Source organism: Macrotis lagotis, chromosome X (assembly GCF_037893015.1).
Source record: "Macrotis lagotis isolate mMagLag1 chromosome X, bilby.v1.9.chrom.fasta, whole genome shotgun sequence".
NCBI classification, from domain to species: Eukaryota; Metazoa; Chordata; class Mammalia; order Peramelemorphia; family Peramelidae; genus Macrotis; species Macrotis lagotis.
The window spans coordinates 590,121,164-590,409,521 of NC_133666.1; the positions used below are offsets into that span (position 1 = coordinate 590,121,164).

A 288,358-nucleotide genomic window follows, 5' to 3' on the forward strand; every position below is an offset into this window, starting at 1 on the left:
AAAGCTTGAAAAGAATTTATGTAGTGCTGGTCATATATGCAAACAAAGGGAGAAGTGGAGACATAATTTCTCTGAGCCTGGAGCTTGGCTCTTTTTCTACGCTTCTCAATTCTCCAACCCTCATAGATAATGCTCTCTTGCCCTTGATTGAAAAGTGTAAGGAGTTTTGGAATAAGAGAATGGGGTACCAATCACTAGAATCTTGGCAGTTTGTTAGGAGGTCAGACACATGGTCTAATAGAGTCTTATTTGATATAGTCTAACCAAAAGAAACAAATAGTAAAGTATAGGAAATGTCTCTCAAAATGTAAATTTTAGTCGGAGAGCATTAGCTAATTAGTTAGGTACAGTACTACTCTGTCTTCTAGAGAGCCCAGTGCCCTCCCAAAATAATCTCATGTGGAATATGGAAAATCTGCATTAGCCAAGACTTTGAAAAAAGATAATGTCTTCTCATTGAAAAATAAAAATCTAGAAAGGTTCCTTTCCAGTATCTTCCCCATCCTTAATCCAATGATTTGATAGAGAAATGGGATAAAGCCAGTCAAGAGTGGAAGTTTTAGGATATTGACCTAAAAAAGCAGGCACAGCTCATTCTTCAAATGAGAAAAGAGCACTCTGTTTAAAAACTTCAGTTGAACACAAAAGTTAGAAGGAAAAAAATCTGCAAATATATATCTGTACATATACATATATATATATACATAGATATACATATGCATATACATATACATATACATATACATATATAGATATAGATATACAGTAGCACTAGTTCTTAAAACAGCCACTGATGACTGTAGGACTAGCAGGAAAGCTGCTGTCAGAGATAATGTGTTCAGTTGAGAACATATATCTCAATAACTTATACATTCTGATGAAGGTTCAAGGAGAAAGTCTAGCAGGAGCAGGCTGATGGAATTCTAAGGAGATCCCAACCTCCCTGCTGTAGTTCAGAAATGAATTTGCCTCTCCATTTGTATGTGCCCTCCACAGCTAAATATTCTCCTTGTCTTTGTAGTTCTCTATACTTGTGTCCTATGTGTGATCATTCTTCCCACTATTAGTAGGTCTATTTGTAAGAGTTTTCCCAGACTTATATGGAAATTATTTTATTTTTAATTTTCTTACTATATATATATATATATATATATATGTATATATATAACTATATTACTTCAGTAATATAGTAATATTTTCAGTAATATTTTTACTTTGAACTAATTGTATTTCTATCTGACTATTAAAAAGTAAATGGTCAACTATGCAGTACAGTGGATAGAGTGCAAGTCCTGGAGTTAGGAAAGTTCCTCCTTCTGAATGAATGATAGGAATCTGTTTTCTTAGCTGTGTAAGATTAGGTAAGTCACTGAACCCTGTTGGCCCCAGTTTCTTCTGTAAAATTATCTGGAGAAGGAAATGGCAAACCATTCCAGCATCTTAGTCAAAAACAAAACAAAACAAGTGAACACATTGTTGTGGGCTCCATAGCTATACTTTTGAAATAGGCATAAACCTTCAGAGTTGTGATAAACATATTGTTGTGGGCTCAAGAGCTCTTAGGTATGAACCTACAGAGTTCATGGAACCTATGGTAAACTTTCTTGGAGTCTTTCCTGCAAATGGGGAAGGGGAAGGGGCTCCTAGGTGAGGCATTATAAAAGTATACTGAAAAGATAGATAGCAAACTGTTTCTTGAAGTAAAATGGAGGAAGGAAAGATTATCAACTGGGGAGGATCAGGGAAAGATTCATAGAGCAGCTGCCTTTGAGTTGGAATTTAAAGGATGGGTGGATCCTTTAAAAGGAGAATTGAAAATATAACCTTAGGAAAGGTCAAGAACAATTCCAAGACAGGAAAAGGTTTCCCTCAAGAAACAAAGGTCAGCATAATTAGGCTATAATAAAGAACATGTATATAGATTGAAGCAATATGACATAAGGATTGAAAAATAGGTCGGCATTAGATTGTAGAGGACCTCAAATAACTGGAAAAATAATTCTAATTTTACTTGGTGTACAATAAGAAGTCAATGAATATTTTTTGCCAGGTTCACATTACCAAATCTATAAACAAAATGATTAGTCCTTCAGTTATATGAAAGAGATTAAAGGAAGAGGAGAAGTAGGAAGACCTATTTGATGGTTAATATAATTTACTTTGTGTGATGGATTATTATAAATATAATTATATATAATTATATATTATAGATATAGATATAACATAATTTCTTCCACTAAGAGTCTATGATAGCTCTGAAAAGAAAATGACTTAAAAGTAAGGAAAAGCAGTGGTAATACAAAAGAAAGAGCACTCACTAGTCTTGATTGAGTACAAGACCTGGGCCTGCCACTAATTAACTGCTTCTTTTCTTTGAATTTCACTTATATTATCTAAAATATCTAAAATGAGGAGCTTGGGCTAAAGAGATATGATACAAAATCCTTTTTAGCTATGTTGGGGGCAAGAGAAGAATAAAAGATCATCATGGGAAGATGATACCAGATGAGAAAGAAAAAAAAAGACAAAAGCAATGATCTTTTATTCCACTTCTATTTTCTCTGACTTTCTCTTCAGAATGGAAAGGATAAAATGAAAATGTTAATGGCTAGTTTAACACCAAGCTAGGTGGGTGGGAGGTTGATAAGAGAGAAACTAGTTGACCTCAGTGAGCTTAGGCCAATAGACCCACACAGGTTGTACTTCCCAGGATAATGGGTGGACGTGATTACTGAACTGTCTTCAATTATTTTTGGAAGAAGCAAAAAAATGTACTGAAGAAAAATGGCCAATTCTTCCATTTTAAAAGGGGGGGGGGAGGATAGAATTTGAACAATTAAAATAAAAAGGTTTTAACATCTACTCTGTGTAGAGCACTGTGTTACGTCCTGGGGATATTAGATACCTTTGATAAGATACTAAATTCTGTAAATCCATGAAAGTGTTCAAAGTTCTATGTGATTTAAAGGGTAATATGCAGGAGTTGGGGTGGAGGAAAGTCAGTGCTAAAGAAGGGAATCTGCAAAATTTTCCTGGAGAAATAACTATTTGACTTGGGTTAAAATAGATTGGTAGCTATTTAAGAGAATCTTGTCAAAGCACAGGGAACTGTAGGCATATAAGAAACAATTATGAATCAGCAAACAATAGGTCACTGACTTGCTTGCAATTTCTGATACAATATATAATTAAAATGATGACTTGTGCATGTAGCTCTTGTTAAAAAAGATAGATTTCTTTCGGGATTTGTTTTCCTTGAATATGTAGATGTTTCAAGAATTTTCTTTTGGGGAGATTGGGGAGAATTGGTGGCCGAAGAAAACAATAAATGCTCCTTAAATGAAAAAAATAAAATAAAGCATTTTTTTTTAAAGAGAAGCATAGATGTTTTCAACATGGGTCTGTTTCCTGATCATATCTAATCATTTCTGAGGAAGAGCATAGAACAACTAATAGGAATACCAGAGAATTTCTTTCTTGAGCAACGAGAGCTCTTTAAAAAGATTTTCTGGTCTGTTGAGATGTTGGTATGTCAGAGTCATATTAGACCATCGTAAATGTCCAGACAACTAGGAGTCCCATATTGTCCCAGGAAGATTATCTTATTTCTCATGCATCTGGGAGTTAGAGTTAAGACTCCCAGGATGCTGGAATGAGACCTGCAAGATTCCAGACAAAGGAAATGCTGAGATGTCGTGTCAGGACAATATATTTCCATTGCTCTATGGAACTGGAAGGAAATGAATGATAGCTCTCCACTTCTAATAGCTTCAGAAGTTCCCTTGGGGAGAATGAATGTGTGATCTCAGTCATTAAGGAAGCATGTGCATTGCTGAACATGGAGATGCCTGACTCTTCTAACTAAGTCTTGAGTAGCCCCTTGAGGAATCTCAAGACCATATTTTATTATCTTTTTATTGCATGTAGTAAATGTACTTAAAGCCATAACGTGAGTATACTTTATTTTGGCACACAGTCAGGTCAAAAATCTTAGTGGGAAATGAGACACAAACTCTATTTAAAGGTGGGGGCAATTTACATTTTTTGTATTATCTATAAGTGATTCTTTTACATTAAAAAACTAAAACAACCAAAACTCTAAACCTAGACTAAAGGAAACTGGAAAGTTGCTGACTACAATTTCCAGAAGTCTTAGTTCTAGTTCTAACCATATCACTTCCTATTGAAAAAATTTAAAGACATATTTTTAAACTTTAATAGTTTAAAACTAGATTGTAAATTTTGGGGCAGACTAAACAATATCTTAAATTACCTATAATTGGTCATTGAGGTGAAGAGTAACTAGAAGACAACAACTAATGGATCTTGAGATTTTATTATACAAACATAAGTTAAGGAACTTTAGATATTTAGCTTGGGGAAGAGACCTAAGATAGTTGGAAATGCCTTGAAAATATGTCATTTGAAAAAAGGGTTGAGGTTCTAGGAAGGAACTATTATTCAAATATTGTGAAATGAACTCCTTTATGATTCAGTGTGTTTTTCTTCACTGGCAGACTTGAAACAAAGATTACTTGACCATTTAGGAGTAATCTATAAGGAAATTTTGTTCAAGTTTGAGATGGACCTCTGAGGTGTCTTCTAATGGTGAGATTTGTTAGTCCCAAAAGTAGATATTCTCAAATTTCTATGTTAGTTTGAACAATGACTGAATCTAAATCCTAAATGGGGTATGTAGACAACCAGCAATCTGGAACTTGGTAGAAGAAAAGATCACTCATAATGAGAATAAATAATAATAATAATAAATATTATGCATCTCTTTATTGACTGCAAAGCACTTTATAAACCTTTTCTCACTGGAGCCTCATAAACCTACCATGCAGATACCATATATATAGATAGATAGATAGATAGATAGATAGATAGATAGATAGATAGATAGATAGATAGATATATTCTTACCACTCTTCTGAAGGTGGGAAATCCTAAAAGAAGAAGATAGTGTAGCTTCACCTCTATAGGGAAAGGGAGTAGAGTGGGGTGGGCAAACAGAAGACTTTGTAAAATGCAATGATCAATTGTGACCTTGAAAAAGAGAGGACAAAATGACCTTCCTACTCTTCTTTACAATTTATTAATTATTGTCATTATGAGTGATCTTTTCTTCTACCAAAGTTACAGATTGATAGTGATAGTAGCTACAAGGTAGCAGGGATTCTTCCTGCATAAGAACCAGAGAACAGACTTGGAGAACAATAACCATATGTCTCTTTGGATCATTATTACCTTGTTAGAATCAAAAACTTATAGATTCCCTAGGACTAGCTATGAAAATATATGTATAAAAACCTAAAATTTGAAGTGGTACACTACCAACCCCAGGTGAGCAGAGTCCAACTTTAATATAAAGTTAAAAGTTAAGAAATAGGTTAGAAAAATGAGCAAATGACTAAAAAAAAAACCACCTGACAATAAAAGGCTACTATGGCAACAAGGAAGATAAAGATGCAAATCCAGAAGACAATAACATCAAAATATTTAGAAGCAAAGACTCAAAGAGAAATACAAATTAGATATAAGGCCAAAAATAATTTCTGAAAGTGCTAAAGAAGCAACAAAACAATGATTTTTAAAAACCAAATAAGAGTGATGAGGAAAAACTGGAAAAAAAGAAATGAGAATGATGCAAGAAAATTATGAAAAGAGAATTAATAATAACAAAAGGCGAAAATACTATAGAAAATAGCACCTTATAAAACAAAATGAGTTAAATGGAAAACTAGACACAAAAATTCATTTATGAAAATAACTCTTTAAAAAACAAAGCTGGCCAAATAGAAAAGGAGATACAAAAGCTCACTGAAACAATTCCTTAAAAATTATAATTGAATAAAAGGAGGCGGATACCATCAAGAAACAACAAAACAAAGATAAAAGAATGAGGGGAAGAAGAAAATATGAAATATTTCATCAGAAAAATAATATACCTAGAAAATAGATATAATTTAAAAATTGTAAAGATATCTGAAAACTGAAATAAAAAGATCATAAATATCATATTTAAGCTAAAGTCAGCATTAAAATACCTTGTTTCTAACACCCTAAATTCTTACAGCTTTTAACTACATATCCAATGCATAAACTGGAATGTATTATTATTATTTCTAATTTATATTTTATCTGAATTCAGGAGAGGTTGGCTTTTAGATTAGTCTCATCCTCTCTCCCTGCCCCCCCCCAAAAAAAAAACCTCCCTCTGCCCCTATTCAGGGGGAAGGATCTCAATATTTTAAAAATCAATAGAAATTAATTTCTAATCTCATCTGACTTCCAACTTCCTGGGTATTTGCTACTGCAAATGGGTTTCTGTGAATTGCACAAGGCAGAGATTAGTACTGCAGTCATGCCACCTCCCAAATTTGGGTCAGAATTTCTCACAATATCTCGTTCTCCCTTTTATTCTCCATTTTCCTCACTGTGAGATAAGATTTGTGTGATTTATTCCAATTCCAAGGAGGGGCTCTCAAATAAGGAGGGAGGGTGTGAATCTAACCCAGTTTGGATGTATTCCCATGTATTCTTTGGCATTAAAGTGTTTTACGCATCCCAGTTATTGCTATTTCTCTTCTTCTTACTTCCAATCCATTCTCCTTGTGTCTGAATATTTTCTCTCTCTCTCCTACCTTTATTGTTCCTTATTGTGATTTATATTGGCTCATCAAGAAGGCTTAGTTTGAACTTATAATTCTGTATGTTTGGTAATGATCACTAGGAGATGGTTTTCTTTTGAACCAGGTACCCACTTAGTTGTTAAAGTGAGATGCTTAAGATTAACTTGACCCATTTGTGGTCCATTCATTTGTAATTGGATCTGACACTAGCTGTGAAGCTACAGGCAAATCATGAAATCACTCTGAGTCTCATTTTTCTGTTTAAAATAAAACAATAAATTGGCCTTAAAGTCAAGAAGACGTTAGGTTTAAGTTCTGCTTCTGACTATTGATTGTGCCATGGACAAATCACCTAACCTTTCAATGTCCTAGGAAACTCTTTAAGATTAAAAATGTAAAACTTACGAAATATGAGCCACAATTGTGGGGAGTTCTTTCCCTGGAAGAAAGAAGTACATCCCCTTTCACCCCCCCAAATACCTACCTACTTCATAGAATCATTGTGAGGCTAAAATGAGTTAATAAATGTATGTAAAGTACTTTGCAAACTTAAAAAGTCTATGTAAATGTCAAGTATTAGTATAACTATTTTCCAATACTAAAAAAAATACTCTTTTTTAAAAAAAAATTACAAAAATAGGAGTAGTGAAAGGTGGACGCTGCAGAGAGTCAAAAGTTCTGAAAAATCCATTCTTGGCTTGGTTCACATTAGTTATATCACTTTGGAAATGTCATCCTACCTTGTAAGATCTAATTTTCCTTGTTTGGAGAGAATATGGAACTCAACATTTTAAAATACAAAAATATTAAAAATAAAAATATATTTTTGAAAAATGCTCTCTCACCAGTTTTAATAATAATTACTGATATTTACATGAAACTTCAAAATTTACTTCAGTTTTTACTCAGAGCATTATGTTTCATGTTATTTAGCTTGCTTTTTTCTATCTTTTTGGGGGACTAATATGGCTAACATGAAAATGTGCTTTGAGTGACTTCAGATTTTTAATTGATATATTGCTTGCCTTCTCTATGGGTCAAAGAAGAGTGGGAGAGAGAATTTGAAATTCAAAATTTTTAAATGAATGGCAAAAATAAAAATAATAGCTAACTTAACTAACAATTTGGAACAGCAGAGCCTTAGAACAAGTTTCCAGAGGTGGAAAGATGAAGTCCTTTGGGACATGGTTTCTTATCCAAGTGTCAAAGTGTATAAGAAGATGACTGTAGATTGAGAAGAAAGATGGTAATTAAATTATGAAACATTTATGTTATATCCTAATGACAACAGGGAATCACGAAAACTTTTTGAGCTTATGAAATGTGGCAACACAATGTGGTGGACTGAGAAAAGTGCTACTCTTGAAACTGGAAAACCTTGGGCTCAAATCCTGTGACTTAATAATGCCTTAATAGTGACTTAATTGTGCTCTTACTGACCAATATTTTCTTACAGAGTTCTAGAAGAGGATTATAAATGAAATCGATAGGGGTTCTGCTACAAGATTATGGTGCTTTGAAGTCAAAGGATTACATATTTGACCTGAGAAGAATTTTTGTGATAATCTAGCTCAACCCTCTTATTTTAGAAATGAGATCAGAAAAGTAAAATAATTTGATCAAAGTCATAGAAATAGTGAGTAACAAAGCTAGGACTCAAACTCAGGTGCAGTGACTCCAAATTCAGTCCTCTTGCAGTGGGTTGGTTGTTACCACATTGTTACGACAATTACTTTGGAGTGGTGGTTTCTGGTAGGGAAGAGGTTCCTTGAATCATTTTGAAAGGATAGGTCCAACTAAATTAGAACAATCCCCAAGTATCTACTATGTCCACTTCAACAAGGACTTAACTAAGGAACAATGTGGAGAACAGTAAGGTCTTAGAAATAAGAAAGGAAGAAGTGAGATGGATTCTGTCTTGATCTGCATTTCTGAAAGTCATCAAAGATAAGGCCTCCATTTAACTACATAACTCTTAAAAACATTCCCAAGGAAGCAGAGTAGAGGCCTAGGAGACTGTCTTCACATGTACACATTACTTTTTTCCCCCCAGAGGTCTAACAGAGAAACCTGTTGTGAGATGATGTATCAAGAGAAGAGTCAAGTCCAAGAGGATTTGTTTAAAACTTAAGTTCCAGGTATTGTCCTAGGTGCTAATCTTACAGAAAAAGGTGACAATGTTATCCCTATCCTGAAACCTTACATTATAAGAAGGAGACAGAATAGTAAAAACTAGAGATGATGCAACCAGCAAGTGCAAAGATGGACAGAAGATAAAAAGCTAGGAGAATATAGGTTACCAGACCATTAGGTCAAGCCAGGTAAATAAGCATTCATTTAGTGACTACTATGTGCAAGTATTTTGTTAAACTCTGGCAAGATACCAGTTCCTGGCAGATAATTGGTATTTAATAAATGTTTATTAATTGATTTATTGCTAGTGCTAAGATAGACAGTGAGTTCATGGTGGAACTTGGAGGAGGTATGGGTAGTAGAGATGCTCAGGCCCATGTCCAAGGAACAATTAGCAAAAAAAAAAATTTCTTACTCCACATTTCAGATTAAGGAATTTTTGCTGAGGAAATTCTGGTTAGACGTTACTTTCTGAGTCTTCTGTGCTAAACCGAAGGTCAGTCCATCAGTAAACTATTATGAAGTGCCCACCATCTACCAAGTCTTATATTAATCGCTAAAGATACAAAGTCAGAAGGGAAGAAGTCCTGACTTCAAGGAGATTACCTTCTAATGATGGTTAGGATCTCACTGAGATTCCTAAGTTGCAACAACTCACCAGGTCCCTAAACTTTTCTCCTCCCTGTATTCTAGCTTTTTTATCTGTCAATGAGAAAATGGCACCCTTACCCAGTTGTGACAGTAACATTGCAGGATATGAAAAAAATACTTTGAGAATCCCTTTATTCTGCATGAAAGCATAATATTAAAAGCAATTCAGATATAAATCCTATTGATAATGGATAAGGCGAACCATCTTCATCAAGTCAGAATACTTTGTTGTATCCCTGTTCTCAAATTGTTTAAAGCAGCTGGTGTCACAATGGATAGACTAGTGGGAATCAGGAAGATCTGAGTTCAAAGCTACTCTGATTTGTGTAACTTTGGCAAGTCAACTAATCACTTTCTGCCTCAGTTTCTTCAATATCAAATAAGATAATGAATGGTGACAATGCAATGTAGATGATACACTAGTACTTATGCCCTCTTTTCTCCCCTTCCCTGACTTCGTATAGCAAATCAGATAGTAGGGAGTGGAGAATTCATTGGTTATGGATTAAGGGAACATGGGCAAGAATCTCAATTTTGTCATTTAGCAGCTACATCACATTGAACAAATCACTACCCTTCTCCTGGATTCAGCATCATGTGGAAATGAGGTGGATGGACTAAATCAGTGGTTCCCAAATATTTTGTTCTACATATATATAACAATCATTGAAGATCCCAAAAAAGGGTTTATATGGATTATATCCAGGGAGATACTGGTAACTGTTTGACAATTGGCTCTCCAGGAAAAAAAAGTAGGCAGGACACACTTTTTAAGTTGAATCTATATTAAACTCCATTAGTTTCTCAAGTCCGGACAATCAGGAGCATAATAACTCAAACCCTGTTTTGTAGACTTTGAGCATTTATGAGGTATAAAAGTTTAAACTGAACATTTAAACTGGTACAAACTGGCTATAGCACACTTCTGGATATCTGTCAATATTTACAGGTTAAAAATTAATAAAATGTGCTATTTATCTATTCATTTAGCATAATAACAAACCTATTGCAGATTAATATCATTTATTTTTATAAAAAAATAACTGAATTTTCAAAAGAAATTAGTGATAAAGGTGGTATTGTTTAATACATTTTTGTAAATTTATTATCTGGTTTAATAGAATACAGTTATATTTTCATATCTGCTTCTCTATTCAATCTGTCGGAATATGTTGTTTTGGTTGAAGTATATGAAGAAAATCTGTCCTTATGCATTTGGGAAAAGGAGGAGTATTTTAAAAGTTAAGGCATATTTTATTGTTATTTTGAAAATAGTTTGGACCTTGTGGACTCTTAAAAGGGTCTTAGGAAATTCCAGGGTCCAAAGGACCACTTTGAGAATTTGAACTAGATAATCTCTAAAGCCCCTTTCATCTCTAAATCTTGTAAGTCTCCTATGGAATAGATTTGATTGTTTTTGTACCACAAATAGCAGTCAAGGCATTGCAACATTTCCTCTTTCAGAATTCTGAATTTACTCCATGAAGGATAATAGTGCCAGACACATTTTAAAATGTCCCTCCCTTATAGTACAACACACAGCTATACTGCCTGCCATTGTGACTAATTCAGATGTCATTTCCAAGTCAAATAATACATGCTGAATTTCAAACAAACTTTTCTTCCTATACTGCCTAATACATTTGGGAGAAATATATGCTATCCTGCAGTAGCCTTCTAAAATTGAATTTTCTGATGTTAGTAATCTTAAATCCAATCAAGGGAGAATTTTCTTGGAGTGAATGGTCTAATCCCTGTAGAGACGACCTCTCCCAGAAATCCTTGCCAATTGGTGTAATGTTGCAAGTTTTAAGTGATATTCTATTTCCTGAGATTTGCAAATTAATTAGGTATAGGACTATTTATTGACCTTGCAAAGACATCTGTTAGAGTTACTTCTAACCTAGGGTAGGGACAGTCTGACTTCTCAAAACCAGAACATGACATATTCAATTTATTTATGTTCAAGTAAAAGTTGGTTACAACAAATTCTGTCTACTGGGGTTTTAAAATAAATTGAAAGGGAATGCAATTGTGTCCCCAATCTTTGTTGTTTACTGTGCATATTTAATCCTGTGGAATGATATCAGAACTTTGATTCTGGGCTCTTTTTAAAGACAATCCAATTCTCTATCAAAATCATAACCTATCTAGCAAGCAAAATCCAGGAGCCTTCACTCATCCTAAATGTAACTACATTAATCCTAGCCCAAGAGTACATATGAATACATATAACACTGATGTCATCTTCTAACCAGCCCACTAGTGTACTGTTTTAACAACTTATTCTTCTCAGCTTGACAAATATAAACATTTAAATTCCAAGGTAATTTAAATTTAAAATCCCACACCAGCAACTGATAAGGGAAGATGGAATATTGAGTTTCAGCCCATATAAATAAGCTTTTCCTGAAGAACAAAGAATATTCTGGTAATGACTTTCATTTAGATAGCATATTTTACCCATAGGGAATCTGCACTAGTGTGGTGTACAAAGGAAATTTGAAAATATGTATTCTTTATAAATAAAAAATTATAGATGTGCACTCCTTTGTACCACATACTCTAGTGATTTCACACAGTTCAGTCAGACAGAGACAATTAGTTGACCCACATTCAGAGTTCTTGTTTCAGAGAGTGGAGGGGGTGGGGATTCTTATAAGTAGATTTTACATATAAATTTATGGAGTGTACAGTAATAGAAGGCTAGAGTTGGAAGGCACATAGCAATCATTTACTGCAACTCCTTCATTATGCAGATGAGGAAACTGATGCTCAAAGAGCTTATGACTTTCACAAGGTCATTAAAGAAAAAAAAGAAAATTGTGGCAGAATCAGGGTTAGAACTCATGTCTCCTGACATGAAATTTATCATACTTTCAATTTGATCACTATAGTCATACACACACACACACACACACACACACATACACACACACACACACACTCCAATGCTCCAGGAGGTCTCTGATCTCATCCATGTTAGTATTCCCTCTAAGAATTGAGGCATATTGCAACACATCAGTGCCTTCCAAACAGGGACAAATCTGGATCAAGTCTTCCCATATTTTCAACATAGTGGGTCCACACAAGATATTGGAAAAATTTGCCCATTTTATCTTAATTTTGTGTGAATACCTATGAACAATAAGGACTCTCTTTTGGTATCACCAAATAATAGTTTTTCCCCCTTTTCTTCTGAGATCTAGCTAGCTACCTATTTTAGTGGGGAAGAACTATCTACTTCAAGCATGTGAAAATTTCTCCCTGGCAGAATAGGCAGATGAGAATGAAGGTGACTGAAGCAAGTACTATGGTGTGCTTAGAGCTTAATCAAACATCAGAGATGATAAAGTTATCTACTGCATTCTGGGCCATTGCCATTTCTTTTGACTTTCATTTTGCCACTGTAATGACTCTGGAAGAGAAAGTGAGGTTGAAAACTTTGTGCAATTTTGCCTCACTTAAATCTAATTCACACATGAATCAAGACATCATACATGTTGTCATTGATATTCTTTGAAAATGGAGGACAATGTCTATCTACTAGTTTGTAACACTTACCAGCTATTCACAATTGTTTTGTCTCTCTCCAAAGCCCTTTGGGTAATACTTTACTTCAATTGTCTAGTGACTATAATATCACAGGACTTGAAACTATAAATTATCCCTTCTACATATATATATATATATATATATATATATATATATATACACACACATACTCACAACATTTAAGTACTTGCTTTATGAAAACAGTTGTACTATCACTAATAGGCTGAGCTCACTAATTCATAGGGTTTATATTCTAATAGGGAGAATAAGAATAAATAGGCATAATAAAATATCATTAATCTATCAGAGGCTTCCAGAAACAAAATTCTTTATGACATATAAAGTTTTATACTGACTGAACTACTCAGTAAAGATTTTATGGGGGATGTAAGATATGAAGTAGATTCTAACAGACGAATAGGAGAAAGAAGGAATTTCTGATTATAGAGGACAAAAGCATGAGAGTTTAATGTTCAGAGTTCCAAGAGAAGTCTAGTTTGGCTCCAGCAAAGTGTCTGTGGAGAGGAATATAGGATAGAAGACTGAAAAGGTGAGGTACCAAGAGATTAATATTCCTGGGGTGTTATTCCATCATATGTCATGATCCTAAGTTGGCATTTTCCTTCTTTCAAGGGTCCATTCTGGACCACAAGGGATCAGAATGTTTGAACTTTACTTGATAGGAATATTTTAGAAGAATTTTAAGTAGAAAAGTGATATGACCAGATCTGTGTATCTGAGAAAAAAAATACTTTGGCACTGATATGAAAGATGAATTGGATAAAGGAGTTGTGATGTCTCTTTAAATGGGCTATTCAAAAATCTAAGGAAGTGATAAGGAAAATCTATAGTAGGTTGTGACAGTGGAGAAAAGAAGAGGTGAGAATTATTATAGAACATTTAAAGGAGCAGTCCAAAATCAATAATCAACAGGATATGTGAGGTGGGGAAAGGGGGAAAAGAAAGATAACCACAAAGTTCCAAATTTAGAAAAATAGAGAATTAGAATTATCAAATATGAGGGGAAAGAGAATTATCTTGATATTAAGCATATTCAAGTGGGAATGCTGATGAGACATACTGGTAAAGATGTTAGGAAGCTGAAAATCACAGGATAGTTAAAGCTATGAAGGACTTCAGAAATCATTCTAGTTCAATCTCTTCACTTCACTGATAAGGCACTGATACCAAAGAGTTAAAGTGACCAGATGACAAAAACGTCTAGCCCAATAGTTATAGATAATAAATGACCAAGTTATGACTCTAAGCAATCCTTGGATGTCAGCCTCAGAATCTTGTCACTTAATCATACTAGTCTGGGTCTCTTTGAATTTTTCTATTACACATATACACAACCAATCATCCGTCAGTCTGGCAATGTTTGTTACTTGTCTAATATGTTTCAGACACTGTGCTAAGGGGTAGGGGATACAAAAAGATACAAAAGACAATACATGTCCTTAAGAAATTTACAGTCTAATAGATATACTTCAATGATGTGGTGATGATGATGATGATGATGATGATAATAATAATAAATAATGTTAATGAGTTGTTCTTCCATCTTGAAGCCCATGATATCAAGTAAATGATGTCACAAAGTGCATGAAATTTGGATTAAAGTGAGGGGGTATTGTACAAAGACACCATTTTTACTATCTCTTCCAGAACCCTCTGAACCCAGTGACCTCATAAAATAGGAATAGACTGACTGGCAGTGGTCTGCAGACAATGAGATAACCTTGGTCTTTAGATGTAGGCCATTCTGATAGTAAAGAGGCACCTCAGTTCTTAGGCATCATCAGGTTTAGGGGGGTTTAAATTAGCGACATTCAATCAAAGTTCCACAATTGTTAGCAGAACTCATTTAGATCCTCATCCAAGCTTGCTAGGTAACAAATCTTCACCAATAGGGTATACCCAATGTTTGAAACTAGTTCCACTTATGCCAGGCAATAAATTCCCATTAGTAGGGTAAAACTATCCTAACTGGTCTGAAAGCTGCCCAGTGGGTCATGAGAATACCACCACCAGATTATTGGTTGGAGCAACATCATCTATAGTATCTGATCATCTTCTAACCTCTGACTTTTGTTCTTGATTAATGTAAACATTTTTGCCAAATGATTTTCCTCTGGTCTATCTTGCATCAGTTCAAGAAATTCACCCTTAGTGGCACAATACGAATGCCCCAGATCATCCTTCTTAATTATGGCCCCAGTTTTGAAAACCAACAAAATGACCCAGCATCCTTATCCATTTTTTTCTAGCAAGGTATCCAAGTGATTCAGGCATGATTTGATGAACCTAATTTTTTCCAAGGAAAAATTAGACCCTGTGGAACCCTCAGTTAAGAGATAGATCTATCATGTCATCCATAGATAGATCTATCATCTCATCCATGTGAATTTTCTTTGAAATGATGAAAGTTTATCACACACATTCATGCCTGTTCATTTGCACAACCCAAGATCAATGGTGTCAAGCTCAAATAAAAGCTGGGGACCACTATACCTTATACAAATATCTCCACAAGCCACATATTAACTTAGAAAATAATATTCTTTTTATTTGCAAGGCAATGGGGTTAAGTGGCTTGCACAAAGGCCACACAGCTAGATAATTATTAAGTTTCTGAGGCCAGATTTGAACTCAGGTACTCCTGACTCCAAGGCCAGTGCTCTATCCACTGCTCCACCTAGCTGCCCCAGAAAATAACATTCTAAAATTATCTATGTTCTACTATATTTTTCTTTATTTCCCAATTATATTTTAATATGGTTTGACTGCAATGTGAGTCTTGACCATATCTTTTCACAAGTTTGATATGAATCCACCCAAGGGTGAGTTTAGGATCCAAAGTAAAAAATGATCTCTTTGAAACTGAGTCAATCATCCCTATACAAAGATACACATTTTTATTGCCAGTTTAATCAAAACCAATGAAAAGTCAATTCACTTTGTAAGAAGAGTATCAAGCAATGGATATGTGAAGTTGTCTGATAGAACTCCATCAAACAACTAAGAATTTTTATCTACTAAATAGCAGGTATTGTGATAGATGTTGGCATTACAAATCATGAAGTCCTTCCACTGAAAGAATTTTTGCACTGTTTGGCTAAGCAGAGAATGAGAGAACTGACATTCAGGTATATGTAACATAACAAAAACTGTAGCAGGAATACAACACTAACAACCAGGAAAGACATCATTTCTGTAGGAAATGATAACTGAACTGATGCTAGGTCTACTGAGAGGTTAAAGGGAAAATAGAATATACTCCATGCATGGGGACTGGCATTTGCAAGGAGAAGGAGCAAGTCTGGAAACTACGTTGGAGACATATTGTGGAGGATTTAAAATGCCAAGCTAAGGAATTTTTTTTCATGATGTTTTAAACAAGGAAGTGATGTGACCAGACCTATGCAAGCAAACCAGTTAATATGAAGGAAATATAGGGTTCATCAGGTACATCAACTAATTTCACAAATGAGAAATGGAGGCACAGAGAATCTATATCACATAGTCACATAGGTTGTGAAAAATCCAGAATTAGTATGGAAATGTTCTAACTAGATTCTTCTGACGAACATTGCTATTAAACATATACCTTCTTAGAATGTGCTTGAAAGGCCCGGAGGTTGAAGAAATTCACTTCCCTTCTTAAGAAAGACAGAGAAATATTTTCAAATTAGAAAATAATTTATCCTGTGAAATAGAAGCAAGAACCAGCAGTCCCAATAAAGTTTAGTCTCCAAAAACTGAATATATGCTATAAGGCAGGTGTAATATAAATGACCTTGCCACCATAGGAACTGAAGACATGTGATTTCACTGACATGAGGAATTCCCTCCTGTTGCATTTTTGTGAGTTCTTTGTTATGTGTGATCTTAGCAAATTGCTGTACGGCACTGAGAGGTTCAATATGTTTTAAAGGAACTTTCACCTATGTCTTTTTATTTTGAGACTGGCCCTCTTTTTACCATACAACATTGTACTTCATGAAAATATCTGTAATATCCTTACAAAGATTTTGTAAATCTCAAATGAGAAAATTCATACAAAGAGCACTGTCAAACCCAAAGTATTGTATAAATATTATCTTGTTATTATAGGACATGAAGTCATAAATAATAACTAATCATAAAGTTTATATGGTACCATAAGTTTTATAAAACTCTTTGTATTTATTCTTCCATTTGATTTTCACAACTTTGTGGGAAAGTCAGAAGAATAAACATCCATTAAGAACCCACATTAAGGGGTAGCTAGGTGGTATGGTGAATAGAGTACTAGCCCTGGAATCAAGAGGACCTGAATTTAAATCTGACCTCAAACATTTAATAATTACCCAGCTGTGTGATTTAACACCATTGTCTTGGGAAAAAAAAAAGAAAAAAGAACATACATTAAGTACAAACCAAGCCAAGTAATTTCCATAATAATTTACAAACATTTTATCAGGCTCCACAAATATTACTGGGACTGATAGGTGGTGCAGTGGATAGAGAACTGACCCTAAAGAAGTCACCTCCCTGAGTTCAAATCTGGGTTTAAGACACTTAGCTGTATGACTCTAGGCAAGTTAATTAAGCCTCAGGTTCCTCATCTGTGAAATGAGCTGAAAAAGGAAATGGCAAACCACTCTAGTATCTTTGCTTAAGAAAATCCAAGTGGGATTATGAAAAATCAGATATAATTGAAACAGTGGTACAACAACAATACAGATTTTATTACCTCCATTTTACAGTTGAGAAAACAATCTCAGAGGGATACATGAATTACCCAAGGTCTTACAGCTAGTAAAGGTTAAGACTTTAATCCAGGAATTCCTGACTCCAGGTTTGGTGCTCTCTCCAAAACAATGCATCACCTCTAACATATATTGAAGTGATATAACATGCAAATTAATTATTGTTTCATGCCATACAACTTTTAAATGGAGTGTGTCGTCAGTGGGATAAATCTTCATCTCCATTTGTACTCATGCATCTATTTAATGACTAAAGTACAGGCCAGGTTGATACCTGTAAACAGAAAAGAACAATTAGTTCAGTTATTCATTAATGTGCTACCAGTAAAGGATAATTATTCATTGGCTAAACTATCCTCATGGGCAGGATTACAGCTGTCATCCTCTTCCATGTACAGGTGCACCAGAGAAAGGACTTGGAATGATGGTTGGAGGAAGGAGAAAATTTCTGTACATGGTCCTTTCCAGTAGTTATTAGTTTTTAGGATTCTGCAGTCTTTTTGAACTATGTGGGATTTTATTTCATTGTCTGTTTTTGACTCAGACCTGTGTTTTGATAAATGAAGAACTTCCAGTATAGTAACTCCCTTCACCAAAGTAAATTGTTAACTCCTCTGTAACTTATGGTCTTGGGGATACCCTGTGTATTGAAGGGCTGTTATCTTTTCAGATAGACAACTAAAATACATCAGAAGTAGGACTTGAATATCTGGCTTTTCTTTACCCAATTCCCAGTCATGTATATAACACTTGAAAGTAAATGGAGGGGGCGGCTAGGTGGCGCAGTGGATAAAGCACCGGCCCTGGAGTCAGGAGTACCTGGGTTCAAATCCAGTCTCAGACATTTAATAATTACCTAGCTATGTGGCTTTGGACAAGCCACTTTAACCCCATTTGCCTTGCAAAAACAAGTAAATGGAAAGGACCCGAGTTTAATGCTTTCTCTACCAAATACTTCCTCTTTGTCCCTGGGTAAACAATTTACCTCTCTCAGAGCATAGGGACATTTTTCCCATGTGTAAAATGGGGGTGGGTGTTGGACTAGATGACTTTTAATCAGTTGATGAGAAAGATGATCTAAGAATAAGAAGTTCAGGGGATAAAATGAATAGAAATTTCATCTTTTGAAACATTCCCCTGACCAAGATGATATTAAGATGTGACATCTGCCCCATGCCATTCCATTAGTCTTGAATTCGTCACCTCTATCACACTATCAACTCTGTGCTTTCAAAATGGGGTCTCAGGTATTAAACTATAAACAAATTACAAGTATAGTTAATTACTATGAAAACACTCATTATTCCCATGGTACTCTTGACAGAACCATTCATAAAGCATTCTGCCATGCTTTTGTTTGACCATAAATATACTGGAGACTCAATACCCTTAGTGACATGGTTGATAATATTAATAGTTCAAATTTCTGCAGCACTTCATAATTTTCAAAGCAGCAACCTCACAAAAAAAGTCAGTCTTATGACATGAATGGAGAGCTGTCCATGAAGCCAAGAAGACCTGTGTTTGAATTTTACCTAACACATACTACCTATGAGACCTTGGGAAGTCATCTCTCAATTCCATAGGAAATCCTCAAGAAATGTAATCTTCATATAGGAAGTTTCAGCATCTGAGAGTTTCTATATTAATGAAACTTCAGGTTTAGTCCTCAATACTTATCTTTACAACCCAGTGAGTCATGAAAATTATATCAATTCTATTTATAGATGAGAAGAGGAAGGCTCATAATAAATTAATGAGTTGTCTATTATCACATAGCTATCAGGTGGAAGAAATGAGACTCACACCAAAGTTTCCAGAAGCCAGGACCAGAAATCTTTCCATTATACCATTGTATTTCTGAGGTCACAAATTTATCATCCTGGAAGACCACCTAGTCCAATATTTTCATTTAATATATGAACAAATTAAGGCCTTAAGAGCAAAGGTACTTAGCCAAGTGACACAGATAGCATGTGACTATGTTCAAACTAAACAAGGACCCCTGGTTCCTGGAGCTGGGCTCTTTTTGCTTTGAAATTCCATTCACTAGCTGGCTAGTGTACAGGTGAACCCACACATCAGTGTTATTATCATTATCCAGGCATTGACTAATTTTCTTTCTAATTACATCAAATCAAATGCAATTTGGGAACAGATAGTCTTTAGCCATCACCATTTTGATTTTATGTGCAAATAGACACTTTTCTCATATTTTATTTTTTGTTTTTATTCCCCACACACCCATTTTCATTATTCTGAATGGAATGAAAGTCTTTTTCACCACTGCAACATAATTTGGGGCTTTATTCTCATAATAACTTCAAAACATTAATCTGTGTTTCTCCCACATTTCCTATTCACATGATTTTGTGTTGTTAGATATAATTACAAAAAAATACAGAAATTAGATGTGCCCTTATTTCCAGGACCCAACTTTCTCCCTTTCCTCTGTATAATCAACTTGGTATAGGTTTCTTTTGTATGTGTCTATTTTAATTGTATTATTCTTTTTTCATTGCTCTTAAATGCTCATGGTCCAGACCAAACATATAACAGCCAAGCCTGAACGTTTTTCTCTACTATGCTAATTATATGTCACTCATCAGCAAGGCAGCTAATGTTCCATTCTGATGCCAACTGGAGCTCAGTCAGTGCTAAAAAGAGAGTTTGGGTTGATTCTCTTATCTGATACTTGTAAAATTTCTCCAGCAAGCTGTTTGGCTGGAAATGGAGACTAACTCAGAGAAAGTTTTATGTGGCTTTTTTTTTTCAAAGTCTCACCTCCCTTTCCCCAGTGTAGAAAATGTATAACATTCTCTACCTCTGGAATGCTTCTTTTCCAATCAGTTTATCAGTCAAAAAACATATTAAATTCCTATTACTTATCAAATCTTATGATCTAGATACTGATAATTTAATTTAATTCCAAGGGAAGAAAAAGTATGCTTTTATATATACTTATACATGTGTGTATATAAAACATGCAAAATAAAAGTTAATTTCTTAGAGGATGCATTTACAGTAGGAAGAATCAAGAAAGGCCTATTATAGGAGATAGTGATTGAACTGATATTTAAAGGAGGCTAGATACTTAAAAAAGGTATGATGTCTTTGGCTTATGACTTGTTCTACTATGAGAGACATACAACTAGTATTTATTTGCTGTTGGTTGATTATAAGTGTGTATGTGATTACAGCTCTTTATTGAGAATAACTTGGTGGGCAAGTAAAAAAAGTGAGTGATGTGAAAGTAAGGCATATAGTGATCAGGTCAGAGACACAAAGGACATGGAGGAGAAGGGAGGATTTTCTAGAAGGACTGGAAAAGAAGTGCAAAGAAGTCCTCTGGTCTAAGTGAAAGACCGAGAGATCTCTTCATACTAGGCAAATTAATAGGGTTCTTGGACCTGGTTGAAGATTTGAGGTAGAGACTTAGAGGCACTTAAATATTTTTCCCTTAGAGACAGCTTGGGTAGGCTTAGGGAACAGAACATTTCTATGAGAAGGCAACCCAGCGCCTTCTATTTCCACCTTAATACACAACAATGAGGAATGAGATGAAATCCTAGAATGATGCAGTGGGGAGGAAATAATCTGCACAAAACAATGCTTGGATAGGATCACTTTGCCCAGTGGATAGATTTCTGAACCTGAAATAAGGGAGACCTTAATTGAAATTCAGTCTCAGACACAGTGTGTAAGTCACCTAAATTTTGCCTGCTTCAATTTCCTCATCTGAAAATGGAGTTAAGATCTCCAGGGTCTTTGTAAGATAATATTTGTGAAACTCTTATAAATCTTAAAGTACTAACTAAATACTATCAATATCATCTACATCTTCATTTTTATCATCTTTATCTAGCTTTCATTTTGTTTTGTTTTATAAGCAAATAAGTCTCTAAACTAAAAAGTAAATTCTTTTAGGACAGATGGAACATCCTGTACTGCTTAGCACAATATTGTTATTCCTAGCACTGTGTTAAGAATAAACTGAATACTCAGTAGAATTTTTCAAACCAATGAAATTCAATTCACCAAACAATTATCAAATGTACTATTTGCAGCAAATTAGACTAAGCTCTAAGCTAGGTACATCATCTAGTCAAGAAAGTTCTGACCCTCACAGCACTTACAATCTAGTTGGGAAATGTGCCATGCAGACATATAGCTATAAATATAATTATTTATGTTTGTACTATATATAAAAGTTGTATAACATAACATCATAGATTATAGATCATGTTGTATACTACCTAGTATATAAATACCCAATAAATGTATAGAAGAAGTAGTCAGAGTACTTGCTTTAGCATCAAGAAGAAATGTCCATGTGTTACTTTTGAAACTGATTACCTGGATCATTCTGGGCAGCTTACCCAAACTCTTTAGGATTTTGGATACTCTCTAGGACATATTAGCTTATAGAGGGATGAAATATGTGTTTCTACAAGGAATTATTACACTGAGAAGGAGAAATGCCATACCTGAGGAAATCATAGACCCTTAATAGGAGTACATCAATCGGGTAGCTATTGGCAAAAGGTTATTGTGAAGTTAATAAGGAAATAAGGTTAGTTTCAAGGATGATGTAAGGTAGGGTATTAAAGAGCATGAAGTCTGATATGATTTTAGTTAAGTTTTAAAGAATGAGTATGAATTAGGCAAGTTGAGGAAAATAGGGAGGAAACTACAGGCATAAGAAACTGCATGGACTATGGCATTCATATTTGAAGTAAGCTCCCAGTTAATATACACTGATTCTTTTGATCATGTTGATGATAGCTGTCCTTTGTTCTTGAAGACTATGATATCAGAGAGGTGATGCTATGATATGCTCATGAATAAGATTTGAGTGAGGAGTTGCTCCTCCAGATATGAATCAAGATGGCTGGAGATGGTCCTGGATGCAAGGCATTCAGTGTTACGTGACTTGCCCATGGTCACTTGGTGAGTGTCTGAGACTGAATTTGAATTCAGGTCCTCCTGACTTCAAGACCAGAGCTCTACCCCTGTGCCATCTAGTTGTTCTAAACTTCTCACAAATAACAACTATAAGTAAAACAAAACATGCTTTAAAGATTGTAAGTTTATATATAGATATAGATATATATGTACATATAGATAGATAGATAGATAGATAGATAGATAGATAGATAGATATAATCTCATTGGATTCACAAAAGTCTGAAATAAAAAAAATTATTCTTTTCATACCCATTGTAGAGATGAGAAAACTGAATCCCCAAAAGGTTATGACTTGGTCACATTGCTGTTAAGTGAAGGGTATGTCCTTTGAATACAAGGGTATGTACTCCTGATACCACTTTCTGTGTTTTCTCTATCATACATAATGTATTACTTCTAAAAGCTCATAGGATTATAAATTATAGATTTACATCTAGAAAAATTCTTTCCATTTTCTAAATGAGGAAAGAGAAATCTAAAGAACAAAAATGACTTCATTTTTTTCTTTCTTTTTTTCTTTATTTTCATCCATATGCACATGTATATTTTTAAGTTACAAAATTTCCTTCCACCCTCCCTTCCCATCCTCCTCCCCTCAGCAGTGAACAGTCAGCTTAGCATTGAACATACATAATTTGATAAACATGTTTACAGTTTAGTATTAGTTATTTTCAGTATGAGGAATTAGGATTAAGGGAAAGAGATACATAAGAGATAATTTTTATAGTGTTCAGATTCTGAAGGGTCGGTGTTTGTGTGTGTGTGTGTGTGTGTGTGTGTGTGTGTGTGTGTGTGTTATTTTGTCTTGTTTTTCTTCCTCTGGATGGGGATAACATTGTCCATGGCCGGTCTAATACAGTCATCCTAGCTCTCTGGACTGCTGAGAGGAGCTGCTTTCATCAAGGTTGTTCATCTTACAATGCTGTTGTTAATGTGTACATTGTTCTTTTAGTTCCGCTCCCTTCACTCAGCATCAGATCCCATAAGTTATTCTATGCTTCTCTAGAGTCCGACCATTTATGGTTTCTTATAACACAATACAGTATTCTATTTTATGTACCATAACTTGTTTAGCCATTCCCCAGTTAATGGGCATCCCCTCAATTTCCAATTCTTTGCCATGACAAAAAGGGCTGCTATGAGTATTTTGGAACATGTAGAACTTTTCCCATTTTTCATAATTTCTTCTGGCTATAGACATAGAATTGGAATTTCTGGGTCAAAGGGTATGAACAGTTTTTTTGCTCTTTGGGCATAGTTCCATATTGCTCTCCAAAAAGGTTGGATCTGCTCATAACGCCACCAACAATGCATCAATATTTCAATCCTTCCTCACCCTCTCCAACATTGGTCATTTTCCCTTTTTCTCATCTTGGCCAATCTGATAGGTGTGAGATGATACCTCATTGTTTTTTTAATTTACATTTCTCTAAACAATAATGATTTGTAGTATTTTTCATATGATTATATATAGCTTTAATTTCTTCATTTGAAAACTGTCTGTTCATATCCTTTGACTAGCAATTGAATAATGACTTGTGACCCTATAAATTTATCAGAACTCCTAGTTGTGAAGATTGTTTCCCAACTTTCTTCTTTCCTTCTAATTTTGGTAGCATTGATCTTATGTTGCAAAACCTTTTTAAATTTAGTGTAGCCAAAATCATTCATTTTGCAGTTTATAATATGCTCTACTTCTAATTTTGTCATAAATTTTTTCCCTTTCCATAGATCTGATATATAATTTCTTGGTCTATTAATTTATCTAGGGTGTTGCTCTTTATGTCCAAATCCTGTACCATTTTGACTTTATTTTGATATAGCATGTGAGATATGGATCTATGCCTAGTTTTTGCCATGCTATTTTCCTGTTTTCCCAACAATTTCTGTCAAATAGTGAGTTATTATCCCTGAAGCTGATGTCTTTGGGTTTGTCAAATAATAGATTGCTGTAGTCAATTACTGCAGTTTCTTTTGAATCCATTGATCCAATACTCCATTTCTTAAGCAGTACCAGGCAGTTTTGATGACTGCTGCTTTATAGTATAGTTTTAGATCTGGTAGAGTTAACCCACCTTCCTTTACATTTTTTTCATCAGTTCCCTTGCTATTCTTGTAAAGTGACTTTAAACTACTAGTCATTTTTCAGAGATGAAACTTAAGCCTGATCTTCCAAACTCCAAGAGCATAATTATTATTAATTATTCTTTGTTGGCTCTTGAATTAAATATAGGGTCTCAACTTACTCCCTCTCTCTACTTAAAAGAAAAATAACTCCTCCCCTCTCCAAACTCAACTTTATATTCAATCCTTCCAAATGCAAACTCATTTTCCTGAACAGATTAACAAAACTGCATATATTTGACACCCCAGTGTCCAGATTCTTAAATAATATCTAAAACTATTGTTAAGGTTAAGTTGGGATGCTTCATAAGTAGGCCTGGAAAATAATTGACCACTTTGAAAAGCTGGGAGTGCTATCTAACAGAATGCACCTTGCCATGGTAGGGGTGAGTAATCAATAGTTTTCTTTTGTTTTTTTACAATTTCTTTTGTATTCACCCAGAAGGATGAAATCTTATTTGGATGGCAGGTATAGAGGCTTAGCTATGATTCTTCCATTACTTCCTTTATTACTAACTTTTCTTTTATCTTTCATTCTTATTCAAAGCTTAGTTAATTCCCCACAAAGCAGCAATTAATTTCTTAAGTATAACTTCCATGTCCATTAAACCCTTTCCTCTTTTCACATACCATTTTCTCCACTCTTTAGAAGTGTGTGTCTCTCCCTCCTACCCCACTTTTGTCTTTGGTCTTCTTTTATCATATCTATGACACAAAATGACTTTAATCAAGACCAATAAGTGCAAAGAATAGTGCCAGTCATAAAAGTGCATCATGGGAAAAACAAAACAAAATATTAGCACTGAAGTGAACTTGGACATGATTCAGAATAATTAGGTTCTAAAATTTTGAAAGTGCTCACAAGTCTCCTATAGCATCTCCATAGAAGCTCCTCCAAGCATACTATTTTTTTTTCTAAAATACCAACTTTCTGGATAAAAAAACATCAAAAAAGAAATAAAAAAATAATACACTACCTATTTCTTATCCAGTATCATTATTTCATTACTGGTGTTACAACAGCACTGTTTTTATTTGCTGCTGCAGTTATTCAGTCCTTTAATCCTTATGACTCTGTGGACCATAGGATTTGATGGAATTTTCTTGTTCCAGATGCTGAAGCAGGTTGTCTTTTCTTTCTCTAGTGGATTAAGGCAGGCAGAGGTTTAGTGACTTGCCCAGGGGTACAATGCTAGAAAGTGTCTGAGGCTATATTTGAACTCAGGTCTTCCTGACTAGAAGCCCAGCACTCTATTCACTAAATCACCCAATGCCTCCTGTTTTTTCTCTCAAACACACACGCACACACACACAAACACACACACACACACACTCACACACATAAAATATATTTTAAAAGGGAAAGGGTATGTACATGTGTGTATGTACATGTTTATTTATACACATATGCATGACTCTGTAGACACATACGTGTGTGTTGTTTATCTCCTGAATGTGAATGTACAAGATTACAACTCCATTATTATCTAGGTTTTGTGGACCAATCTGAGAACCTAACCAATATTTATGATGGTTTCCATGGTGAAATGCATTCTGAGTTCTAAACAACCAACTTAGAATGACACTTCTGGAACACAAACTGATCATTGGTTGGAGACTGCTTGCATCCTGGAGGATTAACAAATTGATTATAAATGATTAATGACCTAAGCAGGGATTAGAATATGAGATTACTCAGCTAGCCAAGAAGAAATAGGACACAGTACAATTTTATTTTGAAGGAGTTCAAGGTAAAGGAAGTTTTTGAGAGACATAAAAGCATTGCAAGTTTTTAGAAAGAAAAGAAACAAATATTTATGAAAGAGTTACTATGTGCTAAGCTCTGTGGTAAGTGTTTTACAAATATTATCCCATTTGAGATTCATAAAATCCCTGGAGGTGGATACTATTATTGCCTTCATTTTTATAACTGAGGAAACTAAGGAAAACAAAGGTAAGTGACTTGCTGAATGTCAGGCAACGTATGTCTGACATTAAATTAACTTAGGTCTTTTCTGACTCTAGAAGCAGTTAGCTGTCACAGTGGTTAGAGAGTTTGGCCTGAAGTAAGGAAGACCCATCTCCCTGAGTTCAAATCTAATCTCAGGTGATTTCTAGTTCTTTGACCTTGGGAAAATCACTTCACCTTGTTTGCCTCAGTTTCCTCATCTGTAAAATGAGCTGGAGAAGGAAATGGCAAGCCACTCTAGTATCTCTGCCAAAAACCCCAAATGGGGTCACAGAGAGTCAGACATAACAGAAATGACAACATTACCTTCTGATTTCAAGCTCAACACTATCTGTACAGGGCCACCTACATAGGCTGAGCTGAGAGATCGCTTAATCCAAATCCCTAATTCCATGAAAGATATTCACAAAAGCACAAAGTTAGGCTGGGATAAAGTCAGACTGAGAATGTTAATTATCTTGACCAGATTCATTCTTCTTTCTGGTTAACCTTAGAAAATAAGTTCTTTGAGAACAAGGAATATGTTTTTTACTCTCTTTGTAATTAGTATCTTAGAATATATCTGGTATATAGTAAACAATTAATAGGTATTCGTTTACTTAATGACTGAATGAGGTTGCAGAGAAAAGTCTTAAGGAAACTGGGGAATTTGGAAAACAGAAGATCTTTAAGAGAAACTCCTGAAAAAATGAATTAAAAGCAATTTTTTTTCTTTCTAGAGAAATATGAAAAATAATACCAAATTTATAAGGCTTCATTTTATTATTATGTCATTGGTTATCATCATTATTCTTCTTGTTGTCTCTATTTAAGATGAATATACTAATTAAAACATCAGTTAAACACATCATAAGTCCATGAGATTGAGAGTGCATTATTATCCTCATTTTACAAATGAGGACACTGAGACTGAGTAGTTAAGTGACTTATCATGCAGTTGATCACCAAACAGATATACTGACTTAAAGGATCTTTGTTGGAAGACCAGAAAGTTTAATCTCTATCTAAAATATTCTCTATCGTTCCCTACTCACACCACCTTTAGTTTGAAAAAACATTGTTTCAAATGACACTTTGCATTTTAAAATAATTCTAACTGTGAGAAAGATTTTATGAGTCAAAATTTTGTCTTTTTTGTGGTTTCTACTCATGGGTAGACTTTTGATTCTAAGCAGAATAAATCCAATCCCATTTGCACATAATAGCCCTGCTATACAGCTATCATGTCTCCCTTATGTTTCTTGTACTGTTTTTTTTTTTTCCTGTTGGTTTTCACATAGGAGGTATGATGAATAAAGAACTAGTTTTGGAGATGAAGTTGAATGCAGTTTCGTGCATTTGCTAGCTGTGTCACCTGGGTAAGTCTCTCAACCACTTAACCTCTGTTTCCACATATGTAAAATGGGAATAATTACAGCACTTTCCTTATAGGCCAGTCCTTGTAAGGTGCAATATATCATTGCCATAAAATATATATATACATATATATATATTATATTTATTATATAAAATGTATTTTATATATATACCACCCTGGAAAGTCATTTAACCCATCTGCCTCAGTTTACTCATCTGTACTATACTCTCTATACACACACACACACACACACACACACACACACACACACTTATGAATAATTTTAAACTATGTAACTATGGTTTGGAAATCTAAATCCTGTTTTCAGGTATCATCTTTTTAACAGGCATAAGCTATATATTTGACTTTCTTGCATAAGGCTACTGCTTTCAGTTAGTAATAGAAATAGCAAGACCAGATATTTAAAGTCTAGTTTCTTGCTAAGGTTTTCATAACCCTTAGCAATGTTCTATAGATTCTTGCTAATACTATTTCTCCTTATAAGAATTATTAGAAATAAGTAGAGGGGCAGCTAGGTGGCACAGTGGATAGAGCACTGACCCTGGAGTCAGGAGACCTGAGTTCAAATCCAGCCTCAGACACTTAATGACTGCCTAGCTGTGTGACCTTAGGCATGTCACTTGACCCTATTGCCTTAAATAAGTAAATAATAAAAGAAATAAAAAGCAATAAATATTGATTGTATGATTTGTCAAGTGTCATGGAACTCTCTTCCACATTCTGGATTACTCAGAAAGAGATAATACCTCTCTCTGTTGTTACAGTTAGATCAACAAAAGACTGTTTCAATACAATCAAAAGGAACTCATCAAACTTACCTACTCATTACTTCTTTCTCTGAAACTTACAGGTTGATCCCTTTCTCAATGCCATCTGTAGATTAACATTATTCTTTGGAGTGTAAGTTGATATTTCCTCCTCAGAAAGTCTAGCTCCTTAACTTTATTTTGTGCCATGAACTCTTGGTATTTTTGTCATATTTATCTGGAGTTTTGATCTAGTAAAAATAATAATGATGATGATAATATTGGTGATATTAATGATAATACTCACATTTATATAGTCCCTTAAGAATTTAGAATTCATTAAAAATTTTTATCTCATTTTTTCCCCTTACAAAAACTATGGGAGATAGGTACCATAATTATATTCATTGTAGAGGTAAGGAAACTGAGGGAGACAGTTTAAAAAACTTTCCAGGGCTACATGGTTAGGATATTCTTTTGGCAAAAGTTGAACTCAAGTCTTCCTGATTCCAATTCCAAAATTCTGTCTATTTTATCATCTACTCCTTTGATTGAGCCCTTTTTAATATAATGAGCTTGTGTCCTCTTTAATTTTTCCACCTCTTAATCCTAGTTATACTCTGAGTATCCAAAATGAATAAGATTGCTGTCTCTTCCATGTGACAATGGAATGCTTCAAATATTTGAAAAATGCTTATGAGCTTCCCAAACCAATCTTCTCCTCACTGGATTTAATGTCCCTTGTTCCAAATGATACGAAAATGAGGTATTTTTTCTCTAATCTACCTAAAATAGTATCATGCACAATTCACTACCCAGTAAATGATTTCTTTCCAATGAAAGATCATAGTCTAGTTAATCAACTGCCTGGGGTCTTTGGCAGAAAGCTGTTAATTACCAATTAAAGGAAATTTAGCATCTCTCTACATCTCCAGAGAAAAGACAAGAAGAATGCTATAAATAAATAAAGATTTGTCTAGGCTCCAAATGACTAGGTTTCCAGTGATATAAATAGAATGGGTCAACATGGAGTTGCAAACCCTCACTAAAGTTATGAAAAATAATCTAATGAACCAAAGATGTTTAGTCTAATGTCATTGTTATTGTCAATTTTAATATCACAATTAGTAATGTTAATATTATTGTTACTGCTATTGATATTAAAATTAGAAATGTCAGCCAGATGTAAGCTTCCGGGTCAGCAAATGAGATCCTTAGTCATTGGATATGTTGAAGTACAAACTTATTGACCACTGGAGGATTGTAAAGAAAAGAATCCATCATATCTGGTGCCAAGATGGTGGAGTGAGGAAAGGAAACCTCTGAAGCACTCCCAAATTCCCCTACAATTTCCTCAGGATTGGTTCAGTTGAAGGGAAGCAGCTTACCATCAAGACAGGAATGGTCTGTCTCACAGGGTTAGGAGTAGAGTGGAGTTCAAAAGCAACAATGGTAGCCATTCTCACAGCAAGAGGCTTGCAAAAGAAATAAAAAAAATCAACTACAAAAAGTTCCTATAGTAACATAGAAGATAAGACATAAGCTTAGAAGAGAACAATAGTGTCAAATGGCTACATGTGAAGCCTCAAAGAAAAATGTAATTTGGTCTTGGGCCAATAAAGAATTTCCCAAAGACTTTAAAAAGGATTTTAAAAAGCAAATTAATAGACGCAGCTAAGTGATACAGTGGATAGAATGCCAGTTCTGGAGTAAGGAGGACCAGGGTTCAAATATGACCTCAAACAATATTTACTAGCCATGTGACTTTGGACAAGTCACTTAACCCCATTGCCCCACCAAAACAGACAAACAAAATAACAAATTAATGAAGTACAAGAAAAATAGGAAAAGAAATGGGAGTAATTTAACAGATTCATGAAAAGTAAATAGCATGTCAAAAGATATACAAAATTTTGCCAAGGTTAATTCTCTAAAAAATAAAGTTGGATAAATGCAAAAGGTAGTAAAAATGCTCACTTAAGAAAATAATTTCTTAAAAATTAGAATTCAGTAAGTGGAAGCAAAGGATTCTATTAGACATTAAGATAGATATTAAAAAATAAGAAAATAAAATGTAAAATTTCTCATTTGAAAAAACAACTGATCTAGAAAATAGATCTAAGGGCAACAACAGAGTACCATCTCTTAGGTGCTCTCTCTCAAAACTTATAAAATAAGGGCTCTAACTAAATTTTTGAGAGACAGAACCCACAGAGGGATGGGATAAGGCAATTCTCCAACCCAAGATAACCTGGAAAAGAGCAGAAAAGGTTCCACTCCACTGGGTTGGAGGTGTAGCCCACCAGAGCGAAGGAACTTCAGCCTCCCAGAGGCAGCCCCAGGGCATGGGGAGCTGCAGCTCAGAGCAGTGAAGGTAGCTTCCAGACTTATACCCTGAGGAGTATCAGGCACAACTTGGGGGGATCAGCGGGGGTACCTCTGCCAGAGCGAGTAGTGAAGTCCAGCCCTCAGGGCACACAGCGAGCAGCATGGTTGCAGCAGCCTAAATCCAGGAATTGGAAGCAGAAGCTGGTGAGCAGGAGCCCGCAGGACATGAGTGCTGAGCCTAGGGAGGGGAGTGGAGAGAGACTTCTCAGCTCTGTCCTCTGTCTCTGGAACAGGACTCTGGGGTTCTGCCCACATTCAGATCCTGATCGTAGTCTAGGCCCCCCATAGAACAGCAGCCCCCCCCACCTCAGCCCTGTGGCAGAGGGGTGTGCTTGTGGTCATTCACAGACCAAAAGGGAAGACTGAGCCTCATACATGGAGATCCTTGTGGGGGGGGGGTGTCCCACTAATACTCAAAAGCTCAGGAAGCACCCCAAAACCAGGCACAGGCTGGAGAAATGAGTAAGCAGAGAAAAAAGAGGAGCACCATTGAGAAATACTTTGCCTGTGATACCAAGAAGGATCAAAACACTCAATCTGACGATGAACTCCTGCATCTAAAGACTCCAAGAAAAAACAGAAATTGGGCTCAAGCTATGACAGAACTCAAAAAAGACTTTGAAAATCAAATGAAGGAGACAGAAGAAAAATGGGAAAAGAAATGAGAGAGATGCAGGAAAAACATGAAAATGAAGTCAGCAGCTTAGTCAAGGAGAGCCAAAAAAATGTTGAAGAAAATAGCATGTTAAAAACCAGCATAGGTCAAAAGGATAAAACAGTTCAAAAAGTTACTGAGGAGAAGAATGCTTTAAAAAAGCAGAATTGGCCATATGGAAAAAGAAATAGCTCTCTGAGGAAAGCAAATCCTTCAGACAAAGAATGGAACTGAGGGACATTGCTGATTTTACAAGAAATCAGGACACAATACTTCAAAAGGAAAAAAAAAGAAAAAAATTAGAAAAAATGTGAAACACCTCATTGAAAAAACAACTGATACGGAAAACAGATTTAGAAAAGATAATTTCAAAATTATTGGAATACCTGAAAGTCATGATCAGGAAAAGAGCCTTGACATCATTTTCAAAGAACTACTGCAGCAAAATTGCCCTGATATCCTAGAGTCTGAGGGCAAAATAGAAATTGAGAGAATCCACCAATCTCCCAAGAAAGAGATCCAAAAATAACAACCCCCAGGAATGTTATAGCCAAGTTCCAGGACTCCCAAGTCAAAGAGAAAATATTACAAGCAATCAGAAGGACATAATTCAAATATTGTGGAACTGCAGTCAGGATCACACAGGACTTAGCAGCAACTACATTAAAATCTCGTAGGGCTTGGAATATAATACTCTGGAAGACAAAAAAGCTTAGAATGCAACCAAGAATCAACTACCCAGCAAAATTGAACATCCTTCCCCAGGGAAAAAGATGGACGTTCAATGAATCAGGGGAATTTCAAATGTTCCTGTTAGAATAGCCAGAGCTGAACAGAATGTTTGATCTTCAAATACAGGACTCAGGTGAAGCATAGAGATTGGAGGAGAAGGGGAAAATATGAGGGACTTAATGATGATGATCTACATGTATTCCTGTATAGAAAAATGATACTGATAATACTCATATTAACCTTCTCATTTAATAGAGCAGGTACAAGGAGCTTTTATAGATGAAGAACAGGAGAAAGCTGAATTTGAAGATATAATGTGGTGTAAAAATGGAGTCAATAGATAAAAGGGAAACATAATGGGAGAAAGAAACAGGAGAGGAGGAATAGGCTAAGATATTTCATATAATAAGATGTTTCTTTATTACAATGAGCTGTTGCAATGGTATGGAAGGGGGGAAGGCAAGGGGGAATGAGAGAATCTTTGCTCTCATCAGAGGTGGCTAAGAGAGGGAACAGCATATATACTCAATGGGGTATAGAAATCTGGAGTAAGAAGAAGAGAAGGGGAACAGGGGGAAGGGGAGGATGTGAGTGATGGAGTAAAGGATGGACCATGGGGGGAGAGTGGTCATATATAAAACATTTTCTTTTTTACTTCTTGCAAGGGGCTGGAATTGGATGGCCTGTCCAGGACCATAGGGCTGGGTGGATGTTGGGCCTAAGGGGTGGTATGAGGGCTTGGGGCCTCTTGGCCCCAGGGCCAGGGATCTGTTTGCTGTGCCACTCAGCTACCCTACAGCAGAGTCAGAGTGAAAGGAGAGATAAAATATAGTACACGGTAGTGGAGAAGTATGAATGGAGGGAGTTGCGATCAGCAATGGCAACTGTGGAAAAATATCGAAGTAACTTCTGTGATGAATTTATCATCAAGAATGTGATCCACCCATGACAGAGCTGGTGGTGTTGGGACACAAACTTAAGCACATTTATTACTATTATTTTTTGGGGGGGGATTGCAGGGCAAATGGGGCTGGGTGGCCTACCTTGGGCCACACAGCTGGGTGATTATTGGGTATCTGAGGCTGGATTTGCACCTGTGTGCTCCTGGCTCAAGGGCCAGAGCTTTGTCCGCCATCCAGCCACCCCTACTATTATTATTACTATTTTATTTTATTTTGGTTCTTTTTTTTTGGTTTTTAGCCAGGCAATAGGGTCGGGGTAGCTTTCATGGGGGTCACACAGCTGGGTGATTTTTCAGTGTATGGGACTGGATTTGGGCTTGAGTTCTATCCACTGTACCACCTGGCCATACCTACAATTTTTATTATTATTTTAATTTTAATTTTTTTCTCTCTCTCTTTTACTTTACTGCTCATGCAGGTCTATATTTTGGGGGGTTATTATGTTTACTCTTAAACAAAAAATATTTTAGTAATGTATTAAAAAACCATTATTTGTACAAAAAAATAAATAAATGGGGGAAAAACACAAAAAGAAAAATACATCTAAGAGAAATAATATTAGATTTGTTGAATTACCTAAAAGTGACAATTAAAAGAGAAAAAGCCTGGAATTATTTTAATAATAATAATAATAATAATAATAATAATAACAACAACAACAACAAATACTGCCTTGATATATTAGAACCAGAGAACAAAATGAAAATTGAAAGAATCTACCAAACATTGCTTGAAATAGATCTCTAAATGAAAACTTACAGGACCATCATAGTTCAATTCTTGAACTCACAAATCAAGGAGAAAGGAATGCAAGCAATCAGAAAAACCAATTTAAATTTATCGAGCTAGAATCTTGATTACACAGGATCTGGCTATTTTCACATTAAAGAACTGAAGGAGTTAGAATATTATACCAGAAGACATAGGAATTAAGATTATAAACAGGAATTGCCTAACCAACAAAATTGAACATATTTTTAGGGGGAAAATAGACATTTAACAAAATAGAAGACTTTCAAACATTCCTAATTAAAAGACCAAAACTGAATAAAAAAAATCTGACTTCCAAATACAAGATTTAAGAGAAACACAAAGAGATAAAAAAGGAAATGAGAAAATATAAAAAATTCAATAAGGTTAACCTTTTTTATTTCTATATGCAAGATGGTATTTGCAATTCTTAATAGCTTTATTACTAGCAGAGCAATTAAGAGGAGGATATACAAACAGTGTGTATGGACATAAGGTGATTTTAAAGGGATAATACCACCAAAATATAACAAAAGCATGAGAAAGAAAATTTTACAGAAAAAGGAGGAGGGAAGAATTGAGGAAAATTATCCCACATAAAAGAGGCATTTAAAGAGTTAATATAATGGAGTGGAAAATGGGAGAGGGTGTTGGGCAAGGTTTAAAATGTGCTTTCTTTTTTTTTTAGTTTTTTTTTTTTGTTTGCAAGGCAAATGGGATTAAGTATCTTGCCCAAGGCCATACAGCTAGGTAATTATAAAGTGTCTGAGACCAGATTTGAACCCAGGTACTCCTGACTCCAGGTCTGGTACTCTATCCACTGCGCCACCTAGCCGCCCCTTAAAATGTACTTTCAGTGATTGTTTCTAAGAGGGAACCATACATGCTTCAGAAACATATGTGTATATACATATATATGTATATATATATACATACACATTCAGTTGAATATGGTAATCTCTCTCTTACTATATAAGGAAGTAAAAAGGGACAGGACAGGAATAATAGAACGGGGATAGAGATTTGATCAAAAGAAGGATAGATTGAGAAAGGCAATGATCAGAAGGAAAACATTTGTGAAAAGGGAAAAAGTGAAGGGTAAAGGACAAGGGTAGGAGATGTGAATGGGATGGAATCATCCAAAAAACAAAAATAGATAGAATGGATTAAAAACCAGAATCCTACAATATCTTGTTTACAAGAAACACATTTGAAGCAGAGAAATACACATAGGGTAAAAGTCAGGAGTTGGAGCAGAATTTATTGTGCTTTAGCTGAAGCAAAGAAGGGAAAGTAAACATGATTGCCAATAAAGCAAAACCAAAAATAAATATAAAAAGAGATAAGGAAAGAAACAATATCTTGCTGAAAGGTACCATAAACAATGACATCATATCACTGCTAAATATGTGCCAAATAATATAGCATTTAAATTTTTGAAGGAGAAGTCGAATAAATTACAGTCATAGATTATAAAAGTATACTAGTGGGAGACCTCAACTTTTCCCTCTCGGAACTAGACAAATTAATAATTAATTGAATATTAATAAAATTGAAAGAAAACCACTGAAATAAAAGTAGAAACTGGTTTAGGAAAATCAATGAAATATAAAATATATAAATCATTGTTTAAATTGACTTAAGAATGAAAGAAAACAAATTACTAGTGTCAAAAATGAAAGAGGTCAACTTGCTACCAATGAAGAGAAAATTAATGTGTTAAGAATTATTTTGCTTAATGAAATAAAATAAATTTGACAATCAAAATGAATAAATATCTACAAAATATAAAATACCCATACTAATAGAAGAAATAGAATACTTAAATAATTCAATCTTAGGGAAAAAAAGCTGAACAAGCCATCAAGGAACTTCTTAAGTAAAAATTTCCAGCACCAGAACAATTCTCAAAAGACTTCTAAGAAATATTTAAAGAACAATTAATTCTAATACTGTGTAAGCTTCTTGGGAAAATAGGCAAAGAAGGAGTCCAATTAAATTCCTTTTATTATATAAATATGGGTCTGAGATATAAACCAGGAAGTATCAAAACAAAAAAGAAAATGAAAGATCAATTTCCCTATTGAATATTGATACAAATTTTTTTAAATAAAACATTAGCAAGGAGATTATATAAAAATATCACAAGGAACATACACTATGAACAGGTAGAATTTATACAGGAAAGTAAGACTGGTTCATTATTAGGAAAATTATTATCATGATTGAATTTATCACTAACAAAATCTACAGAATCATATGATTATCACAATAGATACAGAAAAAAACCTTTGACAAAATACAACACATATTTAGTGGAAAATAAAATATTAAATTATAGCAAAAATGGAAAAGTAAAGGATCAATGAATTGAATATATGTATGTATATCTATATATTTACAAATTAGAAAGACAACAAATAAAAACAAAATGAAAACAAAAGAAGAAATATTAAAAATTAAAAGACAAAGAAATGGAAACTGGAAGTAAAAAAGTAACATCAGAAATTATAAAACTAAAAATTTTCTTTGAAAATGTTAATATTTATAAACCTTTATCTAATCTGATTAAAAAAGAAGCAGCAAAAATCAAATCAACAAAATGTCAATATTAGCCAGTCTAATAGGTTTGAGGTGGTACCTCATAGTGCCAAAATTTGCATTTCCCTAATCAAGAGATTTCTTGCATTTTTATATGATCATAACTAGTTTAGAAAATTTTCTTTCATACTAATTCCATTTATTCTCCTTTCTCTCTCTTTTCACCCTGTTTTACCTCCCCCAATCTTCCTTCTTTTCTATTATCACTCCCTCTTCTTTGATCCCCTTCCCTCCTACTTTCCTGAAGAGTAGGTTGATTTCTATATCCAATTTAATATGTGTGAGTCAATTCTGATAAGAAAAAGGACAAATTCTCTCTTTGCACCTCCCTATCTTCTCCTCCACTGTAAAAGCTCTCTTTTGTCTTTTTTATGTCAAATTACCCCATTCTACCTCTCCCTCTCCTTCTCACAGTGCATTCTTCTTTCCCACACCCCAATTTTCTCTTTTTAGATACTAATCCCATCATATTCAACTCACAATCATGCCTTTTATCAATGTCAATAGCTTGGTTGTTTCTTGTCCTTATTATCAAAGAAGATCAAAATGACATCACTATGTTAGAGACAAAGACAAGTTCTAGTGTGTTTGACTATGGTTGATCAGACCAATATAAGCTTGGGAAGAAGAGTCCTCTCTCCAAAGCCAGCACTCCATCCTCCAAGTTAACCCAGGGCAGCTAAGTGGATGGAAATTTGGCCATGAATTCAGGAGGGTGAGAGTTTGAATCTAGTCATAGATCGAAATTTGACTCTTCCTAGCTGTGTGACCTAGGGCAAGTCACTTAACCCTGATTGCCTCACAAACAGGCTCATCTCCAATCTACCTGATTTCTATGTAGCCACTGGACCCAGATGCTCTGGAGGAGAAAGTGAGGCTGGTGACTTAGCACAGTACTCCCTTTCTCAAATTCAGTTGCTGTGCATATCATGGCATCACTTCCCTGATGTCTTGGTGTTCTTCAAAAATGAAGGACAAACATTATTATGAGCTACTACACTTACACAATTCACATTTCCTTTAAACTGCTTCAATTCTGACTTATTCTTAGAACACAGCACAGCCTCTAATGGGGGCACACCATGCTGGGTAATCCTGTCCTAGTTTCTCTTATGCTGTACAATCAATTCCAAAATTCTTAAGAGAGACCTTCAGGGTCTCTCATATAGTTCTTTATCTGTTGTGTGAGAGCTTGCCCAGTGTGAGTTCTCCATAAAATAGTCTCTTTGTCAAGTGTAGGTTTGGCATTGTAGTTTTATTTATGTGAGTTCTAACTGCTCTAATGATGTGAAAGATTTTATTATGAGTTCCAAGTATCATTTTCCTGTAAGGATATAAAGTTCAACTTCACTGAAATCTTTATTTCTCTTTCTACCTTTATAAGTTTCTCTAAGTCTTGTATTTGAAAATAAAACTTCCTATTCAGCTCTGACTTTTCATCAGGAATACTTGAAAATCCTCTATTTCACTGAATGTCCAATTTTTCCCCAGAAGGATTATACTTGATCCTTGGTTGGAATCATAGTTCTTTCTGTCTTCTGAACCATTAGATTGCAAGCTCTCCAATTTTCTAATGTAGAAATATTAAATCTTTTATTTTTCTGACTGTGGTCCCAGGGCACTTGCATTTTTCTTTTTGACTATGTGTAATATCTCCTCTGTAACCTGGGAGCTCTGAAATATTCAAGAATATTCTGTCTATAATATTCTGGGAATTTACATTTTGGGAACTTGGTGATCAGTAAATTCTTTCATTTTCTATTTTACCATCTAGTTCTAGAATCTCAGGCAAATTTTCCTTTATTCCTAGGCTTTTTATTTTATTATGACTTTCACATAGTCCAGTAGTTTCAGGAATTGTTTTCTTCAGTGAACTTTTATATCTACTTTTCCATCTGGTCAATTTTTTTTTTTTTAGGTTTTTGCAAGGCAAATGGGGTTAAGTGGCTTGCCCAAAGCCACATAGCTAGGTATTTATTAAGTGTCTGAGACCAGATTTGAACCCAGGTACTCCTGACTCCAGGGCTAGTGCTTTATCCACTTTTTCACCTAGCCACCCCACAGCTAGGTAATTATTAAGTGTCTGAGGTCAAATTTGAACTCAGGTCCTCCTGGCTTCAGGGTCTGTGCTCTATCCACTGTAGTACCTAGCCACCCCCCAATTATGTTTTAAAAACTTGTTCTTCAGTGAATTTTTGTGTATCTTTTTTCCATGTGACTATCTTTTCAAAGCAATCTTTTCTTCATAGGACTTTTTTGTGTCTCTTTTTGCCATCTGATCTATTCAGTTTTTAAGATGTTATTTTTTCCAGTATTTTTGCACTTCCTTTACCAAGCTGTTGACTTTTTTCATGATTTTTGAATCACTCTTTTTTTTCACAATTTTTCCTCTACTTCTCTTACTTGATATTTTGAACTCTTCTATGGCCTGAGACCAATTCATAATTTTCTTTGTGATTTTGGATATAGCAGTTTTAACTTTATTGTCTTCTTTTGAGACTATATTTTTATCTTCCTTGTCAACATAGTAACTTTCTACAGTCAGGATCTTTTTTTTTGCTCTTTACTCATTGTTTTTCTCCCAACCTATTTCTTGACTTTTAACTTTATTCTAACATGTTTCTGCTTCACAAGTGGAGGTGACATTGTCCCAAGCTTCAAGGATTTTTGTTTAAACATTACAGAGTTAATTCTGGGGACCTATAACTTTTTGTTCTTCCAAGGTGGTATGATCTAAGGAGAGGTGAATTTGCTACTCTCTTAGCCTATGTATTCATCTATGGGCAACTTTTCTACCCTGGAACTATAACCAAGGTCCCAACTTCTTTGAAGCTGCAAACTCTGATTGCTAATGCTCCTCTTCATCCATGATAGAGATCCCTATCCAAAGATGGACAATCCATCAGAATTCTGCCCCTGCTACCAGAAAAGGGACCCCTTTAATCTCCTTCCCCACCCTCTGCTCATTGAAGGATCTGGAAACCTCTGCTGTGACTGATTCAGTTGCCTTCAAGGTCTCCTAATGGTTTTCTGACTGAGCTTCAATGGCATCCCAGTATGATAGACATTTCCTGTCAAACTTCCAGGTTGTCTTGAGTTAAAAAAATTGTTTCAAGTTGTCCTTCTGCAGGTTTTTTTAAGTTCTATAATTTGTTTTGGTGCATTATATAAAGTTCATGGGAGGTGTTTTATAGAGAAGTCACCAAATCTCTGTCTTTTCTCTAACAACTTGGCTCTCTACTTTTCTATTTTTATTAAAGAATGCTTATGGGAATTATTTTCTGCAAAGAACTGGCAATAGAGGTGCTGTGAGCAGGCTCACATTACCAGACATGACAGGGAGTCCTTGGGAGGAATGGAGTTGGAAACAGCCACAACAATGATCACCTACTACTGAAGACTTGCACCTTTCATGACCTTCTCATCACAAACACTGTCTTCTGCTTACTTAAAGGCAATAGAACTTCCTGGATGCACCCTCATAGCAAACATTAGCATCTAAACTATGTGATTGTAAGGAGAAGAGACAGACAGGATGTGAGACTGACAAAGGTGATGTGTGGTGCAGAGTGTTGAACAGATCACAGACTCATCCTTTCTAAGCTAAATATTCACATTCAACCAAAGCAGTAGCCCCAAGGCAAAATGAATACTAGAAGAATTAATATCAAGAGATTAGAATGACTCTGGGTATGGAATAATTTGCTACTAACTTGAAGGGAAAATTGAGCCAATACATAGTAGGCAAGAGTGGAACAGAAAAAGACTGGGCAGCTTTTAGAGATCTGATGTATAGCACTCTACTTGTTTATCTGGGCAAGGACATTCTCAAACATCAAGATTGATTTGTTGGAAATGATGGGGAAATACAGAAGCTGCTAAATAAAAAATGAGAACTCCACAGAGCTTACCAGAAGTTTAATTCATTCATTTCTAAAAAAGCAGCACTTAATACTATCAAAAGAAAAGTACATGGGGTGGTTCTGTGGATAGAGCACAGGCCCTGGAGTCAGGAGTACCTGAGTCCAAATCTGGCCTCAGACGCTTAATAATTACCTAGCTGTGTGGCCTTGAGCAAGCCACTTAACCCCGGTGCCTTGCAAAAACTAAAAAAAAAAGCTAAAAAAATAAAAAAAAGTAAAGTACAAGCAAAGTTCAGAGAGATGCAGTACTCTTGACTCAGTAAGGAGACAGATGAAATTCAATTTTATGTAGACTGTAACAAACCAAATTGCTTTTATGATGCTCTGAAAGCTATTTGTGGGCCAAAGACATATGGTGCACCTCAACTACTAAGTACTGATGGATCCACATTGATTAACGACAGAACATGATCATAGAGTGACGGGCTGAATACTTCCATGGTGTTCTCAAAAGATCCTCATCAGTCAATGCAGAAGTCATTGACTGTTTACCTCAAGTGGAAGTCAATCAGTTCCTAGTTGAAGTTCCAACTGAAGAAGATGTTTTGAATGTCATCAGGTTCTTTTCAAGTGTCAAAGTACCAGGAGCTGATTCTACCTGAGATCTACAAGGCGGGGGTTCATTGCTCATTCAAAAACTGACTGAAATTTTGCAGGTTATATGACATGAATTGGGTATCCCCCAAGAATTCAAGGGTATTTCCATTATCCATTATCCATCTCCATAAAGACAAAGGGAATAGATTGCCCTTTGACAATCTCAGGGGTATTTCTCTTTTAGTCATTACTGGTTAGATTCTTGCCAAAGTCTTTCTCAATAGAAAGACCCTTCACTTGGAAGATGATCACCTCTCTGAGAGCCAGTGTGACTTCAGAAACAATCAAGGGATAGTTGATATAGTGTTGGTTGCCTGACAACTTCAAGAAAAATGCCAGGAACAGAACAGAGGTCTATAGACAACATTTAAGGATCCTACCAAGGCCTTTGATACCAGAAGTCATGAGGGCATATGGAAAATTATATCAAAATTTGGTTGCCCAGCAGAGTTCATCAGTATTGTACATCAATTTCATGATAGCATGCATGCCCAGGTTCTGAATCATGAACGATGCTCTTGAGATTTCCCAGTCACCAATGGAGTGAAACAAGGATGTGTCCTTGCTTTCATACTTTTAACATGCTTTTCAACCATGATATCAAAGGCTTTCATTAAGGATAAACATGACCTCAAGGTTAGCTACTGCACTGATGGCAAGTTCTTCAACTTCAAAAGGCTATAAGCCAAGACCAAAGTTGAGGGAGTGTTGGTGAATGATCTGTTTGCAGATGATTGTGAACTCAATGGAACCTCTGAAGCTGAGATTCAACAAAGTATTGATCAATTCTCTGTTGCTTATGCTAATTTTGGTCTAACAATTAACAATAAGAAAACACAGGTGCTCCGTCAATCAGCACCACTTACTCCATATGTAAAACCATCAATTATAGCAAATGGAGAAGTTTTGACTGTGGACAAGTTCATTTGCCTTGTCAGTGTCCTTTCCAAGGACATACATATTGACAATGAGGTTGACACATACATAGCCAGACCTAGCTCAGTATTTGGGAGGTTCTGAAAGAAACTGTGGGAAAGAAGAGGTATTAGACTGACTAACCAAACTGAAGGACAACAGAGTCATTGAACTTACCATATTGCTTAATGTCTATGAAATCTGGACAATCTACCAGCACCATGTCAGGAAACTGAATCACTTCAATTTCAATTGTTTTAGAAGGTACCAGACACTGATATCCTTTCTCAAACTAAACTGCCTAGCGTTCCAACATTACTACAGAAAGCACAACTACGATGGGTTGGACACAATGTTAGCATGCAAAAAAATATTTTTGGGAGAAATAACACAGGGCAAGAAATCACAAGGAGGTCAGAAAAAGCACCTCATTGAAGAACTCTAGAATTGATTGTACAGCATGGGAGACATTGGACCAGGATCTCCCAGCATGGTGTACCCTCGTCAGTGAGGATGCTGCCCTCTATGAGGAAGACAGAATTGATGCAGTTCAAAGGATATGTGACATCCATAAATTTAGAGTACCCATCCCAGGTGTTCACATGGACTATTTGTGCCTAACCTGTAATAGAGCTACATATCATTCTGATTAATCACAGTTGGATATGCTGTAATTTATCTCAAACACAGTGATATCATTTTGATCTTCTTTAATGGATCTTTAATAAGGAAGGTCAAGTACCAACCAACCAACTAACCAGATAAAACACTGGGCCTATAGTCAGGAAAATCCAAATTCAAATCTGGTCTCAAGCATTTATTAGATGGTGGCCTCAGTTTCAGAACCCAACTCACAGAGTTGCTGTAATAGGCAAATGGAATAATATGGGGAAACTCTTAGTCTAGTCCCCAATAACACAGAAGGTGTTTATTCCTCCTGTTCCCTTGCCCCATAAGCAGTCCAGAAACTTTAATGTTTTGTTTCATAAAATAAAATTTTACATATTTATTGTTTCCCTATGATTTAACCTTTGAATCATTCATTATTCAGTGCCTTATTATTAATCTTCATTTTGGGATGTAGCTTTTGTTTGTACTTCCTAAATTAATTAGTGTTTCTAATGCATGTATTCTGTAAAGATTGTGTTTGACATTTTTCTTTTTTATTTGTTTACAATATCTCTGTGCCCTAACACATGACTAATTTTTGTAAAAGTTCCATGTGAGGGGGCAGCTAGGTGGCACAGTGGATAGAGCACTGGCCCTGGCATCAAGACAACCTAAGTTCAAATCCAGTCTCAGACACTTAATAATTACCTAGCTGTGTGACCTTGGGCAAGTCACTTAACCGCACTGCCATGTAAAAACAAAACAAAACAAAACAACAAGTTTCATGTAATGTTGAAAAGTACGTATGTGTATGTGTGTACAATATGTTCTTGTCAATCCCATAAGAATTTTTTTTTACCTAGTTCTCCAGTAATTTGTTCAATTTTGTATTTTCCCTTTCTATCAAATTTATACAAAATGTACTGATGGACATTGAAATTTTGAGTCATTATTTTATCTCTTTCTCCTAGTAATTCAGTTATCTTTCCTTTTTGAAATTGCAGTGCTAACATATTTGGAACATATGAGTTAAATATTGTAATAGCTTTGTTCTCTAATGTTCTTTTTAGTATGCTTTTCTTGTTTATGTTATCACATTGTGTGTGTTATGATTGCAATTTTCTTTTTCTGATAGTGTGATTACAACTCTTACTTTTTTGGGATTCAAGTGAAGTAAATTTTGTTCTGTCCTCTGATTTCTTTTTCTATATATATATATTTATTTTTTTAGGTTTGTTTCTTATAAGGAAACAATTGTGGGATTTTGCTTTCTTACTCAATCTGTCACTTTTTATTTTACTGAATTAAAAAACTTACACTTTAAGTTCAATAATTCATATTTAAAATTTTGAGTTATATTTTTATTTTCCTCCATGTATTTTTAATTGTTATTTATTTCTCTCTTCTTCTGCAAGTGCATTACTTTGTCTCTCAACTTATTTTAGCTACTTTAAGGCATTTCTATTCTATTGGCTCTTTTCTCCTTCTCCTGAATTCCTCTCTCTCCCTCACTGGGAAGGAGAGGGGATTAATATTTATTAACTATTTTTTTTCCTGAAAATTTTTTGGGGGGAAATTAAGACAATGGAGTTAAGTGACTTGTCAAAGGTCCCACAGCTAGTAAGTATCAACTATCTGAGGCCAAATTTAATCTCAGTTCCACCTGACTCTAGGGTCAGTGCTCTGGCCACTGTGCCCCAAATGAACACTTATTAGTGATTCAGAGACTTTGCTAATAGCTTTTTGGTGTCATTTCATTTGATCCTCACAACAACCCTGTAAGGTAGATGCTGCTATTATCCCCATTTTATAGTGGAAGAAACTGAGGCAGAGAGCTTGTAAATGATTGAAACCAGATTCGAATTCAGATTTTTCTGACTCCAGACGTAGTACTCTGTCCAGTGTACCACTAACTGCCCTCTTAGGGAAACAGGTTCAAATAATTATTTTTTTTTTAGAAACTAAAACCTTTTTCTCAATTTGGAGTTTTGCTTACCTTGTTATCTCATTTTCATTTCTTATTTTTAGCTAGTCATCTACTTCTTATTTCTTTTCCTTTCAAATAAGAATCACAATCCTCTTCCCTTCAATTTGTTTTATTACTCTTAAATGTTTATTTCTGAACTTATTTACCAAAAAAATTATTTTGATCCCTTTGTTATTTATTTTTTCTTTCTAACTATTCTAGACATTTTTCTTCAGTTCATGGTCTACAATACTCATTTAGTTCTCTTTAGTTGCCCTATTCCTGATGGAATTAAACCTTCTGAAGTACCTATTTGGGGTTCCATCTTCTAAAAAGTTTTAATATTATTGCCTTGGAGATCTTGTCCCTGGCCTCTTTTCTTCTGTTGTTCCTCCTTCTGAAAGATAACTATTCCTGCTAGATAGAAACACTAGAAGTATCACTCCAAGGTATAAAATTTCCCATATCTTTACTTGTACAACCCATTTTCTTTTTCTCTTGACAAGATCACTTTCTTTCATTTGACATGACAGCAAGATGATATTCTTGCTGGATTTCAGTTGTCCCTAGGATCTCTGATATTCCTTCATCAGAATTGGTATAACAGATCTTTCTAAAAGCCAAGTATCTGCAGAGGATACCTATTGGAAGATCCCTTTATCCATTTAAAATATAACTCTCTTCTTTCACAAGAGAATTCTTCAGTCAAATCCCTCTCTGATCACTGAAATAAGATTTGTCCCTTTCTTTTCTCATTTCTTTCCCTTTCTTCCTCTCTTATAAGCCCTCTTATGTTTCTTCAATTGATATTTTTCCAATTACATGTTATGAAAATTTTTCAACCTGCATCCCACATGCATATATATATTTTAAAATTACATAATTTCCTTCCACCCTTCCTTCCCACCCCTCTCCTCTCAGGGGCAAACAATCAGGTGAATATTGTACATACATATTTATGTTTCACATGTTCAAAGATTAGTCATTTTTGGTATGAGGAATTTGGATAGGGGAGAAGAAAGAAAACCATGAGATAGGGAAAGAAATTTTCTTAAAATGTAAAGTTTAGGGACTTGTGGCCAAGATAGTGGAGAGAGGCCAGGCACTGTCATAAGGTTTCCTTGCTTTCCCTCAGAAGTAATATGAATCAAGACTCTTAGCAGAATTCAAATCCACAAAATCCAGAAAGAGCAAAGGAGAAGAACAGCTATCAACAAGGTCTGTCTCAGGGGAATGTGGGTGAGCCAGGGACAGAGAGCAGAGAGCCAGCACAGGGGCTGTGGGTTGATATCTAGGATTAACCTCAGAACAGCCATAGAAGCTTTTGGCTTTGTAAGATGACAGGAGAATTCCAGTGAGATTGGAAGGAGAGTTCCATCACAGCAGGTGGGAGAGCTCCAGCATTGTGGATAGACGGCAATCCAGTCAGCTCCACTGGCCTGAAAGACCAGGGCCCCATGCTCCATATTTTCAGTGGAGTCTGCAGATTTCCAATTGAAGCCTTCCCCTAACCCTGTAAGAGAAAGGTACTCTTCCCAGAGTAAACACAGTAACAACCTCCCAAACCCTTCTCCACCCAGGATCAGATATGGGCAGCAGATCTCTCTCAGTACTGAGTGAATAATAAGGGGATTAACTATATAGCCCAAAGATATAGCATGCATTGTTCAATAATAATTCAAACCCTAATGCTCCCCCCCACCCCAGGCCTAGGCAGTGGGCCAAAAATCAAGGTCACAAACATTACAGAGAAAGTCTCTAGCATCCCCTACTGGCCGGCCCATTTGGAGTTACAAAAGCCCAGTGAGTAAAGCTTCTAGGGTGTTCAAAATCAAATGTCTATAATCAGAGCCTCCCAACACAAGGTCCTAGGAACATGAAGAAAGGCTAGTGAAGGGTAGTTCTGTTGAAAGCTACCTCAAAGACAAAGACCCTATCTCAGATAGAGTAAGAACTTCTAAGGATAATATGAATTGGTCTCCAGCCCAGAAAGACTTCTTAGAAGAGATTAGGAAGGATTTTAAAAATTGATTTGAGAAATTGGGGGCAAAAATCCAATAGGAGTTTAAAAATCAATTGGAAAAATTTGGAAGGAAACACATGAGAAAATAAATACCTTGAAAAAAAACAAAAAAAATCCTTGGAAAATACAGCTGGACAAGGTCAAAAAGAAAATAATTCTCTCAAAATCAAAATTGGGCAAATAGAAAACTCCTTCAAAAATAGAAATGACCGATGGAAAAGGAGCTGCAAAAGATAAATGAAGAATATACTTTTCTAAAAAAAGAATGGAATCTGTAGAAACTAATAACTTCATGAGACAACAAGAATCTGTTAAACAAAATCAAAAAATCTAGAAGAAAACATAAAATACTTCATCAACAAAACTACTGACCTAGAGAATAGATCCAGGAGAAACAACTCAAGAAGCACTGAGCTTCCTGAACACATTGAGGATTTAGTGATGGAAAATTGCCCTGAGGAATTCCATGAGGAATCAGAGAGCAAAACAGTTATTGAAAGAATGCATCAATCCCTTCCTGAAAAGGGTCCAAAAATGAAAACACCAATGAATATTGTGATCAAATTCCAGAACTATCAGATGAAAGACAAAATCCTGCAAGCAGCCAGAAAGAAACAATTTAGATACCAAGGAGCCACAAAAAGGATTACATAGGATAGGATATGGCTACATCAACATTAAGGGATCAAAGGGCTGGAAAGCAATATTCCAAAGAGCAAGGGAACCTGTAATGCAGACAAGAATTCACTATCCTGCAAAACTGAGCCTTCTCTTCCAGGAGAAAAGATGGACATTTAACAAAATGGAAGATTTCCAACTTTTTCTGCTGAAAAAACCAAAGTTAAATAGAAAATTTGAACTTCAAGCAGGAGACTCAAGAGACACATGAAAAGGTATAAAAGGGAAAAGGAAAAAATTGCTATCCAATAAGATGAAACTATCTATATCCCCACCTAAGAGAGAGATTCTCATAACCCTTGAAAGTTGTAAATCTATCAGAGAGAATATATGTAGCCAGAAATAATGGACACTCATGACTTGTCTGTGACTCAGATAGAATGATTTTAAAACAATATCTCCTTAAAAAGGGGAGACAGTAAAGAGATAGGAGGATGGAAGAGATTGAATGGGGTAAATCATATTATATGAAGAGGAAGAAAGGACCTATTACAATAGAAGGGAAGAAGGGAGGTGGTGAGAACCACCTGAATCTTACTCTCAACAGATTTGGCTCAAAGAAGGATTAACATAAACACATTCAGTTAAGTTAAGATACTTCTCTTACCTTTCAAATATTAAAAGGGGAAAGGGGAAGGGGGGGGAGGAAAAGGGAAACTAACAGAAGGAAGGGAAGGAAGAAGGGGCAAAGGGAAAGGGAAAAGATGGGGTATATATAAGGGGGCAAACACATTGAAGGAGGTGGTATTCAGAATTAAAATACTGGGGACTATGGATAAAGTTAAAAAAGGGGGAAAATGCAGAGGTAAAATAGCATGGAGGAAAATAAAGAGTTAGTAATTATAACTTTGAATGTGAATGGGATGAACTCTCAAAAATGAAAATGAATAGCAGAGTAGATTAAAAAAGAGAATCCTGCAATCCTACTTACAAGAAACTCATTTGAAGCAGAGAGATACATACAGAGTAAAGGTAAAAGACTGGTGCAGAATATATTTAGCTTCAGCTGAACTGAAAAGGCAAAGGCAGGAATCATTATCTCAGACAAAGCAGCGGCTAAAATATATCTCATTACAAGAGATAAGGAAGGGAACTATATTCTCTTAAAAGGTACCATAGACAATGAAGCAATTTCAATACTAAATATGTATGCATCAAGTGGTATAGCATCCAAAATCTTGGAGGAAAAGCTGATTGAGTTACAGGGAGACATAAACAGCAAAACTCTACCTTTCTCAACCTGCCTTTCTCAAATTTAGATAAATCTAACCTTAAAATAAATAAGAAGGAAGTTAAGGAGATAAAAATAGAAAGTTAGAAAGTTAGAAAACCTAGACATGATAGACCCTTTGGAGAAAATTGAATGGGGATCGAAGGGAGTATATATATATATATATAATTTTTCTGCAGTACATGTCACTTACGTGAAAACTGACAATGTACTAGGGCATAAAAACTTTATAATCAAAGGCAGAAATAGTGAATACTTCCTTCTCAAATCATAATGCAATAAAAATCATGCAATAATGGACCATGGAGAGACAGACCTAAAACTAACTAGAAACTAAATAATCTCATTTTAAAGAATGAATGAATCAAACAAAAAATTATAGAGAAAATTAATGCTTTCATCCTAGACAATGACTATAATGAGACAAAATACCAAAATTATGGGATACAGCCAAGACAGTTATTAGGGGATATATTATATCTTTATCTGCTTACATGAATAAAATGGAGAAAGAGGAAATCAATGAACTAAACATGCAACTAAAAACATTAGAGAAAGAACAAATCCAAATCCCTCCAATTAAATACCAAATTAGAAATTCTAAAAATTAAAGGAGAAATTAATAAAATCAAAAGCAAGAAAATTATTGAAGTAATAAATAAAACCAAGATTTGGTTTTATAAAAAAATTAAATTGATTAACATTTGGTTAATTTGAATTAAAAACAAAAGAAGAAAACACCAATTTAATTTCCTCCTCACCACCAATGAGGAGGAAATTAAAATAATTCTTTGGCATTATTTTGCCCAACTGGATGCCACTAAATTTGATAATCTAAATGAAATGGAAATTACTTAACCCCAATGCCTTGCAACCCCCCCACCCAAGAAGAAAAAATAGTATCTATCTGAAATCATCAACAAGCATTATATGCAAGGGGGATAAGCTAGAGGTATTCCCAATAAAATTAGGGGTGAAACAAGGATGCCTATTATCACCACTACCATTCAATATTGTGTTAGAAATTTTAGCTTCAGCAATAAGAGAAGAAAAAGAAATTGAAGGAATTAGAATTGGGAAAGAAGAAGCAAAACTTTCACTCTTTGCAGATGATATGATGGTATAACTAGAGAATCCTAAAAAATCAACTAATAAACTACTAGAAACAATTCGCAACTTTAGCAAAGTCATAGAATATAAAACAAAAACACAAATCCTTGGCATTTCTATACATTACTAGCAAGATACAGCAGCAAGATCTAGAAAGAGAAATTCCATTTAAAGTAATTTCAGTCAATATAAAATACTTGGAAGTCTAGCAGCCAAGGCAGACTCAGAAACTATGAAACCAACTATTAAACATTTTTTACACAAATAAAATCAGATTTAAATAACTGGGAAAATAACAATTGCTCATGGGATTGGCCAAGTTGATAGAATAAAAATAACAATTCTACCTAAATTAAACTACTTATTTATTGCCTTACCAATCAAACTTCAAAAGGATTACTTTAATGAGTTAGAAAAAACTAAATTCATATGAAGAAACAAAATGTCAAAAATATCCAGGGATTTAATGAAAAAAAAGTACAATAGAAGGTAGCTTAACCATACCTTATCTAAAATCATATTTTAAAGCATCAGTCATCAAAACTGTCTAGTATTGGCTAAGAAATAGAGTGGTGGATCAGTGGAATAGAGTAGGTGCAAAAGAGATAGCAGGAAACAATTGTACTAATCTGTTGTTTGATAAAACAGAGTCCAGCTTTGGGGATAAGAACTCCCTTTGATGAAAACTGTTGGGAAAATTGGAAGTTATTATGGCAGAAACTTGGATTAGACCAACACCTCACACCCTTTACCAAGATAAGATCAAAATGTTTATAGGATTTAGACATAAAAGATAATATTATAAGCAAATTAGGAGATCAAGGAATAATTTATCTGTCAGATCTATGGAAAGGGAAGCAGTTTATGATCAAGAAAAAGAGGAGAACATCATTAAAAACAAATTAGATAATTTTGATTACATTAAATTAAAAAGAAACAAAACTACATCAACCAAGATCAAAAGAAATGTAGTGTTTTGGGAAACAATTTTTACAACTAGTATTTCTGACAAAGAACTCATTTTTACAATATACAGAGAACTGAGTCAAAAATGTAAAAAACAATTCACTCCCCAATTGACAAATGGTCAAAGGATATACAAAGGCAATTTACAGATGAGGAAATCAAAGTGATCCAAAGTCATATGAAAAATTTCTTTAATTCATTACTGATTAGAGAAATGCAAATTACAGTATCTCTGAGGTATCATCTCACACCTATCAGATTGGCTAATATGACCAGAAAGGACATGCTCAATGTTAGAAGGGATGTGGGAAATCTGGAACACTAATTCAATGTTAGTGGACCTGGGGAACTTATCCAACTTTTCTAGAGAGCAATCTGGAATTATGCCCAAAGGGCAATAAAAAATATGCATACCCTTTGATCCAGCAATACTACTACTGGTTCTATACCCTGAAGAGATCATGAAAATAGGCTAAAAAACAGCACTTGTATGAAAAATAGACATAGCAGCCCTGTTTGTGGTAGTATATATTTGGAAATCAAGTAAATGTCCTTCAGTTGGTGAATGGCTGAACAAACTGTGATATATGTATGTTATGGAACACTATTGTTCTTTTAGAAGCCAAGAGGGATGGGATTTCAGAGAATCCTGGAAAAACTTTCATGAACTGATGTTAAGCGAGATGAACAAAACCAGGAAAATATTGTGCAATCTAACAGCAACATGGAGGTGATTACCCACCTTAATGGACTTGCTCATTCCAACAATGCAATGAGGGACAATTTTAGAATACCTGCAATGGAGAATACCACTCTTACCAATGAAAGACCTGTGGAAGGGTGGCTATGTGACACAGTGGATAGAGCACCAACCCTGAAGTCAGGAGTACCTGAGTCCAAATCGGGCCTCAGACAACTAACTCAGACAACCTAGCTGTGTGGCCTTGGGAAAGCCACTTAACCCCATTGCCTTGCAAAAACCAAAAAAATAAAACCCAAACAAAAAACTGGAGTTTAAACAAAGACTAAAGTCTATTACCTTCAATTTATTTTTAAAAAGTGTCTTATGATGGGGGCGGCTAGGTGGTACAGTGGATAGAGCAGCAGTGCTGGAGTCAGGAGTACCTGAGTTCAAATCCCATCTCAGATACTTAATAATTACCTAACTGTGTGGCCTTGGGAAAGCCACTTAACCCCATTTTCTTTGCAAAAACCTAAAAAACACTAAAGTGTCTTATGGGGCAGCTAGGTAACACAGGGAATAGAGCACTGGCCCTGGAGTCAGGAGGACTTCAGTTCAAATTGAGCCTCAGAAACTTAATAATTATCTAACTGTGTGACCTTGGGCAAGTCACTTAACCCCACTGCAAAAAAAGTGTCTCATGTACAACATAATTTGACTATCTCTAATATTTTATTTTCTCCTCAAGGATATGATTTCTCTCTCAACACATTCAATTTCGATCAATGTATAGCATGGAAAAAATGTAGAGATTATCAGACTGCCTTCTGTGGGGGGATGGTGGGGGGAGGGAAAGAAGGGTAGGGAAAAATTATAGCATTCAAAAACCTTACAAAAATGATACGTAGAAACTAATATTGCATATAATTGGAAACCTAATAAAATATTTTTAAAAGTTCATTCAGATTCTATAGGGGTTTTTTTGGTTTGGTTTGGTTTGGTTTTTCTTCCCCTGGATGAGGATGGCAGTGTCCATAAGTCTCCTACATTTGTACAAGCTGTCTGAACTGCTGAGAGTAGTTGCATTCATCAAGGTTGATCACCTCACAATGTTGTTGCCAATGTGTACAACATTTTCTTGGTTCTGCTCCCTTCACTGAGCATCAGTTCCTATAATTCATTCCATACATCTCTCACAACATTCTTGGTTTCTTATGGGACAATATTATTTCATAACATTTATATACCCTAACTTGTTCAGCCATTCCCCAATTGATAGGCATCCCCTCAACTTCCAATTCTTTGCCACTACAAAAAGAGCTGCTATGAATATTTTGGAACATGTGGGACTTTTCCCATTTTTAATGATTTCTTCTGGATATAGGCCTAATATTGGAATTTCTGGATCAAAGGTATCAGTTTTATGTTCTTTGGGCATAGTTCCATATTGCTCTTCAGAATAGAAGAATCAGTTTACAACTCCACCAACAACGCATTAATGTCCCAATCCTCCCACAACCTCTCCAATGCAGATCATTTTCCTTTTTTGTCATCTTAGCCAAATGGAGCATTTTTTCATGTGATTATATGTAGCTTTAGCTTCTTTATTTGAAAACTGTCTGTTCATATCTTTTGAAAACTGTTCATATCTTTTGACCATTTAGCAATTGGGGAATGACTTGTAACCTTATAAATTTGATGCAATTCTCTATTTATTTTAGAAATATGAGTTTATCAGAAACCTTAACTGAAAATTCTTTCCCAGCTTTCTGTTTTCCTTCTAATTTTGGCAGCCTTGGCTTTATTAGTGCAAAATTTTATTAATTTAATATAATATAGTCAAAATCATCTATTTTGCAATTTATAATGTACTCCAGGACTGTCCAACCTTAGATTATTTTAGGGCCAAATTCAAATTAAATAATTATTCGGGAGCCACACCCAGAATAAAAAATACAGTACACTGATATAATAGTGAATTTGTAGTCTTACTTTAGTTAGGTTTAACAAACAGTATGAAAAGTCAAGGTACGGGGGCGGAGCCAAGATGGCAAAAAGAACTGATCGTTTCTTAGGCGCTTTCTCATAAAACTTATAATCTAAGGACTCTAACTAAATTTTCTAGAGACAGAATCCACAGAGGGACCTAATGAGGCAGTTCTCCTACTCAAGGTAATCTGGAAAAGAGCAGAAAGTCTCTGCTTCCTGGGATTGGAGGGGTGGCCCGCCAGAGCAAAAGAACTTCAGCCTCCTGGTGGCAGCCCCAAGGTGCTGGGAGCTGTGGCTCACAGCAATAGGGGACTTTCCTGACCTGTGCCTGGGGGGCACTGGGCACAAATTGGGGGAACAGCTGGGGGAGCTCTGCCAGAGGGAGCACGTGAAGCCCAGCCTTCAGGGCACACAGAGAGCAGCCTGGCCAGCACAGCTGAGTTCCAGGAACAGAAGCAGGCGGAGTCTACAAGCAGGAGCCCCCAGGGCATGAGCCCATTTAACCTAGGGAGGGGAGTGAAGAGAGAAAGAGAGAGACTGCCAAGCTTTGTCCTCTGCCCCTGGAATAAGAATCTGGGGCTCTGACCACATTCAGATTCTGATTGCAGTCTAGGCTCCTCCATAGAACAGCAGGGGCCCCCCCACCTGAGCCCCATGGAAGAGGGGGGTGCATATGGTCATTCACAGACCAGGAGGGAGGATAGAGCCTCACACACTGAGACCCTTGTGGGAGTGTCCCAAAAGCTCAGGAAGCACTCCCAAAACAGGCTCAGGCTGGGAAAATGAGCAAGCAGAGAAACAGGAGGAACATCATTGAGAAATATTTTGCATATGAGCCCAAGAAGGATCAAAATATTCAGTCTGAAGATGAGGAAGCACAAGCTCCTGCACCTAAAGACTCCAAGAAAAACAAAAATTCAGCTCAGGCTATGACAGAGCTCAAAAAAAGACTTTGAAAATCAAATGAGGGAGTTAGAAGAAAAACTTGGAAAAGAAATGAAAGAGATGCAGGAAAAACATGAAAATGAACTCAGCAACCTAGTCAAGGAAATCCAAAAAAAAAAATGCTGAAGAAAATAGCATGCTAAAAACCAGCTTAGGTCAAATGGATAAAACAGTTCAAAAAGTTACTGAGGAGAAGAATGCTTTAAAAAGAAAAATTGGCCAGATGAAAAAAGAGATAAGAAAACTCTCTGAGGAGAACAAATCCTTCAGACAAAGAATAGAACTCAGGGAGAATGATGAATTTACAAGAAACCAGGACTCAATACTTCAAAACCAAAAAAAAAATGAAAAATTAGAAGAAAATGAGAAACATCTCATTGAAAAAACAACTGATATGGAAAACAGACTTAGAAAAGATAATTTAAAAATTATTGGAATACCTGAAAGTCATGATCAGGAAAAGAGCCTTGACATCATTTTCAAAGAATTACTACAGGAAAATTGCCCTGATATTCTAGAAGCAGAGGGCAAAATAGAAATGGAGAGAATCCACCGATCCCCCTGAGAAAGAGATCCCAAATAACCAACCCCTAGGAATATTATAGCCAAATTCCAGAACCCCCAAGTCAAAGAGAAAATATTACAAGCAGCCAGAAGGACACAGTTCAAATATCATGGAGCTGCAGTCAGGATCACACAGGACTTATAAGCAACTGCATTGGAAGCTCGTAGGGCTTGGAATATAATAAATATACTGGGAGGCAAAAGAGCTTAGAATGCAGCCAAGAATCAACTACCCAGCAAGGCTTAATGTCCTCTTCCAGGGAAAAAGATGTACTTTCAATGAACAAGGGGAATTTCAAATGTTCCTGTTGGAATGGCCAGAGCTGAACAGAAGGTCTGATCTTCAGATACAGGACTCAAGTGAAGCATGGATACTGGAGGAGAGGGGGGAAAATATGATGGTCTTGATGATGAACTGCATGTATTCCTGCATAGAAAAATGACACTGATAATACTCATATGAACCTTCTCAGTTAATAGAGCAGGTAGAGGGAGCTTTTATAGTTGAAGCACAGGAGAAAGCTGAACTTGAAGATAAAATATGGTGTAAAAATGGAGTCAATAGAAAAAAGGGAAATGTAATGGGAGAAAGAAAAAGGAGAGGAGGAATAGGCCAAGATATTCATATAATAAGATTTTTCTTTATTACAATGAGCTATTGCAATGATATGGAAGGGGGAAGGCAAGGGGGAATGAGGGAATCTTTGCTCTCATCAGAGGTGGCTAGGAAAGGAAGCATCATATATACTCAATGGGGTATAGACATGTGGAGTAAGAAGGAGGGGGGCAGGGGGAAAGGGGGTGATGTGAGTGATGGAGAAGAGGATAGACCATGGGGGGAAAGTGGTCAGATATAACACATTTTCTTTTTTACTTCTTGTAAGGGGCTGGGATTGGATGGCTTGTCCAGGACCATAGGGCCAAGTGGATGTTGGGCCTAAGGGATGGTATGACGGCTTGGGGCCTCTTGGTCCCAGAGCCTGGTTTCTGTCTGTTGTGCCACTCAGCTACACTACAGCAGAGTCAGAGTGAAAGGAGAGAGAAAATATAGTACATGGTAGTGGAGAAATACGAAAGGAGGGAGTTGCGATCAGTAATGGCAATGGTGGAAAAATATGGAAGTAAGTTTTGTGATGGACTTATTATAAAGAATGTGATCCACCCAGGACAGAGTTGTTGGTGTTGGAACAAAGACTCAAGCACATTTTTTTTTACTATTATTATTTTGGGGGGGTGCAGGGCAAATGGGGCTGGGTGGCCTGCCTGGGACCGCATAGCAGGGTGATCGTTGGGTGTCTGAGGCCATATTTGGACCCGGGTACTCCTGGCTCAAGGGCCAATGCTCTGTCTGCCACCCAGCCACCCTTACTGTTATTACTATTTTATTTTATTTCGGGTCTTTTTTTTTCTTTTTTTTTCTTTTTGCAGGGCAGTGGGTTTGGTGTGGCTTGCATGTCACACGGTTGGATGATTGTTGGGCGTACAGGGCCGGATGTGGGCTCAGGTGCTCATGGCTCCAAGGGCTGGTGCTCCGTCCATTGCGCCACCTGGTCATACCTACAATTATTACTATTATTTTTTTAAATGTTAATTTATTTTCTCTCCCCTTTACTTTATCTCTCAAGAGAATCTATATTTATGGGGGAGGGGGTGTTTTGTTTACTCTTAAACAAGAATATTTTATTAATGTACAAAAAATTATTTGTACAAAATGAGAATAAATGTTAAATAAAAATGGAAAAAAATAAAAGAAAACTAAACTTCATCAGTATGACAAGCAAAGGCACGAAGTGTGAAAGCACACACAAAGTGACATCACAACATTATAAAGGTAGGTGTATACTGACAGAACACATCCCACAGATCAATGGAAAATTCCATGTGATATGTTCCATCCATAATACTGTTTAAAAAACACTAAAGAAAATTGACATTAGCTAGATTATTTATAATAGAATTAAAAAGTTTATATGCATTACATGCAAATTATTATTTTTTTTGCTTATGAAAATTAAAACTCACAGGTAGGCCACATAAAATTCCATTATGGGCCACATGTGGCCTGCTGGCTGTATTTTGGTCAGCCTTGATGTATCTATTTCTTACATGGTCAAAGGTTTCTCTCCTTTCCATAGATTTTACAGATATAATATTTCTTGGTCTGTTAATTAATCTGTGGTGACATACTTTATGTCTAATTCCTGTACCCATTTTGACCTTATTTTGGTATAGGGTGTGAGATGTGGATCTATGTCTAGTTTTTGCCATACTATTTTCCAGTTTTCCCAATAACTTTTGTCAAATGGTGAGTTCTTATCCCAGAAGCTAATGTCTTTGAGTTTGTCAAACAATAGATTACTTTAGTAATTTACTACTGTTTCTTTTGTACCTATCCTAATCTATTGGTCTATTACTGTATTTCTTTACCAATACCAGGCAGTTTTGATGACTGCCACCTTATAGTACAGTTTTAGATCTGGTAGAGCTAGGCCACCTTCCTTTACATTTTTTTCCCATCAGTTCTCTTGCTATTCTTGATCTTTTGCTGCTCCAGATAAATTCAGACGAATATTTCTGCTGTGTTTTCTAACTTGGTAAAATAATTATTTGTAGTTTGATTTGGGACTGAATACTTTCATTTGGGTAGAATTGTCATTTTTATCATATTAGCTTGATCTTACCATGAATAATTGACATTTGTCCAGTTATTTAGATCTGACTTTATTTGAGTGAGAAATTCTTTATAATTGTACTCATACATTTTCTAGGTTTGTCTTGAGAGGTAGATTCCCAGGTAATTAATGTTGTCTGATTACTTTAAATGGATTTTCTCTTTCTATCTCTTGCTATTGGGCTTTGTTGTTCATATATAGAAATGCTGAGATTTATGTGGGTTTATTCCACTACTTTGCTGAATTTGTTAATTGTTTCAAAGAGTTTTATAAGATGATTTTCCTGGGTCCTCTAAGTTTACCATCTAAGTTTACCAGTTTCAAAGAGCAAAAGTTTGCTTCCTCATTGCCAATTTTGAATCGTTCGATTTTTTTCATCTCATTGCTAAAGCTAACATTTCTAATACAACATTGAATAGGAATTGTGAAATGGACATCCTTATTTCACTTCTGATCTTATTGGAAATGCTCAGAATTTATCTCCAATACATATATTTGTTGATGGTTTTGGATAGATATTACTTATTATTTTAAGGAAAACTCCATTTATTTCTATACTTTCTGGTATTTTAATAGGATTGGATGTTGCATTTTATCAAAGACTGTTTCAGCATCTATTGAGATAATCTTATGATTTCTCATTGTTATTGATATATAATTGATTATGTTGAATGTTTTCCTGATATTGAACCATCCCTGGCTAACTGGAATAAATCCTAGGTGATTATGTTGTAGTATCCTAATAATAACTTGCTGTAATCTCTTTGCTAAAATTTAATTTAAGATTTTTGCATCAATGTTCACTAGGGAGATTGGGCTATAATTTTCTTTCTCAGTTTTGCTTCTTCCTGGTTTAGGTATGAGCACTATAGTGGTATTATAAAAGGAATTTGGCAAAACTCCTTGACTTATTTTTGTTCTTTTTTTATTCTCCTCTTGTGAATCCATCAGGCCCTGGAAATTTTTTTCTTAGGGAGTTCAATGATAGCTTGTTGAATTTCTTTTTCTGAGATAGGGCTGTTTAGGTATTTAATCTCCTCTTCATTTAACCTGGGCAACTTATATTTTTGTAAATATTCATCCATTTCACTTAGATTATTAAATTTATTGGCATAGAGTTGGGCAAAATAATTTTGAATTATTACTTTAATTTCCTCCTCATTGGTGGCAAGTTTACCTTTTTCATTTATGATACTAGCAATTTGGTTTTCTTCTTTTTTTTAATCAAATTGACCAGAGGTTTATTAATTTTAATGGTTTTTTCATAAAGCCAACTTTTGGTTTTATTTATTAATTCAATAGTTTTTTGCTTTTGATATTTTTAATTTCTCCTTTAATTTTTAGAATTTCTAATTTGATATTTAATTGGGGATTTTTAATTTGTTCTTTCTCTAATTTTTTTTAGTTGCATATTTAGTTAATCAATTTCCTCTTTCTCTAATTTATTCATATAAACATTTAAAGATATAATATATCCCCTGATTGCTGCTTTGAGTGAATCCCATAGGTTTTAGCATTTTGTTTCATTATTGCCATTATCTAGGTTAAAATGATTATTTCTTTTTGTAATTTGTTTTTTGGTCCATTCATTCTTTTTTTTAGGTTTTTTTGTAAGACAGTGGGATAAGTGGCTTGCCCAAGGCCACATGGCTAGGTAATCATTAAGTGTCTGAGACTGGATTTGAATTCAGGTACTCTTGACTCTAGGGCTGGTGCTCTATCCACTACACCACTGAACTGCCCCAAACAGCACCTAGGCACCCCCCAACTCATTCTTTAAAATGAGGATATTCAGTTTCCAATTGGTTCTGGGTCTATGTCTCCTTGGCCCAATATTGCATATGACTTCAATTGCATTGTGATCTGAGAAAGATGTATTTATTATTTCTGCTTTGCTGCAGTCGATCATTAGGTTTTTATGTCCTAGTACATGGTCATTTTTGTATGAGTACCATGTACTGCAGAAGAAAAGCTGTATTCTTTTCTATCCCAATTCAATTTCCTTCATAAGTCTACCATATCTAGTTTTTCTAACAATCTATTTACCTCCTTAACTTCTTTCTTGTTTGTTTTATGATTCAATTTATCTAGATCTGATAGCAGGAGGTTGAGGTCTCCCACTAGTAGAGTTTTGCTGTCTATGTCTGCCTGTAGTTCTTTCAGCTTCTCCTCTAAAAATTTGGGTGCTATCTCATTGGGTGTATATATATTCAGTATTGAAATAACTATCTTCTATGGTACCTTTTAGGAGGATAAAGTTTCCTCCCTTATCTCTTTTAATGCTATCTATTTTTGCAGCTGCTTTGTCTGAGATAAGGATTGCTACTCCTGCTTATTTCACTTCAACTGAAGCAAAATATACTTTAGTCCAACCTTTTACCTTTATATGTATCTCTGCTTCAAATGAGTTTCTTGCAAGCAGTATATTGTAGGATTCTGGTTTTTAATCTACTCTGCTATTCACTTACATTTTAAGGGGGAGTTCATCCCATTCATATTCAAAGTTATGATTACTAATTCTTCATTGCCCTCCATTCTATCTTCCCTCTGTATTTTCCCCCTTTTCCCCCCTTTATCCATATCCCCAGTATTTTGTTTCTGAATATCACCCCCTTCAGTGTGTTTGCCCTCCTATGACCACCCCTCCCCTTTCTTTCCCCTTCCCCTTTTTCCCTTTTCCCTTCCCTTCCTTTTGTTAGTTCCCCTTTTTTCCATCCCCCTCCCTTTCTCTGTCCCCTCTCCCTTTTTCCCCCTTTTAGTATTTGAAAGGTTAGATGTATTTTAAGTTAACTGAGTATGTGTGTAAATTGACTTTAAGCCAAGTCTGATGAGATGAGAAGAAGATTCAGGTGTTTCTCATCTCATCCCTTCTTCCCCTCTATTACCAAAGGCATTTTGTACCTCTTAGTGTAATGAGATTTACCCCATTCAATCCCCTCTCTCCTCCTGTCTCCTTCCTGTCCCCCTTTTTAAGGAGGTAGTGTTTTTAAAATCATTCTATCTGAGTCATAGAAAATTCTGAGTATCCATCACTTCTAGCTAAGTACATTCTATCTACTAGAGTTAAAAGAGTTATTAGAGTCTTTCTCCCCAGTGGGGTTATAGCCAGTTTCATCCCATTGGATGGCAGTCTCATGGATAGGTCATGAATGTCCATCACTTTTGGCTAGATATATTCTCTCTGTTAGATTTACAGTTCTCAGGAGTTATGAGAATCTTTCCCCCCATGCTAGGATATAGCCAGTTTCAACTTATTGGATAGCAGTATTTTTTCTTTACCCCCCCCCCCTTTTTTAACCTTTTGATGTGTCTCTTGAGCTTCCTGTTTGATGTCCAAATTTTCTATTTGGCTTCAGTCTTTTCATCAATAATTTTCGGAATTCTTCCATTTTGTTAAGTGTCTATCTTTTCCCCTGAAAAAGAAGGCTCTGCTTGGTGGGATAATTCTTGGCTGCATTCAAACCTCCCTTGCTCTTCAGAATAGCTTGTTCCAGGGCCTTCAGTCCCTTAATGTTGATGCAGCCAGGGCCTGCATAATCCTTACTGTGGTTCCTTGATATTTCAATTGTTTCCTTCTGGATGTTTTCAGGATTTTCTCTTTTATTTGATTGTTCTGGAATTTGGCTACAACATTCCTTGGTATTTTCATTTTAGTCTCTCTTTCTGGAGGGGATCAATGTATTCTTTCAATAACTACTTTGCCCTCTGCTTAATCAGGACAATTTTCCATCACTAGATCCTGTTTTTTTTCTCTTCAATGTTTTCAGGAATTCCAATAATTCTCAGGTTGCCCCTCCTTGATCTATTTTTGAGGTCAGTAGTTTTGCTGATGAAGTATTTTACATTTTCTTCTATTTTTTCTATTTTTTGATTTTTTTAACAGGCTCTTGCTGTCTCATGGAGTCATTAGTTTCTGCTGATTCCATTCTTTTTTTTAGGGAGGAGTTTTCTTCATTTACCTTTTGCAACTCCTTTTCCACTTGGTCAGTTCTAATTTTGAATGAGTTTTTCATTTGACCAATTGAAGTTTTGAGATAATTATTTTCTTTTAGCATTTGCCCAATTGAGGATCTGAGAGATTTATTCTCACCTTGTATTTGTCCAATTGAAGATCTGGGAGAATTATTCTCATTTTGCATTTGTCCAATTGTATTTTCCAATTATTTGGTTTTTTTGTTGCAAGGTGTTAATCTTCTCTTGGGTTTCTTTTCCCAATTTTCCAATTGATTTTTAAACTCCTTCCTTATTTCTTCAAGGAAGTCTTTTTTTGTGCTGGGGACCAGATCATATTCACCTCAGAGGTTCTAGGTCTTTCTGAATTAGGGTCTTTTCCTTCCAAGAACTTTTCTATGGATTCACCTTTCCACTGACCTTTCTTCATTTTGCTAAGACCTTAAGTTGGGGAAAGGCTGGTTCACAGAGGCTTGGTGTTGGGATCCCTAGCTGCTTTACTCAGTGAGCACAATTTCCCTGGCTGGCCTGTAGGAGGTGCTGGTTGCTTTCTCTGGAGTGTCTGTGACATTGATTGAGGCCTACTCCCTTAGCCTGAAGGGAGAGGTTGAAGCTGTTAAATCCTTTTGCCTTCAATGGTGGACTCTAATCTGGCTTGAGGTCATTCCTCTCCCTATTGTCACCTGAGCTGGTTCTTCTTCTCACACACCTGTGCCTGAGACAGAAGTAGTCTGTAATTGTGTTTGTTCTGGGAAGAGCCCTCAGCTGCAATGGAGGTCTGGACTCAGAGTTCCTCAGACCCAAGGAGCCCAGGGATGTTGTCTGCAGCTCTCCTGAACTGGAACTCTCCCCTCAGCCCTGTCGGCAAGCTACAGAGGGTCAGCACCAACACCAGTGCCTCTGCTCCCCAGTAGACCCAAGCCCCAGGGTTCTAGCCCCGCCACTGATCAAGCAGGTCAGGTACTTGGGCTCCAATCCAGCCCCTTATCGGGCTGATCTGAGGCTGATCTGACCTCCATGGCCAGACTCACCCACTGCTGCAGAAGACAAATCCTGAGGTAGATGTTCTTTCTCCTGGCTTTTCTTTCTGTGTTTTGTGGGTCAAATTTCTGTTAAGAGGTTTGTTTCATATCATAGATGGGGAAAGATCAGGAGACTTTAGAACTATACCTGTCCTCTCTCCTCCATCTTTGCTGGAATTCCCTTGTCTTATTTTTTTTAAATAGTTTATATAGAATAGGAATCAATTTTTCCTTAAACGTTTTGTAGAATTCACTTGTAAGTCCATCTGGAGCTGGAGACTCTTAGGGAGTTTATTGATGGTTTCTTCAATTTCTTTTTCTGAAATGGCATTATTTAAGTAATTTATTTTCTCTTCTGTTAATCTGGGCAGTTTGTATTTTGTATCTATTCATCCTTTTATTCAGATTATCAAATTTATTAAAACACTGTTTGGCGAAATAGTTTTAAATTATCTTTTTAATTTCTTCCTCATTGGTGGTTAGTTCATCTTTTTTATTTTTGATACTGGTAATTTGATTATCTTCTTTTTAAAACAAATTAAGGAAAGGTTTCTCTGCTATATTGGTTTTTATATAGAATCAACTCTCACTTTTATTTATTAAGTCAATTGTTCTCTTGCTTTCAATTTTATTAATCTCTCCCTTGATTTTCTATTTATTTTTTTTGCAGGCAATGGGGTTAAGTGGCTTGCCCTAGGCCACACAGCAAGGTGTCTGAGGCCAGATGTGAATTCAAGTACTCCTGACTCCAGGGCCATTGTTCTATCCACTGTACCACCTAGCTGCCCCTTCTCCCTTGATTTTCATAATTTCTAATTTGGTATTGAATTAGGGATCATTAATTTGTTGTTTTTCTAGCTTTTGTTAGTTGCATACCCAATTCAATGATTTCCTCTTTCCCTATTTTAATCATATAAGCTTTTAAATATAAAGTTCCCCCTTACCTTGGCTGAATCCCATAAATTTTGGTATGATGTCTCATTGTTATCATTTTCTTGGATGTAATTATTGATTATTTCTTTGATTTGTTGTTTGATCCACTTGTTCTTTCAAATTAAGTTATTTAGTTTCAAATTAATTTTTAGTTTATTTTTCCAGGACACATTATTACATGTATTTTTTATTGCATCATGATATGAAAAGTGTGTATTTATTATTTATCCCTTTCTGCATTTGATTATAAGATTTTTATGCCCTAGTACATGGTAAAATGTGGTATAGATACAATGTTAAGAGAAAAAAGGTATATTCTTTTCTATCCCCATTGTTTTCTCCAGAAATCTATATATCTAAATTTTCTAAAATTTTATTCACCTTCTTAACTTCCTTCTTGTTTATTTTGTGGTTATATTTATTTAGTTCTGAGAGAAGGAGGTTAAGTTCCCCCATCATTAAAGTTTTGTTCCCTAATTCACTCAGCTTTTCCTCCAGGAATTTGGATGCTATACCATGAGGTGCAACTCTGTGTAATAATGAAATGACCTCATTTTATATGTCTTTTTAAGAATATATAGTTTTGGGGCGGCTAGGTGGTGCAATGGATAAGAACATTGGCCTTGGAGTCAGGAGTACCTGGGTTCAAATACGACCTCAGACACTTAATAATTACCTAGCCATGTGGCCTTGGGCAAGCCACTTAACCCCATTGCCTTGAAAAATCTAAAAAAAAAAAAGAATACACAGTTTCTTTCCTTATTCCTCTTAATGAAATCAATTTTCACTTTTTGCTGTCTATGAGATCAGGAGTGTTATCTTTAATTTATTTTTTTACTTTAGATGAAGCATAATATATTTTGTTTTATACCTCTCTAGTTCAAATGAGTTTTTTATGAACACCATATTATAAGATTCTGGTTTTAATTCATTCTACTATTTGTTTCCCTTTTATGGGAGAGTTCATCCCATTCACATTTACAGTTAAGATTATTAATTCTGTATTTCCTTCCATGCTATCTTTCCTCATTTATATTTTTCTCTTTCTTTTTCTCTTATTCATCATCAACAAAGTTTTACTTCCTTTTCCCTTTAACTTTTCTTTTAAATTTTAACTTTCAGTTTATTTTAATTTATATTTTAACCTTCCCTTTTATCAGTCCCTTCTTCCCTTCTCTTTTCATTCCTTCCCCTCTCCCCATACACTTCCTTGTAGAGTAGGATAGATTTTTAAATCCAAGTGGAAATGGATCTTATTCCCCTTTCTGGGTCAAATCTATTGAATAGAATTTACTAAGTGTTCACACTCTCCTTTCTTTCCCTCTACTACAATGGATCTTTGCCTTTTCAAATGGTGTTATTTATCTATAAAAGCACAACTAATCAAGTACTATCAATCAAAGTACCAACAATCAAAGGCTGGTTAATGGATTGTTTGATTACTTAATAAACTCAAGGTACTGTCAAAGTACAATCACAGGTTGATTGATTGATTGATTGATTATTTGATAAGCAACATTCCTTTATAGTCACTAAATATCCTCCCCTCTTCTGTCTCATTAGAAATACATTTCTGAAGAGTCAAATTATAATCATTTTACACCTTACCCCCTTCTCAAGTCTCCTTCAAGGACATACAGTCCTCATGAGACAAAGTCAAATCATTTCATTAACCATTTGTATCCCCTCCCCAAGCATTCTCTTTGGTTTCCCAACCAGTAAGGATTAAGTCCAGACTTTCTAAGTAGTTTCCCAACCTCTGCCCAAAAGTCATTTCTGATTTAATTAACTATAGAGTCTCCAAGTGCTCTGGGTACTGGAACACTGAAGGTCTCTCTTAAGAACTTTACAATTGATTGTAAGTTATGGGGTCACTGACTACAGAATACTCAGCATAGTATGTCCTCATCAGAGAAAGTGCTAAGTTTAATGAGCAAGACATAATTAAATTAAGTCAAAAGAAACTGAGACATGTAAGTTTTTTTTCATCTATGTTTTTTGCCTCAAATATAGTGATGTCATCTTGGTCCTTTTCGATGGAAAGAGAAGAGCCAACCATACCCATATCCCCTAAATCGAATCTCTTCAATTATATTCAACTATTTATATAAGAGGAATACAATTCTCAAGAGTTACAAGTGTTGTATCTTCTCTTATAGGCTTCTATACACTTTAATATTCTTGACTTATATTTGTTTTGTTTTGTTTTGATTTTTTTTCTCCTTTTTTATGCATCTCTTGAGTCTTGTACATGGAGAGTGAATCTCTTGGTCTTTTCATCACAAAATTTGGAAGTCCTTGACAGAATAGGCAGAATTTGCAGGGAGTAAATTCTTGACTGTAATCCAAGATCTTTGCCCTTCAATATATGGTATTCCAAGTCCTCCAGTACTTTAGTGTTGAAGCTGATAAGTCCTATGTAAGTCAGTCTGATTGTGTTTCCTTTTATATTTAAATTGTTTTTTTTACTGCTTAAATTATTTTTTCTTTTATTTGAGAATACTAGAACTTAGCTTTGATAGCTCTTGGCGTTTTTATCCTGGGGTCTCTTCTTGGAGGAGTTCTGTGTATTTTTTCAAGGGCAATTTTGTCTTCTTGCTCTAGCAAATTTGGACAGTTATCCCTGAAAATTTCCTGAAAGATGTTTTCCAGATTTTTTTTGATCTAGGCTTTCTAGTAGTCCAATAATTCATCAATCATCCCTTCTAGATCCATTTTCCAGGTCATTTGTTTTTCCTAAAAGATACTTTTTGGGTTTTTTTATATTTTAAGCCTTTTTACTTTGTTTAATGTAATCTTGTAGTTGTATAGATTCATTGGTTTTTATTTGTCCAATTCTAATTTTTAGAATTTATTTTCTTCAGTTAGTTTTTGTGTTTAATTTTCTAGGTATTTAATTATACTCTCTGCTAAGCTGATTGATTTTATTTTTTGCAGAGTTATATTCTTTTGTCAATTGGTTATTTTTACTTTTAAATGATTCCTTTGGTCAATTTTTCATAATTTTCCAACATGACTCTCATTTCTTTTTTCCATTTTTCTTCTTCCTTTCTCATTTGTTTTTTTAAATTCTTCTTAGAGTTCTTCTATGAGCTTTTGGATTTGAATCCAATTCATAGACTTTTTTGAGACTTCCTCCATAAGGTGATTTTTCAGTTTTCTTCTTCCGAGGCAGCATTATCATCTTTATCTACATAGTAGCTTTCTATAGTGAGTGCTCTTTTAGGGTTTTTTTTGCTCATCTTGATTGTTTGAGCTCTGCTTCTATGGTTCATGGAGTATAGACCAAAGCCTTTTTATGCTGGGACTGTGATCTGATTCTTCCTTTATCATTGACCAAGATGTAGCCTATGCATTCCAGGCATTAGCTTTTGAGAGGTTTGCTTCCTCCTTTATGTCCAGGTTCTGACTTAGACTGTTCCTGACCCAGTCTTGTCTTTTGCCCTGATGTTCAGACTTTATTTGGGGGTTGGAACCCTACCTAATGGCATAACATAGCTATAGCTGCTGTTGCCCAGATGTCAGGACTTCAACTGATATGTGGCTAAAAGCCTCCTACTGGCTTTACCACTCTTCTACTACCACCTGGATTTTACTTCCTCTTTACCTCCATGGAGACAGTCACTCAAGATCCTCCATCATGTCTACCATTGCAAATTCTTTGGATCTTGTCTTTTATGATGGGATCTGTAACGCTACTGTCTGTGCTGAGGCTTCATTTATCTTTGTGTAGGGGAAATCTTCAGGAGCATGCTAGCTTTCCATGGACATATTGACTCTGTCTTACTCAAGGAAGAGTAAGCCCTCTTCTTTCTGAGGGCTTTTTAACTTAATAATGGTACATGACATATTTCTCTCTGTTATCTTCCTTTCTTCTTTCCTTTTATGCACCTTTCTATTCCATAATTCAGTTCCACAAAAATATTTATTAACCTATTGACGTGGTCTTATCAGGCATAGTCCATGTTTCTGTTTCTGTTTCTTTTTCATTTGAGTTCTGCTTTCATCCTAGCCTCCTTATATACTTTTATAAAGACATTTATTAATGGTTTCTCTGTTAACTTTTTTTAGTAGTTTTTATCCTCAGTTGTAATTGTTTACTTCTTATGTATCTCTGTTGTCTGCAATGTTTGAATAGCAAATTATTTGCTCAGGTCTGCTTTTCTTTGTAGTAGTTCTTCAAACTGAATACCTTTTAAAAAAAAATAAATGCAGGGGTAGCTAGGTGGCGCAGTGGATAGAGCACCAGCCCTGGAGTCAGGAGTACCTGAGTTCAAATCAGGCCTCAGGCACTTAATAATTACCTAGCTGTGTGGCCTGGGGCAAGCCACTTAACCCCACTGCCTTGCAAAAAAAAGAAAAAGAAAAAGAAAAAAATAAATGCACACTGTTTTCATTATTGGTTAGGCTCAGTTGGCAGTGCATTTGGCCTTTCTTGGCATCTTGAGCTCCTTGACTCTTTGGAATACATTATTTTACCCCCTTCTACAGAATAGTTATTCAGAACAGTTGTATGTTATTTGATTTACCTTTCCATTGTATTTTAAATGCTTTCTCCTGGCTTTTTTTTAATAGTTTAAGGTCTCTCTTTCATCTGCAGAATCTGTTGTTTGTCATTGAAATTGCTGAGTTTAATCAATGTATGTCTTGAAGTTTGCAGCATGGGATTTATTGCTGTTTTTGTTTTTGTTTTCCTAGGAGAGATTGGTTGAATATTTTAATTAGTATTTTGTTTTCTGTGTTCAGGAATTCTTAACAGTTTTCATAGTATTATTTCTTATATCATTGAGTTCAGGGGTTTTTTTTGTTTTTGTTCTTTTTTAACCTGTTATATTTTCTAGAATACCTATAGCTCAATCTCTATTCAATTTTTCTTTAGGATTGATATGTTTTGCTTCTATGGAGATCATATTTCCTTTTAATGTCATTATTTTTTTGTTTTTCTCTCTTCTTCCAGATAATTCTTCATTTATGTGTATTTCCATCTTCTATTTATTTGTAGTGGTCAGATTGTAATTCTTTCTTAATTTTTCTTTTTCTTTTAAACCATTTTAAACCTTGCAAATCCCCAGAGACCTCATCAGGTGTTGATTATTTTTTTCAAATAATTTTTTATTCATGTATACTTTACCTCTTGTAGTTGATATTCCCTTCTGTTATGAATATTTTCAAAGTTGCTTTATTTCTTCATGTTCAAGGTCTTTAATTAAGTTTTCATTTAACTGAGATTTTTGAGAGTTTTAATCTTTTTTCTCTTGTATTTACTGCTTATTTTTTGACTCCTTTCTCTTTGATTGAGACTTGGTTGGGGAAAGGAGAGGTAGACACCAAAACTGTGTCAATCTCTTCTTACCTTGGAGAATTTCTATTTTCCTTACTTCTGTCTCTGACCCAAATTTTGTTAGGGTGATGGGGAAGTTGTTGAAAGAGAGAATTGGCTCCAGCCAGATGCAAATTGTCCTAATTCCCTCTGTTCTTCATTTGCCTAGCCACTGCTATATGACAAAAGACTGACACATTAAAGTCCCAATCAAAGTCAGATTCAATCTTTTGACTTTCTGTGTTGTTGTGGGGAGAGGGGGAGATGGAGGGTGAGGTAGTATATGAGTGGCATTTGATTACTCCCTCCAGAGTTCTACTTTCAGTTCTTCTAGCTCTTTCATGCTGGCCAGTGTGGGGCGCAGAGTGCATTAGGACTAAAGGATTAGTTTTATTTACTTTCAGTACCAGAAAGTTTTTAATCTCATTAGGGTCCTCAGTGACCTAGATCCATGGAGATAATTGCAATTGCTTTATTTCTTGTACTAATTACTTTTTTGGAGTGATTTGGAGTGGTTGTAAGGTTCAAAGAAAATATCTATTCCTACAACTTGTTGGTCACATAAATCACAGGATGAATTAATCATTATACATTTATTAAGTGCTATCATGTGCCAGGTACTCTGGAAATAAAATAAGAGGCAAAAGATAAATCTTACTCTCCAAAAGATTATAATCTAATGGGGGAAAGCAACCTGGGGACCTGAGGATAGTGGATTTGAATACTTTTGTAAGACCATGTTGTCAAAGTCTAGATCCAAGGGGGAAGCTGAAGATTGCTCAATTTAGGCCCTTCTCCAAAATAAAGACCCCAGGAAAAACTCACCAGTGGGAAAAGGGAGCCAACATGGTGGAAGGCTATTTCAGAATGCTCTCACCTATAATTATGAGGAAGTTTCTTTATAGGGGAACTCTTCATACTATTGAAATGACAGTTCCCTTACCTATCCATAGACTCATATAGGATTTTACAATTGAAAAAGTGATCTTACAGATTATCTGGTCAATCTTTTCAATTAATGTTTCATAAATTCAAGTACAGAGAAGAGAAATAACTTAGCAAGGTCATAGAAGTAGTTAGTACCAGTTAAGACCAAAATCATAAAATTTAGTCTTAGGAAGGGTCTTAAAGTTTTTCTAAACTCAATCTAGCATGAATAAGTGAAGAACACTGATTTTAAATCCAACAATCTGAGTTACAGCCAAGATCTTTTATTACCTATTATGTCCTTGGTCAAGTCATTTAATCTCTGTAGCTTCACTTTATCATCTGTCAGGTGAAAAGGCTGTCCTAGGTAACTTCTGGGGACCTTTCTAGCTTTCTATATACGAAGCCCTCATTTTATAGAAGAGGAAACTGAGATCTACACAAATGACTTACCAAGGATCATATGGGGAATAAGAAGAAAAGAAACCAAATCCTCCGCTTCCAAATCTAATGCCTTTTCTACAATATGGATATACTACTTTTGATGACCTAAGATCTCCTCTCAGATCTTATGACTCCTATTCTAAGCTCTTAACACAAGGTCACAACTCTTTCATTTCCATTAGGTCTCATACATGAAAGCTATAGGGGATCTTGTAAATCAGAAATGTTAAATGTCTCCTGTAGCGCTTCTTAGTGCTACCCCAATCAGATAAAAAATATAATTGGAACATTTTTTTACAAAATAAATAACAATATATTAAAACATATAATGTTAACATATAGTTTCTAAGTCATTTATAGTGTCAAAGTCTTCAGGGATCCTGATAGTTTAGTGTTCCCGCCAGTGTAGATGATTTTAACTTACTTGTCTCTCCCTCTCCTCATTGAGACGCCCCAAAAAAGGAACAGAGAGGTTAAAGGTTTGCCCACAGAGCTTCCTAGTGGTTCAATCAAGACTAATAGCAATCTTTGCTATCCAATACCCTTTCCACTAGACCAAACTGATTTTCCAAATTTTACTGTTGCTTTCATCCCATTAGTGTCTATTCTGTCTCCCATACTACAGTATAAGCTTCTTGAGGGCAGAAATCCTATTTTCTATTCCCTTGGATCTCTTTATTAATATATTACTGGTACAGAAGCTTTATAGTTGAAAGGGATCAGAGATTCTATCTCATCTAGAAACTGTACACAGTGGGTATCCAATAAATGTTGCTAGTTAGATATTTTGTTTCCTAAAGAAGGAAAAAATGGCACCCATACTGAGGAGATCAGGGCTGTTCATGTTGTTTGGAGAGCAAGGTAACTTTTTAAAAGTTTCACAAGGAGAATACCTCTCTGGGCCACATTTCTTGCTTCCACAATTGTGAGAGTCATATGAGTTAGAAGAGATTTGAGGAACAAACTCACACAAAGTAATTTCAAGAAGTCAAAGAGAGTTATTCCTATTATTCTGTTTATGAGAGTAAATGCAGTGACACTCTTCTTTTTTACATTCCTTTAAAAGGTTAGCAGGAGATAGAAAAGAAGACAGAGAAGGGAAAGCTCAATTAAATTATTTTCCACTTTAAAAGTTTCTGTGTCGGCAGAATAAGGGCTTTATCGAAAGCAAACTAACTCACAAAGCATCACTTTTCATAATTTACAGTTGCTTCAGTAATATTTGCACATCACATAGCCAGAACTTCCTCACAGAGAAGTCAAAAAATGAGGAGCCTATGCATATGATCTCCCAAGACTCAGTTCAGCTACTACTTTCTATACAAAGTCTGTTCTGAATTCCACAGATGCTTCTGCTTCTCTCCATGCATAATTACTTTATATTTATTTAATATAATATCTTCTGAAAAAGCTTGGAGATATATAAGGGAAGTATACTACTTCCTGATTTGGAACATGAGTAGATATTTTGTAACTGGTTCTGGTTTTTTAAACAAGAAATGAGAATACAGACTTCTAATATGCTATTTAGCTGAGTAGGATTCATTCAAAAGGTACTAGTCAGCCAGGGATTTATTTTGGTCAATCTGTTTTCTCCTTTGCTGCTGTTCAGATAGGAAAGAAAATTGCATGAGGTTTCCATAAGGAAAGTTTTAGCATCCTTTCCACTCAAGGATTATATGTAGTTCACGAATATGGCCTTCTGCTCTTTGCCTCATCGTGTTTATTATTTCTGTTTAAAATGAAAAAAAGGATGGAGGTGACTATGAATTGTAAGTTTTGAAAGAACAAGAAAGGAAACCACTAGAAGTCAAGAGGCTAGAGATCCCAGAATTTGAACAACAAAAGAGAAGATTCACCTGATCTAGTAATTGGTCACATGTCTGAAAGTGAACCTGATGAGATTAAAAACTATGTAGAAATTGAATCATGTCAGAAACCATTCTCCTCTTCATAGAGGTGATCAAGGATTATCTGTCCCCTAGGTATTGACAATTCTGCATTTCTGCAAGACACCTTGAAGAACTTTAGCATGGGAAACTGGCACAGGATTGCCCAGCATGACATGCCCTCATCAGTGTGAGTGCTGCACTCTATGAGAAAGGCAGAATTGAAGCAGCTTAAAAGAAACGTGACATCCATAAGTTTAGAATTACCCACCCCAGGTGTTCCCATGGACTATTGATGCCTGACCTGTGGAGGAGTATTCCTAGATCAGATTGATCTGATCAGCCACAATTGGACACACTGTAATTTATCTCAAACAATGATGCCATTTTGATCTTCGATAATGAAAAACAAGAACTAACCAACCAATCCTTTCTTCCTATATGTGGGAATTAAATATCATTTTGTAACAACTAATCAATGTTAATTGGTTAAAGGAAACTGGGACCAGATCAACTGGCGAATAACAGAAGGGAAAACATGCTGGCATTAAAACTAAGCCCAATAGCATTAAAGAAACATAGCAGTAGAACCTTCAAGGAGAAGCATAGTCAGCTTTATTTGGAGGAAGTGAGGTCATCACTGCATAGATCTAGATAGATAGAGATCTATGTCTTCATCTTGTAAATATTTTTATTTATATTCATCTTCCCTGATAGAATATAAGCTTCATAGAAAGTACTATTTTATGTTTGTCTTTGCATCTCTAACACTCACAAAATAGAGTCAAAGTCAAATCAACTTTAAGTAACTTCAATGACTTTCCTTGCTCAATATCCTTCAGTGCTATGATTAAGCTTCATTCCAGGGTCCTCTTACCATTCTCCAGAATGCTCTTCACCTTGGAATCTCACTACATTTGAGAATTAACATATTGGAAATAACCTTTTCCATTGAAGAATCTCTCTCTTTTATTGGATGACCACCCAGAATCTTTGTTTTAGCAGGACAACCAAGTCAATCATATCTCATTTTTTACCAGGCTTCATTCTGAACTTTTTCTATCATGCCTCCTTGCTGTTAACTTTGAATTTTCTTTTTCCTCCCCTTTAACTTCCTTTTATGTGTCATCTTTCCCCAATAAAATGTAAGTTTTTTATTTAGTTTTATTTTACCCTAGTTACATGTAAAAATAATTTTAGAATATTTTTAAAACTTTGAGTTCTTGGGCAACTAGGTGGAACAGTGGATAAAGTATCCATCCTAGAATCAGGAGGACGTAAGTTCAAATTCAGTCTCAAACAGGTGACACCTACTAGATGTGTGATCTTGGGCAAGTCACTTAACCCCATTATGCCATTAAAAAAATAAAAAATTATTTCCTCCCTAATCCCTCCTCATTGAGGTTAGCAATTCTGTTTAAGTTATACATGTGTAATCAAGCAAAATGTTTTCACAGTAGTCATGTCATAAAAGAAAACATAAATTTAAAAAACCCTAGAGAAAAATAAGAATGTGAAAAAAATATGCCTCAATCTGTATTTAGACATCAGTTCTTTCTCTGAGGATGGATACCATTTTTTATTATAAGCCTTCAGATTGTCTTGAATCACAGTATTGCTGAGACAAGCTGAATCATTCACAGTTGATCATTGTTCAATATTGCTTCTAACTGGTACACAGTACATTTCCCTTTGTATCAGCTCATGTCAGTCTTTCCCGGATTTTTTTTTTTTACTGAGAGCATGCTGCTCATCATTTTCCTCAGTAGAATAGGATTTCAGCAGAATAGAATTCCATCACAAATATATGATAGTTTGTTTAGCCATTCTCCAACTGATGGGTATCCCCTGAATTTCCAAGTCCCTGCCACAAGAAGAGAACTGCTATAAATAATTCTGTACATTTAGGTCTTTTTCCTTTTTTAGTTTTATCTCTTTTGAAAAACAGACCTAGTATTGCCATTGCTAGGTCAGAGGGTAGGCATGGTTATAGATCCCTTTGGGCATAGTTGTAAATTGATCTGCAGAATGATTGGATCAGTTCACAACTCCATCAACAGTACATTAGGGTCTCATTTTTCTCATATTCCTCCCAACATTTGCATTCTCCTTTTTCTATCTTGTTAGCCAGAATGTAAGCTTTTTGAGGGGAGGTACTGTCTCTCTCTTTCTGCATGTATTTGTACTTCCAAAATTTAACACAGTGCTTGGTACATAGTAAGTGTTAAATAAATGCATGTGACTGACATATTAATAATTTTTTCTTGATTAATTGATTCATCTCAGAGGTTCTTATTACTATGTATTTATGCCCCAACAATGATATCTAGGATTCCATAGTTTCCATCCATTCTTTAAATGCTTCAATTCATCCATCCATCCGTTTATTTTCTACATGTTTCTCGAGCACCATCCATGTGCAAGATAACATATTAGGCACTGAGGATACAAAGCCAATAAACCCCTTTTCCTCAAAGAGCTCACATTCTCCTGGGAAAACACAGTGTATGAACAAATAAGTAAATGTAACCTGGATAAAAAATAAATCCAAGGTGATTTCAACATATAGGAACCAATAGAAATAAAGAATTGAGCAGGGGAGTCAGCAGCAGAATGCACAATTTGTGTTCTGCCTCTTATTCAGAGGCTACTCAACTCAGAATAATTATAGAACTCCACACTTGGCAGGTCCTAGTTGTATGACTTTGGGCAAGTGACTTAACCCAAATGCCTTGGCCAAAAACCAAAACAATTACTGAACCTCTCAGTAGCCAACTCCATTGGTAGAAGAAATTGTCTCAAGAATGGTTTGGATAGTTCTTATATAATGACAGAGACAGGCAGACAGACAGAGACAGACAAATAGTTAAAGAAACATATACAGAGTAAGAGACAGACAGAGACAGAGATAGAGCAGAGGACAAAGCAGGAGAGAGCGGGAGAGGAAAAGAGAGGAAAATATAAAGAAAGTGAAAGATAGAGACAGAGAGAGAGTCAAAGACAGGGAGAGTCAGAGACAGAGAGAATCGGAGACAGTAGAAAGAGAGGAGAGAGGAGTGAAGAGGAGGGGACAGGATAGGAGAGGATAGGACCACAGTCATGAAGGGAGGGGCACTGCTGCTGGCCCTTGCCATTGTCTTTGCACTCAAATCATGGGGAAACTGTTTCTAGCACAAGTAATAACTGAGAAAGAATGAATACAGGTAGAGTAATTGTGACAAGGAGTGGCCATGATGGAAAGAGACTTCAAATATTCCAGTTGCCAAGAATAACAATGAAAGTGAGGCAATGGTTTGCCCCAATGTAACTTTGTGATATGTCAGATAATGTCAGAATGAAATTGGTTGAATCTCTTACATCTCCATCTCTTACTTTCCATTACATCTTTCACTAAGACTTTATCCAATTCTTCTCATTTTCATTTTTTTAACCTTCATTTTCTGCATCGGCTATGTACTCTTGAAAGAAACAGCCTTCTCTAAGAGCAGTTCATTGGCTTATATGTGTCCTGGGAACAGAAGGCAGATTTTAAGAAACATAGAATTAAGAGAGAAAGAAAAATATTATTTTTCTAATTGCTGTTTTTTTTTGTTTTACCAATTAGGGACTCTAGTGGAAAAAGGAAATTTTTAAATTGGTAGTTATTATTATAACTCACTCCAAGTAAGGAAGAGATCAAAGGACTTCAGACCTTATCTGAACTCCATAAGTAGCCAGTAGTGCTATGGTAGGAGAAGCTTGGTGAGTAGAGAGCAGGGAATTCCCTACTCTGGCAAACACTTCAGTCAACTCCCATCCTCAATTTTTCTCTTTAGAAGCAGATCAAAAGAGTCTCATCATCTTCTTTCCCCTCCACACTTCCATGAACTGATTTGGGAAGAAACAACGACCAAGAGTAACTTAAAGGGAGAATGTGGGAAAGAGTGACTTTGACTGAAAAGAAGAGTGACCAGTGTTCCTTCTTAATCAAACAACTTTAATCATCACATCTATTAGATATCAAATAAGACCAGAAGGGAGACTACTAATCTCCTCTGGACCTTAGTCTTAGTAATAGATATGAGAGCAAATGAGGATTAAGAACATAAAGAAATGGGAAGCAAACCATAGGGAAACTGGAAGTCAGTTTCTTCGTTCTTGTCTTTGGTTATCAAAGAAGACCAAAATGATATCACTATGTTAAAGAAAAGTTACAGTATGTCTGATTGTGACTGATCAGGCCATTATGAGCTCAGAATTCTCTACCACAGGTCGGACACAAATAGTTCTTGTGAACATTTGAAGTAATTACAATAACTTATACATTTCACTTTTTCTTTGAGCTGCTTCAATTCTGCCTTATTCATAGAGAACAGCACCCTCTCTGAGAAGGGCACACAATGCTGGGTCGTCCTGTGCCAGCGTCTGGAAATATTAAGAGCCTGGACATATTGGAAAGTGTACTCAGAGAGGGAGAAAGAGATCCAAACAACAAAGTTAGAGGCCCAACAATAGTCACTGCAGATTGTACATTGGCACAGTGGATAGAGAGTTGGGTCTGGTTTCAAAAAAAAAAAATCTAAATTCAAATCTGGTCCCTGACTCCAGTTGTATGACCCTGGGCAAGTTACTTACCTCTGTTTGTCTCAGCTCAATTTTAAAATGGGGATAATAACAGTGCCTACCTTCCAAAGTTGTCACAGGATTCAAATGAGGTGATATTAGTAAAGCTCTTAGTAGTGTGCCTGGCATGATATTTTAATATTTTATGCCATTATTTCAGCACTTTAGAAACTCAGAGCTGGCTGGGGGAGTCACATAGGAAGGTCACATTTATATTCATTCTTTATATATAGAAGGGAAAATCTAATGGACTCTTTATTTCTTAAGGGGTCTAAAAATAATTCCACATTGAATAAGAAGTGTGCTAGTCTTAAGAGTCATCCACTGAAAGAGAAGGAAACTGATTTCAGAGAAAATAAGAATTGTAATTCTGTGATGCTTGATGGATACCTATAGTTCTCAATGCCTGGTGAATATTCTTCTGCTACACCACTTCAGGACTAATTCCTTTTATAATCATGGTCGACTATTAATTCTTGATTTCAGCCACTGTAATATGATTCACTCAATACTCAGATCCTAGTATAGGGCTTTGAGCTGAGCCTTTCTATACATAGTTTATCCAGTTCAGTCTCTCATTTCACCCTCAGACTCAATGACCAGAGACATAAAGAATTACATTCATTTTGTTTTCAGGTGAGGAAAATCTTACTCTCTTTAGTGTCCAAGATCTCTTCCCTCTCATTCCACCACTAGTCTAAAGCTACCTATACCTGGAACATGTTAAATACTTAATAAATGTTATTAATTTGTTGATTAATTCTGTGAGAGCTACATGTTGGTGAGCCAAGAAGTTAGCCCTGCCCCAGGCTCACTTCTACTTCCTCCAGTTCACACTGGCATTAGTTGGTCATATTCACCAGAAGACTGATAATTTGCATTGCAGAAGTAACCATATGGGTGGCTATCCTTCTAATAACATAGCTCACTGGGAGCAGCTAAATAGTACACTGGATAGAGTACCGGCCCTGAAGTCAGGAGGACCTGAGTTCAAATCCAGCCTCAGACACTTAATAATTACCTAGCTGTGTGGCCTTAGGGAAGCCACTTAACTCCATTGCACTGCAAAAAAAAAAAAATAATAATGTAGCTCACAAGCCTTTCCCTTTATGATTCCCTTTAATAATTAACCAATAACTCAATTCACTTTTTAGAAAAGTCATTTACTGGAATGGTATGGTGATTACAGTAATTATAAAACACCCCCCCCACACACACACACACAGAAACATTTGACACCCTGAGGTGTCCACAAATACACACAAAATATGTAGATAGAAGAGTTGATAGACACTTTAAAGTACATGCATAGGAAATGAATGTGGTCAAGATTTCTCACAGAACTGGAGAGTTCTCCCTCATGGAATTCTTTAAAGTGTTATTGAAAGTTATAATGGCATACATAATGGGCTAGTCCCCAGAAGCAAAAGGAGTGTACACACACACACACACACACACACACACACACACACACACAAACACGTCCTTATGTAAGTGCAGATATTTCTCAGTGACAGGACTTTCCACAGAGTAAGAATTCTCTTTAATATTTAGCCAATAAACTCAATGTACTTTATAGAAAAAGCATTTGCTGGCATGGTAATAGTGACAACAGTAATTACAAAGCACTCTCCCTGCAAAAAAAGTTTGAATCTCTTCCAGACTCAGTTTTCAATGGGTAACCACATTCACCATCTTCACCCTCAGGTTTTATTTTTTTTACATTGGAGTATCTCAATGCTCTTTTCATCAAGGGCAAAAAGTCAACATAAGCATGGAAGAACACTCTCCTAGAATCCTTTCAGAGCACTGACTATGAAATCTTTCACCTTCAAAGAGATGAGCATGTTCTTGCATCTACTTTTGTAAACTCTGTATAGAGATTCTGGTCTCTTCATTCCTTTTAAAGGTTCTGGTGCAATTCCTGGAGTTTTTATTTTCTATAACATTTCCCGGCAGATAGTAAACACTTAATTTTTTTATTATTTGAGGGATAAATTTTATGCATTGAACAAAAATCCTACTTCCACAATTTTAAACAGAGATGAATAATTACCTTCAGAATTTCAGACAAGGAAAATTTTAGCTCATTTTTCATATATATGAGCTTGGAGATTCTGTTGTTAATGGGATGGCATTACATATTTATCCCCCTAGTCTTAGAAGACAATCATGTACTTGAAAAATCATGATGTTCATGAGTCAAGGCTACTTCTCTACCATAGAGATCAATTCATTTCTTCTGTCACATTTCTTTATCAATCCAATAAATATAGAGAAATAGTAGAAGCAATTGAGAGGTACTGAAGGATACATGCATATATTTATATGTATATGTGTTCAATTATATATAATATTGTTTATATTAATATCTGTATTACATTATATTATATTAATTATGTGATATGATATTTATTATTATATTGTATTTATTATATTATATTATATTAATCATATCAAGTATGTCATATATTATTTATAACTGCATATTATACATTCAATATATATGTGTATATACATAGATATTTGTGTACTATAGATATTATATTATATATATATATATATATCCTGTATTATCTTGAATTATCCAGAGATATCAAAGAATCATAGTACATAGTCCTTCCCTTCAAGATAGAGTTGAATTTAATTGAGTTAATTAGAAGAAATTGAAACAATATATGGAATCATAGAACTAGAAAGAAACATAGGATCATCGAATCTATCATTAGAAAAGACCCTAGAGGTTACCTAATTCAAATCCTTCACTTTACAGTTGTGAGAAATGGGAGACAAGATATGGTTGGTCTATATCCTACTGGCAAGTGCTAGTCAGAATTTGAACTCAGATCTTTGGACTGCCAATTTAGCCCACTTTTTTAGCTCTTGCAAGGCAATGGGGTTAAGTGGCTTGCCCAAGGCCACACATCTAGGTAATTATTAAGTGTCGGAGGACAGATTTGTACTCAGGTACTCCTGACTCGAAGTCTGGTGCTCTATCCACTGTGCCACCTAGCCGCCCTAGGCTACTTTTCTTATAAAAGTACTAATTATGTGACATAAAGTCACACTAAAAAGTAATATATAAAGAACAGTGGGGAAAAAATCCCTTCACTAGGAGTCAGCAGGCCTATCTTCTAATTCTGGGTCTGCTACTAATTAATTTTGTGGCTGCTTGGTTGATTTCCTTTCCTGTTTAATGCTTCTTTTTCTTCCTCTATAAAACAAATGGATTGAAGTATATGATCCTTAAGGTTCCCAGCACTTTATTATTTTTTTGGAATTAGTCTTGCTATTTTTAACATCATCTCCATTTCTGAATATAATCCCTTCCTATACTCAAAGTCATACTTTATATCAAAGAATAACAAAGATAAAAGTGATTCAATAAAACTAATCAATATTGTTGATACATCTATAATTCCCCAGCTCTGAAAAGAAGGGAGATAAATACTTTTTCTCATCTCTTCTTCATGTCATTCAACATTTAAAAATAAAAATATCTATCACCTAGCAGGGTATACTCCAACAAAATGATAAATTCATTTCTTCTGTCACATTTCTTTATCAATCTAATAAATATAGATAAATAAAAATAGATTATGATAGATTAGATAGATAGATAGATAGATAGATAGATAGATAGATGATAGCTAAATGAACCAATAATCAGAGGAATGAATGGTATTATAGATGGGTATAGTTCATGAGTACCTAAGGAGCTGGAGGAGAAAATATTCAGTGAAGGCTTCATGGAAGAACTGTGACCTGCACTAGATCTTGAAAAATTCATAAAAATTCAATAGGCAGAGGGAAGGGTTGGCTATTTTTAGGAAAGATGAATGAAAGAAAAGAGACTGAAATGAACATCCTACCATTAATATAATTAGCAGATATCTATTAATGGTAACAAGGTGGTGCAATGGATGGACCTAGAGTTAGGAGAACCTGAATTCAAATCTGAACTCAGAAACTTTTTCTTTGTGTGACTTTGGGTGAGTCTCTTAACCTCAGTCTTCCCCAGTTTCCTCAACTATAAAATTAGTACTATAATAGCACCTTCTTCTCAAGGTTGTTGTGAGGATCAAATGAAATATTTGTAAAATGTGACAGTGACTACTACATAGTAGAGCCTTAATAAATTTGGGGCTTTTTCCCTTTTCCCTATGTATTAACTAAAATGAACACGAAGTCTTTGTATGACTCTGCCTTCCCCATTCCAAAAATTCAAAAGAAATTCTCCTATTTTTCTTTAAAATAAATCTGAAAGTAAATACTGGGACTCTGTATTAGGACTCCACACTTAGAGAAACTCCAGAATGTATGGACTAATTCCTTGCAGATGTAATTGGGGAGGTAAACTTGGGAATATTTTGGCTTAAATTAATTAGCATTCAGATCACTGTTGGTAATGTCTATTTGTCAAGTAATGTGTGTAGCTCAGCTTAATAGGCTGTGACAAATCAAGTAAAATAGAAGAAATCGTTTAATATTATTTAGATATATTCAGCATAACAACCCACCCACACAAAGATTTGATGGGCTTTCTTATGGCCCAGGGCAGATCAGATAACATGGTGAAAGTTAATTAGATGAACTTTATTCAAAGAACTTTCCACTAATTCTGCTTTAACAATCCCTTCTGTCCTATTTGCTTTACCCAAACCCAGCAGCCCAGAATATTCCTTTTAAAAAAATCTCAATTTAGACCCTAAGACAGAACTTCCAGTTCTAGAACTTAAGGACTTCTGAGAATTTAAAGGTTCTAGACTCTTATTCACTAATCCTCCTAGACCCTATTTCCCCTAAGACAGGAAATCAACAAATGGAAAGGGATTTATTTTTCTCAGTACAGGGACTAGGGGTAGAGGTTGATGATAGAAATCTACACAGTGAAAAATATACAGGATCTCTGTGGCCAAGAAGGGAGAAAGTTGAGGCAGAAGTCTGTAAGATTAGGCCAAAGAAATATAATTTCCTGGGCCTCCCATAAAGATTTCCTCCAAAATCTCATTACAATCTGACCCTCTAATCTTGTTTTATTCTCCTTCAAAGACATATTCTTTAACTCGTATGAACTATCCACCTTTCCACTGTCTAATCTTATCTCCCAGTGGAACAGCATAGGCTATCTTCCATATTTTATTCTATATTATATTCTAACTCTTTTCTTATGTCCTATTCCCTGCTTCACAAGAAAGGTTGTTTTTTTCCCTTTCCTTCAACTTTTGGACATTTTTTCCTACCCCTTTCACTCTATATTTTGTATTACAAATATTTGTGGATGTATCCCTTTACCCCAGAAGAATGTTATGTTCTTGGTATTATGGGCTTACTTTATCTTTGGCAACTCAGAGATTTCACAAGGAAAAGAAATTATTCTGCTTATTCTCATTCCCAGGAGGCAAAATTAAAAGTAATATAAGTAATATACAAATTATCAAGAGATAACTATGAATAATATAATAACAAGAAGAAAAACAAAAATATTCAATAACTCTACTTCGCAGGCATTAGATATTTCTAAAAGTGATATGTGTCTCTTCATGATGTAGAGATTAAATGAGCTCTTCATGCAGAGGTTGAAAGACCACTTATCAGGATGTGACATAAAGAGTCCATACTCAGGGATGCATTGGGCTAGATGATCAGATGGTCCAAGTTAATAATCCAAATTCTTTTGCTCCCCATTAAGAACCAAGGGAAGGAATATCTTCAGCATGAGTAACTTCAAGATGAATTGATATGTTCTGGCAAAGTTTCAAGAATGCAGAGCATGCAAAGTGTGAGGATATTTCTTTATATATTATACAACTAATGAGAAAGTAGAACAAAAGAAAGAACAAATAATGACTATGACTATTAACTATATTGGATGAGATTATGATAATGAAAAATTAAGAGAAATCTTATTTTTCATCTATTTTTTCTTCCAAGGAAAATGGTCTTGAAATGAAGACAGAATAAATTGTTAAGTAGAAAGTCTAAATCTAAATTAACTCTCAAGATGTCAAGATTATCTAGATAACCTTGATGAATTCACATAATTAGGACTTCAGGATACCAGAGTCTTAGATGTGATTGGTAAACAATTGTCAGTGATCTTTTAAAAAAATGATAAAGAATGGGAGTAGTGATATAAGGATGGAAATAAGCTAGTGCTGTCTTGAATTTCAAAAAAGGAAATAGTGTGAAGTCTTCAAAATACAGGCAAAATATTTTAACTTCCTAGACAATTTTTAGCATTATAATTAGATGATTCATGAGCACTTAGGAAGGAATGATCATCAAGAATAAGACATGTCCATTTCCCAATTGAAAACCAGTCAAAGGATATGAACAGGCAGTTTTCAAATGAAGAAATTAAAGCATTATATAATTATATGGAAAAATGCTCCAAATCATTGATTAGAAAAAAGCAAATTAAAACAATTATAAGTTACCACCTCACACCTATCAGATTGATTAAGATGACTAAAAGGGAAAATGATCAGTTTTGGAGAGGTTGCGGGAAGATTAAGACATTGATTCATTGTTGGTGGAATTATAAACTAATCCAACTATTCTGAAAAAGTAATATGGAACTACAATCAAAGAGCAATAAAACTGATCATATCCTTTGACCCAGCAATCCTAAATATTAGGCCTATATCCAAAAGAAATCATAAAAAAAATGGGGAAAGTAACTCATAGCAGCTCTTTTTGGAGTGGCAAAGAATTGGAAATTGAGGTAATCCCCTTCAATTAAAGAATGGCTGAACATGTTTTTAATGGAGTTATATTCTTCTATAAGATACCATGAATAATCGGATTTTAGAGAAATATGGAAAGAATTAGAGGAACAGAGCTTGAACAAAAGGAACTGAACCAAGAGAACATTGTACCTTAACGACATTGTGAGTTGATCAACTATGATGGATGTGGCTCCTCTCAGCTGTTCAGAGATCCAGGACAACCTTGGTACCTCTTATGGACCATACCCATACCATATACATCCAGAAGAAAAAAAAACAAAGAAAAAACCACAGAATCTGAATGGATACTATGTTCACTTTTTTTTAAAACTGCTCTTATATTTCCTTCCTATTCAATGGTTTTCTTTCTTTTCCCTTAGCCCTAAATCTTCATACACAAAGTGACTTACATGTAAACAAATATACATATACAACTTTCACTAGACTGTCGCTGAAGGGAGGGTAGTAGAAAAATGTGTAACTCATAAATATGTAAGTGGATTAATGTTGAAAAACTTTCATAACATAATTGGAAAAATAACATTAAAAAAGAGATTGGGACATGTCAGGTTAAACACAATTTCATATTTGACAATTACCTCATTGATAGATAATAAGAATGCCAAAATCATGGTTACTACCCTTTTCCCATATGGTTATAGTTTAACTTGATATGTATGCCTAACAATAATTCCATAACTACTAGGGATCTGCAGTCAATACTTTGGGAAAGCTATCTTAGATATGGAATACCTAAATTCAACAAAACATTTGATAAAATCTCTCATCTCATCCTTATGGACAAAGAGAAGTGAGAAATCAGAAACATCAAAAGTCAATTCAGTTGCTGTATATAATATGCAGTCATTAATAGGTAACCTGAAGGAAAGTTTTCTCATTGAGCACAGCAGTGATGGAAGCTTGAACCTGTGTCATTTAATCCATGAGATGAATTTAGACATAGAAGACATGTTTGATACATTTCAGATCTAGGGGGGATGTATACTTTGTATGACATAGTTAGGACCCACACAAAAAGGCTTTAGTAGCTCAAAATGGGTGACTGAATCTAGTAAGATGGGATATAGTAAAGGGATAAATATATAATTCTATCAAAGTAAACTGTAAGTATAGGGTGAGCATGACATAGGTGATTCATGGAGGATAAACTAGACAACAACTAAATGTCTCCTCTAATTCAAAATAATATAATCCTTACTTTTTCACTGTCATACCAATTTCCACTTTTGTCTTGCATACTCTCTTCTGTCTTTCATTATACAACTCATATCCTTGAAAGTGCATTTGAATTTTTGACTCCTTCATGAAACTTTTCCCTAAGTCTAGCAGACAGCATGAGTCAGGAAAATTTTAGTTTACATTTCTGAGACATTCACCAGTTGTGAAACTGGGAAAGTTATTTAACTTTGCTCAAACTTAGTTCCTTGATCTGCAAAATGGGCTTAACAACAGACTTATCTCAGCAGGGTGTTGCAAGGACTGAGTGTGTAAAAGTAAAACAATTTACTTTATGTAATTTCATGCTTTAAATCAATTTATCTATTGGATCTTGGCTCACATTGACTTCTCTCTTTCCTTACCTCTGAAGCTCCTGACAGGCAATTCCAGATGACAAGGTATCTGATCATTTAGTTTCATATATTACCCTCTGATTGTTTCAAATACGATAAGCATCATCTTCCTTATACAACTGAATAATACCCAGCACAGGTCTGGTACATAGTAGATGTCTGATAAGTGTTTATTGATTGATTAGTGCTTTGGAAGTTCCTTTGATGGCAGACACAATGCCTTCCTTGCCACAATTATAGCTCTGGGTACAACAGTGGGCACAGTAGATGACTCATAAATTCTCATTTATTTGACAACCTACTGTTCCAGTCAAAATGCTCCAATATTCTTAACCCAAAATTCCTCAGTGTCAGGCAAAGGGAAACTACTGGTTCAGTGCAGACTTGCTTTAGTGCCTGAAAAATGAAGATGGATTGAAGAATGTCTACAGAACAAGATGTATAAAAATGAGTTAGAGAAGGTAAGTGCTAAATTCTGAGGAATATCAAATGTGTCTTGGGTTAAGTGGTGACTAATGGAGATTGAGAGGGCACTAGGCAGAGAAAAGAAAGAGAGAGAGGGGGGAAAATGTGATAGTGAAACAAGGGTTAAATAGAATATTAATTACTGAAAACATTAAATACCTAGATTTCCTTTCCACCTCTTACTCTCTCCATATTCCTCTGATAAGCAAATGGACATTTATTTTTTGTTTTATAAGCCTTTTTATCCCCAGAAGCAAGTACAGTGTCTTCCTCATTTGGGTGATGGGGTGAAAAAAGGTCCAGAACTATGATTTCCTGGCAATAGGGAACTCCATGTGTAGAAATTCCTACAACTTTACTAAGATGCTTTCCCAAGGAAATGTCTCCATGGAGTACCTTTAGGCTAGATCAAACACTGAAAGTTGAGGTAGAGAAGACAGTCCCACCCAGAGAAAGTAATAATCTGCTTGACCTATTCAGTTGAATTTGATTGATCTCAATTTTGCTTACTCCTCGGAATACAAATCCCTGGGAAAAGGAAGAAAGAAAGATTAGCCCAGACACACTCTGTAACAGTCAGCTAGTCCTTTTATAGTCTTAAGTCTTGGAAAGTGGAGGAATAGAGAATAATACAAATGGTTGGGCTCAATGAAACACAATCCAAGAAAATAAAAAAAGCAAATAAATAAACAACAAAGAACTCAAAAAAGGGACACATAAAAATAGATTTGAGAAAGGGACATCAGACACATTTTTTTCTGAACTGAGGGCTTTATTAGGATGAAGAAGAATCATGTAACTGGACAGATGAACTCTTTATGCCTCTCCTCCCTGCCCCCCCCCTTTAACTGGAGACAGTCTCACCTGGTTGAGGAAAAAAAGAAGTTGGTGAATTATAGGAAGCTGTCAGAAGCTGGCAAAGACTAGGGACCCAATGACCCTCTGATGTCTTACTCACTTCAGTTTCCATAGTGTGAAGAGTTTTATGTTGCCTCCTGACTAGCAGCCCCAAATAAATCAAAGACTCTGAAGCAGCAATTCCAGAAAGTACATTTGCATTTTAATGAGCTGAACCCAATGTAGAGGGATAGTCACCACCCTGTGGCTTGGGCAGTCCATGCAAGTTGATTTGTGGGATGGTTCTTGCTGAGGCTGCTTTTTCTGTTATTTTATTAGAACTGGGTGAAGTGTAATTCCAAACGAATATAATTTTAAAAAATACAAAAGTTCACAGGTTCTTATCTCCAGGATGTCACATAATAATGCTCTATGCTATTTTATGTTATTTTATCTTTGTTTCTCAACTAGTTCTATGTTAAACCCTGGGATGGGTGAGTTTGGAGAATTGAGGTGGCAGTAGGTGAGAAAAGGAAGAGCAGTATCATGGCATAATCCAGTGGTTTCCATGAAGTCTTTTTTAATTCCTTTTAGAATTTCAGAGGATAATCCCCCAAGTCCACACAAAAATTATTTACTGTTACCTTAAGCAATAAATAACTGCAGAATATTAAATTAAATTGGAAATTCACAATGCTTTTTGTTGTTGTACACATTAACAACAACATTGTGAAGTGATCAAATTTGATGGCTGTAGCTCTTCTTAGCAGGAAGCTAGAACAACCCTGGGAAACCTCTTTTGGAAACACCATCCACCTCCAGAAGCAGGAAAAACAAAACTAAACAAAACAAACAAAATACTACAATACTATGTTCACTTTTTTAAAATTTCTCTTATGTTTTTCCTTCCTATTCCATGGATTTCTTTCTTTTTCCTTAGACTAATATGACTAATATGTTAACATGTTAAACACAAATGAACATGTACAATGTTCACTAGACTATTTGCCATTGAGGGGAGGGATGTGGGATGGGAGGGTAGAAGAAATTTGTGTAACATAAATATACATATGGCTGAATGTTGGAAAACTTTCATAAAATGTAATTAGAAAAATAAAATAAAATATCAGTGAAAAGGGGGGTAAAAAAGAAAGGGACCCATGGAACCAAAAAACAGTGATAATCTGTGGGGTAACACAGCAAGTTATGGTCTCTGAATCAAGATGCCCTAGGTTCCTATCTTGAGCTTGACAAATTTGAATTATTTTCTCTTAGGACTAGAAGTTGCCAAGAAGTTGCTCAATTCCATTGCAAAGGGAGTTCCCTACATTGATATAATCACATGTACAATCAAAAATATAAGTGAATGAAAGGTACATGCATATAAGTTCATAAGAAATTTGGGTTATGACTAAGAATTTAAGTATTTATTCTCCCTCAAAAGGAAGAATTAGAACCAATGGGTAGTGAGAGAAAACTATGAGAGAATAGAGCCCTATTTAAACTTAATCTAATGGGTGGGATCAAACTGGTATAGTAAGACAACAACCAGTTGAAGTCTCCTAATATTCCCTTCAAACAACTTAAAATTATGCCTCATGTCAAATTTTGGAGTGGCAGAGACAACCAAAGACAATGGTGAAATATTTTTCCCCATATAAGATTTAGGAAGTTAGCAGGTCCCTGACACTGGGATGGAAGTCTATACAGAGGGCATGCACTCAGAAGCATCTCCAATGACACCTTGGAGGCAATAGTAGCAGCAACTTTAGTAGTTCTGAGTCCAGAGAAAGTAAAGGAATGAGACAACTGGTCAGAAAGAGATAACAGATGACCTTTTGCTGGTACTGGTTGTAGATGGTGTAGATTAGCAACTTTATTGTCTATAAGCAGTTCTAGATCATAGTTCCAGGGCAGAGTAGAGCCATGTGGTCAGTGAAGAGAGAATGGTTCCCCTGGTCAAATTCCAGGGGGAAAAAGGCATGCTAGCCCTTGTGGTTCCAGGGGAGCAGGTATCTTTCCTGGATAGACCAGAGCACTATCCAGGAGAGCAGTGACTACACCTCTACACAAAATATGCTTTTGGAGGAAGTACTGAAAACTTATAGATCCCCCTGAACTAGCTCTGAAAGTAGCAGCACAAAAAAAAGATGAAGTTCAGGACAATATCTTTCCAAACCAATATAAGCACAGCCCAATTTTTACATAAAGTTCAGTCAAGAAATAGACTTGAAAAAATTATCAAATTGCAAAAGCAAAAAACAAAAATAAAAGCACAAAACCAAAAAATTTCACCATAAAAAAACTATTACTGTAAAAGAAAACACAAATTCAACAGAAAGCCTAAAAGAAAAATGCTAATTTCCACCTGGCCCAACAAATATCACTGGGTGTTGGGAGCCAGGGTCTCTAAGCTGTTTGACACAGTTGCAGCAAGAAGACTCAAGGCACTCACACTGCCTGATGGAACAACATTTCCTTCTTCAATATATATAGGGATTCCATGTATACCCATATTCATAGGTCTATTACTCATTGCAAAGTTTACTCGTCCTAATAGTGGAATGACTATAAAGGAAGGATTTCAGAGGAATTCCTTGAATAAAACAGATTGTAAACTCTGTCCAAATTTAACAGGATTGCCTCTCCCTGAGACATACAAAAGGCTTCAACATTATGAAATCTTTGGAAAATACAGCACTGGGAGTTCCAGGGAGACATCAGAATATATACAGGGAAAACAGATACAAGTTGGGTCAGATAGAATTCCAGGGAAATTAACAGTTTTGCCCCCCTCCAGGAATATATGATAAAGATTGTGAGAGAATAGTTAGTATAGGTGAGCAATATATGAACTCTAACAGCCTTAGTTTATTGGGACATAGAAACCATAGCGTCTACCAACAAGGGCTGAAAGGAAAATCGGTTATTGGAGTCAATGGACGGGTGGACAAACATAACTACCCTCACTATAGGTTGTCAAGGGAGCATATCAAAAACCATTACATATGCGGCACAAAAACATAAAAGCATTCCATTAAACAAATTATATCAAAGATTATTATAAGGAAAGTTCTGTTTAATTAATAACTTTACTATGCAGCAACAAACTAGGCAACAGGCAGGTTGAGGTCATCATGGTCTGAGCAGGGATAAGAAAATTAACTACATGATTGATAATCACACTTGTAACCACTGCATGATCAGACTTGTAACCATATGAACTATATGATTAATGATGAAAATTATATACTTTTGTAACCAAGGAAATGATTTCAGTTTGCTTGTTTGATATGATTCCGAAACTATAAAAACAAATCCAAGCAGCTGACAGTCAGTCAGCCTGCTCCTGCCTTTACCCACTTGTTGATTCCACTCATTTTGCCGACTCTATCCCTCCTGTCAGTTTCTTAAGGACCCTGCGGAGGCTGGACCCCCACAACTGGGCAAGTTGAAGGAATAAAAGTGGGAGAGGAAAAATTTGGGAAAATAGATGAAAATGATAAAAGGCAATTATTACAAAAATTCACTGAAGAACATACCAATATGAAAATACATTTACAAGTTTGTACATGTATAGCCTATATCAGATCATTTGCTATCTTGGGAAAGGGGGAGCAAAAGGAGTGAAGGGAAAAATGTGGAACTCAAAATCTTACAAAAATGAATGCTGAAAATTCTCTTTACATGTAATTAGAAAAAGAAATTAAATGCCCTCCCCCCAAAAACCCAATCCTTAAAACCTAGAATTAATCTAATGGATCTTCTGCCATCTTAGTTTCCCCATTTACTTCATAGTTCATTTTAGTCTGACTTGTGTACAGCCATGATGAAGAAACCTCTTTTGTTTTGAGGTTTACTTTATTCAAATCTATTACATAATTCAGAAACAGATTGTTCTTATCTAATGAGCTCCATAATATTCTCCTTTTTCAAAGGAATTCACTGCTTGGAAGGCAGCCTTTCTTCTCTGTCATATTAAAGAACTTCAATATTTATGATTTTTCCTTCTTGTACTCTAATCTCTTAGTTCCTCATTTTTTCCCATTCATTTGGTTCTCCATTCTGACTCAGTTACATGAAGTTTGATCTTAGAATAACCTCAAAGTATTCCATTTTCACCAAGAAGAACTCTGAAATTCCTTTACCTTATAACAATTTCCATCATTCCATGGCTTTCCATCCCTTTCTCCTGAACATTTTCTTTGTCCTCACTCTGGACTGCAGTTCCTCCATCTTTGTCATTATTGTGCTAATTATTACCCTGATCTTACTTCATTCTTCTCCCTTTTCATTCTTAAACCCTTCTTGAGCCAGTTCAATTCTTGACTGCTCCCTTTACCTCCTTGCCCTCTTGTTATATCACTGCTCATAACTTACCAAGTTCTATTATTCCCAAAGTTTCTCACTCTGACTACTACTCACATGCTGTTGAAGATAGCTAGAGCAATCCATGCAACCAGAAGGACTGGGTTCACTGGACATTCTTTTACTCCCTGTTAATTGACTCTTTATTCATCCTTTCAATTATCAAATCAAATGGTCTCCTCTTAATCCTTATCTTTCTTGATCATTTTACAGCATTTGAAACTTCTTGGTTCCTTGGATATTCTTTCTTGTCTTTGTTATTGTGGCACTGTTCTCTTTAGGTTTTCTTTTTACCTCTACTTCAATCACATTTGTTCATCCATAGTCTATGTCAATCTTCCTAACCGTAGGCAAACTCTAGGATTCTCTCCTTGGCTCTCTTCCCTTTTTTCTCTACTCTTTCTGACTTGGGTGAGTTCATCACCTCCCCTGGATTCAATTTCCTACTCTATGCTAAAGAATTCCAGATTTATTATACCCAGGCCTAATCTTGCTGCTTAGATCCAGCACCTATATATCAGGTATCTATTAGACATTTTAAAATGGGTAATCTGTAGACATAATCCAAACAGAACTTATCTTTCCCTCCAAACCCACTGCTCTTCTGAAATTCACTAGTACTAAGGAAGTCACCAGCATCTTCCGAATTACCAAAATTTGACGATCTTGGTGTCATCCTTGACTCCTCATTCCTACTAATTTCACCTGTAAAATCACTTGCCAAACATTCCAGTTTATACTTTCACATTTCTCATGTGTCCCTCTTCTGTCAACTCATATAAATTAGTTCCCTGAATCAAATTAGCAATATTTTTCACTCCTGCTATTTTAATAGCATCCTATTTGATTAGTGTACTTCAAAGTGTCCCCACTCTAATCCAGATCATCAGAGGCATTCCAATGGCTTCCTGCTGTCTCCAGGATCAAATATATAATCTCATTTTGACATTTAAAAGTTTTCACAATGGGGTCCCTTCTATAATTCTAGTTTTCTAACGCTTCATTTCTCTTACCATATCCATGCATGTTATGATATAGTCACAGTCATATACCTGATATTCTGAACACATGACATGTCATCTCCCATCCCAATGTCTTTACCTAATTTGCCTCCCATGTTTGAAATGCATGTCTTCTTTATCTCTACTTCTCAAATTCCTCGATTTCCATTAAGACTTAGTTCTGATGATTTCTTCTACATATGATCTTTTCTGATGATTCTAGATCTTATTAAGATCCCTGCCAAAATCATTTTGAATTAATTTTTAATGAATTATGTATATATAATGCATCTTTATTGTTTCCCATATTAAAATAAGTTCCTCATAGACTGGAACTATTTTGCATTTTTATTCCAGTCTGTAAGAATAATGCCTAGAACCTAATAAGCATTTAAGAAATGCTCATTAATAATAATATCTAACTTTTATATAACTTCTACTATATGCAAAGACAATGTGGCAAATATTTTGTTAAAATTAGTTCATTAGATATTCACAACAACCCTATGGAGATAGATGTTGTTATTGTTGCCATTTTACAGATGAGGAAACAAAGGATGATACAAGTTAAGTGACTTGCCCAGAGTTACACAGTTGGTAAGTGTTTGAGATCACATTTGAACTCGAGTCTTGCTGACTACTGGCTCAAAGTTCTGTCCACTGTGCTATCTACGTCACTAGCTAGGTTATTTTTTTGATTGAATAAATGACAATAGAGGTATAAGTACTAAATTGAGTGGCATAGATTAAGAGGCATTTATGAGGAAGTATTTCTGGGATTTATGAAAGTGGGACTTGAGTTAGACCTTAAAGGACATCAGAAAGGATGACTGGAGACATATCAGGCAGGAAGAACAAAAAGAGTGCCATAGCAGAAAAAGTACTAGATCTTGAGAGAAAGGTTAGGAAATTATATCCCAGCTTGGCTGTCTCTAGGAAAAAGTCAAAAGAAGGATTTGAATTCAGAACTCTAGATTCCAGGTCCTAGATTCTTCTACTATGCTATGCTGATTCATTTTAGTGCAAAAGGATATCGATTTATCAAAATTCTTATGAATGTCAAATTTTAGGTTTAAAAATATGTTTAATTTGCATCCCAAATTCTATAGCCCTCATTTTATCCTGAGATTAATTAATACATGTCAGCTTCCAAAATGTTTTGTAGCCAATAAAAAGCTTAAGAAGCATTGCTCCATTTATCTCTTGAGGAAATTATTTTGATACTATGCTAAATACAATCCTGTATAAGGGAATCAAAAATACCCAGAAAAGAGAGCATCTCATGTCTTCTTACCACTGACAAATAATTGGTTCTGTTTTACTTCAGACAGGTGTTTAGCTCTCTTTACTATCTAAGCAATTTAAGTTAAGTTTTACAGCAAGCTTAATCGGAGCCACCTGGAAACATTTACTACCTGAGAAAAGGATAATGGACCCATTAGTGCTCTAGAGAGGCAGCATAGAGTAATGAAGGAGGCTCTCTCTGCATCTGTACACCTATATTCAAGTCCAAATTCTGTGACCTTGGACAAGTCATTTATCCCTCTGGGTCTCAGTTTTCATAATGGCACAAAAACCAAAATTGATCTACACATAACCCTAATGATCCTTTCCAGTCACAAATGTTATTATTCTGTACCCTGGACATTTTTTCTCAAACTATAAAAAATAAGAGTTTGGGGGATGAATTTCTTCACATATAAAGTATCACTTAGAAAATATATTAGGATGAGTTATAATGAGGACTCCTCCTCGTATAGTTATAATTTCTCTATCATGGATATAATCAGAGTCTTCCCTGATGCTTATTATCAGAATCTCTGATGCTCATAAACAAATGCCTCAAATTGATTTCTACAATAATATGAAGCAGAATTCCTTCCCCTGCAAAGTACATTTTGTCTCAGAGAAAATCAGGCCTGAATTAAAAGAGTCACATTCCTCTGAAGTCTTTATGTTTAGACATAAAATGTCAAGGTTAATGAGGACAATACATATATTTAATGAGATTGGGGACAGGAGATTCAGAAACCAATGAGTAATAAGTTGTAGCCAATTTTCTGCCATCTGTGGTTACACAAGACTGTGGGAGAAGGCAAGTTTGGCCTAATAAAGACAGACTAGGATGGATATCTTAGGGACTGACTTAGATGACCTTTAACTGCAGTCCAACTCAGATGTCTGGAAACTTGTGATCATGTATTGACCGAAAGGAGAAAAGTGGCAATGACCTTGGATCCATCTCTATCCTACAGAGGATTTAAAAAGATTTTGAAGATCGTCCAGCAAGACAAGATACCAGACACGGAGGTCCTTTCTGGAACTAAACTGCCTAGAATTCCAACATTACTACAGAGTGTAATTATGATGACTGGACACATTGTTAGAATGCCAGATGTACACTTGTCCAAAAAAAACTATTTTATGGATAACTCACACAAGGCAAGTGCTTACAAGGGGGTCATAAGAAGCAATAATGATATGCCCTGAAGGCCTCATTGAAGAACTGCAGAATTGATTGTGCAGCATGGGAGACACTGGCACAGGACCACCCAGCAAGGCATGCCCTCATCAGTGAGGGTGCTGTACTCTATGAGCAAGGCAGAATTGCAGTAGCTCAAAGGAAATGTGACATACATAAGTTTATCGAGTACCCATCCCAGGTGTTCAGATGAACCTGTGGTAGAGCATTCCAAACTCATATTGGTCTGCTCATCTACAGTTGGACACACTGTAATTTGTCTTAAACATTGTGGTGTTGTTTTTGGTCTTTTCCAATAATGAAGAACAAGAACCAACCAATCAACCAATTAACCAACCAATCAAACAACAAGAATAGAAAGATGAAAAATGACATCAGGGCCTTGGGAAACAGAAATGTGAATTGAAGAAAGCTCTGAGAAAGACAACATTGATCTACAGCTAGTCTGTACCCAACTATTTTAAAACTTGACTTTATTAAAGCCTCAGAGATTATAAAACTCCTTGTTGAGCTTCTCAGACAACCTAGAATGCGTGGCCTCATCATTCAACATAGATTCTGAAGGGTGCTGAATGGGAAATGAACTGTTACAAAGCAAGAGAAGACCTCATCATCTTAATAAAACAATGACTAGTAAATTAGCATTAGATTTTGAATCTCAGTTAGACCTCAGAGCTATATAGTCCAACCCAAGCCTGGACAGAAACGTATTCTAAAATTTACCAGTGGGCCTTCTAACCCTTTATTGAATACTTTCAGTGAAGGAATATCAACTACTTTCCAAGGAAGTCTATTCAATTTAAAAATTTCTAATTGTTAAGAAAGTATAGCTTATAACAATCCAAATCTGCCTTTTTGTTTTTTAACAACTTCTATCTATATTCCTGGTTCTGCCCTCAGGGACCAAGCAGAGTGGATATAATTCCTCTTCCATCTAGGAGCCCTTAAAGTACCAGGACTAGTTTGTCAAATAGCAATTATTAATATCGTCTATATCTCATAGTGCTAATCACTGAAGATACAAGGGGAGGCAAATGACAGTCTTTTCCCCTCAAAGAACTCACAATAGGGAAACAACAAGTAAACCAATATTTACAAGCCACATAAAGGATAAATAGAAAAACTATTTCCAAAAGGCACTAGATTTAACAGGGGTTGATAAAGGCTTCCTATAGAAGGTACAATTTTAATTAGAACTTTAAGAAAACAACAGAAATCAGGAGGAAGGGATGTGGAAGGAGGGTATCCAGGCATGGGGATAGACAATGAAGACACCTAGAGATAAGAAATGAGTTTCTTTGATTATGACCCCAATTTTCCCAGGTTAAAAATCCATATTTTCTTCACCCAATCTTCATATTGCCTAATCTTGAGTTCCTTCACTATATAAGTCATCCTTCTAGGGACACTTCACCTTAATTATGTCCTTCCTAAAATGTGGTATCCCTATTTGTACATTGCAGATATAGTTGGATCAATTCATAGTAGCAGTACAAACACCTCTCTGGTTCACAAAACAATTTTTCTCCAAAGAGCCTTAAATTACACTAACTTTTTAGCTATTATGTACTGATTCAAATCTCAGTCCTCTTGGGATACCCATCAAATCCCCATTCCCTCACCCTATCATATATTTCTTTAAGATATCTTTAACATTTATTTCTAACTCCTGACTTGTAATAGGATCTGGCCTGCTCACACCTGCCATGTACTTCTTCATTGCCCTTTGGATGATCCTCAACTTCCATTATTCAGAGACTCCCATTTCTGTGTTTGAGGTTTGCAAAACATTTTTAATTTTTTAAAAATTATAATTTGTTTATTTTGTTACATTCTGAATATCATATTGTCTCTCTCTCCTTCCCAATCTTGCTGTAGAGACCAACATTTGATATAAATACATATATGAAACCAAATAATATATCATTCCATATATCAGTTCTTTTTCTAGAGGTAGATAGCATTTTCCTTCAAAGATTCTTCATAGCTGATCTGAATATTACTCACAATAACTTAGTCATTCACAAGTACACTTTGAACAATATTGCTTTTACAATTTAAAATGGTCTCTTCATTCTGCTCCTTCCACTCTTCATTATTTCATTCAAGTCTTTTCATGTTTTTGACTTAAAAAAACAACAATCCACTCATCACTTCTTGCAGCACAATCGTATACAAAAATTTATTCAACCATTTCTCAATTGATGAGCATCCCTTCAATATTCAATTCTTTGCCACAAAGAGAGCTGCTAAACATATTTTGGAATATACAGATTCTTTTCCTTTTCCCCCTATCATCTTCGGAAACAAGCCTATTAATGGTATTGCAAGGTGAACAAGTAAACACAATTTTATTACTCTTTTGGTATAATTCCAAATTGCTCTCCACAAAGATTGGATCAATTCACAATTCTACCAACAGGGTATTGGTGTCCCAATTTTTTCTACATCCTCTTCAACATTTGTTGTTTTCCCTGTCCATCATTTTAGATAAGTATGAGATATTACCTAAGAGTTGTTTTAATTTGCATTTATCTAGTCAATAATGATTTGGAACATTTTTATTTGATTGACTCTAAATGTGTGTATGTATATTGATTTTTTTCAAAAGCTGCCTATTCATATTTTTCATTAATTAATTGGGGAATGACTCATATTCTTATATAAAACTTTATTAGACAAATTGACTACAATTTCCCCTTGATTTTCTACTTTCATTCTAAACTTAGCTACATTGTTTTTATTTGTGCAAAGTCTTTTTTAATTTAATGTACCAAATTATCCAGTTTATGTCCTACATAGCTCTCTTATTTATTCATAAAATTTTCTCTTATCCATAGATCTAAAAGTTAATATTTCTATGTTTTTCTAATTTATTTATGATACTTTTCTTGATATCTGAGTCATTTATCCATTTTAACCTTATATTGATACAAAGTACTTTTTTTTTATCAACAGCCCTGCTGAGATATGGATGCTCTTTCCTCATCTTATGAATGACGAAATTGATTCTCAAAAAAAAATCAAGTAAGGCACAGCTAGGTGACACAGTGGATAGAGCACTGGATCCAGGAGTACCTGAGTTCAGATTTAGACTCAGACACTTAATTGTCTAGCTCTGTGTCTTTTGGCAAGTTACTTAACCCCATTGCCTTAGAATAAATAATTTTAAAAAATCAAGTGATTAGCCCTATCTCAGAAAAAGAAATTCAACAAGCCATCATTGAACTCCCTCAGAAAAAATCTCCAGGGCCTGATGGATTCACAAGTGAATTCTACCAAGGATTTAAGGAACAATTGGTTCCAATTCTATATTAAATCTTTGGAAAAATAGAGGAAGATGGAATTCTGCCTAACTCTTTCTATGAAACCAATATGGTGCTATTACCTATAAACCAGGAAGAGTTAAAACAGAGAAAGAAAATTATAGACCTATTTCCCAGATGAATATAGATGCAAAAATCTTAAACAAAATCTTAGCAAAATTATTAAAACAAGTTATCACTAGGATAATACATTATGATCAAGTAGGATTTATTCCAGGAATATGGGGTTGGTTCAATATTGGGAAAACTGTTAGGTTTGTTGTTGATAATACTATCAGAAATTATATGATCATATCAATAGATGCTGAAAAAGTTTTTGACAAATTCAGCATCCATTCATACTAAAAACACTAGAGAGTATAGGAATAAATGGACTGTTCCTTAGAATAAGTAGCAGTATCTATCTGAAACCATCAACAAGCATTATATTCAATTGGGAGACACAAGAGGCATTCCCAATAAGATCAGGAGTGAAACAAGGGTGCCCATTATCACCACTACTATTCAATATTGTATTAGAAATTTAACTTCAGCAATTAGAGAAGAAAAAGAAATTGAAGGAATTAGAATTGGGAAGGAAGAGACAAACCTTTCACTCTTTGCAGATGACATGATGGTCTACCTAGAGAATCCCAAGAAATCATACAAAAAACTACTGGAAACAATTAGCAATTTTAGCAAAGTGGCAGGTTATAAAATAAACCCTCATAAATCCTCAATTTTTCTATATATGTCTAGCAAGATACAGCAGGAAGGGCTAGAAAGAGAAATGCCATTCAAAGTAAGCTCAGATAGTATAAAATACCTGGGAATCTATTTTCCAAGGCAGTCTCAGAAACTTTTTGAAAACAATTATAAAACACTTCTCACGCAAATTAAATCAGATTTAAATAACTGGGTAAATATCAACTACTCATGGATAGGTAGAGCTAATATAATAAAAATGTCAATTCTACCAAAGCTAAACTACCTGTTTAGTGCTCTACCAATCAAAACTCCAAAAAAATTACTTTAATGAGTTAGAAAAAATTGTAAATAAATTCATATGAAGAAATAAGAAGTCAAGAATTTGCAGGAGCTTAATGAAAAAAAGTACAAAAGAAGGTGGCTTAGCCCTACCTGATCTAAAATTATATTATAAAGCATCAGTCATCAAAACTGTTTGGTATTGGCTAAGAAATAGAGTGGTGGACCAGTGGAATAGACTAGGTGTAAAAGCAGGAGATATAATAATCTGCTGTTTGATAAACCCAAAGAGTCCAGCCATTGGGATAAAAACTCCCTCTTTGATAAAAACTGCTGGGAAAATTGGAAGTTAATATTGAAGAAACTTAGACCAACATCTCACACCCTATACCAAGATAAGATCCAAATGGTTACAGGACTTAGACATGAAAAAAATACTATAAGCAAATTAGAAGATCAAGGACAAGTCTACCTGTCAGATCTATGGAAAGGGGAGCAGTTTATGACTAAGGAAGAGTTGGAGAACATCACCAAAAACCAATTAGATGACTTCGATTACATCAAATTAAAAAGCTTCTGCACAGATAAAACCACTGTAACCAAGATCAAAAGAAACGTAGTAAATTGGGAAACAATCTTTACAACTAATGATTCTAACAAAGGACTCGTTTCTAAAATATACAGAGAACTGAGTCATATTTTTAAAACAAAAAGCCATTCCCCAATTGACAAATTTTCAAAGGATATGCAAAGGCAATTTCCAAATGAGGAGATCAAAGCAATCCATAGCCATATGAAAAAATGCTCTAAATCATTAATTATTATAGAAATGCAAATTAAAGCTTCTCTGAGGTACCACCTCACACCTCTCAGATGGCCAATATGACCAGAAAGGATAATGATCATTGTTGGAAGGGTTATGGGAAATCTGGGACACTATTACACTGTTGGTGGAGCTGTGAACTCATCCAACCCTTCTGGAGAGGTATTTGGAACTATGCCCAAAGGGCAACAAAAATGTGCATACCCTTTGACCCAGCGATACCACTACTGGGTCTGTGTCCTGAAGAGATGATGAAAAAGGGCAAAAACATCACGTGTACAAAAGTATTTATAGCAGCCCTGTTTGTGGTAGAAAAGAACTGGAAATCAAGTAAATGCCCTTCAATTGGGGAATGGCTTAGCAAACTGTGGTATATGTATGTCATGGAACACTATTGTTCTATTAGAAACCAGGAGGGATGGGATTTCAGGGAAGCCTGGAGGGATTTGCATGAACTGATGCTGAGTGAGATGAGCAGAACCAGAAAAACACTGTATCTCCTAACAGCAACATGGGAGTGATGATCAACCTTGAAGGACTCGCTTATTCCATCAGTGCAACAATCGGGAACAATTTTGGGCTGTCTGCAAAGGAGAGTGCCATCTGTATCCAGATAAGGAGATGTAGAGTTTGAACAAAGTTCAAGGACTATTCCCTTTAATTTAGAAAAAAACAGATATCTTATTGTCAGAACTTGTTACCTCTTAGACTTCTTGTCTCTTCATTAAAGATATGATTTCTCTCTCATCACACTCAATTTGGATCATGGTACAACATGGAAACAAATTAGACTGACAGATTGCTTTCTGTGGGGGGGGAAGTAAGATTGGGGGGAAAATTGTAAAACTCAAATAATACCTTTAATAAAAATAAATTTAAAAAAATAAATGATTTATAAATCAAAAACAATCAAGTGATTAGCCCACATTCACATAGAAAATTAGCATGTAAGCCAGGATTCAAACCTCAGATTTCTCCCCACTATAAATCCAGGAGTCAATCCAAACTATACCATACTGAGTTTTGATGTGGTGTGCATAGAAATGAGAATCTAAGAGCTCAGAGTTCTACTTTTTATAAGTAATACTTCTGAGTGTGATACAATACTCAATGATTCATTACAATGCAATGGCATCCCTCTGACCTTGGCATCTGTAAAGGCTGAAGAATGGACTGTGCTTCTCCTATGAGGAAGTGATAGGTGGGAGAATGATGACTGATTCCATGACAATCAATTCTTATCTTTCCCTGGAGAAGACATTTTCCATTCTTCCTTCCTGAAAATGTCTTTGACTTACAGAAATTTTTACAGGTGTCAGAGCCAAAAGGGTTCTATCCCTCTGAATTTCTTGTCTGTCTGTCTGTCTGTCTGTCTGTCTGTCTGTCTGTCTGTCTGTCTGTCTGTCTCTCTCTCTCTCTCTCTCTTTTTTCTCTCTTCCTTCCTGAATATGTATCTCCACATCATCCCTCCAGCCCTCCAAGCTTCTAAATCTGACAGCAGCACTAGGATTTTAGTGAAGCTTAATTCAGTTCCATATTTCCCTAGTATATATACATATATATATATATATATATATATATATATATATATATATATTCTAGATTATTTGGAGGAGAGGGGGTGGGGTACTTTGAAGAGTTTCTTTAATGTGGTTATCTACACCTTTTTATAAAAGTCAACATGCCTTTCATTAAAATGTGACCTGTAAATAACCCTTATTTTTAAAAGAGATTCTTTTGAGAGTTTTCAGGGTTTAGTTTATGAAAAAGAGGAAATATGGCATAGTGGGTAGAACTCTGGATTAAAAGTTAAGAAGACATGAATTAAAGTTTTGTCTACCTCATAATGGCTATGTGTACCTGGGCATATCACTTAACCTTTTGATTTCCTGGGCAGTTCTCTAAGACTATAAATTGCAGCCATGCCAATCTACTTTTGGCAGAGGGATTTTCCTCACTGGGAAACTCCCTATAACAGTGAACCTTCCTTATTAGTAGTTTATGGGAGGGCATTTTACTGTCAATTTATAAGTATCCTGAATATTTACTGAGACAACTTTTAAATATATAACATTAAATTATAGTGATAAAGCTAGAAGAGACCTTAGAGATCACCTAGTTAAACCTCTTCCTTTGACAGATGGGGAAACTGGCCTTGGATGGTTAAGGGCCCAAATTTACACAAATTGTAAATTGTGGGAATTCCTGAAAACCTTAGATGCAGAACTAGTAATAGTATAATGCCCCAGTAGTCTCTCACTTTCTTGAGTTAGATGGGACAGTGAATTCATTTTCCTACCTAAAAACCTGACAACCTTCACACTGTGGTTTTCCCTTAATTGCTCTAGAACCAAGATACACACTTCAGGTACTATGGATGCCCTTGGGCAAGAGAGGGTAAATTAAATTTTGCACCAGTCAGTACAAGCAATTAGCTTTTTTGATACAGGTGCTAGAAATTTCCAGTGACAAAAGAGAGATGAGTTATGCCCCTGAGGAAGCCAGGCACGCTCCAGGAATGGTGATGTTTGAGATTTCTTGTCTCAGATGGAACATTCACCACATGGAGCTCTTCTTCAGTTCTTTTGAAGAAATGAAAGAACTAACTCCATTGCAATCAATCAATAAATAAACAATTATCAAGTGATAAGAGTGAAGCAATGCCTTCTCTTAATGAACTTCAATTATCTAAGGAGAGACACCACTTATGTATACAAGTAAGAAAAAACTGCAAGATAGGTTGGAAATGAAAGCCCAATGGTGGGAGAGTTGGGGGTAGGGAACCAGAAAAGATTTCTTGCAGAAGATGGTACTTAGACTGAGTATTAATGGAAATAATATATTCAGAAAAAAACAGAGGTGAGAATTGAATAGATTCCTAGTCTGAGAGAGGGCCAATGCAAAATCATAAAGATGAAAGATAGAATGTCATATTTGTGGAACAGTAAGGAAGCCAGTTTGGCTAGACTCTAAAGCATAGGAAGGGGAGCAATGTATAATATGACTGGAAAGGATGGTTTGGGTCAGATTGTGGAGGGCTTTTTTTTTGCTATTTTTTTTTATTTTAAACAAATACAAAATGAGAAAAGAAAAAAATTGCCATGTGCACAGCAGACCATAAGAAAGAATTCAAATATAAAACAATAAATTTCCATTTCAAGAAAACCTCTATAATAAATACTACTCATTGATTTCAAACATGCTCAGCTTTTCTTTGCTTCCTTTTGGTTTTCTTTTGTTCTCTACTGGTACTTTTTATTTTATTTTCCCCCTTTTCCCCCACCCTAAAGAAGACTACAATTTGCACATGAAGATATGAATGTATATATGTGTATATGTATGTGAGTACATATAAAACATATACACAAATACATATGCATAGCTGTCTAAGAACATATACATTCATAACATCATTTTTCCCATTATGTTTCTCTGAAGAGCGATAAGCCCAAGTCTTTCCAAATTTTTCTAAATGAACCCAGCTCAACATTTACTACACTGCAGCAAATAGATGTTTATAGTTTATCCTAGAAGCAATAGCAATCTACTGACATTTATTGAGTATGGAAATGACATGGTCAGACCTATACTTTAGTAAAATCGCTTTACCATTTGTGTGGTGATTGGATTAAAGTGAGGATAGATGAAACATGGCAACTAATTAAGAGATCATTATACTAGTGCAGGTGAGAAGTGATAAAGGTTTAAACCTAAGTGGCAATTCTTTGACTAATGAGAAGGGAATAGATTAGTGATGCTATGGAGGTACAAATGGAAAAATCTGGCAACTTGATCAATATTAGGGTGAGGGAGGATAAGATGTAGAGAATGATATTGGGGTTATGAACTTGGCTTACTAGCAGGGTAATGAAGCCTTTATACAGAGAAGGAGTAATCAACAAGTCCAATTATTGGATTGAATGTAAATTTCGAGGGTCAGGGACAAGGTTTCATTTATTTTGTATTCTCAGTGTCTAGCACAAAATCAAGCCATTAGCAGAATTTACTTTTATTTTATTTGTTTATTTTGCCTGCTTCTATTATCTGTTCCTCCTATCCCCCATTAAACAATAAAAAAATTTAAAAGACAGTTAAAATTCTCATAACAAAAATTCATAAGCCAACACACCACAACCCCACTTTGCCTATGACCAAAATGTTTGCTCATTCCCTCTGGAAGGGGGATTTAGGTAGCATTTCTCATCTTTGATCCACTGGCATCATAATGGGTGGCTTGGAGTTCAGTAGGTATTTAAAGAACATTAGATGCTACTGGAGCTGAGGTTGGAGCAGGAGAACTCATTCAATTAAACAAAATTGAATTTAAATTTAAAAAAATAAGCATCTATCCTATTTGAGACTGTGATATGAAAGTGAAAATGATACAGCAGTCCTTCAAGGCTGGATAGTACAAACATTTGAACCCGTTAGGTAGAGGAGTAATATCATCAGTTCAATGTAAGCCAGCATTTATCAAATATTTATGCTACACTAGATATATATTAGATGCTAAACCACACTGAATCAATCTAAATATCTGCCTTTTCTACTGGAATGTTTTAGCTCCTGAACATTGCTAGAGGAAATCATCCCTGATTGGGCCTTCACATTCATTTTATTTAGCCTACTCTTCTCAGTAGTTATTCTTTTTTTTCTCACTTTGCACAAAAGTTTATTTTTTTAAATATTTAATTTAATTTAAAAATATTTATTTGTTTTTATGAACTTAAGAAATAAAACAAGCATTTCTATACCAGAATAGACAAAAAGATGATTACACATGAAACTGAAAATCTATTGTATACAACAAACTATTTCTTTTAAATATATAATAAATTTTCTTTTTTTATTCTCCCCTATCCTAGAGATGACTATTATTAGATACAAATATATGTGTGTGTGTGTGTGTGTGTATATATATATATATATACATGTGTATGTATATATTTATACTCATTCTATACTGTAAGAAATGATTGCTTCTCTTATACAAATAACTAATTATTTTAATAGAATCAATGTTTCCTTTTCTACTTCCTCATTCAGGAACCAAGCAAGGGCATGTAAACTGTGAGTCTACCACTATCATTTGTCTAAGAGAAAGATGGCCAAATGACCATCTTTTTAAAAAAAATTATTAATATTGACTTTATTAATAAAATGACTAAATTATCCAGAATTTATGCCACTTGAATCTTTTTAAATATCACAAACCTACTTCTGTTTATAAGTTCTTTCTCTAGATGCAGATAGTATTTTCCTTCATAGATTCTTTGTAGTTAATTTGGGTATTTGTAATAGTTTGTTAGTCACTCAAAGTTTCTTCTAAAATCTCCACATTTCCACTCTCTTTTCTCTAAGCAAATTTTCTTACCCCCATCTTTCCTGAAAAAGTCAAAGCTTTGTGTCATGAGGTTCATTATTCCTCCTATTTTGCATCTTATATCCTTCTATATCTTCTCCAATTTACTAAATTTACTTCTGAGAAGTGAAGCTTGTTCCCCTTGCTTAGACCAATAAATACTCTTAAAGTCTTAATCTTGAAGCCCCAATCTTTCAGGAACTTGTTCCATCAATCATTTCTTCTTTTCTCTTTCATAGTTAATCTGTCTCTATACACTAACTCACTGCAAACTCTCACTTGATCCTGACATACACCTAAGCTATTTTCCTCTTTATATGTTTCTTTTCCCTGGAAAATCCTAGAAAAAAAATGACATATTCTTGCTCTTTCAGTTTCCTAACTATATAGTCATTTCTTGGCTTCTTTAAATAACAATTCTGAACGACTTAATTAAGTTGATCAGTCTGAAGGACAGAGAAATGAAGGATTAATAGGCATAATCAGATTTTGAGATTGCTTTGTGAGAATTTGTTTTGTTTGAATATGCTTAGGTGATATAGGAATTCTCTCTTCCCCACTTTCTTCTTTCATATTCTCCTTCCTTCCATCTTTCACCTCTTTCCTTTCTTTCCTTATTCTCTTGCTTCTGTCCATCATTTTTTCTAGTGTATTGAGGAGGCAGGAGGTATAAAAAGATAAATAAGATAAGGATAAAAAAGATGAAGTTTTTCTTATCAGAAATGCTATGGGCTCTAATTCAGATTTTCCTTTTCTTCTATTTTATTTTCAGTTTCAAGTATTTTCCTTCCAATCTTTCCCTTTCTCACCAGCAAGGAAAGAAAAAAAAATTACAGATTCCTTTGTTAGAAAGAAAGAAAATATTACATCAATTAGCATTCTGAATCTATGAGCTCTCTCTAAAAAAATAAATAGCATGCTTTTTCATGAGTAATTTGGATTTGGATTTGGATTTGGTAATGGCATTGAACAGAATTCCTACATTTTTCAAAATTGTTTATCTTTACAATATTGTTATTATATAAATTTTCTCTTGATCTGCTGACTTCACTTTTCATCAGATTACACAAATCTTTCCATATTTTCCAAAACCTTTACCATCATCACTTTCTTTAGTGATAATATAAATAGAATACAATAGTATTCCATCACATTCACATACCATAATTTGTTGTCATTTCTGAAATAATGGGCATATTTTTTAAGCTTCTAATTCTTTGCCACCACAAAAATAGTGAGCAGTTAGGTGGTGCAGTAGACAGAGCACAGGCCTTGGAGTCAGGACAATGGAAGTTCAAATCTGGCCTCAGTCACCTGATCCTACTAGCTGTGTGACCTTGGGCAAGTCACTTATCCCTGACTGACTCACATCCAGGGACATCTCCAGTCATCCTGAATCATATCTGACCACTGGACCAGATAACTCTGGAGTAAAAAGTGAAGCTTAGAAAAGAATTGTGACAAGGCTATATATTGTCTCCTTATTTATTCAACTTTATGCAGGATATATCACATGAATTACCAAGTTTGATGAATCAAAAGCCAGAATTAAGATTGCTGGCAGAAATAACAACGATTTCAGATATATAGATGATACCACTCTGATGGCAGAAAGTAAAGAAGAAAGAAAAAGCCTCTTGGCAACTGGTTTCAGCACTCTTTGGCAAATAAAGGGAGAAGAAGTGGAAACAGTGTCATATTTTACATTTTGGGGCTCAAAGATCACTGCAGATGGTGACTGCAGCCATGAAATTAAAAGATGCTTACTCCTTGAAAGAAAAGTTATGGCAAGTCTAGGAAGTATACTAAAGAAGGGAAACATCACCTTGCTCACAAAAGTCCATATAGTAAAATCTGTGACTTTTCCAGTAGTGATGTATGGTTATGAAAACTGGATTCTAAGGAAAGCTGAGCATCAAAGAATCAATGCTTTTGAATTGTGGTCCTGAAGAAGACTTTTGAAATTCCCTTGATCAAACAAAGAAATCAAATCATTTTTTGCTTTAAAAATAATTCAAGTTATATACTAGAATGTCAAATATTGATACTTAAATACTTTGACCACATAATGAGAAGATAGGACTTGAAGGAATAGATCCTGATGTTGGGAAAGACTGAAGTCAAAAGAAAAAAAAAAAGGATGATATAGATAAATAGTGTCATAGAAGCAATGAACATGAACTTGGACAACCTTTGAGAGATAAGAGGAGGATAGAAAGATTTGCTGTTATGGCCCATGGCATCAAGAAGAGTCAAGACATGACTGAACAACTGAACAACAAAAGTAAGTTCTTGCTCCAATAGCTGGGATGATTGGGCTGATCAAACATTAGTATTCTCTGTGTGTTTGCTTCTGAATGGTATGTACAATAATCTGTTCCACTAATCAGTCTCTCTATTTCTTAACCAGTACCAGATTGTTTTGATGACTACAGCTTTGTAATTAGGTTGAGATTTTTATATAGCTAGATCTTGCTTCTCAGTTTTTTCATTAATTCCCTTGTTATTCTTATCATTTTGTCACTATAGATGAATTTGTTATTCTTTTTTAATAGCTCTTAAGTAAACATTTGTTAGTTTGATTGGTATGGCAATAAATAAGTAAATAAATTTGGGTAGTTTTATTATATTAGCTTGGCTGACCCACAAGTGGCTGATATTTCTCTAATTATTTGGCTTTTTGTTTGTAGAAAGCATATTGTGCAATGGTATTGTTCCTATAAGTATCATGACAGGTGGTTCCCAAGTATCTTATACAGTCTTTAGTTATTTTAAATAGAATTCTTCTTTCTTTTTTTTCCAAATGATTTCTTAATTGCTAAATTCAGTGATTTCAAATGAGTTCTCATTATTTTATCCGTAACTTTTGATACTGTTTACCAATAAAAAGGACATTCTCCTATACTGACCTGGTATACATATCATCTCTTCAAGGAAGCCACTGGATATAGACTCAGGAATCCAAATCCTGACCCAAGTACTTACTAGCTATGGGATCCTCTTCATGAGTTTCTTCAATTGTAAAAGAGGAATGATAATGTACCTACCTCCTAAAATCATAAGAATCAAGTGATACTATTTTGGAAAGCTCAGTTCTTGGTATATATACATATATATATGTATATATATATATATATATACATATATATATATATAAAGTTATTTTACATAACTCTAATTTCTATAACAAATGAAATAGATCGACACTATCAACTTTCTGCTAGACAGCTCTTTCTTGATTTCCTGGTGATAGTTTAGGCACAAAATGTGCAAAACAAAACTCATTTTTTTTCCTCCAACCCTTCTTCAATGTCTATCTTCCTCCCAGATACTCAAGTGCATAACCTCAGAATGATTCTTGACTTCTCCCTCTTCTTCAACATCTATTTCCAGTCACTTGTCATATCTGCTTATTCATATGGACACTCTTCTAATTCAAGCTACCATGGTGTCTCATTTTCACTTTTGTAATTGTCTAATTGTTTCCTTTGTTTCTAATCATTCTAATCATTCTAATCATTATCCACACACCTTTCAAAATTATTTTTCCAATACAAAAACCTGACCATTTCACTCCCTACTCAAAAACCATCCATATCTATCACCTACTGATTATAGAATATAATCCAAACTCCTTGGTCTATCATTTAATGTCCTCCACATAATACACCTAACTTTTCCAGGCTTCTTTCATATAGACTCCTCTGAAAGTTCAACATTCTGTACAAATTGTAATACTCTCATATCCCATATAAGATAGCTGAAATGTAGTAAAAACCTAAAAAAAAGCTCAGGGGTGGCTAGGTGGCACAGTGGATAAAGCACCAGCCCTGGAGTCAGGAGTACCTGGGTTCAAATCTGGTCTCAGACACTTAATAATTACCTAGCTGTGTGGCCTTGGGCAAGCCACTTAACTCCATTGCCTAGCAAAAACCTAAATAAAAGATAGCTGAAATGTACTTTTTCATCACCTCAGAACCCTTGATTTTCTTCAAGATTCAAGGGCCACCACCTCTTTCAAGTCTTTCCTAATTCCCCACTCAGTTGTAACTACTCTTATCCTTCTCAACTTTTCATGTTTTATCCTTTATTTGTGTGCCCACAGGATACCCTTTGTAGAATATAAGCTCCTTGAAAGCAGGGACTGTTATATTTTGTCTTGTTGCTCCTAACCCTTACTACAGTGCCTGAAACTTAGTAGGTGCTTATTAAAAATCTGTTTATTTGAACAACTTGTAGTAGCAAAGCATTTGAAACCTGTATATATGAGGAAATTACAATTTTGAAGGCAGAAATGATAACTCCAAAATAAGCAACTCATTTTAAATTTTATAGCAATTGAGAAGATGGAGAAAATACTGTCTCTTTCATTCTCATATATATATATATATATATATATATTCTCATATATATAGATATAGATATAGATATATTATGGGCAAAAAAATATGGTGCATGATTATCTGTTAGTGATGCAAATGAGATGGAATGGGTAGAGGGCAAGATGAATGTAAAGTCTATTCTTTGGAAGGATGATCAACAGATGGAGCATACATAGTTAATAAATCTGTATCCTGGATCAAAAGAAAAGTATCTTGGCCAGAAGTTTGTGGTTTATTCATTATTCCATTGCTCTAAGAAAAAAAAAGAAACAGATCCCAGGTCTCTAGGTAAAAGTGTTCTTGGTCCAGACTCTTATTGAAACATCTTTATTTAAATACATGTTGGTAGGAAAAATAGAAAATCCAGGAAGAAGGGTCAAATGAGGGGGGAAAAAAAGAAAGGGGGAGGGAGATAAAGGTTAATTAGAAGTATGAGAGGAGATATGAGATTTGCAACAAAGAGCATAAACAAGTGAACCCTGAAATAGGAGAATTACAGTAAAGTAAACGATCTACAGTCTCAGGGAAGAAATGGCAGAAAACCTAGAGTAGACAGAAAACTAATGAACTTGAAGTCAGAACATTTTGCTTCTAGAATGGCCTTGGAAAAGTAATTTCACACTCTGTACCTAAAATTATAATAGATGGTTAGATTAAAATTCCCTTAAGGTTTATCATAGCTTTAACATTCCATAATTTTGTGACTGAAAATTCCAGCAATGGAGCAGAGTTAAGCAGATGCTTAAGTGATTTACTTTGGACCTAAACTGACAAAATGGTCTCCCTAAAGAATGTTCATGACTGTTTGAACCCTGCTTTAGAAATATTTCCTAGGTAATCATCTATTGTTATGGAATATGGATGGATAATGAGAACTACTAGATGGAAAGTGTACTGGTAGTTCTTAATGGTTTTCTGTCACAATACTATTTGTATGAGACTGGCTAGGAGAATTATTCACAGTGCTAGGACTTTAGGAAAGCCATTATTGCTTCTTTCTCAAATCCTTCTAGAAAAGGGAAGTGCACTTCAGAGCACCTGGAAAACCCTTATTTCCTCTTTTGATTAAGATACTCAAATTGAACTCAGTGGGAAAATATTCTATCATTAGCTCTGTGAGGTCAAATTTCAAAAATTCTCAAAGGGAAGAGAACTTCAACTGTTAAACTCATAATGTTGATATGATGAGTACAGTTAGTATGAAAACTTCAGGCAAAGATGGAAATGGGAAAGGCTCTAACCAAATCCATCTCCTTTGAAAATCACTTCAAAAATCAAAACAAACTATGTTACACTAATATACTACAGATGGGCTTATGAATCTATTCAAATATTCAAAAGTCAATTTGAAATTATGCAAAAGAAGTGACAAAATAAACTCTTTGGTTCAACAAGTCTACTGCAAGGTAGATAACCAAAGGAGGCCAGCAACAAAATGAAAGGTCCCATAATAATCCAAATATCTGAAGCATAGTTTATAGAATCAAAAAACTGGAAATAAAGTAGATGTCCATGGATTAATATGACTAAATAAATTATGATATATGAATATGATGTTAAATAATGAAGATAATGAATACAAAAATACATGGAAACACTTCTTACATGAACAAAGTGAAGTCAAGCCATAATAGGAAACAATATACACAATGACTGCCATAAATAGGAAGAACAACAAAACCTTCAAAACTAAAAATTGAAAAATCAGAGTAACTAAACCTGATCTCAAAGAAGAAATATGAGTAGCCACCTTCTTAAAGTGCCTATAACATAGTAGTTACTCAGTAGTGTTTATTATATTTATTTTTAACATTCTTTTTTAAAACTTAAAAACTCTCCTTCCCTTTAGTCCTTCTCTCATCATTGAAAAATCAAGCAATATGATATGCAAATAAACATTGATTGATTAATAATTATTTGCATATCATATTGCACATTCTATCCATGAGTGTGGTACAATGCATATAAAACTATAATGTGTTCATATTCTAGTTAATTTTGCTGAGCTGCCCTCACCCACTGCTTGTTTTTATTCTTTATTGTAAGGAATAGCAGTCTTGGGGAAAGAGAAGAGAATGGTGTATCAGGAAGTTTAGATAATATAAAAAAATAGAGAGATAAGGATTCATGTAGGTGTGTATGTTCATATGTATATTTCCTATGATGATGATGTACATGTGTCTGCATTATATGTGGGCACATATAAAGTAAGGTAGGTATGGTTAGAAAACAGAAAGGAAATTGTGGAAATTAAATAAAATAGGTAGACTACTGGGTTGGAATAGGGTGAGGGAGAAGGAAACATTTTAAAAAATAGAGTTATTGAGACAATAAATAGGAACAGCTAATTTCAAAAGACAGTGAGACCCAAAGGGTGAGAACCAGTGATCTGGATCTGGGTTGAGGGAAGAGCAAGATGGAAGAGAATTGAAATCAGACTGTTCTAACTAGAAATAACATCTGTTGATTTCATCCTCTTATTCCATCTCTTTTTTTCATTTTAAAGCTATGTCTTGAGGAAAAGAAATGAAACACAGTAGCACAATATGATGAAAGGAAAAATAAACCTTGAAATCATAATCATAAATGTGTCATAGAGAAGGGTGACTATCTAACAGAAAACAAAACCCAATATTTGTTGTCTTCAAGGACACATAAAAATAAAGATACATATATTGCCAAAATGAGTTTTTGAAGAAGAATATATTATTCTTGGACTAAAGTGGCAAAATGCAGGGAATGGCAATCATGATCTTAGGAGGCGGGGAAACAATAAGAGAAAAACTGAGCAAATCCAAGGAAGAACTAGGAAAAAAAATTAAAATGTTTACAGACTTCACAAAACTTGTTAATACTTAGGTAAACCTAACATAAAATTAACCAAGAAATAAGTAAAAGATCTGAAAAAATATTAGAAAAATTAACTATTAGTATAGTGATATTGCAATTATCATATAAAAACCAATAGTTATCAATTTTTGGCTTTTTATAATATCTTTACAAAAAAGCAACATGTCCTCAAGAAAAATGAGCTTCTAAGCACAAGCAGAAAGGCAGAAATATTAAACCTATACTTTATAGATGATAATGCAATAAAAACATGATTAATAAGAAAGATTTGAAGAAAGGAATCAGATTTAAGATGAGATTAAATAATCTAATCCCAAAGAATTAATTGATTAAAGAAGAATTATAGAAATAATTGTAGGGGTATTCATTAATCAGGTACCTCTTGATCAACTTAATGAATTTCTAAATAATTTGATACTATTAAGTCATATGAAGGGCATCTGCCATGAACATAAGCATGTATGTCAACATCTTCTTGAGAGGACAAATAGGTTATCATTGACTGAGAATGTGTCCAAGATTTTTTGCAAATGAGAATCAAGGATACATGAGCATAATAATGACTAGCATTTATAGCAACTTTACAATTATTATTTCATTTAATCCTCACACTCAGTCTGAGATGTAGGTCTCATTATTAATTTTCCCATTTTACAAAAGAGGAAACTGAGAAGTTACCTTGAATCTCATCATAGTGCCTAGAACATAGTAGTTAGCAAATGTTTATTCTATTTCTTTTTAACACTTTTTTTTAAAATCTGAGTTCCAAATTCTCTCCTTCCCTTTCCACTGTACCACCCAGTTTTCTTCTGTCAGCAGTAAAGTTCTTTTCCCTTTAAGACTTTAAAATTTTCTAGTTTTACTGCTTTCTTTCTTTCTTCTACCTCCATATCTCTGTATCTGTCTATTGTCTCTTTTAGCTTTTGTCTATTTCTGCCTTCTCTCTGTCTCTCTGCCTCTTTGTGTCTCTGTGTCTTCTTTCTGTCTGTCTGTCTGTCTGTTTGTCTGTCTGTCTGTCTCTCTCTCTCTCTCTCTCTCTCTCTCTCTCTCTCTCTCTGTCTCTCCACATTCCAGCATGTAGTGGGGGAGTGAGGTTGAATTTCTCCCTTTTTACTGTCCCTTTCAGAAACATGACAAGACAGAATAGAACAGAAGCACATGGAAGTGTTGTACAGGAACCAGGTCTAAGAGGAATGTTTAAGAACACTTCATAAACTACAATGTCTTTGCTCTATATAGTAGGAAAGCTTATTTTAAATTCCCTGCACAGCATGATGATCCCAGAGTCTAGTCTTCTAATTGAAGAAGAAAAGATTCTCTGAGCAGTGCCATTTAAGGTAATATCAACTTTGAGAGTTCTCAAGCTAAAGAGCTCAGACACTTGACTCCTAGAGGGAGAGGATTTTCAGAACAAAATAGTATCACTAATGGGGTCCCTGGAGCTTGAGAACTTTACCAACCTTTCCAACCATTATTGTAAGCTATTTGAAAAGGGAAAACCTGAGGTGAAAGGGATATTTATCACTATTCCAAAATTACCTTCATTGGAGTTGAGGTGGTATAAATGGGAGTGGAAGATTAATGAGTGTTTGAGTGCATTTTGGAGTTGTGAATCTGTTCATAGACTCCACTTCTTTGTGTCTTATGTGTTATGTGGGAGTGAATTAAAAGTTGTTCCATACTTGATATGCATTTAATTCATTGAGTGGCTATATGGGAATTGACAACAAGGGTGATTATGTTAAAGGAAAGAAAATCAAGAATTATGCTATGATTATTTTTAGATATGTTTCAATAGCAATCTAAGTCAGAGAATGAATCAATGAGAAAAATATCCTTCTTTGGTTACATCCCAATAATCATATTCATTCCTTTGGTAGCCAAATTCCAATGTGGTATGGGGTACATAATAAATAACATTAACAAAATAAAAATTATAACAGAAGACATGCAAGAATTTATTAAGACTAACCAAAGCAGTACTTAAGGAGAAACATATATCCTTAAATACTTAAATAAAAAGTGACAAAAAATCAATAAGTTATTTATGGAAATAAAAAATAATAAATCAACAAATGAAAAAATCTCAACCAACACAAAAAATAGAAATTCTTGAATGTAATAAAAGATGAGCAAAACTGAAAAAAAATGGTTGTATAACTCGGTTTTTTTTGGGGGGGGTGTTGAAAGGTAGTGGGGTTAAGTGACTTGTCCAAGATCACACAGCTAAGTAATAAGTATCTGAGGTCAGGTTTGAACTCAGGTCCTCCTGACTCCAGGGCTGGTGCTTTATCCCCTTTGCCACCTAGCTGTCCCTGTATGACTCTTTTTTAAAAAAAACCAATAAAATTGAGGAATATTAAGTAATTTCATCAAAAATACAGAGAAAAATTTTATAATAAAATCAAGAAATGAGAAGAGAAAATCAAAAGAATTGGAGAAATAAATGCTTTTAAATTACAATTCCCAATAATGAGGGTCAGATTATCTAAATGATTAGAGGAATAGAATAAGTTCAAATCCTATGTTTGTAATTTATTGAATAAATGACCAATGACAAGACACTTAATCTTTCTGAAGTTTGGTATCTTGATCTATAAAGTGGAAATAATAGCAGGAAAACTTGCAGCTTTTGCCTCAGAAGACTATAATGAGGCTATAATGATGTAATACTTATATACAGTATGAATGTCACTTATTACTATATTTGTTGATAATAGAAAAGAAGTAAACAATAGGGAAATATCAAGTATAAGAAAAAAATGTGATTTATAAATCATGATTTATATCATTAATTTGTCAAAGAAATAGGAGGTAGAGTAAAGGATACAAGGGGAACAACTAATTTTTGTAAATACAGAAGGAAGAAAAACCAAGGAAATGAAGGAGAAAAGAAAAGAGGGAAGGAAGGAAGGAAGGAAGGAAGGAAGGAAGGAAGGAAGGAAGGAAGGAAGGAAGGAAGGAAGGAAGGAAGGAAGGAAGGAAGGAAGAAGGAAGAGAGGGAGAGGGAGAGGGAGAGGGGGGAGAGAGGAAGGGAAGGAAGAGAAGGAGGAAGAAGAGAGGAGAGAAGATGGAAGGAAAGATGAAGGGAAGGAAAAAAGAAAGGTAGGGAGAGAAGAAGAAAGAAAAAGAAAGGGAGAGGGATGAGAGAGAGAAAGAATGGAGGGAGGAAGGAAGGAATGAAGGAAGGAAGGAAGGAAGGAAGGAAGGAAGGTAGGAAGGAAGAAGGAAGGAAGAAAGAAGAGAGGGAGAGGGAGAGGGGGGAGAGAGGAAGGGAAGGAAGAGAAGGAAAGGAAGAAGAGAGGAGAGAAGATGGAAGGAAAGATGAAGGGAAGGAAAAAAGAAAGGTAGGGAGGGAAGAAGAAAGAAAAAGAAAGGGAGAGGGATGAGAGAGAGAAAGAAGGGAGGGAGGGAGGAAGGAAGGAAGGAAGGAAGGAAGGAAGGAAGGAAGGAAGGAAGGAAGGAAGGAAGGAAGGAAGAAGGAAGGAAGAAGGAAGAGAGGGAGAGGGAGAGGGAGAGGGGGGAGAGAGGAAGGAAGGAAGAGAAGGAAAGGAAGAAGAGAGGAGAGAAGATGGAAGGAAAGATGAAGGGAAGGAAAAAAGAAAGGTAGGGAGGGAAGAAGAAAGAAAAAGAAAGGGAGAGGGATGAGAGAGAGAAAGAAGGGAGGGAGGGAGGAAGGAAGGAAGGAAGGAAGGAAGGAAGGAAGGAAGGAAGGAAGGAAGGAAGGAAGGAAGGAAGAAGGAAGGAAGAAGGAAGAGAGGGAGAGGGAGAGGGGGGAGAGAGGAAGGGAAGGAAGAGAAGGAAAGGAAGAAGAGAGGAGAGAAGATGGAAGGAAAGATGAAGGGAAGGAAAAAAGAAAGGTAGGGAGAGAAGAAGAAAGAAAAAGAAAGGGAGAGGGATGAGAGAGAGAAAGAAGGGAGGGAGGAAGGAAGGAAGGAAGGAAGGAAGGAAGGAAGGAAGGAAGGAAGGAAGGAAGGAAGAAGGAAGGAAGAAGGAAGAGAGGGAGAGGGAGAGGGGGGAGAGAGGAAGGGAAGGAAGAGAAGGAAAGGAAGAAGAGAGGAGAGAAGATGGAAGGAAAGATGAAGGGAAGGAAAAAAGAAAGGTAGGGAGGGAAGAAGAAAGAAAAAGAAAGGGAGAGGGATGAGAGAGAGAAAGAAGGGAGGGAGGGAGGAAGGAAGGAAGGAAGGAAGGAAGGAAGGAAGGAAGGAAGGAAGGAAGGAAGGAAGGAAGGAAGGAAGAAGGAAGGAAGAAGGAAGAGAGGGAGAGGGAGAGGGAGAGGGGGGAGAGAGGAAGGGAAGGAAGAGAAGGAAAGGAAGAAGAGAGGAGAGAAGATGGAAGGAAAGATGAAGGGAAGGAAAAAAGAAAGGTAGGGAGAGAAGAAGAAAGAAAAAGAAAGGGAGAGGGATGAGAGAGAGAAAGAAGGGAGGGAGGAAGGAAGGAAGGAAGGAAGGAAGGAAGGAAGGAAGGAAGGAAGGAAGGAAGGAAGGAAGGAAGGAAGGAAGGAAGGAAGAAGGAAGGAAGAAGGAAGAGAGGGAGAGGGAGAGGGGGGAGAGAGGAAGGGAAGGAAGAGAAGGAAAGGAAGAAGAGAGGAGAGAAGATGGAAGGAAAGATGAAGGGAAGGAAAAAAGAAAGGTAGGGAGGGAAGAAGAAAGAAAAAGAAAGGGAGAGGGATGAGAGAGAGAAAGAAGGGAGGGAGGGAGGAAGGAAGGAAGGAAGGAAGGAAGGAAGGAAGGAAGGAAGGAAGGAAGGAAGGAAGGAAGGAAGGAAGGAAGGAAGGAAATTATTAAGCATTTATTATATGCTTAATTATATGCTTATATGCTTAACTTATTATATGCTGTGCTAAGGGCTGAAGATATAAAGATATAAAACCAAAAGCAAAGAGAGCCTCTGGTCTCAAGAAACTTTTATTCCATTAGTGGGAACAAATATACAGAGGAATACTGAACAAGAAAGTATACTTTGAACCAAAAAGGTTAAGTAGGGTCAAAGGTCCCCTAGTAACAATGTATTGATTTGATCATGATTTGTGGTTCCAGAACTGGAGAAGATGAGGAGCTGAGAAAAGGGCACTTCAATCCTTAGATTAGAATAAAAGAGGAGAGACTAGGTGAAGATGCACAGGGGATTATGATGTAAAGTAGGGGAAATGAAGGAACTAGATCAAGAAACAAATTTTCTATTTTTACAAGACAATTCATTCCAAAACATAGTTCTTTCTTGAGAAAGGAGGATCTATGTCCTCGTGTGATCTATCCTAAAGTTTGTAATTCAATTACATTGCATAAACATTTCTAAACTTCCTATTATGACTACAGTACCATTTTATGCAATAAGGTTAAAAACAAAAGAATCCTAGTCCTCAAGGGTCAAAATCAGTATAATAGTGTTTCTAATACTCATAGAAAGGGTTGAATCAGCCTAGCTCCCAGTCAGGAGGATAGAATTGAAATGTAGGGTTGAAGCTTAGGGATAAGTTTTTTGGGGAGAAAAACAAACAAGATATTCTCCAAATAATGCAATTAACAGTTTCTAGAAAATGTACCACACTTCCTTGATCCTAATAACTTTCCTTCAGTCTGTAGGTTTTCTCCCCACAGCAAATCTCCCAATTCTGTTCAATGTATAAATCAGGTATTTAGGGACAAGGCAGAACACATATCACCACCTTTACTCCCAGTCTTATAAAAAGAAGCAAAAGAAAAAAAGACAAAAAACAATACTACTCAAAAAAAATTTAAAACATTGAAATAGCTACGGGGGGGGGGGGGGTTAGAACTCTTGGTCTACTTCACTCACTTCTTATTACAACTGAATAAAAACAAAGGGATATTATTTTGATTTTTGCATTTCTACTAGAATTCAAAATACGACTGACACTTTTGTGTTCACTTTAATCTCTGAGGACTTTTTCTCAGAAGATCCCAACGATAAAAAAGAAAAGAAAGAGGTGGTGAGGGGGAACACCACACTCTAAATGCACTGACATTGAATAGTATTTATTCAACAATATTGTTTCTTAAAATCAATACAATCACTTTCTGAAATTCCCTAGATTCTAACTCTCTAACAGAATCAAACCTGAAGTACACAGCCCAGGAGCTTCCCTTGAATTCTAAGTAATTAGAGCATTCTTCTTTAAAGTCATAACAGGGATTCTGTGATATCTGAAGTGATATCTAGAAGAGAATGAAGAGACTGTTCCAAAAATAAAGAGGAAGCTCCCAGTATATCAATGATTCAACACATGCAGAGAAGAGGGGATTTGTAAGTGTGTCTCTTGTTTTGTCTTTTAGCCCTCGGTGATAGAAGAATGTAGAAAGCTACTGACAACCTGTCATTCCCAATAGCCCAACACAGTACTGACTTTAATGGGGCATATAAATTACCAGTTTCTTTTTAAAAAATGAGAACTGATGGGGAATTTTAAAGGGTGTATAAGACCTGATTGAGATCACAGATGATACTGACTTCTAACATAGTCTAGATAATAATAGCTAATCATAACAACTATTATTTACATTGTGTTTCAAGATTTACGAGGCTTTTTGAAAATATCAATTCATTTTTATCCTCAGGAAAACCTTGGAGGGAAGATGTTATTATTATTATCCCCATTTTAGAGATGATAAAACTGAGACAAATAGAAGTAAATTGACTTACCAAGGTTAACACAGTAAGTATTTGAATATGGATTTGAATTCAAATCTTCCTTGCTTTATGGGGCAGCTAGGTGGTTCAGCGAATAGAGCACTGGTCTTAGAATCAGGAGGATGAGAGTTTGAATTCCACCTCAGACACTTAACACTTACTAGCTGTGTGACTTTGGACATGTCGCTTAACCCTTATTGCCTCAGATCCAGGGCCATCTCCAGTCATCATGATTCATATCTGGCCACTGGACCCAGATGACTCAGGAGGAGAAAGTGAGGCTGGTAACTTACCAGAGCACCTTCTCACTCAAATCCAATTGTCCTGGCCTCATCTTCTTGCTATCCTGGTCTTCTTCAAGAATGAAGGAAAGGGAATATGACCAGAAAGGACAATGATCAATGTTGGAAGGGATATGGGAAATCTGAGACACTAATGCATTATTGGTGGAGCTGTGAACTCATCCAACCTTTCTGGAGAGCAATTTGGAATTACACTAAAGGGCAATAAAAATGTGCATCCCCTTACTGGGTCTATACCCTGAAGAGATCATGAAAAAGGGTAGAAACATCAATTGTACAAAAATATTCATGGCAGCTCTGTTTGTGATGGCAAAGAATTGGAAATCGAGGGGATGTCTATCAATTGGGGAATGACTGAACAAATTGTGGTATATGTGTTAATGGAAAACTATTGTTCTATTAGAAACCAGGAGGGATGGGAATTCAGATAAGCCTGGAAGGATTAGCATGAACTGATGCTGAGCATTATGAGCAGAACCAGAAGATACAAACCAAAGTACATCCTAACAGCAACATGGGGTTGATTATCTACCTTAATGGACGTTCATTTCATCAGTGCAACAGTCAGGGACAATTTTAGGGTATCTACGATGGAGAATGCCATCTGTATCCAAAGAAGGAGTTAAGGAGTTTAAACAAAGACCAAAAACTATTACTTTTAATTTGTTTTTTTTAAGTATCTTATTATGTAATTTTGCTCTTATATTTTATTTTTTCCTTAAGGATATGATGTCTTTCTCAACCCATTCAATTTGATCAATGTATTCATTGCATGGAAATGGTGTAAAGACTGTCAGATTGCCTTCTGTGGGGGATGGGAGGGAAGGATGTGAGATTGAGGGAAAACTGTAAAATTCAAAAATCAAAAAAAAAGAATGAAGGACGGGGTAGTTAGATGGCCCACTGGCCCTGGAGTCAGAGGAGCTGAGTTCAAATCCAGCCACAGACACAATAATTGTCTGGCTGTGTAACCTTGGGCAAATCACTCTTAACCCCATTGCCTTAAATACTTTTTTAAATGGACAAGCATTACTTTGTGTCCAGTGCTTTAGTTTAGAAGACACTGGATTACTTTAGGAGCATCTATGGGCCCTTAGTTCCGATCAATATCAAATCAAGGTCTGTTTCTATCTCTATTTTTGGTGGACTAGGTTCAGTTTTCCTGTTTTCCATTGATTGTTATTTTATCTAACATTAATCCCTCTCTCCCAGAATCTGGGAGAAGGGCAAGTGAAAGCATGAAAGGTTCAGCATTGTGGAAAATAACTCATAGAATACACTTGGTATTGCAAGCCTTAATATATCTCCTCCTTATTCAATTGAATTCAGCAAATATTTATTGAGCACTTACTCTGTGTGATGTTCTGTGCTTGGCCCCAAGGATGATAAAAGATAAATAAAGTATAATTCCTATTCTCAGAGAGCTAACAATTTGGGAGGAGAGATAAAACCATCTACTTTATGTCCCCAAAACTCATGAAATTGTCCTCCCTAAAGTAAAAAATGCCCTGTTAAGTACCAAACTCTAGTGGTCTTTTCTCAACACAATAGTCTTTGACCTTTCTGCAGCTTTCATCATTGTTGATCATCCACTTCTTGATACATCCTTTCCTTCTTTTCTGTTCCCCCTTTTTACTGTTTCATTCTCCATCTCTTCTTTTCTCACCTTCTACATGGGAGTTAACTTCCAAGACTATTGCTGTTCCTCCTTTCCTCTCCCTATACATTCTTTCCCTTCCAATTATGTCCCCAGTTTTCAATCTAATTTCTAATTAGATATTACCAAATTATTTAAATCCAGTACCAATCTCTTCCTTGCCTAAATCCCATGTCTCTAATGGCCTGCAGAGTGGCAATGGCAATAAATGCTCATAGCCTGTAAAACCCACTTGTCACAAATGTTGACTGTGGCAGAAGTCAAAGGAATATTAAATATGGGATAGTAATAAGCTGAAGAGAGAAGAAATGGTAACCAAAGACAAAGGGAGACCTATTTCATTCATTTAGTTTCTGTGGTTTCTAACAGGAAGATCAACATGAAGATGAGATGGGATAGAGCAAAGATGAGTCACAGCAAGTTGAAACACATAATAATTGATATCTTGTGCAAAAATTAATAATAAGTTTAATAAACAATTTAATGTCATGGGATAATAAGGAATAGAATAAGGAATTTTCCAGAATAAGGGAAAAGGCACAACAATTGATTGGTAAGCCAATGTCAATCTTGAAACAAAAAAGTAGATCACAAAAGATTTTCTACAGAATTGTGAAGAAATGAAAATGCTGTCTGGTATTCCAAACAAAATGCATAGTTCTTTAAACTACAAACCTTTGCATATGATTTCAATTGCTGGAGAAAATGTAAGACTTAATATTGAAAGTATAACTTCTGAACATAAAGAGAAACAATGATCACCAAAAATCAACATGTATTCATCCAAAATAAATTAATATGTACCTAATTATTTCATTCCTCTTTCTTTTCTTTATTTTAGTTCTTTCCTTCCTTCTTCTTTCATTTCATTATTTTCCTCTTCCTTCCTTCTTTCTTACTTCCCTTCTTTCTTCCATCTTCCCTACCCCCTCCCTCTCTCCTTCCTTTCTTGCTTCCTTCCTTTTTTTTCTTTCTTTTAACAGCTATTATACTAGAATATTAGGAAAATAATCTAGACTCAATATATCTGAATTTCAGTAAGGTATCTGAAAAAGTCATATAATTCATTTGAATTACAAAATTAAATATAAGGATTTGCTTTAGATGAAATCAACAGAAGTTTATTAGCTGGGTTGAAAGGGAATTAATTGATGAATCAAGAGTAAGTAAGAGGAAAGTCTCTGGAAAAGTAGTCTAAGAATTTCACTTTGTGAAACATCCTTGTGATGTTTAATGCTTTAAACAGTAACTTGGATCAAGATGATATGTGTATATCAAATGTGTATATGACTCAAATGTAACAGATGGCTAACATACTTGTAGCTCAGTGGCAGAATGAAAATTACTCTGGAGTCAAGAAAAATTCAGTTCAAATCTGGACTCAGACACTTACTAGTTGTGTGACACTGGATAAATCACTTAATTTCTCTTTGCCTGTTTTCTCATTTGTAAGATGGAATAATAAAAATAACACTTTGTTTTCCTCATAATAGTGTTGTGACTATCATACTTGATAATATATATATGAAAGTACTTTGCAAACCTTAAAAGTGCTATATAAAGGTAAATATTAATAATAATTCTTGGGTTCCAATTTTTTTCCTGATACATATTAGATTGTGAACATGGAAAAGTAATTTAAAACTCTCAGTGCCCCGGCTTACCCTCTAAGGTTTTATTTTTGAGATGAATTGCTAAAATGCATCAGAGGTTTTCACACCTGAAGTTCCCAATAAGAATAATAACATCATAAATCAGGACTAAAAGAAAGTGTGAAGATAATAAGATCTTAGAAACAAAAAGAAATTAAGAGGACAAATAGTCCTTGAATCATAGACTTAACTATGAAAGGGACCACAGAGGCTATTTGATCTAACCGCTTCATACAACAGAGAAGCCTGCTGACTAAAAGCATGACCTAAAGTCACAGAAGGGAACAGTTGAACTTGGAACCCATGTCTTCTGACTTCGAATACAACTACTTTTCCACTGTGGCATGATGATAACTAGCATTTATATAAAATTTTAGGATTATAAAGTGATTTTCATACATTAGGTTCTCAAAATAATTTTTGTGAGATAGAGTGTTATTATTATCCTCATTTTACAGATGAGGAAACTGAGACTGACAAGGTCTCAGTGACTTATCCAGGATCACAGAGCTAGTACGTTTCTGAGGGTAAGATTGAAACTCAGGTCTTCTTAAACCAAGTCCAATATTATCCCCTGTGGGACCTGGCTTAACACATAATGACAAATGTGTATGTTTAAGGGGAAAAAATGAAAAAGAAAACAAGGATAGATATAGGGATAATACAATTCCTTCTAGATTATTTTCTGAATACCTTCAGTGATTATTTTAATGGAAAATACAATGATACATGAAAGAGTCAAGTCATCAATTGGCAAATATTCTGCAATGAAACTTTTCTCCAACAGTGAACAAGTCCTTGATTAGGAGTATGTGAAATGAACTGCACAAATACTATATGGAAGAGATGGGGCTGGGCTATTTAGAAGACAACAAGCTTCCTATGCGTCAACAAAATGATATGTCATGTGATGAATTAATTTCATATAAGGATATATTGAAATGGTATTGTGTCTAAAAAAATAAAATAAATATTCCTCTCTACCTTATTCTGGTCAGACCAATCTACAATGCTCTGTTCGGTTCTGGATAATGACTAAGAATACCCCTGTAAACTTCACCATTTAGTTTTTAAAGCTCAATACATTCTGGCCTTGATTCAAATTCTCTCAGGTTTATTGGATAATACTTTTTCTCCAGCTCTCTGTGATCTAGTCAAACTGATCTATCTGTTTTATATTCAATACTGCATCACTGAACTCCTTGACTCTGCTTCAGAGAGTCAATATCTTCCTTTACTATATGACTCAAATACCACCTTCTACATGAAGTTTTTCTTGATTCTCCTTGGAAACCAGTACCCTTCCTCTTACACCATCTTGTCTCTAACTAATTTGTATACATTTATATTTAGATTGTGTGTCTGCTTGCATATGCAACATGTAACGTACATATATTTTGATAGATTTATGAGTATATATATGTATATTTTATATACATATATACTCAGTACATCGATACATATCTATGTATCTAGATACATATATGTGTATTATGTATATATGTATATGTGTATTTGTGCTTGGTTTCTCTCCCAATCAGAATGAAAGCATCTCGAGTGTTAAGGACTAATTCATACTTGGTATTTTTATGTCCTGTAACAAGCACAGGGTTGGATAAAAAGTAAGTACCTAATAATTACGTATTGATTGATTGATATATCAAGTCCAAGTCCAGAAATGGGCAATCAGCATGGTGAAGTTCCTTCAAAAGCTGCTATAGAAGGATTGGTTAAAAGAACTGAGAAATTTTACCCTGGAGCAGAAAAAAAATAGAGAGAACATGATAGCTACCTTCTAATATTTGAAAGGCTGTCAGGAAGAACAAGGATTATATCACTTTACTTGGTGCCTAGAGGGGCCAGGAGCTAGTTGCAATGGATTAAAAGTCTGGAAGCACATTTAGGCTTAGAAGAAAGAATAATTTCCTAACAATTTTGTTAGTCTTCAGTTATTTTCAGTCGTGTCCCACTCTTGGTGACCCTATTGCAGCTTTCTTGGCAGAGATATTGGAGTGGTTTGCCATTTCCTTTTCCAGCTCATTTTATATTTTGTGATTCTGAATTAGCTTTTATCTCTTTAACTTGTCTTTATTTCCTATCTCCTCTTCATTAATATTCTATATAACTGTCAAAATAATCTTGCCAAGGTGTAGATACAGTTACTTGACTCCTTCTTACCTTTAAGATTCAGGCCTATGAAGTCTTCCCTGTTGCCCAAGCTGAAAGTAATTACTTCTTTCTCAAGTTTTTCTAAACTATCTTGCTGTGATCTCTCGTATGCATGAATCACATTGCATCTACTACTTATTTATGCACTTGTTATATTCCCAACCTGATTAAATCCTTAATGGTTCTTAAGGGCAGAGAAAATGCGATTATTTGTTCTTACACTTACAGTGTTTGGACCAGAGCAGACTCTAAGTAAATGGATGAGGTGAATGGAAGACTAAAGTGTGTTCCAAATCTGAAATTTAATGACTCTCTCAAGTATTTCTTTCAATTGATCAATTCTTGATTGAGGTACCCAAATAACTATAAAATCTGGTAGGATATGATTAGATCATGGGGAAATATCAAGTGATATTTGAGTTTAAAGGAGAGAGAGAGACTACTTTGAATCTAAGGGATAAGGGAAGTCTACTTGCAAAAGCTGGCATTTGAATAAGTAAAATAGGAAATATATGAGAAAAAAAGATTAGAAGGGGAGAAACCTATTTATATTTTGGAGTTGCATGTATAATTATTTTAGAGTTATCTCCCTCCCTATCATACCTGTTCCAAGCCTATAAGGTTAGATAAGAGAGGGCAAACCTCATTCAAGAAGAATAGTTGGGATCTGGATTTAATTCTTCAAACAATAGGCTGACTCCTCCAATGAGGAAACAAAAAAAAAATCAGTAAGTTGCTTTTTCCTGATCTTTTTTTCTCACACTTTTCATGCACACACTCATACACACACACACACACACACACACACACACACACACACACACACACACGACTGACTAACTTTGTGTATTAGCATTAGGTGTCCCTCTTAGATTAGTTTTTGGGGAAAGTTAGTTCTCTGTCACCCAGCAGGTATTAGAGGTCCCTGAGGTAGTTTATAAAATGTGACATCCTTTTATGATTCAAATGAATTCCCTTTCTTCTTTATCTCAGTCAGATTGGCTCAACGTTTCATGTAGGACATATGTGTGTTCCAAGTTGCTTAATTGAATGATGGTAATAAATTATGGGAGGGGAAATAGCAGTAGATAGGAATAAAATAAAGGAATGATCAAATTCAAATATTGTATCTACTATTTATGTATGTATTCCTCTCAACAAACTTTTGAAGTAGGATACTATTATTAACTACATTTTATAACTGAAGAAACTGAAGCATAATAGTAATTAAGTAACTTACTCAGAGTCATTCAGCTATTAAGTGTCTGAGATTTCATCTGAACTCAGGTCTTCCTGTCTCCAGATCTATTTCCTGAGATACCTAGCTACTTCTAATATCTAATATCATCTCTTTTGAAACAATTTTCCCTTTCATTGTACAATCCATCCAAATAATTTTGGATATGGTGTTTAAGAAAAACTAAAAACCTTGCATGTGAAGCCTTGCCAAGCCCTTTCAGGGTTGCTTCTTTTTGGTGTAAACATGACACTCAGTGGTGACTCCACAAAGTTATGGCAAATGCAATAATCACACCCAAGTAAACCATCTCAGAAGATAGGCTAAACTAGATTAAGTGTAATGAACAGTTTTCAAACCTGTCAGTGATGGGGATGAGAATGTTTACCCTAAACGTGTGAAGACTTTCTCTAGCAAAATGGGTGGATGAGAACAATTTGTTAACACGGCCATGAAGATGGCTTAAGTAGTCACTGTAGAGTGCTTAGAATTTGATCATAGTTCAAAATCATTCACTGCTTTCCAGGTCATCACTAGTCTTCTTGACTTTTGTCCTGCCACTCCACTTCAATGACTCTGAAAGAGAGAGGCTGATGACTTTGTGCAACTCTGCCTCACAAATCCAACATCATCCATACTATTTTACCCCAACATCATGATGTCATTAGTCATCTTTGAAAACAAAGAATGAAAAACAACTTAATGACTACAATTCACTCCTTCCTCAACTCTACCTGTTAGAATCCATAACTTTCTTCAAAGCTCAGTTTAAGCACTATCTTTGATATGAGGTCTTTCCAGATTCTTCTAGTTGCAAGTACTTCCTCAAAAACTGCATTTACTTCAACGTAAACAGTTTATTAAAATTATAATATTCATTCATGTATATGTGTATGTGTTTTGGAGGAGGGTGTGTTAAATCTCTCAAAAACCTCAAGAATTGTATTTTATCCCACTTCAGAATGAATAGTAGAACTGGATTTGGAGGAGAAGTTTTCTACTACAACATTTTTAAAATGTCTTGATCAAAATACAGTTTTAAGCAAGTAAGATATTGCCTCTCTTCAAGGAATTTCCTATTTGAATTGAGCTACAGAATACATAAAATGAAGCTGGAATCAAGGAGCAAGTTAATAAGGAGGAAGGATGAGAAGGGTAGCTGACATGGAGTTTTGTGAGACTACAGTTAGTTACTGAGGCTTGGGTCTTGCCAAAAATCAAATTTCAGTGAATGAAATGTGATCCACAATTCTGATGGTGAACATGGTCAGAGAATGAATTAGCATATAGGTTTAAACACTTGTCCTTAGAAAAGACCAAAATTCATCATTTTCATTTTGCAGAGAAAAGGAACTGGTATCATTCATTCATAAGTTAATAGAAGTGGAATCATTCATAAGCCAAGCACATAATCTCCAAGCAGACAGGACTCTTTACAGCAGTAGCATTTGAGTATTCTTTACCTCCAGAGGTCCCAGACTTCAATGTAAGATGATGCCCTGACAAAGTCACTGGAAGATGGAGTGAGGTATGACCATGATCAATCAATTCTTCCCAATCCCCTGAGGAAGGGATCTGAAAAATGTTTCTCTCAAAGTGCCTCTCCACAATGAAATCTGTGGGACATCTTGCCTAAGGAGACATTTCCTCCACTGGTACAATGTAAACTCTACAATAACAGAAGGTTGCTTTATTTTTGTCTTTGTATCTAAAAATGTTCAGTACATAATAGATTTTAATAAATCTTGGTTGATTGATTCATATATTCTACTTTTGAGGTAATAGTGAATTTAAAGGAACTTAGGAATAATTCTCTCCTTACTTCCTAATTTTACAAATGAAAAAAAAAACTGGTGACTAAGGAGGCTTAATGACTTGCCAAAGGTCCCATAGGTAGAGTGCTTGGAAGAATTTGAAATTAGGTTCTCTGACTCCACAGTTAGAAGACAGTATGTATTCCAATTCTGCTATATGGGGTCTTGAGTAAATCATCTCACCTTCAGATGAAGATAGTCTGAAAGTTACCATCTTTAATGAAACTAAGATTTATGGAAGATAAATGGCCTGTCCATGGTCAGATAAATGTACTATAACTATTATGACTACATAGTACCTGTATTAACTATGAAAACTGTTATTTGAACTCAAGTCTTCTGAATCTATGCTACTTTTCCTAAAAAAGAATCCCATGAAAACCTAAGGGTTAATATTGACAGAGAAAGAAAAGAGCTATAGATACTTAATGAAAGAAAAAGTATCCATTGGGGAAGTTTTCTGGCACAGTGGATAGAATACCCAGCCTGGAGTCAGGAGGACTTGAGTTCATATCTGGTCTCAGGCTCTTAATAATTACTTTACTGTGTGACCTTGGGCAAGTCACTTAACCCTATTGCTTTGAAAAAACCAAAAACAAGCAAACAAACAAAAGAATTCAATGATAGAAGGTTGGAGAAAGCCATGCCCAATGTCAATCAGATGTGGAGAAAGGTTTACAGGCTCCAATATCACAATGAAAAGATTGGTATAACAGGAATTGTATGTGAGATGAATTACCCCAGCTCTATTAATCCATTAGAATTTTGAAACATTATGAGTTATATGTTTACAGAGGGAGAACATAATTCAGCAGAGGGAAGGATTGCTTGCTGCCCTGCTTAAAATTACATGATATTTTTCTTAGTTCTTGAATCAGGTAGATCAGTTATTAATATGCCCTCTTTATCAGATTAAATAAGACTTATTCTATATCTAATATCCTTTAGACTTGCATGTAAGTTAAAAACTTTATAAGGACACTTTTAAATAAGTATAAAAGTGGTATAAAGATATGAATTAACCTTATTCTTATTTACTTCTTAAGCCTCAGTTTCTTCTCTTATAAAGTGGGAATACACATTATTTAATTCACTCCAGCCAAAAAAAATTCATTAAAATTCCAATATATATAAGGCACTGAATTAGATGATTGGCTAGTAAAAACACTGACAAATAATTCCTACCTTCAAGAAGCTTGTTGTATATATATATATATATATATATATATATATATATATATATGTATATATACATATATATATGAAATGATTCATATAAAGCATTTTTCTTTTTAAATCTTAAAACATTATATGAAGTCAGTTCTTATTATTGATTTACCAAAGTAGAAAGGTAATTCATATACCAGAGAAGTTCAAACTAAACTATTACTAAGATATCTCAGAGATGACTGAGATGGATTCACAAATACAGGGAACCAATGAAATTTCTATTCAGTTTCTATACCTTTTATAGTAATTGATCTGTTAACCTGTGCAGAAATTGGACTCTTATGTGAATTGGATTCAAATTGACAAAGAAAATAGCAGAAAAAAACAAGAGAAATTGTTATTGATAGTTTATTTTGTGTGAGTGTGAATATATGAATATTTTATCCAATAATTTTATTCATTCATTGTCTAAATAGAGCTCATAAGGACACAATGACTTCCTCCCTCCCTTCACTTCAGTAATTTTGGGACTTTTCTGAAATGGGTGACTTAAAGGAATGTTGTTATTGTTCCATCATTTTCAGTTGTGTTCAACTCTTTTTGACCCCCATTTGGGTTTTCTGGAGTAGTTTGCCATTTCCTTCTTCATTGTACCTTGCAGATAAGAATTAACTAATTCAAAAGGTTTTTTTAAACTAGATAATTTAAAAATCTATAATTTGCTACATTATTTAGTTTTTTGCATTTTCTTCATTCTGATTATATAATTGACTGCTATATTTATTGTGACAGGATTTTCAATTTGTTTTAGTCTGGAGACTGGTGGGAAATTATGAGGAAAGAGACAACCAGGCTCTGAATGTGGTCCTGAAATATTCAGGCAAGAGAACCCTCATCCAGATTGGAATTATTGGTATTCAAAACTCAACCATTGAGCTTCAGCATATTAAATAGAATACTATGATCCTGACCATCAATTAATGATCTTGAAGTAGCAAGCATAGTATAAGTGTTAAATTATATTTGAAGTGAGGAAAGCTGTGGTTCATGTCCTCCCTTTAAAACATATTAGTGATGTGAACAGGGTCAAGTCATTTAACATTTCTAAACTCTTTTTTCCTTCCATCCCCAAGAAACAGAGATAATATCTCTAGAACTTGCCTCATCAAACTCTTTTGAGACTCAAGGGAGATAATGTTTGTGAACTAATTGACAAATTTTATTAAAATGTCAGTTATTATTAAAGAGCTCAAATCTTAGCTTATTATCATGCACTGACCACTTCATTACTGAAATTATTTTCTCAGAATATTGGATTTCTGAACAAAGTAGGTCTCCAAGGATCTATACTTTTGGAAACCTCCATATCTCCACTACCTCCTGACTTCTCTCCTGCGAATATCATTTCCCATTAGTGAGTTATCCCCACCCCCTGCCAAGAAACTCCATTTAGGGGAAGTTTCAGACCAGAAATAATGTTCTTCACCTCTATAATTCAACTGCCTCTTCCCTCTTCCCTTAAAGAGCCATTCTCCCAGTGGTGGATTCTTTCCACAACCTCATTTTGGAGAGGCACAAAGACAAGTCCTCTCTCCAGATTAAGCCTATAAGGTTGCCCTTTCCCTCTTCCCAGCTTTTGATTATTCTTTTTATGTGTTTTCTCCTGGCTCCATTAGAATTAGCTGCTTGAGGGCCAGGACTGTCTTTCTTTTTCTGTTTGTAGCTTTGTACTATATTTCTTGACCTCGAGTGCTTTACTAATGCTTATTGACTGAATTCTGAAGAATCACCACCCTTTTCCTTTGATAAGAATTTGCCTTCTGATTCAAAGCATCACTATATGTATTTTGTTCCCTTGTCTCTTGGGAACCAAAAGACAATTCACAAAATTGTCTGACCAGAGACAATTCACATCTTTTCTTACTTTATTCATAAAGGAGCAGGAAGGATTACCAAACTGACTTTGCATTAATAATTGATATTGCACTCATGTTTAGCCTGGCACTCACTAGCCACATACACCAGAAGATAAACATAGACAAATATCCACTCAAGAGATAGTCAAGGTACATAAATAAACATATTCTGAAGTAATACACCTTGAGACACAGAGACAGGAGGATACACAGGGAACCAGAATGGAGTCTTGATGAGAGAAAGAAAAGGAATTCGCAACTCCAACTAAAGAATGTGGAAGAGTAAACAGTGATGTCAAGATTAATGTGAAGGTTGAGAGAGTTTTACAGATTATACTTTGGGGCTTTATGTGACCTCAGAGGTGAAAGATTAGCACAGCACAATCATATGCAATGGGAAACAACCTGAAGATATCATTTTACTGGTTTTGTGAATAATGTACCTTGCATATATCCAGAAGAATGAAAGAACCACTAGAGGTGAGAACTGTTAAAAGGTAACCCTGAAAATTAGAGGATAATTTTTCTGATTGTTGGGGATTCATTTTCAACTGTATTCAACATTTAATTTTGCCTAGTTAAAGGTCATGGAACTCATGATATTGTACAGAGCTGCCTATTTGCCCTAACCTGAAGTAAAAGGCATAGGTTCTTTGGGCATGATGAAGGAATATACTAATTGACCACTAAATAAGAAAAGTCTCTGGTTCAATATACTTCAAAAAGAAATGATTGACTAACCTTAAAATGATGAAGAGGAGAGGGCTGGTACTCTTTTCTCACCCTAATAGAAATGCTAAAATTGGAGCATATAATTTCTAAAGTGCATGGGTGAGTTTAGGTGAACCTGAGTCTAGACTTTCAAGCTCTGCTTAATGCTTCTTCTTGATTTCTTTCCCGAGTATATATATAGATAGATAACTGAACAATAACCCTGAGATCATTAGTTCTGAACATTCTTTATGAGTTCAAGAGTTTTAGAAATCCTGGGTCTGTCAGCACTAACTGATGACAGAGGGAATTTCTGCTTTTGGAAAACTCAACAACTGGGTAGAGGATAAACTCAATTCCAAGTCTCAATTGCCAGGAGATATCTTCCTTAATTGGGACAGTTCAAAGCAAGATGAAATGTAAAATGTTTATTCAGCAATCCTGCAAACTGTATTTCATGTTCTGAAGGTTCAGACAGTATCAGAGGAAGTTTTACTATCTACAAACATTAGTGATAGTCTTTTGTTTTGAGCATTTCTTTTATGTAAAGGAAATAAATACTTCTCTAAAACTGACTTTCATTGTACATTAAGTATCTTGTCTCTCCTACCTCTAGAGAGATCACAGACATGAGTCAAATCTAAGTTCTAATTCTTTTCCTAGGGTGACAAGCCTGGCTATTTTTAAAGTAATCAGACTCCCCCCACTTATCATATATGTACATATATATATATGCATATCTATACATATATATATATATATATATATAATTTATTCTGTGATTTGAGTGAAGAGCATCCACTTAGAGGAGATAAAAAGAGTGGTACTAAAGTCTCTTGGGTCCAGGTATGGTTTAATTTTAAATAAAAAAATTTAGATATCCTATAAATCTGAAGCTTGCATAGGAGTTAAAGGTTCTATAGGGAGAAAAGGTCAAATTAAGATGGTTCGTGTAAAATTATAGATGAGAAGCAAAATGATCACAGATTATTATTGAGAGTAAATCTCAAAATGAATTAGGTCCATTGTGTCAAAGTCTGGGACTCAAATGACACATGAGCTATGTACAAGGAACAGTGCACAAATATATTGTTTACTTTTCCTTATAGATCTATTATTAAAGCTAGTTATTGGTTCCTTGCAATTAAATCTTGGGGGGTGGGGAAAGGGAGCAGCTAGGTGGGGCAGTGGATAGAGCACTGGCCCTGGAGTCAAGAGGACCCGAGTTCATATCCAGGCTAGATACTTCATAATTGCCTAGCTGTGTGATCTTGAGCAAGTCATTTAACCCTACTGACTTGCAAAAACCAAAAAAAATATCCTTGATCAGAGAGAAACATTGGGATATGAACATACCAGATAAGCCTTTCCCCTTACAAAGAAATGCAAAATTTATGAATTTAAAAACTATTTAGAGAAATGAAAACAGTTTGATTCATAATATTAGTCACAGCGGAACACTTTTTCTTGCAAACATTTAGTTTTCAGAATAAATCTCTATATGAAACCACAATTTGTCAGTTTATTAATTGTTTCTCCTTGCTATAAATAATCTCCCTCATATTCAGTCTTCAGTCATATCTTATCCACAGGAAAAAAATGAGGCATGCTGTTGCTAGAAACTCCTCTTTGATTCCCTATTCCAAATAAGAGGATACATTGATAAGAAAAATGTGGAATAGGGAAGCAAAGAAACTATTCTCTTTCATAGAATCTCAAAGTTGTAAGGAACTTCAGTGCTCTTGTAATCCAACCAATAATTCCCATAGGAATTCTCTCTGCAACACTCTTCATTCAAACTCTGCTTGAAATTTCTAGTCTACTCCAACCCACACTCAATTTTGGGATGCCTCAAATTATTAGGAAATGTTTCTTTACTCAAATCTTCCTTTCTTTAATTTCCTGTTTTGTTCCTGCTTCTACTTTCTGGCACAAGACTAATTCCTCTACAGCATAATGATCTCTAAGTAATTTAAGATATTTATCATGTTTTTCATAATTTGTCTATTTTTTCAGACAAAACTTCCCCTCAACATCTCTATTTGTTCATTGCTTTGTATGATTTGTATTCTACTCATAATCCTAATCCCTCTCCTTCGGATATTCAACAGTTGGTCAACCTCCTTTCTCAAACACAGTGATAATAGGTTGACCCTCAAATGTCTTAGACAGGAAAAGGAAAGGAAAGTTCAATTATTCCTAGGAAAAAAAGTGAAGTCATAAGTCTTGAATTCTAATGAAAAGATGGCTGGTTTTTCATCCAATTTAAAATGGGGCAAGTTATATCATTCATTATTCAATATCCAGATTTCTATTTGTAAAATAGGGATGAAGTTCTACCTATCCACTTCAATGACTGTTTCTCAAACCCTTATGATATGCAAAACATTGCTAAGGACTAAAGAGATAATGTAAAGATAAAATAAATGATAGTCACTGGCCTCATGAATCTCACTATCAAGTGAGGTATATGATATAATCACAAGTAATAATAACCTGAAATCTTACTAATGAATGCATAAGAGGTGGGAGAGGATGATGTCTTAGGTAAATGGTACTCCTGAAGTCAGGAAGTTAATTATGTTGAAATTCTTCCTCTGAGACATATTAATTGCATGATGATGGACAAATTTCCTAACTTTTCAATGCCCCAAGTATTGAAATATCACAATCACAATTCTAAAACAAAGAAGGGGGTAAGGGAAGTTACATCAGGGAGGTTCAAGGTGCAAGCCAAGTGAAATATTAAGTCCCAATGAGAGAAGAGAATGTAAAATTTTGAAAGAGAGGAGTCTGACAATTCTCAGTTACTCAGCATTTTTGAGTGCCACTTATGTACCAGGTCACGCTCTAATTCCTAGGTATACAAAAACAAAAGTAAATAAGTTCCTGCCCGCAGAGAGCTAGAAATCTATTTTGTACATAGTATATTGACCAGAAAAAAAAGAATGTAAATTGTATAAATCTAGTGACTAAATTAATGAAGAAAGGTCTCTTAAAAGGGCATTTAAACTGATCCTTATATGGAATGAGGTATTCTGAAAACCAGAGAATTTTAAGCACAGGGTCAATCTGGGTAAAGATACAGATATGGAAGGTGGAATGCTATATATATAAGGGACACAGAGTAGTCTCAATTGACTGAAGTATAGTTTTTATGTGAAAAGGGAGTAATGGGAAACCAGATTTTGAAGGCCTTTGAATTATAAGCAGGGGCAAGAGAAGACCATTGAAACTTCTTCAGAATAGAACTGATGGCCCAAATTATGTTTTATCAATGTCAAAAAGGAGCTGAAGGAGACAAGTAGAAGGCAAAAAGGTCAATTTTCATGCAGGGAGTTAGCACTGGACATCCTAGATAACCTATAAGTATCTCTCTTTAGCATTCCTGATTCTTTACTATAAGTCAATTGTTAAAAATGATAAAAGACCCAGGCAACTCCAAAAGCCCTATGAAGTGGTCCAGTTATCTCTGAGGAGCACTCATGACCCTCAAACCTTTATTTTGACAGCTAGTCATGGTCTAGGGATTACTTAGATCAGCAAGGTCTGGGGTCTTCTCTCATTCACATTCATCCATATAGAGCTAAACTGGTTATTACTTATACTACTTAAATAAAAGTACACTGTTGAGACTTAACATAATATATGAAAAGAACCTTAGTTTTAAAGTCAAAGAATAGGTGTTAGTATCAGATCAACCATAAATTAGCCACAAATTAGACAATGGCACATGACCTGGACAAACCCCCAGTTTCCTCAACTATAAAATGGAGATTATGAAAACAGTTTTGTAAAATAAATGTAGGGGAATAAATAAGATAATATGTGTAAAACAATCAGCACAGTGCAGGACACATAATAAATGTTCATTTCCCTCCCCTTCAAATAATTATAAATTATTATTATTATATTTCTTCCTTTCAGCTATATCCTTAAAAATTCCAATTTTGAAGGAATAAAGAGATTGTAACAATTAAAAATTGCTAAGAAAGTAGCTTCATAGAAATGTAAAAGCAGAACCTTGCATGAGTTTAATATTTTTTAAAAATTCTTTTTATTTTCATGTTGTTCTGGTAATATTCTAAAATAGAAAACATATGGGGACAAATTAGATAACTTACATGCAACATATTGAATCCCTATGAGTAAATATGCACTATAAATTCAAGGTATTATTATGTTATTATTATAATCTCCTACTTATAATTGAAAATTAGATGCACATTGAATACATCCCATCAATTTTTTATGCTGCTGGCTGCCATATTACCAAGGTACCTGGATAAAGACATGCTGAGTTAAGAGCAAAAGTGTAGGAAAAGCCTCATCCTTTGTCTCTCCTCCCTGCGAGAATGTATTACATTACAATTTCCCTGGTGTGTTAGAATGATTTAATTTATGAATTTCTACAGAAAGTATCATCTTTCCTCCATTGATTTTAATGTACATTTCATACTGTCATTCAAAAGTCAGTGACCTGGAGTTGGGCAATCAGTTTGGGTTTTTTGATTAAGACACTTGCTGATATGGCAACCTTGGAAAGTCATGGATACTGGAAACCACAGTTTCTAGAGGGCTAAAGCCTCAGGGGCAGTGACAACGGCAATATAAAACCAGTGCCTTAGTTCAGGCAATGGGGTGGGGGGAATATTGAAACCAGACAAGTTCCATTACAAGGATTATTTCCCATTAAAAAATGTAGGATAATGATTTTACCTAAAGAGTGACAAAAAGGAGAACAAGAATTATGTGAATACAGAATCATTGCCCTGGAAGGTACTTGTGTCTTTCCCTTCAGCCCAGCAAAGCAGATATTCTCTAGGGTCCAAATCAATTCTAGGTAACAAAGTAGGATTTTTAGGAGGGACTCTGATGCATTTGCTGCTATAAGGCATTAACAGGCCTCTATAATTGCCTGAAAGTGCCTAATTTATTACCAGGACTGACTCTTTCCCAGGAATAATAGGATCCCATGAGAGAGATCAACTCCCCTCCTCCAACATTCACCTAATTTAGACATAGAAGGGGACCAACACAATTATCTTCCTATGTACATATGGTATATGAGCTGCTCTAGGACCTCTTTCCATATTCTTTGACCCTTGCATGTTCATATCCTGGAGAAGTTCTCATTAAGCATGTTGGGTAAGAGGGAATAAAATGTTTCCTAATGCAAAAGTTTTCTTTTGAAAATATTATTTCCGGGTCTACTATAGATGAATATTCTTACCTATAATGGATAAGTATTTGTATGTCATGGTGGAAAAGACCATGGACCAAGAATAGCTAGATGGGATTCAAGGACTAGCTGTACTATTAAATAAACATGTAATATTGGACCAGTCACTTCAGCTCTCTAAGTCCTCAAATTATTGATCTGCAAAAAAGGTATAATACTAATAATATTATAACTACCATTTTGTGACAATTTATGATTTTAAAGGCAATTCTATTCCTTAATTACTTTTTCTAACCCTTGGAAATAAAGATATCATCTTACTATATAGCCATATACTTATGTATAAACACATGATTGTTCACACACGTGAGTATATATGTGTATATATGTATAAATATATATAATTGAACATTTTATGAGAGATGAATGGAGTGATAATATCCCATTCATCATCTGCAAAGCTATTATTATTATTATTATTATTATTATTATTATTATTATTAATCCTATTCCTCCCTCTCCCAGCAAAAGGTAGTGATTTCTGGTATGGGTGTGTGTACTTATACCAACACACATACCTAAACACATATAAATATATTTATATATAGTGTGTATATATATACATCAGACTTGACATTCCCATTTTTTAAATGGAGAAAGATAACAGAATCTAAACCTAAGTCAGCGAATTTGATTTTGGATATTGTAATAATTATAGAATGAATCTTCAAAGAAATGTATGTTGAACATCTTGCAAAGAAAACAGAGACTACAAAGAGGTAGTGTGGCTCCACCAAGAACAAGTCATTCCAGTACTCTCACTTCTCTTTTCTTTTGTGCATTTATTAAACTAGTAAATGAGAGGAATGCTATGCATAAAGTTTACATAGATTTTTAGTCAAATCTTTTGATTAGTATTTCATATTGTTCTTATGGAGAAGATAGATTTGGACCAGATAATAATAAAATCTTATGGATACCAAGAGAGTTCAGTGTCTAAACTCAAAATATAGTTATTAATGGTTCAATCGCAACACGATAAGAAGTTTCCAGGGGATTGGCATTTGATGCTGTTCTCTTTCATAATTTTTATCATTGATTTTGATAAAAGCAAAGGCTTGCAGTAGAGCAATCATAAGTTATATGAGCACTAGTTGAAGAAACTAGGATAATAGATGTGGCAGTAAATATTTAACAGCTAGATTGAGGGGGGTGGGTAGTGCCGGAATATGTATTCTCACATGCTTTTCTGTATTATTTACATTTCTTCAGACTAGACAATCAACAAAACAATAAATCAAGACCTATATTTTTAGTGATTACTCATTTCTGAGGTCTAAATGCTCATATTGATTCTTCCCTTTTTTGAATCATATTCTGGCTACTTTGATTGTGCTGATCATACTTGTAGCAGAGCAGTTACCACCTATATAACTATCTCCCTCAATTTCTTTGCAGAAATGGGCACTGAAGCATTAAAAGTCATACAATGGCCACTTAAGAGGGCTGGCAGATTAAACCATTATCATTTATTAATATCTTAATTGAAATTAATTTGTACAATTAAACAAGTAGCAGAAATGTCAGTGTCTTCTTAGTTATCTACATGAACGCCAACCCTAGAAAGTTTTGAATCCTAAATTGCTTTCTCTTTCAAATCAAAATGTTTTTTTTTCCAATCTGAGTGACATTTCTATAACTAAAGATGTCAGAGCACTTTAAGGAAGATCTTTGGTTGAGAATTTCCCAATAACTGAAATTTTCTCATTTAAGTCTCACAAGGTTCTAGAGAGTGAGGTACAGCAGGTATCATTATCCTATTTTACAGATGAGGAAACTGAGGCCCAGAGAGATTAAATAATTTACCCAAGGTCACATAGTTACCATGTCCAAAGCAAGATCTGAATTGAGGTCTTTCTTAGTGAATCTAAGAAAAGAACTTACTGCCTCAAAACTGTACTTCCTAATCATTCTAAACCAGTTTTAATATTCACATTAGCCAAGCACAACAAAGAAGCTAAACCTGTTAAGGATAAAAACTCATCATATACATTACAAAGCAAAAGCAAAAAAGTGCTTCTTTTGTCTTTACCAATTAAATTATCAGCAACTTGAGAGCATGAACTATTTGTTTTTATTTGTATTTGTTGTTTAGCCCATAGCAGGAGTTTAACAAATATTTTTTGATTGACTGTTGAATTAATCTCTTGGACACATTCCTTTTTAAGTTGAAGCCAGCAATAAAGAAAAAATAGAGCACTGGACCTGGAATCTGGAAGACCCAATTTCAATTTCCACTTTCATAACTCACTAGTTATAGGAGGTTAGTTAACTCACAACATTAGTCTGAGTCTATTTCTGCAGCAATTATAAAGGTGTTCCTCAAAACAACCTTGACATAGCTAATATAATCATTATTATTCTAGGTAATAGACTCATAGGTCATCTAGGCCAATCTTCTTATTTGATAGATGAGAAAACTGAGATCTAGAGAAACAAATTGACTTGCCAAAAGCTAGTTTACAAATGAGGAATCTGAGGCTCGGAGATATCACAAGACTTTCTCCAAACTGCCCAGGTTGATGGATGACAGAATGATAACACTGGGATTCCAACCCAGACCTTTGGACTTTTAAGTCTACTGAACTCTTCCAATGAACTTTACTGCCAATACTAATTTTTTCAGATAAGAAAACTGAAGACCATAAAGGAAAAGAGGTTTGCCCAAAGTCACACAACACTACACTGAAAAATAATAATAAAAGTAATGATAATAATTTCATAAATGGCCTGCAATTACTTCTTGGGTTCATTAGACTTCAATGTTATAAAATGGCTGGCATAATCAAGGATAATAACAGGTCACTTAATGCCTAACTAATAGGAGGCTATTTTCTCAGAGAAACAGAATGGGCAAAGTCATTTACCATGACAATTCTGTTAAATACTGTAGACTTCTAATGTCCTAAACAAACGCAAGTTCCACCATATCTAGACTTCTCTCTCTCTCTCTCTCTCTCTCTCTCTCTCTCTCTCTCTCTCTCTCTCCTCTCTCTCTCTCTCTAGATATAGGTATAGATATAGATATAGATATAGATATATATATAGATATAGATATAGATATAGATATAGATATATAGATATAGAATCTCTGTATTTCTCTATTTCTTTTCCTCTCTGAATTTGTCTGTCTGTATCAGTCTCTCTCTCTCTCTCTCTCTCTCTCTCTCTCTCTCTCTCTCTCTCTCTCTCTTTCTCTCTCTCTCCCCCCCTGAATTTATGTGCATATGTCTGTGTGTATCTGTTTAATTCTGTAGTCAATAATAATTTTGAATAAAATATAGATTTTTTCTTCAACCTGATCCCAATAAGTAGGTTTCCCTGAGAAAGTTAAAAGGGTGCCTTTCTAGTCTCGTAAGACTAGACAGTTATCACTAATTTGGAAAGATTTCAAAGATCTTTTTCATTTTGTTCAGAACTGATTTTGCTTAATTTTATTACTCAACAATAACCCACCAACCAGGCTTTCAGCAATGAGTTTGCGAGAGGTCAAAGACATAAAACATTTGAATAATATCCTGAATCTTACTATATTTGTCATTTGCACTAAACATGTATGTCCACATTTAAATGCATGTTTTCTTTTTTTTTTCAAAAAACTGTCCCCAGGGAGGACTTAGAGCTGAATTACACAGCTGCCCTCTTGCGTTGTACTCATTTGAACTGTTTAAATGCTATTTAGATGACATCCTTTATGTAAATGATACATTCCCATTATATTTATATAGAGGTTCTTTGTTCTTAACCAGAGAGATATAATAAACAATGGGCATCTTGAGCTTCTAATCTTGAAATTACCATTGATTTATTTTAAATATTGATGATTAGTCAATGTTTGCTATTTGGAAATTATGCCAGGGTATGGTATTCTTAGCAGAGAAACATAGAGATTTCTAGTCACACTATTCATCTATGACAAATCCATCAAGAAACTGGAACGTTTGTTTATCCCTGCTATCATACTGAACTGTCTGACATTTCCAATGTACATGGAACGATAGAATTACAGATGTCATCTAATGAGCCCATATCTGATCAGAAAGCCCCTCTATAGCATCATAAAAATCCGGACTCTACAGGAAGAGTTCCAGTGACAGAAAACTTATTTCCTCTTGAGGCATCCATCCCATTCCTGCAGAACTCTGATTGTTTTGGTATTTAGTAAAAATAGCATTAAGAAATATACTTGGGTTGCAAACCCCAATCCCTAATACCTAGGTTGATCACTCAATAATACAAAACTTCTATCACTGGCATGATAATTTAATGCTCTCTTTCTTTGCATAGGAGAAGACATTAAAGATACAAATGAGGTAAAGTTAATAATCATTTACTGAGTAGCTACTATGTTCCAGGAACTATGTGAGCACAGGGAATGCAAAGAAAGACAAGAACAGTCCCTGCCTTCAGGTGATTTAATGGAGGAGACAATATGCAAATAACTATGAGCAACTAAGATGTCATGCAAAATGAATTAGAGGTTATCACAGAGTAAAGGCACTAGCAATAAAAAGGGATTGATAAAGCCTTCTTGGAGGTGGAATTTTGGCTAGTATTTGAAGGAAGTCAGGGAATTCAGAAGGCAGAGATGAAAAGGGAAAATATTCCAGAATGAGGAGGAGACAGATAAAATTCCTGGGTTTGGAAAATTTAGTGTCTTGTTTAAGGAATAGCCAGGAGGCTGGTGTCACTGGATGAGAAATTATGTGGGGGTGAGTAAGGCATAAGGAGGCTAGAAAGGTAAGAGTGGATCAAATTATGAAGAAACTGAAAAATCAAACTGAAAATTATAAATTTAATCCTGGAGGTAATGGGAATACTTTGGGGATTATTAAATAAGGAAGTATTATGGTCACCCTAATCTTTGTTACTTTGCTGACTGAGTGTAGGATGAAGTGAAGCAGGGAGAGATCTGAGCCAGAGAGATCAATCAGAAAGTTATTATAATCAATTAGGAATGAGCTTATAAGGCCCCATGGCAGGATGAGGCAGCATCAGAAGAAAGAAAGGTACATATAAAAAGATGTTGCAAAGATCAACAGGAATTGGCAATCAATTGGATGGGAGTGGAGGCTGGAGGAAGAGGTGGGTTGAGAAAGAATGAATTTAGGATGACTCCATAGGTTCTAAACTGGATGACTAGGAGAATGCTAATTCCATCAATAGTAATCAAAGAAAACATAAATTCCCCATCTCTATCAATGTTTGCCTCATCCCAGATCTTTCTTTGACTGCTGAAAGGGAGGAGATAGGCTTTAGTATCAGTTATTTGGAGTCAAGATTGGTCATTCCATAGTGTTCTTCTACTTTCATTGTTGTGGTTATTGTATATATTATTTCCCTAACTCTACTTACTTCAAAATGGATCAATTCATAATAGTCTTTCCATGTATCTCTGATATTTTCATTTCATTTATTTTAAGTTTAAAAGTTTTAAATCATTTTTGTCAATGGAAACCTTCTGCAAGGTATTTGCACTTCACAGTGCATTAGTGAAGGGACTTTTTGAACTTCAATATTTTCATCAATTCTATCAAGGGAGGGAGTTAGATCTATTAAAATTCACATTAGCAAATACTTCAATCAAAAACAGTACTTGTTTTGTTTCATTTGGAGCACACTTTTACCCAACAGTAACCCAAAATCCATTTCTATGGGAAAGAAAACCTTGGAGAAGTGGATTTGTTTCTATGATGAAAATGTTACCTTCAAATGGTTCTTTCACACTGAATTCTGAGGAAGTCATAATCTCTTGCAGCAGTTAAAAGCACTACTGGCTAATCCCTAGGTTCTTGAGGATAATTGTTTTTGCTAGGTTGTCCTCATCCCACTCACCATACATCCATGGGATTTGTTCTCACTGCCTATCATTATAGGTCACTGGAGAACCAAGTAGTGAATACCAAAGCCTAGAGAGTGATTAGTGGAAGAGAAGTCAAAACACAAAACACTCACTTAACATAAAAGGTAAAAAAAATCCAAGAAGAGATTTTGATCAGACCTATGAATTCTTTGGTATGAAGAAATCCCAGAAAAGAAATTCCATCTCCATTGAAGGTCAGCACTTGCTCTTCAACATATAGTTCTAGAGAATTTCTTGAGACATAGAGAAGATAAGTGATTTGATCAGTCACACAACAAAAATGTGGTGAGAACTGCATTTTGATCTGCACTGAGTATCTACAGCTCTTTTTCACACTTCTTGGGTCTATTTGTATTAGAAGTGACATTTTTGTGCCTTCCATGAGATGTATGGGAAAGAGTACTAGACATATAATCATGAGACAAATGCCTTTTAATCCCATGAATGTAGGAAAGTTCTTTATCCTCTTAGAGCTCATTTTCTTCACCTATAAAATGGGGATGATAACATTTGTTATTCTTACTAGGTTCTGAGTATTTTAAAGACTAATTGGGATTATCTATATAGTCAATTATCTGTCTATTTAGAGTTGAAATTTTACATTTGTATGTTATAAAAACTTAATAGAAAGTGAATTAAGGAATTATCATGTTAGCTAGTTCACTGTACTTTTAAAGGGGATAGTTTTTAACACCACTGCTACAATCATTATCTCCATCATATCCTTATGAGAATCTACATCAGCATCACCACAAATCATGAGCACACAAAAGCAACACAATCAATTATAATTCCATCAGTGTTCAGTTATGCAAGACTGGATTTCATACAAAGGAAAGTTAATAAATATGTTCTACTGTCTACTAATTTAGGACAACCATATAGAAGAATAAAGAAACCTAGAGGGACCTGTTTATTCACCAAGTAAATGAATATCATGAGAAAAATCAACATCTATGTCCTTAAAATCATAAGAAGCATCTATAGCCATAAGAAGAAATGCTTTAAATAACTTTTGATTAGAAAAATGAAAATTAAAACAACTCTGTTATACCACCTCTCACCTATCAGATTACAAAAAAGAAACATGTTGAATGTGGGAGGGGTTGTGGAAAGTTGGCATACAAACATACTGGTAGTGGACTTGTGAATTGATCTAACTAGACAACAATTTGCAACTATGCCCAAAGGACAATCAAACTTTGTATACCCTTTCATCCATTACTACCACTGGGAGATCAGTACCTCAAAGAGATTGTGAGAGACAGATAGAAAAAAAGATATAGAGAAAAGGATCTATTCATAAAAAAATTGCTATATTTATTTTATATTATTACAATGATCTTGTTGTGAGAGTAAACATAACCCACCCTCCCCCCCAAAAAAGATGAGAAAGCTCAAGAATAGTGAGAGAGAGAAAAAATGTACTGCGAACAGATTCCAGTGACTCCGTCTCTGGGATAAATTGCCTTCTTTATCATGAGTCCACCAAAGAAGTTGCTCTAATATTTTTCCCACAGTTGCTATTACTAGCTGTATTTCCCTCCACTCTATTCCTCCCTACTCTTTTATTCTATTCTCTCACTCCTTTCCCCTGTCCCTGATCAAAAGTGTGTTGTACCTTAGTACCCTCTCCCACGATCTTCTCTCTCTTCTATTATGTATTCCCCCCTCCCCCCATTCCCCCTTATCCCATCCCTTTCTTCTCACTTTTCTCTAGGGTAAGATAGATTTCTATATCCTATTAAGTGTGTATGTTATTTCCAGCCATTTCAGATGAGAATGAAGGTTCATTCATTCCCCCCCTTGCCTTCCTCTATTCCACTCCAATCTTTTAGCCCATTCTTCCTCTCCTCTTTTCCTCCCAGTACTTTCCTTTATCACCCATTGACTCCATCTTTTTACTATATTATACTATTATAGTTGGTTCTTTCCTGTTCCTTGTCTATATATTCTCCTTCTAACAGCTCTTATAAATGAGAAAGTTCATATGAGTTATCAGTATCTTCTTCCCATGGAAGAATACAAACAGATCAACATCATTAAGTTCCTCATAGTTAGTCCTTCTCATCTGCCCCTTCTATGGTTCATCAGAGTCCTGTACTTGGAGATCAAACTTTCTGTTCAGCTCTGATTGTTTCAAAAGGAAAGTTTGAAAGTCCCTTGTTTCACTGAAAGTCCATCTTTTCCCCTGAAAAAGGATGTTCAGTTCTGATGGATAGTTGATTCTTGGTTGTAAACCAAGAATATGCCTTCCAGAATATCATATTGCAAGTCCTATGAGTCCTTAATATAGATGTTGCCAGATCCCTTGTATTCCTGACTATAGAGCCATGATAGTTGAATTGTTTCTTGCAGCTTTTAGTATTTTCTCTTTGACTTGGGAGTTTTGGAATTTGGCTATAATATTTCTGGAGTTCTTTGGGAAACAAGTTTCTGGGCATTCCTACCTTCAGGCTGCCATCTTGGCTCTGCCCCCCTATAAAAATATTTTATAGCAACTTTTTTGTTGTGGCAAAATTTTGTAAGCTGAGGGGATACCCTTCAATCAGAGAATGACCAAATAAACTGTGTTATAATAATGTAATGAGGGGCAGCTAAGTGGCACAGTGGATAGAGCACCGGCCCTGGAGTCAGGAGTACCTGAGCTCAAATCCAGCCTCAGACACTTAATAATTACCTAGCTGTGTGGCCTTGGGCAAGCCACTTAACCCCATTGCCTTGCAAAAAAAAACTAAAAAAAAGAATGTAATGGAATACTATTATGCTATAAGAACTTGGAAAGATTTATATGAATTGATATACAGTGAAATGAGCTAGAGAACATTTTATATAATAACAAAAGTATTTGTGATGATCAACTAAAAATGACAATTCCTATCAGCAATACAATGATCCAAGACAAGTCCACAGTTTTAATGGTGGAAAATACTATTCACATACTACTGAGGGACTCTGAATGTAGGTTGAAGCATACTATTTTTATTGTATTGTGCATATATAACCTTTATCAAATCGCTTACCATTTTAGGAAGGGTGAAGGGAGGAAGGAAGGGAAAAATTAGAAGTCAAAATTTGTAAAAATGCATATTAAAATTTTTCTTTACATATCTGAAAAAATAAAATGTTATAGAAACATAGGTAACATTTCAAGGAGATTTAGAAAGTGCTATTAATATTAACCACTTGAAAGAAAGTAAGGTAGTTTTATCATCCCCTTTTAAAAAATGAAAAATATTATGGAAAATGTTTGTTTTATTTCTTAAATTCAGGATGAAATAAATATTTTAAATGAAGAACATAAGACTTAGAAAAGGTTAGATAGCTTGTCCAAATTTACACAGGAATTAAGTTGCCAAAGCAGAATTCAAGTGCATATCTCCTGATTTCCAGTCGGAGGTGGATTTCAAGCTGGAAGTTCTTTCTACTATACTAAACTACCTTTCCCTTCTTAAGGATGGGCTTTTCTGGAATTCCTTTGAAAATTAATCATTTAGGAACCCATTTTTAGACACAAAATATACATGGAATTCAGGTTCTCAGAATAACCTACCCAAAATTATCCATCTCCTAGTCTATATTCCTGATAAGATCAATAGAAAACAATACTGTCAGTAATGGTAATGAAACAAAGCAGGAGAAAAAAATTAATTAGAAATAGTGTGGCTTTTAGCTTGAAATCTGATGGTTACAGAAAGGTTTATTTAGAATCAGATCAGGCAGTAGGTAGAAATGATACAGGGAATTATGGGCACAGAGAAAATTGTAATTGGAAACAAATTTTGTAATCTTTTTTCTGCACTATTAAAATGCTTAAATCTTGTGTATGTATGTATGTACATACATGTATGTATATATATGTATGTATGTATGTATGTATGTATGTAGGGAACTGATCCTTGTAATCCTCTGCACTGTTAAAATGTTTCCTCTTCATCTTTATTTTGACCCTGGACATGCATTCATTGGTGGGTCGAGCCAGATTTCATACTCCTGATAGTATGTCACCTTAAACCAGGTAGGGGCTCATCCTACTGCAACACCTCCTACAGCAAGACCCTGGCCACTTCCAAAAGGAAACCCTCCAATACAGACATGGACCACTCCCAAAGCACCACCACTCTCATAGACCCTGAGGGGACATTTAAAGAGAATCTAACACATGCCCCACTCTCTCTGACATCCTATGCTATAGCTAATCAGCAGCTGACCTGTCTGATTAAATTGCAGCACCCAAACCCACATGGCCTTTAAAGATCTCTCACTTTCTCTCTTTGTCTTGTAATGACCTTTTAATAAATCTGTTTTCTTTTTACTGCACACTGGGGTCAAAATCATGAGTTTTTCACAGGGAACCAACAAATCCTCTGACAAAAAAAACATTCATGGCAAGTGGGCATAGGAATTATGAGTCCTTTCAAAAGATTAGATTCTTAAATTATATCTCATTTTACTTCAAACTAATATAATATTTTCTGACACAGGTTTCCCACAAGGCTTACCCACAATTATTAAGATTGTTTCATGACTCAAAGATGTGACTATGTATATCTGTTGGGGGGAGGTGGATGGGTGTGGGATGAGAGAAAGAATGAGAGAAATGCACAGACTGAGAAACAAGAAGAGAGAACAGTCAAGGTAAGGAGGAGAGAGGAAGGGGGATAAACACCTAGGCAAAAACATCCAAAGTAAGGAAAGTGGCTTGGCAATTCATAAGAAGACAACTCCTTTATTCACAAGTTTTGTGCTATCTTAGACTGCCCTATCTTTTCTGTATTCTTTCTTTCTCATTCTGCCTCTCTGCCTCATAATTCTAACCTTGGTTGTAGCATTCTACAACTTAAATATCAGAATCTTTCCTTATCACCTTCCCCTCAACCACTTTGACAACTGTACTGGAGACCACATGTTTAGGTCTTAAGTTTTTCAGCTATGGAACTACTGCCCTGGACTCCATTGTCTTATTTAGTTAGTGTCATTGATATAAACCTAGTTTTGGTCATTTTTCAAATTACTCCGTGGTCAATATTGTTCCATGCATTATAGGACTAGAAGATCTGAGAGTTGAAAGGTATCAGCATCATTTATTGGATCCAAATTTGAAGGATTTTCCAATGTAATCAAGTGACCATCTATCTTCTATTTGAATATATTGAAAGAGGTTAAGGAAGGGGAAGTTCTTTTATTTTTGAACAAATCTTATTTTTGTTTGTTTCTTGATGTCATTCCTAAATAACTGACAGGATATAAAATTTATTCATAGATCTATAGTTTGAAAGGATGGATAAATAACAATGACTTTTAAGTGCCAGTCATTTCAGTCAGGTTCAGTTCTTTGTGACCCCTTTTGGTGTTTTCTGGGTAAACACACTGGAATAGTTTGCCATTTCCTTCTCCAGCTCATTTTACAGTTAAGGAACTTGAGACACATGTGGTAAAATGACTTACCAAGGGTCTCACGATTAGTCTCAAGTCGTCTTTGAACTCAGATCTTCCTGATTTTAGGTCTTACCCTATTCAGCAAAATGCCTACAATTGATCAAACACTGTACTCAATATTGGTAATAAGAATACAAAGGGAATTCTTGTCCTCAAAAGCATGCATTGTAATAAGGGAAGTGGCAGCCAAGAAAACATGTTTTAGTTTAGAAAGTCACAGGGATGGTAAGTGGAACCATAGGGGAAATTGATTGACTACTCTTTCCAGTAACAATGGCAGTACTGATTTGACAGCATTTTGAGAGCTGGAAAGTGTATGGAATATATTTACCCATGTGAGAAAGAAATTGATGGAGATATAAATATCTGAACTGTGAGCACTAAAGGAGAGAAAAATATGGAATATACTATGATTTACCTTTGTAGGATGAAATGATGTGGTGAGGAAGATATTATGTTAGACAATTGCAGGCCAGCAGGAGGCATCCCTGGTAAAAGACAACTTGGTTCCTTCCTGAATGCTTTATAGCACATTTCAACTGCCAGTAATTGGTAATTAAAAAAAATTCAGAAGCTGGGTGCTGGTAACTTTGGAATTGATTTTGTAACAAAGAATTTCTGGATATGTAATTTAAAAACAAAGGAATGAGTCTTTAAAACTGGCAATTTCAGGAAGGATAATAGACAAATGGAGGGACAAATCAAGTAAGAATCTTATCAAATTCTCCTTAAATCAATCACTTAAGTAGGAACCTGCTATTCTGCATCTAAGAATGGCCTTTTACCTTATCAAATCTCATCACTTATCCTATAACAAAATAAAGGCAAGATGTTCTTATCTTCTAAGTAGATCTCTAAAGGGTTCTCTACTGGGGCAACCAAGATTTTTAAAAGGGGGCATTTTTCTTTGAAAGTCTGCCCGGAGGGTGGGTCTTCCCTAAAAAGACTTTTTTTGTGCTGTTCCCTTTTTCCTCCACTATAAAATTCAGTTCAGCAAACACAGATAGTTCTTTTACAGTCCTAAACTTTATTCCAAATGGAGGCCTTTTTCAGGCAACAATCTCTATATAAATGAAGGATGAAACATTTTTTTATGTTAATCACTTCTCTGGCTCACTCTTAAAACTCTAAATGGTTGTTCTGTTATCCCCCTCCTTTTAGTTCAGAAGCTCCTCCTGGCTAGGGTAAGGTGGGATGGGGGGGGAGATGGGGGAGAGGGGCTGCCATATAGTTTGACCTATTGTTATGCTCCAATCTTAGGTAGATTCTGTGGGTCTCTGATGTAAAATACCAATAATGATAATAACAGCTGGCATTTATAAAGCATTTTATAACTATAACGGACAATCTCACCTGATCCTGTGAGATAGCTAATGCAAGTATTATCATTCCCCATATTATGTCTGAAGAAACTAGGGCTCAGGGAAGCTAAATAGTTTATTCAAAGACAGCACCCTTATCAGACCCAAGGCTCTCATTTCCCAGACCATTTGCTTTCTTGTTTGAGCACCAGGTCCATACTTTTTAGCGCTAATTTTGTAGCTATCTCCCCTACCAATGTTGGGGGAGTTTTTCTTGTACTTACTAAAAAGCTGACATTTGCAAGTTTCATACAGAAACCATTAGTTGGAGGTCATCTCCCATTTCACCTTCATTTTAAAGGGAAGAAAGGAAAGGTAATAACTGAATAATATATTTTCACTTGGTTTATGGAAATTATAAGGAGGAGAAATGCAGAAACAAGTTATCTACCACATTATCCCCTCCCAGTGTCATTATACAGAGGACCTAGAGATGCAAAATTGGCTTCTCAGTATATACACAACCCATCAGTATTGGGTTGTAGGACCCAAATGTATTTAATAAATTGAGGAGAGAAGGAAAAGGGAAGGTTGATATGGCCCTTTGCCTTCCATTATCCAAGATTCTTCAGAATGTTACTGACCCAGGGCATGTGACAGTAACACCTCAGGCCAAGATTGATATGGCCAAAAAGGTGGCCCCATTCTGCTAGTACACCTGGTTCTTGGCAACCAATTTCATTTTGAAGCAGAAGGATTCACAACAAAACAAAGAATCAGCAACACAGCTGCAGTCAGTCTATGATTGTCTGTGGGGCAGCTTCCAAGTTAGTGCTGATCAATGGATTTCAGGAGAGAGAAGGCAAAGCCATCCCAACCCCTCTCCTCCTCTGCAGTCAGCATTACTCAATCCCTGTATGTGTCTCAAACACCATTTGTACTGTTTATAAATAGCTCCAGACCCAGTAATGCCAAACAAACCTTTTACACCTGCCAGGGCTTAAATGCCTCCTTAGATGAAATAGGTTTCTAGGTAACCAAATCCTACTCAAACCTTGGCTTCAGTTGGGGCAACAAGTTATTTCTCTGGAGTTTTTCCCAGGGAATACTTTAAAATAGTGGCATTAGAGTAATCAATAGGATATTCTTATCAGATCCTTGGAAAACTCAAAGCAAAAACATTTGACAGTAAGCTATTTGATAAGATGTCCTCCCTAGCCAGGTAAGATAAGGTGAACAGAAGAGAAATTGGCAGCATATGAGAAAACTAGAAAATATTAAATTCATTCAAAGTGACTTGATCCAGTTAACAAATACTGTAGGATCTGTGATCTGTGTCAGAGTAAGAAACTCTCAATGTGGACACTCCCTCCACCAAATATAGATCCTAATCATTGGATAATATAATGGAAAGAGTATGTATTGACATGGTCCTTTAAGTGCTAAAAGTTTCTTGAGATACAGTAGTTTGGTCTTTACAATAGCCTCCTAAGAGGGAAAATATCAAATTCAATTCAATTCAATTTTTAAAAATGTTTATTTTATATCATATATATAAATATATGATATAAAATACACCATGAGAAACCCTGGAAATAAAAGGGCAAAAAAGAAAGGAAATAAGGAAGGAAGGAAGGAAGGAAGGAAGGAAGGAAGGAAGGAAGGAAATGAAAGAAAAAGAAAGAAAGAAGGAAAGAAAAATAAAAAGAAAGAAAGAGGGAGGGAGGAAGGAAAGAAAGAAAGAAAGAAAAGAAAGAAAGAAGGAAGGAAGAAAATGAAAGAAAAAAGAAATAAAGAAGGAAAGAAAGAAAGAAAGAAAAAGAAAGAAAGATAAAGGAAGGAAGGAAGGAAATGAAAGAAAAAAGAAAGAAAGAAGGAAAGAAAGAAAGAAAAAGGAAGAAGGAAGAAAGAGGGAGGAAGGAAGGAAAGGAGGAAGGAAGGAAGGAAGGAAGGAAGGAAGGAAGGAAGGAAGGAAGGAAGGAAGGAAGGAAGGAAGGAAGGAAGGGAGGAAGGAAGGAAAGGAGGAAGGAAGGAAGGAAGGAAGGAAGGAAGGAAGGAAGGAAGGAAGGAAGGAAGGAAGGAAGGAAGGAAGGAAGGGACAACTCCTAAAGAAGCTTATATCAAATTGTAGATACAACTTGTATAAAAGCAATATGTATAGATAATTATACAAAGAAATTTGAAGTAGAGAGATAGTTAATAATTGGAATGAGTTGGGATGGCGTGAGAGGAAGAAAGATATCTGGTAGTAGTTGTGTTATTTGAAAGAAGGAATTCTATAAGAAATAGGTGAAGAGGAATATAACTCAAGACAATGGGAACAATTTTGGAAAGGCAGAAAGAGGTGAGATAGAATCCCAGGAATTTAAGAAACCAGTGGACCAATTTGACTGGAATGAAGTAAACACTATAAAGTGGAGTAATTTGATAAAAAAAAAAAAAAAAAAAAAACAGAACCTAGAGTGATGAGAGCATAACAGTAGAAGGTTTGAGACTTTGTCTTTTATCCTTAGAAATAATGAGGCCACTGAATAATTTTAAAAGGAAAAGAAGGTCATATGTAAGGTGATTCCTTTCATTAAAAGAATATGAGTTTAACTTCTGTGCAGAAGATGCACTGGAGGGGAAAGTTTAGTAGTAGGAGATTATTTAGAAAATGTTTGTAATAGTCCTGGTTAGAGGTAAAGAAAGACTGATACTAGCAATGTTGTAGAGATAAGACAGATAAGACTTTGCAATTAGTTGGATATATAAGATGAGGCAAAATAATTCAAAGATGACTTAAAGGTTTAGAACATGGTTGACAATAAAGATGACAGTATCTATTTTACTGAAGAGGAAACTAGTTTCCAGAGAAATTCAGTGATTTATACAAGGTCATGGCACTATAATTGGCACTGGAACTAAAAGCTAGGACTTCAGACTTCAAACCCATTGCTCTTGCCACTAGACTATGCCTTGTTTTATATGAATGATGACTTTGACAGCTTGAATCAAAAATACTGTGATTCCTCCTAAAAGAAAACAAAAAATAGAGCATACCTATAAACAAATACATTGTGAAAATTCAGAGAGCAAGTGAATATTTAGTTAACTCACCTTATTGATAGCTATTCAAGGTTTACTGCAGTGGCTTGTCCTGAGGCACATCTGGCTGCTCCCCAAACCAGGAGATGTTCATTACATTCAAGCCACTGATGTAGAAACAGAGATAGTATCTAATCCCTGAAGCCTGCATGCAGTGGTTAAGAACTATCTATGAATGGCAGGTGGAGAAGCTGCATTATTTAAATTCTGCAAATGAGGCTTTTCCCCATCCGAATTTAGATTATACAGGAATGGTTTCTTCAATAAACACATTTCCTTATCATGGTTTTCAGCCTACCACAGCTCAATAAATTTTGTAGGCTTGGACCCATCAGCTAATGACATCGTCAGCTCCTCTGCCACCTCAAACTATTAAAGTCAGGCCTTTGTTTTTTGTTTTTTGTTTTTTTCCAGAGAAAGGCTAGTTACTGATGTGAAAGGTGGACTGGAGAATGATGAGGTTTGTCACTGGACTATCCAGTCACCAGGCTACCAATCACAATGGCACTCCAACTAAAAACTAGGACTACAGACTTCAAACCCACTGCTGTGTCCCACTGTGCTGAGCCAGGAAAATACAATGACAAGGAACTAAAGGATCTTGGAACCAGATGGATCATGGGAGTACCTTCTAATCCAATCTATTCCTGATAAATGACCATTCAATTTTTGCTGGAAGATCCCAAGTGAGAATTAATTCTCAGTGATTCTCAAGGCATCCCTTTCCTCTTTGACACATTCTATTAGGAAGATTCCCTACCCTCCTCCTCATCACACTAAAATTTCCTTCTGTGTTTTCTACCCTTTGCTCCTAGTTCTTCACTCGAGGGCTAGCTAAACAGAACAAATCTACTCCCTCTTCTACATAAAAGTCCTTCAAATGCTAAATAGAATGAGTTGTGATTTCATCCTGGGGACAGAGAGATCATTCCCAGTATGGGGAAGAATCAAGTTGGTTATATTCTGAAGATATCAAAAAACCCTGAAAAACAAAAAGAGCCAATTGCCCTTGAGGTGTCTACTTTCCACAGGAGGAAGGGCAATGCAACATTAAAAAAAGATAAGAAAATACAATATAAATTGAGGAAACAGTGCTTAGTATAGTGTTTAGATTATAGTAGGTGCTTTATAAATGTTTGATGGTTTCATTTGATGAAGACAATAACACCTATGGGAATCAGGAAAAAAACTTACTTTTTTTTTTTTTTAGTAAAACACTTTCAATAGGAAGTAAAAATAAAATGACCTTGGGACTGAACTTCCTGTGCTTGGATCCAGAAATTAGAATTACTCAAAGGATAAAAGTCAGGTGAAATGTATAGCCTGGACCTGGGTGGTACAGTGGTTAGATCACCAGTCCTGGAGTCAGAAGAACCTGAATTCAAATCTGGCCTCAGACACTTGTCATTTAATTAGCTTATATGACCTTGGACAAGTCAATTAACCCTGACTGCATCACTAAACAAACAAAAATTACAAAACCTTGATATATTGGAAGAAGTACTGCGTTTGGAGTCAAATAAGGTTTGAATCACAGACCATTACTTACAGCCTTTGTAACCTCAGAAAAAAGTAATTTTCCCTTTCCTCATCTACAAAATGAAAGTACCTTAGTTATGAGATATTTTCCAAACTCTGTTTGAGTGTCTGAATCTATTTCTATTTATCTATCCATCTATTGGATAAATATTTTTTTCTATGTCTGTCCATCTATATGATAAATATATCTATCTACTAGTTTTAGGCTTGATATAAAAAAGGAAAAAAATTCTTCCTAACAAGGATAGAATGTACCATCCCAGGTGTTAGAAAATGTCCTGTCTGTAAAAGACTTCCAAAATGGAAGACTACTTTTGGTCAAGAAGTGCCCAATTACAAATATCAGGTTCATTATAAGGGTAATGACTGAACTTAGGCATACTGGTCTTAGATAATCCCTAAGATTTCACTTTGAGATTTCATAAAAGTAATTTACATCCTAAAACTAACAGAGTTATACAGACCAAGGGATATGACAAAATAAAATGAGAAAGGGATAAAGAGAGCCAGTATGGCATGGTGGATAGAGGGTTAAAGCCAGGAAAACCTAGGTTCAAATCCCACCTCTAACACATATCAGCTGTCTCATCCAGGTCAAGTTATTAACCTTTCAATTCCTTGGGCAACAATCTAAGACCCTAAATTGCAAAGAAGTTGCTAATCTGCATTGGTGGAGGGCAGTGTCTATAGGCAGAAATTCTATATACAATTGAAATTTTGACAGTTCTGACTCTATCTCTAGATTCAAGGAATGTTACATCTAAAAGGGAACTTATAAATAGTCTAAAATAAACCTTTAATTTGACAATTAGAGAACTGGACCCCAAAAACATCAAATAATTGGACCAAGTTAAATAATTAGGAAAAGGTATAGAAGCAAGATTCAAATGTTCTGACTCCAGTTCTGATACTATTTGTCCTAGGTAGTGATATCATTTTCTCTATGAGTTATTCTGGTAAAAGTTCTGAATATGAAGTCAAAAGACCATCTGGGCTAATATTTGCTAACCCTGTGACTGCATACTTAACTGAGCCTACAGGTATGGTAAGGTTCAAATGATATCATGGATACAAAACACTATGGAAACCACAAGGTGCTATAAATGACAACCATTTATTATCACTTCCTTCTTCTCTCATTATCATTATTGATTGCTATTATTAATTTTTAAACTCCAGTTACCAATCTGGTGACATCTTTAGTATCTGAGCCTTGTACTGCTTACCTTATTAGAAGCACAACAGTGTTTATAGAAAAATATGGGATTCTGTCTGTTGAACATTTAACAACAGAATTTTCCAAAAAAAAAGTGCATGCACTTTTAAGTTTAATCTGAACTAGTAACACTTTCTTAAGGCTAGACTATCAATAAATCAGTCTTGTTTTGTAGAGAATGCTGATTTCTAAGGTATAAATGTTCACATTGAAGTTTAACAATCCTATCTGGAAAGCAGATTAGAACAGTCACAACAGTACTTGTGCCTCCTTTTCGTCCTCATCTATAAAATGGGGATAATAGTACAAGCCTCACCTACTTCACAGTGTAACAATGAGTTAATTTCTTTATAAACCTTAAGGCCCAATATAAATATAAGTTGTTACTCTTGTAGGTGATAGCATTAAAAAAATAACTTTACAGAGCAAAATGTATTTATTTTGTTCTGTTCAATTAATATAATTTTTAAATAATGTAAACTTTATGAAAAACTCAAAACAGAAGATTCCTCTTTTCAAAGAGAATGTCTCACTTCAGCAGTCTTGATTAAGGTTGATGATGGTATCTGACAAATGATAAGGAAGTTGGAAATTCTGTGACCATGCAGTGTAGACTAAGGGATCCAGTACAACTCTAAGACTAGGAAATAATCATTACTGCAATACATACTGTTTTCTCCTCTAGAAAAAACTTATTTTACTAGAAAGAGAACGTAAATGCACCTTATCTACCTTCCCTTCTCCCTAGATCAAAAGGGGCCAGTACCTATATCCACTATAGAGCTCTAAACTCACAGAAAAATGAGATCCTTTAAACATCCATGAATTTTAACTCTGCTCTACAGTCCCAGGATCTGAAAAAAAGAAGTAAAATGGAGAAAGGGACAGATTTAAAGAAAAATGAGAAAATTCAGCTTTCCCAGCAGGCACAAAAGAATGTGAGCTATTCAGACTTTCCTTTAGGTCCCTTTGTTTTGGTTTCCATGGGGATGTGTCTGGGGAAAAACTGCCAGTGTATTTATGGAGAGCCTATGATCATTTGGTCTAATGAGATGGGCAGAAGGAGAAAAAAAGAGGTGACAGGGAAGTCTCAAATGGTAACATACTCTTGGGTTGCATTAAGAGAAGTATAGGATCTAGAACAAGGAATGAACTATCCCTGCTCCACTATTCTCAATTGCACAGTATTGTTTTCAGTTCTGAGTTGCCAATTTTAGGCAGAACAATGAAATCTAGATTATAGTACAGAGGAGAGCAACCAATTGGCAAAAGAACTGGACATTAACCAATATAAGTATGAGAGGAATTAGGGATTTCTGGAAAGGATAAGAGAAGACTTAAGAGTACCACAGTAGCAGTCTTTTATTATTTGAAAGAAATAATATTAAACTTGTTCTTTTTGTCTCCAGGAGGTAAATTAAGAGTCAATGTTTGAAATTCAGAATGTCATAGTTTAAGAACTGGGGGGAAAAACCCTTTGAAGGCAACTAGACAAATCCCTTCCCTTCATTTTGTTGATTAGGCTCAGGAAGCAAAGGATCCGAAGGAGTTGTTGAACACAAGTCCTCACCTTCTTGAACCAATGAACTTTCCACTGCACTCTTCAGCCTGTGCAAATTATAAGAGGACTGATTTTTGTGCTGTGTAACCAGGGGAAATTGCCAAATAATTAAAGCTATCCAAAAGTGGAATTGACTTTTTCCAGTTTACTGGCTGAATTCAGGAAGAAGCTAGACTAGTTGTCTGCGATGTTTAGAGACCATTTCTATTTGTGTACCATTTGAACTAAAAGATCTTTGAGGTTTCTTCCATCCGTCTCTTTACCCAATAATAATTTCATCATTCAAAAAGTAGAAAAGCCCTAGAGGTTTCTGTTCTGGATGTAATTCTCACCAAAAGGAAGGAAATGGTTCCATATAATATATAAATATTGTGGGGCAATGACCGCTCTCTCATAGTTTGTGAGGAGAAGAAGCTAGGTGTAATATATCTACCCTAAAATTTTGGAAAAGATTTGGGGGTAGAGATAGATTTAGTCTCATGAACTAAATTTGTATAGGACAAGTCTGTCCCCAGAGGGATTAGGAAACTCCCAAGAGTAGAGATCTTACAAAGGAAAGTAGTTTCACTGAAAGGAGAAATGCAAATTGCCTAAAGAGATTTGCATAGGGAAATCACTAATGAATTTAGATGAAAGTGATATGAATTTTAGGGGGGGGAAAGACAAATAACAGGAAAAATGCTAAAGTGTGGCACCATCTTGTGAAAAGAAAAGTTTTAAAACCAGAAATAAAATGCGACTGGTGAGGAACCCCAGAACAAGAAAAGAGTATTGGCACCCCAATACCTCACAGGGGTAGCCAAATTAAAATAAAAAGAAAGATCAAAGAAGAGGTAGGATCATGGCTTTGAAAGATGGAATAATGTCAACTTAAAAAAAGTGAAAGGAGAGCTATTCAAGATTCATTTAGTTTTTCCATCTTAGTCATATTGTGAAAGGAAACATAGAATATAAAAAAGAAAGAAAAAGTTTTTAAAAACTCTTTGATCTGCATTCAGACTCTACCAGTTTTTTTTAGCATGAGTCCTTCAGCATTGTCTTAAATCACTATATTGCTGAAAATAGCCACAGTTGATCATCATACAATTAAAATGGATATTTTGTGTACAATGTTTTCTTGGTTCTATTCACTTAATTTTGTATCAGTTCATATAAGTCTTTTTAGGTTTTTCTGAAAACACCCTTCTATTCATTTCTTATAGGATAATAGTAATGCATCAAAATCATATACCACAACTCGTTCAATCATTCAAAAATTTATGGACATTTCCTTCAGTTTCCCATTCCTTTCCTCCACAAAAAAAAAAGAGCTGCCACAAATATTTTTGTACATTATAAGTTCTTTTCCTTTAAAAAATATTTTGGGGTTACAGATATAGTAGTGTTATTGCTAGTAGTGCCTTTTGGGCATAGTTCCAAATTACTCTCCAATGCTTGGCTCAATTCAGAACTCTAACAGCACATTATGTCTCAATTTTCCTCTACTCCCTCTTATATTTGTCATTTTATTTCATATCAAACTAGCTAATCTGATAGCTATGTCAAATGACTTGTATTCTTATATAATTGACTCTTGAGGACTTTATCATAGAAATTTGTTATAATTTTTTTCTAGTTTTCTGGTTTCCTTCAATTTTGACTATATGATTTTGTTTGTACAAAAATATACATTTTATATTCCATGATGTCCATTTTGGTTCCTAAATAAAATGACATGTGCACTATAAATGAAAGGATGGTCAATAGAGAGTGGATAGCCAAGATAATTATGGAGATTGTAAGAAAGTACAAATTGCCTTAATGAATCTATCTACTTGTCCCAGATAAGAAACATTATCAGATCCTGACAAAAATTGACAGCTGTGATTTCTAAGCTAGTGTTATTTCAAAGGTCGTGAAGTACAAAAGAGTTACTGCCATAAAGGTGAAGAGTAAACATTGTCTCACTTTTTTAAAAAATGGAGAGAAAAATAGAGTTGGCAAACTATAGGTCAATCATATTTACGCCCATTCCAATGCAAATCCTAGAAGGGATAATTAAACAGATGGCAAATGAGTATCCAGAAAAAGTAGGATGTCAAAAATCCAGGAAGGCTTAATCAAAAAGAAGTGATGGCAGAATAATATTATTCCTTTTTTGACAAGGTTGTTAAGTTAGTAAGTGATAAAAAAAGATGTGAACATAGTTTGCCTAGATTTTAATGAAGTATTTAATATGGTTTCTTAGACTAGACTTGTAGAAAATGTGCAATGTAAACTAAAAAGGTGTCAAACAGCAACATTGTTTAAAATAAATATAAACACAATAGAAGGGGCAGCTAAGGGGATACAGTGGATAGAGTACCGGCCCTGGAATCAGGAGGAAACTGAGTTCAAATGTGACCTCAGACACTTGATTCATGCTATGTGACCTTGGACAAGTCACATAACCCCATTGCCCCACAAAAACTAAATAAATAAATAAATATACAAACACAATAGAATATAGATAATGTTAATATGTGAGTTTCTAAGTGAACATGCAGGGTGTAGCTATCTTTAAGCTTGGTTTCTATTTGATTTTGACACCACTGGGCTGAGTAACTGATGCAGTTAGGTAAATTCAGAATTGGTTGAACGACCATTTTTTTTTAGGTTTTTGCAAGGCAAACAGGGTTAAGTGGCTTGCCCAAGGCCACATAGTTAGGTAATTATTAAGTGTCTGAGACCGGATTTGAACCCAGGTACTCCTGATTCCAGGGCCAGTGCTTTATCTACTGCGCCACCTAGCCGCCCTGTGAAGACCATTTTCAAAAAATAGTTGCTAAATGATTCGATGTCAGGTTGACTCTAATCTCTAGTGAAGCCCTATGAATATAGGTTTAGCCAAGTTTTGTATAATATTTTTATTAATGATTTCACTAAAAATATACATGCTAGGTTTGTCAGATTTGCAGATGACACAAAGATAGAAAGGATAGTTAACATTCTATAAGATAAAGAATCATAAACGATCTTTCAAAGCATGGTAGAGGGTTGCCCTTCTGTGGGTAGAAATAGTCAAGTTGGCTTCCAAGACAGGCACAGAAGAGAGATAGGGGTTAAGGCAGAGACATAAATCCCAACTCTTCCCAGAAACACCCCCCCCATCAAGGATGCTCCTCTTCCTCATCCCTCTTCCCTGATCTGTCTCTACTAACTTTTCATGTGGTGTGACTTGAGAAAAGACAATATTCTCCCTCAGGAGGGCAATAAAAAGACAGGATGGCTTCCAGGGCAGCCATGGGACCACACACACACACACACACACACACACACACACACACACACACACACCCTCACCTGACCTGTGTCATTTCTGGCATAGACTTGGACTCTGGCAAGGGAAAGACCAGCAGAGGGAGATCACAACCCCTGGATCCGAGGTAAAATCCAGATACCTTCTCAACTAGAAACTCAGAATTGATGGTATTGGAATTTGCCCATATAGGACAATGGCTGCTACCCTTCTAAACTCAGAGCTATTTCTGTGATGTCTGCTTCAAAGAATATAATTTTAGACTCTACCTCACTTCCCTGTGACTGCTGGTATGCAGGAAATGTGTACCAGGACCAGCCTAGGCTGACTTCCTTAGCCTATCCCCACTGAATTCCAAGAAGACTCATTGACCAGGGCCTTCCCTGACTACCCCTCCCTGAGACTCTGTCTCTAGGACAGCTCTTTGAAATCACCCCCCAACCACCCCCAAAAACAAAAGTTGAGGACAGAAGAAGCTCTGCCTCAAGCTTCATATTTCTTGGTCAATACTAGATAGAGACAGACTAGACTCAATCTAGCTTGGATAGGAGAGAGAGTATAATTTCTGGATTCAGGAAGACTCTTGCTGAGTTCAAATCTCTCCTCAAAAACTCAGGAGCTGTGTGAGCCAGGCATATCACTTGACCCGGTTTGTGTCAGTGCCTTTGGTCTGAAGTTCACTGCCTACCTAGGCCTAGCCCTGCATCATCAGGATGGAGGAGGCCTAACTTCTTGAATCTTTCTTCTTATTGAAAGAAGTAGGTCCAGGGCCTTTTAAAATATCTTGAGAAGATTCTTTGAGGTGAGATACTGCCACAGGACTGACCTAGAGGTGAGAAGTAAGATAGGTCCTCTCTTCCCCCTCAACAAACACTCTCACCTTGGGACCTATGGATGATCAAAGAAGTAGCAAACTCCCGGTGGAGAGAGGAGAGACTGGGTTGAAGGACACAAGTAAGGCTCCAGTTTTGATGAGGAGTGCAGTCACCTTTTTTCTCTGAAATAGATACAAAGAAGAGATGATGATATTCAATATCAAACTGTAGAATTAGAGACAACAGGAAGCTAATGAGAAATGGACTCAAGATGATTATTTTTGTTTTCTTAGTGATTCAAGATAGTCTGTTGAGAGGACCTACCAATACCTTAAAATCTGTCCTCCTACTCTTCACCTTTATGGTAGAAAAAAAATACTAACATTTTCTTTCTTTCTTTTTCTATTTTATAAAGGTGTTAGGTTTTTTTTTTCCCTCTCTAATTAGCAAACATTTATTTTCTCGCTATTCTATCACCTTCTCATTTGGGGCAAAAGTAAGGAAAACAATAGTCTTGCAATAAATATGCACAGTCAAAATAAAACATATTTACATACACATATACACAAATACACACACACACACACACACACACACACACACACACATACAGAAACACCTAAAGGTGTGGTAAGAGGGATAGTGCTTTCCATCTAGAGAAAAATGAAACCTTAATAAGGTCACAGTGCTTTAATGGGTCCACACTTTTGTGAGTCCACAGAGCTTTTCAAAATATGTTCTCTAATTCCTAGTGAAAGCAACTAGCATTATTAACTAGTATTATTATCTGATAAAGTCTGAGGAGTTCCTTGGCAGGCATGTGACACTGTCTTAAATGCTTCCAGAAAGCCCCTCTTTTATGTGGCTGTTCTGTCAAGAGTCTTTGCCTGAACTCCAATCAGATTATCCCCCTCACTGTGGTCTAATTCTAGGCTCTACCACAAAAGACTAGAGGTAGTGTGCTACAGTGGCAGCCAAGAGGTTTGGTAGATAGAACTGGGTCTGAATTCAAAAAGACAAATTCAAATCCAACCTAAGACTAAGTAGCTGTGTGACCCTGAGCAAGTCACCTAACCTCTGTTTTCTCAACTGTAAGATAAGGATAATAATAACATCTACCTCCCAAGGTTATTGTGAAGATCAAATGTAAAGAGCTCATAGTAGATATTATATAAATAGGTGCTATTTATTCTTTGACCTATGCCACTGACTATCTGTGGATAGGAACTTAATATTGGATAAGTCATTTAGCATTCTCTAGGTTTGATTTATGATTTAAAATAAAAGAAAAGGTCAGACTAGATTATCACTACAGTCACTCTAAGTCATAGATCTATGACCCTATGATACCATGACAATGTTGGATCGAATTTAATAAGATGAAATTCAACAAGAATAAATGTAAAGTCTTATACTAGCATTAAAGAAATTTTTATCAAACAAAGGATGGGAGAGGCATAATTGGATAGCAGTTTATTGGAAAAAATTTGAGGAGTAAATTTCTGTGTCAATATTAATCATATGTGTGATGTCAAGTAAAAAAGAGGGGCATCTAGGGATGCATTGAGAGGTTTAGCTTCCATAACTGAGGTGTGAGTTCCTCTGGACTATATCAGACAACTTCTGAAGTGTTATGCATAGTTCTGGGCATAATGGTTTAGAAAGGACATTGGTCAGGTAGAGAGAATCCATAGAATGACTATAATTTGGATGAAGAATCTCAAAAGTAATGGTGTGTAAAATATGAAGATTAGTTGAAAGAAAAAGAGTTGTTTATGGCAAAGAGAAGACTGAGGCAGTAGAGATAATGGGGGAGAAATCACTTGACAGAATTGGTGTATTTAGCCTGGAAAAGAAAAGACTTGCTGCTGATATGATAGCTGTCTTCAAGTATTTGAAATTCTGTCACATGGAAGAAAGAACAGATTTCTTCATTTTGGCCCCCAAGGATAAGAATAGTAGCTACTGGTTGAAGCTGCAAAGAGACAAACTGAAGCTTGATATTTTGGGTGAGAATTGTAAGGGAGATAGGAAAAAACCCTTCCTTAACAATTGAACTATGGAAAAATGGAATAAACTGTCCCATAAGATACTGAGTTTCCTCTTGTTGGAAGTATTCAAGTAGAGGCTGGATGAAACAGTTTCCTAGTATTTGATAGTGGAGATTCCTTTGGGGAATAGGCTGAATTAGATTTCTTCTGCTGTCACTTCTAACTAAAATTGTGGGATGTGAGAACAAAGTGAGAGGAAAAATGAATTTACAATTAGAGAGTCTCAGGGCTGCTTATATATTTAATTTCAGGGAGGGGAAACAAAGTTCCAAAAATATCAGCTTCCCCAGTTCATCAGTGGAAGAAATTCTTTCCTTAGACCTTATTTCCTTTGGAATATGGCAAATAATCCAATATTTGGTGCAGTGTAAACACCTCTATAAAAGTAATACTTTGGGGGCAGCTAGGTTGCACAATGGATAGAGCAGTGGCCTTGGAGTCAGGAGGACCTAAGTTCAAATTTGACCTAAGACACTTAATTAACCTAGCTGTGGGACTTTAAACAAGTCACTTAACCCTATTATCTTGCAAAAAAAGTAAAAAAAGTAAAAAAAAGTAAAGCTTCACTAACTGTTGATGTTTAATTGTGAATTAATTTTCAGTTCTTTCAGAGTCATAGAACCTCAGATTTCTAAGGGACCTCAAAGGCCATCCTCTTAATTGTCTTTCCAACACAGGAATTGTGATCACAACATCCTTATTACCCAACCTCTGCCTAGACACCTCCAGCAGGGTAAAGCAGGAACTTAATTTGTTTTCATTGTTTTTACAATGGTAATAATAAATGATAATAATAATAATAATAATAAATAGGTAATTATTTTAAGTGCATCCCTATCCTTCTACTTCTATCTTCTGGAACTAAGTAGACCAAGTCTAAAAATTTTTTCAAATGGAAACCCCTCTCAAATTTAAAGGCAAGTATGATGACTCCCATTAAGTCATCTTTATTTTCAGGTTAAATAAACCAGTTTCATAAAGAAATCCTCACATATCATCTACAATCCTCTAACCCTCATATGAACTTGATCTGTTTTTTTTCTAATTTCCTTATCAAGCTGTTGTGTCTTCCTGTAATGAAAAGCAAACCAGATATATGTTCTGACTAAGGCAGTATAAAAAGGGAATTTCAACTTCCTAATATTAAATATGTATTTCTATTGAAGTAGTCTTAAATTTATTAATTTTTTAGCCACCACTTCATATGATACCTCATGTTAAATTTATAGACATTTTAACCATTATTAAGTTGTTCAAAGGGAGCAGGTTTTCATAAGAAGAAAGTATTAAGACTTTGACAAGTTGAGATATGAATTGTAGTGTTGGATGGGTATAGAGAGTACACCATTGAGAAGGAAGAAAGTTCAGAAAAAGGTTGAAGAAAAATGGATGTCAATGGTGTTGATATGGAGATAGAAGGCATTTGAAATGACAATTAAACTGAATTAACCATTTTATAATTGGCTGACTCTGTGACTACTGGTAAATATTAAGGAAATCAATGAAAATTGGAAGGGGAATACATTTTGGTCTCTTAATGAATTAGGATAAATTATTTGACAGATTGATGCCAACTATTTCAAGTCTCTTTCAGAATTGTGATATCCCAGAGTTGGAAGGGACATCATAGATCGTGTAGTCATGGGGGTTTTGATCATTTGGATCATGGACATGATCTTTGGTAATCTAATACAGCAATTGGACCATAGTTCAGAATTACAATTTAAAGTGTGTAAAATAAAATATGGATCAATACAAAGGAAGTTAATTTTATTTAAATATGACTAATAAAATATCTTCAAAAAATAAAAATAAGTTCATGTTAAGAACCTAGGTTAAGAACCCTTCATCTAATATAATTTATACCTGAATGAGACTCTCCTCTACCAACCCCTGGCAACCCTCTGCTTAAAGACCTATGGAAATAGAAAACTAACATTATATCAATTGCAATAATTTTTGATCCTGTGAATAGCCTTTTTCACATATATACCCTAATTATTCAAAGGTGTTGACCTTCCTGGATCTTACAACCAAAGGTTGGGATACTAACTGTGATCTGTTCTTGCCATTGTAAAGATGGCTGTAAATATAGACATAAAATCCCTGGAGATATTCAAAATTAAACAGTTGAAATTTATCAACTACACAGGGTCCTTCTACACTTACTGATTTTTGGCTTCAAATTGAGTAGTAGGTTACCAAATTTTTTCACTATCATCATTATGATAATAATTCTCATTTATATAGCATTTGATGGTTGCAAAATGCTTCATGTGTATTATCTCATTGCATCTTACAATAACCCAGTAAGGAAAGTCATGAAAATTGCAGTTATATTTTGCAAAAGAGGAAATCAAGGAGAGGCAATGGAACATAAATATATGTCTATAATCACATGATTAATAATAGATAATGATAATGATAGAGTCAGGGCTTAAACCAAGGTCATAGGGTGATTAGATTTTGCACTTTAGAGCTGAAAATCACTTTTTTTGCTCTTTCAGCTATACTATCAAGCACCCTTTTGTAGTCTTATAATCTATTCTCCAGCAGGATTATTGTTGCTGTTGTTCAGTCATTTAGTCATGTTTGATTCTTTATGACTTCATAGATCATAGTATGTCAGGTCATTTTGTCTTCTACCATCTCTCAAAGTCTGTTCAAATTCATATTTATCATTTCCACAGTATTATCTATCCATCTTATCCTCTGGTGGCCCTATTTCCTTTTACCTTCAATATTTTCAAGGACTTTTCCAATGAGTATCATCTTCTCATTATGTGGCCAAAATACTGAAGCTTCAACTTTAGTAATTGACCTTCTAGCAACGAGCCTGATTAGTTTCCTTTGATCTCCTTTACCGAGTCTCCAAATAAATGAAAAAATGCTCTATTTTAATAGTATTCCAGGGAGAGGTGTGACCAATTCCTTTAGAAACTTTTCCAAGATCTACCAGCCAATCTTGATGGTCAGTGTTTCTACAAGACCCTAATCACTTGCTACTATTTTCAAAGTGAAGAAGGAAAACAGCTAGTCAATAACCTCCTACTTGTTTACATATTTTATTCCATTGCCATTCAGATGATTCACGTTCATTTTAATCTAATTCATTCTAATAAATATTTTTAAACAAGGTTCCATGCCTTGCCTTAAGGGGAAAATGACACATGAAACCTCTTATCAGGTTATATAAAATCTATAAGGAAGCATAAGTTATCCATACATATATACAAATATACATGTAGATGGATGGATGGATATTTATTTTTGTGCCTATATATGCATGTGTGTATATAATATAAATATTATATATAAATGTATTTGTACATATAGAGTTGTGTATATCAAAAACTGCTACATCACAGAGTGGAATAAAATCTATGCAGGTAGAATGGGTATTGAAAAGTAGACTGGGCTTGGATAAGATCACAAAAGTAGCTTCAGAAAAAGGAACCTGGCCCCTTTCTCCCTCCCCCATCCCCATTTACTGAGGATGAAACTGAAGCTCTGAGTAGCTGAAGAGTTTTACCCAAGGTCAAAGTGAGTAAATAGCTGAACTAGGATATGGAATTGAAGTCCTATAACTCCAAAAATACCCCATGTTCTTGTCATTCATTTCTATTTATTTATTTATTTATTTAGTATTTTAGTTTTCTTCCATTAAATGTAATAATAATTTTTAACAATTATTTTGAAAACTCCAAGTTCCAAATTCTCTTCCCTCCTCCCATTTCCCATTCAGAAAGCAAGCAACTTGATAAAGGTTTTAAGTGTGTAGTCATGCAAAACATTTCCATATTACTTATTTTATGAAAGAAAACATAGACCTGCCCTACCCAGAAAAAGAAACATCAGCAAAAATAGTTAGGGGGAAAACATATGCTTCATCAACTCTTTCTCTGGGGAAGGTTAAGCATTCTTTTTCATAAGTCTTTCACAGATGTCATGGGTCACAGTATTGCTGAGAAAAGCTAACTCAAATCATAGCTGATCATCCTACAAGACTGCTGTTATTATATACACAATACATTTCATTTTGCATCAGCTCCTGTAGGTCTTTCCAGTTTTTATGAGGGCATCCTGCTCATCATTTCTTGTAACAGAATAGCATTCCATCATCATATAGCAGAGCCTATTCATTTAAACCCCAACTGATAGCTGTCCTCTCACTTTCCAATTCCTTGCCACAAGAAAGAGATGCTAAAAAGGGCTGCTATAAATATCCATATGTATACATGTATATGCATACATATATGTGTATATACATATACATATACATATACATATACATATATACATATATATATATATATATATATATATATCCTTTTTCTTTTTTCATCTCTTTTGGAATACAGACCTAATAGTGGCATTGCCTAGGTCAAGTGGTAAATATGATTTTATAGCCTTTTGGGTATAGTTCTAAATTGTTCTATAGAATGGATAAAACAGTTTGCAACTCCATCAAGAGGGCATTAATGTCTTATTTTCCACTATATCCCCTCCAACATTTGTCATTTTTCTATTCTGTCCTTTTAACCAATATAATGGGTATAAGACTTCAAAATTATTTTAATTTGCATTTCTCCAGTGAATAATGAGTTGTTCTACTGTTCCTCCTCTCCTATGCTAGATCCCAGGACTATGACTAGAGCTGAGTATGGGCAAAACAACAGAGTTCTTCTTCATTCACTGATAGCAAAGAGACCCCCATACCATCTGAGAGCTCCAGAAGCAGCTGCTACTGAGTAGCTCCCAAGACCTGCTTCTGGTTTTCTGGGGCTGGTACTGCACTGGCACCTGAACTGGACTCTACTGGTCTATGTTCCACTCTGGTGTGGATAAACCTTTTCTGCTGACTTTCTAAGTTATCTTTGGCATCCATGGGCTGAGAGATCTAGAAACCACCTCTGTTGCCAGTGTTTCATTTACCTGGCTGCTTGTTCCTGGATTGCTGGGGGCAGGTTTGCACCGGTAGGATCTTCTCTACACTGTGTTCCTCTATCACCCTAGTGCAAATAGATCTTTCTTGATGATCTTTTAAATTGTCTTTGACTGAAGAATTGTTTCACCCATAGATTTGTGTTTTCTGTCTAGAATTTTTTGAGTCATTATTAAAAGGTATTTGGAGGGGTTTGGGGAAGAGCTCTGGTGAGTCCCTGCCTTTCCTCTACCATCTTGGCTTAACCTCCTTTGTGATACATTTCTCAGCAAGAAAACCTAAGTTTTGGGGGCAGCTAGTTGGTGCAGTGGATAGAGCACTAGCCTGGAAGTCAGGAGGACCTGAGTTCAAATGCAGACTCAAACACAATAATTATCTAACTGTGTGACCTTGGGCAAGTCATTTAACACCATTGCCCTGCCAAAAAAAAAGGAAAGGAAAGGAAAGGAAAGGAAAAAAGAAAAGAAAACCTAAGTCTTTACTCCATCACTTATGAGTTTAAGATGAGAGGCAAATGATTTTTTTCCTCACAGCCTCAGTTTTCTTAACTCTATACTAGGAGATTTAAATACATGCTGCCTAGCTGACCCTGAGGTCCAAGTAAAATACTTACTATTTTGGATAAACTAGATTGCTCCCAAATAAAAGAAGTACTCCTTAATTAAGGAAAAATTTCCTTTGAAAGGAGAATTTAAAATTACCTATTGATAAAATATATTTAGTCTGAAAGTGCTTTTATAATCTCTAAAAGATATTTTATTCATTTTTATTAACACTACTGTCTTTGTCTTCATCACCTTCATTGTTGTTTTCTTCTTCTCGTAATATTCTATCTCACTATCATCCATCATGTCTGAAAGATGGCACTTTTTAAAAATTTTAAGCCATAGAAAACAGCTTCAGAAAAAAATGCTTTCCCACTCAGTTAAAATCCAGTCACACAGAAGATCCATGTATGACTTACTAATTTTTCCATTCATGGAGCAGGAATTACCCTGATAAAAGGCAATCAGGGTGTGTGATTAATTAGAAGCAATAACTGAGTAAAATAAGAGGAAGATTTAGGGAGAATAGGTGCCTTATATTTGAAGCAAAATCTTAATGCTTGTGAAAACCCTCTGTAGTCATAAAGTGCTTTTAAAGTGTAAGTTTTTTAATGAGATAGATATAAATGAACTATCATGAAGATTCAAAAGTCACAATATTTTTGTTTGTGAGAATCATAGGATCATAAATCAAAAGAAAGTCACAAAATGAAGAGACCTCAAGTTATTCCAGTACAGCTCTTTACTGGCATACACAAATCTCAATATAATATTATCAACCAGTGATTTCCATTCCTCCAACCCAGGATTCATATGAAAACAATAATGAGCAGGAACATTAACTTGCCTAAAGTAAAAACCTATTCCATTTTTGTCCAGTATCTAGGTCATACAGTGGATAGAAGTTAGCCTAGATACTTACTAGCTGTGATGCTTACTAGCTGAGCAAGTCCCTTAAGCCTCCTTGCCTCAGTTTCCTCATCTGTAAAGTGAGCTAGAGAAAGAAATAACAAACCACTCTAGTTTCTTTGCCAAGAAACCCACAAATGAGATCACAAAGGGTCAGAAACAACTGGACAACTACATTCCATTTTTGAATTGGCTTATATTTCAAGAGAGAATTTTTTTTTGAGTAAAACTTTACTTCCCTGTAATACCCATCCATTGGTCCTGGTTCTTCTGTCTTCTATTCCAATCAATCAATAAATATTTATTAAGCACTACTAATGTGTCAGGCACTATGTTAAGCATTGAGTATACAAAACAGAATAAAAAACAATCCCTACGCCTAAGGAGCTTATTTCTAGTTCATTTGATTTTTTACAATCTAAATTCTGTATTTAGTGTCACTTTCTGAGACAAGAACTGTTACTGTTGTCTTTGCTTTGTTAAACATTTCCCATTATAGTCTTCATTCAGTGATACTTTTCATTTATAATAACAATAATAATAATAATTATAACTATCACTTATATAGTCATTTTAGATTTACAAAGTTTTACATCAATTATCACATTTAATCTTCACAACAATCCCGGAAGGCAAGAGCTATTTTTATTCCATTTTGCAGATGAAGAAACTGAAACTGAGCTATCCATGATCACATACCTAGTGAGTATTTGTGGCAGGATTCAAACTTATCTGCCTGACTCCAGGTCCACCTCAGTATGTACAATGCCATCAAGGTACATCAAGCACAGTGCTGACTTCTAGTGTGGCTAAAAGTACGAAGAAGGAAGCAATCACTGTCTATAAGGAGTTTACATTTGAATGGATGAGACAAAAATGTCTATATATTATGTAAACACACATTCACATATATGCATATAGTGAATATATACATTGTATGCCTGTATATGTGTGCATACCTTAAAGTGTGTACATATGTGTCTATGCGTGTATATATGGAAACATGTGTGTATCACATAAAGTTAATAAACTAAAAATACATACAAGCTTGTTTGGGATTGTTAATGCTGGCAGTTTTTTATTTGAAATTCCATTTTCAGTTTTTGATTAGATCCACAAATCTCCAGGCAAATACATTTTTCCTAACGTCAATAAAAGTTCATCATCCTTGCTCCAGAATCCATAGACTATAATCCACAAATCTGAATTCTGGGGTGAAGTCATCTTCTCACCCAGCCTTTCATTTTCAAGTAGTCTTTGCTCTCAAAGTCCTCACATTCTGATCAGTTTTGTCCTCACAAATGACACTCTAAAACCCATTTCTATGTCTCTGCCCTGCAACATGTCTCCAAGTCTCAAATGCCTGGAATGCCCTCCTTTCTTATCTCTGATTCGTCATATTCTTCATTTCTTTTAAAATGCATTTCAGGAGCAATTAGGTGGCACGGTGAAAGGGGCAGCTAGGTGGCACAGTGAGTAGAGCACCAGCCCTTGAGTCAGGAGGACCTGAGTTCAAATCTAATATCAGACACTTGATAATTACTAGTTGTGTGACCTTGGTCAAAGCACTTGACCCTATTGTCCTCAAAAACCAAAAAAAAAAAAAGATGCATCTCAAATACCAATGTCTCCATGAAGTCTTTCTTGATTCCTCCCAAATTCAAGAGAGAGAGGATAACCAGAGATTTGTGGATATATATATATATATATATATGCATATATGCATATATATACATAAATATGTGTGTGTTATGATAATAAATATAATAGTCTTACTGATGAAGTTGAAATATTAAAAAAATATTACCTGTGCTCATCTGATTAGTGCTTTGAGTGGGAAATAATGTGGTGAACCTTGGACACATTCTGTACAGGGCTTCTGATTCCCATCCCATTTTGATAGCTTAGATAAATAGGCCCATTGTAAGACTCAGACCCTAATGGAATATCTTAGTCTTTCCCAAAACTACCCTTAGGGTCTTTCCCACAGAAACTGGGTACCTAGATAAATGGTAGTAGAAGTTGTGGAAGATAGCTCCTTTTGAAATGTAAATCCACTAAAAATGATGGGAATTGCCTCAAAAACCTCTCCACATTTTCCCAGCAGATTAGACTGTGTGGCTTTCCTATAAGTCCAGTCTTTACACCTTGAAGTCATTGTTCTCACCAGTTCAGCAGCTAATGGGCAACCATTCTCATCTCTTGCCCCTTCCTTCTCCTCTTTATTGTCTGACTGTCCCGTTGTTCATCCTTTAGGTGAATTAGTCACTTGCAATTGCCTTTGTTCACTCTGTCTCCTCTCTTCTTTGATTTCTGCTTACCACAGTAAGTCTTTTTTTTTTAGGTTTTTGCAACACAAATGGAGTTAAGTGGCTTGCCCAAGGCCACACAGCTAGGTAATTATTAAGTGTCTGAGACAGGATTTGAACCCAGGTACTCCTGACTCCAAGGCCGGTGCTTTATCCACTACGCCACCTAGCTGCCCCTACAGTAAGTCTTAAATAAAGCATTTTTGTCCCTAAAATTTCTTCTGGGTCTTAGTTTGTCTTTTTTTTTTTTGGTTGGATTTTTGCAAGGTGATGGAGTTAAGTGACTTGCCCAAGGTCACACAGCTAAGTGAGTATTAAGTGAGGTCAAATTTGAACTCAGGTCCTCTAATTCCAGAGCCAATGCTCTATCCACTGCTTCACTTAGCAGCCCCCAGTTTGTCTTTTTAATGAATTCATTCATTTTCACTCAAACCCCAAACATTTAGCCTATTACATTTTCTCCAATATCATTACTATAATTTATAACAATGTTATTACAACATATAATAGTGATATTATACCTATTACAATAATAAATGTAAAACAGTAATATATTTTATATATATATAGTCATGATGCAGGGGAAAGATTAAGAGAATTATGAATGTAGAAATTGGGTGGAGATATAAATTGACTACCATTGACTCATTGTTTAATGTAAAATTAGTATCCTGATCTCCTTGAGCTTCACCTTCTACCTAATTCCAGATCCAATAAGGGGAAGGGAGTTCACCCTTTGCCCTCTGGATGAGAGGCAAGACATAAAAACCAGGATTGGACTCCCACTAAGGCCTGCAATCTTCTCTGACCTGTTGGCCAATGCTGCTTGGCTGTTCTTTTCTCTCTCTTTGTCTCTCTCTGTCCCTCTGTCTCTCTGTCTCTCTCTGTCTCTCTCTGTCTCTCTCTCTCTCTGTCTCTCTCTCTCTCTCTCTCTCTCTCTTTCCTCTCTCTCTCCCTCCCTCCCTCCCTCTCTACCTATTCCCTTCCTATGTGTTGTAACTTCTTTTAATAAATTTTTGTTTTATTTCCACCCTTGCTTTCCCAAGTCTGAATAGTGATTCCTCATAGGCAGAATAGAACTCGAGTAGCCAGCAGCTACAGTTATAAACATATACTATAAAGAGTAATATACATAGAATATATACCTAAAATATAATGTTATAATATCTATTATAGTAATATATTAACACTGTTGAAGGGGAATTATGGGCATAGAGAAATACTTTAATCATATATATTGGAAATAAATTTTGTAATCTTTTTTGTACTGTTAAAATGTTTCCTTTCTGGTCTTTTTTTTTTTTGTTTTTGCAAATTACAAGCTCACCATGGGCCAGATTAAATTATGCAAGCACTGTATGTTACCTTAAACCAGGTAGAAGCTCCTCCTACAATAACCTCTCTAATACTAGATGTGGATCACTGTCAAAATGCCACCCATTCCAACAACCCTGGAAGGGCACTTTGGGGAGTCTGGCATGTGGCTCTCTCTTATACCTTACCTTTCCTACACAATCTAATCAGCAACTGATCTGCCTGGCTTAAAATATCTCATCTAATCCCCATGTGGTCTTTACAGCATTCTTAACTTTCTTTCATTTTCTCTATTTTGTGTTATGGTAACTTTTTAATAAATCTGTTTTTTTTCTTTTTATACTTACACTCTGGGGTCAGAGGGTCATGAGTTCCTCACTTCTATGAATCAATAACATAACATCAATACAATTATATATTATAATAACACCATAACATTTGCATAGAATATTTTATTACATATATTATAATAGCACCATTATATAATAATAACATATTTTAAAGTAAAACTTACATATACATAAATCTATGTCTATAACTATCTCAAATGCTATGATTTATATCAATAAAGATAAAAGTATAAAAATATAAGTATATAGATAGACAAATAGATATTATTCCTCCATTAGAATTAAGCTCTTTGAGAGCAGAGTTTATGTCAACTTTTGTATTTGTATCCTCATCACCTAACACCCTGTTTGGTACATAATGTGTACTTGAAAAATGTTTGATGATTGATTGATTCAGTCAGGAACAGGGATGAAAACAATGACATATTTCTTTAACTTAACATTTCATTTATTCTCGTCAATAAAGCAAAGGGTAGTGAGGTATTCCTTTAAGACTTTCAACTTCTCCTTAATAAAGTAACTAATACATATTAGATCAGACAGCCACTATTTCACTCAACAGAAAATGCAGAACATGCAAAGGACTTTCAGAATAACAGAGAGGGAAAACATGCAAATAATCCATACTAATTCTCAAAATAATTGAACCTAGGGCTACCACTGAGGTAACATTCAAACATCCCAGATCATACTGTCCCTCCCAGCTTATAATATTCCCTGCAGTTGGGACACCCCAAGAAGAGAATTCCTTTTGAGATTTAAAATGAACAACTTTTCTTTCAGGTCTATTGCAATAGCAGGTGATACTTAAATCTCTTTTCTCTGTCCTTACCTACCTACAACCACATCTTTCATTCTATTATGTCATGTCTTTGCTCTCTCACTTCACAAGCCTTGTGGGTGATAATTTTCTTCCTTCAGCAGACATGTTGCTCAGGAAAAATCTTCTTTCTCTAGAAGTCTGTTATCTCATATGTTCAAACTTTGAGCTATTCTTAAGGCAACCCTCAAGGCTAGCACTGCATGTCAGATGAGAGAATAAATAGATGAAAGAATGAATGAAAAAGTTTTTACAATGTGCAAAGCACTGGGATTACAAATATAAAAGTAAAAGACTCCCTGCTCTCAAAGAGCTCACATTCTAAAGAGATTTAGCAGATATAAGAGGGTTTAGTTGCCAAAAAGCAGTTGGAAAACCCAGTAACCCAGATGGCAAGTAATCTAGTTTGGCTAGAAAATAGAGGGAAGATAAGGCTGAAGTACAGATACATCTTTAGTGTCATTTTGATTGATAAAACCATATCTGTTTCTGAAACTGAACTACTTGACAATGCCCAGAATTTGGTGATGAGAATTTTCTTTTCCAGTTTCTCAGTAGCCATGCCTGCTATAAAGGAAGAGGATAGTATTGTCTGGGATGACTTCCCTTCCTTTCAGTGTCCTTCAGTTGTTGGCATTACTGCTGGTGTTGTTTGGAGAATAATAGTGTTGGTAATGATGACAACATGGTCCTGGCTCTACTTGGGTTGCTCTCCTGAAGAATGGTAGGAAGAGACAGGTTGCAGGTAGGGCTAGTGATCTGGAAGGTTCTCCAACCTACTGGGGCATGAGAAGTGATAGTAGTTGTGGTTGTTTCATGTACTTGGAAAATATCAGTTATTGTGAATCAAATGAATTAACTAATTAAAATTAATTGATTAACTAACTGATTAAACACTAAAAACTAGCAAAATTTCTGCCAAAGATTTACACCTAAACAATACTCGATTACCTCAGGAAGGCAGCTCCAACACCTAAACAGTCTAAATTATATAAGATTAGACAATTAGTGGATCAATGGATAGAGCCCTTGGCTTGGAATTAGGAAGTCCTGAGTTTAAATTTAGCCTCTTATAGTTACCATCTCTGTGATCCTGGGTAAATTATTTAACTTCTTTTTGCCTTAACCTACTAAAGAAGGAAGAGGTAAACCACTCCAATGTTTTTGCTAGTACAATGTCATTGGCAATATTGGTATGCTATAATTAAAAGAGCTATGAAGAGTTGAATATGAATGAATGTCTGAACAAGCATTAATTTCTGAGGTTAAGAGGGATGCTGTATTATAGTGAGGAAAAGAGAAGTAGTCCCAACTGTATTATTTGCATGAAAAGTTGTTTCACCTTCTCTGAACTTTTTCTTTGTCCATAAAGTAGGTGTAATAACACTTGCACTATCTACTTTACAAATTTGATACAAAGAAAGAATTTTATAAAACTTAAAACATCATAGAACCAATATTAATCCAGGGCAAGTAAGTTGAATTGGGAGTGAAATGAGCAGCATAACTGGGGCCCTTCAAGAAATGATGGTCTCCAATATTGGAAGGTGTTGGGAGCCAGGGTCCCTAAGCTAAACAGCTAAACAGCTAAACACAGTCGCAGCAAGAAGACTCAAGGCAGTCATACTGCCTGATGGAACAACATTTCCTTCTTCAATATATATAGGGATTTCATGCATACCAATATTTATGGGTTTATTATTGATTACAATATTTACTCACCCTAATACTGGAATGACTATAAAGGAAGGATTTCAGAAAAATGCCTTGAATAAAACAGATTATAAACTCTGTCCAAATTTAACAGGACTGCCTCTCTCTGAGGCACACAAAAGGCTTCAACATTATAAAATCTCTGGAAAACCCAGCACTGGGAATTCCAAGGAGATGCCAGAATATATACAGGGAGAACAGATACAAGATGGGTCAGATAGAATTCCAGGGAAATTAATGGTCCCCCCCCCTTACCATACACAGGAATATATGAAAAAGATGGTGAGAAAATAGTTAGTACAGGTGACCGACACATGAACTCCAGCAGCCTTAGTTTCATGGGAAAGAATAAAAAATGTCACAGAAACTGTGGCTTCTACCAACAAGGCATGAAAGAAAAATTGGTTATTATAAGAGTTAACAGATGGGTGGACAAGCATAAAGACCCTCACTACAGATTGTTAAGGAAGTGTATCTAAAAACATTACTTATACAAAAAATATAAAAAACTTTCCATTAAATGAATTGCTTAATTAATAATAATTATTTAATAATTATTTAATATTTAAATATTATTTAATAATTTAATAATATTTAAATATTATTTAATAATAATAATTAATTAAATGAATTAACAATTATACAATGTAGTAATAAATAAGGTAACAGACAGTTTAAGGTCATCATGTTCTGAGTAGGGATAAGAAATCAATTAACTATATGATTATTACTTAAACTTGTAATCACATGATTAAAACTTGTAACCATATGAACTATATGATTGTTGATGAAAATTGTACACTTTTGTAACCAAGGAAATGATTTCAGCTTGCTTGCTTGAAACATACATGATTCTGAAACTATAAAAATAAATCCAAGCAGCTGACAGTCAGTCAACCTGCTCCTGCCTTTACCCACTTGTTGATTCAACTCATTTCACTAACTCTATCCCTCCTGTCAGGTTCCAAGGACCCTGCAGGGGCTGGACCCCCGCAGGAAGGGATGTGTGAAATCTGGGACACTAATGCATTGTTGGTGAAGCTGTGAACTTATCCAACCTTTCTGGAGAGCAATTTGGAATTATGCCCAAAGGGCAATAAAAATGTGCATACCCTTTGATCCAACAAAACTACTATTGGGTCTATATCTGAAGAGAACATGAAAAAGGGTAAAAACATCACTTGTGCGAAAATATTCATAGCAGCTGTTTGTGGTAGTAAAGAATTGGAAATTTAGTGAATGTCCATCAATTAGGGAATGGTTGAACAAATTGTGTTATATAAATGTGATGTAACACTATTGTTCAATTAGAAACCAGGAGGGATGGGATTTCAGAGAAGCCTGGAAAGACTTCTCAGTGCTGAGTGAGATGAGCAGATCCAGAACATTATGCACCCTAACAGCAACATAGGGGTAATGATCATCTTTGGACTAGCTCACTCCATCAGTGCAATAATCAAGGACAGTTTTAGGGTATCTGCTACAGAGAATACCATCTGTATCCAGAAAAAGAACTGTGGAGTTAAAACAAAGACCAAAGACAATTTTCTTCAATTTTAAAAAATTGTCTTATGTACTACATAATTTTGCTATCTCTATATTTCATTTTTTCCTCAAGGATATGATTTTTCTCTCAGTACATTCAATTTTGATCAATGAATAGCATGGAAACAATGTAAAGATGATCAGACTGCCTTCTGGAGGGAGAGGGGGAAGGGAGGGAAGGGAGGGTGGGGAAAAATAGTAAAATTCAAAACCTTACAAAAAAAGATGGGTGGAAACTACTATTGTATGTAATTGGAAAAAAAATAAACTATTAAAAAAAAGAATGATGATCTCAGTGATAGACTCATCAGTCTGGAGATCAGGCCTCAAAAACAGAATCATCTAGAGGTAAGCAAGACAGTTGGTGGGAAGGTGGAGAAATTCAAAGACTTAGTTGAGTTGGGAGATTAAATAGAAAATAACAGAGATAGAATACCCAAGCCTCTGGCACAAAAATCAAAACTCTTTTCATTACCAGCTCCTTCATTTTATTATGAGAAAATCAAGGCTCAGAAAGAAGTGACTTTTCCAAGGGCAAAGTGAAAAAGTAATAAAATTGGCACTGGAACTCAGGTGGTCTGACTCATTGTTAAGTATTCTATCCAGTATACCATAGTATTTCCTTTTACTACAAAGCAGAGTTCCTTATGTATCTGCATTGCCCTGTCTATATTCACATAATTCCCCTTTTGCAAAGGTACCTTTATATGTTAGGCTGTTTAGTTGGTGGAGCTGTAAAAGGTACTGACAAAGTCAAGCTGCCTTCTTGAGATAAGGGCATACTGTTTACAGGGAAATCTTTGGCAGAAATTTTGCTAATTTTTTTTTTAGGTTTTTGCAAGGCAAATGGGGTTAAGTGGCTTGCCCAAGGCCACACAGCTAGGTAATTATTAAATGTCTGAGACCGGATTTGAACCCAGGTACTCCTGACTCCAAGGCCGGTGCTTTATCCACTACGCCACCTAGCTGCCCCAAATTTTTCTAATTTTCAATGTAAATATTTGTTGTAAATAAATATAGCATACTATCTGGTATATACATATATATTTGTGTATATGTGCATATGAATATATAATGAACTAGTTAGCTATATATGTAGCTATTGTCAGTTATCTCTTTTTTTGGCAGGGGGGGGTTGCATGGTAATGGGTTTAAGTGACTAGCCCAAGGTCACAAAGCTAGATAATTATTGTCTGAGGTTGGACTTGAATTCAGGTCCTCCTGACTCCAGGACCGGTGATGCTCTATCCACTATGCCACCTAGCTGCCCCTCAGCTCTCTCTCTTTTAGTCAAGATTGTCACTGAAGAGCCACATAATGATAAGAACAATATTGTAGAATCTTACATTTGATTGACATTCACAAAATAGTTGACAAAAGAATAAATAAACTAATGATCAAATGATGAAATAAATGAAAGAAGACTGAGAAGACACATTTTAATGCCTTTTTATATTGATTGCCCAATTATTGTGGTGCTAAGGGGCTCTAAAGAGAAAGAATTGTCAAATTGCTATGAGATAAACAAGAATTTTCTTTCTCTTCGATATTGCCTGGCAAAGTTTCAGAGTGAGAAATAATCTTATTAGCAATCCAGTCTTTCCCATATATAAAAAGAAATCTTTATGCTATATGTGATAAGTAAGCATTCTTCCCTTGCTTCAAGAACTTCAATAAGAAAGAATCCTCTATTTCCCTAGACAGTCCAATCCTCTTATCTGTAATTACTTGGCAAGTTTTTTTTTCTTATATCCAGACCAAATTTAACTCTTTGCTACTTTACCTATTGCTCTCAATTGTGCCATGAGGGACCAAATAAAAAAGCTTAACCACTCTACCATGTAAAACCTTTCCAAAGACCTGAAGACAACTAATATGTCTCCCTTAAGCCTCCTCTTTTCTAGGCTAAACATTTCCAGTTGTAGGCAGAGAAGGTGGGAAGGAAGGAAGGAAGGAAGAAAGGAAGGAAGGAAGGAAGGAAGGAAGGAAGGAAGGAAGGAAGGAAGGAAGGAAGGAAGGAAGGAAGGAAGGAAGGAAGGAAGGAAGGAAAGGAGGAAGGGAGGAAGAGAGGGAGAAAGGGAAAAGAAAACAATGATTGAATACAGTAAATGCAAAGCCCTGGGTGCTTGGGGATACGAATGGAAAGACAGGGACTACCCCTGATCTCAAAGAGCTCACATACTAATGGGAAGAAAGAACATATATATACATATATATATGTGTGTGTGTGTGTGTGTGTGTGTGTGTGTGTGTGTGTGTGTGTGTGTGTGTGTTATTTCATTTCAAGTCAGATCAAAAACTTCATAGTTCAAGTTGAAAACATAAAAGGGTTCCAGGAACCAAATAAGATTGACCCAGAATTTGATACAAAGAACAGAATATTAGTCTCTGAAATAGAAATTAATAAGTATTAAAAGAATAGGGATATGGATTGAATATGTGATCCAATTGTTGTATTTTATTATTATAGGAATATTTCAAATGAGGAAATTGCTTCTACTAATTCAGCTTGACACCTTCTCTGCAACGACTTAGAAAATTTCCTAGAACACTTAAAAGTTAAGTTTGAGATCATGCATTCAGGATCTGAACTCGGGTATTCCTGGCTCCATCATACATAAAACTTGTAATTATCTTAGAATCTGAAAACCCAACAGTTATAAGGAACCTAATAGTTTATCTAATCTATGGGAACATCTTACACATCTATGAGCTCATTCCATCTTTGCTCAAAAACCTCCAGAGATGGAAAATCCACTATTCACTACCTCCCACATCAGCCTACAATATTTTTGGACAACATTCATGATTAAGAAATTTGAGAGGTAGGGCTTTCCTTAAATCCAGCCAAAAACTGTTTCTTTGTATAAACTGCAAATAGAATTGATATGTTTCCTAAATTACAGTCAATGGCCTAGAGTATTTTCTAAAATCTCTTAGGAAAATTTTGATATAAAATGTTTTATGAGCTAAATGTATATCTGATACCTTGTAATGCCAGAATATATAACCAATCTTGTCTATCATGATGAATTGTGGCAATGACAAGTTAGTGAATAAAGATATTGAATATGAAAAATATTGCAAAAGGAAAATTGAAGGATAGGAACCAGTCATTGTGTCTGAAGTGCAGGTCCTCCTGACTCCTGGACCAGTGCTCTATCCACTGTGCCACCTAATTGCCCCTCAGCTCTCTCTTTTAGTCAAGATTGTCACCGAAGAGCAATATGATGATAAATACAATAATGTGGAACCTTTCATTTGACTGACATTCACAAAATAGTTAACAAAAGAATAAATGAATGAGTGATCAAGCAGAAATATTCTAATATAAAAATAGCAGAAAAAGAGAATTCATTTGACAATGTGACCTAATGGACACTGGACTATTATTTAAAAGATAACATTTGATTCCTACCTCCAACACTCACTAGTGATTTATGTGTCCCAAGACAAGCAATTTAACCACTCATAGGTTTACTTTCTTCATTTATTAAATGAAGATAATAACATTTGCACTACCTTGTTGGTAGTGGGTTTGTTGTGAAGAGGGTGCTTTGCAAGCCTTAAAATCAGGAGACACATAGGTTCAAATCATGCCTTTAGCATTAGCTGTATTAACAGGAGCAAAGATTTTTCTTTTTTGCTCTAAGTCTCAGTTTCCTCATATGTAAAATAGAGTTAATGTTACCTACCTCCTACGGTTGTTGTGAGGTCAATTGAGTTATCTGCAAAATGCACTATGAAGCTTAAATCATTCTATCAATGTCAGGTATTAGTATAAAAAAAAATCTAGTCCCCTTCCCTTTTCTTTTTTTTTATTTAAGATAATCTACTAATTGGATTTGCCCACCAGGAGTGCATGTTTTGAGCTAAAGATAAATATCATTCTTCAAACCATTACATGTTGTATTATAGATTAATAGAACAGCACACTGGTTTATCAATCAGTATCTTCTGAGTTTGATTAGTAATGCACTTGATTTCATTGACTCCCATTGTTCTGATTACCATTTCTATCCATGTTTCTGCCAAATCTACATATCCGATGTAATATAGCTTCTGAGCTGTAATGTTATCAGTTGCCTCTTAGATATCTCTAGCTGGACTTTCCTTAGATTTCTCAAGTTCATTATAGCCAAATAGAATTCATTTTCTCCCATTTCCCAAACCATCCCTATTGTTAACTGCCCTATTATTCTTCAGTCATACCTAAGTCAATACCTAAGCCAGACCATGATCTCTTTTCAGAAGTTGGACTACTAAAATAGCTTCCTAATTGGTTTCCTTTATTTCATTATCTTCCTTCTTCCATCCATTCATATAAAGTTGCTAAATTGATATTCCTTAATTATTTTTTCTTCTGCAGTGGCTCCCTATTGCCTCTAGGATGAAATATAAATATATCTGTTTGGCATTTAAAACTTTAAACAAGCTGCCTCTAGCCCATCTTGCCATATTGCTCTCCCATTACTCCCCCTTATGCTTTCTATTTCCAGTCAATTTTTTGTACAGGCTGTCTCTTGTTCTAAAATTTTCTCTTTTCTTAATGTTCTCCTCTGAAATTGTATAGTTCCAGGGCGGCTAGGTGGCACAGTGGGTAAAGCACTGGCCCTGGAGTCAGGATAACCCAGGATAACTCCTGGGTTCAAATCCGACCTCAGACACTTAATAATTACCTAGCTGTGTGGCCTTGGGCAAGCCACTTAACCCCGTTTGCCTTGCAAAAAAAAAAAAAGCCTAAAAAAAATTGTCTATTTCCTCAAGTGCTAATTCCTTTAAGAGCTCTTTCATGTTAGAGTTCCATGACTAATGTTAAAATGTCCAGATCTGGACAGGTTCAAGTCTGACCTTGCACAAGTCATTTAAATCCTATCTGTCTCAGTTTTCTCAACTTTAAATTGATTCCTACCTCACAGGGTAGTTATAAGGATCACATGATATAATATTTTTGAAATGCTTAGAATTATGTCTAGTACATAGTAGGCATTTAATAAATATGTATTTCTTTACACTTCCACTCAAGAATTACTTTATATTTATAAAGATTCTCAACTTTAATACTTCAGTCCAAAAAAACTATGAAAACTGTTACTGTATCTTTAAGAGGGAATAGAATCTTGGGAAAAAAATTACAGTTGAATCTTCTTGGTTATCTTTGGAGAAAGATTATGTTGAATACAGAGAAAGGACTACGGAAAACATCTTTCCTGAGAGGCATCTTTGAGAGAAGCTAAGAGATAATTTCTAGGAGAACTGAGTTTAACTCTTATGCTGTAGAAAAGGAATCCTAAAGAGAATTCTTGTCAGATTCTGACTGCCTTCCTGAGAAAACTAAATATTTTTAGAGTTTTTAGAGTCAGTAGTTCACAGTTGATGGTTATTGATGATTCCAACTATGATCTTTCTTACTGCAATAAACTGTTTAAATATTTAAATATATATATGTTATTTGTTATACTGTTGGTAAATTTCATAGCTAGAAAAATGGATTATTTAAGTCTGAAAAAGAAAGAGGAGAGAAAACTAATAAGGAAAGAAATTTGGGGGTTTTTTCTGTTTATTTTTTAAAATAGAGAGAAGTATAATTGAAGATAGTTTGCATTTATACTAATTTATGTGAAAATATCAGAACATATCCCTTCCTTGAATAAGAAACCAGAATTAGAATTAATCATGGAATTAGTAATAGGATGAAGGTTGTAGCTTTGTCAACATTGTCAACTAATATAATATTTTAATTGAATTCATTGTGTGCTCCCCAAAACCAGATCAGGCAGGTTTTTTAACTAGTTCTATAATTATGTTTTATAATGGGTTTTATAATATGTAATGCTGAGTATTGACTCTGGACTTATGGTTATTGTATTCATTTTCAAATGACCTGAGAGGCCCAGTTTAAACATCAGTTGATCTTCCTCCTAATCCTCTTGACCATAATATTATGTAGGATATCATGCAAGATACAGAGTACTTACTCAAATGTCAAACAAGCTATATCCTATCCTCCAAGCACAGTTTAGGGTCAAAATACTATAAGGGGACATTAATTTTCAAAATATGTTCTCAAGGTTACAATACTGGAATGCCTTATTAATGTTTGTTCTTCATTATAAAAGAAGATAATGATATCGGGAAAGTAATTTCATGACGAGCACATGAATTAGATTTGAATGAGGGGGTGCCATGCTGTCACCAGCCTCACATTCTCCTCCAGCACCATCTGGATCTGGTGGCCAGATTTGAATCAGGATAACTGGAAACAGTCCTGGATGCAAGGCAATCAGGATCATATGACTTGCCTAGGTTCACACAACTAGTTAGTATCAAGTGTCTAAATTCAAACTCCTGTCCTCCTAACTCCAAGGCCAGTGCTCTATGCACTGCACCATTTACTTCAGAAAGGAGAGTAGAGCCCATGATAAGGTATATCCTATGTGGTCACCTACAAAATTCAAGGGGCAATGAAACTTCAGTTATGACTTCCCTAATTGGCGTTGAATTTGGAGTAAACTCCTTTCCACCCACATGCTGTCCCTTTAAAGGAACATTTTAACACTTTGCAAAATTCTGAATATTTTATGAAATGTGAAATATGCAAAATTCTGAGGCAGATGTCTCAAAATGTTTAGAAATTAATACAAGTAAAAAGTCATCTCTTCTCGGCATTGAAATATGATAAAGAACTAGCTAAAGATGTGATACTAGCTGATGTACACAGATGGAAAGAATAGTTGGCAAATTAAAATCAGGTCCTTATTTGGCATATTTATGGTTAAGGGTATTTTTCCTATTATCTAAATAAGATGTTTTCCCAAGTTCAAACTCACATATTTATGCCAAACACAATAGCACAGTGACCTGCACACAGTATATAAAGGTGATTGATTAATCCATGTTAGTTGCTGATAATGATAAAAATGTACTTGAATGTTTGTATTTCCAATCGAAGTTTGCCACAGCAACTCAAGCTCATTCAACACTTTTATTTGCTAAAACATAAAAATGATGATTCCTCACAATAGAAATATAACTTAAACATAGGTTTTTCACTTTACACATTATTGCTTTGGGTAAAACAAAGAAGGTACTGCAGCTAAACTGAGGGGGTAGGAAAAAGCAAGTTGTAGTAAATAACTCCAAGGAATTTATATCAAAATGTGTAGAGAATTAAATAATAGCTGAACGCTCTTGATTAGTTCAAGTCACCAGAGTGAGATAAGTTATATTCCAGAATAATAAGAGTTGGTAAATATGATTTTCTAATCATTGTTGATGATCCTTTAAAAAAATATGAAGATTTAAAAATTTTCTGTGGCATAAAAAATCCATAGGATTAAAAAAGGGTAATGCTGACTTAATTTTCAAAAAAGGAAAGATAGTCACTTCTGGGGCCAGAGCCAACATGATAGTGTAGAGGAAGCAGCCAAGCTCTCCCAACATTTCCCTCCAAACAATTTAAAAATAATATTTTATAGCGAATTTTAGAGTGGCAGTCAGCAAATGGTCGAGGTGGGGCATTTTCCAGCCCAAGACAACATAGGAGGTCAGAAGAGGAGATCTATAATACTGGGGTAGGAATTGGCCCAGAAGTCATGAGGAAGCAATAGTAGCTGTAGGCCTTGGAGACAGACTATAACTGCCACAGCTTTAGGAATCTCAACCAGAGATAATAAGAAAAGCTGGCAACTGTAGAAAGAGATTAGAGAGGACTCCTGTACTTGCATTGGGTACAGGACAAGTCATTGTCTGGCAACTCCATTGCCAGTTCACAATTCTGGGTCACAGTTGCAGAGAAATGTAGAATGCTTGCTGTCCCAAGAGAGCAGGGGTCTTGAAGAACAGTGTTACTTATTGTTCAAAGGGAGTATGGACTATAGGAAATATTATCACTTTTGTTCATAAGACAGCAGGGTCCCTGAGGAGCAGTATAGCTTACTGTCCCAAGGAAGCAGGAATCTATGTTGCTTTCAAAACCATGGGAACAAGGGGCGGCTAAGTGGCGTAGTGGATAAAGCACCAGTGTTGGAGTCAAGAGTACCTGGGTTCAAATCTGGTCTCAGACACTTAAAATTACCTAGCTGTGTGGCCTTGGGCAAGCCACTTAACCCCATTTGCCTTGCAAAAACCTAAAAAAATATTATGGGAACAGAGGCCAGAGAAATAGGATCATTCATAACTATAAGGAAGCAGAGACCCTTCCTGAGGAAGGATCAAAGTATAGACTAGCTAAGGAATGACCATGCCTTTTCTGGAATCATATCACTATGGAGGCACCTAAAACTTGCCAACCTCTAGAATGGATTCTGAAAATAGCAAGGTAAAAAAGCTTGAGGCTTGGGATGGTTTCTTGTCCACCCCCCCAATTGCAGCCTGGGAACAGAGCCCAACTTTAATATAAATAAAGGTCAAAGTCAAGATATAGGTTTAGAAAATGAGTAAATAATAAAAAAAAAGAATCTGACCATAAAAAAGTTACAATGGTAACTTGAAAACAGATTAGAAGACAATGATATCAAAAACACTAGAAGCAAAGTCTCAACAGAAAAAATTAATTAGACACAAGTCCAACAAGAATTTCTAGAAGAGCTAAAATCATTAATTTAAAAATCAAATGAGTGGTAATAGAAATATTGAGGAAAATAGTGAGAGTGGTGCAAGGAAATTATGAAAAGAAACAACCTGGAAAAAGACAAACAGACACATACACACACACACACACACACACACACACACACACACACACACACACATACAATGTGAAGAAACTAACAAACTAAAATCTTAACAAAAATAGAATTGGTCAGATGGAAAAAAGTTGCAAAATTTTACTGTTAAAATTTGCTCCTTAAAAAGAATTTGTCAAGGGGCAGCTAGGTGGCACAGTGGATAGAGCACCAACCCTGGAGTCAGGAAGACCTGAGTTCAAATTCGACCACAGATACTTAAATACCTAGCTGTGTGACCTTGGGCAAGTCACTTGACCCCATTGCCTGGCACAAAAGCAAACAAAAAATAAAGAATTGATCAAATGAGGGGAAAAATGATATAAAAACTGAATGAAGAAATAATACCTTAAAATGTAATTGAACAAGTGGAATCTGACTCCATGAGACATCAAGAAATGATAAATGAAAATGAAATAAAAAAAGAAAATGTGAAATATTTTATTGGAAACACAGTTGACTTGAGGAGAAATTATTTAAGGATTATTAAACTGCCAGAAATCCATGATCAAAGGAAAAAACTAGAAATCACATTTTAAGAAATTATAGGAGCAGCTAGGTGGCACAGTGGATAGAGCACCAGCTCTGGAGTAGTCTGGCCTCAGACACTTAATAATTACCTAGCTGTGTGGCCTTGGGCAAGCCACTTAACCCCATTGCCTTGCAAAAAATAAAAAATAAGATTAAAAAAGAAATTATTAAAAAAAACTATCCAAATATATAAATAAGGTAGAAATGGAAAGAATGGAAAGAATCCACTGATTATCTCCTCAAAGAGATCACAAAATAAAGTTATCAGGAATATAATAACCAAATTCCAGAGTTTCCAAATAAAAGAGAAAATATGTCAAGCATTCAGAAAGATAACATTCAAATACCATAAAGCCATGATCTGGAAGAGGAAGCAACTGTCACATTAATCAGGTTGACGGCTTGGGGTACATTATTCTAAAAGGTAAAGGAACTAGAATTATAACCAAGAATACTCTATCCAGCAAAATTGGTGTAATTTTTCAGGGCAAAAAGTTAATATTTAATGAAATAAAAAGCTTTCAGGTATTTCTGATGAAAAGAATAGACATGAATAGAAAATTTGACTTTCAGATACAAGATTCAAGAAAAGGGAAAAATGAAGGAAAATAATAAGGGACTCAAATAGTTTACATTGTTTATATTCCTATGTTGGAAGATGATTCATGTAATACCTATAAACTTTAACATTACTAGATTAGTTGTACAGATTCTTCATAGACAGAGGTATAATCATGTGGTTTTGGTCTTTTGATGTCATTTTGATCTTCAATAATGAAGGACAAGAACCAATTAACCAATAGAGACAGAGAACATGGCATGTACCTCCCCAACACACACACACACACACACACACACACACACACACACACACACACACACACAAACACGATGAATGAAAAAAGGAGTTGCATTTGGTAAAGGGAGATCAGAGAAGAAGAATGGGGGGAAATTGTCTCAAACAAAAGAAGCATATAAAATACCTTTTCCGTGAAGAAGAAAATGGGATAGGTAATGCTTGAATCTCACTTTGATCTGAATTGGTTCAAAAAGGGAAGAATACATATATACACTCAATTGGGTATATAAATCTATTTATTCAACAAGGAAATAAGAGCAAAAGTTGTTAAAAGAAAAAGAGGTCACAACAAAATGAAAAGCAGATTAAGAAAGGCAATGGTCAGAAGCAAAACAAATTTTGGGGGAAAGGACAGCTTAAAAAAGAGAAAGAGAAAATAGCATGGAATGAAATGCACAGTTAGAATAAAAAGATAAATGAAGAAACTACATCTTGCTAGATAGGTAATATAGACAACTAAATAGAAATACTAAACATATATGCACCAAATGATATAACATTCAAATTCTTAAAGGAAAAGTTAAATGAAGGAAAATAAGAAATAAACGAAACTATACTAGTGGGGGATTTCAACTTTTATTTTTCAGGGCTAAAATCTAAACAGAAAATAAACAAGAAAGAAGTTAAGGAGATGAATAGAATTTTAGAAAGATTAGATATGCTAGGCCCCTGGAGAAAACTGAATGGGAATATAAGGTGTATACCTTTTTTTCTCCTTTATATCTGAGACAGAAATTGACCATGTCACAGGACATAAAAACATCATAAACAAATGCAGAAAAGCAGAAGTGTTTGACATACCTTTTCAGACTTTAATGAAATAAAAATCATATTCAATAAAAGGCCATGGAAGCATAGATTAAAAAAATAATTGGAAACCAGTAATCAAACTCTATAGAAAAAGTAGGTCAAAGAGAAAAATCATAGGAACAATTGAAAGTTTCATTGGAGATAATGACAAAAAAAATCAGACAATACCACAATTTGTGGGATATAGGAAAAATAATACTAAGGGGAAATTATATCTTTAAAAATGTTTAAATAAATAAAAAAGAATAGATAGAAAATTGGTCCTATTCCTAAAAAACTTGAAAAATAACAAATTAAGTCTCCAATTAAACCACAAAATAGAAATCCTAAAATCAAAAAAAGAGATCAATGAAATTGAAAACTTAAAATCACTGAATTAATGAATAAAACTCAGAACTAGTTTTATTAAAAAATAAAATCGATAAACTCTTAGTTAATTTCATTCATTAGTTTATTTATTTTATTTAAGGCAGTGAGATTAAGTGACTTACCCAAGATCACATACCTAGGCAATTAAGTGTCTAAGGCTGAATTTGAACTCAGGGTCAGTGCTCTATCCACTGCGCCATCTGACTGCCCCAGTTAATTTCATTTTAAAAAAGAAAACCAAATCACCTGTATCAAAAAATAAAATGGGTGAATATACTCATTGAATATATTCTCAATGAAGATGAAATTAAAGCAGCTCTTAAGAGTTATATCAGTAAAACTGATCCTCTAAGTAAACTGGTAAATATTTAGAAACATATACATTACCCAGATTAACAGAAGAGGAAGTAAAATACTAAAATAACCCTATCTTTGAAAAAGAAATTGACTAAGCTATAAATGATTTACAAGTCTATTCTACCAAATATTTAAAGAACAATTCTAATAACTATATAAATTACTTGAAATAAGTATAAAGTCCTACCAAACTCCTTTTATAATACAAATATGCTTTTATTGCCTAAATCAGAGAGAGCAAAAATAGATTTAAAGGAAATTTCCCTAATTAATGTTTTTACAAAAATATTAAATATAAGATTAGCAAGGAAATTACAATAATATATACAACAAAGAACAAACAGTATGAATAGATAAGATTTATGCCAGAAATACAAGACTGTATAAGAAAAATTTTCAATATTATTGACTATGTCAATAACAAAAAACAATAAAAATCATATATTATTTCAATGGACGTAGAAAAAGATTTTGACAAAATAAATTCTACCCTTTTAAATACTGGAAAACAAAGTAATAAATGGAATTTTTCTTAAAATGATAAGTGGTAGTTAAATCAGCAAATATTTTCTGTAATGGACATAAACTAGAAGCAATTCAAATAAGATCAGTGGTGAAGCAAGGATTTTCCATTATCACCACTATTATTCAATATTATATTAGAAATGCTAGTTATAGCAATAAGACAAGAAAAAAAGAAATTGAAGGAATAAAAATGGGCAAAAAAAGGAAATAAAGTATCACTCTTTGCAGATAATATGATGGTATACTTAGAGAACCAACTGAAAAAATAATTGACATAACTGACAATTTTAACAAAGTTGCAGGACAGAAAATAAACCCACACAAATCATAAACATTTCTTTATATATTTTCAAAATCTAACCAAGCAGGAAGACATAGAAAGAGAAATTTCATTTATAATAGCTGCAGACATTATAAAATACTAAGGAGACTTACCAAGACAAATCAGTGACTAACATGAATATAATTACAAAATGTTTTTCACATAAAGGCAGATCTTAGCTTTGGAGAATTATTAATTGCTCATGGTTAGACTGTATCAAAATAATAAAAATGACATTTCTGCCTAAATTAATATTCTTATTCAGTGTCATTCCAATCAAATTAGAAAAATAATTGCAAAATTCAACTGAGAGAATGACAGGCCAAGAATATTAAGGGAATCAATAAAAAAAGGTGAAGGAAGATGAACTAGCAGTATGTAATTTCAAGCTATATTACAAAGTGGTAATAATCAAATAATCTGGTCTTGAGTAAAAAAAAAATAGAAGCGTAGATCAGTGAACTAGATTAGTTATTATTTACCCAGTAGTAAAATCATAATAATAAAAAAATAGGAAAAGGAACAATAATCAGAAAGAGCAGGAACAATTTTAACTACAAAAGTCCATGGTCAGCTAACTTTATTTTCTTCTTTCTTCCTTCCTTTCATTCTTCCTTTCTTTCTTTTTGATATGTTTACTAGAATGAGATAGCCAAGGAGTCATGGATAGAGAACTAAAAGACATGGGTTCAAGCAGAGCCTTTGTTACATATTGACATAGCTCTCTAAAACTGTAAGTTATAGAGAAAAGACTGCTGTGAACTGATAGATGTTTGCTCACCCAAATCATTGAAATCTTAGATCAATCAGTTCATAAGTTTCTATTAAGTACTTATTATTGTGCCAGACACTGTACTAAGTGCTAGGAATGCAAATAGAAGCAGAAAGAAAATTTTGCCCTCACAGAGCTTATATTTTAAAGATGAAAGAAAAAATCTAAAAAAAGAACTACAAAGTATGTTCGGGGAAGGAGGTAGGGAAGGTCTCAGCACCAAAATATGGTAGAGAAAGTCCTGTGAATATAAGTTAAGAGTATGGTCCTAGAGTAGAAAAAAAAAAGACAAAAAAGACATCTTTGGTTTGGACTTCTTCCTTAAACTAGAAGTTCTGTGTATAGGTCCAATTGCTATCCCTATCTCTACCAGACTGAAAGATTGAGAGAATGCTATAAATAAAGATTGAGAGAATGCTAGACTTTAATGGTCTTTAACAAATTATGATAGACTATAATAATTTCTTTGTGTGTGAAATAGATGAAGAGATGTGAAGTAGGTGAAAGTATAATTAGATTCTCAACTGTTCTCAAATAGAAATCATTAGTGGTTCAATGATTATTTGAAAGGAGGAGTCTAATATTAGAGTGATTCAAAAGTCTATTCTTGGCCCTGTGATATATAATATTTCATCAATGAATTAAGAATGCATAAGTATTCAAAACAAGGTAAATCAAATACAGAATTATTGACTTTCCTCATGCAAAATAAATGTTTAAAACATACTACTGATAAAAATTTAAAATATATAATAACATATGAAGTCTAATTAGACTCCCTATGGAAATTCATACTTAAACATGAAAAATTTTGTGGGACTTTTGGCATTTCACCTTCACCTTGGCTCTATATTGACTGAATAACTAGTTGTCTCAAGGTCAATTAATTAATCTTTTGGTAAGACAGGCCAACTCCAATTGGTAGTTTAGCATCTCCTTTGAGTAGCATTGTGATGATTGCAGGAAGCATTTCATCTAAACCCATCAATGACTTTGAATAAGTAAGACATTTAATCTTAAGTCTCCTGGTGACCCTCTGACTCCTAGTCCAATATAAAATATGGACTCTCTAGATACTTGTACCTAGAAGTCCTTGGTGATAGAGGGCCTCACATTTTTCATGATTTCCAAGAAAAAATTTTGAGTATAAGTGCTAACATCCTCTTCACTTTTTTTCTTTAGTGTGAAAACAATGAGTCCCAATGAAATAGTGCATGTATATTATTTATAGCAAATGCAAATTCTTCTGCATCCTCTAGAGCAGTTGCTTGGTCATCTGTGTTTGGGGAGTGGGGGAGGGATAACAAATCAAGAGAGAAAGTCAGGCCTTAGAGACTGAGTCTCAGGATCACCAAAATGTATACAGACTTTTGCTGTTACCTATGAGCAGCCACCATATTGGGGGAGAGATCATGCCTTTGCTCCCCTGCCCAAAGTTTTAAGGAGTTTGCATGGGTTGCAAATTCCTCATTCAGAGGAGAGTGAAAGTCAAAACTGACTCTTTTTTTTCAGATTAAAATCTACTGAATGGGATATGCTTTCTGCTCAGTGGTTAATCCTCTTTGGCTCAGTTTCCTCCTCCCTCACCACATAACAAAAGCTAAAGGACAAATAAAGAAATTGCTTCATCAGTCCCAGAATGAAAAAATTTTAGAACTAAACATGTGCCACAGCAGTTGGTCAAGAGAGAGAGATTAATTTAGCTCCATAAATGTTTCATGGACTCAAAACATACATGTTCCATAAAGATGATTTGAAGATTTGAGGGGGTTTCCTAACACTTCCAATTTTGCACATCACAAAAGTACTAATTGAATTACATGAGTTCTGAGGGCTTTTCTGATTCTGAGTTTAAGTAATTCTAAATACTTAAGCTTCTTGCCTATTCTGGGGTTATCTATGGTCATCACATATAAGCAAAGTTGGACTTCTATTGTTGATATTTTGATAGCAGCCCTCCTTCTTGAGGGTTTTTGTTCTGATTCTTCTTTCATAGCATGACTAAGATGGAAATTGTGTAAGACGATTCTACATGCCTGTGCAGAGTCTTACGATGCTTAGAAGAAAGAAAGGGAAGGAAAAAATCAACTTTTCTCTTAAAATCACAGCATGACTGCAGGGATTAGGTGCTCCTTTTGTCTTTCCCTTTGTGAATGTGCCTTTTCCCTGTAATGTGCATGCTCGTGGGATGGGAGAAAGTGATCTTTTGGGAATGACTATTCTACCTGGGTTTCTGAGGTCTTGTAAATAGAAATATTAAAAATATCTGGCAGTGATTGGTTTTCCTTAAAAGTCACTAAAAGTTCCATCATCAAAAAGGTCAGGAGATCTTCTGACAGAATTAAAATAATGTTTAGTACTTAGCCAAGACAGATGTACAGACATAGAGTAGTAAATATACAATTAAGATATATTCATAGATGAAATAAAATAGGATGAGATGAATCAAGTTAAGGTGAGGTGAGAAAATAGGAAGGTAGAAATGGGAAGAGAAGGACAAGAAAAGGGAAAGGAATAAGGAGGGGAAAAGGAAAAAGGGAATGGAGAAGGAAAAAGAAAGGAGGAAAATGAAGGAGGAAGGGGAAAGACAGAAGAGGTAAGGAAAGGTACTAATAATAGACATGGCCCCTCATTTCAAAATATGCATATGAACGTTACTGAAAATCAAACTCCACAAATTACATTTTTCCTCTCAGTAATGTTTTTTTCTTAACAAGGCAATGGGGTTAAGTGGCTTGCCCAATACCACATAGCTAGGTAATTATTAAATGTCTGAGGCCGGATTTGAACTCAAGTACTCCTGACTCTAGGGCCAGTGTTCTATCCACTATGCCACTTTACCACCTAGCCACCCTCTCCCTCAGTAATGTTTTTGCTGAGAATGAAGTGAAAGGTTTGTATGAACTGATGCTGAGTGAAGAGAACAGAATCAGGAGAACATTGTATTATGATCAACTATGATAGACTCAGCTCTTCTCAGCAATACAGCAAAAACAATTCTAAAAGATCTATGATGGGAAAATACCATTCACATCCAATGAAAGAACTATGGAATCTGAATGCAGATCAAAGCATATTACTTGGACATTTTTTAAATTTGTTTTTTGTTTTTTCTTTATGGTTTTTTGTCCTGATTCTTCTTTCACATCGTGACTAATATGGAAATATGTGTTACATAATTGTACAGTATAACCTATATCATATTACTTGATATCCTAGGATGGGAGGAGGGAAAGTTGGAAAAAAATTTACAAAAATGAATGTTAAAAATAGATAAACTTTAAAAAAGACTAAAGTGATTTTTAGAAACATAGCCTAAGTACATTTAAAAATGACTGGGATGATGTCCCCTACCCCTCTCCAAGTTCAAGATAAATCATCACTCAATAATTAATTCTATATGTTTAGAAATACCATTATGAGAATGCTCCTTGCTTCAAACCAGAATTTTGTTCAGTCTTAACAAAAATAATAGCTTACATTTCTGTAGAACTTTAAGATTTGACAAAGTAAATTGCCCATAATAACATTATGAGGTAAGAAGTAATCATGCTAGTATACCCATTTTACAGAGGAAGCAATTGGCAGGGAAATGAATTGTTCATGATCATCCAATCCATATAGAGAATGAGATTTAATCTTAGGTCTCCTGATGACCCTCTGACTCCAAGTCCAATATAAAATATGGACTCTCTAGATACTTGTACCTAGAAGTCCTTGGTGATAGAGGGATTCACATTTTTTATGATTTCCAAGAAAAAAAAAATTGGAGTATAAGTGTTAACGCCCTCTTCACTTTTTCTTTAGTGTGAAAACAATGAGTCCCAATGAAATAATGCATGTATATTATTTATAGCAAATGCAAATTCTTCTGCATCCTCTATTGAAGGAATTGGTTCTCCCATGATTTCTCACTGTGCTGGCAAGCTGGGGGATGTGAATTAGGGAAATAAAATTTAGAGGAAAATAATGATCCTTTCACTGAAAGCATGAAAAATCCCATGGTGTCCCCATATTTCATTAGCATTTCTCATTTTATAAAACATTCTGTAGTTTTTCTCAGTAAAAGTAGCAAACAATTCTAAGAAAGGAAGTCCATTCAAATAATAAGCATGGCTACCCAGCACTCATTTAGTAACATAGAACTCACATTTCTTTAGAGTTTAAAGCCATAAATTGTTTACAAAATACCTTTCACCTTCAAGTTAAATAAGATAACACCTATTTTACAGATTGGGAAACAGAGTCTAAGTTGAAGCAATTTGTACAGTCATACAGCTAATAAGTACTGGAAATGAGACTAGAACCAAGGTTTCTGTATTGAGAGACCAGAACTATTTTTACCATTAATATCAACCTCCCTCCCCATATGAAGAACAATAGAAGTGTAGGGAAAATTCTGTAAGGTAACAGAGGAAGCAGATATTATGTTTGAGATGAATGATAAATAATATCGAAGCAGCTAGAGTGTTGGATCTTGAGTGAGATAGACCAGAACTTAATTCTGATCTCATACTACTACTAGATATAAGACCTGGCAAATCGATTAAGCTTTATTTGTCTCAGTTTCCTCAGTTATAAAATGAGAATACTAATAGCACCTGCCTCTCAGGGTTGTTGAATCAAATGAGCTAGTATTTGTAAAATACTTTGTAGTCCTTAAAGCACTATACAAATGCTAGCTGTTATTATTCTAATAATTACTATTATAATTAACACATAAATAGTGCTTTGAGGTTTTCAAAGCACCAAGGAAATGCAATCTGGAGAACCTATTGATCTTCCTAACAGTGTACTACAAGTATTATTTGAGTCCCAGAGTCCCAAGGCATATTAATTACCCACAGAAAACTATATAGTTTTCATGTGTACTACACTTTTTCATTATGATAATGACGATGATGCTGATGAAAAAAATGAGACTCAAAAAGATTAAGTGACTTGGATATGATGACACAGCTACTAAATCTTGAAGACAAAATTTGATTCGAGGTCTTTGTGACCTAGATACGATCCAACACACTTTATAACACATTTCCTCTGAATATTAATAAAGAAGGTGACATTTGATTTGGATTTGGGAAGATGAGTAACATTGCTTTGAATTTTCTAAAATGCTTTTCTCCTATAAAACAGAAAAATGAACAATTATTGCCCCTTTTTACAGATGAAGAAATTGAGGAATAGAGAGTTTAAATGAATAGCCCAGGGTAACAAACTATCATTATTTAGACCAAAACTTGAAGTTTTCATACCCAAAGACCTTCCTTTGCAGCACATTCCTTTCTTGTACTTTTGAGTCAGAGCTTAAGAGGTTATTTCAGGCAGAGGGATTAGGATAAATAAAGGATATGAAAAGATAAAAAATGCTAGATATTTTTGGATTATGATGAGTAATACAACTTGACTTAAAACAATAATAGTTCTCATTTATATAATGCTTTATGCTTTGCAAAGTACTTTGCATATGTAATGGGGGATGGGGAGAGCTGACACATAATGTACTATTATAATTGACACTTAAAGTTTGCTTTGAGTTTTGCAAAGCACCAAAAAAAAAAAAAAGAATCTGGAGGACCTATTGATGTTCCTAATGGACATCGTGTTTGTGTGTGTGTGTGTGTAAAAATATATATATACAAATATGTATATATATATATATATATAATGAACATCATATAAAGTCTATTACATAACAGACATCATATCATGAGCATAATAAATATCAACATGGAAGACACTAGGGTATGACTTATAGGGGACTATAGGACTGGCCTTTGCATAGGTATTCATTGTTGACCTACCCCGTCATTGAGAGAAGACTTTTTTCCATTGTCTACAAGTTATTTGCATTCATTCATTCAATAAATATTTATCAGTTACTTACTGTGTGACCCAGTTGAACTAAGTGCTATGGAAACAAAAAGATGTTAAAAGATGGTCCTTGCCCTAAGGAGCTTAGAATCTAATGTGAGGACATCAGGCAAACAACTATATACAAGGCAAGCTATATCTCTCTATCTAACTAGCTAGTCAGCTATCTAACTATAGATAAATATTAACATAAAATTTAATAAGTATTTCAAACCTATATTTCTGGTAAAAAAGACTTTCTGTTGTAAGAAATGGAATGTTATCTCCCCATATGCTAATTACAAACTCAGGTAGACAACTGATTAGAACAGGGAAAATTTGTCCTGCCCTCACTGTAATTTAATCCAGGAAGAGCTAACAATAGATCCTCCTTTAGACCAAATAGTATTGTATTAGGAGTTATATTTGAATTTCTTTGAGGAGCAATAGAACAGCCTAATAATATGCAACCTTAGTCAGATCTCCAAGGAGGTTTAATGGTTTTCCTTATCCTTCATTTATGGATAAATACTCCATTCTCTCTTCCTTTGGTCATTACCATAATGACTGCCATTATAAATTTCTCTATAAATCTTAGAGAATATACTCCATGTCAAACATATTTCTGTTATTTTATTTTAACCCTAAATTTTTAAGGTTTACATTCTATATATACATATATACATATATATCTACATACACACACACACACCCACACACACACACACACACACACACAGAGGATAAATAGGAAATAACTAAAAGAGGCAAAGTCAAGGGATTAAGAGAGACTATAGAAAGTGAGACTTTAATTGGGACAATTGGAGCTGAGGAGAGAGAGCATTCTAGGCATAGGGGAACAATCACAGAAAATGGCCAGAGTCAAATGATGGAGTATCTTGTTCATGGAATAGCTAGGAAGCCAGTGATACTGAATAAAAGAATAAAAAAGAATTAGGAAGTGTAGTAAAAGGTAACTGGAAAGGTAGGAAGGAAGGGTCCCTGGAGAGCTTTGTCAAACAGCATTTTGTATTTGTTCTTGGAGGCAATAAGAAGCCACTAGAGTTTATCACATGGGATGTGACATGCTTGGACCAGCATTTTAGAAATAAAAATCACTTTAGGGGCTGAATGAAAAATGAATAACAACAGATTTATTGCCTCTCTCCCTGCTTATTGAATTGAATTGAAACAAATTGAATTAAATTGAATTGAATTGTTGGTACAGAAGAAAGCACCCTACTCTAGAATCAGAGGAACTGGTCAAAATTTTGTCTCATATTTACCACCTGTTTGTGATATTGAGCAGCAAATTTAACCTCCCTGATCATCAATTTCTTCATCTTTAAAATTAAAGGGTTGGAACAAACTGTCTCTCTCAGGTCCCTTCAGAGTCTAGATTTAGTTTTTCTCTTACTTGTAGGGAGGAAGATATTTTAGAACAAGTTCCCTGAAATCCTAGTATGTCAGGTATTACTTATGCTTGGGGACTGGACTGATTATAATAAAGGAAGAGAAGACCATATCCCTGCCTTCAAACAGTATTCAATTTACTTCGAGAGATCCAGTAGTTGTACATAACAAAGTCATTTCAGATGACCTTCCCCAAATTGTGTCATGGTACCTTGAGAATTTTCATATAACAGAAAGCTAGTTGTGAATGAAGATCTAGGAGGAGTTTTTCAGCAATTGGGGAAAAATAAACCCCTTACAAAAGGGTATTATGGGTCTATGTAGGGTATTATGTAGGAATGGGCCTGGGTGAAGAAGTCAACACATTCTTCTTTCTACTCTATTAGGCAAGAGGTATGTTGCCCATTCAACCCCATTTTCCATTCCCTGAACGCAAGGGGTATAGGGTGTGCCCAAGGAAGACTAATACCTCTGGTGTGGGGGCAGTCAAGCCCTTTTAAAGACTGTTTTCCACCTTAGATGTTCACCTGAATCACCCAACTCTCACCTGTGACTCCAAGAAGCTGTAGCATGCACAGCAGCCACAATAAACTCTTTTGGCAGGCAGGCAGGCTAAACCAGATTGAGGGTAGCTAAGGGATTCTCAAACTCATCAGTGAGTTAGGGGAGAGGAGTTGTCCACCCCAAGCAGGTGAAGTCTTCCACTGGTAGAATAGGAGGATGAGAACAATTCTTTCCAGTGACCATGAAGGTAACTGAAACTGGCATTGAGGAGCTTAAAGCTGGGTTATATGCCAAAGATGTCAAAGTCATCCACTGCATCTAGAGCCATCACCAGTTGTCTTATCTCTGTCTTGTCCCTAGACCATGATGACTTTGGAAAAGAGAGTGAGGCCAAACTGCAACTCTGCCTCAATCTAATTTACTCATGAATCAAAAGGTATCAGTCATACCACTTTTCCATTCCTAACTCAGTCCTGTGGGAACAGGGAATGAGAAAACACTGAGAGTTCTAGTCATAACTCTGCACACAGGTAGCCCAGGCCATAAAGTCCTTTCCTCACTGAAAGCAGCAGAGGGGTTAGGCAACCCTCTGGGTGTCTGAGCAGCCCTTTTAAGGGTTGCCCTCACTTCCTGGTATGAGGAAGGGACTAGAAAGTGCCCTAAAAATTGTCTGCTTACCAAAATTGTCTGCTTACCCAACCCTGACCTGATTACCTCCACAGGTAGGGATCCCACCCCAAGGTTGAAACAAAAAAAAATGCAAAAGCTTCAAAAGAGATTCCACTCATCCCTGATGCATGGAATGTGTGCACACTCAAAGACAATATAAGATCCAATAGGCTGAAAGATGGATAGCTCTAGTTGCAAGAGAACTCAGCAGGTATCATACCCAAATTGGAGCCTTGAATGAAACAAGGCTGACAAATGGAGGCTAGCTTACTGAAGTCAGAGCTAGATTTATATTTTTCTGGAGTGGCCACAGTGAAGAGGAACACTGTGAAACTGGATTAGGTTTTGAAATCAAAACTAATCTCATCAACAAGCTTGAATGCCAACCAAAAGGAATGAGATAGGCTGAGGACAATGAGATTATCACTATCAGGAAAATGCCATGCTATCATCAACAATGCTTATGCTCCCACCATAAAAAACCCTGAAGAAGCCAGAGAAAAAATATTTATGAAGGCCTGGAGACTCTTATCATGTACCTTATCAATGTACCAAAAAAATGACAAGCATATGATTCTGGGAAACTAGAGTAGGGTCAGATTCCTAGACATGGCAGGGAGTTGGGATGAATGGAGTTGCAAACAAAAGCAAGTAATAGTCATCTAGTAATGAAGACTTGCACATCTCATGACCTCACCACAAAATCTGTTTTCCATTTACCTAAATGCAATAAAACTTCCTGGATGCACTCTTGAAGCAAACACAAATCTAATAAATTATGTGATTGTAAGAAAAAGAGATAGGATGTAAGAGTGACAAAGGCACTATGTGGTACAGATTGTTGGACTGATCACAGACTCATCCTCTCCAAATTAAACATTCACATTCAACCTAAACTACACCACCAAGGCAAAATGAATACTAGAAGAATTAATATTAAGAGACATCTGAGAGCATCCACTATCTAGAACTCAGGCAAGCACACCATCATGCTCTGAACAGGAGTGTCTTGCTGAAAAGGAGCAGTTTATTGCTAACTTGGAGGGAAAACTGAGCAACAGTAGAGCAGAAAAAGAGTGGGCAACTCATAAACATTAAGACTGATTTGATGAAAATGATGAAAAATGCAGAAGCTGCTAAAAGAATAAATAAGAATGTCCCAGGATTTACAGCAGAATAGTTTATCCATTTCTAAGAAAGCAGCATTCAATCCCATCAAAAGTAAAGTACAAGTGAAGCTTAGAGAGATGTAGGATTCTTGGCTCAGTAAGAAGGCAGATGAAATTCAGTTTTATGTGATTAATAAAAATCAAAATGCTTTATGATCCCTGAAGGCTATTTATGAACCAAAGACATATGATACATCTCAACTACTCAGTGCTGATGGAACTATATTGATTAATGACAGGTACATGATTCTAGAGATAGCCTTCCATAGTATTCTTAATAGACTGTCATCAATCAATGCAGAAGCCATTGACTATTTACCTCAAGTGAAGTCAATCTGTCCCTAGCTGGAGTTCCAACTGAAGAAGAGATTTTGAATGCCATTATGTTCCTTTCATGTGGCAAAGCACCTGGTATTGATTCTATTCCAGCTGATACTTATAAGGAGGGGTGGAAGGAGGAGATTCATTGCTCATCCAAAAGCTGAATGAAATTTTCTAGGTTATTTGCCATGAAGAGGTTATTCCCCACAAATTCAAAGATGCCTCCATTGTCCATCTCTATAAAGATAAAGGTAATAGAATGTCCCGTGGCAATCACAAGAATGTTTCTCTTTTAGTCATATACAACATTTGTAGAACTGATCAAAGACTTCGATACCATAAATCATGAGGGTTTATGGAAAATAATTTCAAAATTTGGTTGCCTGGAGAAGTTCATCAGTATTGTATGTCATCTTCATGATGGCATGCTGGATAGTGGATAATGCTTTCAAAATTTCACAGTCACTAATGGAGTGAAACAAGGATGTGACCTTGCTCCCAGGCTTTTTAGCATGATGCTTTCAACTATGTTATCAGACAGCCTTATTGAGGATGAACACAGAATCCAGGTCAGCTACAACAGTGATGATAAGTTCTTCAACCTGAAAAAACTACAAGCTAAGACCAAACTGGAAAAAATATTGTTGCCTCATCTTCTGTTTGTAGATAATTGTACTCTCAGTATAACCTCTGAAGCTGAGATGCAAACAATTTTGGTATGGTTCCATTCTCTGCTGCCTGTGCTAATTTTGGCCTAACAACTACCATAAAGAAAACACAGGTGCTCCATCAGCCAGCACCATGCCATCCATATGTGGAATCATCAATTCCAGCAAATGGAGAAGTTTTGAATACTGCTTCAACACCTTGGAAGATGGTCTTCAAGGGTTGCTATGTTTGGAAACATCATATCCCCATGGTTAACTATGGTATGTTTCCAGTCATGGCAACCCTTGAAGACCATATCATAGTTAACCATGGGGATATTATGCTTCCAATCATAGCAACCTTTGAAGACCATCTTCCAAGGTACTGAAGGATTATGATACAAATTTTTGAAAGGAATTCCCATATTTACAAAATCATTTGTTATTGAAATATTGCAAAACAGAACAATATATCAAAATCATAACTATTCCACATAATAGGAAATGCCTTTTTGCTAAAGGGATATCATGTCAAGCATCTGATTAGAGAAATATAATACATACTTCATTTGTCTCTTCAAGCCTCTGCTTTACCCTCCACTGTGGGATTTCAGGACATCCCTTCTCTGTTGAAGTAGAAATATTAGTCTGGCATTTCCTGTAATATTAAGGAAATATTATCTGTACTTATCTAGCATTTTCTGTAGGCCTTTGACTTCCTTCCCATTGTTCAGTCTCTTCAAAATGCAAATTCACTGAGAGCAATCTCAGCCCCCCCCCCCCTTCACCCTGTAAGCAGGTAGCCTGCCAAGGTGCATGCTTGAACTCAGTCACTTCCAGTTGTTTGCCTAACCCTAATCACATCCAGATGTGATCACTCCTTGGCCCCTCCCCTTGGTCATGCATGGCAACTACTGCTGCTTCACTATCTCTACCAGAAAACTCACTTTAATTACCTTGCTGCCTCCTTAAAGAACTCTGTGAATTAATTTGTAACTTTCTGCAGTAATCTGTGAATTCAAATTTATGGTCTTTTTTTACACTCCTGAGTCATGATTTCTTCACCAATAAATAAAGCAGTCCTAGCTGGCCCTCTCCCTAGGGTATCACCCTCCACATATCCACTTTCCTGTACTTTTTCATTCTTACTTGGCTCTTCTGAGAAACAATGCCATGTAGTAGTGAGAGGGTCATGAATATCTCAGTTCAAGTTCTGTTTCTGAGCTACATTGACTTTCTCTCCCAGGACAAGTCTCTTGACCTTTCATTGCCCAAGGGCAATGAGTTGCATGTATAAGACTCTGGGTTGCATGCGTATTGTTAGAGTGAGTTGCCCCCACTGATGAGGCATGGGTCCAAACCAAACTCAACTTGCTTTGATATCTGGGGCCTCCACTGTCTCTGCTTCAATAGAAATTTCCATCATCTTGGGATTGCATGCCCACAGCACTCATATGCCTTACTTATCAAAACTTTGGTTCAGTTCACCTGTTCAAGTACTAGTTTCAACCAATTTATTTCCATTTCTACCACACACATATTTATAATTTCAAAGCTGAAATCAACCTAGTTTTCATTGCATTTAAAGGGGAAGTGCTTAATGTACAAGTAGAGTCTATCACACTGAATCAGGTTAAGATATATTCAAACAACTTACTTCCATTATCAGCATTCTCTTGATTCCAATGAAGTATTTGCATATTCTCATTGAGTTCCATTATTTAAGAGAGGAGGCACTTGAAACAAGTTTTATAATAGCTATATAAGGGTAAAACACATCTCAAATTCTCCAGGAAAAAGGTGCTGTGAAGATACATAAGAGTTTTGGAATCTTCAGTTCCTACTTTGTCTCTCACAAAGGAAAAATGCATGTTCTGGTGATTCTCTTATTGTTGCATGATTGATTTATATGGTATGTAATTTTCAGTCAAAAATAATTTCTTTGCAGTACCAATCTTCTTCAAATGAAAGAATTCAATGACTCAGACTTTGTGGATCTATTGACTCATATATGAAGAGTCTCAAAAACTAGGATCAGTGTTGCTGGACATAATATATTTATTTATTTTGGTGGAAGTAATCATGGTTTAGTAACTTGCCTGGGGTCACATAGCTAGTAAGTGTCTGAGAACAAATTTGAACTCAGTTCCTGTAGGGAACTTTGTCCTTAAAACCATGACATCAGGGAAATGAAGCCATGACAAGTACATGAATTGGATTTGGATGAGGGGTAGCTGTGCTAAATCACCAACCTCACTTTCTTCTCCAGGGCCTATCTGGGTCCAATGTCCAGATAAGAAATCTGGACAACTGGAGATAGCTCTGGGTTGAGTGACTTGCCCAAGGTCACACAGCTAGCAAGTATCAAGTGTCTGAGGCCAGATTTGAGCTCCTGTCCTCCTTTCTCCAAGGCCAGTGCTCTATCCACTGAGCCACCTAGCTGCCCCTATTGCTAGATGTATTTACAAGTTAAAGGAGGTGATTGGAATAATGAGTTGGATGAAAACAATGAAAATGATTCAGTCTAGCTCTTTCAGACTTCTCTAGTACTACCTATTTTTTTTAATGAAAAATGCAGAGGATCTTGAGGGTCTAAGAGAAGCCAACATTAACAAAGCTGTTCTTAGAATGAAGAACTAAAAAATGATTTTTAAAAAGCAAATAGGTTTTTAGGAACTGTCTGGAGGAAAAGGGGTCTACTAAATTCTAAATTAGATAGAAATTTAGGAAGGATGCAGCCATCCCTGATAGCAAGATGAAGTGAGTTAAAAATTCTACCAAATGTCTGCCAGACTATAATTAGTTAATTGGCTGATGGTTCAGTGTTCCAGAAGATGTTAGAATTTAGTGGAGAGGTCTTTAGGAGCTTACAGACTTCTCTCATTTTGAAGAAAAGAACCTAGTTCAAAGGTTGAGTATGTGAAACATAGCTTTTTTCATTAAAAGAGTAGATGCTTGGACACTCTGAGCTAAAATCTTAAAAGAGAGAGAGAGACAGACACACAGACAGACAGACAGACAGAGACAGAGGTAGAGCAAATGGATGGAAGAGAAAAGAAACAAAGAGAGGAGAGAGAGGGGGAGGGAGGGGGAGAGAGAGAGAGAGAGAGAGAGAGAGAGAGAGAGAGAGAGAGAGAGAGAGAGAGAGAGAGAGAGAAGGAGGAGGAGGAGGAGGAGGAGGAGGAAAATAGAAGAATTAATTAATTTCTCTATAGGGAAGATACAATACATAAGATTAAGGTTATAGTTGAGGACAGTAGATAACAGCAATATGAACACTTTAAAAGAAATTTCAAAAGAAAAAGAAAGTTCCTGAAAATAGCAGGCATCACAATTAAGAATGAGAAGCAGAAGTGTGATGTCCAGCATGCAACTGTCCAGCAGAGCAGCACAATGACATCATCAGAAAATAGTAGAAGCCCATTAGAGTTAGAGGTATAAATTTCCCTTCATACCATCCCTTGTCATATATTTTCTGTATACATGGATTCTCAACATATCTCTATTGCATGCTCTCTTCCTACTCTTAGGGTATAATTCTTAGATATTATACCCCATTTTTAACATTAGAATTTTCTGTTGTTTCTATTTTATGAAATACATTTTCTTTGAACAAATCCTGTCCGCTCTCTGATAAGTTAGAAGGAACATGTCACGTGTTATGGTAAATTGCCTTGAGGTTGGGTTAATCTCTTTATTAGGAAGAAGAGTTCTAAATGCTAAAACAAAAATACAATATAACATTTGCTCTACAGAAAACTAAAGGAATTTGTTATTCTACCTAGCTGGATTTTCCAGGTGGCTGATTGTTTATTTCTTTAAGCAACAAAACATTTTTAAAAGAATTTAAACCATTTGAATGATTCCTTGTGTTGTTGAACACAATGCAGTGAAAGAGGCAAGCCTTCCCTCCAGGATCTCTCATTCCTTTCTGCATGACTTCTCCTGGAAATTTTTCTGATTTTCATTTCGTTGGTTAATTCAAGTCTCTTCAATTCAGAGAGCTCTTATTAAGTACCTTCTGTGTTCAAAGTTGCTATAATGGAGGATGTCCAATATAAGTTAACTAGAATAGATTCCCTTTTGATGATGAGACTTTCAAAATGTTCTTGATAATGGGACATATTGTACTGGGTGTATTCATATCCTGAAATATTTAATAGACATTCTTCAAGAGAATTCAGCTTAACTATTGATGGGGGGGGCAAAGAAATAAATAGACAAATAAAAGAACAATTGAATGAAATGAATAATTAGATCAGCATAAGGAGTAGGAGAAAAAAAATAAAGCTGTATATTAGCAAATTGGACAGATACCACAGATGAACATCATCTGATATTAGAATTGTATATGTGGAGGGAAAGAGGAAGGAATTTACATAGTTACAGAAGTATTTCTTTAGATACTTATATAATATCCACTATGTTCCAAACACAGAGTTAAGAACTTTATAAATATTTCATTTGATCCTCACAGCAGGTTATTATTATCATCTTATTTTACAGATGAGGAAACTGAAGCAAAGATTAATTGACTTAAACAATAGTAAGAATTTGAACTCAATTGAAACTGAATTTGAACTCAGTTCTTCCTGAGTTCAGGCCCAATGTTTTATTCACTGTGCTACCTAGGGAAAAGAAAAAAGAAATGTACAGGGGGGAAAAAAGGAAATGCACAGTACTCCCAGAAATAGACATAACTTTAAACATATTTTTGTCTTTATATTATATAGCTATTAATCATGAAACACCAGAATCTCCAAAGAAGCTAAATCATAGATGACCCAAAGGACACGGTGAACACAAATAAGAGGTTAGCATATCACCAGTGAAAACTTGAACACAAAAAAGTGGCACCAAAATTTCACCTATGGGGTTCTTAACTTGTGTGTGTGTTTGTGTGTGTGTGTGTGTGTGTGCATGGTAGATTCTTCTAGTCTGGTAAAGCTTTTTTTAGGATAACATTTTTTTAATGCATTGTACAAAATATATAAGATTGAAAAAGAAACTAGTTGTACTGAAATGTAGTTTATAAATGTTTCTGGTGTACAAGTGTAAATATGTTAATAAATGTAGTGTATGTTTATATATTTGTGTATGTGTGTATTCCTATATATACATATACATATGCATATCTGTGCATGTGTATATTTGTTTATATATATACATATTATATATGAAATTTATAAAACAAGTTCTTTGAACCCATAATTGTTTTTTCTTCCACACTTAAAGAGGACCAATGACATCATGTTGGTGCCAAAATTCAGTGTGTTGGACTATGACTGAGTAACACAGTATGAGTTCAAAAGGCCCTACCACAGGTTGGGCACAAATAGTCCTTACGAACACTTGGGATGGAGATTTCTCTAGATCTGTACATTTCATATTTCCTTTGTGTTACTGTAATTTTGTTTTGCTCATGGAGTATAGCACCTTCTTCGATTTAGGTATGCCATGCTGGGTGGTTCTATGCCATTGTTTCCTGTGTTTCACATTTGATCTGAAGAGACCTTGAGTGTGTCCTTGTACCACTTCTCCTGACCTCTGTGTGAGCACTTGTCTCATCCAACTAAGAAGCAGGGAAAGTCTGGCCTCAGAAATGTTGTAATTTTTTTGTATTAGAAACTTTTCTAATATAATATAAGTTATATATATATATATATATATATAATATTTCTGTATGGTGGGGGGAGTCTCTATTCTGCAGTTGTGGCCTCCATTTCCTAAGCCACATTAGACTTTTAATTATAAGGCTGACCTTGATCATAACCTTTGGGGCAGGAACTTGCATAACACTACTGAACATTGCTCTTGCTCAGGGAGTATTGTCTTACATCAGGGATTAGCCACTGCTTAGGGACCAGCCCTGTGGCATGTTCATTGAAGCAGCTCAGTGGGGAGTTAAGTAGGGAAAGAGGCCAAGTCTGGGTAGAACCTTGTTCAAATACATTTCTGTGGTGGGTGAGACAAGGGTGGAGCTTGAGGAGCACAGGTATTCTGCAATGAACATGCCATTCTGTTGGACCAATATAGTTGGTTCCATGTGATCTATGTTGATCTAAATTTCCTTTCTTTCCCTTTTTTTTTTAACTTTGCTATTCTTTCTCATGTCTCTTTTTTGCTTAACTTTATTAGTCACCTTCTTTCCCAACTTTTAACCATCCCTTTTGCTATTCTCTCTAAACCCATATCTTTTTGCTTTATTACCTTCTTAGAAACTATCTCCTTTAAGAAATATCCTCTCTAGCTACTTCTACCAAGGATCTAATGTGCATTTTTGTAGTAGTTTGTGGATTTTTCTGTGAGAACTTGAAAGTCAATTGTACAGTCTTTGGATTAAAGTCTAAGCCTTCCTTACTTCCCTGAGTCAGAGACTGGTGAGTTCTTCACAAAATAAAACCACATAGATCCTTAAGCTGCCTTTCCTTGGAATCTATTTTCTCCCCATCTTCACACTCTAAAATTATCTTAGGTAAACATACCTTTGACATTAAGTTAAATGGCCACCCATCTTTCTACAATTTCTGCAGTAGAGTTTGAATGCTTGGCAGCTCAGTTCCAAAAATTATCTCAGTGTCTGGTCCCTTAGCTTGCCAAGTAATCTTCAGATTCTATCTAAGACAATTCAAATGGAAGCAGTTCAATTTTCTGGAACAATTTCTCTTCAGGTTTCACAGACATACAATAATAAGGTCATCACAAGGGCTCTGTAGACCTCCAGTATGATTGGCAGTTTAATACCTCTTCTCTCCCTGCATTCTTTCAGAGACTCCCAACTCCCAACTAGCTGACTATAGCAATGCATGTGTCATTCTCATCATGTATGTGGACATCCCTAGAAATATATAATGGGCAGGTCATATATCAAAAGCAAACATGAATAAGTAGATAGCTTAATATGGCAGTGTTATTTGAATAATATTAAAGGTTTAGAGAAAAGCTTCTATCACATTGGGTAGCAACCCTATGGAAGATTGTGGGAAGATATAATCACATAAGACAAGAAAGTTATGATAAACTGTACTGAAAGAAGTATCAACTCTGATGAAATCAGGTATCCATTGAAATACTGAAGTATATACAAGGCACCCCACCAGGTAGTGAAGATTAAAAATAGCCCTCACTTGTTTTTAATGTAAGGGTATACATAAAGAACAATGGGACAGAATCATAGAACCCTAGATTTGACCCTAGAAGAGACCTTTAAAGAACATCTAGCTCAAATCACTAAATTTACAAATGAGGAAATTATGACCAAGAAAGATTAAGTAACCTGCATAAGGTCACATAGTTGGTAAGGGAAAAGGGAAGGCTTCAGAAAAAAAGATGTTAGCCAAACTAAATCTTGAGAAAAATGAAGTTCCTGAGAAACCATCTCAGAAGAGATCAAGGTAAAGCTAGGACCAAACTTGTAAAGATAATGAATTCTCTGAAGTGGGAATGTGTATTCCAACTTACAATGTTTGAAGTTATAATCATGTAAAATATGGTCATTGGTTCCAAACCAATAGAAATATTCAGTGTAAATTTGAATAATGTGCACCAATGGAGACTTACTTTATGCCTTCTAGGCTTTGATTTGGGCTTATAAAATGGCATAGATCATTGCTGTGCTTGTCCTTTGTTTTCAGAGAAGACCAATAACATCATGTGATGTTGTCTTGACATATATGTATCTGAGGTAAAGTTGCACAAAGACTTCGGCCTCACTCTCTCTTTCAGAGTTATTCAGTGGCAGAACAAAAGTCAATATAACTGATGTCCTGGAATTCAATGGATGGCCTTGGTATCTTTGGTGTCTGACCATAGTACCTGCTTTAGCCACCTTCAAAGTCACTGAAACAAATGATTTTCATCCATCCTTTCCACTGGGAGGTTTTCACACGCTTGGAATACACCCACCCCCAACTCACTGACAAGTGTGAGGTTAGTTATTCTCAATCTGATTTAGTCTGTCTGCCAAGAGGATTTTACTAGGATGTGTCTGCTGCTCATGCTATAGCATGAGTCAGTCACAGGTGAGAGATGGACGAGAAGTGGATACCAAGTATGGACGACCAGTCCTAAAAAGGACTCAGTAAGCCCTCACATCAGAGCTGTTTGCCCTCCTTCAATATCGATACACTCCAAATGTATAAATATTTTAAATCAGAAATAGATGATAATTAAAGGTTGACTGGAACTCAAAATGCACTAGGGGAAGTAATGTGAATAAAGATTAGAAAGGTAGATTGGGGCAAGGCTGGCAGGATTTAAACACTAGATTCAGAATTCTGTATGTTGTCCTAAAAACTTTTGAGCAAAGATTTTTTTGTTGTTGTTGATAGATGCACCTTAGCCAGATGATTTTGGTTACTGTGCAGAGGACAGTTTACAGATGAAGGAATCTGTAATGAGTTTTCCAGTTAGATGACTATTATGCTAGTCCTGATGAGAAGTGAAAATTTTGTGAACTAGGATGGTAGAGTGATTATAAAGGAGGTAAAAGACAGAAATGATGTAAGTATAGAACTACTGACACTAGGTTATTGGTTAAATACAGGAGGAAAGGGAAAGGAAGAAATAAAGATGGCCCCAAGGTTTCAAACTTTAATTTTAAGAGAATGGGAAAAAAGAGGGAGTTTTGTGGTAGAGGTAAGTTTTATATATATATATATGTGTGTGTGTGTGTGTATGTGTGTGTGTATGTAAATACATATATATAATTTTGTTTGTGTGTGTATGTAAATACATATATATATACTTTTGTTTGTGTGTGTGTGTGTGTGTGTGTGTGTGTGTGTGTGTGTCTTCTGACTCTCTACAAGATTGTAAAGCCATTGAAGTTAGGGATTATGTCATATTCTCTCTTTGTACCTTAGAGGATAGTTCATATAGTAGGTAATTCAAATCAATCAGTATTTATTAGCAATAATATACAGGATAACAGATCAGTCACTGGGGATCCATTTTATCACCCTGCCCTCAAAGAACGTTCATTCTACTGATGTATTTGCTCTACTGAATTTCATTATGTCATTTTATGTCATTTTCCCTGCCTATTCTTCCCGTACTGTCAAGTTATTCCTTCTCAGTGCTGTTGATTTGCTTTCCTCTAGGAACCTTTCCCTTCCCTTTTCTAATTTGCTGTGTCTAATGTGCTTTGGGCTAGAAAAGCAGGGCACCACAGTTGTTAGAATTCTGTGAATATAAGAACACAATCTCTGAGTGAGAATCTGAAGGGCTCCCCTATGATCACAGTGTGTGAGCTATATTGTATAGTTTAATAATATCCATTTGGGCTGCTCAGAATCCTTTGTTTTACTGACTTTCTCATTGAGAGTGGACATCCCAATCACGGAGGCTGCCGAACTGCAGTGTTAGAGTTAGGTGAGGTGTTGTGGTATCTGGATAATTGACTTGTGTCTGGCCCCATACAGATGTAGCCCAAGGCTGTTTTGACAGAGGCAGAGTGAAGTGAAGGATTTTCAAAAATGTTGCTGGAGAAAATGTCTTTTTAGCAGCCACAGTGGAACTTTATAGGCTGTCCTGAAGTCTTAGCAGCAGGGTACCCATAGTACAATACCCAGAATATCATCTAATAAACATGTTAAAAAGTCCATGATTTTATTGGTATAAATACTGCCTCTCAGAATAAAAAAGAATATGACTCACCTTGACCCAAGTAGACAGCATTCAGAAATTTTTGTTGTCAAATATTGTGTCATTTCCTAGTCTATTGGTGATAAGTTTTTACAAACTTATCTTGATTGGTCATCCATTTAGCAGATATATGGTTCATCCTTGGGCTGATTGTTCAATTTGGTAGGATTCAGTTTTCTGATAACAGACTTACAGAGCTCAGAGGTCACATTGCTAACCTGATGAATTATTGGAAAAGGAATTTAGTGAATCCAACCAATGAATACACCATCAGGAAAGACCTACCAGGTTAATGCTAGGATTCCATCTCTTTTATGGCATTTGACATATTTGTGGAATCTTGTTCAGTTGTAAATCAGCTGGCCTATCAGCAAATGGCAGAGGATTCTCGTTGAAATTGTTTTGGCAAGAAAACAAACAATTTGCAATTTGGGATACAAGTCAATTACAGGCTCTATTTTTCATTCATAGAAGAAAAGGTAGGGAGAAGTACCAGTTGGCATATGGAGAAAAGAAACCTCTATGGAGTACAAGTCTTCTGAATAAGTCATTTTTCATAAGTACTTATGGAATATTTGAAATATACAGACATGATATATATATCCTATGGGTCATCCACTGATCTTGGGGATAGCTTGTTTTCATCTAGAGGAAAGGACAGAGATGTCTGAATCTATTGGTCTTAGATATCAAGTGGTTTCAAATATTTAGGGTAGGATGAACATTGTCTCCTGATAGTCCTTACATTATACATGGAGGTAAAGGATGGCAAAAGATAAGATTATATATCACTGTAAGTATATACTTATTTCATAATTATATGAGAGTCCTTACATAATACCTGGGGGGAAGACAAAGGAAGAATTAATATGTAATTGCATCTTCACACTCATTCTAAAATGACATGACATTATCAAGTAAGGGAAAATATAGTTGCCCTTCCCTTTGTAACACTATAGTGGATGGACAGAGCATTTGGCCTGGAGTCAGAAAGATGAATTCAAATTCAGTCTTAGATATTTACTAGCTGTGTGACCCTAATCACTTATCAGCCTATCTGACTTCTCTAAATTGTAACATAGGGATAATTGTCTCATCTGCCTCCCCAGAATTGTTTTGAGGATCTGTTAAGATATAGCTAAAGTACCTAGAACAGTGCATACATATAGCAGGAACTTAATAAATACCTATTCCCTCATCTCCCTTGAAGAAAGGTTTAATAATGTTTAATGCAAATAAATGAATAAAACCAACACTTCAAATTGAGTTCAATAACAAAAAAAATTATGTTTAAAAATCACTTCTATTAGCATTATGAGTTAAATTAAATGAAGTTCATTAAAACACTTTGAGTTAAACAATGAAGTTGTTTTATTAATAATCATATAACTGAAATAGAAAAGTGGGGGGAGCATTTGTCCAATTATTAATACTCGTAAATTATGATATGCAGTATTTATCTAGAGGTCCCTTAACCAGCAACTTTAACTGTATAGAACACAACTAAGATCCAAAAGTAAAACTGAAGTGGTCTTAAAACAGTAGGAAATAGACATCACAAAATTCTTGCACTAAAAATCATATTGCTCAAAATCCTAGGACCTTAATTCTTTTTATTTTATACACTATTCTAAGTGATTAGGGTTTTCTTGTTTTGTTTTGTTTTAGTTTCTTAAATTGGTATATATTAAGTATATATATCTGGGCAAGAAAAGATAAAAGGAGCTGCTAGAAGCATGCACCCTGACAGCAATAAGCAGTAAGAGTTGGCAGCTTCTTGATAAAGTAAGAGATAGAACTAAACTACAGAAAACAGACACTGGAATACAAAAAACAAACCAATCTTGGAATTTTCCATGTAGACCAAAACTGACCCATAAGGATCAATAGACCAACCCTGAAGCTACAGTACTGGAATAATTTTATTCATAATGGTGAACCTGAGCAATCAAGAAAAAAATGTTTATTCTAAAGAATTTTAGACCTGGGAGGGTGATTATTCAGTTCAATTTCTATATTTACAAAAGAGGAAACTGAGTCTCAGAAAGGCCAAGTGACTTGTCACACATCTAATTTTGAGAATGCCAAGAGTAAAACCAGGCTTCATCTTTCACATTAGGATATCTCCACCACAACACCCAGTTTAAAAAGGCACAGAAATATAGAAAGATGTATATTATTAATTAAAATTTTAATTGAAATCAAGTTCTGACGTTCAAAGGGCAACTAGATGCTCACTGGATAGTGTGCTTGAACTGGAGTCATGAAGAGCTGAGTTCAAATCCCTCCTCAGGCACTTGTTAGCCCTGTAAACCCTGGAAAATGCATTTAAACTCAGATTATCTTAGTTTCCTCTTCTGTAAAAAGCAGAGTAATAATAATACCTTCCAAGGGTTGTTGTAAGGATTAAATGATATATCTCTTAAGTACTTTGGAAATCTTAAAGTGTGATAGAGATGCAAGCTATTATTCTAAAAGACCTAAGGTATAGATACATGAATTTCTCTAATAGTGCTGAATAACTAAATAATTACTATAATAATATTATGAACTTAAATTAGTCCTATTCTTCCCTGCTTCTGGATACTTTATTCATTTTTCTATGAATTACCTTCAATCTTTTCTTCATACATCTTATTCATCCTTCAAAGTCCAACTTAATATCATAACTTGCATGAAACCTTCCCTAATTATGGTAACTGGAAGAGAACTTCCATAGGAACTGACTTTCTATTAATTCTTATAGCACCTTGTTTATAGAAGAACAAAAATGCACATTTGTTAACTTTTTACTAGGGGTGCTGGCAGTTGAATCTTAATTCAAATCTAGACTCAGGCACTTAATGGATGTATGACCCTAGGTAAGTTACTTAACACTGTTAGTCACTTGATCACTCTAGTGTCTTAGCAAAAAAAAAAAACAAAACCCAAAAAACAAAAAACAAAAAAAAAATGAAATCATAAAGAGTCAGACATGACTGATCAACTAAACAGCAATATAAGCAATATAACTACACATTAACCACTATGCTAGGCACTTTACAAATATTATTTCATTTGATTCTTTTTTATTTGGTCTCTTTGTGACTTTCTCACTCAATGACTACATTCTATTTTATTTTAAATTTGTTTGTATTTATATCCTATATCTCCTACTGGATTGTAATGTCCTTGAGGGCAGGGCTCATGTCTTATTTGTGTCTGAAATTCTGCTAGTACCTAACCAAGTATACTTAATAAATCTAATTGAATGAATGAATGAGTAGAGACATTGTGGTATTGTGCTAAGAGAATTGGTCTTTAAGTCAGGAAACCTGAATTCAAATTCCATTTGACATTTACTAACACTAATCACTGAGATTTCTAATTATTCTTCCAAATATAGCTTGTATGAGTATAGAACTATTTTTTTCAAATATTTTCACATCTATTATCTAATTTTGCATCACAAATCAAATTTCCACTTAGGTCCTATATCTGGTTGGGGTGAGTTCTTCATGTGGCCCAGAATAATGGCATAGAAATTCCTCAATATATATCTATCTGAGCTTCAGTGGCCCTTTCTTTTTAGCTACCTGCAAAGTTGAAAGTTACTTGGAGAATATATACATGCTTACCAAAGAAATTGATGGAGATATACAGTAAAGTCCTTTGCTAGTATTATCTTTCTTTTATTAACAATGATTTCTTTTGTCTATTGGAACCTAGGTGAAGATGCATTGTTGGAAGCAAGGGGTTATGAAAAAGCACTTATAAGACATACATGAAAAATGCAAACCAATGAGTAACTAGGTTGACTGGAGTTGGATACTGAGAGTAAAAGACCAAGCCTAACAGGAGAGATAAATGAAGGAAATCAGAATGGAGAAATCATATTTAAAGCCAAAGAAAAGCCTGAGAGAAGGGCACAAAGTTAGGTCTCTAGAGAGACAAGTAATCAAGGGATAGGCAATGTGTTCAAGTATAGCCTCTTTTGGATAGGACACCATAATAGGTCATATCCCACTGCTCAATTTAAAGGAACCACAGTAAGGAAAAATGAAGACCTGACCAGACTTTTTCAAAATTTAAAAATTACTTTTCTAGGGCTGTATGGAACCTCTTTTAGTTTACCTATGACAACATACTACCATAAAAATCTCAGATGACATTTTACCAATAATCTGCTTGATCCATTGTTCAACATTTCTGCTACATTTCAGTCACCAAATATAATAAAGATGGATTCTTTCAGTTGCTATTATATACTTTCACAATTGTTTCAAAAGATCTTGCTTGACTCAAAGGTCCAGTTAGTAACATACTGAGGAATTTCTCACTTTTGTGGTATATTACTTGAACTCTGATAATTGGAAAATTTTGTTTCTGAGACCAAGTCCCTACCTTACAAGTGCACAGGTGTATATCAAGATAAAAATTCTGAGAGATAAAATACTGAGAGTGATCAATTTATTAATTAAGTTAGCAGTAACCAATAAACTAAATCAATGGCCTCTCCAGTGAACAAAGACTCCTATGTGAATGCTGAAAGGATTATTTTATATAATTAGTAAGTTGATAGAGCAAAATCCCAGGTGATATATTTGTGTGTGTCTGTGTGTGTGTGTGTGTGTGTGTGTATCTTCTTCTGATTGGCTGTTTATGACATAGTCAGAATTGAGATTAAAACATTTGATCTTCTGAAACTCCCTAAACACAGTTAAGATGTATAATTCTAGTTATAAGACAAAGGTTCTCGGGTGATGAGAACTACTATAGTAGTTTAAATACCTGACCTTTTAAGTTAATCAAGTTTTTCCTGGAAAGTAAATTTGGGTTACAAAGGTGAAGGTAATTACAAGACTGCTATAAATATTTCATACATATAAGTCCTTTTCCTTTTAGGGGGGATGCAGACCTGGTAGCAGTATTTAAATTTAGCTTGGCCTTTAGGTCCCAGATGTGGGTGGTGAGTGAACTTTATAAAGAGAGGGAGTCTTTAAAAAGGAATATTAAATCTAACTATCATTTTTTTAAAATTTATCTTGGGGAGGCTAGGTGGTGCAGTGGATAGAGCACCAGTCCTGGAGTCAGGAATACTTGAATTCAAATCTATCCTCAGATACTTAATAATTACCTAGCTGTGTGGCCTTGGGCAAGCCACTTAACCCCATTTGCCTTGCAAATACCTAAAAAAATCTTTTTATTTAGCATTTCCCCCCAATTATATATAAAAAAATTTTAATATTTGTTTTTAAATTTTTGAGTTCTGAATTCTCTCCCACCATCCCTACCCCCATTCGCACTGAACAATTCATTATAGGTTATACATGTGTAGTCAAGCAAAACATCTCCATAATAATCATGTTGTTAAAAAGCATAGAGACAAAAAACCCTCAAGAAAAATGGAAAAGAAAAAAATATGCTTCACACTGCATTCAGATATCATCAGTTCTTTCTCTAGGGATAGCTAGCATATTTCATTGTAAATCCTTCAGAATTGTCTTGGATCATTGTATTGCTAACAATAGCTAAGTCATTCATAACTGATCTCATCCTGCAATATTGCAGTTACTTTATTCATAGTACATTGCACTTTGCATCAGCCCATGTAAGTCTTTCCAGATTTTTCTGAGAGCATCCTGTTCACTATTTCCCTTGGCAAAATTAGTATTTCAACACAATCATATATGATAATTTGTTCAGTATTTCCCAATTGATGGACATCCCCCTCAATTTCTAATTTCTTGCCACCAGGAAAGAGCTGCTGCAAATATTTTTGTACATATGGGTCTTTTTCCTTTTTGTATTTTTTTTGGGGGGGGATACAGACCTAATAGCAACATTTAAATTTATCGTTATCTTAAAACTTAAAAAACACTTAGAATTAGAATCAATTTTCAATTTTGTGGTTACAAAGCTCAAGACATGACATTTTATTTGCAACAGAAAAGTTTCTTTCAAGTACATAGAAAGTAATTATCTGTTTCTGTTTTGTGTCTTTCCTTTTCAAAGAGGACCAGTGACATCACAGGGGTAGTGCCTTGACTTGTATATGAATTGGATTTCAGAGAGACAGAATTGCAGTCATAAACCTCATTCTCTCTTCCAAGGTCATCAAAATCTGGTGATAGGATAAAAACCAAGATGCCTGGTAACCTGATCCAGGATGCAGTGGATGACTAGTGTCTTTGATGTCTGATCAAGCTCTAAGCTCTCCCCAGTGCCTTCTTCAACTACCTTCAAATTGTTCTCATCTGCCCATTCCATAGGGTCATGTCTTCACATGCTTGGGGTAGATATCCTCCTGTCTCACTGAGGCCCATTTGGTTACCCACAAACTGGGTTTAGCCTATCTGCAGAGAAGGTTTTACTGGGGTATAAATCACCAAAGATTCTTGGAGTCACAGGTGAGAACTGAGTTTCAGAAAGACAATGAAGCTGAATGAGCAGTGCTGAAAAAGGCTTGGCTAGCCCCCCACCAGAGATGCTTGTTCTCCTTGAACAACTCATAAAATCTACCAGGTGGTAAGCAGAGCCCTGCCCTGGCTTGGGAACTCACAGAGAATTGGTCTGGATAGGACTTCTGCAAGGTCCCGTGGTCAGATGTTTCTTCTCCCCATCTGTTTTCTCCACAACGCAGTTTGTTAGCTTCTCACAGCTTTTATCTCCTGCACTTGTCACCAAGCAACAGTACCTGTCATTGCTTTTAATGTCTATTATTGTCCTCCATAACTTGACTTTCTGCCATTCTCAGCTCTCAGCAATTGATTACCTTATCATAAGCCATATTCAATGTATTCCCAGGAGTCTTCCATTCCTCCAGGATTCATTATATTTTCCATAGACACAACTTTCTAATATTTAATTCCCATTTGTCATCATGTAGGTGTACTTACATTTTAGTAAGACACCTCTAGCTTAAAATGCCCACAATATTCCTTTAAAATATCATTTTAATGTAATCTTTTATTTTATATAATTTTCACTTTGGAATATGAACACTTCTCCCCCCTGCCCCCACAAATACAGCAATCTCTACATACCAAAATCACCACCCACTTCTGCAAAAAAAAGCAGGAAGGTTCATTTTCTCAACTTTTCTGAGGTCAAGCTTATTATGAATGCTTTGCTAGTATTTTTGTAATTGTTATATGAATCATCTGCCTACTTCTTTTTTTTAGGTTTTTGCAAGGCAAATGGGGTTAAGTGGCTTGCCCAAGGCCACACAAGCTAGGTAATAATTATTAAGTGTCTGAGGCCAGACTCAGGTACTCCTGACTCCAGGGCCGATGCTCTATCCACTGTGCACCTAGCCGCACTATCTGCCTACTTCTGCATTATTTCATAGACAAATTCCCAATGCTTCTCTGGACTTTTGATATTTATCAATTCTCAAGAAGTTATTATATCCTTTTACATCATAGTTTGTCAAGTCATTTCCCAATTCATGTGAATATACTTTGTTTCTGGTTCTTTTCTACTGCAATAAGAATATTACTATGAATGTTTTGGTGTAGGTGAAACTAAATATGATCTTAGACTATATGACTAGCATAGAATTTCTGTTCCAAAGGAAATGAACACTAATCATTTTTCTTGTTTTGTATACAATCATCATAGTTTTATATATTTAGGACTAGATAGGTCCTTGATGAGGCCTAGATCATCAAGTCTAACTCCTTATTTTATAGATGAGGAAACTGGCTAGGTGACTTGTCTAGGGTTATACACCTAGAATTTAAAGGCAGGATTCAAGCTAAGATCTTGTCTCTTAAGTCAAGAATTCTATATCATGCCACTTTTCAAAAATATTTTCCTCAATGTGTGGAACAGTTCATAATTTTAACAACAATGTATTGGAATAAATGTCCTCTAGCCTTGAACATTCCCACTTTTGTCATCTTTCATTGTTTTTTCTCGTTTATTTAAAGATTGAAGCTTTCAATTGGATACTAGTTTGCAATTTTGCCTTTGAAAATTGTTTGCTCTGATCCTTTGACCCCTTATCCATTTGGGGAATGACTCTTGTTTGCTTATGGATCTTCCTCTTCACCATAGCTAGGAAATGTATCTTATCTCAATCTCTTCTTTTTTTTTTTTAAATGATGTAACATTTTGCAACTAGGCTATTCTTAGACCTTATATTGAACACTATTCCCCATAGCACCAAAGTTCATATATAAGAGATATTTCAGGGACTGATAGAAGCTCTTTTTCTTTGTACTTTACTAATTCTATGTACCAATTCCATATAGGCTTGTGCTGACTTTTTTACCATTTGAATTCCCTCATTCCTCATCCCTAGTTAAGAGTTTCTCATGAACATTTCATCATTCCCTACTAGATATACCTGGTCACTCGTCTTTCATTGTTCCTCCATCCATCATATTTTCTCTGGGTAACTGATTGAAATTTTTTGAATTCCTGTGGCTAAAATTCTCCAAAGAAGAGAGAAAAGAGGATAGAGCCAACTACTCTTGCCAGAAGTCATCTAACATGATTTTCTCTACCTGATTTGCCTCCTAAAATGCTTTGTACCAGAGATTGTTTGGGGGAGGAATGGAAAGGCATATGTGGATGGTATTCAGAGAAAATGCCAGACTCAAAATAGGCATAAGTTTTTCAAGGTGAAGAGATGATATGAAAAATATGTGAGACAAACTAAATCACACCAGTTTCCCTTCCACTGGGCTCCATTTTTCTATGAATATTGGGATTTTAATTACAAATCTATGCTCAGAATGAGTATGCAAATATCTCCTAAATGACAGCAGTAAGAATGGGAAAGAAAGTTTTGATTCCATGTATTAATAGGCCCTAAAAAAAGTAAGAGAGGATTGGAGTACAGATTCAAATTATCATACCTTTTGTGAATGCATGTTGAGTTGAGGGAGAGCACACTGTTGAACTTGGAATATGTGTATTTTGAACTTGTTGTTTAATCACACTTTTATTAAATCTGATTAAATTGGCATTTAACCTCCATGACTTGGAGTGCCATTAGTAAAATATCAGTGAGTTTTGGGTAAAAAAAAGAGTGGAACCCAATAGATAAAAGCTAAGACAGAATTTGAGTAAGGCTGAATTTTGATTATATTGTGGGACTAATACACTTGCTAATTCTGAGACCCAAATTTTTATAACACTTAGAGAAAAAATGGATAGAGTATTAGACTTGACCTCAGACACTTACCATATAACCCTAGACTTCAGTTTCCGTATTTATAAGATGGTGATAATAGTACTCCTTATCTATCAGGGTGGTTGTAAATACAAAAGATGACAATTATATTATAATTTATAATACAATATGGTGTGATATGATATGATATATGATATAATTTTGTTGTTGATACTGTTTAGTTGTATTTTTTAGTTGTATCTGACTATGACTCCTTTTGGGGTTTTCTTGATAGAAATATTTTAGTGGTTTGCCATTTCCTTCTCCAATATATTTTACAGATGAGGAAACCAAGCAAATGGGGTTGTGACTTGCCCAAGGTCACACTGATAATACATCAATTTGTACTCATGTCTTTGATTCCACATCTAGTGCTTTGTCTACTGTTTTCACTTAACTACCATATGATATGATATGACATATGATATAACATAACTTAATCATGTTGCAAACTTTGAGGTGATATATAAATGAAGCTTTCATTATTATTAGTGTTCTAAGACTTATGAAGTGTGTCTTCTCATATCAACTCTAAGAAGTAACTATCTCTATTTGTAATACATATATTTTAATCCTAATACCTTCATCAAAAAAATGGAGGGTCTAAAAGATCAAATGACTGTTTCAAGAGGATACAGATAGTAAGTAGTAGAGCTTGGGTCAGGAAAAATATTTTCAGACTACATTTTGTTTACTTTCCACTTCAATGTTCTGTCTCCCTACAGTTTCAGACAGAAGTTACCACCAACTTGTTCTATTTATTTTTTTTGAAACCCAACAGCTCCAGACAATCAGCTGTAGAAACAGTTATATAGTCCTTCTTGTGCTACTGCAGCTGCTACTTTATTGCTCCCTGAAATGGCATCTGTTTGAGCTAAGTAGAATTAGTGCCATTTTTATGCCATCCAGGGACCAAAGAGCAGATGACAAAATGTAAACAGGGAAGCCAAAAGCTCCCAATGAACTGAGATTGATGGAGGCACCATTAGATGTTCAGAGTCAGAATTTGGGACTGGTTCACTGGTAATATTCCCAAAGACAAAGCCTATTGCATGTTCAGTGCTTCTGCACATGGATGGCATATCACCCAGCCTGATAAAAAGATAATGATGCCTTGTAGCTCTGGAAATTGGCTGGAAATTAATTTCATTGAAGAACATGGGCTGCTCTAGGGTACCCTTTCCTCAATGCTTATACTAAGGTACCTATACTGATTACATAAGACAGCCTCTACCTTTAGTGTCCTGTCTCTTATGCAGTTGATTCCCTGGTATTTGAATCTAAAATTTAGGGGAAATCTATAGAATTTTTGCAGCAACTAGAGGGGAATAATCTACCCCATAAGCATTCATTAAATGACTGAGAAGTTGCTGTAAACCCATGAGGCAGGGACAGTGTGGATCGATGGCAGACAGAAGACTAGACTGGAGGCAAAAGGAGTTTATTTACTGGATACTAACAATTCAAGGTCTTTTTGACTTCCAGAGTTCTCATATTACAGGAATATGAGTGGCACTCTACCCCTAAGGGAGGAAGTCAAATCTTTCTCCCTTTCTACTCACTCCTTTGTCTCTGCCTATAAACATGTTCAGGTCTTACCAATTTCCAAATAGTCTTCCCTCAATCTTTCTCCACAACTAGTTACTTCCCCATTTTTGTTTGGTTTTCCTCCTTTTCATGATCAAACTTCTTTTTAAACATTAGTTATACTTATTACCTCCATTTCCTCACAATCCATTGTCTCCTCTATCCCTTATAGCCTGGTTTCCATCCTTCCCATTCTACTGGATGTGTTTTCTCATGTCTCAGTCCCTTAATCCTTTACATAGTATGTAATGCTGTTGTCTTCTCTCTCTCTTGACTTTTGAGGTACCATATATGCAGGTTTTCTTAACCTTCTATAAATATTTCTCCTCTATTTTCACTAGTTTTGATTCTTTTTCCAAATCCCTTTATCTGTTTATCCTTTCAGTCTTTTTCTCTTTATACTGTCTCTCTTGGTAAGGTAATTCTTTTCACATGACTTGAACTACTATCTTTAGAGAAATGACTCTCTAATCAAAATGTCCAACTGGAATTCTGCTTCCAAACTTCAGTCCTTCAAGGATATTTCTACTTCAAGGTCCCTTTGCCATCCCAAACTCAATGGGCTCCAAACCAATACTCTATCACAGTCCCCCAAACATTTTCCTCTGGCTTCACTATTTCTATTTTGCCAAGGATAAAGTTTGATTCAAATTCAAATCAATCTTAGTTCAAACATATATATATATATATATATATATATATATATATATATATATATATGTCTATGGGTATATATATATATGCATGTACATGTAGGTAGATGTATATATCAATTAAGTGGCATCAAACTTAGAGGAGAGGACATAGAATCAGGAAAACCTTAGTTCAACTCTGCCTCAGACACTTAACAGTTGCATAACCCTGGGCAAGTCACTTAGCCTCTGTCTGTCTCAGTCTCTTTATCTGTAAAATAAAATGAAAGCACATATCCTCTGTATGAATTAAATGAGATGACATATTTAAAGTACCTTGAAAACATAAAAGCGTTATTAATTCTAATCACTTAGCATATATGTGTGGTGTGCATCCAGAAAATTGAAGTTCCATCCCCACATTTGTTCAGCTTTTCCATTACAGGAAACAGGATTTATCCCAAATCATCCATCTTCAAATCCAGGGTTATTTCTACAACACTGTAACTACTTAAGATATATCCTTCACACAACCATCAAATAGATCTTCCTTCTGTAAAGGGCTACAGAATTTAGAGCTTAGAGATCATCTAGTCCAGGTCCTTAAATTTATGTGAGGGGGTTGAAACCAGAAATATTGACTGACTAAAGCCACAAGTCATAACTGAGGTATAATAAGAGATTAGATTTTCTGTTTCAAACTCAGGATTTTTCCATGAATATCATCATATTATTCCTCTCCTCAAAATGTTTCATTTGCTACCTATTTCATAAATTTCAAAATTATCTGCTTAGTATTCAAATTCTTCACAATCTTTCCTTCTCCTCTTCATGTATCCTCTTCATGGATTCTCCTTTTTTTTTATTACTGTGGTTATCAGAAGCTAAGGGAGACCAAAAAAATGCAGGCAGTTGTTGGAAGCAACTAATCCCCTAAAGAGATTAGCAGCAGCAACAGGAGATTGAGCCACTATCAGGGCATAGACAATAAGGAAGAATGAGCTGGTCTGCCAAAGAGAGGCTGTGTCTCAACTGAGGAGAGGGTGACCTTTTAAAGAGGCAGAAAGCTGAGATAATTAGTGATACTTGGATGGGAGGGGTTGGTTCTTGTCCTTCTTTATCAAAGAAGACTAAAATGACATCACTATGTTTGAGACAAATTGCAATGTTTTCAACTATGGTTGATAAGACCAATATGAGCACAGAGTGTTCTACCACAGGTTGGGCACAAATAATTCAGGCGAATACCTGGGGTGTTTACTCGAAACTTATGTATTTCTTGTTTCCTTTGAGGTGCTTCAATTCTGCCTTGCTTATAGAGAGCAGCACCTTCTCTGATGAGGGCATGCCATGCTGGGAAGTCCCATGCCAGTGCCTCCCTGCTATGCAATCAATTTTAAAGTTCTTAAGAGAGACCTTCAGAGTATTCAAGTATCACTTCTTCTCACCCCCTTATGAGCACTTGCCCTGTCTGAGTTCTCCACAAAATAGTCTTTTTGACAGGGTACATGCAGCATTTGAACTATGTGGCCAGTACAATGACGTTGTCCTCTCTGTTAACATTTGAATGCTTGGCAGATGAGAAGGGTAGCTCAAAGAGCAAAGATGAGGTGATTAAGAGATGTGGATGAGGGGTAATAGTTCAAAGACTCTACTCCAGTCCTTATCTTTTCTTAATTTATTCCTTTTTTATTTCTCTTGGGATTTTTTAAACTCCTTTTTTTCATGTAGTCTTTTCCATTACAGTGTAAGTTCCTCGAGGTCAGGGACTGTAGTTTCCTTTTGCTTGTATTTATTTGTAGCTTCAGAGCTTAACACAATACTTGTCACATGGCACTTGTACTCATAAAGGAGTTTTGGGGACTTGCCAGTTATGCAGTAAAAAACCATAAGTGAACAGCAGAACCTTGAAACAAAGGATTTAAGACACAGAACAACAATCTCATAATGACTTCGCCTCACCTTTTGTTTTAACCCTGTCTCTAGCTATTCTGTAGACTTGAAATTCATTTGTATGGCAAGACCCAGACCAGGGGAATGGGAGCAGGGAGGGTGAATGCTGAGGAAAACAATTGTACTATTCTATCTCTATCCAAAAAAAAAGGCTTGGTACAATTATGGGTACCTGGCTACCCAAAGAGAAAGTGGTCTTCAAAAGGCAGAGTAGATGCCCATGGTTCTAAGGAACTAGATGAATGGCTTTGTTCCAATAGAATTTTGACCCTGGGCAATGAGGCTTTGGAGATGACATTCCATTCTCTATTATGGAAAGAAAGATGTAACAGAGATAAAAAACATTTAATCAATTGCCAGGAAATTATTGCATTAAGGCTTAGCTGGGGGAGCCGTGCATGACTACACCATTAAGGAAAGGAATTTGAAACTATGTCCCCGTAATTACTGTGACCACCCTTTGAAACAAAAATACATCTACAAGATGCACCCCAAAGAAATCAAAAAAAGAGGACAAAAATCCATGTATATTTTTTACAGTGTCAAAGAACTAAGAGTTCCCATCTATTGGAAAATGCTAAAAAATATTATAATATATGAATGAAATGAAATGGCACTGTGCAATAAGAATTGAAGTTATCATTTATAAAAGGACTATTCCAAGCAATTGAGATACAAAAGAAGATAAAAAAAAATAAAACCCCCAAAGCTCTCATGAAGCTCATGGCTTAACTAGAGAAACAAATAACTTTGTACAAACAAAATCTAGACTTGATAAATTGAAGATAATCTTAGAGGAAAGGTACTAAGATTAAGGAGGATTGTGAAAGACTTCTTTTAGAAAATAGGACTTTAGGGGCAGCCAGGTGACACAACAGATAGAGTATTGATCCTGGAGACAGGAGGACCTGAGTTCAAATCCAGATTCAGATATTTAATAATTACCTAATTGTGTGACCTTGGGTAGGTCACTTCACCCCTACTACCTTGCAAAAATAAATAAATAAATAAATGAATGAGTGAGCAAGTGAGCGAGTGAATGAATAAATAAATATAAATTAATTAATAAACAAATAAATACATAATAAAAAGAAAATAGGACTTCAGATGAATCTTAAAGTATTTTGGGGATGTCAAGCAGCTAAGATGGAGAGGGAATTTCAAAGGAACCTGGGAACACTTATATGAAATGATGCAGAGTAAGGTAAGTAAAACAAAAGAAGACAATTTATACAACATTAACAACATAGTAAAGAAAAACAACTTTGAAAATACACTGCAATGACCAACTCTGATTCCAGAGGAATAATGATGAAACAGGCTAACTAGCCCCTGAAAGAAAGATGATAGACTAGAGTGCATATTGAGCATTTTTTTGGACATGGTAAATATAAGAATTAGCTTTGCATGACTATGCATATTTATTACAATTACTTTGTTTTTCTATTTTTCTTTTCCTGGGTAGTGGGGGTGGGAGAAGGCAAGATGGAGAGAGAATGGATATTCACTCATTATAAAAATAATAATAATCAAAAATTGAGAGAAAGAAAGAGAGCTGGGGGTGGCTAGGTGGCACAGTGGATAGAGCGCCAGCCCTGGAGTCAGGACTACCTGAGTTCAAATTTGACCTCAGACACTTTATAATTAAGTGGGCAAGCCACTTAACCCCATTTGCCTTGCAAAAACCTAAGAGAGAGAGAGAGAGAGAGAGAGAGAGAGAGAGAGAGAGAGAGAAAGAGAGAGAGAGAGAGAGAGACTCAAGGAATAGTCTTTGGAGCCAGGAAAATGTGTTCAAGATTATTGGTAATGAGACCTTAAGTAAATCTCTTAGCTTCTCAGTGCTTCAGGAAATTCTTCAAGACTACAGATTGTAGGAGGGTTGCTAATTTTTGTAGTTCAAGGGAATTTTTTTGCTGAGAGTTCCTTACATTAGTAAAATCAAAGGCCCAGATCCATCCTACTTACTATACCCTCCAAAGAAGGGTAATGGAAAATTTAAGTGTTTCATTTGATTAAATTTTATTCCATACTTAAATTATATATTTGTTATTTTAATCTGTATCCACTAGGCATGATGTTTACAGTCAGATATATGTGATTCCTTTTTAGTAAATTTGGATTGGTTTCATGGGAGCATTGAATGTTAACTCTTATAAGATGACATCAAGATGACATGAGAACTCTTTTTCAAAATTTTGAAAGGTCAGAATTTCATTATTGTGGGTACTGTTTCTCCCAATGCAAATTGTAACCTTTTCATGCTATGTTAAGTTGATCACCTTCTAAATGGGACCAAAGCTATTGCCAGATGGTCAACTTAGTGATGATGAGTTGATTTACACTTAGCTAGTTAATCTTCAGATGATACAAGCTGAGTTTTTTCTTTGGGTCCACACTCAGAACCTTTCCAGCTTAGCAAGACCTATAATGCTTTGTGCACCACTGACCAAGCTTTCAATAACTCCAGAACACCTCTTTCCCATAAGGAAGTATTGGAGGGTCTTTAGTAGAGATCCAATGGTTTAGAAGGTCAAATTTTGAAACGGAAGGAGCATTCATAGCAATTGGTCCCTGTTATTTTAATTAGCTGGACTATTACAATATAACTGGACACAAATAATTGAAAGATGTCTGCTTTTTCAAGCATTGGAACAAGTTACAATTTTGTAAAAAGCTTCCATGGTTACTTCTTTAACCAAATATCTCAAGGCTTCTCTAGGAAAACTTTGTTTTTTTCTAAAGGCAAATTGGGAACTCTAATTGGTAAAGTAAGCAGTCAGGGTAAATTTATCTTTTTTCCCCCTTGGTACAAGAATGTTTGCAATGTCTATAATTTCATCAACAGAGGAAAAAATAGAACTATTGTCAGTTCACAGGGATTATTGGGAAGAGCTGAGATTGTTGAATAGGTTTTATATGTTTTAGATACTATGGTTTTCATTTGGTAAAGGAGGTCAGTGTAAAATTTTGCCCCTGTATGAATTTCCAAAGAAAGCTAAAAACATTTGAATATTAAGTAAGCAAGGCAACAACAGTGATGATAATGGTAATGATGAACCTGCTACAAACTGGTATATGGAGTGTGTGATTACTGTGTTGTGTCTATGAAATTCTTATGTGACTCTTGGGTCTGTCAAGATGTAGCTAGAAGGAAAGCTAGAATACATATAGTTTTAGCCTTCCCTTCTCCTTACATTTCTCCAAAGGAGAATCTGATTCCTGACTGAACAGGAAGCAAGATGTTGAAGGTAATACTCAGAAGTTAGTCACTCTATTCTCTTCAGAGAGAAAGGGTACCAGATTAGAATTAAATATATATATATACATATATATATATATATATATATGTATATATATGTATATATATATATAAACTCTTTTAAATATTATTAGAGGAAAATTCAAGTTCAAGTTTTATTCCTGATTACTACTCCTTAATAAGAAAGGAGAATCCATATATATCTCCAGGGCTTTACTCCCTTCCCATCAAATGCTAATTCTATAATGAAAACACATAGCAAATAGAGAATAAACCCACTTATTCATGTCAATAGCAACACAAAAGCAACAAAATTATCAGAGAAGATATTAATAGGAGAATATATATCAGAGAATATAGAGTGAAAGAGGTCTAACTTAGATATTGCAACTCAGCCAAGGGTAAATATCCCCAAAGTCTGTAGTATGGTAGATTAGAAATAGCAACGTGACAGAGATTGCTAGCTACTTTTTATGTAGACATTTCTCCCAATATCTTTCTTCATCTAGGAACTAGAAGATAGTCTTAAAAGGCATATCACTCTCAAAACTGCAAACCAGAAGAGCAAGATCTCTGTTTTTTCCTTTTCTTATTCTGGCACCACTAAAAAGAAAGTCCTAGGGGCAGCTAGGTGGCGCAATGGATAAAGCACCAGTCCTGGAGTCAAGAGTACCTGGGTTCAAATCCGGTCTCAGACACTTAATAATTACCTAGCTGTGTAGCCTTGGGCAAGCCACTTAACCCTGTTTGCCTTGCAAAAAAACCTAAAAAAAAAAAAGGTAAGAAAAAAAAGAAAGTCCCATACCAAAGACTTTGAGACTTATGTTAAAGTAGGAGAGATAATCTATAGAGTTGATCATTCACTATTTCATATTAAAGCAGTGAACTAAGTCCCAAAATAGAATGGAAAATGGAAGAAAAATGGATTGTTCTTTTTTTAAGTGATTTTAATGGTCCCCAAACTTCTTACTAAAACAAAAGACCATCTTGGTTAATAGCAATCTTATGGTGCTGCTGCATGTCTGAGAGATGCAAAATACTATATTTGCCAAAGAATAAAAAGCCATACTTCATGAAAAAGATAGTGCAATGGAATATGATGGGTGTGAAAAAGCAACAACATGCTATCAATGTAAAAAGGAGGCAGAAGATCATGTAGAAAGAATGAGAGATTAATTATGAATATGTTGTATTTTCCATGGGTGCTTATATATAATCTTTCTGTCAAGAGATTTAGAAGAAAGAATCTTAATGTTTCAAAAACCTCTTTTGGAGAAAATGGACAAAATTCATGCAGGGTGAAAAAGTGTGGATAGTTCTTAAACATAAAGGAGGACACAAGTGGGAGTCACAAAGAATGCTCAGACATTAACTGATTGTGATCAGGATTGTTGAATGAAATACCTGAAGGAGTATAGTTTCAGGTTAAGCAGAGGAAGGAATTTACAGACTCAGTGACCCATTGTTATGGGGGACAGAGAAGTTTATTTATACTTGAGCAAAGGAAGAGGGAGCCATTGAGGAGGACTGGTTTAGGGAATCATGTCAGAAATAGTCAAGGACGGGGGTGGCTAGGTGGCGCAGTAGATAGAGCACAGGCCCTGGAGTCAGTAGTACCTGAGTTCAAATGTGGCCTCAGACACTTAATAATTACCTGTGTGGCCTTGGGCAAGCCACTTAACCCCATTGCCTTGAAAAACTTTTAAAAAAGAGAGAGAGAGAAATAGTCAAGGGCAGTTTGTTTATTTTTTGAATAACATTATTCTTTTCTCAATATTATTTGTATGCCTCAGAGGGTCAGAGGGTTCTGGTCCTTGTCTGGGGCATGACAACTTTAACATAATTTACAGGACACAGGACACATGATATGGGGAAACACTGATCAAACACAGTGTATGTGAGATAGTCTCTGTATGCTTAAGGAGAGGCACAAATTAACAAGTTTTCCTAACAATGTTAGAAAAAAACATAACATTTCCTTAGTTATACAAGATGAGGGAGAAAGTCAAGATGGAAAAGTCTAAGTCAACTATATGCTAACATAACACGTTTTACAGCAACATACCTATGTCAGTGAAATAATAGATGCATTGTATTACAAGAAAAGGACTTGGAGTTACACAGTTAATCAACTAGCATTTGTTAAGGTCTAGTATATGTTAAGCATCAAGCACTTTGCTAAAGACTGAATTAGAAGGTGGAGATAGGTCATAATCTGCATTGGGGTTTTTTTTTGGGGGGGGGGTTAGGTTTTTACAAGGCAATGAGGTTAAGTGGCTTGCCCAAGGCCACACAGCTAGGTAATTGTTAAGTGTCTGAGGCCGGATTTGAACCCAGGTACTTCTGACTCCAGGGCCGGTGCTTTATCCACTGCGCCACCTAGCTGCCCCATGATCTGCATTGTTGAGAGAGTTCTCTATGATAATGTAATATCAATGATATTACAGAGTCATCAAAATGTACTGATAAGTCCAAAAGTTTCTGCAAGTAATACTTTTTGCAATCTGAAAATGTAATTCAAAAGTACAACCCAAAAATCATAAAATTATAGAGATGGGAGATAAAACTCAGACATCATCTGGTCCAACCTGAAGCATGTTTCCCTCTAAAACAAATTATAACCCAACTTCATTTTAAAACTTTTGGTGCAGGGCAGCTAGGTAGCGCAGTGGATAGAGCACCGGCCCTGGAGTCAGGAGTACCTGAGTTCAAATGCAGCCTCAGACACTTAACAATTACCTAGCTGTATGGGTTTGGGCAAGCCACTTAACCCCACTGACTTGCAAAAAATAAAAAAAAAATTTTTTTAAATAAAACTTTTGGTGCACTGAAGTGGAAACTCAACAAAAGAGTTTATTCCATTTTGGGACTATTCTTAATTATTAGAAAATTGTTTCATATATTTAACTGAAATCTACGTTCCTGTAAATTTAAACTCATTGGATTGAGCTTTGCTCTCTGAGGCCAGGCAGAAAAACAAAAGTGTAATCCTTCATTCATATGACAATCATCCAAGTCTTTGGAAATGAATATCATAATTCTCCAAGTCATCTTATGTTCCAAATGAAATAATACTATTCAGTATAATGATATCAAATGGAAGTCTCTATCCTTCCAAAGTTGTAAATTCCTTCCACTAGAGTAGTAAGTTTTCAGCATCCTTCCTAAAATGGGAAGCCCTGAAATGAATATCAGTGTAAAAAGGAGGCAGATGATCATGTAGAAAGAATGAGAGATGAATTATGAATATGTTGTATTTTCCATGGGTGTTTATATACAATCATTCTGTCAAGAGATGTAGGAAAAAAGAATCTGAATGTTTCAAAGAACTCTTTTGGAGAAAATGGACAAAATTCACACAGGGTGAGAAAGTGTGGGTAGGTCTTAAGCATAAAGGAGGATACAAGTGGGAGTCACAAAGAATGCTCAGACATTAACTATAAATTTTAACTCATTGGATCTAACTTTGTTCTCTGAGGCCAAACAGAAAAAAAAAAAGTTTAATCCTTCATTCACATGGCAAAAATCCAAGTATTTGGAAATGAATACCTCCAGGAGAGGTATCAAATTTGTAATAGTATATCTAACAACAAAATTGATAACAATAGAACAATAGAGCATAGTTAATTTTATTATGTTTTCTAAATCAATATGTGCCCATTTATATTTGGGCTTGGTAGCACTGGAATACAGTAACACTAGGACCTACTCTTATTTTTAGACTCTATGCCTGAAGCCAGAATGTCCTACACTGAAAACATTAGAGCATCGGAATAAGGCAAGCTCTAATGGACTTCTTGGTGGAGCAACAGGTGCTCCTTCAGTGAAGGCCAAGATTGTGAATTCCCTGACTTCACTCATCACCCTTTCTTCAACCAGACCATTTCTGTATTCATGAGCAGAGCTCTATAGATTATCTCTGCACAAAATACCTATGACTTACTGAAGGTATTCAAGGTTTTACCTTGGAAACTCCTTGTGCAATCCTGTCATTTGATTGAGACAGGGGGTGGGTCTTTATTTGTTATTCTCTGCTGGAGGGCAGCAACAATACTACAGGAAGGTCACTAAGATTTCTCATTATATGCATGATTCAGAAAGCACACTTGGGTACCTGTGTAGGCAATACTGAAGTCAAAAAAGTTCGGTCTTTATCAAGCACATCTTGTCTTTCATCCTGCAGGTGCAGTCCACTCCTAACCTCCAGATCCTCTGACTTCCAGGTCTGCAGTTTCACTTTCCCAACCTACATGGAAAAATCCTTTCAATTCTTGCTACAAAGACCCATAATCGCGTGTGTTTTCATCTTCTCTTTCACAAAAGGTAGGCAAAATGAGATGGGCAAGATTGTGCTCTTATTTTTATATTTCAAGAATCTTTGATTTCAAAGGCAGACTAACTCCCTTCTTTGATGGAGATTGCAATCCCTCTGTGCCTTAGTAGATGGTATTATGAATGCTGTTTTGGACAAAACTTAATCCCAGATCACAGCATATTAGAGTTGGAAGGAATTATGACAATTCATCATTCCAATCCCCTGGCTTTACAGATGAGGAAAATGAGATGAGTTCAAAACCATACCTGTAGCTAGTGCTAGGTAGTTAGATGGAGTGCTAAACCTGGAATCAAGAAGATCTGAGTTCAGATCTAACTTCAGACACTACTAGCTGTGTGACCCTGAGAAGGTCACTTCATTTCTGTTTACCTCAGTTTCTTCATCTGTTAAATGGGGATAATAAGATTATTCCCTCCTAGGATTGTTATAAGGTCTAAATGAGATCTTTATTATAAATCATTTCACATGGTGCTATACATATATATATATAATATTATATGTAATATATATATATTAGGTACATATTATTATTATTTTTATTTCCAGCCCATATCTCCTGATACCCCAGTCACCACTCAGTGTCATATGGTTTCCATAGGTTGAGAGTTACAAAGAGACTCCAAATCCAGCCAAATGCCAACGCAACCCACATTACTCCAAGAAAGTTGTTCAGATCCCTAGTGTCTGAGAACTCAATATTCTCTATAGTAATAACCGATCTGGATGACCAGCTATACACCCTTCTAATTCTCACAATTTGCCTGCATGTTGACCCCCAACTTAGGTTTTGAGATCAATCCAACCCATAGCAAAGAAAATATAGGCATTTTCATGAATATACAGCTTAGACATTGTCTCTTCCTGTCTGATAATTTTTTGTGCTCCTTTTAATTGAGTTTCCTGCCTTTTGACTTTAAGAATAGGATGAAAAATGATCTCTGTTATATTCCCTTTCATTGTCTGAGTACCTGCTCAAGAACTTTGTGTCTTGGATTTAGGAGACTGCCTTTGCTGGTCACTTCTTGCCCTTTGGGTCCCTCTCTTTATTTTTTGATGACCAAGATATATCACTTCTAGGACATATCCTCATCATGCTATCTACAATCCCTGATCATCTTCATCTCTTCATCCTCTCCCATAAACATGAACTCCAGTATTAATTTCCCTGCCTCTAACAGTGAGTTTTCAATTTACCTTAAAGAGAACCAGCATATCTTTACCATGTCATCCTTCCTTCATTTCTAGCTCCCCTCTATGTACTACCATCTCCCTTTAGAATGTAATATCCTTGAGAGTAGTAATTACCTTCCTTGCTTGTATTTGTCTCCTCAAAACTCAGTACAGAGTCCAGAACATATTAAGAACTTAATAAAAGCATTATCTATTTAGTTAATAATTCCCTCACAATACAATAATATCCCAGACTACTTCTGTCCTCTCTAAAAATTTATTTACCCTACATTTTCTGTCCTAGATCTCTCAAGATAATGTAACAAATAAACAAAAAAAAAGAAAGAACTAAATCTGAGATTTTTATCGGAAGGTAGGAAATTCCCAGAGGAAACATTCTCTTCCAAAGTAGATTACCATCTAGATGTATAGTCTTAAGGAATTATGTAGAACACTGAAATAACAAGAAATTTAGTTAGTATAGATCAGAAGCACCAGACTAGTTCTCTATCTGCTACTCTATTGTAAAGAAATATCAATAATAATAATAATAATAATAATAATAATAATAAACTATCACCAATAATGATGTAGCCATCATATATAGATATAACATTCATATATTGCATATATTTACAATTATTATTTCCTGTGATCCTGAAAAGTAGTTTCTATTATTATTATCCCAAATTTTATAGCTGAGGAAACTAAGGCAAATGAAAGTTAAGTGACTTGTCCAGGATCACACAGTAAGTTCCCAAGACTGTATTGGAACTCAGATTTTCCTTATCCCAGGTCCAACATTCTATCCACTGTGCCACCTATGTGCTTTGATAAATCGTATCAAGAACTACAGGGCTTTGTGATTTACAAAATATTTTATACTGGACATATTTTATCAATTTAATCCTAGCTCCTATTAGATAGTTAAAATAATATTATCCTCAGTTCTTAGAGGAGGAAACTGAAGGTCAGAAAGGTCAAGTGACTTGCCTAGAGTTACAGTTCTAGATAGTACTGAAGTCAGAATTCAAACTTCAGTCTCTTTGTGTTAAACAAAAATAGTTAGCATATATAGAGGACTTCAAGGTTTGCAAAACACATGACATGTTATCTAATTTAATCCTAATAATAACTCTATGAAATAAATTTTATTATTTCCAGTTTATCAGATAAAGAAATTAAGGCTGACAGTGGTTAAGTGACTTGCCCAGGATCATAAAGTTAGTAAAGAATTAGAATGATATTTGGACTCAAGTCTTCCTACTGCTGCCTATCCATTAAATGTTTCTCCATTGCACTAAATCCAAAAGTTTTTACTCAATATTTTAAACTTCTCCAGAAACAAAGACTCAGCTTTCTAATACCACTATTCTACTGGTGTTGCTAAATGGCCATAAATAATGGAAGGCCCTAGTCTTTGAAAATTTGAGAAAAAATATCATTCCAAGAAGGATGGAAGGGCACATGGTATATCTGATGAATCAGCTGCATCATAAAACCAACCAGACAAGAACTTTAAAGAAAAACAAGAGTAAAAATCCTCTTGCTTTTAAAGTCCTTCACACATGGCTCTGTTGTGCCTTTCTAATCATTCTATACTTGACTTTCCTCCATGTAATTACTCTTCAATATCCTGAGACTGGCCTTCTTATTGTACCTCATATATCAACATTCTGTGAGGCATTTTCACTGATTATCTTCCATGTCTGGAATTGTCTCACTCCTCATCTCTGCCTCCTGACTTCTTTGACCTCTTCAAGACTCAGCTCTAAACTTATTTTCTATATATTCACTCTTTCTAGTTATAATCTCTAGTTGAAAGGAGTTTACATTCTAAGGTTTAGTCAACAAATATACCAACGTATATATGTGTGTGTGAATAAACAAATGAACAAATCATATATACATATATATATATATATATATGTGTGTGTGTGTGTGTGTGTGTATGTATGTATATGGTTGGTTGAGTTTTGTCCTTCATTATTAAAGATCACAATAACATCATTATGTTAGGTGAGTTACAGTGTGTCCGACTCCAATCAGACTGATAGAAGCTCAGAAAGCTTTTCCACAGTTCAGGCACAAATCTTCCATGTGAACACATGGAGTGATTACTCTAAACCTATATATCTCATGTTTCCTTTGAGCTGCTTCAATTCTGCCTTTATTATAAAGCTCAGCACCCACTATGATGAGGGCACTCCTTCCTGGGCAGTCCCATGTGGGTGTCTCTTATGCAACATAATCAATTCTAAAGTTCTTAAAAGAGACCTTCAGGGTGTCCTGGCATTGTTTCTTCTGACCACCTTCTATGGGCTTGCCCTATATGTGTTCTCATATACGTGTGTGTGAACATATACTATATAAATACATAAAGCATATATTCATATATTATACACAAATGTACACATAAAAAGGCTGAAAAGAAATCAACCTTGTTAAGAAGAACTTTAAATTTCAAACAAATAAATATATCAAATATATTTCATTCAGAAGCTTACAAGAAACCTTCAATTTTCTAGATTTGGGGTTTGGCATAATTGGACAGAGCTACCCATTAGGAAAACCATGTTGGGAGCCTAGTGGAGGATGACTTGGAGAAGGGAGAGACTTCAAGGTATTTTTACCTTGAATTAATGTAGGCAGCATGAAAAGAATGCCTATTAGCTTGTATGGATTCAATTATTATCTCTGTACAGATAAATCTGGGATCTATTGATCTAGCCCTAACCTTTCTCCTGAGCTGCAGTCTAATATCTACAACTGCTTATTGACTATATCACACTGTATATCCATTAAATTCTTGAGCCTTAAACTCAATTGCATCTTAAACTCAATATATCCAAAACTGAATTCATTATCATCTCCCCTATTCCACTTGTTTCTTCCTAACTTCCCTCTTACTGTTGAAGGTACCATCTTCTACCTAATCGTTCTGACTCACAACCTAGGTGTCGACCTTCCCCCTTCCCCCCACATTCAGTCTGTTGCCAAATTCTACCTTCCTAACATCTCTTATAAAGATTCCCCTCTCTCTCTCATCTGACATTGCCTTCCCTGGTACAGGTCCAACTATTACAACAGCCTTCAGGTTGATATCCCAGCCTCAGGTCTCTCCCCATTCCAATTCATTCTCCACTCAGCTATTAAAGTGATCTTCCTAAAGCACATACTTGACTGTGCTACAAACACACACACACACACACACACACACACACACACACACACACCACACCTTCTATTTAATTAACTCCAGTGACTCAGAATTTATCTGTTAGACCTTTAAAACCCTTTGGGGGGGGGAGAAGGGGGAATCAAGATGGTGGAGTAAAGGCAGGAAATCCCAGCAGCTCTCCCCCTGACCACTCCAAAAGCCTTTAGATAATGATTCTAAAATTCTAAAATTCTAAAAATTCTAGAGTGGCAGAACCTACAGAAAGACTGAGTGAAACAATTTTCCAGTCCAATACAACATGTAAGATCTGGGGAAAATCTGTTATACCAGAGCTAGAAAGGGCCTCAGTGCATCACCTGGCTGCAGGGGAAAAAAAACAGTTCCAGTCATCCAGGAATAGCCTGAGACACCTGGGTCCCTGGGGGAACCTTATCTGAGGCAGTTTGGAGAACTTTCTGTCCAGGGATTGCCAAAGATAACCTGGAAGGTCAATGGGAAAACTCCACCACACCAGACTGAGCCCAGAGCCCAGTTCAACACAGGCCTCCACCCCAGGAACCAGGAGTGGGCCTGCAGAGCCACCCAGCAGGGAGCCACCCAGCAGCTGCTTACAGAGCGTTCACCCCACAGATGGGAAGGGGGTCAGGGAAAACTGCAGAGGTCCATTTGCTATCCCCAAGGCAGGTCTCTGTTGCTTCAGTCATGCTTATATCCAGGTCGCAGTCTGGGGTCCCATAATGTCATAGAGCAGGGACCCTTCTCACAATTCCAGGGCAGAAAGAGGATTACTTGTGGTCATCCAAAGACCAGAACAGAGGCCAGAAAGAGCAGTCACAGTCTCTCATAAGATCTTGAAGGAACTGAGCTACCTGGGTGTGTCCTTGAAAACAACTGCCAAAAAACCCTTCAAAAGCTTGGGAAACCATGCCCTCCACCCTGGAAGCAAAGCCCCACCTTAACAAAAAGTTAAAATCAAGTCATAGGCTGGGTAAATGAACAAACAACAGAAGAAAAAAAATCCGACCATAAATAATTTACCTTGGTTTCATGGAGGATCAAAATACACTCTCAGAAGATAACAAAGTCAAAGCTTCTGTATCCAAAGCCTCTAAGAAAAAATAGGAATTGGTCTCAGGCTATGGAAGAGCTCAAAAAATATTTAGAAAATCAAATGAGGGAGATTGAGGAAAAATTGGGAAGAGAAATGAGAATGGTATGGGAAAATCATGAAAACCTAGTCAGCAATTACTGAAGAGAATAACATCTTGAAAACCAGTTTAGGTCAAATGGAAAAAGCAGTACAGAAGACAAATGAGGAGAAGAATGCCTTAAAAAAGCAGAATTGACCATATGGAAAAGTAGATACAAAAGCTCTATGAAGAAAACAATTCCTTCAAATGTAGAATGGAGCTAAAGGAAGTTGGTGACTTTGTGAGAAATCAAGAAACAAAATAGCAAAACCAAAAGAATTAAAAACTAGGAGAAAATGTGAATTATCTCACTGGAAAAACAACAGAACTGCTAAACAGATCCAAGAGAGATAATTTGAAACTTATTGAGTTACCAGACCAAGAAAAGAATTTAGCCTTCATTTTTCAAGAAATAATCCAGGAACATTGCCTTGATATCTCAGAAGCAGGAGGTAAAATAGAAATTGAAAGAATCCACCAATACTTCCTGAAAAAGATCCCAAAATGAAAACTCTCAGGAATATTATAGCCAAATTCCAGAACTTCAAATCAAGGAGAAAATATTGTAAGCAGTCAGAAAGAAACAATTCAAATTTTGTGGTGCTATAGTCATGACTACACAGGATTTAGCAGCATCTATATTAAGGGTTTGTAGGGTTTGGAATATGATATTCTGGAAGGCAAAAAAGCTTGACTTAACAACCAAGAATCAACTACCCAGCAAAACTGAACATCCTCTTTCAGTGGAAAAGATTGACTTTCAATGAAATAGGGGGATTTCAAATGTCCCTGTTGAAACAACCAGAGATGAACAGAAAGTTTGATCTTCAAGTACAGGACTCAGGTGAAGCATAGAGAGGATGGAAGGGAAAGACAAATTATGAGGGACCAAATGATGTTGAACTGCTTTGTATTCCTGCATGGGAAGATAATACTGATAACTCATATGAACCTTCACATTTATTAGGACAGTTGGAAGGAGCATATATATAGACAGGGCATAGGAGGGAGCTGAATGTGAAGGTATAATATGTTATAAAAATGGAGTTAATAGATGAGAGAGGAATATAGGAGAAAGAAAAAGGAGAAGTAGAATAGGCTATGTTATTTTATGTAAAAGAGACAAGAAAAAGCTTTCGCAATGGAGTAGAAAGAGGGAAGGTGAGGGAGAATGAGTGAATCTTCACTTTCATCGGAAGTGGCTCAGAGAAGAAATAACATAAACACTCAATGGGGTATAAAAATCTATCTTAACCTAGAGGAAAATAGGAGAGGAAAGGGATGAAAAAAAGGGGATGGTAGGAGGAATGTAGATAACATGAGATAGGGAAGATTGTGGAAGAGGATGTCAGATACAATACACTTTTGAGGAGGGACTAGGATAAAGGAGAGAGAGAGAGAGAGAGAATAAAATAAATGTGTATGGGGAGGAATAGGTAACAAAACAGGTAACAATAGCAACTGTGAGAAAAAAATATTGAAACTATTTCTCTGATGGACTTATGTTAATGAATGGTATCCATCCCAAAGAAAGAGTTGATAGTATCTGAATGCAGACTGAAGCACTCCCTTCTTTTTTCTCTCACTTCATTTTTCTTGAAGTTTCTCTTTCTTTTTTTGGGGGGGTGGGGATATATCTACTGTTACATGACTATTGTAGTAATGTAAAAAAAAATAAAAAATAAATAAAAGTAAAGTGCTTTACCAAAAAAAAAAAACCTTTATACTCTAGCTCCTTCCTACCTTCCCAGCATTCTTCCCTCTTATTCTCCTTGTACTCTGAGACTTAGCAATGAAAAGCTTCTGGTTATTTTTCCACAAGACACTTGCATCTCCATGCCTGAAATTTTCTTCTCATCCCCAAATCCTATCAGAGAAGTCAAGCTTCCTCGGCCTCTATTAATCCTCAGGTGAAAGTCCACCTTCTAAGAGAAGCTTTCCTGATTCCTCTTAGTGATGGTTCCTTCCCTTTGTTGATATCTACAGATGATGGGGGGGATGACCATTGTCATTTGTATGTTGTCTTTCCCATTAGACTGTGAGTTTTGAAGAGAGGAATTTTATTTGCCTTCCTTCTATAATCTATACTTCTCTCCATGTCTGCAACTTAGTAAATATTAGATATTTAAATACTTGACTTGAAAAATGAGACTACTTTTGAAAATGCTTTGCAAGGAACTGAAGCCCTTGCAAATAATTTTGCTGTTATTCAGTCTCTTCAGTTAGGTCCAATTCTTTGGAACTCCATTCAGATTTTCTTGGCAGAAATACTGGAGTGATTTTCTATTTCCTTTTCAAACTCATTTTAAATATAAGAAAACTGAGATAAATAGGGTGAAGTGACTTGGGTCACCCTTCCAGTATCTGAGATCAGATTTGAGTATTCCTGAGTCCAGGTTTAGCACTCTATCTTCTGCATTATTTAGTTGCCCCTAATACAAATGATACCCACTATTTTAGTTGAAATAACCAAGCTGAAAACTTCATTAAGACAATGTCTATCATTTTTTAATTTTTTAAATTTTTTTATATAAAATATTCTTAAAAGGGGAAAGAATGCTAACTTTGAACTAAAAAAAAAGCTAGGTTCAAATCCTTTATCAGTGCTCATCTTTGAACTTGAACAAGTCACTTAACTTTTCTCAGGCTTAATTTCCTCCTTTTAATAACTGGGGAAGGGAGTAGGACTAGATAGATGACTTCTGAAATTTCATCAAGCTCTACATCTCTCTTCTCACTTTTTATGTTCCTATGACAGATCTTACTTGCAAGTCTAAAATAGATTAACAGGTAGCCTCTGAGTATAAAGACAGAGTATGTGTGAAAACTCATTGAAAAAATTAAAATCTCTAAATTAATGTGATCACTATTTTGTGATTATCATTATCTTGTGAGCAGCAATTACTGGTTTTCATGCCCTAATAAATAGGAGTAGTATAATTACTCAAGGTTTCAGTAAAAAGTTAGTGAATCTTCAGTACATCAAATTAAATAGAACTGAGTTGGAATATTTCAGAATTTGAAAAACTAAGTATCATACATGCAAAGAACTCAGGCAGTTCATAGTTATATAAAACCCCCCACAATTTCTCATTGTTACAGGACTATAATACTATAGGTGTAAGATATCAATTTTACACATCTCATCATCAGTGGAAGAAATGGTATTTTAGTCTTATGAATAGAAAACTCAGAGGAGAAAAACAGTAGCCATCCTCAAGATTCTGAAAAAGTTGTGATGTAGAAGGAATGCATTCTGTTCTGTCTCAGAGGGCAGAAGTAGGAGCAATATGTAGAAGAAGTTAAGGATTTTGTCTCAACAGAAAAAAGCTTCTTAAGAATTGGAGTTGTCCAAAAGTACCATATGCTACCTTGGGAGTTATTGGATCTGGGAGGAATGGCAAGAAGAGGATGGATGCACCTTCTAGGAAACTTTTGGACGAAATTCCTTAATAAGTAACATTTAACTAAATGAACTCTGCTTCTTTCCAATTCTGAGTCTGTTAGTGTGGATGTATATTTGACCACCAGGGAGCACTGCTGACCAGTAGCCTGCTCAGTAATCAGGCTATAGGCATGTCAGTCACGTGGTTCACAGTTGTGTTTTCTCCCACCCAACACCAGAAGGTGCTTCAGGATACAACAATTTCTCAGTGTCTCCAAAGGCTGGTTACCTCTCTTATCTAGCTCCACTTCCTTTGTGAGAGTCACTGCTTATCTAATCAGTCTCAGAGTTTACCAAATTATGGATTTAGACCCTTTGCTCAGTTCTGCCTGTTGGGGAAAAAAAAAATCTAAACTTCTTTTTCTATCTCCACTGTTTCAAGAGACTTTCCCATTAAAAAAAAAGATACAATAATGTCCATTTCTTCTTTAATCAAAAATAAATATATAAATAAGATCAAATATATTTATGTACTCTATATTCAAACCTGTATGGGTTGAATGCCCATCCTTTCTTCCCAGACAGAGCAAACTCAGAGTTCCCCAAAAAAACACAGTTCAGGGGCTTGGATCCAAACCTCCCCTTTGTCAGAAGGCAAGCCCAGACTTAGAGATCAATCATATGCCTAGTTGTTCTGGCAGATAGACAATGGGGCTTTTCCATTGTTCTCTTACAATTAATCCTCTTCCGTGTTTAATGTCTAAGTAATAAAGATTATTCATGAGCCTGGGCAATTCTGACTCATCTCTGCCTCCTCTCCAAGAGCAGTTCCACAAGTAGATTGGTTCAGATGTTGATTCCTCCTCTGACTAATCCTGTCTATATGGACTGCCAGCTTCTGGTCACTCTGCTTTGGTCACCTTCATGTTCTTTTATGTGGCATACATTTTCTGGATCTCTTCATGCTCAATGGCCACAGTCTTGCTATTGAAGTCTTACCATAGGAAAGAAGCCTCAGTCTGAAGCAGGCTATATAACAACCTACCAAGGGCAAGTTGTTGAGATAAGAAACCAGGTGATGAGATGAAGAGAACAGAGCACCTGACCTGGAGTTGGGAAGATCTGATTTCAGATCCAGGCTCAGATAGTGCACAGTTGTGAGTAAGTCACTCAACTCTGTCTACCCTAGTTTCTTCATTTATAAAAACAAATGTAAAAGGGAGATAATAACTTTTGGATAAATCTCCCAGGTGTGTTGTGAAGATCAAATTATATAATAATTACATAAATATAAAGTGAAGACTCTATAGAATCATTAGCTACTATTATGATTCAGAATGATTCCCCTAATTAATCTGAATATATCATTCCCTCATGTAGACCCTAGAATCTAGTCTTCTAACCAGAGAAACATGATTTCCTGAAAGTCAAATTATTAACCATCTAAGGGAGTCAGGGAAACAAAGTTCAAATTCAGCCTAGACATTCAGTGAGTGGTCTTGGCAGGTCATTTAAACCTGTTTACCTTGGCTTCCTCCGTTATAATATGGAGATAATACCAACACCCACCTCTCTCTACTATTGTGAGGATCATATGAAATACTTGTAAAGCATAGCCCAGTGTCTGATATGTGTTAGGAGCTATATAGACACTTATTCCATTCCACTTCCCTCACAAACAATTTCTGAATTTGAGCACCTGGCCATCAGCCTTCTAAAGAAAGATCTCTCACGGAGTTCCTGAACAATGCCTTCTTTAGGAAAGAAAACGGTAACCAATGTGACTCCTACAGCTAAAGGATTAAAGCCACATTTGGGGGTCTTGGAAGCAGCAAGAGATATGGATTTTTCCTGTCTCTCCCAGACTCAGGCTATAATAATGAATCATAGCTGTTAAGTATCTTCCCTGGGGAGTTCAATCCCTCAGAGTGTCTCAATGGGATTAGAAAGAGATGCACCGGAATGTTGGGATTGTTTTGTTTTATGTTTGTCTTTATCCATTGATGGGCTCTTGTGAGTCCTTATGTGTTTTCTTTATCTGTTTTATGGACTCCTGTGAGTCCTTTGAGTCTTTCATAGTTTCTTTGGGGTAAAATAAAGGCTGTCCTATATAATATGCATTTATTACATTGTATGCTTGCAAGAGAGCTTCAGATCAAATTACCTACATTTGGGGAAAGCTAGAAACAAATGTTAAATAAGCTTTATTTTGGACATTTCCTAAGAATGACTTCTAGAGTGGGGCTATAACAGGTCAAAGAGGGAAATTGACCCTTGAGTTAGGTTATCTATGTAAGAGATCTTTTGGAGGCCCTGAGATCTCTATCATATAAAAATGGTGATAAAACCTATTAGAAGCAACTTACCAAACTGGTTTGTGGATCAAATAAGGAATGCAAACATGTAAAAATAAAAAGAGCAACAAAAAATCTATTTTAATAAATTAGATAATAAATATAAAGCATTTTTCAAATCTTAGTGTTATATTAATATCAGCTAAGAGAAGTATAAAGTGCAATGACATCAGAAAAGAAAGAGATCATTTTTAGTTGTGGTGGGATGGTAATAAGTGAAGGGTTAACACAGGAGATGACTTTTAAGCTAGATCTTAGGGTGGGAGTAGTTGATGGAAGATATGATCAGGCTGCCATAGCAGCTAAATAAATATAAAACATCAACAAATCTATTTGATTAAAATATAACAAGAGACACAAATCACCCTGTATAAAATTTTTTTTCGATGGGACCAAAGTGCTCATAGTTGCAATTTTTGATATCATAAAGACATCTTCCCCTCCCTCAATATTTACTGCAATCAGTCTTTCCCCCTCCATTTTAGAGATGAAGTAACTAAGAGGTTAAATTATTTATTCACTGTCATATAAGTAGTAATTGTCAGAATCAGTACTGGAACTCAGATCTTCCTGGTTCCAAAATTAACACTCTATTCATTATGCTGTACTGCTTCCATTTGCTTTTATTATTATTATTATTGCTATTGTTATTACAAAAGTTAGTTGGTCCTAACATGGAGGACCTGGTTGAAAAAATGGACCAACACCTGTTATTATGAATGAGGTATTCATAAATCTAATTTTAAAAAATCAGGATACTCTATGAACCAAAATAATCAAATGAGCCAGAAATTCCCTGATCATAATAGGAAAGGAAAAATGTATTTATTGTGCTGGCAATCAGGGAATGCTGACATTTAAAGTTGTCTACATACTAGCAACACTATACAAAGAAAAAAAGTAAGAAAAGAAGGAAGGGAAGAAGGAAGTTCTGGTACTAGAAATACAAAAAGTAATGGTAGTCCCCACCCCCAAGGATTTTTATATTGTAAAATTGGGGCAGCGAGATAGTAAAATGAGAAGAGTGCTAGTTCTGAAGTAAGGAAGATCTGAATTCAAATATGGCCATCTCCAGTCATTCTGATTCATATCTGGACCCAGATGGTTCTGGAGGAGAAAGTGAGGCTAGTGACTTAGCACAGCACCCCTCACTCAGATCCAATTCACGTCCTTGTTATTTCACTTCCCTTTTGTCATGGTCTTCTTCTAGAACAAAAGACAAACACCATCATCACATTCTAAAATCATCTTTCTAGACTAAAAAGTTTCTCTCCTCATCTCTAGTCTCTCTCAGGAGGTTGCTCCATTATTATTTTGCCTTTTCTTTCTTATCTATTAATTTCTTCACTTCCATAACACAAAACTTCTGGGATTTATCCTATCTGAAAAAAATTTTTCTTTAAATTGCTTGATCCTCCTAACCCTATCCACCCTTGCCTTTCTCCCTTTTACTGATAAACTCATAGGGCAAGCTACTATTTACCCTGCTCCCCTTTCTTGCCACCCACTTAAATCTTAACCCCCTGAGATCTGACTTTTGACTCAGATTGCTTTCTGTAAAATTACCAATGATCCTTTAACCAGTAATCCAAATGGAGAGTCATAGGTTGGGCCATAAGCTGTTCCCCAAACTCAGCTCTCCATCCCTTGCTTCCATGAGTTCAGTCAAATTCTCTTCTGTGGTTGGGATGCACTATTTCTTCATCTTTACCTTTCAGAACCCTTTCTCCTCCATCCCGCCTCTATACACACACACACACACACACACACACACACACACACACACACACACACGCAGCCCAAATCTAGTACAGTGCTTCTACTGCAATTAATTTTTGTTGAATCATCTCAGAGCAGAGATCATTTTACTTTGTGGTTACTGACAATCTAGGATGTGATGAATCAGACTTAGACAAGCCATACAGGAAAGCTCACAGAATTTCTTAGAGGGATGTTGGCTGATTTGGAAGGGATTGGGAAGAGGAGGAAAGAGAAACAATAATATAATTAATTATACTATTGCATGAAAGATACAACAATGTTTTATCAATTCAGTGTGTCATCCTTCATGAAGTTTAGAAAAAGAAAAGCTAAAGAATAAGAGGTGATAAATAAGAGGTATTCTTATAAAGAACAAGACTTTTTCTAACACTGTCCAGAAGAGGTGATCTGGTCAGACATGGAGGTGATTCCTTTCTTCATGAAAGAAAGTGAATGAGTTGCTTGGAAAGGAGTGTTAACAGGAAACTCCAGACTCTGGATTATTGAGATCCAGGTATGTCCTGCTACCCAATACTTCAGGATAGAAGGATTCTTCAGAAAGCAATTTAGATTTATAGGAATACTTTTTCAAGAGCATATGGCTTTATAGGAATACTTTTTCAAGAGCATCTGGCTTCCTTTGTTTTAATTTACTAAGCAACTTTTTCATCTTCTTTCTCCTGATTGGACCTATCCCCTCTTGCTCCACTACCACAATCAGGAAAAGAGGAATCCAAATCAGACCACACTTCCATTGTAAATAAACTAATCAATATTTCTCCTTTTGCATTTTGCTAAATACCAATTTAGTATTCTAGAATAATCTAGCACCCCATCTTCTTTGCTTAGCTTAGATTGACCAATGGAGCTCTTAGATCTGTAATTCTGAAGTTCAAACACTGACCTCAGGCAGTTTCCATAGGATAAATTCCAAAGGAATAGTTGTGGGGGAGCAGACAGTTGACCCACTACTGCAGATCATCTTTTAAGTGCCAGATCCATAGGTAAGTCAGTGGAAATATAAAGGCAGCCACAAGTAATGGAAGCATGAATGTGATATGAGCCTTAAAAGCAGGGCACAAAAGGAACCAGATAGCATGAAATAAAGCTGATTAGGTGTTTGCTGATTTTGCTGAATTGATGGCAGCCAACTGTAAGCACATAGTATAAATACATTTGAGTTACTGAGAAAAAAGGATTGTTATTTTAAAAAATCCCTGAACAGTTATAAAATATGGTTATAAGGAATCCCAAGTTAATGTACAACTGCATATATGATTTTAGAGGGGTGTTTATTAATTTAAGTTCAAAGAAGACAAAAGGGAAGGATAGATTTTTCATTTTAGAATATTATATGGCATAGCTTCTTGCTTCATGAAGCAATTTTTTACCAATCTTTTTTCCCCACAATTTTTTTTATAATTGAGTTTATATTTTATAATTGAGTTAATAATCTAAATCAAAGCTTTCTGTGACTGTCTGTCCTGTCTCCTGGAAAGGAGATAAAAGTTTCTTTGACAAGGTAATTTCTCAGCTCCTTTGGCCTTCTTCTTCTGGTGATTGTTTTATATCCTTAACCTTCACTAAGAAATGGTAATTATAATTGTTAGTATCTTTATTTTATATCAATTTTTCACATTAGAGTGATCAGATAAATAGATTGGACTAGAGATGTTATAATCATGTATACTTCTCATCTTTTTCTTTCCAATTTGATATCAATTTTGATTTTTACTATAACTAGATGTAAACCAGTTGTTTCTCATGTGTTTAGATATAATTAATTTCAGTTTTTATGAAGTCATTTAATCCTCAACTTGTGACCCTCTTTTTGGAAAAAAAGCATTCATGATTTACATGTTTAAGTCTTCTTCATAGTCTAGGACTTTGGATGCTTTCATTTCTTGATCCCTTATCACATTTTCCAATGTATCTTTCATAGTCCTCCCCTTTACCCTCTTTTACACTGAAACCAAATATTGATTTGAGGCAGTTGCTAAGGGAGAATTTTTCTTCCTCTTCTGTGCAACAAATATTTTTGTTTAAGTTGTAATTTTCTTCACTTTTTTTTAAATGCTTATAATAAGCGCAACCAAGTGAGGTACTCATGTGACCCATGGAAAAATGACCTTGTGAGTCCCTATATGAGCAAATTTCTTCACTTTCCAAGAGTCAATTTACCTTACTGCGTACCTAATAAAACCAACTCTTCCAAGTTTTATTTATACTGACAAGGGGAACCTAAGGACTATCCCTCCATTTAACTGTAACTCCCTTATGTATATGGACTTCATTCAAAAGGAGATCAGTCTTAATGTGACTCTCTTGCTGATGTATATCAATTCATTTATCACTGATTTTCTTAATGGTTTAGTCAGTTAATCAAAAAGTATTATTTAGCACTTGATTGATTGTTGTAGTTTGGACTTGCAGAGGACCAAGAAGACATCATGATGTCAGGGTCAAGGTACAGTGTGTCTGACTAGTTTGTATGAACATTGGGAAAGGAGTTGGTTCTAAATTTGTTCACCTCACATTTCTTTTGAACTTCTGCTAAGCTGCTTTGCTCTTAGGACACCATACCTCTTTTGATGCAAGCATACTGGGCAGTTCTGTGCCAGTGTCTCCCATGCCTCCTAATTGATACCAAAGTACTTTAAAGAGACTTTGAGAATGTCCTTATATTGGCTCTTCTGACCTCCATGTGAGCACTTGTCTTGGGTGAGTTTTCTGTAAGATAGTTTTTTTAGGCAAACATATATTTGGCATTTGAATAACATGGTCAGCTAGAGTTTGATTGCTTGGTAATTTAGTTTGAGAAAGGACCTGAGAGTCTACTACCTTAAGATTTTCAGATTCTTACTAAGACAATTCAAATGAAAATGATTTAGTTTCCTGGCACGTGTTGGTTTACTGGTCAAGTTTTATAGGAACACAACAATGAGGTTAGCATAGCAACTCTGAACACCTTTAGCTTGGCAAGTAATCTTAAGACCTTTTCTCTCTTACATATTTGTTTGAAGCCTCTCAAAGACTTGGGGAATATATGCATCAAACTCATCATCTATGTGGGCATCCCTCAAAATTTCTCCATTTCCTATAATTAATGCTTCTAGGCATAAATGGTACAATACTGAATTGGTGAAGGACCTCTGTTTTCTTTATGTTAATTGTCAGGTCAAAGTTAGTACAAAGAGCTGAATATATAGTATATTGCATCTCAACCTCAGAAGCTACATTAAGTGCACAATCATCTGTTAACAAAAAAGTCAGATGCCAACTCTCCCTTCACTTTAGTCTTAGCTTATAGCCTTTTCATATTAAACAATTTACCATAAGTGTAGTAACTGACCTTGATGCTGCTTCATCTTTCTTGAAAGCATCCTACTGGAAAGCATGAGAGAGAGCAAGGTCAAGGTCATGGTCATGCTTTATTCCATTAGAAAAGCATGAGAACTTCATCAATTATCTAGAACCCATCAAGAGCATCATCATGGAATAAAATATTGATGAACTTCTCTGGGCAACAAAATTTTGCCATGAGCTTCCACAAACCCTCACCACTGATAGTGGCAAAGGCTTTTGTCTGATTGATATATGTTATAAACAGACCACTGTTCTACTCCTAGCATTTCTCCTGTAGGTCCAAACATCATTTTAATCATTCCTTAGACATTTCTGAAGCCTCACTGGCTCTTGGGTAGATGTCCATCTTGAGGATAAAGGATCAGCCTATTAAGGAAACTCTAGCAAAAATCTTGCTGGCATTGACTAAGAAAGACACACTCCAATAATTTTTTAAACAATTTTATTTTAATATTTAATTTGTTTTTAATTTAGCTAATCCTAATTTTCAGGGAGTTTAATTCTTGAGTAATGGTTAACCACTAGATATTCTAAAGTACTAATTGTCCTTGCCACCTTTTTTTCCCTAGCTATTTCACTTTACATATTTCACTTTATATCTCATTTAATTTCTTACAGATTCTCTTCTAATCCTTGTACCAAGGACATTCTTTATTCTAAGGCTCTTATTATGCATTTTCCATTTTCTTCTAGGTTTGCCTTTGGGCTTCTCCAAGTATAAGATATTTGTTAAAAATGTTTGAATTCTTTCTCCTATTTTATGCTTATCTCCAGACTCAGTTTATGGATTAAGTACTAATGTTGTCATGTTAGAAGCATCCCTGATTAGTGCTGTCTAAAATATTATTTATTTAGATTGATAGATTATTAGGAAACAGGTAACAACTGTTAACTATCCCACAAAAAGACATTTTAGTAAGAAAGGAAAGAACATGTCAGCAGTGTAAGATTGGCATATTGGGCTTTAGTTAGACAACTCACATAAGTAACAGGCCAAGTGTAAATCCTGGCAGCTACTTTAAGTATACTTAGAGTAACCTATGCCAAGAGAATGGCAATCTTTCTGTAAAGAATTATCTCTTGTTTGTCTTGATTTACCTTATGATCTGATTTACAATCTACAATGGCTCCTCTAACATAATGCACAAGAGAATCTATTAATTCTTTACATCCTCTCATCTCTTTCCTTCTATCAGGTGCAGCAGAGCTCATATTTCTGTTAAATAAGAGGTAAAAATCACAAGTAATCTATTATGAGTGAAGTGTGGGACTTTTTCATTTAAATCTCTTTCCTATGTTTCATCAGTTCATCAATCAACAGCTAATTGTAAGCACTAGACATTGTACTTAAGTACTGGGTATATAAAAGCAAAAGCTAAAATCATTCTTTTCCTTAAGGTGCTTATATCTAAAAAGGTAAGACAAAAGCATATATTTAAATATTTGCAAATGAATATAAGATAATCTTGAGGTAAAGACCTGTGGACTCAAAAAAGGTTTCATGTGGAAGGTGGCATTTGAACTGAGTCTTCCACTTCAATGATTGTTACAGGACAAGCCATTTTGTTTTCCTTCCATCATTGAAGTCCTAAGGGATAATCTCTTCTTGCCATAAAACCCAGAAAATTTCAATCAACTTTTGTATGAACAGTGAACCCCCTGCCTTGTAAATCTCAACTGGAATAGAATAAGTATCAGGAACTTTGCTACAAAGGAGGTGCCTAATGGTATTCAAACTTGTTCTTCAATTGGAAATTCAGTTAGAAGAGAATTGACTTCATCTTGGGATATATGGTTAAAAATTCGTGATGTCTTTCGAGATTTCTATGGAAGTGTTCAGTACATCTCTCCAGGATCATGCCCTTATCATTAATCAATGTGGCCCTGGTAGAATTTAGTTAGTTGAGGCACACTATATCTCTTTAACCCATAAAGAACATTCAGGGTATCATAAAAGCACTGAATTTCATCTGCCTTCTTACTGAGCCAAGAATCACTCTAAACTTTGTTTGCACTATTCTTTTGATGGCAATAAGACAATTAATCTATCCTGCTGATAAACTTTGTGAAGTTCTTGTTTTTCATTTAGCAGCTTCTGAATTTTTTCATTATTTTCATCCAGAAAATCATGATGTTTCCAAGTGTTCGGTCCCATACTTTTAAATTTACTTTACTGTACACTAAATCTCTGAAAGATGCCAACTGTTTTTCTGCCCTACTTTTACCAATTGTAAGTTGACTTAACTTAACTTCAAAGTTAGTAACAAATTGTTTATACTCAGAGAAGTGTTCTGATCTGTTGACATCAGAGAAGTGCTTTAATCTGTTGACATCAAGTATTATGGTAGTTGTTTTGCATTGGGCTCCTGTTTTTGTTGGATGCTAATGTTTTCTTGGAGAAGATAAATGTATGATTCATCTAGCATTCTCTATCACACATTACCTTTGTCACTCTCACATCCTGTCTGTCTCTTCTCCTTATGATGCCATAGTCTATTAAATACCAATGTTTAGTAAGAGGGTACATTCATGAAGTTTCATTGCAATTAGGTAAATGGAAGAAAGTGTTGGTGATGAGGTCATGAGATGCACAAGTCTTCAGTAGTAAGTGACCATTGCAGTTGCTATATCTCAATCCCCCAACCAAGGACTCCCTGCTTTGTCTGATAGTATGTGCCTACTCTGATGTTAAAATTATTAAGAATTATAAACTTGCTCTCTTTAGGTACATTGATGATGAGAGTCTCCAGGTCTTAAATTTTTTTTTCCTTTAAGATCATCAGAGTTTGTCATAGTGGGAACACACTTATTGATGATGGTGCTGTGGTGTTTTACTGCAAGTAACAATTGCATTTTTATGTTCACTCACTCCTTTCAGGCAGCATATAAGTTTATTTTCTAGATTAGATGCAAACACTTTGCCAGCTTCATAGTGTTCCCCATCTGTGGCCATTGTAAAAAATGTAAAAAACTATTTGATAACTGGGACTTCATTTGCCAGCCTTGTTTCATTTAAGGTTGGTATTTGGTTGTGTTATCTGCTTGCAACAATCACTTTCAACAAAAGCTGTTCATCTTATAGGTCTATTGTATTTTGTGTTATCCATAGACATGCACATATTCCACATCCCAGTGATGAGTACATAACCTTGGCATCTTTGATGTGTAACCAAGTTCCAAGTATTCCATAGTGCCTGCTTCCTCCATTTTCATGGCCCATTGGGACAAATTGTTCACATCTACCTATTCCAGTGAGGAAGTCTTCACATGCTTAGAGCAGTTACTCTAAGTCACTGACAGGTTTGAGGCTTTCTGGTTACCATCAATCTCATTTAGTCTGTCTGCTGAAATGGTTTACCAGGGTTTGAACACTCCATATGCTACAACTTCTTGGATCCACAAGTGATAGTTGGATGTCAGGTGGATACCAAGGGTGGATGAGAAGCCCTAAAAAAGGATTGGACATACCTAATAACAGAGTTATTAGTCTTTTCTGAACACTCATATACCCCAACACTTTTTAGTTGTCATTCTGGTGCCAGAAACACAATGAAAAAAATGAAATGGTCCCTACTCTCAAAGAGCTTCTATTCTATCAAGGAAGATAACATGTATAGATATAAGAATACCTAAGAAAAATAGAAAGTAAATACAAGGTATTTTGGGAAAGAGGGCAGTAGAATTTTTTAAAAAGATCTTTTCATGCAAGAAGTGACATTTGAGTTGAGCAAAAATCATGGGTAGTATCATTTAAAGTAGTTTTTATATAGGTGGTATAAAAATGACATGATTTTTAACACCCTGTCCCTTTGTCAGCACTCTGTCTCCACCAGTGCAAAAAAAAAAAAAGAAAAAAGATCATAAGATGGAGGGCAGATTTAAAGTTTTCATTATTTTGAGACTCCCCACAGTCAAAGCATTTATCACCTATTGGTCAACCTACTGATAACAAGCTTCTCTTTACTGAATTAAGCAGAGCCTCGCACAGCAAACATGGTCTCTCTCACTAGGATTTTAGCTTGGTAGAACTTGCCAGAGCTTGCTTTCCATTAGCATGGCCTCTTAGAACCAAGAATCATTTTGCTTTTTAGAGTCAGAGTTTTAGAATCAGACTTTTGTAGTGTGTTTATTTTCATTTTTCACTATAATTTTAAATAAATGAAATAAATATATGTATTTGTGGGTTTTATCTAACAAGGTGGCATCATCATCATGCTTAACATTTATGTGGCATTTACTAAATCCCAGGTATTGTATCAAGTATCTTACATGTATTATCATATTTGATCCTCTCAAAAACCCTGGAAGGTAGGTGCTATCATTAGTCCTATTTTACAATTGAGGAAACTAAGGGTGAACAAGATTGCGATTTGCCCAGCTTCACAAAACTGATGATGATGAGAACAGTGGTGGTGGTAGTGGTAATGACAGTAATGATGATGATGATGATGATTGTCAACCTTTATGTAATACATACTATATACAGATATATAATACATACTTTATATATACAGTAATACATACTATATATATATATATATATATATATATATATATAATCAGGAATTGTGCTAAGTATTTTACAAAGATTATTACATTTGATCTTCACAGCATACATACTTTGTTGCATCTCAACCAGATGGAGCAACGCAATATATTGAGTGCAGAAGGTTGTGTTTTACTCAGGTTTACACAACTGATGATGATGATGGTGTTGATGATATATGATGAAGATGGTGGTGGTGTTATCAATGATGATAGTAGTAGTAGTGATGGTGGTAATGATAGTCAACATTTATGTAATATATACTATATATCAGGTGCTGTGCTAGATATTTTCAAATATTATTACATTTGATCCTCACAGCAATCTTGAGAAATAGGTACTATCATCTCTATTTTATCATTGAGTAAACTGAGGGTAAACAAGTTTAAATGATTTGCCTAGGTTCACATAACTGATGCTGCTGCTGCTGCTGCTGCTGATGCTCATGAAGATGGTGATGATGATAATGATAGTTAACATTTATGTAATTCATACTATGTTTCAGGTGCTGTGCTAAGTGTTTTGCAAATATTATTATATTTAATCCTCATAACAATCTTGAGAAGTAGGTATTATCATCTCTATTTCATCATTGAGTAAACTGAGGGTGGACAAGGTTAAATGATTTGCCTAGATTCACATGGCTGATAATAACACCTAAAATTTAAGTAGCATGTACTAAGTTCTAACTGCTGTGCTAAATACTTCACAGTAATGTCATTTGAGCCTCACAACAGCCCTGGAATGTAGATGCTATTATTATTATTACCATTTTATAGAGGAGAATGAGACAAATAGAAGGTAAGTGACTTATCCAGGATAACACAATGTGTCTGGAGGGCAGATCTGAACTTGGGTCTTCCTGATTCAGGCTCTGTCCACTGTGCTACCCAACTGGGAGTGGGGGTTTGGAGGAGAAGTAACAGAAAGGGTTATGCTGAGATTCAGTAAAGTGAATTATGATCCTGGAAGTTTAGTTACCTGATTAGTTACAACTTCTTAAGGTCTGGAAAAAATAGTTCTTGCCACTAAAGTCCTTGGCACATATCAAATGGTTGAATATCAGAAATTGATATAATTTGATCAGTGGAAATCATATTCTACTGATCAAATCATATCAGGGTATCAGTATCAGTTTTGATGCTATATTCTAAGCATTATGGGAACTTTCCCTCTTACTTGCACTGAAACCTTCTATATGAACTGTCTCCCTCAATTGAATCTGAGCTCCCTGAGAATATGGACTCTCTCCATTTTACTGTTTTGTATATCAAGAACTTTAAACAGTGCTTTGAACATAATCATGTCTTAATAAATGATCATTCATTGCTGCATTATAGATGCAAAATAGTGGTTCTTAGCCTAGGGACTATGAATTTTTTAAATTTATTTTGTAGGACCATGAATTTTAAATTATCATGATAATTGTGTTTCAATACAATTGATCCTTTTTTAATCCAAGCAGTTAATTTTATTTAAAAAACTTTTGTTCTGGGAAGATTCTCATAGGTTTTACCTTGCTGCCAAGGTATCTATGACATCAAAGAGGGTTAGTAATCCTTGATCTAAAATTTAAAGTGACCTTGACCTATTTCATTTTACAATTGAGAAAACTGAGGACCCTAGAGGTTGAGTGAATTACTCAAGATCATAAAAGTAGTAAATGACAAGCTGGAATTTGAAATCAGATTCTAAATCCATCATGCTTTCTACCATATTCTGACTTTTTCCTGTATTCTGAATTTCTCCCAACTAGTCTTCATTAATTAGATTTTGCTGTAAGTAATACCCAATTTATAGGGATAAATCATTCATGCATTGCTGTTTCCATTTTATAATGACAAACCAAGTTACAAAATCACTTAGTGGTTCACACCTAGTTAGCTGACAAGGTCATAAGAAAGCCTAAGTTAATTATTTTCCTGGGTGGGTGTTATTATAACTCCCTGGTTCTGATCCCTTAGAAAAAGTGTCCTGCCCTTAGGCCCATTCATTACTTAGCCTTAATTGAACCTATTAGATAATTGATAATTGTGCCCTCTAATAGTATAATGGAAAAAAGCAACATACCAGACATCAAGAAATCTGATTTCTAGTCCTAGCTCTGCTCCTTATTGTATCTGAGTCCACAGAGAAATCATTTAAACTCCCTTAGGTTTTTTTTTAGGTTTTTGCAAGGCAATCGGGGTTAAGTGGTTTGCCCAAGGCCACACAGCTAGGTAATTATTAAGTGTCTGAGATTTGAACCCAGGTACTCCTGACTCCAGGGCTGGTGCTTTATCTAGTATGCCACCTAGCCGCCACCTAGCCGCCCCCTAAACACCCTTAGTTTTGTCTTGTCCAAAGAAACCTCTCCTGATTTTGAAATTCCATGAGGCTTTTATGGAACAATTTTTTTAGTTATTTGTGTGAGAAGAAGAATTCTTCATGGTGTAGAAAAAAGAACACTGACTTTAGAGTGAAAAGATCTGAATTTGAATTCCACTTCAATTTTTTCTACCTACTGACTTTAACCAAATCATCAACTCTCCCTCATTCTGATGGTCTTGATCTGTAAAATGAAGGGAGTCATCCCTCCATCTCTAATCTATGATCCTATGATCCCATGACCTCTCTGATCCCTCCTATCCCTAGGTCTATGATCTATATGACCTATGGTAAAATGGAAACACCAGTAGACTAAGAGTAAAAGATACAGCCAGGCATTATTGAACAATTTATCTCTCTCTGGGTTTCACTTTCCTACTCTGTTAAAAGAGATGGTTGTTCTGGATAACAAAGATTTCATTTAGTACTTTAAAGTATACAAAGCTCCAAATGTCTCACCAGCTCTGGTAGATCCCTCTAGTATCTCATGAATATGTTCAAGAAGAAACTTTCATGCCAAGGTAATAAAGCTTCCCATTTCTTCAGTGTCTTCCCTTTTCTAGTTAGTTCCCAAAAAGATAAATGATAAATTATGGACAAAGTAGCAATCTTTTAATTCAAAAGTCAAAACTGATTACAGCAATTCATTCACTCAAGAGAAAGGATAAAGGAGCTTCAGAGAAGGCTAGGTTCAGTGCAAAGAACAAATGATAGGTTTTCTGGAAGATTTTACCCTCCCTTTCTGGTTTCTCTTCCCTCCCCAATTCATCCCATACCAGGAAGATGAAGGAAAATAGGAAAGCAAGTCTATGGAAGAAATTTTGTCCCTGGCAGGATCTGAAGGATTCCTCAAGGAAAGAGGTTTTCAAAGTAGGAAATCCTTATTTGTGCTCATTGTCAATTTGCATAATAGAAGAGACTTGTGTTTGTGAAGTTCTGTAAATGAAAAAAAAAAGGAAAGATATATTCCCTCAAGCCTCAAATATATTTTTTTTTCTGTGCCCACTAGCAGATAAGCAGCTTTGTTTCTTTGAGGGAAGTGAAAGGGAAAAGGAGAGAGATTAACTAGGGAGCTCAAGTAGCTGCCTTAATTATTAAGATTCATAGGCTATAGAAAGAGTGACCTTAAGAAATCTTTCCTTTCTTCAGTGTAGATGGCTTATGTTAACTCTGGTAAGTGTTCAGCCTGTATATAATGGCTTATTCAATGTTTATAGCTCTTTACATCCAAAGACTTAGAATGTTTTGTTCTTTTTTTTAAATAGGATCTAGACATGCCCCATTTTTTAGAAGGTTATTAACTGAATTAAACAGCATGGAGAGGTAGGTGACCAGGATATTAAAGAGACCAGAGACTGTATTGAAGGAATCAAGGTTTAAAGGAAGAATTTTCACATCAATTAATGAACCCAAGCTTTTCCTGAATCAAAAGGACATTGCTAAAATACCACTATTTCTCTGGTGATGGGGTAAGGCTATATAATGAATACAGGAGATTCCCTGATCCACTCAGTGAAGAAGTTTCAGAGAAGTTAAACATCTGAGTTCCCCTATGAGAGGAATACCAGTAATTTCCTATAGTGGGGAGTTTGAATAACAACTAGCTTCTAATTCTATAGAGTTTTCTATTAGCATGAATCAGCACCAACCCTCAATTCTAGATTTTTCCTTACTCCTTTTCTCCAATGCATGTTATACCCAGATAAGAATACTATAAAAATCTATTAGACTTTACTAGTTTGGAAGAAGTACCATTACCACCAGTCCCTAGTAGGATGCACAATTCCACCCAGGGCTCACTCCTAATCTGTCTCTAGGCTTACTTGAATATCTAGTTTATATCATTTTTTCCTGTATTGGGTTTTTTTTTGTACTGAGAAGCTTATTAAGTATGTGTTAAGAAAGGCTGCAAAGTTTGGAATACTTCAGGTATCAAATAGTTGGCATCAAGAAATTAAACTTGTAGATCACATAAAGCATAAAGTATAAGATAAAGATCACAGATCTAGGTCTGAAAGGGACTTCAGGTAACCAAAGTGAGAAAATATTTAGTATAATTGCTTCATCTTACATTTAAGGAAACTGAGCCAATAGAGGTTAAATTACTTGCTCAAAGCCAGTTGATACTAGCATATAGTAAAAGGCAGTTTAAAAAAGAGATTTAAAATCAGATTCATCTGCCAGAATCAACACCCTATCCACTTTGTTAGGCTTGTGGCATATAATTAGGAAATGGCAATAGTGATATTATGAACAAAATATGTGACAGAAAAGGAATATGAGATCTATTGATGGACCACCCCTTTTTTTCTATTGGTACCCACAGAATGTCAAGCAACTTAGATATAAATTCCATATGGAGGATTTATGAAAAGACACAGAGAAGTGTCATTCAGGATGAGGAGCTATGAATGGATTTTAATTGACACCATTAAAAAGTAAGGCCCACATCAATTAAATTATGTATCCATAAAAGTGTGGAAGGATGAACAAACTAGAGGATGCCAGAGAAAGGTAAGTAGTAGTAATGGATAGATAGAGTACTGGACTTGGAGTCAGTGGTTTCATGATTTCCTTAAGCTCCTCTTATCTCTAGGATTATGAGATTTTGGTTTTGGGGGGGTTATTTTGCAAGGCAATGGGTTAAGTGACTTACCCAAGGTCATACTCTCATAAGTATCAAATGTCTGAGGTTAGATTTGAATTCAGAACTTCCTGACTCTAGGGCCAGCCATCCTCTATGCCATGTAACTGCCCCGAGATTTTGAGCTAGAAAGCAGTTTTTAAGTCATCTAGTCACTCTTTTTTTTAAAGAAACCAAGGTCCAAAAAGTAGAAATAAATTGTTCAAACCCTGGGTAGTATTTAGTGAAGATGGGATTTAAATTCAAGTTGACTGATTTGAAATCTGAGCTCTTTCTATTACAAGTAAACTGTCAGATGTATACTAGGTTAGAAAAGTTCCTAATGTACCCCAATGTCCAGAGACTATGACTTTTTTCCTGTTCTTGAGTGCTCTAGTTTCAAACAAGATTTGATCATTGAGTACCAAATCATTTTTCCCAAAAAAATTCAATTACCAGTAATAATTCACATTTTACACATGGAGAAGCTGAATCTCAGAAACATTAAGATTTAAGATCAAAAACATTCAAACAAAAAACCTACAAAATCTGAATGAACATTATGTTCACTTTTAAAATTTTTTCTTATGTTTTTCCTTCCTAATCCATGATTTTCTTTCTTTTCCCTTCGTCCTAATTCCTCATACAGAAAATGGCTAACATGTAAACATTCTAAACACAAATTTTATTTACAGAGTCCATTAGACAGTTCCCCACTAAAAGAAAGTAGGGTAGGAAGAGAGGGTAAAAGGAAATTTTGAATGTTGAAAAGCTTTCATACCATATAATTGGAAAAAATGAAGCAAAATATTAATCAATAAGGGAAAAAAGATGATCCAAGATCAAGTATGAGTTGCTCAAACTTAGATTTCTACCACAGTTAGACATACTTTTTGTTTAGAGACCTCTTTTCCTAAAATCTTGGATTTCATTTTCTGGCTTTGGTTGGGAAATTATCAGGAAGCAGATAAAAAATAAAATTCATTCCTTTGGATCAGTCATTTAAGATTAAAAGGATAGTTTCAACTATTTGATCTAAGTAGAAACAGTAAAAAAATGCCAAGCTGTGAGGGATGGAGCTTAAGGAAGTCATGAAACCACTGGGAAGCTACAAGGGCTTAACCACAAGTTGAGAACTACTTGAGGACCACAGAAATAGACTGGCACAGGATGCTGTGGTTCTTCACACCTCTGGTATTAACTGCAAAATATGACTCAAGATGGATAATGTGTGGAAAGCAACCTACAGTAGCAAAGAACAAAGAGAATTGGAGAGTCCAGTAGAAATGAACAGAAGATAATGATGGGGCAAAAGAAGTGGTAATAAATGCTATAAGTGAGATTTAAACCCAGATCCTTTGATTTGAAAACCAGAATTTATTGAGCTATTTCACCCTGGCTCAACTGTGTTGTTAAGTAGTTCAGATGTAGGTAAAAAATCCTGATGCTATTAACAAGGACAAAGAATGACAGTAATGATACAGTATTAGATGTAAAGAATGCCCAAGGGACATAAAACCTTGATATGGATATTGAAGACACCAAAGTCAGGTCACAGGGATGAGCAAGATAGAAATGTGGAAGAAATGAAGAACTAAGTGGAAAGGATTCTGGACTTAGAATTAGAGGACCATTGAGAGTGCTCCTTTTAGCTGAATGAACTTGAGAAAGTTACTTCACCTCTTTAAGGGTTGTTTCTCTATTTGAAGCATGAAGGAATTGCACAAGTTTGATCTCTAAGGTGCAGTTCAGCTCTAAATTTTATGAGCTGAGAGTGAAGCACAAATTATGGTCAAATGCCAGAAATGTGGGACTAAGCTTAAGAAGCTATGGGGAAATCAAGAAAAATTAGTACCCTTCTGTGTATCAAATAGGCTTGAGGTGGCTGTTTTCACTCTGGTTTCTTTAAAGGAAGCAGCTTGCCAGCATGTAGGAATTTGTCTTCTATCCAGTTGACTTGCAAATGTGAAGCATGCATCTAGTCACAGAGGGTTTATGTAGGAAGTGTGGATATCTCAACTAAAACCAGGTTCAAGCTCCATTGATGGTTGGGTAAAAATATGGGTCTCTTACTATTGGATGGGTGGATAGATGGTGGAAAAGAATTATTACTAGAGCAGCTAAGTGGCAACGAGGATAGAGTGCTAAGTATGGAATCAGAAAAGCTCATCTTTATCAGTTCAAATCTGGCTTCTCACATTTACCAGCTGAGCAAGTTACTTAACCTTGTTGGCTTCATATGTAAAATGAACTGGAGAAGAAAATGACAAACCACTCCAGGATCTTTGCAAAAAAAGGAAAGAAACAAAGAAACAAACAAACAAACAAACAAACAAACAAACAAAGAAAATAACAAAGAAAAAAATGGGATCCACACAGAGTTGGAAATGACTGAACAACAAAAACAACAAAAAACCAGAGTAATAGGAATGCAAATACAAAATGCAAGACAATACATATTGAGGAATGGTGACCAGGAGAGGAGTATTTTTTGACTGAGATGTCAAAAGGATACTGAATGGAGTCACAAGATGCTTTATTAAGTCATTTTTTCCAGAAATATTACAGTCAAATGGGCAGTAGCATTGCCTTTGTTTATATGAATGACACCACAGTTATGTGAAGATGAGATGAAGAGAAAACAGAAGGAGTTGTCCTAGAAGGGAAAGAGTAGGACAGGGAGTTTGGCAAATCTGGATTCTAGAACTTTTAGTATTTGGATAAGTCATTTCAACTCTCTGACCTCAGTTTCTTCTTCTTTAAAAATGAGAGAATGTGCCTAAATAATTTCTCAGGACTTTTGCAGATTTAATTTTCCCCCCATTTTTAAAGATGAAATTGAGATTCAAAAGAATTTTTTCAATTTACCAGTCTAATCACCTAGTAACTGCTTGAATTGAAATTTCAATTCCTATTTTCTGATTTTTTTTGTCCTGAAACTTTCTTATTATCTCATGCATAAAGATTGAAATAGAATCCATTTTTGTTGTTTTTGCACATTTGTTCACTTATTCTTTCATTTAGTGAATATTTCTTAAGCATTTCCTATGATAAGGGAATGCATTAGTCATGCTTCATATCCTATCTAGGTACCTATCTAGGCCATATTGCCATTATTCCTCCTACTGTTGCCCTATTTTTCCTCATTTGGACCATTACCTTCAATACTGAATTTTTAGAATCCATGACCCAAGTCTCTGGAGAAAGTAAACCACTCAGTTCTTCAATTCCTATTTTGAAGTAGAGTCATCTTGAATGATGACTAAAAGGAAATAAACCTAGCCAGACCATTTTGTCCAATTGGTCCCAGTTCACTGAACCATTTCCCATATATCTCATCTTGCTATATACCCAGAAAATCTTCCAATACTCTGCAATACTCCCCCTTTTCTGACCTGATTCCTCCCTATATGCTTTGTACCCCTTCCTCTACCAAGTGATTTCCCTATTAGTCAATCTCCCCTATCTCCTGCATTATTCACTGCTGCCTCTAAATATATCCAGGACTCTTTCATCTTAAAAAACAAAACAAAACAAACAAAAAAAAACTCATTTGATCCAAACATCCCTGTTAGTAATAGTCCTATATCTTTGAATCTGTCTTCAGATAGTACCTCCACTTTCTCTTCCCTTAATTACTTCTATTCATTTTTCAGTCTGGTTTCTAACCCCATAATTCTGCTGAAAGTACTCTCTCCAAAGCCATCAAGGACATCTATATAGACAAATCTAATGGTTTTCTCCCATCTCTCTTAACTTCTCTACACAGTCTTTCATACTACCAATCACTCTTTCTGCACTATACACTCTCCTCTACATTTTTGTGTCATTGTTTTCTCTTCGTTCTCCTACTGTTTATTCAACAACTTCCTCGTGTTCTTCTTGTAGCTGTCATTATTACTGTTGCCTTCATCACTGTTGTCATTCTATTCTGTAATTGTATTTGTCTTCTTTCTCTTTCTTCTCCTCTCTTCTTCCTCCCCACCTCATCAAACAAAGGCGTACAGGGACTGGTTGAGTGGAAGTTTGTTCTGTCTATTCCTGATCTGAGCTGTTTCACTCCTCTTTAGACAATCTGATGAGTCCCCCATTCACAGAAATTCAATATAATATTGTCAAATTTAATTTGAACACCCATACAATATAGTCCATTTCAGCTCAATTCCCAAGTGTTTCCAGACTCAATATCCTCAAGATCTAGAATTACAAATGGTGACACTATGACTCAACCAACTGGGATTTCTCATTCTCCTTTGCTTCATCTTTACCAGGTTGCATCCAATAGTCTTGATTTTCTCCTGAAGGTCCCAGATCTTCCTTTTTTTTTTTATCTCCATCCCATTTTGTTTCGTGTTCTCATTAACTCCCATGAGTTCAATGATCATGACTGGGTCTGTTTTTTTTTTCCTCTGGGAATCTTCAAGTTTCCATATCTATACATCCAGTTCTAATCTGAATTATGAGATTCAGGCTTACATCACCAATCGCCATTTGAGCATCTCAAATTGTAAGCATCTCAAACTTGATATATCCAAAACAGAATTCCTTATCTTTCCCCCTAAAAAATCTCCTTTAAACAACTTTCCTCTCAGTCATCCAGACTCCTTAACTTCTGTGTCATTCTCAACTCCTCTCATTATCACATATTTGTCCTTCATTCTCAAAGACTATGACATCCAAATTGTAGCCATATCTTTTCATTCTTTGCTTTACAATATTTCTCTTTTTACTTGCCTAGGTCCTTTTCACTTTTTGCCTGGAATATTGTTAACAAACCTCTAATCTGACTGCTTTCCTCATGTCTCTGAATACTCAGCTGCCAAAATGGTCTTACTAAAAACATAGTGGGACGATGTTACATACACCCACTAAATATTCAAAGGAGATCCTTACTATCTCTACAATTAAATATGAACTCCTTTGGCATTTGTATCACTTTGTAACCTGAGGATAGTCTTTCAAGTCTTTCTAATCATTATTACCCTCCAAGAGTTCAACTACATTGCTTCTTTCTCTCATGCACAGTGTTCTGTATCTTGTCTCTGTCTCCCATACTTGGAAACTTCTACCTTATCTACCCTGATTCTTGGGATGCCTAGCATTCTTTAAGGCTCAGAGCTCAAATACCACACAAGGTGCTCGTTTCCTTATTCCTCAACTGCTGGTGCCTTTCTCTCTATATCTTGTATAAAAGCATAAAATGTATAAATGTATATTTATGTATAAAATGTATTAAGAAGTTGTATATTCTTTGAATTTAAGTTTCTTGAGGGAAAGCATTGGTTTTTGGTTTTTGTTATATTCCCAACATTTATCTAAGTGAATATCATAAAATAAGTGATAAATAAATGTTTGTTCACAGGCAGATGATATAGTCAGGAAGGGTTTGGAATCGGGAAGACAAGTTCAAATCTGGCCTCAAATCATCCTTTACTGGGCAAGTCTTTTAAACCTCCATTTGCCTTAGTATCTTCATCTATAAAATGGGAATAATAAAGAACACTTACCTCAGTGTTATTATGAGGACCTAATGAAATAATAATTGTATCTCTATGTCATAATATAGAAATAATATTGTAGCTATATCATATTATAGATATAATAATAAGCTATATATCATTGTTAGCTATTTTATTGTTAATTGATTTTCCACTTATTCATTCATACTTACATCCATTCACTCATTATAGGGGAGGTAAAGAATAGCAGGGAATGTACCATTCCCAAGTATAGCTTGGTAAAATGAGACAAGTAAACAATAAGCTAACTACACAAGGAAATGATGATGTTTTTAAATTAAGTCTCACATCTTACAATTTAAGATTATTTTCCCTGGTATTCCCCATCCTCTCTTTGTAAAGCAAATGCTCTCAGTCTCTCTGTCTCTAAGTCTTTCTTTGTTTCTCTCTTTGTCTCCTATCAATATTATATCACATGTAGTATATATGTATATAGGTATTGAATAATATATAATATATGTGACACTATAAAATATATACTACATGTGACATATTATATAATAAATATATACTATATGTGACTTTTATATAATATATGCAATATGTGACATACTATATAATATATACACTATGTGTACTAAATGTGACATTTTATATAATATATATACTATATGTGACATGCTACATGATATATATGCTAAATGTTACATACTATATAATAATATATGCTTATGTGACATACTACATAATATATATACTACATGACATACTATATAATATATACTATGTGTGACTGCTATATGCATATATACTAAGTGTGACATAATATTGAAATGTGTCACATATAGTATATATGCATACATATATATGTATATGAAAGCATATGTATATTTATGAATGTGCATGCACACATAATACACCCAAGGTGGCTTTTTGTTAAGATGCTTGCTGTTGTCTGAAACAAGAAAGCATTAGATAGCAAACAAGTTTAATGAATGTTCAGAATAGACATGCCTCAACAGCAATCCACTTTAGAGACAAAAATAAAGAAGAGAAAGAGAGCTTGTCCACACCTGCCCATTCTTCCTCATAGCTTCAAGTGTCAACTGCTTGCCTTCATTTCCTCTTTTCTCCCAGATATTTTTTTGAACTGACCAGAACAAAGCCAGTTCAGGTTTTGTGCTTCTCAGGAGCTCAGAAACACAACTGGCTGGTAAGAACGCAACACTGGAATGAGTAAAGGATTATTTCTGTGCTGAGAGATTAATAATGGGCAGATTTCACAATGCCTTTATTAAGTAGATATGCAGCTTAAGGTGCTCGTTGGAGGAACATCATTAGTATTATAAAATACTTATCAAAAACCTCAGCACAGAGCTTACAAGATGCTCTATAAATATTTGGCAATTAAATATGTAGGGGCCAGAGATGAGAAAGAGTCACCTTCTTCCTGATCTCTAGACCTCCAGACCACACTCTATGAGGGCTGTGATTCAGAATTTGCCTTTTAGACAAGTGAATTTAGCCACAGAAGAAGTCTGCTCACCCATCCCATTGAAAATATCTATCATTTATCTGTCAGAGGTACAACTCCCCTGCCTTGTCTGACACATTTAAAAATCATGGCAAAGGCATTTCCAAATCAGTCCTTCCAAATAAGGCAAGACCTCTACTCCTCCCTCACCTATACAACCTTTTATGGAAAAGATGAATTAACCAGATTGTTTTCTTAATAGGAAATAAAAATAAGGTCATATTTGTAAAGTATTTAGCATAGTACCTAGAAACTGTATGAATGTTTATTCTCTTCCCCCTCCCCATTTTTGTTTCCCTTCCCCTTTTCCTTCCCTTCCTCTTTCCATTCCCCATCTCCTTGCCTTTCCCCTCCTAGGGACTTTTACACAGATTTAGAAAATGCATTTACAGCAAGGAATGTCTAACCTAAAAGCTCTTAAAAACCTAGAAATCCTATGTTACAAAAGCCTAACTAACCCTTAGGCTTCCCTGGTTTCACCTCCTGAACTTCCCTGACCAATTCAGCACTCACTGTTTTAGGGTATATGCTGAGAGAAATGATTTATTTGGACCTCTATTTTATTTGAATCAGTATTAATCATCTTGATATTTTACATAAATCGTCCAGGAATAATTAGATCAGATAGGACCTAGTAGGAGGTCTTTATACTGAAACTCAAATTTTAACGTAATGGTCACTTATTGTTTACTAGATATGAAGCTCACTTGTACAGCTACAAGAATCTGACAATGATAACTCCACCCTGTTTTATTCAAATTCCGTGTCCAAACTCAGATGGGGTGAAATGCCTTTATTCTTTAGAAAGTCCCCTAAACTATTTTTGTATATCTGGACCATTTTCTCTTGTTCAACATGAGTATATGACCATCATATGACTACTTAATCAATGGAGAGATCACATGCTTCACCCAATTAAGACCCTCATGCTGATCTATCATTTTGGTTCTCGAGAACAATCAATGGTCTATCGATCAATGAAACAATTTTACCATGCCTCTTTTTCATATTTGGATTTTTTAATATTTTTATATTACATATAAAAACAAAGTCCTGGGATCCAGGGACATCTCAGCCATTGGCTCACAGCTCTGCCTCAATGGTTTTTCTTATACATTACTCAATTATAATCCCCAAAATGCCCTCTCTGATCCTCATAATGCTACAGATACCCAAGACTTTCTCCTGCAGCAGTCCATTGGGTTGACATTAGAGTGAAATTCTTCTCTTCCCTAGTCAGCATTTATGTCCTATGTTACATCCCCTCCATGTCTTGCTAGGAAAGAAGATAATCTCATAAATAAATTTGATTTAAGGTATTGATGGATTAACACTCAAATTTTTTTGTTTCATTAGAAAGACAAAAAATCAAATACAGAAAAGAGAGGGTCAAGACTGAGGTTAGCATGATCCTTGAAAAGAATACTGGTCATAAAATCAGATACCTCTGTTTTTATCTCAGATCCTCTATTTGGACATGGGCAAGTCACTTCTTTCTAGTTTTGTTTCCTCATCTTTAAAATGAGGAGGTTATTCTATTTGATCTATATGGTTCCTTTCAACTCTAATTCTATCATGTCACATCATAAAGGAAGGGAAACTGGGAGGAGGCAGAGAAGTGTGCTAAGAAAAAGGAAGAGAACCATCTGATGTGTCACCACAGTTAAGGAAGAAAATTTTAGGAGGATCATAGAACTTGGGGATAGAAGTCATTTAGCCTGGACTTCTAATATTGGATATAAAGAAACCAAGACCCCCAAAGAAGATCTAACTTTCACAGGGAGACAGAATTAGAATTTTTGCCTCAGTTCTCTGATACTGCATAGCACAATATGCAACCAGATCCAAGGAAATGAAGACTGAGAAAGGGGAGAAATAATGTTGAAAGAAAGGAACAGGATTTTAAGATATACCCATAATTAAAAAGTGGAATATGACTGATGATTCAGCACAGTTGTCTGTGTTATAGTGATCAAATAGATAGGACAAAGAATATGAGAAGTCACTCCCCATAAAAAAAAATCAGGATTTTTTTTTGAAATAATATCCAGGAGGAGAGGGCATAATTAGCAATGCTAACTGAACAGAGAGGTAAAGAGGTGTAAGAACTAAGGAGAGACTAACAGTTAAAAGAACAGTAATTTTTCAAAATTTATTTTATTTTTAATTTATGGAATAAAACAAACATTTTCATAGCATAGTACAAGAAAAAAATTGCACACGAAACTGCAAATCTACTGTGTATAACTTGCTATTCCTTTCAAATTTGCAACAAAACTATCATGCAAATTTCTTTTCTTTTTCTTCCCTTCCCCCAACCTAGAGATGTCTACCATTAAATACAATTAGAAATATTTATAAATATATAATGTATAAATATATATTTGCATATCTATAAAATTATTCTATACATACTTCTAGTTAATATGAGTATTTATAACAGTTAAAATAATTTATTCATTCAAAGTCATTCTTAATAATTGTTATTGATTCTACTCATTTTGCTCTTCATTGGTTCATAAAATTCTTTTCATGTTTTTTAATCATTGAACTCATCATTTCTTACAGCACAATAATATTCCATCACAATCATATTCACAATTTGTTCAACTATTCCCAAATTTGGGAGTATCCCTGAAACTTCTAATTCTATGTCCCTACAAAAGAGAGCCACTATAAACATTCTAGAGCAAATAAGGTTCTTTTCCTTTTTCCCTAATCATCTTTGGAAATAAACCAAGAAGTGGTGTTGCTTGGTCAAAGGATATAGATAGTTTGGAGTATAATTCCATATATTGTTCTCCAAAATGGTTGGATCAATTCACAATTCCATGAACAATGAATTATTGTCCCAATTTTTCCATATCCCCTCTAATGTTTGTCATTTTCCCCTTTTGCTAACCAGTCTGGTAGATATAAAATGATATCTTAAGATTGTTGTAATTGTTATTTCCCTAATCAATAATTATTTAGAGCTTTTTTCACATGGCTATAATTTCCAATTCTTCATTGGAAAAATATCTGTTCATATCCTTTGTTATATTCTTATATATTTGAGATATGAGACCTTTATCTGATAAACTATCCATAGAATTTCCTCCCAATTTTCAGCTTTCATTCTGATATTGGCTACATCTGTTTTATTTGTAAAAAACCTTTTCATGTAATTGAAATTATCCATTTTACACCTTACTTTGCTCTCTATCTCTTGTTTATTCATAAATTGTTCCCTTAATCATAAGTCCAATAAGTAATATGGTCTATGTTCTTCTAATATCTAGGTCAGGAATCTGTTTTGAGCTTTATCACTGGTAATTTTGGAGACAGGAGGTACAATTGAATGTTGAGATCAGGAGCCATAATGCAAGGGACTGAGAAGAGAGGGAGAGGAAAGGAACTCAGCTCTTTCAATAAGAAAAACTTTTTCAAAGAATTTTATTTTGAAGAGATGAGATATATGTGATAATAGACTGAAAGCAAAAATAGTCCTCAGAGAATCTACATGAAGTTATTTGAGCTTTAATTGTTTGTCTTTTATATTTAGGGAGGACCAAAATGCCATTAAGATGTTGGGGTCAATGTACAGGTCTGACCAGACAAATATAAGCTCAGAATTCTCTACTACCAGCTGAACACGAATAGTTCATATCACCATTAGAGAAGGAAATGTTTCTAAATTTACACATTTTATATTTCTTTTGAGCTATCACAAATCTGTTTTGCTCATAAAGTACAAAAGCTTCTTTGATGTGGGCATACCATTCCCCCAGTATCTTCCATGTCTTACAATTGATACCAAAGCTCTTCAGAGAGATCTTGAGAATGTCTTTGTATTGCTTCTTCTGATCTCTGCGTGAGCTCTTGCTTTTTATGAGTTCTCTGTAAAATAATCATTTAACCAAGCATTTGTGTGGCATTCAAACAACAGGACCAGACTATCTGAATTGCACTTTATGCAGTAGAGTTTGAATGCTTGGAGGTTCAGTTCAAGGAAAGGACTTCAGTTTCCAATATTTTTGTATAATTTGACTCTACTCATTTTGCTCTTTGTTAGTTCATAGAAGTCTTTTTGTGGGGTTTTTTTAATCATTGAATTCATCATTTCTTTTAGCACAGTAGTATTCCATCACAATCATATACCACAATTTGTTCAGCTATTACCAAATTTGTGGGAATCCCTGCAATTTCCAGTTCCTTGTCACCACAAAGAGAATCACTTAAGCATTCTAGAATATCCTTTAGGATCTTCCTAAAACAATTCAAATAGAAGTGGTTCAATTTTATGATTTAGCACTGGTATGCTGCCCAGGTTTCACAAACATACAACAATGAGGTCAGCACAATGGTACTGTAAATCTTCATTTTGATGGACAGTCTAATACTTCTCTCCCACCCATTCTTTTAAAGTCCCTCCAAGACTGAGGTAGCTCTGGTAATGAAGTCAATAACCTTATCATATATATATATACATATATATATATATATATTTGTGTGTGTGTGTGTGTGTGTGTGTGTGTACACATCCCTATCAAGTACACTGTTAAGTAAAGAGGAAGAGAAAGGTATGATTGAAAAAGCAGAACTAGTAGTCATATAGCAGGAATGGGAGATATTCAATGAGCAGTCCATATCTCCACTGGTATCTACCCAATATAAAGAGAACATGAAAGTTTCCAAGATATTAATGAAATTATAAGAAAACATTGGTGATAGTCACATCATGGACTAAGTAGACATGGATAAGTTATAGACTACATTATTCGAAGGAATACCAACATTATTGATCCACTGGAAAAATCAGGATCTGATCAAAGTTCTAAATGGTCTCTAATCACAGGTGTAATATGCATTAATTGTGAGTATCATTAGCAAACTAGATGAATAGCCTAAGCCCCAGTCCAGACCTGCGACTTGGTCATAAGTAGGACTTCTGATCAAAAGAGACCATCTGCCCAAGACCCAGATTCAACAAATGATAAAACTGAGGTAAAGAAATATAAAGTGAATTGATTAAGATCATATGGATAAAAAACAGAAATCATATTTGAACCCCAAACCTCTAACTGTATATCTAATTCCTTTTTCTATTGCACCATACTCACTACTGGTATGACTCTGAGCAAGTCATTTCCCTTCTCTAGGCCCCAGTTTCTTCTTCTTTACAATGGGAATGTTAAACTAGATGATCTTGAGGATCACTTCTAGCTCCAATCCAGATTTTCAGAATCAACAAATAGTTTTGTGAAGCAAATGATGATAAGTCAGGCTGATCTGCACTAGAAAAGGAGATACTCAAAGATGGGATGACAAGATGTAGCTACAGAGAAAAGACAGAGGGACACAAAAAGTCATCAGAAAAACCTCTTTGCTCCTTTTGTTGTCCTGAATGACAGAGCTCCTCCTAGGAGAGGGGCCCCATGCAGATGCCACTTGCTCTAATGAAGCCACCAGCCAGAACGCTGGTTGCATTACGAGCTCCTTTCCCCAAGGAATAACAGATTGGCAACAGAGAAGTGTTGAAAACATTGTCTGGCTTTCTCCCCTCTTTAGAGATTTATCTCTTTTTAAGACCAGAGTGACAGGAATCTGGGCTCTGAGACAACAGTGAAAGGGGTTGAGAAAAAAAAAAAAAACTCCCAGAGCTCCAACAAAGAAAATGTCATCTTAAACAGGAGTCAAACGTTGCCTCCAGCTACAAAGTGGCCTTAATCACAGGACAATACCTGAGTGACAGCCAGTGACATTTCTTGGGGAAGAATGGGAGGCAGACACAGACAGGTGTACACCTGAGGTTCTCAAAGACAGAGACGGGAAATAAACGATTTCCCACAAACAATAAGTAAAACACAGAAACCAAAGAGGAAAGGAATGAATGAGTTAATAAATGAAATTCTCTCTGCCATGTCGCCCTGTTAGACATTGATACTAATAGTGGCTGGCCAAGTGTAGAGTTCTTTTTGCAAAATGATTTACCTTATTTTATTCTGATGACAATTCTGGACTCATTTTATAGAAAAGGAAACTGAAGCGAATAGAGGTTGAGATGTACCCAGTGTCCCACAACTAAGATGTGGACCCAGATCTTCCATCAGTTAAGTCAAACACTCTTTCCACTCACCACCAATCTGCCTACTGGAGATGGCCTTTGGAGAGTAATCAGGGTTAAGTGACATGCCCAATGTCACACAGCTATTTCCAAGTGTCTGAGGTCAGATTTGAACTCCTGTCCTGCTGACTCCAAGACCAGTGCTCCATTCACTGTGGCAGCAGCTAGGTGGTTGATGGAGCACTAGCCTTGGAGTCAGGAGGGGGCGTGTGAATCCATCTTTAGACATTTACTAGCTATGTGACTTTGGGCAAGTCACTTAATCTTGATTGCCTCGCATCCAAAGCCATCTCCAGTTGTCCTGATCACTGGACCCAGACTTAGCACAGCACCCCCCCACTCAATTCATGTGCTTGTCGTGGTATCATTTCCCTGAAGCTGTGGTCTTCTTTGAGAATGAAGGACAAAACAAACAATCTGCCTACTAAACTACAAGAATAAGAATTCATATTTATTACGTAAAAAATTTTTCTTACAACACTATAAAGTGGTGTAATTTTAATTAATAATAATAATATATTGCATATCTATGTAGTACCTACAAAATACATTCATGTAAGAATAAATATTGCAAGTGTTATCTTCATTTTGTAGGTATGGAACTTAAGGTACAGAAAAGTTAAGTGACTTAATACTCCCAAGTCAAATTTTCTGACTCTAAGTCTATAGGATATATTATTCCCAAACCAAGAGATTTGGTAACTGAACTTCACACCTGGACTGCTCAATAAATAATCTCTTACTTGGTCACATTATCTCCAGTCATAGCTCCCTCCAATGCAACTTGCATAAGGCTGCCAGATTAATCTTTTGAGGATACCATTTTACCAGGTACCTTCCCTCATCAGAATTTTCTATTGCGAAAAGAATAAAATTCTTTATCTTGGCTTCCAAGGCATTCTAAAAATTGGCTCTAAACTCTCTTTCCAACACTATCTTTGAGCATTAGACAACATGAGCCCTCAAATTTAATTAAATTGGGCTACTCATATGGTCACTTAAGTACACCACGGGTAATTCTCTTAGAAAGGAATTAGATCACAAGCTGTAAAGCCCCACTGAAACTGGAGGTTTCCTCAACAATCTAAAGGTAAAGTGAAAAAGGGTTTCCTAAACAAGCTGATAAAATAATTGAATATGGGTCATTGTTAGTCATTGAAGAATTTTCTCATTTCTCATTCTTCTTGACCTTTCTTCAACTTCTGATACTACTGATCATCCTCTTCTCCTAGATGTTCTCTCCTATCTAGATTTTTACAATACTATTCTCTCCTGGTTCTTCTCCAACCTGATAGCTTCTTCTAAGTCTCTGTCTCTGTCTCTGTCTCTGTCTCTGTCTCTCTGTCTCTCTCTCTCTGTCTCTCTCTCTCTGTCTCTCTCTCTCTCTCTCTCTCTCTCTCTCTCTCTCTCTCTCTCTCTCTCTCTCTCTCTCTCTCTCCCCTTCCTTTGGTTTTTCTGGGGCAGTGAGGTTAAGTGACTTATCCAAGTTCACATAGCTATTAAGTTTAGTGTCCTGAGGCTCTCCTGATGTGAACCTTTATCCATATTTCTCCCACTAACCATGTGTATCCCAAAGGGTTATGTTCCAGGTCCTCTTATTTTTTCCCTCTATGCTATTTTACTTAATGGTATCATCAGTTCCCATGATCATCCTTATATGATGATTCCCAAATCTATCTAGCCCTAACTTCTCTGTTGGCTTCCAGTCTCCCATTTCCAGCTGCCTGATGTACATCTCAAACTAGTGATCTATTAGACATCTTAAATGCAACTTGTCCAAAACTGAACTCATCTTCCCCTCTAATTTTCCCCTTTCCCCAACTTCCCTATTACTGTCAGTTACCACCATCCACCCAGTCCTCCATATCAATAACTTAGATGTCATCCTCAACTCCTCCAGAGTCAAATAAAGCCAAGTCTTGTCTCTGGGGCTGGAATCAGGAAGACTTGAGTTCAAATTCAGCCTCAGTTTACCAGTTGTATGGCATTAGGCAAGTCACTTAACTTCTGTTTGGCTAAATCCACTGGAGAAAGAAATGGGAAACCACTCCGGTATCTTTGCCTAGAAAACTCAATGGATAGCTTCAATGTATTATGATCCATAGGATCACAAAGAATTGAAACCCACTGAATGACTGGACTATATACATATGTATGTATGTATGTACATATGGGTATATGTGTGTTATATGTACATGATACATATACATATATATGCCATATGCATATATAAATATGGCAGCATACCCATGTGTATACACACACACACACACACACACACACACACCTCCTGATTGTTCTTCATGCATAGTACTCCACGTCTGAACTCTGTATTTTTACTGGCTATTCTCTATGCCTAGACCCCTCTCTATCCTCATTTCTACTTCCTAGATTCCTTCAGGTTTTTTTATCCCCCCTTATTTCTCTTCCCTCTGTTGATTAGTTCCTATTTATCCTGAATGTAACTCATTTGTCACCAATGGCTTACACATTGTCTCCCCCATCAGACTGTGGGTTCTCTAAGATCAGAGGCTGGTTTTGGTTTTTCTTTGTATCCCCAGCACTTTGCTCAGGGCCTGATACTTAATAAATGCTTGGTGACTTGCCAATTAGCTTGATAGTATTATAAACCATTGGCAAATGGATGAAGGGAACTGATGAAGCATGAAGAACTTCTAATAGCTAGCTGAGAAGATTAATCACACTTCTGGTGGTTCAAATAAAAGCAAACTGGCCCCATTCCAAGAGAACTGAGACAATTCTTGGGAGCTTTTCTAGCAGAGTGAAGCAAAAGGGTGGTAAGGGAATTTTTCTTCCCTCTTTTCCTTCCATTAACAATTGTGCCTTCCAGTAGAAATCTATGGCCATAGGAGACATATGCGTATTTGCAGTTTATAAGGAAAAATCAAAGGCTTGGCTTCCAGGGACAGTCTCCTGGAGAGAGGGGGCTGGAGAGAGAGAGAGAGGTAGAGCCAGACAGCCAGAGATACAGAGACACAGAAAGAATTCAGCACCTGGAATTCCCAATCTACTTCTGAGACTTCAAAGGAGTAGAACTGAAGACGCATCTTGCTGTCCCATGGTAAAGTTTCTAGTTTTCCCTAAAAGAGCCTTGGCAGAACCCTGATCATTTCACCATCTGATCATTTCAGGTGGAAAAAACAACAGCCAATCAATCAATAAACATTTATCAATCACTATGAATCCGATCAGAAGTATAAAGTACAAAGCCCAGAAGAGACACCACACCTCACTCAGAACAAACCTAGGAAACTCAAAAGAATATTCTCTTGCCAACCTCTCATCACCTACCACCAACCTCTCCCAATCAGCCTATCGTTCACCCAGTGAATATCAATTCAATGACAAGACAAGAAAAACATCAGAAAAAAGAAAGAAATCATCAGAGACTTTGTAGTACTGAAATGCAAACTATCCCTCCACTTGCAATTCTCTATGTGAAGAGCCTTCATATACTAGATTTATACTTGCTAACTCTATCTAATCATGGTATATATATTTGTGGAAAAGTATGCCCTTGATTTTAAGAGAAATATTCTTTAAAAATCCTTTTACCATGTTACTCCAGTAAATGCTTATAAACTAAACTAATTATGTCTCCTGACCAAGGGCATGTTGGTAAAACTTTGTAAATGATATACTTTTAAGTTTAATATACATTAATACCATTTTCTCCCTTGCTTCCTTAAGTCTAGATAATTTTTTAAAAGAACAGAAAAAATAAGTCAATTTGTAGCATCTGCCTATTTCTGTTGCAAATGTTCATACTAAAAAAATGCAACAATCAGCATAAACAAACTATTTAGAACTGGTTCCAGCAGACCTTTGCCTCCAACTATTCAAAGGTTATCTTATTGCAGAGAGATTGTGAGCTATGCGTTGAATGGTTTATGGAATTAGGAATTGTATAGTACATTAAATCTGGGGCAACAATCCTTCAGAGAATCTACTCTTTGATTGACTGGTGCAGTAACCCAAAGAAACACTATACTGTCTTTGAGTCTCTACTGCTTCTCCCTTGAGGGTATTCAGAAAGCAACATGATTGATGAAAGGACTGGAAATATATTATATGAGAAAAAGTTAGGAAAAACTAATGATATTAGCCCAAAGAAGAGAAAGTATAACAATCACATAATAATTACCTTTAAATATTTGAAAATCAATATAAGATAGGAAAAGCTCTTAAGAATGAAATTTTAGTGTTTCAGAGTGTAACAGTTCCTAAAAGTAAAAAAGAAAAAGGGTAGATAGGTCCAGAGACAAATTTGGCTATAGAGGAAATTCATCAGCCATATTCCGGAAACACTCAGAGGAATATTCCTCTCTTCCCCGCCATATCCCTTGGCTCACTTAGTCCATTCTCTTGCAGTCAAGGATGAGACAAGTTTAAGGTCCTCTGTGAGTGCATGAGGAACATGGAACTCCATCAATATGGTTAATCAGCAAAGGACATGACTGGTTCAAAGCAAGAGCATTTAATGAAATATTACAGTATTTCATACTTCATACTTTCGTTACATCATTGAAAAGTAACAATGGAACATTCCTTAAAAAAATCTAGAGTTTATACTCCCACAAACGTACCATTAATGGTAAGAATAGTTTTATATCTAGAAATTATATGTGTGTAATAAAAGTTGTAAGGATCGTGTTTAGCTTGGGGATGTGTATGGAGGGGCAACTCATGTTTTCAATACAATAGAGTCCCCTCTTTGGTACTCTTCTCCTGGGGGATAATTAGATTCATCTTCATGAATTCAAATCTGACCTCAGACACTTATTAGCCCTAGGCAAATCTCTTAATCCCATTTGCTTCAGTTTCCTTATGTTTAAAATGAATTGGAGAAAGAAATAGCAAACTGCTCTCAGTATCTTTGCCAAGAAAATCTCAAATGGTATCACAGAGTCAGACATAACTGAAACAGCTCAATAATAAAAATAACAAAAGCAAACTTCTGCTGATGTTATTATCCTGTTCTTTGTTCATTACGTATAACATGAACTCTTCTGGGCATGTAGTCTTTGTAAAATCTATCATTTCTTTCAGAGCATCAATCTCTTTCCAGTCTTTTTTTCCCATCAAGCTCTTTCTGGCTAGTCTTCAGTGGCTCTTTTTCATGCTTACTCATTTCTGGTATTTTGGTCACTGCCATAGAGGGATGCTCTGGCCATTATTGTGGATCTTTTCTCTGCTTTCATTTCCCTATTTCAGCTGGAATCCTTAATTGGGATTCTAGAGAAAAAATAAGAGAAAAAATTTCTGCTATGACCTTTTTAGGTTAAAGCCTTTAGGCTTTTTCCCCTTGTTACAACTCTTTTAGGAAAAAAAAACCACAACAAAAACAGAAGTTCTGACATAACCAAGTCATTGATCTAGGAAAACAATAAAAGAATTTTTTTTAAAAAAAATTTTTTGCAAAGGCCAATTTCTCTCCATAGGAAGTGTCCTTGCCCTCAGCACACTCCTGATTTGTTTTGTTTTGTAGTTAGGTAGAATAAAGAGTAAATTTAGCTAGCTAATGCCCTCAAGCCTAAATCTGTGTCAAATACTATATTATCTGGTCACTAAAGGTAACCTTTCAGAGAGATTTCACTTTTGTTTAGCATTAGAAACTCCTTATTACTCCCTGTTTTAATTCATCATGGCTAAACTCTGTTTTATTAGCATCCATTTAGTATTCTTCCAGCATACTGCTAATAGTTTTAATAGTTCAAGGTCCATTTCTCAACTTCAAAAATCATTTTCTCTTCCATGTAGCAGGAGAGATAAAATCACAGAAGGAGGGACCCTTGAAAAATAGGAAAAAACTAAGACCGGGGACAAGTTCACTTTTTTTTCCCCTGATTAACTTCATTCTTCACTTTTCGTATGATTATGTATCCAACAAATCTTTACAACTTTGACCTTGCCTTACATTAGATTTGGGGGAAGTGGAGAAGATGACATGAAAAAATAGAGGCAAGTCTTAAGCAGAATATAAAAATGTGGAATGGTCATGTAAGAATAATATTTGAAATTGTAAAGCCTAGTAAGAAATTCCCAGGACAATAGGGCAGGAGGAAAAATGTGAAAGAAGAAAAAGGATGCTCCTCAGTGTTAATGGGATGATGTAGGAATGAATGGACTAATGACTGGCAAAGTAGGGGCAAAACTTCAGTTCTTATGTTCTACCCATTTTCTTTGCTAAGGAGAATAAATTTTGGATTACAATTATTATAAGTATAAATCTTTGGGTTCAACAAATCAGCTTCATGATGAGGAAGGCATGATTGATGTTTATTCCCTGTGTGGCTTCCCTAAGATTTCACCTTTGTCAAATGAAGAACTTAGACCAGATGGCCTTTGAGGTATCTTTCAACTCTACATTGATTCATCTCTATGATTATTTATTTTCAGTTCATCTAAAAAAAATCTAAGTTCTGGGAGAGGGATGATCAAAAAGCACATAGGGTTAGGGTAACTGGGGGAAAAAATGCATGGAGGTATTTTTTTTAATGGAAGGAAAGGGAAGGCAAGAAAAATCCAATACAAATAGAATGTGAATGCCAGTAAAATAAAATAACAATAATAATGTCATATTTGGTTACAGGGACATGGTGTCCATGACCAAAGTATTTTGCACTTGAATAAATCTGGAATATTTTGTTTGGATCTGTTCACTTTAAATCTCAGAAATAACATTAATGGAATAGTTCTGAAACTCTAGCTTATTTAACTCTGAACAAATCATTTTTAGCCTCAGCTACCTGATCTGAAAAAGACAACAAATACACTTGAACTACTTCAGTAGCTGTCAGGGAAGTGCTTTTGGAAAGTGACAAATGAACGCAAACTCTTATGATCTAAAAAAAAAAAAGTTCCTTATTTACAATGAGATTCACATCATGCTTTGAGCCAGTATGTTTTTTAAATGTTTGATTTTTTTATTTTTTCACTTATTTTATTTTTTAATTACAAGTAAAGATAGTTTTCAATATTCATTTATTTTAGATTTTTGCAAGGCAATGGGGTTAAGTGTCTTGCCCATGGTCAGACAGCTAGGTAGTTATTAAGTGTCTGAGGTCATATTTGAATTCAGGTATTCCTGACTCCAGGGCCAGTGCCCCACTTAACATTCATTTTCATAAGAAATTGAGTTCCAAATTTTTCTCCCTTCTTCCTTTCCCTCCCTCTTCCCCAAGACAGCAAGTAATTTGATACAGGTTGTTTCTGCTAACTTCACTTAACATTAGTTCATATAAGTCTTTCCAGGTTTTTCTGAAATCTTCCTGCTCATCATTTCTTATAGCATGAAAGTATTCCACTATATTCATATACCACAACTTGTTTACCCATTCCCCAACTGTTGGGTATCCCTACAATTTTCAATTCTTTGCCACCATAAAAAGAGGTGTTAGAAATATTGTTGTATATGTAGGCCCTTTTCCCTGTTTATGCTATAGACCGAGTAGTAGACTGTCTGGATCAATGAGAATGCAATTTTATAGTCATTCAGGCATGATTCCAAATTTAATCATTACTTTTCTCTTCCTCTCACAGAAATACTCAACCTTGCCCTAGAACTCCCTGTTCTGACACTAGATACAGCTACCAACTTCCTCCTTAACATTTTTGGCTATACAAAACATGTGACTTCTGGAAACAGTTCCTATCATTGGACCAGAAGCTTTCCTAGCTTATAAGTAGCCAACTGACACCACAGGAGAGAGACTACAGATGTTTAATACTAACAGGGATATGCAAAGCAGCAAACCAGTATGTCCTTATGGGGCTTGATATTGTCAACTCACATATATAAAAGTTCTGCAAGTAGGCCTAGAAATTGTATCCAGTATTCCCTCCCTGAATTTATTTTATGTCATTTCTAAACCAAAGAAACAAGAAAGAACCAAACAATTTATTGAATTCTTACATATAAAGAATAAGCATTCCTATTTCCTATAATGTTAAAATGAACATTTAAAATTACTTTTACATGTAATTGGAAAAAATAATTTTTTTAGAAAATGACAATCAAGAAATATCACAAGGGAGCAGAGTAAGTGTGAAATGTGTGATTTAAACTAAAGTATGAGCCACAAGTCATATTTGTAATCTGCAATTCACCCTCTGCCCAAAGCAAATTGAAATGCTATCAGATGCAGCTCATGATGGGCTCAAAACATCCTGATCACTCCCACTGGCACCAATACTATCATTCTCAATGGCTAATGATCACCATCACCATATCAGAAGAATATTGTTCAAAAATGAAACAAACTATCAGGCAACTTAACAATTCCCATGGGCATCATCTCACCCAGGACAGTCATCCTGCAAGTTCCCATGGGTCTTTTCTTCACATCATCAATAACAATAAGTATCATTTACATAGTACTTTAAGGTTTCCTCCCAAAATTCACTTCCCTGAATTATATTTACATGTTTATTATTTATTTATTACTCCTTTCCATACCCTCAGTTCTCTAACTATACTGGTGTACTTAACTGTTCCTCATTCACAATATACTAAATAATCACCTGTATACTTTTACACAGGTCTGGAATGTTCTCCTTCCTTATTTCTAACTTTTGGAACTCCTGACTCCTTTAAGGTGTAAATCAGGTAGCTGTTGCTTCAAGAGGTCTTGGCTTTTTCATCCAGTTATTCCCCCAAAACACCTATGCATTTATTTTGTATATTTCTTTTATGTGCTTATCTGTAAATATGTATTTTATAATATGAATCTATGAATAAATATTTTTCCCCTGAAGAGAAGTTCCCTGAAGACAGGGAATATTTTATCTTTTTTTTCCCCAGTGAATAGCACAATGACTAGAATACAGTAAGCACTCAATTAATGCTTGCTGATTGATTAGAGTTCTGAGAAAGATCAGGAAAAGCTTTGTGGAGAAGATGTCATTTGGATTGGTTATTAAAGGGTGGATGAGAATGCAAAAGGCAGAGATGAGTAGGAGAATATCCTAGGCTTAAGGAACAAAATAAAAAAAGAAATGGAGATGGAGATGGATGTATGTATGATGAATTTGGAACAAAAAATAGACCAACTAGATAAATGGCAGCATTTGTAAAAAAAAAAAAAAATAAATGTTAGGAGGAGTGCATGGAAAGAGTAATATGAAACATCTAGATATCATGGGGACTAGAGTTCTGGGGTTGAAATCAGGAAGACCTGAGCATAAATTATTTCTTAGTCATTTACTAGCTTTAATTTTCTCATCTATAAAATGAGAATAATGGCCTCTTATCCTCAGGCTTATTGTAAAAAATAAAATGCGATAACTTATAAAGTACCTTGCATACCTGAAAATTGTTCATAAATGCTGACTAACTAATATGAGATAAAGTGGAGGGGTGGGTTATCATCTTATTGAAAAGGACCATCTGACTCCTTATTTCCTGACTTCTAAAGATCACCAGATCCTGTCACAAAATCTCCCATATGTTAAAAATGTTCAGTGACTTTTACCCAGGACTCTCCCAGAATGGTTACAGATACTATCACTTATCTCTGGAGCATCCTGGGGAAGCAGTTTGGTTTTCTACTTCATGCCCAATTTCATCTGTATGTTGACAGATTGCATTCTTCTTAAGAAAGACATTACCATTCCTTTCCTGCATTACCATTCTTAACCTGCAAAATGCAGATGAAGGTAGGATAAAAAGCAGGGAGGAATTTCATATACATATATATATATATATATATATATATATATAAAATATAATATATATAATATTTTATTTTCCCCCATTTATATGTTGAAACAATTTTTAAACTTTCTTAAATTTTGAGTTCCAAATTCTATCCCTCCCTCCCTTCCCTCCTCCCTCTTTAAGATGGTAAGCAATCAGATACAGGTTATACATGTGCAATCATGTAAAACATTTCCATATTAGTCATTCTGTACAAGAAGATTTAAATAAAAAACGAAAGAAAGAAACTGAAAAAATAGCATGTTTCAGTCTGTATTAAAACGATATCAGTTCTCTATCTGGAGACAAAAAGTATGCTTCATCATTAGTCCTTTGGGATTGTCTTGGATCATTGTGATGCTGAGAATAGCTAAGTCAGAAAGATGCTCAAATTGATGAGGTGTATGAAGCAGATGAGATATGACTACCACAGTCATAGTTAAATTCAAAGAACTCCCAGGGCTCAAAACCTGTCACTGTCTTGAAAGGCAACTGGGGATGGTGGAATGAACACTGGAACAAAACTTGGAGGTGTTAGGGGGGAGGGGTGTCAGAGATTGAATACTATACCTTCCATTTGCTATTTGAGTGACCCAGGACAAGTCACTCAATCTCTTCCATTGTCAATTTTTTCATTTAAAAGTGGGAATAATAACAATAATAATAATAATAACTTCTACTTCCTAGTTTGTCACATACATGTAACTTAAATTGTGATATAAATATCCATTACTATCTTTCCCTTGTTTTGTAACCTTAATAGACTAGGTCACTTGAAATAGGGGAGGATCTCGAAGTTCCCTTTCAACCACAACATTCTGTTAACTCTATTTCTTAGAACCAAATGAACTTAGCATTGATGCCATGGGTCATAAGTCATAGGACAGTAACCACTCTCATGAAACTGTTTATTCTCTTTACTGCTAACAAGACTGGAAAATGCCCTTAGAATAAGATTCTTGTGTTTCATTCTTATGTTTGCTGTTACTGTTCAAGCATTTCAGTCATGTCTGGCTCTTCATTTTCTTGCCAGAAATCCTGAAGTGCTTTGCAATCTCTTTCTCCAGATCATTTTACAGATGAGGAAACTGAGGCAAACAGATTTAAGTGAATTGTCCAGGGTTACCCAGCTAGTAAATGTCTGAGACCAGAACAGAACTCAGGAAGATGAGTCTTCCTGATTCCAAACCCAGCTATCCCAGTGTGCCTCCCAGCTGCCTTTATGTTTTAGTACTCGAGTATTTGTGGATGAAGCCAGAGGATACAAAGAACATGGATGTATCTACAATGAGCAACTACCTTGTACCTAAAGAACTTTGGAACTGATTGCAAGAAGTTGGAGAAACTGGAAAAGGATCATGTTGTTCACACTTTAAAGAAGATGCTGTATTCTATATGCAAAGATTTGCAGTAGCTCAAAAGAAACGTGAGATGTGCGAATTTAAAGACATGTTAGTCCAAATGTTCATGTAGATTATATATGCCCAATCCATGGTAGAGCATTCCAAGCTCATATTGGTCTGATCGGCCATAGCTGAACACTCTGTAATTTGACTCTAAAAGAATGATGCCATTTTTGTCCTCCTCAAAAACAAAGAAAACAACCACCTTGACCACCATTGTACCTAGAATTGTACTGGGTCACAGTAAGAAATGTAGGGAAGTATTACCAGAGTCATTATGGTTTATAAAGGCTACAGATCAAACCTATAATTCCTGGATGAGGACACTCCATCTATCAATACAGGTCATCACTTCTATAATTTATAATCTTAAAGGATAGTCTAGAACAGAGGTGAGGAAACTTTTTTCTACCAATGGCCATTTGGATATTTATTTGTAGGCCATACAAAATTATCAGTTTAAAAACTGCTATATTTGGTCAAACATTTAGTTAATTCATCCCTAAAAAGCTCCTAGATTTATTGAATTTCAGGTCACCTGTGGTTGTCTTGGCAGTTCCAGACTACTATAGGACCAAAGGAAAAGATGTTCCCCTAGAGCACTGAAAAGTTTCACAGGGGAAGCTAAGTGATGTAGTGGATATAGGACGAGCCCTAAAGTCAGAAGGATCTAAGTTCAAATCTGACCTCAGACTCTTAATAGTTACTTATTTATGTGACCTTGGGGAAGTCACTTAACTATATATCACTTTGCAAAAAAAAATAACTAAATAAAATTCACTAGAAATTTTCTGGTTCCAAAGTCAGTCCCCTATTCAATATGCTCTTTCTAGAACATAAAAGGGCTTTGAAGAAATAGGCAATAAGCATTTTGACTTAAGCCAAGAAAGAAATGGTCTCACAGCTGAAATAGAGATAACCAGGGAAGCATGAATGAGAAACAAGTTTAAAAAGATGGGGTGGTACTAGAGCATCATCTATCTTCCAGAATGATGCATTAGTGGCATCTTCATTGGAACCTCAAATAACACCTTCAAGATATATGAGCAGGGAAGAACAGGGAAAAGATATAATCAGAGATATTTTTAGAGTTCAATGGCATATAAGTTATGGTCAGAGAAGGAAATTTAACATGATCTTGAGAGTGAATGATGCCAAAACTTGACACATCATTATACCACATTCTGACTAATCAGTTTGGCACATAATAAGCACTTCATAACTGAATGTTGATTGATTGAGTGATTGATTGATTGATTAATAGGACTTGGGTTCATCATTAATTCATGTATGGTTCAAGATAGGTCATATATCAGGGGAACTCCAGGATCAGGTTAGCTAAGCAAGGCTGAGGTTATGATCAAACTCGGGGATACTTCCCCTGGCACATCTCATCTGTTTCTTACCTGTGATATCACAGGCAGGAAGACACAAATTAGGAAGCTAGAAGTCTCTGAGCTAGATTTGCAAGCCTATAAGTTTCCACATACACAAGGATTTCAGAAAAGAAGAATGGGAGTACTGGGCAGAAGAATGATATCTCCAGAAAGACCAGTTCCCCAAAATACTAGTTATTTCTAAGCTATAACATAAGAATACTAAAAAGAAAGACAATCAAGAATAAACAACGAAGAGAGACTGATGATAAGAAGACCTTAGTGTTATTTTATTCAACTAAAATACCTGAAGCAGAAATGAATAGTGAAATATTTCTCCTATTAAACAAAACCTTGGACTTGACCAAGAACTTAATAAATACTTGTTAAATGATTGATCAAGTGACTTGACCTCTACTGATTCAATTATTTCTTATTTATTGTTAGAGATACAATCAAACATAGATAGATATTGGATGACCATCCCACTTTCCATCAGAATGTTGACTTTAGACTAAACCAATGCTTGTCTTTTAGCCATCTTGTACTATTGAACTTTGGGTCAGAATGACTGGAACAGCCTGGAGGTAGTCATCATCCCAGTTGATGAAAAGCATCAGCATTTGGGGAATACATCAAGAGAAATGTTCTCTATTCTAGAGAAAGCCAATTGGAGCAAAAAGAGAAGAGAAATGGACTAGGCAACCTGTAACCTTGTATACTAAGCACAATGACCATGGACAAGCAGCCTATTCACTCTCCAGAGTTGAATGTGAAATAAGAAAACCTAGTTCTAAGTTTTGATTTCATTCCTTTTTATGATAAACTCTTGGTTTCCCAGTTTTCTTTCCTTTCTTTTTTTTCTGTAAAATAATTAAGGTTAAGTGACTTTACCAGATCACATAGGTTTACTACCTATGTAGTAAATGTAGTCTGAATTTGAATTCAGATCCTTCTGATTTCAGGACCATTCAGTTTCATCTGCAAAATTAGAGGATTAGATTTTCATGATCTCAAAGATTCTTGCAGCTCTAAGTTTATAAGTCTTGGATCTTCAGTTTATTAAACAGGTAATAATATCTTTCCTATCTCTCCTACAAGTATCATTATGATATTAAACTATAAATTCCCTGACAGCAGGGAATGTTTTTGCTTTCTCTTTGTATCCTGGTGGTTAGCACAGTACTTGATACAGAGCAAATGCTTAATTCATGTTTATTTATTGTTTGACTAATTGATTGATCAAAACATGACAACAGATATGAAATGATTTTGAACTTTCTACAAAGATTTGCGATATTATTAATATGAGCCTAGGAAAGTGGAGGGGAAGAGACAAGGGCTGGAATAGTTTTGATCTTGAGAAGATAACTTGAATAGAATTATGAAGATGGAGTACTAAGTCATTGAAGTCAGAAACCAAAGTGGAGGATCCTGAGCAATTATAAACAGCCTGAGATCATTGGGCATCTTAAAGGGCATCATTGTTTTGTTTTGTTTTTTAATAAAAAAGGGAAAAAATACTTAAGATAAACTTTGCTTACTTCACAATTTTGCCAGGGACCAGTTTGGTTACAATTCTGTTTTGGGGTTTTTTGTTTGTTTGTTTTTGTTTTAAGGCATTGGTAGAAAGAAAATCATGAGGAATACTGTGAGAGTGAGATGATATAGAAAAATCATGTTATAAAAGCTTGTAATAGTCTTTACAGTCTTCAAATCTTTGTCTTAGTAGTCAATTGAATCCATCAAACATTTATTAAATTGCTCTTATGTGAAAAAGTAACAGTAATAGCTAATATTGACATAACATTTTAAGGTTTGCAACGACCTTATAATGTATCATCTCATGCATTTAGTAATGCCCACTGTGTGAGTCACTGTGCTAAGGGCTAAGCAATATAAAGACAATAATCCAACAGCCCTTTGTCTCCAGGAGCTTCCATTCTAACAGGAGATATAACATGTAGAACCATAGGTATATACAAGACATATTCAAAGCAGACTCAAAGCAACCTTGGATTGGGAAGGCACAATCAATTGGCGGGTAAGACATGGCAAGGTAGTATAGGAAAGGCTATATGTAGAAGGTAACACTTCAGCTGACCCTGGAAGGAAACTAGGGATTCCAAGATATAGAGTTGAAAAGAAAAAACATTCCAGGCATGGGGATAGCTGATTTAAAGTAAGAAGAACAGCAGCTTGATTGGTATGACTTTAGTATAGAGTATGGGCAGGGAATCACATATAGGAAGACTGAGAGGTAGACACCAATACATTCCTAGTCTTGGAATTCTTTCTCCACCTACTTTGTTTTTTACTTGTTGACTATTCATCTTTCTTTTTTTTAATTTACTTATTTAAGGCAATGGCTTTAAGTGACTTGCCTAAGGTCATGTAGCTAGGTAATTACTAAGTCTGAGGTCATATCTGAACTCAGGTCCCCCTGACTACAGGGCCGGTGCTCTATCTACTGTGCCACCTAGCTGACCCTATTCATCTTCCTTTTAAGGTAGCTAGGAGGCATAGTGAATAGAGGACCTGAGTTCAAATTCAACCCCAAACACTTGACACTTACTGTTTGATACTGGGCAAGTTACTTAACTCTGATTAGCTCACATCCAGAGCCTTTTCCAGTCATCTGATCCAAATCTGGCCATTGGATAAAGATGACTCTGGAGGAGAAAGTGAGGCTGGTGACTTAGCATAGCCCACCGCACTCAAATCCATTTCACATGCATGGATGTCATGGTATCACCTCCCCTGATATCACGGTCTTCATCAAGAATGAAGGATGGCAGGCTTCTGGCCAAGATGGTGGAGAGAAGACAGGCACAGTTCTAAAGTCTCCTGATCTTTCCCCCATCTATCACATGAAACAAACCTCTTAAAAGAAATCTGACCCACAAAACCCAGAAAGAAAAGCCAGGAGAAAGAACATCTACCTCAGGATTTGTCTCTGGCAGCAGCTTTGGCCAAATTTGGGCAGGTGAGTCTGGGCTCAGATGGAGGATCGGCCCCGGATCAACCAGATTAAAAGCTGAATTGGAGCTGGGAGTCTGAGGGCCCAAGAGCAGGACCTGCTGGATCATCAGTGGGACTAGATGGCAGGGGCTTGAGTCAACTAGGGAGTGGAGGCACTGGTGTTAGTGCTGTCCCCTGGGAGCTTGCTGACAGGGCTGGGGGGGAGAGTTCCCAAGCAGGAGAGCTGCAGACACCATCCCTGGACTCCTCTGGTCTGAGGAACTCAGAGTCCCATTACAGCTCAGACCTCTTCCCAAACAAACAAATGCAAACTACTTCTGCCTCAGGCCCAGGTATGTGAGCAGAAGAACCAGCCCAGCTGAGGAATGACCTCAGGCCAGAGTAAAGAGCACCATTGATTGAAGACAAAATAATTCAATAGCTCCAACTCCTCCCTTCAAGCAAAGGGAGAAGGCCTCAATCAAGGTCACAGACACTCCAGAGAAAGCAACCAACACCTCCTACTAGCCAGCCAGAGAAATTGCACTCAGTGATTAAAGCCTTTAGCTATCCCAAGCCCCTGTGAGCTAGCCCCTCCCCAACTCAAGGTCTTAGCAAAATGAAGAAGGGTCAGCAGAAAGGTGGATCCATAGAAAAATTCCTGGAAGGGAAAGACCCTAACTCAGAGAGACCTAGAACCTCTGAGGAGAATATGATCTGGTCTTCAGCACAGAAAGACTTCCTTGAAGAAATAAGGAAGGAGCTTAAAAATTTGGGAAAGACAATTAACACCTTGCAACAAGAAAACAAAACATTAGAAAGTACAATTGGACAAATACAAAAGGAGAATAAATCTCTAGCATCCTCAACTGGACAAATACAAAATGAAAATAATTCTCTCAGATCCTCAACTGGGCAAATGCAAAAAGAAAATAATTCTCTCAAAACCACAATTGGTCAAATGGAAAGCACTTTCAAAAGTAGAACGGACCAATTGGAAAAGGAGTTGCAAAAGGATAATGAAGAAAACTCCTCCCTCCAAAAAAGAATGGAGTCTACAGAAACTAATGACTCCATGAGACAGCAAGAGTCAGTTAAACAAAATCAAAACATTGAAGAAATAGAAGAAAATGTAAAATACCTCATCAACAAAACCACTGACCTCAAGAATAGATCGAAGAGGGGAAACCTGAAAATCATAGGACTTCCTGAAAACACTGAAGAGAAAAAAAAGCCTGGACTTAATATTACAGGATCTAATGATGGAAAACTGCCCTGATATCATGGAATCAGAGGGCAAAGTAGTTATCGAAAGAGTACATTGATCCCCACCAGAAAAAGATCCTAAATTGAAAACACCAAGGAACGTAGTGGCCAAACTCCAGAACTATCAGATAAAAGAGAAAAATCCTTCAAGCAGCCAGAAAGAAACAATTTAAATATCAAGGAGCAGCAGTAAGGATCACACAGGACCTGGCTACATGAACTTTAAGGGATTGAAGTGCCTGGAACGAAATATTTCGCAGAGCACGGGAGCTTGGAATGCAGCCAAGAATCTACTTTCCCACAAAGCTGAGCCTTCTCTTCCAGGGAAAAAGATGGACATTTAACGAAATGGAAGAATTCCAAAAATTTCTGATAAAAAGAGCAGAGCTAAACAGAAAATTTGGACATCAAACAGGAGGTTCAAGAGACACATGAAAAGGTTAAAAAAAGGGGGGGGGGAGCAGTAAACGGGAAAAAAATGCTATCCAGTAAGTTGAAACTAGCTATATCCCAGCATGGGGGAAAAAGATTCTCATAAATCTTGAGAATTGTAATTCTAACAGAGAGAATATACCTAGCCAGAAATGAGGTACATTCATGACCTATCCATGAGACTTCTATCTAAAGAGATGTAACTGACTTTAACCCCACTTAGGAGAAAGACTCTAATAACTCTCAGGAATTTTGACTCTATTCGATAGAATATACTTGAACTAGAAGGGACAGACACTCAGAATTTTCTATGACTTAGAATGATCTAAAAAACACACTACCTCCTTAAAAAGGGGGACAGGAAAGAGATGGGAGGAGGGAGGGGATTGAATGGGGTAAATTTCATTACACTAAGAGGTACAAAAAAACCTATGGTAACAGAGGGGAAGAAGGGAGCAGATGAGAAACACCTGA

At 35.4% G+C, this 288,358-nt stretch overlaps 1 long non-coding RNA gene across 2 annotated transcripts; it reads left to right on the top strand.

Annotated features, from left to right (window-relative positions):
* Positions 1 to 26,399: 26,399 nt before the first annotated feature.
* Positions 26,400 to 231,641, top strand: LOC141503065 (uncharacterized). Of its 2 annotated transcripts, none has more exons than XR_012472755.1 (5): positions 26,400 to 26,668; positions 28,070 to 28,147; positions 118,289 to 118,411; positions 118,723 to 118,820; positions 231,534 to 231,641. It is a non-coding gene; the product is annotated as an uncharacterized LOC141503065 (long non-coding RNA). The 2 variants fall into 2 exon arrangements; XR_012472754.1 differs by lacking the exon at positions 231,534 to 231,641 and adding an exon at positions 152,770 to 153,231.
* Positions 231,642 to 288,358: the final 56,717 nt, after the last annotated feature.